The sequence below is a fragment of the Ictalurus punctatus genome, chromosome 18, assembly GCF_001660625.3.
Source record: "Ictalurus punctatus breed USDA103 chromosome 18, Coco_2.0, whole genome shotgun sequence".
NCBI lineage: Eukaryota > Metazoa > Chordata > Actinopteri > Siluriformes > Ictaluridae > Ictalurus > Ictalurus punctatus.
Genome location: NC_030433.2, coordinates 21,139,904 through 21,381,398, shown reverse-complemented (window position 1 = coordinate 21,381,398; position 241,495 = coordinate 21,139,904). Strand labels below are relative to the sequence as shown.

The window sequence follows — 241,495 nt, the reverse complement described above, 5'->3', positions numbered from 1 at the left end:
ATAAAGCGTGCAGAATTAATACACGTGAACGATTTTAACGTGGGATATCATTATGACAACGATGTGTAGAGTATTTCTGATTATTTACTTTCATAAGCCTCGGCTGCATTCACCAAGCTGTTCCAGTCAAGCTTGCAGGCTATATTCGTCAAATTCAGGGGTTTCTGATCAAACCTGGCGTCCTGGTCCCACCCCAGTGTGTCCGAGAGCTCACGTCGTAGCGCTATGGGAAAACAAAAACCCATTAATAAACGTTCTTTTCATAATTTCTGATTCCACTTTCGTTATTCAAGGTGACATTTAATAGAGGAGCTGGTTGAAGCAGAACTCCTACATGCATTTTCCACATGATGCATAATGTACTACATGATCAGCGCCAACAGGAACTAATGGTACTTGGGTGCAGGGCTAGCAGCACTGTTTAGTGATTGCTGATTGATGCCACAGACACACAACAACAAACAAAGCAGTCTGGGCTACTTCTTGTTTTCAGATGTGCCGTGCAAAACGTAGCTCTTACCTGTGGGGTCAGACTGCAGAGCGAGGTGGTTGGGTCTGGGAACAGGATGCCTGGCGAGGACAGGGCTGGAGAACATTAAGGGCGTTGGTGAAGATGAGCCTTGAGGACACTCAATAGCACTTCTGCTTGTTTGGGTCGTCTGAAAGGAATAAACATGGTGAATTGTCACGGTCTGGGGCATCATTGTTTGTAGTTTCCACAGAAACAATGCTTTGGGTCCTTGTCATTGTTTGTGAAATAGTACTAACCGAGTCAGTGACTTCATCCAACAGAATGAGCTTTTTTAGGTCCTCGACTATAGTGGTTTTGCGAACAGGTTGTGGGCTGCAGCCTGACCGGAGTGTAGCGATCACACAGGGCTGACCAAACACGTTCTTTGATTTCGTGTCCACCTGCCTGCACACATCATATCATACACTGATCAGCTATAACATGAAAACCACCGACAGCTGAAGGGAATAACATTGATTATCTCATTACAAAGGCACCCAGATCAAGGGGTGGGATATATTAGGCAGTCGATGTGTTGGACGATGGAAAAATGGGCAAGCGTAAAGATCTGAGCGACTTTGACAAGGGACCAATCGTGATGGTTAGACGACTTGGTCAGAGCATCTCCAAAACGGCAGGTCTTTTGGGGTGTTCCCGGTATGCAGTGGTTAGTACCAAAAGACGTCCAAGGAAGGACAACTGGTGAACTACTGTAGGACAAATTGCCAATTTGTCAGGCTCTGTTACTGGGTGCCGTTTTCTTTCTATATCTATACCTTACAATTTCAAAACCCCTTCAAAATTTGTTACACGTTTCCAAACGGCTGATGAGAAAAAGGAATAATGTTTATTAAGAATAATATTTTAACAAGAATGAACATCTTGAATATCCATCCATCCATCCATCCATCTTCTACTGCTTACTCCTTTTCAGGGTCACGGGGGAACCTGGAGCCTATCCCAGGGAGCATCGGGCACAAGGCGGGGTACACCCTGGACAGGGTGCCAGTCATCTTGAATATGATATTCTAAAATTATTATAAGATGATTTAACCAACATCCATACATTTTACATTTAATATAGACATCATTTCAATAAGCAGTAATCAAGTGAGATTGTCTTACCGCAATGATAGATCTTTTTTTTTCATTCATTTTGCTTTATTTAAATATGCAATTTCACACAAGAAATATTAGATTGATTTGCCTACATTCAAGACTTTTTAATTTACTAATTTATTACAAAATGTAACAAGTTCAATTAAACTTTATAGTAAAGAGGAAAAAAAAACAACTTCTAGTAAACTTTTTTTTTTTTTTTTTTATAAACAAAGAAGCAAATTTTTCACTTTTAAAATGGCCCAAAATTGAAATAATTAAACAAAACAAATATATTTGAATTTCTACAATTTGCTAGCAGTTTTATTTAGATGGTACATTCAACTTCCCATGTCTTGTGTACTGATTTGTTGTTCATCAGATGTTGCTATTTAGTCACTGCCAATTCAAACCCTGTATAAAATAACAACTTAATGCCTTTTTATAACAAGTATAATGCCATCTGGTACTATTTTATTTTACTTAAATATTTCAATATTTTCAATCCCACCATAAATTTGATGATAATAAATTATTCCTAAAAAGTGGGAATGGCCAAGAAAAAAAAGAGCCATAACACGTGTAAGGCAATATTGTCCTAATTTTAACACACACCTTTTATTACTGTTGCTTATGGAATAATTTCCAACTTCACTGGAGTCTTGTCTGTTCTTCTGTTTGCTGTTGTTTTCGGTGCTTCTACCATGTGATTGGCTGGATGAGGCACAGTTAGAACCATCTTGAGGAGTATAACAGGTGCCATTGAAAACACTGAGCTTACGGTAACCAGTAAGCTTACTATCTCTTCGTAAATTCAGATCGTCTGGTGAAGACGGACTTTGTGGCAGCGTAAAGCTGTTGTTGAACACATGTGGATCTTGAGCCCATTTCTTCACACTGAAGAAACTCTGTTTTTTTGTGGACTGCGCTTGGTCACAATGATTCCAGAGACGTTCCTGCTTCTTGGAGATCTCTGTTCTGGTTAAGTTCACTGAACACTGGTGCAGGCTGGAGAAACACTGTGTCTGGATATCCTGGTCCTTAACATGCTGGAGTTCTTGGTCGTATGTCTGCTGCTGGATTGGATCTATTGGGGTTGAATTTGGCAACGTTGGAGAAATCGCAGCTCTCATCAGTCGAGGCTTTTCCACCAATGAGGTCTTGATTCCTTGTGGCCTGCAGGACAGTGCACTAGAAGAGAATATACACAAAGTGTTGGAATGAGTCAGTACAGCAGTACAAACAGTCTTTAGAGATTTCTCAGAATGCAGTTCGGCGTACTTGCTGATGAGAGAGGTCAAACGAGAATGGCCAGACAGGCTCGTGCTGACAGAAAGACTACGGTAACTCGGATAACCACTCTGAACAATTGTGGTGAGCAGAAACGCATGTTAGAATGCATAACATTTCGCTTCTTGAAGTGGATCGGCTACAACAGAAGAAGGCCGAGACAGAAAGACAGAAAGCTGAGGCGGTAGTGGGCGCAGGCTCAGCCAAACCGGACAGTCGAAGACTGCAAAAACATAGCCTGGTCTGATCGATCTGAATTTCTAATGGTAGGGTCAGATTTGGCACCAACAGCATAAACCCATGGACCCAAGCTGCCTTGTGTCAACAGTACACCGTGCTCGTCCGAGGAGCCCATATATTTTGGATCATGAGCAGACCCTTTCTTTCTCCACACTTTAGCTTTTCCATCACTTTGGTAGAGGTTAATATTGGTGCCAGAACTTTTGTGGCTCATCTCTGTATTTCTTTGTGAATTCCAATCTAGCCGTATTATAAATTCTTTATTAGAATATTTTGAGATACTGGATTTTTGCTTTCCATCAGCTGTAGGCCATAATCATCGAGATTAAAACAAAAAAAAAAGGCTTGAAATATTTCACTTCATGTGTGATAAATCTAGAATATATGAACATTCCACTTTTTGAATTAAATTATGGGGACAAAAATGAGCTTTTCCACGATATTCACGATATATATATATATATATATATATATATATATATATATATATATATATATATATAAAATCATCCAAATTAAAACAAATATATACATCCAAATTAAAACAAAAACAAAACAGCAACACATATTGTAAATGTAGCATAAGCACTTGAGCAATAAATGAATATAGCTGTACACAGACTGATGAACGTCTTCATGCCTTACCTTTGCTTCAAAACAGCTAATTTGGTGTGAGGTAAAGGCAGAGTATGAGCACAGTACTCCTTTGTGTTTTTGGTCATGGAAAACTCTGTAGTAGGCTCACAATGTCTAGATCGAGGAATTTTGGGACTATAGAAGCCTGGCTGTGCAAGTGGGTGTGGACCACATGAGCGAGCCACACTTGCAGAACCCTTACTGTCCCAGGAGCACTGATCCTGCAGCCATTCACCCTTGAAGCAGAGGTCATGGCTATCAGGAGAGAATGCGCCTCGCTCTGCTGCAGCACGAAAACAGCCAGGACGCAGAAAGTGTGCCTGCAAGACAAGTAGGCGAGGCGACTCTGATTACTCACAGGCCAAGCCCTGAATGTCAGGAGTGATGCGGTAAAACCGAAAATGCAAAGTCACCCTTGGAAGGCTTCTGCAGAACTCCCCATCCAGCTGGCCCTGCTGATCCGAGCTTTTCTCAGCTGAACGAGGGGCGATCACCATGTGCCATCCTCCATCTGAAAATAAAAGCATGAGGATTGCTTCTCTCGGACACAGCTCTCTGAAACTTTGCAAGAAAACCCGGCGTGTATGTAGTGTACCTGCGCTGTCACTTTTAGTCGACGTGTTCAGCCTTGTAAATTCCATCTTCCTATTAACGCTCCATTTAAGCATGTGTGCGCATTGTGCACTAAAAGGAGGTGCTGTTCTTGACTATATAGACGAGAGAAAACAAAATCAGGGGAAGATTAAATCCAGGGATTAATCTGAGAAGAGATGAAAGTTGATGTCATCCCTCTAGTTAAAAAAAACAAAACAAAACAAAGATCACTCACCAGACTTTTTGGTGTTGACAGTGATATTAGCGTGAAAGTTGAAGCTTTGAAAGCTGGTGTGTTTGAGCAGATTGTACAGATGAGATTGCGAGCGAACTGCAGACTAAAGCATTTAGGAGGACTTAGCAAGGGCTAAATCCCACTGGACACCATTATAGACTACGCTTGAATTACAAAGAGAGGTTTATTTTTCTTCAATGGCTGGGTATTTCCAGCATAGCTACACTTTTGTACCCACCAGAGTTAGCCATCCGTTGTACCCACATTACAGATTATTATTATTATTTTTTTTTTAACAATTCAACCACACACACAACTGAACAAGAGGAACCGCGATGCGAAACGAACACCGCATCTTTATAGCTTTCACATCCATTTTAATAGGTCATCCGATTCCTCTCCGATTCTTCCTACACTCTTAACCCGATCGTATTACTTATACACGCTCCTGTTTTGAATCTAAAAATGTAAATAATGCAAAGAGATGCATGATAGGATTTCAAAAACCAAACTTACTCACAAGTGGTTTCTTCTCTCTGGTTCACGTCCACACTAACGCTACATCCCAGAGCTTCTGGGGCTTCTTTAGAGAACATTCAGGAGGGAAGTGATGGCACCGAGTGCTCCGATTCAATACGACCACGCGTACGAGATACACAAGAGATAGAGCTGTGTGGGATTTGTACCGACTGCCGCTGAAACAGAGGATGGGATTGTTGTTTTTTTTTCCTTTCTGTTTGCCTCTTTAGTGTCAATAGTAGAGTTGTGTGAACTGAATCACACTGTGCGATCGTGTGATAGTCTATTTATAATGTAACTGATGTACATTATTTACGTGACTCCAATGAATTGTAGGGGTATGTAACATTGCAGCATTATACAGAAAGAGAGAAAGTACACTTAGGACAGAAGTAAGACAAATCCTTGACAGTTCATAATGTCCACCTAGCACATAGTCTCCTCCCAAAGAGTTGGAACAGCAAGGCCAATTCTTTTGTTTTTGTTATACATTGAAGACATTTGGGTTTGAGTTGAGGTTTGAGATTAAAAGATACTTAGAACATGGCACCTTTTGTTTGAAACCACCCACTTTCGGGTAGGACTGTACTGTAGATGGATGAACTTTGTTGGTGTACAATTACTCACTGTAGCCCACTGGTTGCTGCAGTTTTGTCATCATTCCACACAAGAGACATCTTCTTTACTCACAGTACGAAATCAATGTTTTCCCGCCCTCTTTTGATTGACAGGATATAATCGGCCCTGATCATTGGATGTTTTTAAATTCATCATAGCAGGAAAAATAGGCTTTCAAAAATAGCCTCTACGAGCAGTGGTAGGTATTGGTCTACTGCTCAGAAGGTTGTGAATTCAAACCCCAGCACCGCCAAGCTGCCATTGTTGGGCCCTTGAGCAAGGCCCTTAACCCTCAATTCCTCAGATGTATGAATGAGGTAAATGTAAGTCGCGCTGGATAAGGGCGTCTGCCAAATACAAAAAAACAAAACAAAAAAAAAAACACCGTACACACTGTGAAGCATGGTGGTGGAAGCGTCATGCATTAAGGCTGCTTTTCTTCTGCCAGAACTGGGGCTTTTATCAAGATGGATGGATCATGAATAGCTAGGTCATATCCTTAAAGATGAGGACGTGTTTTATTAGGGACTATAGGGAATAATGCCTTCTGCCAAATGCCATAAATGTAAATATTAGTTCCAGAGCAAAACTGAAGCAGCAAATGTTTTCACTGAGTGATTCCATTTATTTGTGGAACACTGTGCAAGGGCAATGTGCGCACACAATTGTATATTGAAAGTGTCTGGAGCTGACAAGTCAATAACCTTGTGATTAAGAGCATTTACAAATTTAAACATTAAAACAAAAACACTTCATCGTACCATCACCAGTTAACATTTATTGTGTCGACAATAAAAATCAACACCATCGAATTACAGCAGAGGAATCTGTAGTGGTATCAAGATCCAGAACAGCCGACTAATCACAGAATTATGATCTAATCACAGAATCACGATCATCCAGTCCACAGTAGGAAAGAAGGCACAAACACATGGACTAATATATTATATATATATATATATATATATAAAAGCCTAAGGGACAAAACTAGTTCCATGTAGGGCCCAAAATTGCAAATCACTCAGACTGAACTATCCAGAGACTGCTGTGTATATATATATATATATATATATATATATATATATATATATATATATATATATATAGTTCTCTGGTTATGTTGATCTTTCTTACAAGTAAAAAAATCACCTAGGAATGTGTAGTACAGCTTCGGTCATGGTACGAGATGCAAGCTCAAAACTGTTACGAGACGGCATAAAACACAGAACACGATAAAAACAGCCACAAAAATGTAAAGAAATCCATCTTTTCACACATTGGTGCACCAGTTTAACAAGCACCTTTGATTTACTTTGGTTGCAAAATAATGCTAAACATGTCAACAGATTTATGGGCAGACTTAAAGATAAAACAATTTCTTTTAACATAACAACAACAACAACAACAACAACAACAACACTGGACAAACTGGAACCTGCAGTACAAATTCTTTTATCGAACACTAAAAAAGAACTTACAGGTTCCATCCTTTAGCGAAAGACCAACCCACGAAATATAAACTACGCCATATTAAAAATAAAATTAAATAAAAATCTATTTACACGCTTACATTTACAGACATTTGTTTTCCAAGAGATAAAACGCATTCATTCTCACTGCACAGAGAGCATGGCAGTCAAAATGTCAATAAAATTGTCCAGGCCCCAGAGGTAGCCATCCTCTCGGTTTCCCTCCACCCACGGGCTGCGGTGGTCCAGCGTGAGAGGAGGAGGCACCGACACGGTCTTCCCAAAGTCGATCATCCACACGCCAGCACGGCCGCTCTGGTCATGAACGAACAGCAGCGAGCTTCCAACCACCTTCAACCAAACACACAAAGCAAACTGGTGAACTGGAGAATCAACAATAACTAGCACGTACTACTGAATGTGAATTTTAAAATAATGAGTTTGATGCTGAAAGTCGCAACATGTGGTATAATATGACTAATATACAGGCTTAAAGAGTTTGGCATTCTGCAAAATAAAACGATCAAACACACTGACACAGATAGAACTAGTTTATTGTATCAAAACCTATAGCAATTTCGACCCAAGAAAATGGGGCTAGTTCCTAGAGCTGATGCCTCACGCTGCTTACGACTTCTTAATTACTCGTAATCGACATCCTGGATATTTTCCCCAACACAATTTGTACTGTTTGACGTTTCTCTCAAGTACAGACAAACCAGTCTGTTTAAAGGGGTCATTTTGCTGCTATGACAGGACAAGCAACTGTAAAAGATGGCGTCTTAGCAAGTGAAAATATCCCGAATATAATCACGTTTATCTAGTAACTCCTACACGTTTAATAAAATAGAGCCAAGATAAGATTATTAAACCTATTTCTTGGCATATTTTACTACTGACAAGCTTGAACTCATCATAAATGCATTGGCAGATCATTTTTACTTGAAGCGTTTATTTCCAGAATGATGCTCAATAATATTCTGACTACAGAATAAGAAAATTTAAAGTTTATCATTTGTAAACTAAAATCTACATCAGCAAATAATCCAACACTTTCAGAACAACATTCCCCAAAGACAAAATCGGTAGGATTTATTTATTTTGCATTTTTTTTCCATACCGTCCCAACTTTTTCGGAATCGGGGTTGTACTTCAATCAGAAATCAAATCAACGAGCCTTAGAAGTAATCAGAACCATTTTAATGGGCTAACGTGGCAGCATCAGCACGTTATACCGTCTCCGACGTTTTCATGCACGCACGCGATTTAAAAATCTAAAGCGTGAGCAAAATACAGATAACGTCCATAATATTTCCGAACGGGTGCCTTTATTTTTCTACTAGAATTTAATACTATACTTTTAGAAAATCATATCAGCATATTGTTTTGGGGTTTTTTTTTATTTTTTATTTTTTTTTACCTCGTGCGTTTTGAAGAAGTCCGATTTCTCGAGCATCACCCGCAGCTCCTTTAATCTCTGTTGGTAATGTCTCTGAAATTAGAGAGAAGCATCAGGTCATGAACACAGCAAAGCTCGAACCGTGTCCCCTCTCAACTCCGAGCCAATACAGAAAATTCCTCACATACCAGCAGCGAGACATTGCCGTCAACAAAGTCGTCCAGCGCCTGAATCACCTCCTCCTTATACTTTGTCCTTTTAAAATTGGTGTTACAGGTACTGTCCGATTTCTGCACACAGACGTGAGGAAACTGAAACCCAGCTCATAGCGCAGTTACGTACCAGCACCAATACAATAATCATGGACATCACCGACTGCACAAATCACCTTGATGCCCTCGATGCGGAAGCCCAGTGTGGCCGTGGAGCTCAGCGTCTCTCTCCACTGCATGTATCTGGTTTTAAGCACCGCTTGCTGGACGTTTTCCTCCGGAGTCGGAGCCTCGGGGTCCACCGCGACCATCTTCTCGTACATGTCTTTACGAGGCTGAGGATTCTTCCGCGCTTTCATCAGCTCCTCCTCCAAGTAGGTCCTGAAAATCAGACGCGAACCACTCAACGACAACTATTCACTTATTAAAAATAGGACCTAGTGTACATTCGATCTGTCTAATAATTATGTTTAATGTTACGGGACATCTACAACCTAGAGTCGCTCCATCGTTCGTCTACGCCGTGCGACCAAAAGTATGCGGACACCAGACCATCACACAAACTTGTGATCTCCCCCGAAACTGCTGCCAAAAAGTTGTAAAGAAGCACACAGTTGTAAAGTATGTCCTTGTATGCAGTAGCTTTAAGATTTCCCTCCACTGGAACGAAAGGGATTAGCCCAAACCAAGGTTCGTGAAGACATGGTTTGACACGGTTGGTGTGGAAGAAAGAACCAACCTGTGTGTGGCCTGCACAGAGTTCTGACCTCAACCTGAGTAAAGATGATAAACTGGAACACTGACTGACCCCAAGCCTTCACTAATGCTCTTGTAGCAGAATGAGCACAAATCCCCAAAGCCGCGCTCGTACATCTAATGAAAAGCCTTCCCAGAAGAGTGGACGTCATTAGAAAAGAAAAGAGGGTGGATAAATCTGGAACAAGATGTTCAACAAGCACATATGGGTGTGACGGACAGGTGTCCACATCCTTTTGCCTATACAGGTGTAGTAATATAGGTGCGCACACTCCTGAGACGAGCAGGAGGAGGAGGAGGAGGAGGTGGCATCTGGCAGCAGTGGATGCAAATGCCACAGCATGCTCCAGGCACGATTGCCTTGGCCTACTTGGGTCTTAAACCCGAATAACGAGCTACTCGAATACAGCTTTCTGATGATCTGAAGACTGAATTATGGAATCTGAATTTGTCAACAATACTAATACTGTACATTTCAGTGTCGTGAATTCAACAGTCTTTCATTTTCATCGCTACGAATTCAACGGCCTTGAATTCTTTTAATACCGTCATAGTAGCGATCGTAAACATTAATAACAACATTTATGTAGATTTCTAGCTGACGTTCTCGGTAGGCCAAAAGCAAGCAGGATATCTCACCGGCTTCCCATTTTGCAGTCCATAATGCAGGGCGAGTCAAAGTACGACAGCAAGTCGTCCATGAGGTTGTAGTCCTGCTCGTCTCGCCGGGTCACGCCGTGGTACGCAGGCACAAAGGGCCGCAGCACATCGTCCATAAGCCGCTGCAGACACTGCTGTTCGCTCGCGCAGTACTTCTTCAGCAGCTTCCCGTTACTGCCTGTCTGAAAATTACCTGCAAAACCCGGACAAAACCACGAAAAACAAGTGAGAAGAATAAATGTCAGCGTCATGCTTCGTGCTTGATTCTTAATAAGCAGCACAAACCAATGAACAGGAATAAGTGTAAAGCTCAATGGAAAAGTTTGTAGTTGAACACAAACCTGCATGTCCAACCACTTGGACCCAGGGAGAGCGCTTCTTTAAAGGCAACACAACAGGAGACCAGTTCACCATGTTTTTATTCCGCTCCTACAAAGCACAGTTTACAAAGACATCATCAGGTCAAAGAGGCAGATATAATAGCAATAATAATAATAATAATAATAATAATAATAATAATAATAATAATAATAACAATAAAAATTCTGCTACTTAACCAGTTTATCAACACTCATGGAACGGAAAATGTATTCAATGCAATAGCATTTAAGGCATCCAACATATCGGAGAATATTGTATATTGTAATACGTTATAGAACATGAAAATGTTGAAAATGGCAAAAATAATAATATATCTTCTACATAATAATAAAATTATAAATCACAAATAAAATAACAACGAACATGTCGACAGCTCATATAAATAGTAAACGGCCCAAATAAATAAAAAAATGAATGAATGAATAAGTTTTGTATGTGTAATAAATGTGTGGAGCACATAAATCCATCAGATTTTATTGCATATATAACAGGGGTATTCAATTAAATTGATAAAAAGTTCCAGGTAGATAACATTCCTAACCCTTCATGATTAGTTCTATCAGTAAAATTGTCTTTATTGTAAATTTAAAAAAATAAATAAAATAAATAAAAAATCACAAAAAGACTTTGCTCTCATGGATATCAAAGAATTGCAAACAAAACACAGGTTTATCAAAAAAAAAAAAAAAAAAAAAAAAAAAAAAAAAAAAAAAAAAAAAAAAGAGAGAGAGAGAGAGAGAAGAAAAATCTTTTAAATATAGGTGCAACAATTATTAGCACCCTTTTAGTCAATACTTTGTGCTACCTCCCTCTGCCAATATAACAGCTCCGAGTCTTCTCGTATAATGCCTGATGAGGTTGGAGAATACATGGCAAGGGATCTGAGACCCTTCCTCCATACAGAATCTCTCCAGATCCTTCAAAATCCTGCAAACTAGGCCAAAACTACTAACTAGGGCTACTGAACTATATGGTGCACTTTCTGTGCATGTTCTAAGTAGCATTTGTTTGTCATCTTGCAAATTACACACACACAAAAAAAAAACTCATTGCTAACGTAGTATCAGGCTACATCTTATGAGGTACGCTAGCATTACAAATTTAATATCAGCTAATAACGAACTGAAGAAATCCCATAGTATTGCTCGTTGTAGTCAGTTGGATAAAGGAGTGAGATCAGTGATATAGCCTTCATGAGTGCAACCAAGAAGACAAACCGAGAAGACATTTTAATGTATTTGGTATGACGTTACAGGTCAGGATATGAAGGAGAAGAAAACAGTACAAACTACGAAACGATAAATGACACCGGATTTATGAGCATTCTGCTCTACTTAAAAAAACAAAAAAACAAAACAACAAGTCTTTAACGTATCCGTTTCAAAATGTCTCCAAAGCCACAGCTCCATTTCTGTAACGTAATCCTTACCTCTGCCTTCAGCTCAGACAAATAACTCCTTCGGCACTAATGACCACCAAGCCAATCATTGACAACAAAGCTGAGCTTGCTAAACTTATCAAGCAACATACTGAGCTGAGTGATAGCTCCTTCATCTTACACAATAACTGATGAAACATTTACAGAAAGGACTTGTGTTGTACTACTCCTACAGGCCAGAAAGTCACCAAAAAGAAATAAAGGTGCCCTACTTCCCGAAGATAAAAAGAATTCATTTGACCAAAAATGAAATGCATAATGTTCCCGAAATGTATTCGATCTTCCTTTCTTTCTTTCCTTTTTGACACCATGCCAGCTTCTATGGCTAGATCCATGGCGAGAGCCAGTTTAGTTATTCTAGGTTTGGATTTACTTGATTAAAAACCTTTCGAAAAAGTGTCAACAGAATAATACGGGTTCCTCAAGTGTGTCGAAGCGCTACAGTCCAGTAAGACGTGTTTAATGGATAGCAGGTTCTGACCGGATGGGCACTTTGGTGAATTTTCTCCATTGGTGTTTGAGCCTTGCGTGTCATATCCGGCATCGAGTATGAGTGACTCAATCCCAGCGATTAATAAAAGGGAACGTGTGTCTTATCCCAACAACAGGATTTATTTCCCATAATCTGTTGTTTAAACACCGATCCCGTTCCGGCTGCCATTTGTTTGTAGCGTATACTTATAATATTGGTTTTAGGTCTACGAACGGAAATGTAATCGATCAGCCAATGGCTGTTTGAATGGAACATCGCTTATAGCTGCCAGTTTAACATTATATGTACACACGAATCCATATTAAATGTTAAACTGTGTTCCGATCCTAGTCTCTTTTAACATACGGCTCAACCTTCAGACTTTAGGCCACGCCTTCTGCCCGAGTCTGATGCTGGTACGAGGTTGTGTTGGTGTGAACTACAACTGTTTTAGTTCTGTAACATGGTCAGAAATCACATCAGCACATCTGTTTGAGACACTGGATATTGTGATGTTTACGCATGCAGGTTGCATTACGCTAAACTGGTAGCTTTCATTAACTTTCACTACTTTCTAGCTATATTAGCAGAACTTCAGACACCAAACCAAGTTGATTGACTACACTGGGGATAATTACGCATGACTTTCTTTTTTGGCCGAACTACTGCTTCAAGACGGACAAAAACATGAGTTAGAGGTGTGCGTCGGGACTGGGATCCCGAGGGACGACAACAACGACAACAACAACAAAATGTGGATGGTCTTTCCACATGTCCTAGTCACGCCTGATGATCAGATATAAGCTGGCATGATAAAGAAAGGCCAGGTTTATTAACGAGGGTGCATATAGGGTGCTCATTTACCGTAGTCATATATGCCACTCCTACTAACGAAGAAAATCCCAGCAGGTAGAAAGAAAGAGAAAAAAAAAGAAGTTATTTTACTGCAAAAACCCCTAGATGTTTGTGGATTGGACAGCTTTGTATTGATCTTAAACTGTAATCGGCTGAAATGTAACCCGCTGAGCGTATAAGCTTCCTTTATACAGTATGTTGATTCTGGAGGGTGTGATCTTGGAGAGAACGTAGGGGTAAACTTAGATAACTAATTGGGGTTTTTTTTTTCCTCCACGTGTGCACACGGCAACAGTAAGAAAAGGGCAAAGTTCGGATCGAGCTCTACTTATTGATAAGCAGAGCTTCCAATGTTTTAACTGATCAAAAACCAGGTTCACCTAGAAATAGTCAACACAAAAGGAACGTAACCAGAAGTGAGTCTTTCATGTCCTGTGTCTTTTCCCCTTCAGTGATTTCACTTTTACACTGGGGGAAGTTTTTTCTGCTTTTGGTCAAACTGCTGAATTAGCTGAAAAAGCAACAACGACCAAAAAGGTGTCTCTCATATTACCCTGGCAAGACGGCAAAAAAATTGAAAACGGTGCATATAAACCATCAATTTGGCTCCTCTGTGTCTTATCATGGTCACAATGGTTTAATATACTACACTGGTTGTATTTGAGTAGCATAACCAACTAAATCTGACCATATTGTAGATAGGTGTTATAAAACTGAGCAGTTGAGGTTTAAGAGCCTTGCCAAGACACCACTGTTGGGCCCTTGAGCAAGGCCCTTAACCCTCAACTGCTCAGATGCATAAATGAAATAAATGCAAGTCGCTCTGGATAAGAGCGTCTGCCAAATCAGATAATGTAAAAATGTAAACCGTGGGAGGGGAATAAACAGTCCCATGCACTTCTCCCACATCCCATAATTTATAGAGTCCCTTTCACACATCACTACCAGTTCCACTAGCATGACGTTCTCCAGAACACAAAAACAATGCAGAAGAACGAACCCATCGTCTCGAGTGAGCAGCGCGTCCAATGCGATGACCTTATAAGCGCACTCGCAGCCCTCGTTTCACTGCGTGTTTACACAGAACACCGTTCACACGCACGATTCCTGTCAGCGCCTGAAATGCCGACCGATGAGATGCGACTCAGAACTCTCCAAACCGAAAAGTTCAACAATCAAACAACCACAGCTGGTGTTTCTCTCAAAGGAGGTTCTTCTGGTTGTCTACAGTGTCATGAATATGATCTGCATTATTGGGATTTACATGTGCACCAGTGTAGCTTTAACACCCCGCCCCCCCAACACACACCGGAAAAAAAAGAGAGAGAGAGAGATTTAACCTAAAAATGTGCCAAATATTACCATAATCTATTCATTCGCATCGAGTCAAAACCAAATCCGAAGTTTAATCTTGCCTCTGACGTGAAAGTATTCATAATCAGAATAATATGATTTCATTTTGGGTGCACAGTCACCTCAGACCTCCAGGGTTGTGGGTTTGATTCTTCCCATAGCCCTGTGTATGTTTGCAGAGTATGCATGTTCTCCCCGTGCTGCGAGGGGGGGTTGAGTTTCCTCGGGGTACTCCGGTTTCCTCCCCCAGTCCAAAGCCATGCTGATTGGCCTGTCCAAATTACCCGTAGCGTATGAATCTGTATGTGAATGTGTACGCGATCGATTGGCACCCCATCCAGAGTGAACCCCACCTTGTTCCCCATGCTCCAGGTTCCCCGTAACCCAGTAGGATATGCGGTATAGAAGATGGATAGATGATGTATTTTCTTAAATTTACCTTTTTTGTTACACTAACAAAAATATTTGAAGAGCCTCCCATCAAAAAAAAAAAAAAAAAGGTTCTTTGGAGAAATAAGCAAACATTGAAATAAGCCAATTAAAATTCTTATTCAAACTGCATGCAAATGTAAACACATCTGTATGACAACACAATAATAACCAAGCAAAACAGCTGTACAGTGTCACCTTTTTTTATCCAGATACAGTGATCTGAAGAAGCATAACAATAACAAACAGAAATCAGTGCAGACTGTATACGTTAATAAACTCACCACGTGGTCTTTTCCTTCATTATTCCCATGAAATTCCTCCTCATACTCCTCGAAGCTGGAGGTGGGAGAGAGGCCCGCGGAGGAGCAGTCCGAGAGCTTTCTCAGCCCGAGAGAGGAGGCAGGGGAGCCGCCGAAGCCGCTATCCGAGCACAGGGACTCCTCATCCGGCTGAGATCCACAGGAAAGTCCGCTAGTGTTCCGGTGGTCGATCTTCTTCTCGGTTTGGGCCACACAGGGTTCGCAGGTCACGACGAGCTCAGGAGGAGCTGCACGCAGGGCGACAACACGGCTCTGCTCCTCGGTGTCCCGCGCTGCCTGAGTCGGCCAGTGTAAGCTCTGGATCATATCTCCAACATCCAGACATGGAGCAGCGCTGCCGGGCGTTTTAGTCATCCCGATCACTCCTGCACCATGGGGACCGCAGATCTCACTAGCTTTAACTGATCCCCCAGCACAGATCTCCGTGCTTGTCAGGTGGTGTGATTGCGTGCTCGGCTAATCGGATTTGACGTTACTCGGTCGTTAATGCGCTAATCCGTTCAGGGACTCATCAGCGTTTTGTCTTTCATCTCTTACACACGTAAGAAACAGCCAACTGCAATAAACACGCCTGTCGCGTGCTCATCAGCAGTGATGCATGTTAGTAGCAGGTTTCACTTCCTCGTCTTCTCTAATTGGTCGATTGCGTTAGCCCCGCCCACATCGACTCTGCTCTTAAAGCAATAGCACAGCCTAATGTGTGTGCGTCACATTTTTGACAAATAGCCGACTAATTACATTATATATATATATATATATATATATATATATATATATATATATATATATATATATATATATATATATATATATAGTATCGTAAATAATACACGACTAGTTTCTATCATCTTCAAATCATTGTTAACTTAAATTATGTTTTGTTTTTTTAAGTCTTAATGTAAATAAAGTTCAAAAGGTGTATGTAAATAGGTTAGTTCAGTGGTTTTCAAAGTGGGGGCCGCCAGGGGGCGGGCCTCAACAATTTGGTGTGAAAAGTAAATTCTCACTCTCAGACAAACAAACACACACAAAATCAATTCCTAATGTAATGTAATGTAAAGATGTAAGATGTAATTATTAATAATAAAAAAAAGAGGATATATATATTCAGAAGTCTATATTTTTAATGTGTTTTAAGGACATCTTGCAAAAGGGGGGCCTCAGTCAAATGTTAATGCCATTTGGGAGGTCTTGCCCTGGAAAAGTTTGGGAACCACTGGGTTAGTTCATTCATTCATTCATTCATTATTTCATTCCGAGAGCCGTATCTGTCTTTATGCTCTGCTCATATCATGTTCATGTAACCTGGAACGCATGTAGACATTTACACACCTTGTTTACCTGCTCAGATTGAGAGGATGTTAGTGTTTCAGTTTCAACCCATTTACTGGTGTAAAAATCAAATCAAATCAAATCAGGGTGGTTTGCACGTTAGCATGTTCGCCTCACACTTCCAGGGTTGAGGGTTCGATTCCCGTCGCTGCCCCGTGTGTGCGGAGTTTGCATGTTCTCCCCTGCTGCAGGGGTTTCCTCTGGGTGCTCCGGTTTTCTCCAACCAGTCCGAAGACATGTGTGGTAGGCTGATTGGTATGCCCAAAGTGTCCATGGTGTGTGATTGTGCCCTGCCATGGATGGGCACCCCATTCTGGGTGTACCCCACCTTGTGCCTGGTTCTCCCTTGGATGGGCTCCAGGTTCTCCGTGACCCTGTAGGATAAGTGGTATAGAAGATGGATGGACAGATGGGTGGAAAATCGGCATACATCCATTTTCCTCTCACACTGACAGCGTGAGCTAGCGCTTGGCAGAAATGAGAGCTGTCGAAATACGAGTATTTCCACATATTTTCCTGTAAACCCTATCTGACTGGTCTTGTATGCAAGCCTTAAGCGGCCATGCGTAACTTTTTTCCTTTTATCATGATATCAACATACCAAAAGTTGTTTTCTCGTGATTGCGACTGACTGTGTATTCGATATAATGTTGATCTTATTGTTCTGGAGGCAGAAAAAGCTTAACGCAATCCCGTAGCATCATGGATGAACAGATTCATTTTTACTTTGATCAGAGACTCACTCAAGCTAGAATAGCTCTGTATCTATCAGTGATTGACGACTTCCACATTAGTGCCAGACGCTTGAGAAGGGGGACACCCGTCCCTCTTAATGCGGTGGTAAAGTCCATCTCTACAGCAGGCAATTATTAAATAAACTCAGCAAAAAAAGAGAGAAATGTCCTCTCACAGGCAACTACTTTTATTTCCAGCAAATTTCTTAAAATGTGTAAATATTCGTATTAACATAAAAAGATTCACAGACATTTGAAGAACAGAGATGGAATAACGAGTGGCTGAGGTGGGGGGGGATTGGGGACTTAATTTGTTTTAATGAAACAGTCATTTGATCATAAATGCTTGTGGACGGTAGATAGATTAGACAAATAGATGATTTGATAGGTAACCATATAGAACGATAGATAAGCAGAGGATAATTATGTAATGACACTGCAGATATACCAAAACTGTTTCTTTTTCAATTAAAGATACAAAATGACAACACTGCCATCTTATTTTACTGACATTTAAATACATAATGACAAACATCACCAAATGGAAAATTATTTGGTGCTAAAGAAAAAATCTTCAGGATTACACCCCTGGTGATGAGACCGGAGAACCCAGTGGAAACTCACACAGACACAAGGAGAACACTTACAGAAACTCCACACAGACAGTCACCCAAGTTCAGGATCAAACCGAGCAACGAGTTGGCAACACCAACGATTGCCATAACGAAGTTAGTATTGATTTATAATCAGGTCTCTCTAAACATGAATAATTTATTTTATTATTAAATCATTTCTTAAATTCCTTCAGGGAAATTAAGTATTTTAAGAAACAGGTGGTGCTGAAAATCTCACTGGCAGAACTGACCGGCCAGTACTATTGAATCACTAAATATGAGAGCCAGTAATATTGTAATATGCAAATGTATTTTGGAGGAGGGAGGTAGAGTTGGAGCATGTCCCATCCATTCACTTATCCTACACAGGGTTGCAGGGAGCCTGGAGCTTATCCCAGGAAACACAAAGCGGACGGAACACTGGACTCCACCAATCGCAGGGCACGGGGCGGAGGCAGGAATCAAACCCCTAGCCACGGCGGTGCGAGGCAAACATGCTAACCACTAAGCCCGTGCTTCGGGGGGTTCCTCCCGGTACTCCGGGTTTCTCCCCCAGTCCAAAGACATGCGTTGTAGGCTGATTGGCATCTCTAAATTGTCTGTAGTGTGTGAATGTGTGTGCGAATGCCCTGCGATGGCTTGGCACCCCGTCCGAGGTTGTGCCTCCTTGTGCCCCAAATCCCCTGTGATAGACTTCCCGCAAACCTGTGTAGTATAAATGGTACAGAAAATGGATGGATATAAGCACACACAGTATGCGTATTCTTATTATACCTCAACCCTTTCAAATCCTATTGTATTTTAGATGGTAACGCAACAAACGACAAGGGCAATGTAACTGCATTCGCTAAACATCCCTGCTTCTAATATCAAAATCTTTTCACACTCCAGCCTGTCCTTTTTTTCGAGCATGTTATTTAAACCCGTAGATTTATCCAGAATGATGTCGCGTACGTTGGAGGGTGAAGGGCACGGCAGATGTTGCGCCAGATGGATGAGCCGCGTTCACACAGCACTTCTCATTAACAGATGTGGGCCAGCTGTGACTGGCTACAGCAAACCGCAACGCTTTCACCGAATCCTTCATGCAGTTTCAGCACTTTAAACTTACCAATCCTGCATCGTCACTCTTTACAGAGTGCTCCTCCATTCTGGCTTCTGATTGGTCAGGACGTGTTGATGAATTTTCTAGAACAGCAATTCTGACAGTTGTGCAGCTATAAATCACAGGTTGAAACTAATGTGCTCATTCTAGGAGTTTTATTCGTTACACCCGAGAGCCTCTAAATAACAGATTTGTGAAATATGAAATTCGAAACATTTTGAATTAATAAATAAACGATGGCTTATTACATAATTGTTAGTGAAATACAGATCGTATTAAGTGGAGCATACAGGTCACCATATAGTGTTTCATCATTATGGAAATCGAGTAATTAGCAGCCCAGAATAAAATAATAAGAACTACATACTATATTTCTCCTTTGAAGGAACAGTTCAGCCAAAAATGAAACCCATTTCGTGGTTTCATCAAACCGACAATCAATCAAGTTCACTCGTCTAAAACTTCTGCTACTATAGTTTTGGAATGGAGCTTCAAGGTTAATGTTGTTCACAAACAATGGAAGTGCATAGCTACCAGTTCAGCATCGTGTATTGAAACTACCGCTTGTCTAATCCATCATGCATTGTTGGAGTCGGTCAGTGGGGTTCAGTGCTTTCTGACACTGGATGACACACAGAGGTCTATAAACATGCACAAAAAAATGGCAGAGGTGAAAACAGTCAATCTTCTAACAATCACTTTCTCTCTCTCAGCACTCTACATAACAGCGTCAGACTCTGGTAGGAGACATGGCCCTAGTAAAGGTTAAACTGTATTCTAGAAGCGATTCGGGTGATAACGTAGTTCAAGGTGGATTGAATATATATCCATTGAGGTATTTTTGTGTGATTTCATGAAATTTTTTGTACAAATGGTATAACTGACCCTAGCAATGTCGTTAGAGGTGAGTGTGATTTGAACGCTAAACAGGAAGCTCTAAGACTCCATTACTTGTTAGCAATATTTGCCTTGTAGTACCAGTAGTCCTAAAGCAAACTCAATACATCAAGCATGCTTTGGCTAATCAGTCATATCTGGCATAAAGGGAGAACATCTTGTAAACTTTTCTGACACCTTTGCATACGTGTGCTAATGTTTAAAGGCAAACGTGGAAAGGTTTTATATGTAAATGAGCAGATCTCAATTAAATCAACCCAAAATCCCATCACGTGTCGCCACCACAAAGGGACATAAGTTGAGAAAATGGGTTAAAGGTATAGGCAAAGAAAGACAAAAGTAAAAAATTTTGTAGAAAAACGTCATAAAACATGTACAAATTGGTTAAAAGAGTACATACGAATATCCTAATTCTCTCACACACACACACACACACACACACACACACACACACACACCGTGTACAACCAGTCGCACAGACCCTACGAGTCCTTCAAGTCAAGCAACAGTCAATTTGGGGGAAAATAAAAATCTCATGTTTTCAGAGTTTAAAGATGTTTAACCACAATCGCATACATCATCTTGAGATAAAAGAAATACTTGTCCATCCTGATGAATGTCACCACCAGATAAATAAAATAAAACCAATGTGCAATAAAACCCTAACGGATCAAATCACTAGCGTCCCGTGTCCAGGTCTCTCATGTACTCCTGCAGGGCCTGGAGGCGAGCGTCGATCTCAGACAGGTCTGCTCCGGTATCCACAGAACTCTCTGACATGGAGACAAAAAATAAATAAAAAAAATTAAATAAAATGTAATTACTGACCACCACCATGCAGGTCAAATTATTAATACATTAGGTCATATTATAAAATTACAATGACGCTGTCAGATTTATGAATCCATCACGAACGTGAAAGAAGCAGGATTTGCAGCAAGGTTACCATGGCAACCTGTTTCTCATTGATTTCTTTTCTACTTTCTTCCACACTCAACCCCCGAGACACATTTCAAAAGCTGTAGCAGAGCACAAAACACGGTCAGACCACATCATTCCTTCACCCACATGGGATTTCATGATCGCTCGTGATTGGTGGAAAGTACACAGCTCAGGTGCCTTCGGTTCACTGTATGTTTGTCATGAAGAAGTTGAAATTAAAGCAGTTTTAGTTCAACCTTAGAACTAGTTTAGGAAGCTTGTCCAGGCATTATATGATACCAAATTTAAACTTCGCACTGAAATTGTGAAGAGCTCGACTCACTTGCATTTCACATCCAAAATAACACCAGAGAGTTCATTGTATATCCTTTGAGCCTGAAATTTAGTTTCGGATTTGAGATCACCTTTACAGCCTTGGTTAGAATCTCATCCCTTATTCACACCTGACAATATTTGAATTCATGATAACATTCGATTTCTGATTTTTTACATTTAGATACATTTCCATATCCGTATCTTCTTTCTCAAACAGATACGGTTGTTGTGCTTACCTCTCCCTCTTTTGGTTGGAGTGCTACACATTGGCTTTTTGCTCACGTGTCTTCCTCTTATCTATGGACAAGAAATATTTCATTTCAGGGGAAGCACAGATAGAACTGATGTTCACCTTAAAAACCAAATAAAAACAGAGTTACTCACCGTAGCTGGACCATTATACGCCGGTTTTCTTCCTCTGTTTAAAAGAAAGATTATTCAAAATCCCCAAAAATACAGATTTCATTCATCGGTGAAATTTGAATGTGTTGGTTTTACTGACTTGCTATTCAAAGGCTTAGCAAGATCCTCAAACTCAGCCAGTGAGCTTTCAGAAGAGTGACGACTCCTCCTGCTCTCCACAGATGTGCTCCTGCCCCGGCCGGCACTCCCCCGTCTGATCAGCTGAGGAGCGTGCTCTCTGGACCGTGAACGACCGCGTTCGTTCAGAGCCGGCGATGCCAACGTGTCCCTTCTGACTTTCCTTTGGCTAATGAAGACAAAAATCCAATTTAAAACAAAACAAACCAATAATACAAAAAAAAAGACTTAAAACCAAATGCATAAACACAGGGATGACCAACACAGAAGGAAAGCAGCCTCACTTCTTGAGTTCGGTCTCTTTTTGGCGTCGTTGTCGCTCTTGAACGTAAGCTGTTGGGTCAAATCGTGGCCCTCGAGATCCTGAAGTAAAAGATTAAAAAAAATTCATAGAATCAAATCCCCACAGTGACGAGTCTATCGGTTTCTTTTTGCTCGCTAATCTTAAATATTCATATAATATCTTTTCACAGGCACGGACAAATCAAATTGCAGATGAAGCAGGTTCAACAACCTATATACAGTTATGTGAAAAAATAAGTACACCCCATGGGCATTGTTGGCTTTTTTGACACACTTGGACAAGCAAACATTTGATCATCTTTGAAACAGTGCCTATCAATAAAGTTGCTAAACTTGAACAAAACCATGAAAAAGGAAAATTTGCTTTTTCAATCATTTATTCAACAGAAATATCAATAAATGTGATATTCTTCTGTGGAAAAAGTAAGTTCATGCTTGGCCTCAGAAGCTAGCTCTGAGTCTTCTCCTATAATGCCTGATGAGGTTGGAGAATACATGGTGAGGGACCCGAGACCCTTCCTCAATACAGAATCTCTCCAGATCCGTCACATTTCAGGGTCCACACTGGTGGACTCTCTTCTTCAGTTTACCTCACAGGTTTTCTATGGGGTTCGGGTCAGGGGACTGGGATGGCCATGGTAGGACCTTGATTTTGTGGTCAGTAAACCATTTTTGTGTTGATTTTGATGTTTATGTTTTGGATCATCGTCCTGCTGGAAGATCCAACTACGGCCCATTTGAAGCTTTCTGGAAGACGCAGTCAGGTTTTCATTTAAAATCTGTTGATATTTGATAGAGTCCATGATGCCGTGTATCCTAAAAAAATGTCCAGGTCCTCTGGCTGAAAAACAGCCCCAAAACATTAAAGATCCTCCACCATATTTAACCATGGACATGAGGTACTTTTCCATATGGCTACCTCTCTGTGTGCACCGAAAGCACCTCTGGTGTTTATTACCAAAAAGCTCTATTTTGGTTTCATCTGACCATAGACCCCGATCCCATTTGAAGTTCCAGTAGTGTCTGGAAAACTGAAGACGCTCGAGTTTGTTTTTGGATGAGAGTAGAGTTTTTTTTCCTGAAACCCTTCCAAACAACATGTGGTGATGTAGGTGACTTCGGATTGTAGTTTTGGAGACTTTCTGACCCCAAGACACAACTAACTTCCGCAATTCTCTAGTTGTGAACCTTGGAGATTTTTTGGCCACTCGAACAGTCCTCTTCACAGTGCGTTGAGACGATATAGACACACGTCCTCTTCCAGGTTGAGTCATAACAGTTCCAGTTGACTGGAACTTCTTAATTATTGCCCTGATGGTGGAAATGGGCATTTTCAATGCTTGTGCTATTTTCTTATAGACACTTCCTATTTTGTGAAGCTCAACAACCTTTTGCCGCACATCACATCTACATTCCTTGGTCTTACCCATTGTTATGAATGACTAAGGGAATTTGGCCTATGTATTATGTATGTGTATTAAATGCAATGTGCTAGAGAAGTACAGAGACAAATAGACAGAGCAAAATAGACATCATCAGTTCAGAATGCAAGAAAACATGCATACTGATATACTACAAGATGTATAAAACACATGCCTGTTGGAGAAGGTGAAGGCCTTGAGAAGTGGTTGCGTGCGCCTGAAGAACCCGACCTTCTCCCTCTCTCTTCTGACCTCCTGCTGCGATCCTCTGCTCTCTCTCTGGACCCTGAGCGAGCCCTCAACCCTGCTCTGGATAAACCGCGTTCCCTCGAGGCCGACCGTGGAAAATCCGCCTCACCCCTGGACCCACTCAGGCCGGACAGAACCGGTGTAATCCGCCTACAAGTGTAAGGTAGTAAAGGCTCGAACACTGGCACACAGGATCAGGTAGAGGTACGATTACAGAGATTAGACAGTTACACAGCACTTACCCCCGACGCAACACGGCTAACTCTGTGGTCAGACTCTTCACACGTATTCGTAGAGCTCGCTCCGAGGCCCTCAGTTCCTCCAACTAGGAAGGCGATGGAATTATTATTATTACTAAAGTCTCTACAATACGATCAGTTATTTTATAATTGTAAAAAAAAAAGTGGGATGGTGAGCTAGCTGTGCAGTAAAAACACATATGTACCAGTCAGTTATCCTGGCAGCCTAATAGTGTAACATTATCCACATTACACCTTATATTATAATTCCGGATCGTCGTCCTTACAAAATACGTTTATTAAAATGTCCTATTTTTATTTCGAGAATCAGGATACGTCTCATGTATTGAAGCTTTAGTGTATCGTTTCATGTCTATAATGAATCTATAATTAACACTGAACAAAACTGCACCTCCAAGCATTCGGACAGAATAACACTCGATGCTGTCACTTGCTAGCGCGAACATAAGGTTACAAAGACTCGCCTGCTCCATTAGATGGCGCTGTTCTTGACCCCGCTTGCTTGCGGAGCGTTGGCTTTTTGCTCTCTCTCTTAAAAGCTGCTCCTCTAGACGGTGCACCGCTTCCCTGAGCCCCCGAGTCCCTGAAGTGGAGCCAGTCCCAGCCGCCCGCAGTCGCTCCAGAGCTTCGGCCAGCGCGTCCTTCTCCTCTCTGACCACAACCAACCTGACGCAGTACAGTAAATTTCAGCACATGCAGTCAGAAAAATATAACCAGTCGTTAATGAAGCAGATGTGCTGGCGTCTTCTGATCTATTTCACTTTCTAGATGGTTGGAAGACAGAAAACAGAACTGACTCGGCACGCAGTCGGCGGGTCTCTTGGTCCGATACCGCACGGTCTCCTCTCATCCTCATGGCATTTAGTTCAGCCCTTAGAGCCCTGATCTCTCTCTGGAGGGTTGCAGGATCAGGCTTACCAACATACGGCAGTGGCAAAGGGTAGTGGATCCTAGTGAAAGCACAAGAATGGCATTTAAAATAATCGAGCTGGGTGTTCAATGTTTGTCGCTTTAGATTTGCACTAAAAAAAATCTCTCCCAGTAATTTTTTCGGTAATAACCCGCCTCGAACCGCATCCAGCCCATTCAGTGTCAGCCAGATGTTTTGTTGATGTGGTTTAGGATGCAGTGGGACTTTAACACGTTTAACACGTTACGCAAAGTTACAAAGGCAGCCGTATGGCACTTTCTCCCTTACAGCAATTCGCTATCATTCTGCATCTTAGGCCCTGCCTCTCGAAGTCTGAAGGTATAATTACAGCAGAATGATGGAAGAGATGTGGAGAATACTGTCTAATAGTAAGACTAAAGAGCTTCATTTACATTTACGCAGGTATGCACGGAAAGGATTCCGTTAGACATAACAGTCTCGCAGCTTCAGACACCAAACAGATGTTCAGTGGGAAACTGTGTGTTCACTGAACTGTTCATGTAAACTGTACTGACCTATCAAATTCCACAGTGTAGATGAGGATGAGGTAGCGTTTAGCGCTGAGAGCGGGGGACTGCTGCTGGGCACGAGGCCTCCCCACCACACCCGCCTTCCTGTTCCGCAAAAGCTCCAGGTCCGAGTAGGTCAGCAGATCAAGCGTTACCGACTCACTAGACTGGGTGTTTACAAGACAAACAGCAACATCGAATAAAGCTTACTAAACAAGGTGTTACAGTAACAGCATATGCTGTAATCAATAATGGGGTTTTATAATGAAGTGGTACTATTCCACGACTAAGTTAATTATTTTCCATGTCCCCAAGCGTTTTATTCTTCTTATACCACAGCAATTACAATGTTCATGTTAATTACTGAATGGATCATATCTTTTTTTTAAAATCCATTTATAGTTACATTTAATGTTGAAGGATGTAGGCAAAACAAATGAGTTTCTGATATCACTGACATTACAGGTTCCTGCACACACAACCCCCCCCCCCCCTTTTTTTAAGTGAATTAGAGAAAAAAAATTTAAATAAACACAGCTCGTCATGTTATAGAGAAACCACAAAGCGTAAACTCCTCTGTCCTGAAGACTTTCCTGTGTCTGAAGCCTGATTGACGCTACAAAACACTGCAGACTCCTTCCAAAACGTTAAATAAACTTCTCCTTACAGGAAACTTCACCATATCAACGAGGATGCATTTTTCTCCATGATATAACAGCGATATTTTTTTAATCTATTTGTTTATGGTGCACGCCATACAGGAAGCCCCTGGAAACTAGTTTTTACTATAGAAAGGATAATGCATAAGAACAAGCGCATTACTATAAACCCGTGACTTCCTTTAATGCCGTAAAATGTCCGAGCTGCCGTTAACGAAACTTCGTCACCACCTTCTGAGCAATCAGAATCCAGAATTCAACAGAGCAGATGTGTAATACTTATAAAACAAATGTATCTAATACATAAATAATAATAATAATACTCTGCAAGTTACCTTACTGACTGCAGACTCGAGCATGCTACAGAATATAGGGAACTGTTTAAAGTTTCCAGTTTTGCGCGTGAGGTCTTCGATGTCTGAAACAAAGCAACAAGCGAATCGGGAAAAAAAGTCAAGGCACGACATATTAAGTCCAAACGGTATTGACAGAAGTGCACACTTACAGGCTGGATCGAATTCCCCACTCCACTGGTCTGCCGTCATGACATCTGAAATCTCTACCGTTAGTAAGCGATCTCGCAGTTCCACTTTAATGGCAAATTCAACTCCACGGACGTTCAGTTCTTCTTGGACGACTGTGCCGACTTCCATGATGAATTTAGGGTACTTTCAGTAACCTGGAAAATATTTTAGGTTAAAATGAACAGCGTTTTTTTTTTTTTTTTTTTAAATACACACTTACCAGCTTCTCTATTCAGCCCACCCACCTACTTGGACGACCTTGTAGGTGTACAGTCCAATAGCTTTTCCCCACAAGAATTCTTAGTTGATCACAACAAATTAGAGATGCACAGCATTCAATTAAAAATAAGCTGGTGAACCTGTGATGTATTTCGATTTAGACTGACCTGTATTTATTTCACGTCTCACCGGTGTCATGATCGACAAGGACTAGGGTTGTTGCGGTTAGTCACGTTTCTATGTTTACCTCAAAATACTGATTCTATTCTTGCTCCAGTCGATCTCATCCCTTATGTGTATCCCTGGCGATGACGCCCCAAAAATGTCTGACTCTCTCCCCGAAGCAGTGTTGGAAAAGCAGGAAGGCATGCGAGTGTCATAGGAAGCCTGATGATGGCACATGAGGTGGTTTCGGTAGTACACAGGGGTCAGCATGGGCAGTCTGAACGTTCTGCGGCTACGAAGCCCGATACGCAGCAAACTGCGGCGCACTGTGTGTCCTGACTCCTTTCCATCAGAGCCAGCATGAACTATTTAAGCAATTGGTGCTGCAGTAGCTCTTCCGTGGGATCGGACCAGACGGGCGAGCCTTCTCTCCCCACACGCATCAACGAGCCTGTCGGTGGTCCATCCTTGGACCACTTTTAGTAGGTATTAACCACTGCGTATCGCCAACACCCCACAAGACCTGCCGTTTTGGACGACCCAGTCGTCTAGCCATCACAATTTGGTCCGTAGACCTTAAAGTCCCTCAGAGCCTTACACTTGCCCATTTTTTCTGCTTCCAACACATCAACTTCGAGACCTGACTGTTCACTTGCTGCCTAAAATCCCACCACCTGACCGGTAGGAAGCCCGATGATGGCACACTAGGAAATATTGAGACAAACCAGACCGATCACTTATCGGTCACTCTATGTTGGCTCTAATAAAGTTTTGCGCTTATGGAAAACCTAACCGATTTCCACAACTTCCTGAGCCATAATTTATGATCTTGAAGCTGATCAATCAGAGTTTATTAGTAAGTCCAGGTAGATTGACAAGATATATTAGTAAGTCTTAAGAGATTCATAAATACCTCATTTCTTGTGTAAACGCTCGTACGAACAAGTTATGAATAAACCAGATTGTATCCAGGTTATAACAGACAAGGCCCAATGTTATGAGGATAATATGAGATATTATGAAAAAGATGTTCTCATGGTGTAGACTGGTGCTGAAATAGGTAGCCACAGGTAGGCTTCAGTCAGTAAGTTTACACTTATACAGTGAATTATACTGCAGGTTAACCTGTTTTAAAAAAAAATGCTTTAACAAGTGTAAATACAAAGTAGGTAAGAAAAATAAACTGGCTACATAGTGCTAACTCACCTGGTTGGCTAGTCAAGTGTTTATTAGAGAACACCTTCATTTCCAGCCAAGCTCATGTCCAGGTTTCTCAACTTGCTGTGTACTTTTATTCAAGCTAGCCACTCAAAAATATCAGCAAGACCGCTGTGTTTTCAATCGTTAACATGAATAACGCATTGTTTCTTTATTATTATTATTATTATTATTATTATTCTGACTACAAACACGCATCTAATGTAACTTATGTTAGTAAAGTGCAGTGTATCTACCAAGCTAGCTATTATACCTTGTTAGCCAGCTAAGCTAACAGGCTACATACCCGTTGTGGATGGAGATGTTGTGTTTCCGAGAGTTGACCCGGGTGATTTAGATTTAAGAATCTACATTTAACCGTTTTAACTTACAATTCGGAAACGATTTTTTAAAAATAAGAAACGATTTTTTAAATAAAATAAACAAATCAACACTGTAGTTAAGCCATTTTAAAGCTAGCAAACCTCCATCTAGGGTGTCAGTTAAAACAATTGAAAACAGCGGCACAACAACCGGGAATTTAAAAATCCCGCCCCCGAAAGCACCCATTGGCAAGAGACTTGAAAACTAGGCCTATGATTGGGTTATATTTATGTCAATCAGAGGCGGCACAGCCTTCGTCAACATTCTCGCGAACGCCCTCTACTGCATACCACCGTACTAATTGTAGCACACTATTTAGTATGATAGTATGCGTTATTGCTTTTAGCTGTTAGTGGAGGAGCTACAAAAGGACAGTTAAAATAATCACCACGATTATTTTGAAATAAGTATTGAAATCACGTTAATTTAGCACAAGTGTCATTATATTTGCCTTTATAAATCAACATGAAACTGGTTTTCTTTTCACACTTTCTACCATAAGCTTATCTTCTCTCAAATCTTGACATCTGAATTAGAATGAGACTATTCCTTGTAACATTTACAGATCTTTTAAATGCTCATTATAAACACAATTACACACTCTCACTCACTTTTATTACCAGCTGGTCAGGGTTGTTGTGGATTCCGAGCATATATTGGGAATACTGGGTGAGGCAGGAATACTGTACACCCTGCACTGCAACACCATGCATACACACTGGCATGTTGGAGGAAACTGGAGAACCTGGAGGAAACGAGTGGAGAAAATTCACAGACAGCACACAGACACTAACTCAAATCTCAGGATCAGACCGAGGACTCTGGAGTTGCAGCATTACCCGCTGCATCACAGTGTCACCATTTGTCTTCAATTAGACTCAAATGAATAAATAAATAAATTACTCCTCCATCACAGTATGCAACCAGATAGCAAATCAAAGAGGAGCCTACTGTATAATCTAATGTGCCTTTAAAATCTGTTTGTATCTAATAATAGCCAAATAGCTAACTTTAGAGATCACCAACATCAGTTAATGAAGTAAGAAATAAAGCAATCGGGGGAAGCTTCATTGTGAATATAACAATATCACCTTGTCCTAAAGTATTTTATTCCTCTTATATACCAGAGCAATCTGCCAATGGTTTTTAATGTTTAATTTATTAAAAGAATGGCACAATGCACTTTCGTACATTTATCGATACGTTTAATATTATGCAGTGTCTGCAAAACAAGTTAGTTCCTGTTGTCAGTTGCGTTATAACAGCTATAAACGGTCGTTTCCTAACCTCTTTTTTTTCTCTTGAAGTTAAGATAAATATAAGGGTTTTTTTTTTAAAATAAAAAAAAAACCCTTCTAACAGCTTGACATCCAGCCATCTTCTACCACTTACTCCTTCTTCAGGGTCGCGGGGAACCTGGAGCCTATCCCAGGAAGCATCGGGCACAAGGTGGGGTACACCCTGGACAGGGTGCCAGTACATTGCAGGGCACAATCACATACAGATTCACACACCCGTTCATACACTACGGACACTTTAGACACGCCAATCAGCCTACCATACATGTCTTTGGACTGGGGGAGGAAACCGGGGTACCCGGAGGAAACCCCCGCAGCACGGGGAGAACATGCAAACTCCGCACATGCAGGGCCATGGCAGGAATCAAACCCCCAACTCTGGAAGCGTGAGGCGAACGTGCTAACCACTAAGCCACCGTGATTATACGTTCTTTGTTAAATAACACGTTTACTATTATATTAAACATGTGCTTTGCAGCTGCACTACTATCAGAGCTGCTCTTACAGGTTAATAAACACCTTCTGACCAATCATTGAATTCAACAACAATGTGGTATACATTTAATTAACTGAAAAGACAAATAAATAAATCATAGTACATAAAGAGCCCCAGGTCAGTAAACAGACAGTATTCAGATGTCATCAAACATTAAAGGTGTTTACTCTGAACACAATTCATATAAACATCTGTCAAGATAACTGCTGCGAGATATACAATCCGAATAAAAGAAGGTACATGAATACAGTGTTGACATTAAAAGTGCAGAGGATGGCTTTTTTAAATGCTAAAAAAACACACACACACACACATAGAAAATCATAAAGTAGTTTACTGGCATAAAAAACAACTTCCTTTGGATAAAATTCTTTGGAAAAGTCTGAAAATGTTGCTGAAGTGCACTAAACTACTTTTTAGTGAGGGAGCAGATATAAGTTTTAGAAGGTAGATCTGACATCAACTGGCTGAGATAGATTTAAATAACCAGTTTGTCTATATAATGCATTTCAGACATGTTGGATGGTGAGTGGGACCACCAGTGAGCATCAGAGGGTTGGTGCTGGCTACTGTCACTCTGTATCTGAGGCCTGTAACCTGATGCTACAACTTTATCAGATGCAGGCACCACAGGCAGGTTGTATGTTGGGTTTGGAATCCCAGGACATGGAAACTCCTTATAAGAAAGGTCAACAGTAATGAGCGGGAGAGATTGTGGATTGCTATTAGGTGTTTGATAATTTTCAGACGGGGGTGAGTCATTGGTGTGAGGACTGTTGCGAGCCTGGGGCTCGTGATGTTCTTTCTGTAGCTCTAGTACAATTAGTGGAGGATAACGGTCCGGATTCTTTCCTTTCAACACTTCATTTTCTTCACACAACAGCTGATCCATCACTTGCCACTGATAAACATTCTGCAAATAAAAGACCCAAATGGGTTACGAGTCAAATAAATGTTCATAATTCAGCACCAAAGAGTGAACAGTGGATGTTTTTGTTCTTGTGTTCTCATGTACTCGCTTAACATCATGTTCCAACCTGTCAAATTTAATTTGAGTGCAAGTACAGAAATCGGATGGAGTACCAGAAACTGTTCTTGATCCTTCTCGAATGTCGAAGATGCATTAGGTGGCATGCCAATGAAAACAAACAGAGACCCATAAGTCACTGTGACAAAATTATAATGGTGGAAGAGACAAATTACCATGGCTTTCAGTTTTTAGGGTTTTTTTTGTATTACCTAGGTAATTACCCCCTAATTACCTTAGACTTAGGTAATACTACCTAAGTCTAAGCAGCAGCTAATATAGAAGAATTGAATCGCAATAACGTCCTCTGATAACTTTAAAATGACGTTTCAGACAAAATATAATTTCACCCCCCCCCTCCCCCCCAAAAAAAGCTATGAGGCTAATAAGGCTACCAGTTTAGCACTGTGCACACTGCATGCCTACTGCATATGGTAAAATATGATATCTCAAAAAGTGAAAATATCTCATTTATATATATATATATATATATATATATATATATATATATATATATATATATATAAAAACTCAGCAGTGTTGTCTGCGTTAACATGAATGTTCACAGTGCAACACTGTCAGCTAAAAAACTTCCCACAGACCCCAAAAATGTCTTGGCTGGCACTATTTGGGATAAGAGGAATTGTGAGAATCAGCCCATCACATTCTTGGCATTGAGAAAGACACATTCTTTGTGCTGAGAGCACTAAGCACTAAGACTAGCACCAGTAGGACTCACATTTTTAAGAAATTCTTCTGAAAGCATCGGCTTGGGAACCTCAGGCCACAGCACTGTTTTCACCCTGAAGGATTCATTCAAGAGGGGGGGGGGGGGGTTGGGGGAGACGACAAACACTTTATGGCTCTGTACACTGTACTGTCTGTGAAGTTCTCTCATAAAACGTATTGTCAAGTGTAACCGTGTCATACCGTTTCCAATTTCTGTAGGTAAGGAATGCAATGACGCAAAAGACAAACATCATTATGGCCAGTGCAGCGACAACATTAATAATCACCAGGTCAACTGCAGACAGAAAAAGAAGGGTTTTTTTTCCCCTAAAACTGAAATATGTTTTGCATGTTACTCAATCAGCAGTAAAGTTCTAGCATTTATAATCTGCTTATACCCAAAAGTAAAAAATATTCCCTTCCAATTCTACTGCAACACACCAACACTGATGATCTAAAAGTAACTGCTATTGTTACTGTTATTGATTTCATTGATTTTGCATTTAATGTAATGTCTAATAAAATAAATAAACAAATGAATAAATAAAAATAAATATGACCATAAAGACCGACTATCTTTATACCACATTTGTTCCTTGTCTTGGCTTATCTGTCCAACCTACCGGGATGTTTTTAGCGAAAGCCTAGGCACGTTTAGATTTCCATCTCGTTTGGCGAAACGTGGCCAAAAGTATGGGAAATACTGTTCACGATATGTAAACATGGTTCTAAGTGTACTAAATCTCTAGTCTTCGCTAAACATGGGCATAATTCCTCTAAACAGTAAGTCAGCCTTCAGCTTAAAGTTGATGACTCTGGTCTCAGGCAGAGTGCGAATACAGTGATACATAAACCCCAACATGTTTTCTGATTTATATCTACTTGAATAAATCATTTCCTAATACAATAAATTTAGTAGATCCCTCTTGGTCTGGTAATTAATGGGATTGGAACTCATGAAACCATCAGGTCTAACACTGCTTGTAGTGTGCTGCAGGGCAGATATAATTAGCATTTTTATCACTGTAAAGGTAAAATATGAGCCTAAACTATTGTAAACACCTACACTGAGGATCCACTGACACAGTGATGGTAGATCCAGGGCCTTCTCCTGCAGATGTGAATGCCTTCACTGTGAATTTGTAGGTTTCCATCTGAAGACTGAACTTGTACCTTTGAATACTGGGGTCTCGAATTAACAGAAAAAAAAAATGTTTACATGTTACTTTTGCAAAAAAAATGTAAATGTTCAATGCAAATTTGAGAGCTAATGTGAGATGTGAGAGTTAATGTCACTTACCAGATATAACAACTTTCTGTGCATCTCCACCATCATAACCGTAGTACACATTATAACCTTCTATAAAGCCCCTGTGCTCCTCTTCATGCACATTTATCCAGGAGAGGTAAATATTTAAGCCCTCCTGCACAGCACTTAAATTCTGAACTGTTCCTGATGGGGCTGTGGGGAAAAAAAAGACAGATGACATGGAAAAGTAAATGAAAAAGAGTACAAATACAGACAGGATAGAAGCAACATGTTGCTAAAACAAGACATCACTGTACTGTATTTACTCATAATATACAGTATAATTTGCCATTAAGTGATAAACAAGAAAAAACAAGGGTCAATATCTCTCCATATGATGTGTAAGCCCTGTCCAAGGTGGATGAAGGACTTTAATAAAGAAAGAATTGAATTTGATGAGGTGAGGTTTTGAAGATAATTATAATTATAGCTTGGAGGAATGGGTTGCCCCGCCTCTTTCACTGGGGCTGAGAGACTTGATAGTCAGAGACCATAGCTCCTTCTCTGGAACAGACAGTTACAGAAGCAGTGTCTCCTTCAGCATGACTGACACAGAGGCCACTCCTCCTTCACTGCTTCTGACAGATGCAAAGGCCACACCTTCTTCTATGATGCTACCATAGAGGCCACACCTCCTTCTCTGACACTACTGACAGAGAGGCCACACCTCCTTCACTGAGTCTGCCAGATGCAAAGGCCACACCTCCTTCTATGATGATGACATAGAGGCCACACCTCCTTCTCTGACAATGACAGGGAGGCCACCCCTCCTTCACCGATTCTGACAGATGCAAAGGCCACACCTCCTTCTATGATGCTGACATAGAGGCCACACCTCCTTCTCTGACACTCACAGAGAGGCCACACCTCCTTCACTGATTCTGCCAGATGCAAAGGCCACACCTCCTATGATGCTGACATAGAGGCCACACCTCCTTCTCTGACAATGACAGGGAGGCCACACCTCCTTCACTGATTCTGACAGATGCAAAGGCCACACCTCCTTCTATGATGCTGACATAGAGGCCACACCTCCTTTTCTGACACTCACAGAGAGGCCACACCTCCTTCACTGATTCTGACAGATGCAGAGGCCACACCTCCTATGATGCTGACATAGAGGCCACACCTCCTTCTCTGCAGAATAGTGAAAAGAAGTACTGAGTACTTACGCTGCTCTACCATATAGCCTTCTCTCCTCTGCAGCAAGTGTGGTGCTCCTAAATTGCAGGCATAAACCGAGAGAGTGTATTTCACTCCCTCTTTAAAATCTGTGTCCATAACACGGTCTAAACAGGGAAAAATATATTAAAACATATTATTATGAAAAACATAATAAACGTACAGAAAATATAACTTCAGCATTGCCATGATTTTACTACGTTAATATTGTGTAGTGCTTACAATCATGCAGATTAACCAGGTAATGTGTCCAATTCATGTAAGCACAGATGCTGAATTCAATTAAAATCAGTACACGAGTTACATGCTGTACAAATCACAACAATGTACAGTAGTGCTTGAAACTTTGTGAACCCTTTAGAATTTTCTACATTTCTGCATAAATATGACCTGAAACATCACCCATCATCAGATTTTCACGCAAGTCCTAAACGTAGATAAAGATTAACCCAATTAAACAAATGAGACAAAAATATTATACTTGGTCACTTATTTATTGAGGAAAATGATCCGATATTACATATCTGTGAGTGGTAAAAATATGTGAACCTCTAGCTTGAGCAGTTCATTTTAAGGTGAAATTAAACTCAAGTGTTTTCAATCAATGGGATGACGATCAGGTGTGAGCGAGCGTCCCGTTTTATTTTAAAAGCACGGATCTATCAGAGTCTGATCTACACAACACATGCTTGTGGAAGTGTATCATGGCACGAACAAAGGCGATTTCTGAGGACCTCAGAAAAAGAGTTGTTGATGCTCATCAGGCTGGAAAAGGTTACAAAACCATCTCTAAATTTCTGTATTATAAATTCTTTAGCCTAATATTTTGAGTTACTGGATTCTTGATTTCCATGAGCCGTAAGCCGTAATCATCGAGATTAAAACAAAAAAAAAGGCTTGAAATATTTAACTTTATGTGTAATGAATCCAGGATGTATGAAAGTTCGACTTTTTGAATTAAATTACGGAAATAAATGAACTTTTCCACAATATTCAAATTTTTTTTACATGCACCTGTATATCCTCCTATTGGTCGCTTTTATATATATATATATACACTGTGAGATTTCAATAAAACATTTCTCACACGTTCGTCACCACTTTGTCATTGGCTCTATTTGTTTACAATGATACTAAATGAACCACCAGTGAGCGTATCACATTATTAACTCAAGCCACGGCCAAAGAATTCGATTATCTCAACCCGTGATCAAAGACTGTACGATTTTCTGCCTGTTTTTCCTGTAGCAGACAAAAAATAAATAAATAAATAAATAAATAACGCACATTGCAAACCTGGCTTAAATTACAGCACCAGCTAGAAGGTAGTAGTTTGGGTATACAAATACAGTACAGATTTTTTCCAGTTACTGACCTGAGTAAATGTTTTCTTTGGAGGAACTGGACGCGATTTTTCTCCATTTTAAAGAACACTGTTTTGCTTTGTAAGTTGGATACCAGTCCAGCACGTAGCCACAGCTGGAATTAGGGCTCGGTTCCCAGAACATATCAAAAGATCCATTATTTCCTTTTATACGACTGGTGTTAACACTACCACCTGTGAAATGAATGAGGGTAATAAAATCGCATCCTTGTTGTAATATTATTCAGCACATTCACAGCACAACGCCTCTGTTTACCTGGAGACAGGTTGGGGATGGTTATGCTGGAGGGATGAGAGACACCGGCAGAGTTCTCAGCAGATATGGAAATGACGTTGTGTGTTTTGGCGCTGCCTGCTAGCAGCTTGTGGCAGAACTCTGTTGGTGATTTGGTGACACGCTCTTCATTCCTGTCTGTAGAGTTTCCCATAAAGAGCACATAGCGTGTGATGGTCCCATGACTCTGAGCTGCACTTAGACTCTATGAAAAGATTAAACAAACAAAATTATACAATCCTAATCTTACAATCTTAATGTCAATGCATTTGGCTTTGTTATGAGGACAAATAATATCAAGTGCACTTACGTTCCAGACAACATAAGTCTGTTCACCAAAAACATGCATCCACACATCTACAGCTTCTGGAACTGAAAAAAACAACAACAATCTATTAATAGGATTATTAAGAGAAGAAGGTTTCCCCCCCCTATATTGAATAAAACATTTCTTGACATGGCAATTCATCAAAAATGAAAAGGTCCCATCTCTAATGCTGAAATTACCCAAAACTGTTTCTGAAATAGATCAGACGTGTGTGTGAAAGTCAGAAAGTATAATACAGTCTGATATATAGCCTATAGAGTCATTTCCTCTCATGATAATAAAACCATGAACTGTTTAGGGGGTGTTATTATTATAGGGAGGATTTTATTTTATTTATATATATATATATATATATATATATATATATATATATATATATATATATATATATATATATATATATATATAACAAAATGTGAATATTTTTAGTGCTTACTTTCTTCTTTGGTGATGAAGGTGATGAGGTTACTCCAGTCCCCCCATTTATAAAAATGCTCGCGAGAGGCACACTGAACACGAGCTTTGTACTCAGTAAAGGGCTTCAGATCTGCCAGGAACAATGAGGTCAGTCCTGTTCCTTCAAATGTTTCCTACAAAGAAAAGATATTTTTAATGATTACGTATATGAACAATATGTAAGCATAAGACACTTGGAGGCGTGTGGGAAAATGAACAATGACGGGATAGTGTGATGAAGTGCAGTTACTTCTACCACCCACCCACCCACCCACCCATCCATCCATCCATCCATCTTCTATACCACTTATCCTTCTCAGGGTCACGGTGAACCTGGAGACTATCCCAGGGAGCATCGGGCACAAGGCGGGGTACACCCTGGACAGGGTGCCAATCCATCGCAGGGCACAATCACACACACATTCACACACCCATTCATACACTACGGACACTTTAGACACGCCAATCAGCCTACCATGCATGTCTTTGGTCTGGGGGAGGAAACCGGAGTACCCGGAGGAAACCCCCGCAGCACGGGGAGAACATGCAAACTCCGCACACACAGGGCCACGGTGGGAATCGAACCCCCGACCCTGGAGGTGTGAGACGAACGTGCTAATCTGAAGTTGACTATCTTCCCATAACAGCTCGTTCGTCTTACGCAACGGTAATAAAACGGTAAACGGTATAAACAGTAACAACCTGTCGTACTTTTTATTCCTTTTTAGTTACGTTTAATATCATGGAACGTCTCCAAAATCCAAGGTGAAAAAATTCAATTCAGTCAAAAATCTAATTAACACAGTGTTCCTCCAATGTCTTCCAAGACATTTTTTTTATGTCGGAACTTTCTTTCAAAGCAAATTTTTTTTTTTTTTTTTTTGGTCTTTATAATAGATCATGTAACTTACGTTAATTATCCGTCCGCTGCGCTCCACTTGGCATATCATCGGAAAGGAATTATAATTTGACAGTCTGTCCCATTTCCAGTCAAGCCTTGCATTTCTTGCATTCAACAGAGTGGGGGAGGAAAGTGACGGTGCTTTCAGGTGCACTACAGAACAGTTGGAACATGTTAGTTACAAATACAGAATGAAGCTGTGAAATATCTCAGCTTTTAAACTAAGATTTCAAGAATCACAGAACTTCTGTGCTGTACTGTACTTTACCCCTGAGTTTTGGATCGGCTGCGTCAAAGATTATTTTTGTGCCAAGGTTATTTTTGGCAGTTAGGGTCCAGTTCATCACCCCTGTGTCTATGGTCTGGTTCAGAACACAAAGCTGAGGTGAACATTCCCTGAATGAGACACATAATAAAGCACTATGATGGAGAAAATAAAAGCAGACTAAGCACACATAGTACAAACAAAGTCAATATTACACACAAGGACAGAAGGCAGAACTGTATGATTATAGTGGTTCTTGGTGTGAATGAGTTTTAGCTACACTTCAGGTGCCCAATTCTTAGTTAGCAGCAGCTGAATAGAATATTCCTGGATCAATTTATTGGAAATCTTACATTTTAATTACTTCAAAGGAAACGTGTGATAATGAGCTGCAAGATACACAAATATAGCATAGTATACATGACTCATAATCGCACGATCCCGTATGATCCTGGTTCCTCTCAAGGTTTCCTCCTCATGTCATCGCAGGGAGTTCTTCCTTTTCCACTGCCACCTCTGGATTGCTCATTAGGGATCTAAATCTATATCCAGATTTCTATAAAGCTGCCTTGCGACAACGCGCACCGTCAAATGTGAGTAAATACCTTCTTTTTTTTTTTCTTTTTTAAATGTTATCAATTAAACTGAATTAAAAACTTTCACCCAAATATCTAGATGTCTAATAAACTTCAGCAAATTCTTAGAAATGTATTTGAGCTCACCAGCAAAATTATAAGAGGCAATAGCACAATTTTCTTCCTAAATCGGCTGAATAATAGTGACCGATAATCAGGGTGCAAAATCGTCCTACCTCCCGTTGATGGAGTACTTTGTGGGGCCGATCATTCCTGCATCATTTTGTTGCCCTTCAATCCAGCTACACTCCACAGAACTGAGATCCCGGGTCTCACATGTAAGGTTGTGGTCATCAGGAGCATCTGCAATAACCGCTCATGTAGGACTTTCAAGACTGATGCTTATTAAATAACCGATGTGTATATATATATATATATATATATATATATATATATATATATATATATATATATATAGTGTCTGGGAAAGTCTGGTTTATACTTACAGCCAATGAAGTAAGTGGAGCCTTCATTATCGCATGTTATATCAAAGCCGCGTGCTGAAGACGGTAGAGCATGTCGGATAGGGTTCGTGATGTAAGTCCGGTTGCTGATCCGAATTGTGAAATTAGAGGATGTGAACTGTCCATCGTGTTCCGGTTTTAGGATACAGCAGAACCTGATGCCCTCACTAACCAGTGCAATATGGTTCACAGGATACACCGATTCGTTCTTCATGTCAGGTATGTCTTTTCCTGTAGGGTACAGAAGAAAATACGGTATTCTTCAAGAAGCAGCATGCAGATGCTCCCTCCCATACTGCCTCAAACACAAAACATTTTACTAATGAACAGCTTAGACATAGAAAAGTGGTTTCCATGGAAGTATTTTGATTAAAAGAACATGCAAGGGTAATGGCATTGCTTCCATTTCTTAAAATGGCATATATAAGACATTCTCCTAAAAGAGTTGACGCAAAGAGCTGACTCATTCATGAGCAACACATCACATTCTACTCAGGCTTTCATACAGCTCTTTCTCAGCTCAAAGAATTCAAAATGAATACACACCAGGTAACGTCTTCAGAGGTGTCCAGGCACTGGTGTGGTCATGGTCTCTGTAGCGCAGCTGGACAGAATGTGACGTACACTGCAGAGGTAATGGAGAAGTCCAGGTCCACTTATAATGGCCCATTTGATTCGCGTTCAATTCTATAGTCTCCTAACAGAGGCAGAAGACAGAAAAAGCAAAGCTTTACATCAGATTTTAACGCGCTTAAACAGAGCCGACGAGTTCAAGGAATCAGCGAATCGTATTCCCGTATTATTGGATTCAGATCTAGCTTTCGTAACTCTCTCTTCTACTGGACGATGACAGCATGACATGGTTTGTGGGAAAATCATCTATTTGGCTCTTAACTGAAATGAGAATAAAATAGCTTTATTACATAAACATTCACTTACACTATGAACCAGTTTCATTTGCTCAGTATAGAAAATCCTAACGTCGTAGGTGACTTTGTCTCGTGTGATGCCGTTGCTGACGCCATTCTTCCACGTAATATTCATCTTCCAAACACCTGAAAAATTCCAGCCACCTTCTGGGTTAACTTCCAGCTCCTCGGGAGCAGTTAGTGGCTGCGCTGTTAACAGGAATTTTACAAAGAATAACATGTTGGCACATGAAACCTGCAGATATCATACTGGGTCAAAGAACACAAACAAGTCAGCATGAATTCAACACTACGTGTGCATCAACGTCCTGAACCCTACAAATGAGCCCTGTTTGGAGAGGATAGTTTTTTTGTTTCTGTGCAGAACTGGAATGTCGGATTTCCCTAAACTGTTGAGAAACTTCCTGCCCCATTATGCCTACAGAACTGTTTTTCAACGAACTCAAGGCCAGGCTACTGATTTTAGACACGGATTATACTGTCGAGTTTAAGCGGCTTATTTATTTCAACACATACCAGGTTAATGAACATTTTGTAAAACTCAGTCATTTCATATTAATGGCCTGAAAGAAAGCAATTCAAAACCAATCCGTACATTAAGACAAATAAGACTAGCCGTTCAATTCAGCAAAAGTAATGGCACCCGAGAAAAGGAAGAAGTGTTCGTGAAATGTCTAGAGAACCCAAAGTGCTGCAAAGGCTTCGGCGTAAAACTGGAGCATTTCGCAGACACAACACTTACGATGTGCTTTTTCGTTGCTTAGATGCGATTTGGTTGTTGTTGTTTTTTTTTGTTTTTTTTTGGGGGGGGGGGGGGGGGTTGTGGGTGTGGCTAAAAGTAAATCAGCTGTGCCATGAACGTGCTTCATAATTCACAGGTCACTGGTATTTACCAACATACGGTATGTTGAGGGAAGGAAAAAAAAATGACAAACTTTTGTAAATCTGGTCAGAATTTTGAGTTTGGTTTGGTCACGAAAACATTTAACTGTATTAAATGATTGATAAATGAGGCCCAGTGTCAGGGAAAATAACAAAAGCTATTGTTAGACGCACTATATCACTAAATCTGCTAAAAATCCTTGACTTACACAGGCTCTAGATTGCAGTGGCGTGTGCGTCTGGTTTCATTTGAAAGCAACTGAAGAGCTATCCATCATCACAGTTTCGAATTGTGATGCATCATTACACCCCTATTAAATAATAATAAAGTTCTGCTGAAAAGTATATTAAAACCTGGTACCCCTTCTTGCAGCATGTCAAAGAGCACATCGAGCTGCCTGGCCCACAGTAAGTAGCTAAGTACGTAAGTAAGTAAGTAAGTAAGTAAGTAAGTAAACTTACTGCCAGCTCCTGCTCTACTGGTTAGTCTGGTTTGTAGTACCGGTCTCTCTGAAGTAAACTGCTCCTTCACTTAGGGTTAGGGTTAAAACTATAGATATAAATTCCACAGGTAGGGTCCTATGCCTTTACTTTGTAACTGACCGTTACATAGAAGCTGACACTGGCGACTCCTTTCGTAAATATGAAATAAATGTCTCCCTAAAGAAAACTTCACCAGTATCAACAATTACACGCATTTTAACCTGTTTATGTGAACCGTTCACCAAACCAGTCCCTGTGAATGAGCTGTGAAATGATAAGGTATTAGAACGATCACATTAATATACATTAATAAGTGTTTAGCAGCTGCAGTACTGTCACCGTTTCCACTATCGAAAATTAATCAACACCTTCTGACCAATCAGAATCCTGAATTTAACTGCTGTGGAATAAATAATATTAACTAGGTTATTAAGCAGATCGCAATTAACAACTAAATTAGATCACTAACTGTATTGGATGTAAAAACAAACAAACAAACAAAAAAAAAACAACGTGTTATGTGATTACAGCAGTTTACTGAATTTTTTTTTTCTTTCTTTTACACAAAAGGGGCTCATTCTGTGGGGCCAGTACCATTTGAATGTAACAAATAGATCAGACAGAGAAGTAGGCCTAGAGAATGGTTATTGGGTGGTTTGCAGCTTAGAATCATGTTTGCTTTTGGATTTCTAGATGTGTTTCTTTTCTTCAGCTGTGGTGCAGACTCACCTTGCACGATCAGCACTGAGAGCACAGCACACAGGAACCACCTACATGCACGGGCCATGACAGATCCACACAAACAACGACTGCACAGGTCTGAATAGTTCATGAGTAATGGTGTGCTGGAGAAAAAAAACAAGCGGTTTTAGTGGGTTGGAATATATGGTCAAGTCCACAATGCCCTGTTGTCTGGAAAGTTTGAGCTTCCTGCTTACTTTGGATTTTGGCCAGCCTCAACTTTCCCTGTTACACACAAACAACTCATGCAAAACAGCTGTTTGTTTCAGAAACAATATCCATCTGAAGTGTTGGATAGTATATGTCAAATCTACTTACATATTATATGCAGTGAATGTGCGATATATTAAATGATTCGGTGTGGATCTTCCACATGACCCTAGGACACTTACAATCGCAATTAAAAATTATTCAACGAGGAATGGGTTAAGATTCCTCAGGAACGCTGCCAAAAGCTGGTGTCTGGTTATGCATCTCGTTTGCAGCAGGTCATAACAGCAAAACGGTGCTCTACTAAGTACTAAAGATGCTTTTGTTTGATGTGTTCATTGAAAACAGCTGAAAGTCTGTAAATTTTGACAATAAACCTGATTCGCAATGGGGGTTGAATAAGTTTGATCGCAACTGGAGATTAAACACAGCACCGTCACACAACATTTCAGATAACATAGTACAAAAATGATCAGTTGATAATCAATACTCTGCATCATGCGATACACAGAAATCTAAAGCGGCTGAAGTGGCAACTGTGCATCGCTTGATGGTTTACAGCTACACTGGGAAGTGAAAACTTTCATTAGCAGCACGTGAAACATACAATGACATTTGGTAGATTTAGCTAGGTTTTAGTAAATATATTGTTTAAGAAGGACTTTGGCTACAGAAGAAAGCATTTTTCATTATAGTCGAGGTAGCTGGTTATCAACCCTGTTGCTAGCGAAGATAACCAACTAAAGTTCGCAAATAGCAAGCATCATATACTAAACAAGAAGTCTATGTTACATTCAAACTACAAGACCACGCTAGCTAACTAATTCTCAATAACTGTCTTTGTCACTAGCATGGTACTCTCGAGGATAGATCTTTTCTAACTTTAATACGTATTTTTCACCTGCAAATGCGAACATGGTGTACGTTTTAAAACAATATAATGCAGCCAACAGTCCAGGGATAATAAACGTCTTAAACATGCTGCTTAGAATGCAAAATGGATTAATGACACTATGACCTAGAAAAAATTAAATCAATAAACCTGTGGCCACAGAAGGGCCTTACAATCAATCCACCACCACATCCCTGGATCATTCTAAGGAAACTCCCATATTATATTATTTACTCACAGGCTCAACCCTGAATGGCTGTCTATTACACATGTAAAGCACCTCATACACTACACTAAAAAAAGAAAAAAAAAAGAAAAGGGTACTAAACTGTACTTTGGCACGAGTGCCACACTCATACATCTTTTGTATCTTTAGTATCTCCATCCATACCGCTTATCCTTCCTTCAGGGTCACGGGGAAACCTGGAGCCTATCTCAGGGAGCATCAGGAACAAGGTACATCCTGGACAGGGTGCCAATCCATCGCATCACTCACTATGGACACTTTGGACATGCCAATCAGCCTACCATACCATGCAAACCAGAGTACCCGGACGAAACCCCAGCAGCACGGGGAGAACATGCAAACTCTGCACACACAAGGCCACGGTGGGAATCGAACCCCCGACCCTGGAGGTGTGAGGCCACCGTGCGCCCTCTTTAGTATCTACTACATGATAACGTGGATTATAGTTTACCTTTAAAAATGATTTTAAGGCACATAATTGGACATTAAGGACCACTCAAGCGTTATCCTCGTTAACATGGACCTTTCCAAGGAAACAAACAAACAAACAAACAAACAAACAAATAAATAAATATAAAAAAAATGCCTAATGTTTCTAGGAATAAAACAGACCCATATGATTGAGCCAGATATATAAACTTATTGTAGATTACTTTATGGAAAATAAATAAATAAATAATAATAATAAAAAGAGAGAGATATATTTTAAGTCTTTAACACTAATAAAATACACTAATCATGTTGCGCAATTAAACCTCCAAAGCCTCCAACTCCGACCTCAGTTTGAAACCAAGGTCGTTTCTTCTTTCTTTTCCTTCCCTTTTTAAAAAAAATAAAAATAAATAAATAAATAAATAAATAAATAAATAAATAAATAATTTATTTATTTATTTACAATCGACATACCGGGAAGTTGTTCCTCTACTTTAAGATGTCGCAAGCTGTATCTCTGGTTCTTCCTTAAATAAGAAAAAAACAAAAGTAAATCCAAAACTAAAAGCGGAAGAGCTGAGTGTGGACATGTAGTGAGTGTTTAAGAGGAGGACCATGTACCTCCATGGAGAAATGCAGAAATGGGAGTGTTTCACTGAGAGGAGGTTCATACTGGAAGAGGGCGACGCTGTTCATGGGAAAAGGAAACGGCGGTGTGTTGAGCAACTACTCTGTGTGAAACCACACACACACACACACACACACACACAAACAACTGAGGCGATTTAACCTCCATCCCCTCGGGTCCTATCCTAAATATTGATGTTGTTGTGACCCTTTTCTTCTGTGGAGGAATCGCAGTAGATATGATTAGAGAGATAGATGTAAACATTTCATAGATATAATTAGCTATAGCCTACAATGTACATTTAAAAGTAGTCAAAACACATCAAGTGTTTCAATTTGAGAGAACAAAATGTCCATCTTCTACTAATATTGAGGAAAAAACTCGACCCCTGAGATGCTATACTCTTAACGCTGAGGTACTATGGAGAGCCATAGGGCTCAAAACGCTTTTAAAGAGGTGAAAGGCATGTGAAATATGAAACGGTCTAGTTATATTTTGAGGAAAAGGGGTAACAGGACTTGGTTTTTTTTTTTTAATTAACACAAACACATAGTCATTTCTTTCAATAAATAAAAAATGGTCCCCTTTTCAACCTTCTACAAAGCACTTTATACTGTTTCTCATTCACCCATTCACTCACACACTAATGGTAACAGAGCCTTCGGGGTTCAGTCTTGCCCAAGGACACTTCAGTATGTGGAGTTACGTGGGCCGGGAATCAAACCGCCAACCCTACAATTAGTGGACCACCCACAATGAATGACTACTGTCTTTATGTTGGCAGGCAAAAAGTGTCTGTATTCAAAGCCAAGTTGCGACTATGGGGATGGCAAGTGCTAAGGGGCACATTTGACATGTCTGCAACATCATATTGCTACTTAGGAAAGAAAGAACCTGGGCCTTCTCTCTCCCAGCTGCTCTGCTTTGCTGTCAACCAAGTTGGAGTGTTATTTCCCAAACGTAAACGATTCAAGAATTGCAAAGGAATGGGTCCGTGACTCATTTGCACACTTGTCCCATGAATCGTCCATGCCAGTACATGAAGAGGATCAACTCATTGAGATCGCAAATGATGGCGAGCTGTTTCAGACAGCCTCCATAGTTTGGAGCTGTGCCTTGGGTGAATATCCTGTTGTGGTCTAATACAAAATGTGCTATATTTCCTGGTATTTATATGTTGTGTTAAACAACATAGAACAGAAGTTGAAATTGTATCGTGATGCTAGACAATTGTGTCATTCAGGAAATTCTCTGTCTCAGAGTCCACTCTAAGAAGCACCTCTTCACACTTGTAGAACTGTGTGTGTGTGTGTGTGTGTGTAAAGACTTGGGACCTTGGCAGAATTTCAGCAGTGCTAACTTGTATCGTAACAAAACAGAACAACAACAACAAAAAAACGATATGAACCCAAAAGCGGCCAGATCACCAGATAGGACATGCTCTCTGGCTCAGTCCCTGAAAGTAGTAGGAGTAGTAATAGTAGTAGTAAGCCCAATAAGATCCAGGTGGGAAATCACTTGTTACCTGCCAGTTCAACCCACCTCCTCTCCGTCCGCAGCTGATGCTCGACCAAGCCCCCTCTGCTACAATAATACTTGATTTAGGCCCTAATTATTTTACTTGGTTTATAGTTTACGTACACCAGTGGATTTATGGCATACCGGTATGAACAGAAACTGTGGGAGCGGGCTGAAGAGGTCACACTGAGAACAGTTGAATACACTACCCAGGGTCTCAAGATAGGTTAAAAAAATATTAAAAATTTGGAAAATGCTACACACACACACACACACACACATTGGCACAGAGCCTGGAAATGAGTAAAACTCCACAGTGGGAGAGCTTTAAAAACATGCTCTTATTTAAAACATATGCTGTATTGAAGGGGTGTCAAACTCATTTTACGTAACAGGCAACATTATAATTGTCAAAAAACAAACAAAAAATTTCAGTGACCAATGCAAGTATTCACTCATCCTTTTCCTCATTCTGTGGTGTTATGACTTAAAACGGAAATGGACTTCATAGGATATACCTATGTCAAAGTCTTAGCTTGCTAATTAAAAAGTACATTAGCACATTATATTTTGTCAGTCACTAATTTTATGGCGCTGAGATCGTTTGTGTTGCCCCCTAGAGGAAGAACAGAGAACAGCACTTCCTTTAATTTTAACATCCAAACTAGGAACACATTCTAAAAATTCATTTCGTGGGCCAGGTAAGGACCAGGTGATCAGAAGACTGATTAATCAAGCAATCAAATCACAGTTAACACAATTAATATACATTTTGTTTTGTTTTTTGTTTTTATTAACAACGCATCCCTTTCATAAGATTGTTTCTCAAGGCTCTTTTTCTAATGCCCAAAAACAAACACTGAACTATACAAGGGAGACCACAATTAGGGAAAATAAAAGAAAACATTACAAGTATATACAACTTTTCTGAGACACGTTTTTTTTTTCCCTCAAGGAAAAATATAAATAACACTTCTTTTGCATCCATTTCTGCAATCTCAATATTAAATGGTTCTTAATAAATTTAATACAGTGCTCTGAAAATTCATGAGTGCACTTCAGAAGAAAAAAAAAATATATATATATATAAATGAAAGAATGGAAGGTGCAACGTTTTTGTTTTTGCATGACACAGATGTACAGTTGAGACCGTTCCAACTACTCGGTGTGAATGGTGATGGAGAACACACCCCGTTGAAAAGAATACAGTCACAGAAATGAAAAATAGCAGAGTATTCGTTGTGTTTTCAGTGGCACTCGAACCACCAGTGCTGACCATGCTTCAAAAATGACTCATGCAGTAAAGTACCAGCATTATTTGGGGAAACTGGCGACATGGATCATGAGCACTGATCAAGAACAACAATCATTTTTTCTTGCGAATCAGTTGGCAGAGCTCCACATGTTCACATGCTCAGACGAGGAGTGGCAGCGTGTTAATAAATGTTAACAGATCACACACAATTCTGAGATTGACAAAGGAGAAAATCAGCACTGTGACAGGATCCCCAGCATTTTCATGCCTTTATCAAACAGCCTCGGTTCATCCCAGTTCGTCTCTAATTAGCCTATACACTTTGACAGGAGGTTGTCACATACACATATTTACAAGAAGAAAAAAAAAAAAACCGAAGGAAAGAAAAATAAAAAAAAAATAAAAATTCAGCTGCTTCTCAAAACCACACAAGAATGGGCTGTTATTGCCAGTCATTATAGAGCCATAACTTCTTTACAATGCATCTAAAAGAAACAAACAACAACAACAATAATAATAATAATAATGATAATAATAATAAAATATTGTGTTTGCGGGAAAAGCCAAGGCAGATAAAGATGCTGATTTATTAGGATCTATAATAAATTAAAAAAAAAAAAAAAAAGAAAAAGAAAAGCTGTGACAATTTAATTAAGTCTAAAGCTAATACAAAAAATACATATAAGGCGAAATAATTAAAGCTGCCTAAATAGCATGACTGGTCCAGCCAAGAAGAAGCGAACAAATCCATCACTGTTTCACTAAAACCAATTATGACACTAAAAAGATTTTTTTTTTTTTTCCGGAATCAACAGGCACATTGAATAAAAGTATATCTCTCAATACCTCGAATTTTTATAATTACAGATAAAGTCTTAAGCGAATAAACGATCAACCTTTATCTGATGAACAGCTTAAAGATCAGAATGAGAAAAGGCATTGCTGTGGCTTCATCATGAGTGGGTTTATTTATTGCGTCATGCGTATGTAACGGCCAGGACAAACGCTGTGGACCTGCTTTAAAGGAATAATAAGAATTAAAAAAAAAAAAAAGAAAAAAAAAAAGATCAATATCAGTTAAGACATTTTTGTTGTCTGACTTTTGCTGCTTTATTACACTTTGCACAAATATTTTGTGTAAATATCAGCCTCACACCACGGCCATTAAAAAAAAAAATAAGGAAAAAAAAACAAAAACAAAAAAGTGCTGCTGTGTTAGGACACGAATGGACTAAGGCTGCTTTCACACTAGCTGGAGTGCCTTTTGTGCTGATATGGAAAAAAAAGTGACTCTCACAACACATTGTAAACATGACAACACTTTTACCAGTTCTAGCTAGTAATGACTCACTAAATAGCCCAAGGCTGCTCTCGAGATCAGATTTATTATGATCAGTAATGCAGATGAAATAAAGACTGGTGTAACTCTGACGATGAGTAGGTTGTTTGCCTGTAGCTTTGGAGGCAGAAAATCAAGAGAATTTGAGCCGCTTGCGTAACCGCATGCAACACTGTTACATTGGACATCATATCATGTACCGGTGAATGTCCCAAACATACATATGCTGCTATTTTTAGTTACACTGGAAACAATTCACTCACTAACAAGACCTCCCCCCCAGCACTTTGTTCTCCATGTTTGTTTTTCTTGTTTACCCCCAAACTCCTGATCTGATTGGACGTCACATGGCATTGTCTGGAAGCTCCGCTGTGACCCAAAAAGAAAAAGAAAGAAAAAAAGAAAAAGGCAGCCACATTCTGATAGGATTACACGTAAAACGTACACTAGAAGTTGAGGAAGCAAATGCCAAGTGTGAAAGCAGTCTTACGGCGATCTACAAAACTTCACAGTGTAGCTGAACACAGAACTGTTCGGAGGCGGCCATCTTGGACAACTTTGCACATTTTGGTATCGATACTTTCCCTAAGCCCTCTGTCTCAAAGTTTGAAAAAAAAAAAGTGTACATAGTTCTGTTTTTGAATTTGTGTATTGCATATTCTGTCCATGTCCAGAATTAAAGTAAACTCTGGGGCTCAAACATGTCTCATTGCTCACCCACTATGTTTGCCAAACAGTCCCTTTAAAGCAAAAGCTCAGAGCATTGAAAGTAAGGATTAAAGGTGTTCAAATGGTTGAGGAGCATCGGAGTCACCCTAGCAAGAGCCGCATCATCGTCATCATCATCACACATTATAGCTTATTACTCCAAAAAAAACACTCGGATAAAACTTGAGGGGTTTTTTTGGTTCGTTAAGAGTTCTAGCTTCATTGGAACCGTTTCATATAGAAAAACTCCACGTTGATGGACACACAGACCCTTTAAAAGCTCGGGCAGTATGACAAACTGGTAGAACGACTTTACAGGTGCTATAACAGAAAGAGTGTAGGTGCTTGTCAGAAAAGTCTTAATTGATTTTCAACTAAACTTAATCAATAGAAATGTATCAGACCATTGTATACATTTGGCAGAGAGTACAGATGGAAGATGGTCTTGAATTGTGGGTTTTCTGTGGAGGGTTTAGTGGGAGAGCGAATGAAGAAGAAAAAAAAGGGATGAATACAACTCTCTGCAGCACATTATTCAATTAGAATATACAAATTCAATTGTGTTTCTTGTTGTTCATCTTTCCATCGCAATTGTGGACAAGGCGGACAAGTGAGTCTGCATGATGCGATCTGATGCATTTAGCTACATTAGCCTCAATAACGAAACAAAACGTGGACACCAAACCTGCACTTATTAATCAACTACATCTGATGATAGTGGACAGAAATTCCACTAACTCAACATGTTAGTGACCAGAAGATAGATTTGGGAGCTTTAAATCCAAAAAAAAAAAAAAAGAAAGAAAGAAAGAAAAAAAAAATAAAAAAAAAAAAAAGACCAGTGATGCTGTTGAACTCTAAGGAAAAACCCCTTAAACGTCTCCTCAGAGTTTGTCAAATATAAAATCTTAAAACAGCCCAGTGAAAGCTTCCTTCCAGAAGATGGTGCATCAGCTCTCAGACAGATATTGTGACTCTTTTAAACAGAAAATTTTAAGTCCCAATACCTGATCATTAGCTTTACAGGTTAAAATCGTTGATCGCGTACTGCTGTGCATCCTGAAAGTCTGACCTGCATGAAAGTTTACTGTGACTGAGTCTCCTCACGCAACTGAGATGGAACGTCCTAAATCAACCGGTAACAACAGTTAAGTCCTTAGAAAAACCTTCTGTCCATGACTGCTCAATTTAAAAAAAAAAAAAAGAAAGAAAAAAAAAAAGAAAAGAAAAAAAAAGATGTGTTCACATTTACAGCATTCAGTCAATTTGATCGGACCCCTGGTGTGTTCTTCCGTGAGCGCAGGTGAGAATCACACTCGGGGCTGAGAGCGTCTGAGCAAGGTGATCTCGGTCCGCTTCTCAAAGTCCCTAATCATTTACTTCGCACTGGCTTGTGATTTCTATTTGTTCTTGGTTAAGTTTCATTCATCTTTTTTGTTTGTTTGTTTACCTGTATTTATGGGGAAGTATTCGGCCAAACACTCCCCTCAGATAACCAGCAAACAAACCAGCAGTCTGGACTTCACTCTGATTCATACTCGTCACCCAAGTCACTTTGGATGAAAACACGTGGCATCGGTAAACTGCACTGAATTTGCTACGAATTTACCTTAACTTTGCACTCCTTTCTGATGTTATTACTGACACTTTTAAGAATGCAAACGAATTGTAAAGTTGCAGTAGAAACTGCAGGAAGCAGACGAAGTCTCAACTACCACAGCGTTTTTGTGAGGAGACTCAGTACAGCAGTAAACTCCTAAATCTCCTAATTACCTTTAAATACATTGCATTGTGCAACTTTATTACACACTCCTATATTGTTGGTCACCTTGTAGGTTTTCAGTGAGAGACTAAAGCTCGTAATTTTTTTTTTTGTTGTTTACTATACACACAACGTGTGTCAATGACCCTTTATACCACAGCCCTGTTACATTCTTGCATCTGATTGGTCAGAAGGTGTTGATAAATTTTCTATAACAGCAGCTGGAAAAAAAATAATAATAAAAATCACAGGTTTATATTAATGCACTTTCTATATAAAATACATGATCACAAATCCATAAAAATGCGTAGACTCATCGAAATGGTGACTTTTCTATAAGGAGATGTTTCTTTAACATTTATGGAAGGAGTCTCCAGTGTCAGCGCTTTGTAACAGACAGAGGTAAAGTTTTCCAGCATGAGAAAGTCTTCGGGACAGAGGTCAGAACAGGACAGTTTACACTACAACATGGCAAGGATAAAACACAGAATGTCATTCTTCAATTCATAAAAAAAAAAAAAAAAAAAATGCTGTGGTATAAGAGGGATCTGTTTTATTCTTGTTATAGGAAAATAAACAACTATAGGGTGGTATGCCTTTCAATCAGGGTCAGTTACTGACCACAGCACTGGAGATGAAGATTTTTGGTTGTTGGACTATTTCTCAATCCAGCAGTGACACTGAACCCTGTAAAAACCCTGTAAAATACAAATGTGGAGTGGACAGGCTTCAGTCAGTAACCGTACACCTACAGAGTGACCTGCGTGAGAGTTGCAGCTGTAAACTAGCCAAAGAAAGCACAACTGATGCCTAGCGAATGGATGAAATGGATGAAAATAAGCAGCATTACCTGGAAAATATATTTGGGAAATCGAGGCCACATTGGTTTCCCAATGTTTTCCAGTGAATTGAGAATTAATGTTATTAACTTTACATGTAATTTTCCCAGAACCATCCAGACTGTGGGTGACATGAGCATGTTTAAGCTTAAATACCAGTCAGAATTCAGTGCTGTATAATGGTACAACCATAATATGTAGCAGAAATGTGGGTTAAGGTAAGGTGGGTACTGCCATACAGATGGTTGGATCTTTAACTGATGATTGTCTCACGTGTGGCCGTGGATCAAAAACTGAGGGTCTGTTTCGATGAACAATTCAATTACAGGCTCGCTGCGTTTTTCTTTATATACATGGATTAAGTTAGTGATACAAACCACAATCTTGTAGTGTTAAAATCAAAACTTGAGGGATCCAGACGGAAGAAGAGCAAACATGCGTTTGTTATTTCAGTCCATATCCGAGCGCGTTCATGACCACCGTCAGGAGCTGAGACAGAAATAATAATAATAATAATAATAATAATAATAATAATAATTATTAAAAAAAAAAAAAAATCAGCATATTGTACAGCTTTCAGTGGATTTTTGTTTTCTTACTGTCACCACACTGTCAGTGCATTTACACGCATAACTGTCAGTCAAAAGCTATATTTTGGTTGTAACTCCAACTGCCAGAGTTTAAACAGATCTCTGTCTTGATTTCAGGCTTTTTTTTGTTTTCGTTTTGTTTTGTTTTGTTCAGGCAGTATGTTTCCGTTGATCTTTTCTTAAACGCGCCGTACCGATTCTTTTTTTTTTCCCCCCTCTCCACAGACAAATTCTTCAGATGCTCTTTCATCCTTCTAGCGTTTTTGTCTCTTCTCTCCACATTCCATCCAACGTTACCACTTATTGCCTCCGTCTTTCATAAAGTCTCGGCCAGTCCAGGCGAAAATGAATGAGGAGGTCTGGGTGGAGAAGGGTGGGGTTGGGGTAACAGCAAGCACAGGCTTTATGATATTATCAGGACTCCGGTGGAGAATTTACCGCGACCGATTTCGACGGCATCGACAAGATGCTCTCGGCTTCCTCGTAAAGCTGCGGGACATGAAAGAGACAACAATGAAAAAAAAGTTTCCGCGTAACTGAAAAATAAACATGCGGTTCAAGCGTATTTGCTATGTTACAAAGCACACTTCTGAGGAAGGTTACCGGAATAAACTGAACGTCTTGGAACAGTTCCTGGATGAAGCGTCGGGAGGTGAGTCTGAACATGCAGTGGGCCAGCAGGTGTGACACTTCCGAGTATAAGCAGATGTCATCAAACGCATATGGAAACTTCTCCTTGATCCTGTAGGTGTATTCCACGGAAAGAGAGATTAAACCTGAGCATTAGTCCCGCACAAAAGTTTCAGAATAATCAAAATCATCACACACACAAAATATATATAATACATATACACACATATATATTTACATACATATAAAAAATCTTCTATTAAAATGGGATAAGGAAATCCCACGGATAAGTCTTCATGAAACTACATGATGCAGAGTGGTGTGAGGTGAGTTTGTGATTTGTTGATTATATGGTTTCATTATTTATTAGGTAAACGACATAGCTGCAAAGCAAGTACAATAAGACGGAAGACCGTAAACAGAACAGGAGAGTGTTGTGCAAGTACAATTCGAGTTATCTGCTTACGTGAGCAATCCTGTCTCATGGCCTTTGGTTCCTACTGATGAGCTGAGGTTGATGACCAGCCGCAGCACCTCTTTCCTTAGCAGAACTCTGCAGGCCGGAGCGTCTTCTGGAATGGTTTTAACGCCTGAAAGTTAAGCCAAGGTCATATTAACGCAAGACGTTTAAACACAAACTCGTACAGAGACACAGCCTCGTACAGTACCAGCTATTTACACAAAGTCAAGACTTTTCGAGCAAAAAAAACAAACAAAAGAACAAACAAACAAAAACATTTATACATCCATTCCTAGGAGTCCAAGAGAGCAAAACTGACCATGCTCTCTGGGTGGGAGGAACGGTGTTACTCTCCCCCCTGTCAAAAGATGCAGTGGCTGCTTCTCATCCGTGACTGAAATCCATGTTGAAAATGTTAGAATTATAAAGACAAACATTACGTCACCATTTTGACTGAAAAGGTTTATTAAATTTACATCTCTTTCCTATATCCTAGCACTGTCATGTGAGCTAATTGGGCCTCATCTTTGTTTTACTCTGGGATCTTTTTAAGCATTTAACATCGAGACAGAATGGACAGGGCATTTTTATTTATTCTCGCTTATAATAAATGAGGGATTAAAACGTTCAGCGCCAGAGAGAATACGTTTTTATTTTTCATTTTTATTCCCAATGACACAACCAGGCTCCCAGGCACTGAGGGAGGCTTCAGTGAAACATGAAGCTAGTACATGCAATCAAACTGCTGCTCATGTAACATCATGACATGAGAGGAGTGGAGGTGAGATTTTGTTTATGTAAATAAACGGAAAGCCCGCTACGGGCTGGGTCACTAAGTAGCAAAAGAGGAACGAAACGAGGAGAGTCTTCCAAGCTCAGACGTTTGAGACACTCGGCTGGATCGACTTTAGACTGAACCATGCAAGTAAGTAAGATTCAAAATATGATTTAGAGCCAAGGAAATTCGATGTGTTACCTGATGAGGTTGCAGAGGATTTGTTTACCCCAGCCATTGCCAACAATATCGCGTGCATGTGATGAGTGTTTAAACTGTTTCTGAATCTGAATCTGTATTTGAGCTTTACATTACTAGAAATTTCTGCTATGAGACATGCACACTAAATTATGAAAGAACCTGGTCTAAATTAGTTTAAAGAAAAACAAAGCATGCCTGTAAAACCCTCAGTCTTACCTAGAACCAGCTCTGTGCTACGGGTGCTTCCGGCAGATCCTTGAGACACGGCGTCACTACACCCAGACACACCGGAGAACTTGGAGTGGGGCATGACCTCGAGGTGGTTGTGCACAGGCTGACTGCACCACTCTGAGTATGAAGCATCAGCAAAGTCTGGAAATGAGAGTCATACAGTGTTTAAATTACAACTGTAAATGGAAAAACCCCCAAAAAACTACAGCATCCTGAAGAATGTTTCATCAAAATATTTGATTCTCTTCAAGAAATGTACGCCCAATGTACCCCCCCCCCCCCCCAAAAAAAAAGACTCTAAGTTGATGCTGGGGCTCACCTGAGCGGCTCTGTGTGGGGGTGTGTGTGTTGCAGCCCAGCACTTTGCAGCCGACGCAGTAGAGGCAGTTCTCCTCTGTGTGTTCCTGCAGACCCGTCTCCTCTGAGCCCAGCAGCTGCTGCTGATCTGCTCGGCTCACCGCCATCAGCTCCGTAATGCTGAGCTGAGACTTCAGGACGCCGTGCCGTGAGCCATCGCAACCTGTCGGTAGAGAGGGGGGTCAAGAAAATGGTGCACGTGTCACATCAGTGTAGGTTTAACACGATCAGCAGCAGATACGCGTTTTCGTTTTCTGGTTTATTTTACCATCAGAATCTCCAGAGAAGAACTTAGCAGATCTGTCCTCTGAAGGTGGGCTGGTCCTCTTCTGGAAATATGGTGCGTCTTTTATCTATAAGCACAGAAACAAAGGATCAGCTTACCTTAATGACAAGTTAATGCACTGTATCATAACTAAGAATTAAATGAGATCCCACTTGGCCAGATATCTGCGTTCAACCGTCAAAGCTGCAAATCACAGGACTGAATTAAATGTGCTTGTTCTGAAATGTCATTATTTCTATAGTAGCAGCACATTCACGGGGACTTGTCTTCGTTTTGTCCAAACAAATTTGAACAATTATGATTAAAACACCATAATTTTATCCATCTCATTTTAGCCAGTATCGTGCAGTCCTAATTGGTAGCCACAAAGAATGCAAATAAGAAAATGTCTGAGTACTTGGAACATGTTGTTGATGTCCACGGGTAAAGCGAGGCCGATGTAGTCATCCGAACTGCCGTAGGTGGCGCTGGACACCATGGAGCGCACGGAGGAGGAGCGATGCAGCGTTGTCTGACTGATGGGGCTTAACAGGTCCTCTTTATCCAAAGACGCAAAGCTCAGGGCCTTCAGGAACCTGTGCACACAGAGGAACCGAGTCAATGCCGGGACAGAAAAGAAACATCAAGAATACAGAGAGAAAGAAGGTGGGAGAGAATTGATTGAAATAATCAATACCTGATTTACACAATCGCGTTTTTTGTAATCGCTTGTTTACATTAGGAATATCTACTACCAGGAGACTACCACAGCTACTAAACACTCACTGGGCTGGTAAAGTCGGCAGATGCTATGCGTTCAGGTGTGGAAAAGCTTACAGGGAAAACAGGGTTAACTTTGATCATCTGTACTACGTATTCTGTAGGAATGTCACAAGATAAAAGGTCTGCTCGGTTGCTCTTCTATACTAGCTCGGTAAGATTATAAGCAGGGATGGACTGTCTTGTCTGCAGGCTTGAGGAAGCATTAAGAGGGCAGAAACAGGGATGATGATAAAGGGGTCCAGGCACTTTTCATTAAGCAGGTTTTAGGGTTGCACAGAGGCAAGGGTGAATATCCCAAGCCCCACCCCCATTTAAAAAAAAAAGAAAAAGAAAAAAAAAAAAAAAAGACAGAACCGGTCTTTCCAAATGAACGAGAGCTGCCAGCTCCCGGGGTGATCCACTCGCCGTGGGAGGAGAGATCGGCGACGACGCCCGCCTGAGCCTTGGCCCAGACAGCTGAAGCGCTTTTTAGAATACCTGAGAGGGACCATCAGAAACAGTTCGTTATTTCCCAAAGTTGAGTCCCAAAGGGGTTTACATCAGGGACACAGAGCGTCTAAAAATCAATTCTTTCACCTATGAAGGAATATCCTAGCTTTTTAGTATACTATATATTTAATTAGACTGAGCAGGAATTTCGGCATGTTCCCCTACGCTAAAGACAGAACAAGTTCACTCATTCCAAGCTCCCTTACAACTGAAGTCTGAGGGCACCAACATGTGCTGAACTCCATCGATCATCAATAAACCTTTCTTAACCTTATTTTCATCAAACAAATTAAGCTCAAAATATTTTTAATCATAACGAATACTTTTAAAGATCAGTCCGCTTTTAAAGCGCACCTATAATGGTTTTGAAACTTGCCTAATTTTGTTTTAAAGCTCCCATACAATAGATTTACCTGCATCCGAAGTAAAAAAAAACAAAACAAAAAAAATACTTTAACGTGCGCATAATTTAAACCACAGCATTACCATTTTCCCCCCCAGTGTCACAAACGACTCGTTCAATGATCCGTACAAAAGGATTCGTTAAGAACTCCTCCTTTCAGAGATCATACTCTGCTCTGATTGGTCAGACGTCCCAGTCTGTTATGATTGGTCTACAGCTTTCAGCGTGTGTCGGGGAAAAAGGAAACACCCACTGACATAACGAGTTTCAGCTCCGTCGGTCAGAGAGCGGACAATGAAGACCAGAGGCGGGGCTTTTTGTTACAATCCCACGTAGGTGTGTACAGGAAGTAAGTCTGGAATCATTGACGACTCGTTTCGGCTGTTCAGAATCGGTTCCTTCTTTTAGGAGTCGATAACTCCTTTTGTCGTGCGCTTTGATTTTTGAAACTTTGCAGACTTTTTACATTCACAAACAGCTACATAACACACTACATGAAAGGGAATATTTGAAAAACTATAATAGGTGCACTTTAAAGGGAATGGTCTGTAGCGGCTCTAACGTAACACCACACTGAATAAGTTAGGAATAAAACAGAATGGGGAATGGCGTTATAGGAAAAATAACAATGGGTTTCGCGAGACGAGGCCTGATGCAAAGCAGAGTTACCGTCACCATCCAAAGCTGATTATTTTCCTATTACAACATTTCCTCAATCCGTTTTATTCCTCTTATATCACAGCAGTTTGATAACTATTTAAAAACTGCATTTATTAAAGAACGTCTCATTGTACACTTTTATCCATTTGTAGATACGTTTGATGTTGTGGAACAATCACAAAACAAGTTCCCGTCATCACTCGTGTTATAGAAGCTATATATGGACATTCCCTCATCACGCTCACTTCTCTGTCAACAGGAAGTTACCAGGAAATTGTAAATTCCTCAACGCTGAAGATTCGAGCTGAAAGTTACAGCCTGTCAAAGCAACGACTTAAGTGGAGATTCCTTCCAGAAACGTTTAATAAACATCTCTGCACAGAAAACTTCCTCCCCATACCACTGATTGCACACATGATTAAATCTGTTTATGTGGAGAATCTGCCACACAAGTCTCTGCGTTTCCAATCATATAAACCTGTGTGTTGCCTTGCAGCTGGATCTACTGGATTATGTTCTTCCTTTTCTTATGCTATATTGTCACTACAGAAATGTAGACTCTCGTTTTTAATAAGAGAAAGCTATTACAAAAGCCTCTTTGAGGAGTGTGTCTCGTTTACTGTGCCTCAGATGAAGTACAGGATACTGAATCGGAAATACGGCACAATAATAAGCCTTGGTGGTGGACTGACACTTTAAAAATCCGGGAAGTGTGTTTGAGGAATAGAATTAGAGTTGACTGTGTATAAATATAATGGCCGACTGACCGTTTAAATTTTTTTTTTTTAAATCCAGTTAAAAGTATTGATACAAAAATTCCAAATCTTAGGATAGGTGCTAAAGCGAGGAAAAACTTCTAGTATAAAAGGTTTATACAAGGGAAAAAAGAAAGAAAGAAAAAAAAATGTGCAAGGACATTCAGACCTTCTCGGTGTGAGTCTGGAGTCAAGGCTGCCAGCTTTCATGGTGATGGTGTCGGTGAAGAGCACATCCTTGGCGGGGGAAGCCAGCGCCTCACTGTGGGAGAGGGACGGGTGGATGCGCTGCTGCTGGAGCCGCTTGAGCGTGGCGTAGCCCAGCGCGTCCCTCGGGCTCGTGTACATGAAGCTGCAGTCCGTCAGGCTGGTGATGGTAGTGACAGAGGGCGATTTGAGAGACTGCGCCCGGCGTGGCAGGGTGTGAGATGAGCCGGGTGGAACCAGGAGCACCGAGTTGGATTTGGAAAGGGGGAGGTGATTGGACTGGGGGGTGAGCGAGTGTAGGGTTCGGATGGTCTGTGCGCTGACGACTGTGCTGAGGCTGACGCAGTCCGTGTCGATGGTGGACGAATCCGTGGCGCCCGCCGCCGTCTCTCTGGACGGGCTGGAGCTCATGGAGCTGATTCCGCTGGTCGTCGTGTCCGTGTTGAAGCTTTGGCTTCGGCTCTTGAACTGAGTCCCGCCTCCGGAGGTAGGACCATCGCCTGCCAGCCTCTCACGACTGGTCTGCTCGCGCTGCATGTCTCCGACCACCATATTGCGCTCTGTAACCCGTGGCAGACGGGACTCGGTCTCCCCGATGCCATCCTGCTGCTCCAGGGTGACCGACGGGCTCTTGGGCAGGTCAGAAAACTCCGGGCTGAACACATCCCCCTGACCCGGGGAGTACACAGAGGGTTCCGTGACCGTTCGGTTCCTCCTCAGGCCTCCCGTCTTGGGCTCGACGAACACTTTATGACTGTTGCTGCTGCCGCTGCTGCTACCTTTCGGGTCGCTAGTGCTGCGTGGCTTCTTTCCGGAGATAGAAATGAGGAACCGGTTGCGCACAAAGCGGCTGGATGCCAGGATTGTGAAGGGGCTGCGGTCCTTTAGCAGCTTGGACCTGATGTACAGTGGCTGCTCCTCAGACAGCTCAGAGCCATCTTTATCATCATCCATGATGTACATGCCTGTAATGTAGAAACATGCATCAAAAACACTACATCTAAAACAATAGGTACTTTTAGACCGGTTTAGGGTCAAGAATGACATTATTACAGCATTTACATATTTGAATGCAGATTAGTCACCTAACATACACTACCGGTCGAAAGTTTACACACACTCATTCTTTAATTTTATTTTCCACATTTTAGAATAATAATAAAGTCATCAAAACTCTGGAGTAACACAAATGGAACTATGGGAATTATGTTGTGAGAAAAAAAAAAAAAAAAGCTAAAATAAATCAAAATAATTTCATATTTTAGCATCTTCAAACAGACACCCTATTGAAATGGTTGTATCCTGAGTTTTTTTTAAATTTTATTTATTTTATATAAATATCAGTTGTGTATCTTGAAGCAATTAAATAGATCTTAAAAGTGATTACATTAGGGAGTTATTTTATTCTTACTCTTTTGGGGCTGAATCACAAATAAAATTTGATTAGGTATATAATGCCACAAATGCATTACCCTAACTTTCAGCAACAAGGAATAAATAAATAAATAAATAAATAAATCACTGTGCTTAATGTGCTTGAATGTGTGCCTAATGGCCAGGGAAGAGTTAGAGAAGCATTTACTGGGCTGGGTGGAGTCACTTTCGCTGTTGTGTCTAGAGCTGGTGGACTCAGAGTTGAGGCTGAGGGTGCTGGGAACCGACGAGAGCAGGGTGGGTGGAGGCGGGGGCTGCTGCTCCACCTCGTCAGGTACCACGGGCCACTGCTGTCTACGACTGTGTCGAACCGCGTCCCAGCCCTGCAGCTTCAGCAGCTCACAGCCCTGCTTTGTCTTGGAGATGAGACCCAGTACATACAGACATATCCTGAAAGAGACCAGGAACAAAAGATGGGCTTGAAGGATTGATACAACTTATATAATCGTACACAGCACTATCAGTGTAGTTTACTGTTTACATACCCGCGGATGGAGAGAACCTCACAGTGGTGAGCCAGAGCCACAATGTCGGCAATCACATTCTCCTCTTGTAGCAGGTTCAGACCCCAGTTGGAGGTGCCGATATTACCCTGGACGCAATTAGAACGATCAGCACCAACAGTTCGAACTTTCCAACTATGTTTGTTTTCTCCCCACCACCCTCCCCCGGCCACCCCATGTCAGAGAACTGTACTAACCAAGGCCCAGAGAGCAGCTTTAAGTTGTTTGATGCCTTCCCACGTGTCCAGCACCGGGGATCGCACAGTGTAGCTTAGGTCGGGTACGATATTCTGTCAGGGGGGGAATAAATAAAAAAAAATCTGAAGGTTGCACAAAAGAAAAGTTAATGAACACAGGTCAAATTTCATTAGCAAAAACCTGCTCTCACCTGAGCTTCTAAGAGATGGCAGCCTGTCTTATCATGCACAAGCTGACCATACAAATGCACAGGAAGATAGACGTTTGGCCTTTGCAACCTGAGAACCGAATTAAACCTCAATGTTTAAGAACAACAGTGTGGAGGAAATTCTGAGTAAAGGAAAAACTGGGGGGGGGGGGGGGGGGGGGGGGGTTGGTGGAAGGGGGGGTGTATAGACCTTTGGTTGCTCCGTCGTACGTAGTTGTCCCCGTCTACTGGTTTACGATATGTAGTGAGAGCCTCGTTTAACTGCTCCTCTATTAAATCCACATACTTGAGGTTATATTCCTGAGCAGAACAAAGATTCACGGTATACGGTTAGCGACTTTCAATGGTTTACTTTCACTCATCAAAGCAAAATTTAACAATTTCTTCAATCATTTTTTTGTTGTTTATTTAAGTGTTTACAATGCGAATTACAACTTTGAGATTATTCAAAGACTAGACTAGAACAACAACAAAAAAAGACGAAGCTAAAGCTTTAATTCACACGACTGACTGATCCTCCAATCGTTCCTTCTATGACAACGTTAAATATACCACAGCACTGTTGAATTCCCAAATCTGATTGGTCAATTGGTGTTGATTCATTTTCAATAACAGCAGCTGCAAATCACAGGTTTATATTAATGTGTTCTAAATACTATATACACGGTGGATGTCCCACAGAATTTAAGCTTTTAAATTTTTAAGAACTTAAATTGTATTCAGAAATTCTCAGTAAAGCCACCTTTGTAACTACAACTACTAAGGTCTGCTTTTTTTTTTTTTTTTTTTTAAACCATAAAAATGTTTTCCTACTGGTCAGATCTTAACAAAAAAGTTCAGTCTGAGGTTTAGTCCCTTAAATATCATAAGTGTAAACAACAGTAGAGGTAAAGCACCTTCTGCCATTTCTCCAGCTGCTTAGTGACGTAGCCTCTCTCGTTGAGGTAGGAAAAACCCTTTGGAATGGACAAGAACCTGGAGAGACAAGGACAGATCGAGTATGAGAAAGAAACGGCGCTCTCTTTTATTAAGTTCAGCAGCGCAACGCTGTTATTGAGAACGGTGTAATGCAGATCAAATTTCACTCGCAAAGTCCTCAGACTTTATCAAATAATAATAGTAATAAAGTTCCGGCAGCAAGAGGAGATTCTCTTCCCGTTTGAACTCCGTCACCAACACGTGCTGCTGAATAAATGAACAGATCTGCAGCTTACCTTAAAAGCAAGAGGACACCCTTGTCCCCGAGGTGAGTCAACGCAGGCTTCAACTGAATCAGTGCATGAAGATTCGCCTGAAGAACACAAAAAGTAGTTCACAAGATTGGTCAGAAGATGCGGATTCATCTTCGATAACGTCGGCGCCTGTGACAGTACTGGAGCTGTAAAGATTACAGGTTTACATTAACGCACTCTAATATTCCAACGTGTCACTATTTCTATAGTAGCAACCCATGAAAAGGGACATGAATGGCAGATACACTACAAAAATGATTTAAAAAAAAAAAAAAAAGTTGTGTTGAAATGATGGAGGTTTTTCTGTAAGGAGAATTTTATTTAATTATGGGAGGAGTCTCTAGTGTCAGCACTTTGCAACAGCCAGAGGCGAAGCTGGGACCTGAAATTTTCAGAAAATGTCTTTCACTGAAGGAACAATTGTTTATAGCTTCTAGAACGTTAGTGATAAAAGGAGCTTGTTTTGCTTACGTTACAAAATAAAATGTAGCTATAAATGGATAAAAATTCACACTGTAAAAAAATGTATACAAATGAATACTTATTTGTAATTATTGGCAAATTACTGTGGTATAAGACGAGTAAAACACTTTATACGCTGTTATAGGAAGACAATCGACTTCCTAACAGTACGGTAAGAGTGGTAACAGTACCTTTACTTCATCACACCACCTTGTCATTGATTATTGACCTATTACAGCATGCCCCCAAGTGTTTTAATCCTTGCTTTTTTACGGTTTGAAAAGAAAAAGGTCAACCTGAATCAGCAGCATGGATGAACTCGCCATGGATCTTAGGGCAAGATCAAAATGCAGGTATCAGTGTAAACCCCCCTGACCAAAAAAAATGTACAAGACTTAACCAATTAAGATGCAGCACCAGTAACTCCAACATGCTGGAGTCAGATCACTTGACTTCGATATACTTGATTCTTACTTCGATACACTTCATTACATTTCTTTACATTAAAAAAACAGAAACCTCTAGAATTTATTGGCAATTGAATCCGTATTGTAGCTGATCTCCCACCTTGTCCTCACAGGCCTCATCCAGTATGTCCAGGGCCTCTATGGAGATGTTCTTGTTGCGGTCGTGGAGCTGAGTGACCAGCAGCTCGATACCCCAGTTGCTGAAGAACTCCACGTTAGCGCGCAGTAATACACGCAGGTGCTTGGTGGCGTACAGCCTACAATTCTGTAGGCACGCAAGCACACACACACACACACACACACACACACACACACACACACACACACACACACACAGGTGAGAGATCGATACTTCAACATTGATCAGCTGATCCCATCATGCACTTCATTTTACTAATTTAAAGGCAAAAATTCTGAACTAGAGAAAACAAAATCTCAGGGAATAGATTACACAACTGAGGAAGTCATACATTAAAATATGTTTAAGCCTTTAAATCATTTCTATCCAGCTGACAATTTAGAACCAGAGACCCTAAAGGAACCCGAATTCCAAGGACCCTCTCAGTATATATTTATCTGATGAAGTATTCAAGTATTAGGCCCATTATTCACGTGTACTATAGTATTCTAGATATTTATTGGAGTTTTTTTTTATATTTCTGAATTTTCCATAGACCCAATGTTGACACTGCAAAGCCCGACTCGTTTTTCAGTTACTGAGGTTTATAGACCCCTGGCTATGCTTCATGGACCCCACTTTGAGAACTACTGCTTTAGAAGTTCCACACTTGTGAGATTAGCATCAGAAGATAAAAACCAGGACCACATGGAGTTTCTAGCTATTAAAGAGCTTACATCGGTTGCAGCAGTGAGGATTTTGGAGAGAATGACCCGCGCTAAGCCGTCTCGGCTATAGTCCAGTGTGGACACGGTCAGTTTCAGTAGATGGTCCTGATTCTTCAGGGAGCACACGTTCAGCAAGCTGCAGAGACAAAGTGGAGCTGGACATCACAGCGGAATTTAAGCTGCACAAACCACATAGAATACTGAAAGTACAGTTGGGTCAGTGACAATTTTGATAAATTTGCCTCTGTACACCACCACAACGGATTTGACGTGAAGCAAATTACGAAGTGTAGACTTTCGGCTTTATAAAAAAATTCTAGGGGTTTAAAAAAAAAAATTAAAAATAAAAATAGAACCGTTAAGGAATTACTGCAAGTACCTCCATTTTCACAGGCTCAAAAGTAATTGGACAAACTAACAATTATAAATAAAATGATTATTTTTTTATATTTGGCTTGAGGTCAGGTGACGGACTCTGCCGTTTCAAAGTTTGCATTAAGAAGCTCTTGGCTTGCTTCCTGCACTTTTGCAGTATTTGACAGCCTTTGAGCAGAAAGTATAGCTCTATATACTTCAGAATTCCTCCTGCAACTTCTATCAGCAGTCACATCATCAATAAAAAACAGTGACTCAGTTTCATTAGTAGTCATGCAATAAATGCCCATGCCATAACACTTAATCCACCATGTCTGACTGATGACATGGTATGCTTTGGATCATCAGCCCTTCCTTTCCTTCTCCATACTCTTCATTCTGGTACTCCGGTACTCTTAATCTTGGTTTAATCTGTCCAAAAAAAAAATCTTGTTCCAGAACTGGCCAGGAAATTTGAGATGTTTTCTCGCAAAGTCTAATCTGGCCATTATGATCTTGAGTGTTACCAGTGCTTTGCATCTTGAGGTAAACCCTCTGTATTTACACTCATGAAGAGCATGATCAGTTCCTGATCTTGGCTACATGTTGTGAAGGGATTTTTCTTCAACAAGGAAAGAATTCCGCATTCATGCACTTAAGTTATCTTCCGTGGTCTTCCAGGCCTTTTGGTGTTGCTGAGCTCGCCAGTGCGTTCCTTCTTTTTAAGAATGTACCAAATTGTTGATTTGGCCACTCCTAGAGTTTCTGCTACCTCTCCGATAGGTCTGTTTTGCTTTTTTTTTCAACCTAATGATGGCCTCATTCACTTGTGCCGACACCTCTTTGGACCGCATATTGAGAGTTCCCATGAAAAGCAACCAAATTCCAACCGACGCTTGGAATCAACTCTAGAGCTTTTATCCTTTTAATTCATCATGAAATAATGAGGAAACAACAGGCCACAGCAGGACATGAAAGCTGCTTATCGGTCAATTGTCCGATTACTTTTTAACCAGTAATTGTGGCACTGTCCAATTACTTATAAACCTGAATGTAGAACGAATAGTACGCATGCCCTGTACAATGGCGGCTGCTACGCTACAGATCTGCTGTGGATTTTGTACAGTGTGAAAAATGCTGAGCAGTAGTGAAGGCCTACTGCAGGCCATTTCACTAGTATTCTTTCCCACATACATTAACTGTATCTGTTATTGAACAAAGCTGAATCTGTATCTCACGAAAGTCCTTTATCGAACCTCAGCGATGGCTTTTAACTCACCACTGGAAGACACTGCATTTCTCCAGCAACTTAACGCCGCTCGGGTGGGCAGAGAGAGCACCCAGAAAGAGGAAGTAATGCTGGCTAAGTGTGTTGAGGAGACCATTGCTCTGTAGGCTACGGTCTGGTTTGAGCCCAGAGGATGACGACAGCCACTGCACAACGTCCTTCACCAGGTCCTCCAAGTACACATGGCCATCCTGATTAGAGAGTTGCAGACAAACCAAGACAAAACAATCACGAATGTATAAGAAGGCATCCAAATAATAAATAAAAAAATAAAACAACTGAACAAAAGAGTCGTGAGAGCACGAGCGCTTCCCCTCCTTCACCTCATCTGACTCCAGCAAGAACTCGATGAACTGGCAGCCAACAACAGTGAGCTGTTTGGCTTTGCTGTGGTCCAGCTCCAGGCCAGCGTACAGCTTACTGCTGGGTTTGTAGAAGAACAGGAGCCTCCGTACAAACCTAAAAGCGACCCCAGGTCATCAAGTGCACCATACAAAAATAAATAAATAAATGATATGAGGTAATAACACTGAATATGTTCTTACCTGTGCATTTGTTCATCTTTGTTGTTGCGCAGGTTGACATTTGGCCACTGCAACACAACATAGTGAATTACACATCATTTTCCGCATTGAAATCCCGCCACTTAATCCTCTTCTCTCTTACTGACCTTTAGTATTGTACCGATAAGAACCCAGTTCCAATCTAGGTTCTGCTTGTGATTGAGAACATGGCTGTCTCGGAGATTCATCATCAGAGCCTCTTCAGTGTCCTGGGAACAGAACAACACGCATACATACAGCAGCTGCATTTAAAAATTTTTTTTTACTGGAATGATTAGATACTGGTCTGAAATTGTGTTTGAATAATGCTGCTGAAGGAAATATTTAAATTAAACAAACGTATTTTCTTTCGCCTTGAATTCTTTTCCATTGCAGTGGTTTCTGCTTTGAGCAGGAGCGGTGGGAAAAAAAAAAAAGTCTATGATGAACTCACAACATGCAAGTGTTAGAAGTGTGTGATAGAATATTAGTGCTGACCATGTTCTGTAAATGCACTATGCAAATATCTTCTGTTATTACAAGGATTTTATAGGGGAAAAGGGGTGAGGCATGTGAAGGGTTGGAGGTGTTTCCAGTCTGCATATTTTTTGTAAAAAATTTAATTTCATAACAAGGGATAACGTGTAGGAACTTCTGGGGGTTAATCAATACAAAAACTCGGTTTGTCTCCACCATGCAACCTCCATGAGCAAAATTCTGTCCAATATATAGGAGGCTATGAGCTCATTATATTGTGGCAATGCACATACACTACTGGTCAAAGGTTTAGACACACTCATTCTTTTACTTTTCAATTTTTCTACATCTTAGAATTATTATAATAAAGTCATCAAAACTCTGGAGTAACACAAATGGAACCATGGGAATTATGTTGGGATACAAAATCCAAAATAAATCAAAATAATTTAGTATTTTAGCATCTTCAAAGGAGACACCCTTTTGGCCTAGAATTTCCAGAAATGTATTCTTGGCATTTTCCTCAACCGATTTCTTGAGGAATTTCCCTGAGATGCTTTTTAAACAGTATTAAAGGAGTTCACGCATACGCCGAATATTTCGCTCCGAGTCGTCCGTTTAAAAAAACATTTTTTTGTAAATAAAAATGTTAGTTTTCTAATGAAAGAAACGAATACGTCGGCACGAGTATATTTTTTATCTACAACACTGATTTCAAACATTTAATCATACACCTTCAGATCAAAAGGCTTTTTAAGATCATGAGAAACATTTCAGTCGCGTGTCCACAAACTTTTGACCGGTAGTGTGTGTTAATATTTCTATATTTATTTCATTAAAAACGTACAGTACGTTTTCATGGTACAGTCAGTACTGTTTATTTCTGTAATAAAGTTCAGCAGTATTTTACTTTGTTAAATACTGTAAAATAATATTTTTAAAATAATATATTTGTAAAATAATTTTTTTATACAATTATATTTTTTGTCTACAACACCGATTTCAAACTTTCTGAATAGGAATTAAAACAGCACATAACTGATGTACTTCCTGAGTGAGGATTTGCTCTCAGTACCTTAATGACGTAGATGTCCTTCTGGGGCCGCAGGTGCTGGTCTCGACAGTACTGGGATGCGGCTGACTTGCGGACGATATGATCCAGGTAAAGGCTGTTGGGTTTGGGGCCTCGCTTCTTCTTCTCGTGGAAGCACTTCAGGTAGTTCACTGCAGCACTTGCACGTCTAACACAGCATCATGGGAAAGAGAGAGAGACAAAGAGAACCCCAAAGTTACACCGGAACGTATTATTAGGGGACAGGCCTAGGATGGGCAATGGCCCCTATTATTTTCATTAGTTTTCCTATTATTATTATTATTATTATTATTATTATTATTATTCCTCTTCTATGGCAGCCAACTGAACCATATGGCTTGGAACTGCTGCTTTCAGCTATATTTATTATTATTATTATTATTATTATTATTATTATTATTATTATTATAATAATGCAATTAGCCTAGTTGGGTTGCCAAAACCTGGGGGAATTCCTATTCCCAGGATACCCCGTTGAAAACCACACCCCCTTACAGCCAAGCTGATTAAATTCTCCCCTTTAACAATGCTGTGCTTGACTCAACTTAGCAACTCGTAATTTCCAGCCTCCAATGAGTAGAAAAGCCAAAGAAAATGCTCCCTCAATTTAGTTAGTCTCAATAGGTTCCTCCCCAGGTTATGAAGCGACATTATCAACTGACGTGATATCAGTCAACACGTGTCGCGCAGCATCAGAAATGGATTAAAAGGGTTGTTAAAACAGATTTGAACGAGGTCTTGATGTGAGGCTTGTTGTGTGAATGTAGGGGAAGAGATTCATAAAACATATGAACTGTAGGCCTTGCATTGTTTGCAACTTATCAGATAACTTAATAGGTCATATATTTTGTAAAATGGTTTGGTCTGGGCGGTTCCTGTGGTAAGAGCTTTCCCCTTTTTTAAACATTTCGTCCCAGGCCTAAGCCGAACGCACAGCAGGCCTATTTAAGACTATGAGAAGACTTACAGCCGCTTCTCCTGAGGGATGTCGAAAGAGGCCGCCATGTTCATCAGAGTGGGCAGGCAGTGCAGGTGATGGCTGTGGGAGTGAGGGAGGATGGTATTGGCCTGAAGGAAACAAACACAACCCCGCTGACTCAGAAACAAATGGTGGAGAAAGTCAGCGTTAGCTGTTTAAAACGAAAACGGAACGATACCATGTGCAAGAGTTCTCCGAGGAGGATGGTAGCGCAGACTGAAACGTTATCACTGCTAGTGACGACTTCCACCAACCCCTGAGGACACAGACAGGTTTAAATAAGCACGCATGACATACGCAAGCATCTTCTGCGTAGTCAAAATATTCAGAGTGCTTCTACTTTAATATTCCATTTAAAAAAAAAACCCACAACTTTATCTACATCTCATTGAAGTGTCAAGAAAAATGTAGAAAAATTTTAATACCTCTAAAAGTCCACTATTGATGAAGGCAGACAGTACAAGTGCAAGGTAGTTATCCATCAGATCAGGCCTGTACAAACACAACAGATCATTTATTTAGCATTATTTATTTTGAGTGTGTAAATTTAGACATTACAACCAATCTTTACCGGTTGATTGCTGATATTCTTATGTGGTTTTGAATTTGTTTATATTTACATTTATTTATACAAACAAGGCTCGGTCTAATTAGAAGTGTGTACATTTTCACGAATCTGGTGTTTGCATGGTATTAGAACTAAAACTTCTCTCTCCAGAGCTCTTACCTCGACCGTGCCCGATGAGGGAGAATAATTTTGGCTTCTGAAGCCACGAAGCCGTCCGACAGCCTCCAACTGTCCTGAAATCGACTCGGATCTACAGAGGGAGTTAATGTATGTATAAGTTCTTGTAATCCATTAAGTCTTCTATTCCAGACAAATTTACTTTTAACAATCTAGTAAAAGTCAGTGGTTTTTGTAAACCACGTTGCATCATGTCACCACCCACCAACACTATGAAGCGCTTCAATGAAGTCGTGTGTGACTACAGGGACGGGGAGTCGGAAAATGTCGTACAGCACGTCAAGAAGGCCTTTCTGTTGAGAGATGATTTAAAAGCACAGTTTAAAGCAACAGGTTTAAATAAAACCCTTTTTTAAAATTATTATTATTATTACAGTCAGTATGGCATTAGTGTCCTCTGTGTATACAGTGCTGCGGAAAAGTATTTACCCCGTCCTGATTTCTTTTGTTTCTATGTATATCTCATACTAAACAGTTTCAGATCTTCAAACGAAATACAACATAAAACAAAGGCAACTTTAGTACGCACTAGGGTACTTATTTATTTTTATTGAAGCAAAAAAAAGAGAAGGGGATCCAACACCAATCACCCACGGGAAAAACTAATCTAGTTGTGCCACCTTTAGCAGCAATAACTGCAACCGAACTCTTCTGGATAACCGGAGATCAGTCTCTCACAGCATTGTGGTGGAATTTTGGCCCACTCTTCTTTGCAGAACTGCTTTAGTTCAGCCACACTGGAGGGTTTTTGTGAACATGAAGTGCCTGCCGGTGAAGTGCCACAGCATCTCATTTGACAACCCTAACCCTAAGTCAGGACTTTGCTTAGGCCACTGCAAAACTTAAATTTAGCTTGTTTTTTTTTTTTTTTTTTTAGCCATTCAGAGGTGGATTTACTCCTATGCTTTGGATCATTGTCTTGCTGCATAATCCAGCTGCGCTTGAACTTATGGACTGAAGACTGGACATTGTCCATTAGAATTTTCTGGTAGAGAGCAGAATTCATGTTTCTCTCAATTATTGCAAGTTACCCAGGCCCTGAAGCAGCACAGCATCCCCACACCATCACACTTCCACCACCATGCTTGACCGTAGCGATGAGGTTTTTTGTGTGGATTTCGGTGTTTGGTTTATGCCAGATGTAACGGGACCCCTGTCTTCCAAACAGTTCCACTTTCGACTCATCAATCCACAGAATATTCTCTTAAAAAGGTTTGAGGATCATCAAGGTGTGTTTTGGCAAAATTCAGACAAGCCTTAATGTTCTTCTGGGTTAGCAGTGGTTTTCACCTCACCACTCTTCCATGGATGCCATTTTTGCCCAGTCATGAACACAGTGACCTTTATTGATGCAAGAGACGCCTGTAGGTCCTTTGATGTTGTCCTTGGCTCTTTTGTGACTTCCTGGACGAATCGTCACTGTGCTCTTGGAGGAATTTTGGAAGCTCGGCCACTCCTGGGAAGGTTCACTACTGTGCAGAGTTTTTCCATTTGGAGATAATGGCTCTCACTGTGGTTCTTTGGAGTCCCAGAACCTATGAAAGAGCTTTGTAACCCTTCCCAGACTGATGTATTTCAATCACCTTCTTCCTCATCATTTCTGGAAACTCTTTCAATTTTGGCATAGTGTGTTACTGGGTAAGACCTTTTAACCGACTTGCCACACGAGTGTGATGGTCAGGTGTCCGCAAACTTTTGCCGATATAGTGTATTAAACCGATGTCAACTGTACACATGTCTAATATTAGCTAAATCAAAAACAAACACTGATAGATTTTGAATAAACTCAAAACATTCCTTATTTACTGAGACAGAAAGCAACACATCAGTAACCAGTACTACATACCCTCACTTCCATATTTGGTATACAGAGAAGGCCGATGAGGGACTGGATGCCGGAGCTGCCTGACTTGCAAAGGTTAATAATGCCTGGATGCCAAAATACAAAAAAAAAAATCACAGAGGTCAGTCACGAACAGGAGTTCACACTAGGTAAAAGCATGTCATGATATAACCCTATACGGCATCGCAAATAGTTTCAAATCGTATTCCTTTATGAACTTACCAGACCATGAGCGGAAGGAAGCAACGATGGACATCTTACTAGCCAAAAAACGAGCCTCTCGGTCCTCCCTAGTGTTGCAGAAAAGGTTAAACCAAGACACACTTCATTAAACAAACAAACAAACAAACAAACAAACAAACATGATAGGAAGGTTCAACCATCGATGGTGGAACTGTAATCAAACACTTACTTGAGCTGTGCCTCTGCCGTGTCTGGATTGTGTCTGTAGTGGAAGTCTGTATAAGGTGCCAGGATTTGCTAAGGGGGGGAAAAAAAAGCTCTGAATATAAAGTAAGGCTTTCAGAAGTGTCCATGAGCCATGTATTGCTTCAGTCAAATCAGTTTCAGACCCGGTCGAGACCCGATGTCGACACGTCCGTATTATCATCCGTATCTTGATAATAAGACAGTGTGATCTGACTGTTTCTTGTACATGATGCGTTTGGTAAATCCGATTTCAAATGAAGTTAAGCTAGTTAGTTAGATAGGCAGGGTGTAGGAAGTGAGTCAGCGGTCAGCAGGGCAGTTGAAGGATGCCCTTTTTCCTTTTAATCGAATAATTTGCTGTACATTTTTGTCAAAATTTGATTAACTTGCAAGCTGTGGGCAGTGGTCAGACTGCATTTTTCACCTTGTTACATCCTCTCCAGCCGGAAGCAAAAACCCACATGATGATGGGTGAAAATATTGGTCACATTAGCTAATTACTATTTTTCTTTATCTTTTTTTTTTTGCCAAATGTGAGTGACAAGAGCCATATCTTCCCGGTTTCCAACTGAAGCTAAGCAGGGTTGAGCTTGGCCAGTACCTGGATGGGAGACCTCCAGGGGAAAACTAGGGTTGCTGCTGGAAGTGGTATTAGGGAAGCCAGCAGTGGGCGCTCACTGTGTGGTCAGTGTGTACTAATGCCTCAGTATGGTGAAAGATTCACTATACTGTAAAAACAGCACCATCTTTCGGATGAGACGTTAAACTGAGGTCCTGACTCTCTGTGGTCATTAAAAATCCAAAAGACACTAATCCTAAAAGAGTAGGGGTATGACCCCTGAAGAAATTCCCCTATTATGGGGGAATTTTCTCTATCCTCTATCTTGGCCCCCTAATAACCTTCATCCCTAAATTGGCTACATCGCTCTCCTCTCCACTAAGAGCTGGTGTGTGGTGGGCGTTCTGGTGCACTATGGCTGCCATCACATCATCCAGGTGGATGCTACAAACCTGGTGGTATCGCTTTATCTTGTGTAGTGGACTACATTTGAGGTAAGTGGGTAACATTTCACAATGTTAAAGTCCACATGTTAAATGTCCAAGCTTAATTGATGTGTTGATGTAATTTCCACTGAAACAGGAAGTTAGGGTGGGACATGTACGGGACATGTACCCTACCTCTTTTTAGCTCACCTCACAGCCCAGGCTAAGCCGTACTTGACACTTGGTACCATGGATTTTTAGAATGTCGGGGGCGGGATGCTTCAGATTTTAAAGAGCATTTGATTGGACAGAAAATCTGATGAGAAACTAAAGTGCAGGATGATGTCATCAAAATCGCTGATCCGTATTGCTGATAGAGAGAGACTGTACATTTCGAATGCGTATAATTGTCTTTGTCTTGGAGCGACACTAGCTTAGAGATAACCTTAACGCTAAGGGATTGAAAGGCGCAAAACCTCCGTTTTTTTAATTTCATGGGGACTTTTACTGCAATGTACAAATGAATAGGAGAAAATAAGACCACACCTCCAGCTTTATTCAAAACTCGAAAGGGTTCTTTTTTTCCAGCGCTAGAGAAACGAAGGCGCGTACCTCCAGCTCCACGTCCGAGCGCACGTACTGCCGTGTGTGGGGGTGATTGAGTAGGTGCAGGATGGTGGTCATTAGAGCCTCGTTGATTCGGCTGAGTTGGCAATCGATCACGTTCTTCAGGATGGTTTTGAGTCCGCCGCGCCGAGCCACGATCTCCGGGTTCTTCAGTGCTGCGCGAACGACAAATCATCACACCGATTAGGTAGAAGAAGAGAAAAAAAAACCCCACCAGACGTGCACTCGCGTGTCCGCGTATTCGCTCACCGAGTTCACAAATGATGGCGATGCAGGCTCGCACCATGCGGTCTCGCTCCTGTATACCATCGTTGCCCACGGCAATGAGGGAGTTAGTGATGGAGCTTGGGAAGAGCTGAGCATTCACAGTGATCATCTGGAACGGTGAGGGAGAGTGAGCGAGGGGAATATTATTATACTTAATACTGCTCTTATGGTGTTCTATTGAATTACTTAAGAGAAGGAAAGGAAAAGAACAGGAAAGAGACAATAAAATCAACAAATAGAACAAGAGAGAGTTGTGACAATGTCCATTGTTAAAAGCGCTATATAAATATAATTGACTCGAATGCTTTTTCTCTGTTGATCTGCTGCTCAAACTGTTTGAATGTGTCCGAGTGCTGAGCAGCAAACAAACACCGTATTAAAATAAGACGTTGTAAACGTGACACACTGCACTATTACAACAGCATCAGGAGTAAAGGGTTGAGTTTACTTCTCACCTTTCTCACCAGTCGAAGTGCCTGAGTTCGCTCCACCTCATTACTCTGCTGAATGTCAATGCACCTACAAACACATGAGAGTACAGTCTGTTATATTGTCTGTACAGCACACAGTTTACACCTTCACATGCAACCAAATAATCCGATAGTAATCCGATTGACGGCTCAATAGGACTGAAAAGCCTTCATGTAAACACCTTTATCGATCCGAATGGAATTTCGATTGGATTAGAAGGGGTGGTTTATTCCTTTTCTAATCCGATCGAGAGGGGGGAAAAAAAACGACCGTGTAAGCGCTTGAATCCTATTAATTTCTCAGTCAGATTCAAAAGACACCTTGTGGACATGCGCAGTGCAACGGTGCGTACATTCAGGTCGGACGTCTTAAATATGGCGTCTGGTGAGAAGAACTGGTCGATGGAGGCGACAAAATGTTTGTTGAGCATAGTAAAAGACAAAAAGGTTGTCGAGAGACTGGACGGAAGAAAAGTTTGTAATAACGACCTCTTCAAAGAAGTGCTGGAGGAAAACGCAGTTTGGAGGATTCAATCGGTCAGTAGAATAAATTAAAGTGAGTAAGATTTACGGGAAAACAAAAAAACAAAAACATATCTAATTTTATAAAACGACATTAGCCATACATAAAAGTTAGAATCAGAAAACTGATGTATAAGTCACAGCACCTGCTGGAGGGCATGAAATGTGTGTGTAACGCTGTGGAAAAATCTGGAGGATTTGCCCTGGGCTTGTGGTAAGACCAAAGAGAGTCTTTTTATTCGAGTAGTGTGAGGCGTGTCTATGACGGGAACATCGAGTTCGGAGATGAGCTGCCGCTGCAGTGCGAGATATGTGCACAAAGGGAACACCGTGTTCCTGCTGCATCGCTGCACTGCAGAACCTCACAACCTTCACACTGATCCTAACTACAGCTGACTTCCCCTTCCCTTAGCCATGCCAACACACACACACAAAATCCTAAATTCTAACTGGAGCTGATCTACCCTTCACTAAGGGTTAATATTCCTATAGCAATATCCCCACAACATGCTCCTACTTCTACTCCTCACTCGATGGAGATTACGAGCATCTGCTTAGTCATCCTCGGCTGAACCTACAGGACAACGATGACTAGCATATTGCTAACTGCTTTGCTAATCATCAATTTTATTTCATATGGTGTATTTCATATCTGACACAAAACTATATGCTTCCACACTCGCCTAGGCCCGTCACGATAACTACATTTGATGGACGGTATACTGCTGCAGAAATAATCGCGATAACCGATATTATTGTCATTTGAGACCATTTTATGCCACCGATATATAACGATAATATAATAGAAGAGTTTTTGTCTTCAGTTAGTGAATGAATATTTATGGCACAAATTTCGTTACCAATAACGCAATGCTTCACTAAAACGCTACAGTGAAGGCAAACTGCCTCATCACCACCAGAGTTACATGAAATTTTATTTCATCTGCATTACTGATGATGATAATAAATAGAACCTAGAAGAGCAAGAATGAAATGCTAGATAAGACTAGCAAGAGTGCTGTGGTTACAATGTGTGTGTGTTGCATGAGTCAAAAATCTTTTTATCCATATCACTAAGTAACTCATGAGCTCTCCAGCTGAATCTCGGCTGCTCTCAAGACTTACATCTTCTTCTACTTTCTACCATCCTCTCTTTGTCACCGTCATCACAGACCCAACCCCGCCACCCTTCTTTCCTCAGAGGGCCATCATTTTTTCTCAAGCAGCACGCTAGTCTAGAAGCATTATGACGCAGTGTGTGTGTGCAAAGAATCCAAATGTGGAAAGTACAGATTAAAACATGTTTACGTCATGCTTTTATGGGAAAAAAGTCAACAGAAGGATAAGGATAAACGTTCATATGATTCGGATTTAGTGGAGAATTTTAGGATTAGGTCCCACTTAAACGTGGCTACTATAACACTAGCTTATTAAATGACATGATGATGATGATGATGGGAACCGTGTTAGAATGACGCGGACGCACCTGGAAATCAGGTAATCCACCCGGAAGCGGAGGACCTTCTGGAGGATGGTGCCGTCTCTGATCAGGTAGCGGAGAGCTCGTAGACCTGCAGCTCGCACCTCCTTCGCTTCGTTAAGTAGAGCCAGTCGGAGGCTGGCAAACAGACAAGAGATCCAGAGGTGTTAGAAAACTCGCCAGCTGTGCGTGAGGTCTGCGCTATAGAAAAAAAAATTAATAATCCATAAACGTAAGACCCACCAGATGATGATCTCGTCGTAGGTAAAGCCAAACTTCTCTTCTGAATGGCCGACATTGCAAAGGAGCTGAGTGAGAAATGAGATCCGTGTTAAAACAAGATTAAACAAGGATGGGCGTGTCCCAAATACTATGTCATGTCTAGTTAGTGTTCAAAAAACCTAAAACAACCATGACGTTAACGGTTTTATATATATATATATATATATATATATATATATATATATATTCATTCAACTATTATTAGTCACTATAAGTCAATTATTCCTTGCATATTTTTGGAAACTTGTAGCTTCCTATCATTTTGTTTGTTGTTAAACATACATGCTGTGGTGGACAGTAGGCTAACTTTTCCGTTAGTTCAGTTCGCGCGAGGTGAACTTATATTGAACTGTAATGCGGTAAAGACCTGACTGGAACTACTTTATTTTATATTTTACTACTTTAAAATTCAACAGCGCTGTGGTATAAATGGTGTTAAATGACAGATCCAACTTATTGGCATTGCATTCAGGTCTGATCATTTTTGACAGAGAAAATTGACTCCGTATGGCCTTAACTTATTCTGCAAATACAAGCCATCATCCGTGACTTTTTACTGCATATCCTTGTATTTCAGTGAAAACACACTCGTCGATTATGTGCACTCAAAGCATCATGTGCAGCAGTACGGAATTATTGGAAGTGTGCGATGTGACACGCAGCTTAAAGCAAAAAAAAAAAAAGCAAAAAAAAAAAAACCCCACACACACACAAAAAGCACTGAGTGAATGACCGTCAGCAGCCTAATCGCCTGGAGACAAACCTTAATGAAGTTGTTGAGGTGACCCAGTTTGCGCATGTTGGAGACACCCTGCTGCTTGGCCACATTTTGGAGAATCTCTCGCAGGTTGTCTTTAGGGTCTGAAACGGGAAGAAATCAGAATTACTGTTATCCCCAACAATCTTACATATCCTGCGACCACGATTTCAGGGTCGCATACCGCCTGAGGGAAAAAAAAAAGAAAAAAAAAAAGAAACGCATATACGGAATCAGACCTCACATTTGGTGAAAGAGGAAAGAGTTTCAAATACAAACAGCCGTTTCCTTCTAGCGAATCAGATAAGTACAGAGATCTGAGAAGTCAGGAAAAAAATACTTCTTTCGCCCTCACATATTTTCCTCGTACTCGCTTATTACTTCACTTTTAAAACTCTGGGACGCTCATCACAACACGAGAGACACTGTGAATTTAAACTACTATTAGATTATGGGTCAATCTGACCCATTTTCACATTTGAGATTATCTGAAATTCTGGTTAATCTCTCTTTTTCTCTCTGATCTTTTTTGAATTTCCTCATTTAGGGTCGTGAACTTCTATGCAAATATTTCTTCTTAAATCTGGTCCCGGACAAGCCGTAATAAAGGTTTACTCGTTGAAGCTGTTCTTTGCTGTTGTTGTGTGTATTTGTGTGTCTGCGATCGTTATGATCAACTGACGCGGATAAGCGATCTCAGTATAAATCAGAGACAGGTGTGAACTTGTGATGTACGCATGCTTGCTTGCTTGTTAAACAACAAAAAATTCCACGCATTACATACACCTCGTTTCAATACGAACAGATTGTTTTGTCCATTATTTGAAACACTTTTTGTAGGGGGCGTGGCCATGCAGGTTGATCAGTAGTAGGTCACATGACCATAACCTGCAAGTAGCCGGCACCTGTATCAAGAGCACAATGACAATCCTGAGCGTCTCAGGAAACAGCGTCCAGGTTTGTTCTGAGGTTTAACCTTCGGTTTCAGTTTGTAGATAGATAGATAGATAGATAGATAGATAGATAGATAGATAAATAGATAGAGAGAGAGAGAGATAGAAAGACAGACAGAAAGAGACAGACAGACAGAAAGAGACAGACAGACAGAATGAAAGAAAGAGAGAGACAGAATGAAAGAAAGAGAGACAGAAAGAGAGCAAGAGAGACAGACAGAACGAGAGACAGACAGAAAGACAGACGGACAGAAAGAGAGACAGGGAAAGACAGACAGAGACAGAAAGCGACAGACAGACAGGAAGAAAGAAAGAAAGAAAGAAAGAAAGAAAGAAAGAAAGACAGACGGAAAGACAGACAAAGAGACAGACAGACAGAAAGAGACAGAACAAGACAGACAGAAAGAGACAGAACAAGACAGACAGACAGAAAGAAACAGAGACAGATGGAAAGACACACAGACAGAAAGAGACAGAGACAGACAGACAGAATGAGACAGACAGACAGAAAGAAAGAATGGAGTGAAAACTCTTTACCTACAGGATACAATGCATTCTTTATAACAATCCGGATTATTAAAATACAGGGTAAATCTTTCCCGACATGTGCATGAGCAGTCTGTGAAAACTTACTGCCATGACAGACTAAATGCCCAGAGATACTTTGGTAATAATTACATGACCCACCTCCACATGTAAAACTGCTCCCATCTGAACTGCAGTGATTATCCCACTACAGAAATTCAACTGTTGCTCACAACCCAGTCATCTGAAACTGTTTCCCCTCCCACACACACACTGATTTATTACTCATGCCCACTAGCAACCAGCACAGACTCATCTATCAAATCGATGCCGTATGAGGTGGTGTCAAATCTGTGCCGGATACATCAACAGTTCTACTGACACGGACTCATACGTAAGGAATAAACATTTGGAGGGGGCATGATGTTACTGATACACAATCTTAACGGGGTAATGAAGTGGATCTGCTGTTACCACCCAGAGGTCGATGATTTGGCTATAATAGCACGTAGCTGTCGAGCGATTGTGGATTTTACAGATTCCGATAGCCAAGTCAGGCGGTACCTGCTGATAACCGATTACTCACCCGATAGTATTTAAACTGAATGAAAACACGACACAAAGTAAAATACTGCTGAACTTTATTACAAAAATAAACAGTACTGACTGTACCACGAAAATGTATTGTGCGCTTTTAAATGAAATAAATATAGAAATATCGACACACACTACCGGTCAAAAGTTTGTGGACACTCGACTGAAATGTTTCTCATGATCTTAAAAACCATTTGATCTGAAGGAGCGTGATTAAATGTTTGAAATCATAGACAAAAATATAATCGTGCCGACACATTCGTTTCTTTCATTAGAAAACTAACATTTTTACGACTCGAGAGCGAAATATTCCGATAAACGTCCAGTGTAGGCGGGAACTCCTTTAATACTGTTTAAAAAGCGTCTCGAGGAAGTTCCTCAAGAAATCGGGTGAGAAAACACCAAGAATACATTTCTGGAAATTCTCGGCAAAAAGCGCGTCGACTTTGAAGATATTAAATTATTTTGGAACATAATTCCCATAATTCCATTTGTGTTACTCCAGAGTTGTGATGACTTTATTATTATTCTAAAATGTGACAAATAAAAATAAAAATAAAGAATATGCGTGTCTTAACTTACGACTGGTAGTGTATATGAACTATTGATAAATATTAAAGTAAATAAAAGACATATCCAAACTGAACCAAAAAACACTCCAAATAACAAATACAAATTGAGACATTCAAAATGTATCATAAAACACTCCAAATAACAAAACAAATTTTGTCAGCAATGGGTTTTATTTCGCCTCTAGAAGCCACTCTCTAGAGTATTCTCAACACTCTAGAGTTCCACCTCTAACAGCATGTCCTGATATATTTTATTCCTCTCAACTACAACAATGTTGTTGATGTTTTTTTCCCCCCAGAACAACGTCATACGTTTTACCCTTTCATAGTTACGTGTAATGTTGTGGAACATCAAGCAAAACAAGTTAGTTCCTGTTACCGCTCACATTATAGCAGCCGTAAACAGACGTTACCAGCTCACCAGCTTCTCTTAATAAGCCAAAAGACGCAGTATGTCAGGTTACTGAGAAACCGGACCGTGAACAACGATAACACCTCTGTTTGTGTGGCGCGTTCGTCGGATCGATTCCCAGGAACGAGCTGATACTACACAAACAATAAGCGTATTAGAACTAGAATGTTAATATAAACATCATATGCAGCAACGATATTGACCAAGCTGCTGCTGTAGAAAATGAATCAACACCGTCTAACCAATCAGAATCCAGAATTCATCAGTGCCGTGTGTGTGTGTTATCTAACATCTTATGAACAGTTACGATATTAGCTGAGGTGAGATGTTTGAAATAAGCGACTTTATGACATACAAACTGCCTCTTACTCACACCGTGGCGCAGTACTAGAAAAAGTGAAAGTGAAATCTGGTGTCTGTGTAAAAGAGGACGCCATAACAGGAACTCGGACTGGTACGAAAGCATACACAAAACACGACAACCACGGGGAAAGGTCCAGATCCAAACCGCCGCTGAATGTGTCTCCTTGGATTTACATAATTTTCCACCGGCTTACAAAAAAAATTATAATAATAATAAAAATCCACGTTGAACGACACACTCGTCTTTATAATTAAAGTGCGCTTCAGATTTATTTTGTAATGAAACAAAGTTTACAGTTGTCTTTCATCAACATGTTGCTCTATGCTTACCCAAAACGCTGTCGATAACGCCGCGGTGGAATTTAGCCGTCGTTTCATCTCTAGCTAAAGAGAGCGATGCAGCGGCACTTTAGTCCTCTTTTTGAAGCTCTGATCAAACAGATGAGATAGCTTCCAAAGCTTCAGCGATCACGTTAATACCCCTGTAAACACTACCATGCTCGTCTGATTGACTGCTTGAGCCTCTGCTTTGCTGAGCTGCGTTGCGGTTCTCCGAGTCCACGATGTGTTGTTTTGATTAAAATGCATTTTCTTTAGAACAGAACATTTCTGTCTAAAGCCGGAAACGGCTTTACGTCTGACGCGTGACGTCAGATTTAACGAGCGGATAGTGTGGGATAGCGTTTAATGCTAACAACTCTGCTGTTGTGGCACAAGACATGGGGCTGTTGTGGCACAAGACATGGGGCTGTTGTGGCACAAGACATGGGGCTGTTGTGGCACAAGACATGGGGCTGTTGTGGCACAAGACATGGGGCTGTTGTGGCACAAGACATGGGGCTGTTGTGGCACAAGAGATGGGGCTGTTGTGGCACAAGACATGGGGTGCGTCTCAATCAGCTCCCTAGTTCAGCAGTCAGGGCTCGGATCAGGGAGTCGGCCATTTTAAGGGCAGTCTCGATTGCAAAATCCTTCCAGTGCACTGAAACCTTCACTCCCCAAAAAAATATTTTAAAAATCCCTGCAAAAACCAAATAGCAACAATGCTCACTACGTTCCCTTACTGGAAACAACGTCACATTGTTTTCTTAAGCCTCTCAGCTCGAAGAAAAGAGAAGAGAAAAAACGGCCAACGTCGTATACAAACGTAAGCATCGTCGTTGTGGATCTCAAACGATTACTTTTGTTATCGATTTTTTTAACTTCATTTGACGTTCTATATACGGTTCGTTGGAGTCTAACGATAATTTTTTAAAAAGTTATTTTTAAAAAATCCACCATTTCGAAGTACCGTGACAGAAACGCGTGTGATTAAGCGAGCAAATTTAAATGAAATATAAATGTCAGAAAGACGTCGTTCCTGCCTGTTGTCGGTAAACGCCAGTGGTGACGGTTTACAGTGTGAGTCACGAATGTCCCGATGTGTAACGAGCCAGGATCCTTACCAGTGTCTGAACTCGTGTACATGACATATCGATACAAGATCTAGGGAACAAGGGAGCTGATCGAGACGCGCCCACGGTCCCGGGACGTGGTGTGGTCTAGACAGCGTTTGATTGGACGAACACAGGACTAGTACAATATGAAAACAAAAACAACAAAATTACATCTTGTTTCCCAGAAGAGAAGAATTATAAAATGCAAACACCTATATATATATATATATTTTTTTTTTCTATAATACTGGTGTCTATAACCCTACCAAGCAGGTACCAAAAAACACAAACACCATTTTTGACTCCAGGGACACTATAAGGACAGTTTGTTTTTCCATTTTTGCATATTTCAGATCTCACAGCATTCATGTCAGAACAGATATGTGATGAAGGACCTGACACACTCCATGTCTTGTACTCCACACACACATATATACACACACCAAAACAAACCCCGTCGTCAGGTTGAGCAGAGCCGGCTAACCTGGCTGTAATAACCTGCTATAAACAAACAATGCCACGGATCGGCTTCAGCGTTATAAAGCCTGATAACACCCAAACTAGTTATTTATCATCTCCACGTCGTTAAAGCAGCTGGAGCACATTCAGAACTGATAGCTTTGCATTTTGTGGCCCGTAGCTAAGTTAGCTTAGCCTGTCCTGAAGCACAGGCTTACTTAACCCCTAAAATACCACCCAGTCTGCGTGATGCTTCAATGATCACCGCCGCCACCACCACAAAAAACAACCCCGTCAACAAACAACATAAAGCGTAACCATAAACCGCAACGGTTTCAAAACACACCGAAAATTGCGGATATGAGAGCGTATTAGCATGTTGCTAACGGGACTGAACCCACCTCTGCTGAGATCCAGTGGTACATTTTCCTCCCCGCTGTCATTCCGACCTGTCGGCATAAAAACCACAAAAGATCCGTCAGCATACACACAACGTTCCCAAAAAAAGCTGGAAGATTTGAAGGGGGGGAAAGCACACTTTCAGAACACGCTAAAAGCCAGAACCGTGTGAGTGAAAGCGGCCGAATCTCACCTCGCATCCGTATACTTCGGATAGGACGAGCTCGGATGCTAACCGCCATCTTTCCAGAGACAATTCACAACACCGGAAACACCGCGAACTATCGCGAGAACTGTGAAACGCGCGATAGGGCGATACAACCGATTCCCCGATACCACGGGTGATATCACAACGTTTAACCCCTTGTGTGTCCTTATGGACATTGTTTTGGGGTTTTTGTTTATCATTTTGAATCTAGTGGATAAAAAAAACATTTAAACGTTTTTAGACTCAAAGTGTATATAAAACGTAAAGTAATAAATCTGTAACGTGAGTAATCATTTGAGAGCTACAACAACAATAACACGCTACTTAAATTTGTAGACGTAAGTTTACATTTACATTTATATTTATTCACTTAGCAGACGCTTTTATCCAACGCGACTAACAAATGAGAAAAATACAAGCAAGTTGGCTGAGAGCTCATCCCTTGTTTTGTTTTTTAAAAAATTTATTCAAAGAAAACATGACGTGTTTTCCAGTAAGGGAACATAGTGAGCATCAGTGCTCTCTGGGTTTTGCGGTGCATTGTTGGATTTTTTTAAGGAGCAAACGTTCCCGTGCACTGGAAGGATTTTGCGATTGAGACAGCTCTTAAAATGGCCGACTCCCTGATCAGAGCCCTGACTTGTGAACTAGGGAGCTGATTGAGATCGGTCTTTGCCAGTTGATTGCTAATATTCTTGCATGTATGTGTAAGAAAAAAAATGAAGAGGATGTCAAAGATCTCCAAGAAGAATAACTTTATTACAGCGTGGCAGTGACAAAGTACATGAAGCACTTCGGGTTCGTCGGAGTCAAAGTGAACCCTGAAGAATATCAGCACAGACATTTTATACTCTGTTTCAAACCAGGTTTTGTGTATGTAATGTAAACGAAGTTTCATTCAAAATGTAAATTAAGGATAGCATTTGATGCGATCACTTTCCGTTCTCACAGTACTGATTGTTGTTACAGGTGTGACCCCCAAATGGTGTGGTGATAGGATTATCGAGACAAATGTCTTTCTGAATGCTAATTACAGTCACGTAGCCCTTTGTTCAGGGATGGTTCTTGATGTCCCACTGCCACTCCCATGCTATAACCGTGTGAATGTCACTTTAGGTGGTATTATACACATATTGCTGAGACTCAGATAAATTGTCCCGTTGATAGTTCTGCCTTTTTAGGGAACAAACTGATCCTAACACAGTTCAGGGTGGAATCTGCTGAGAGGCAGTCTGTAATTTCTTACATATGTTTTTGCATTGGAACACATATTTTCACTGCTTTTTTTTCTGCTTTTGGGCGCACGGTGTCTTAGTGGTTAGCGCGTTCACCTCACATCTCCAGAGTTGGGGGTTTGATTCCCGCCACGGCCCTGTGTGCTGCGGGGATTTCCTCCAGGTACTCCGGTTTCCTCCCCCAGTCCAAAGACATGCATGGTAGGCTGATTGGCATGTCCAAAGTGTCTGTAGTGTGTGATTGTGCCCTGTGATAGATTGGCACCCTGTCCAGGGTGTCCCCCGCTTTGTGCCCGATGCTCCCTGGGATAGGCTCCAGGTTCCCCGCGACCCCGTAGGATAAGCGGTATAGAAGATGGATGGATGGATGTTTACAATTTTTACTCTTTTATTTTAAAGTTATTTTATCTGTCTACATATTATTAATTTTATATGTCTTCTCACTGTAAATAGTTTTCGGTTATTTCTAGAGTAATTTCTTTAAAGCCTTAAGGAACTTTCTAGATGATGGCTCCCTAATGAGTATTATTTTGGTTCGTTTGATTCTTCGTGGAACGCTCAGGAAGCATGCAGGTGTCCTGTCTGATCAGTAGGTGGCAGTAATGCTCCATTCATTTGAATACTCCTTGAAACAGAAGAAGTGAACTATCCTTCCAAACAGCGGAACTCAAATGGGCTTGACCCCAAATGGCTGACTACTCTTTATATTAGTGAACTAGATAGGGTTCCCTAGAAGTAGCTGTAACACCCTAAGTAGTGTACTATATGTCTGATTTTGTCTCATTTGGGATAAGAGACGATTCACGCTGATGTTGAAGAGGTGGACAGGGAGATAAACGATATTAACAGAGAAGTATGAATGCATACTAACTTTAAATACATGTAACTAGAGGAAATTTGTTTTTAGCTTTAAACCTCGCTCTTACGTAGTACACATTTTATCAAAGTCCTGCCTCTTAAGTTAGCTTCGTCTAGGCTACTTAAAGAGCTTGCTTGCTAACTACATCGTTATATGTGGATCTGTCTACACTGTTTTCGACTAAAATGGTCGGTGGCTTCCCTAATACAGCTAATATAACTGATGTTATATCTTGTCTAATCTACGTGGAACATACACGGATATATTGTACTCCATATTAATGAACTCAAAACGTGGCAGATTATCATTCAAACGGATTAAAAAACCGCGTCCGAAATCGCGTACTACCCTACTACACAGTAGGTGAGAAATACCCGGATGACGCTTCCGGCGAGACTTTGCACTATCCAACCAACGGACACTACGCGAGTCAAAAATAAAGTATTAAACCTTGGTTAAACAGGACTTGTTTATCAATACCCGAATAAATTGTTAACTTGTTAAAAGTTTAAACAAGAAAACTGTTGTCACAGCATCGTCTGAAACCTTTTATTGTGATCTCCATGATGCCTTAGCCTAGTGGTTTTCAAAGTGGTGGCCGCCAGGGGGCGCTCGGGGGCCTCAACAATTTGGTGGGCCACTAGTATGTTTTCTCTTTCTCACTCTCAGACAACCACACACACAATCAATTCCTAATGTGATGTAAGATGTAATTATTTATAAAAAGGGGGATGTATTCAGAAGTCTGTATTTTTAATGTGTTTTAAAGATAGCTTGCAAAAGGGGGGCCTCGGTCAAATGTTAATGCCATTTGGGAGGCCTTGCCCTGGAAAAGTTTGGGAACCCCTGCTTTAGCCGGCCAAGCTAACTGCAACGTATTTTACCTCAGCCTGTTAACTCCACCCACATTACATCCCTAATTCAGTTCACTTTCCTGTTATGCATTTTGCCGTTAGGTTAGTGCGGTTGCTTCAATCTGGTGGTCCCTTTAAGTTTTTTGTGTTTATGATGACGTCGAAGGTCACATGACGATGCCAACATGGCGGATGTAATATGTCCGGGATTGTATTCGTACTACACACACATACTGATTATTACGTACTGTTTCCGCGGCCGTGCAATATGAACTGCATTGAATTCAGTACGTACTGTCACTGTGTGTGAATTTGGACACACCCTGTCACTAACGTTATTAAAGGGGAAGGGGGCGGGGCTTCCAGAGAGTTAGTAATTAATATAGGCGATTTCAAAACACCTAAACAACTTTAAGTTTTTTTTTTCTTTCAGATTCATATGTCGATTAGTTCACTTGTTTTTTTTTTAGTGAGGAAAAAGAAGAGCGATAACTCAAAATTTTCTGATTATAAAATGTGGCGCTCCTATGCGTCGGAGGATTTTAAAGTCAACAGGAAATGCCTTGAAACATGTAGCGTTATTCGACTTATTGACGTAATTTCCACTGAAACGAGAAGTCGGGGCGGGCCGTATCGAGTGGCTCCTCCTCCTTTTTAAATTGCCAGTAGTGTTTCGTTTAGCTCAGCTCACAGACAGGAAACTTGCAACTATTGGGGGTGGGGCACTTCAGATTCTACAGAGCGTTTGATTGGACCGAAAATCTGACGAGAAGCTGAAGTGCAGCATGATGTCATCAAAATTGTTGCTCCATATCGGTGGAAGAGAGAGACTGTAGATCTTCTAAATGCGAATTTTGTCATTGTTTTGTAGCAACACTAGCTTATAGGTCACCTTTAGGCTAACATATTCATAGTAAAAGCCACAAAATTTTTACTTTGATTTCATAGGGGCTTTAACTCCATAATTGTCTACATTTCAGCTAAAATTGCACACCGTTTTTATTTTTTGCTGAATGGTTTAAAACGTTTGTACTTTAGTGGCTTGTAAACACATTACTGTATGCTACTGTAAATTGTAGATACTTACCGTGTTCTGCATATTTCGCAACAACAACCTTTTTAACTCATCAAATCCTGTAACAGATGTTTTGCATCGTTTTCAGGACTCTTAAGGGAACATGGGTCGCTCCTCCAAAGACAAGCGTGATATTTACTACAGACTGGCTAAAGAGGAGGGCTGGAGAGCTAGGAGTGCCTTCAAGCTGCTGCAGCTGGATGAAGAGTTTAAGCTGTTTAAAGGCAAGACTCGTCTTTAATCGCTCACAGTTAGGTGTAAAAGTGGGTGACAGCCGATGTTTTATATTAGTGATCGTATAATGAAGCTTCGTGACGCTGCTGCTGCTGAACTGTTTGCAAAACAGCGGCGTCTGGTGGTCAAAATTATGAAGTGCAGGTAGTAATGTCCTGCATTTTAAAGTACACCTATTATGGTTTTTCAAATATTACCTTTCATGTAGTGTATTATAGAGCGGTTTGTGAATGTAAAAACGTCTGCAAAGTTCCAAAAATCAAAGCTCATGACAAACGGAGTTATTGACTCCCAAAAGAGGAACCTGTTCTGAACAGTTGAAATGAGTCGTCAGTACTTCCAGACTGTACTAACCTACGTAATTTGTTGACAAAAAAACCCTGACTCTGGTTTTCATTGTCTGCTCGTGAAGAGAAGGAGCTGAAACTGGATATGGTAGGGGGTGTTTCCTTTTAGACACGCTGACAGCGGTAGACCAATCACAACAGACTTGGACATCTGACCATTCAGAGCAGAGTATGCTCTCTGAGGGGAGGAGTTTAGAACGGATCATTGAACGAGTCGTTTGTGACACGGGTGGGGGGGGGGGGGGGGGTAATGCTGCAGTTTAAATGATGGCACATTGAAGTGTTTTTTGACTTCGGATGCATGTAAATCTATTGTATCTGAGCTTTAAAACAAAATTAGGGATGTTTCAAAATCATAATAGGTGCGCTTTAAGCCTCTGGTATACTTGGTTTATTTACGGCTATGCGCACAGTCGTACACAAAGCTTTTCAAAGTATACTCCTTTTGACATGTACGTATACACAGGCGCTCGACGCATGCGCATTACGACAACTTGCACTACCCCTCCTGGCCTACAAGAGTCACTACAGAGCAGTAAAGCATTTGCTAATCAGATGAGAGATCAAATAAATAAAATGAAAATCTGTGAAAGTTTATCATTATATACTCCTTCCTTAAGTATCTGAGTGTTTAAGACCACAGAGTAGCTACAGAATGATAGTTCTGATTGTTTTGTACAGGTGTGAGACGAGCGGTGGATTTGTGTGCGGCGCCCGGCAGCTGGAGTCAGGTTCTAAGCCGCAAACTCCGGTGAGTAACTTCAATCTTCTCATCCAAATTCACAGTTTGCCCCAAAATCCATCTTGTATTTACATTTTATACATTTTTTTTAAAATTAAATGACATTTTTAAAAGACTTTCATCGTTTATTAACAGTTATGGAATGTTTTGCTAAGAAAATCGAATGCACTCCAGTCCCTTTGTACGATGTTGTAGAGTGAAAGAGTCGAGCGAAGAGGTGAAGATCGTAGCGGTGGATCTGCAGGCGATGGCGCCTCTCCCCGGAGTCACACAGATTCAGGGCGATATTACTAAGGTACAACAGCACCAGTGTGTGTAATAAGGTTCTCAAGCAAGTCATTCTATGCAGTATAATACAGTTATTACTTTATTACGAGTCCCTGTGAAAGAGCTCTTACTATAGAAACGATAACGTATTAGAACGAGCGCGTTAATATAAACCTGCACCACTGCGAGAGTTGCTGTTGAAGGAAATTAATCAACACCTTCTGACCAATCGGAATCCAGAATTCGACAGCGCTGGGGACTGAACTATGAAAGTTTTTATTTATGAGAGATTTTTTTTTTTTTTTTAGAACTAAGTTGTACAGCTTACTGTGACAGCCTTGTTGTAAACATATTCACGGGCCTTTTCTAAGTCGTCCATTGAAAATGGAAAAAAAAAAATACCAAAGTGCATTAATGCCGCTTGTACCCCCCCCACCGCCGCAATCATAGTGATTGTACTGTTCTCGTGATGATGGTTAAACCAGGTTTATTGGTTTCATGCTGTAGATTTCCACAGCTCAGGAGATTATCAGACACTTTGAGGGACAGGCTGCAGACTTGGTGGTGTGTGACGGTGCCCCTGATGGTATTTATGTATTCATTTATTCTTTATTATTTGCTTCAGTAAACATTTCTTCTTAGCTTTGACTGCGTGGATTACATTTTTTTTTTTTAATCGCTGCTTTCACCGAGACAGCTCCATTATCTGCTGTGTGGTGTTTATGGTGGATATTTACATGCTGGAAATGAATAAATAAATAAATAAAGCTTTGTCAAAGATATCTTGAATAAAATTTAATCAGTTCCTTTTCCCGTGCTGTATCAGCCCTTCTTCTTCTACGTCTTGTTCTTATTTCCTAATAAGAAAGCGCAAATATTTTTGATGACTAGAATGTAAAAAGAATTGGCGTCGCATCTGCCGATTGAACGTCAGCGGTTTTGACTCTGGCTGTTTTTATTCGCAGTTACGGGACTGCACGATGTAGACGAGTACATTCAAGCGCAGCTCCTCCTCGCCGTACGTATCGATGATCCACCTCCACGTGACACGCGCGTGTTCGAATTTTCTGACGAAGGAACAATTTTTTTTTTCTTTTTAAATGATTGTCAGTTATTGTGTTGTTGACTTTTAATTGCTCCACTAATGTGATTTCATTTTTTAATTTATTTTTATTATTTTTTTTAATTTAAAGGCTCTGAATATCACAAGCCACGTTCTAAAACCTGGAGGAAACTTTGTGGCAAAGGTAAGCTTATATGAAAATCGAAACATTTCTAAATGATTAATGATCGAAGTCCGTCCCGGACGAACTGGAATTAGCGCACAGTCGAGCACACTCCAAACGGCGCAATATTCAGAGGAGCTTGCGACTTTTCAAAATCACCGCAGGCGTTTTGCAGATGTGGGCCACGATGCGTTAGGTGACGTCATCACGACGCGCGTTCAGTGAAAGCCCTCTTCGATTCACCTGCGTCGAACACGAGGACAGCTACAAGGCCTCATTTACCGACAAACGTCACTGCGAAACAATTTCCTGCGATTTCGCCAATTCCAATGGTTTTCCGCAAAAAAAATAAAATAAATAAATTTCATCACTGGCGTCTCTTGCATTGCAACATTAGTGACAGAAACTCTATGGTATATTTCACACAAGCTCACAAGCCTTCATTTAAACGCCTCATCGTATCGATTCATACGTCATTAATTGAAATCGAACACGTTAAATGTGTTTATATTGAAAGGGTTGTGATTTGTTTAGTGATAATTAGTTTTTTGGTGCTGCATTCTCATTATCGTCGCAGGTGGACAGTGTTCTTGCCATTACGATGGCGTTTAATAGGAGAACACATGAAAACGGTTTTCAGACAATAAGGGACGATCGGGTTTCCGAGATTGCTCCTAAACACAGAATAGCAAGAGCTTCTTTTCTCACTCCCTGAGAAGGGAGTAGGAGTAGCGGAGACCGTAAACGGTGGACTTGAAGTCGCAGAACGCAAAGCAGCTACACGACACAGTTAAGCTGCGTAATGCTAGAGATGAGGAGGAGAAAGAGCTGGACGGGACTAAAGAACTAAAGCATTGCTGAATCGGTCTGTTTAGCTGGAGAGGAAGCGAGGAGTAAATCCCAGTATGTCACGATCAGCAGGTAGTCAAACAGAATTGTGGGTAATGAAGGAAAACATTAAAGCTCAAATAAACAACGTCATTCAGGGTGCATTTGTGTGTGAGTGGTTGATTAAAATTTTTTTAAAAACATCCAATTTTCATCTTTATCTGTGTGCAGATCTTTAGAGGGAAGGATGTGACGCTGCTTTATTCTCAGCTCAAAATCTTTTTTAGTACGGTGACCTGTGCCAAACCTCGCAGCAGCCGCAACTCCAGCATTGGTGAGTGAGCTCAATCCAGCAGGTCCTGAGAGTAAGAACAGGATCTGATAGGAGACTCTGTGGCTGTAGTTTAGAGTTCTGTCATGTCTTTACAATTATTGAAGAATTATTGTCTTTTCTAATGTTTACAGTGTAGAGTATAAAAGCCCTAGCTTCACCCTCACTGATCTAGCAAAGTGCTAGTCAAAGCAAGGCTGGAAAATGAAACTCACCCTGAGAGTCAAAGGTTTTTCATGCTAGGTGTAGAGTGGTGAATGGAGCGGAGATGTAAAGTGGTCGGGGCCAACCTTGGATCAGTCTTACATAAGCTCCACCCTCACCGATCACAAGACTTGTGTGATTTGTCCGGACCACGTACCTTTTCTTCCCCCCCCTCCCAAAACTTTTGAGATCTTTTGAGTAACATAGTGAGCCAGCGCTAACCTAGTGCGCCTAGCTAGCTTTGCTAGATAGCAAAGCTAACTTAGGAAGCCAAATCTAATCTAGTGAGTGAAAGCTAACCTAGAAAACCAAACGTAAGGGTACATTCACAAATACAGTGATTTTACCGCTGTAACTGGCGAGTCCCTGTATTATGAAATCACCAGTGGGCGTTCCTACTATTGGTTGCCATGGTAACAGGTTAGTCAGTGGGAGGCGCAACTATATATATGTGCATCAAATCGTACAAGAAGAAGGAGAAGCAGTGTGCTGTTAAACTTTTCTCAACTTTGTCGAGTCACTGGACACGCCCACATCTAATCTAGTCTAGCAACTTTATGTCGCTGTATGTGCGAATGGTACCATAACCGAGAAAGCAAAAGCTGCTTTTCACGCCAGGTCGTAATGACCGTAATTACGAGATTCCGAGCGTTGAAACGCGTGCATGTTGATGTAAAATCCTTTCTGGATGATGAAAATGTGTCAGCTTCACCAGAAGTAAGATGTTTGGAGAATCAGGAGACCCAAGAGCCACATTGAACTGATCTTAAATGATTGAATCATAATCGTGGAAAATAAGGATGAAATATTCCGTAAACTGGGAATTTTCTGAGAGCTCCTCGGCAACGTCATGCGGAAACGCTCGGAACGGCAGCAGCTTCGGCAGTGAAATGTCGTTAAGACGTTATCTCGTAATATTTCTGTGTAATAATCCGTATAATTGACTATTATTATTGCTTTAATAATGCAGGATTAATCTGAAAATAAACAAAAGACATACAATACAGGTTAATATAGCTAGCACGCAGTTGGATAAGCATCTAATGTCGCAGAGTCCGAGGACGCGAACAGCTCCCGGTAGAACGTCCGGGTTGTCATCGTGCGGTAATTCCGACATGTTGCGAACGCGGCCTAAACCAGGAAGCAACCTATCTACTGAAACCTCATCGAGCATCCTGAACCTCATTGTCTATTAGGCCACACCCACTGTGAGTTTATCTGCTGTTAGAGAAGCATTATATCATTTTCTGTAGTTTTTATTTTCATTTAAATTTTGCTGGGTTTTTTTTAACAACACAGTTTGCTATCAGAATGGCATTTTTTTTTTCTTCTTTTAAATAAATATTCTACATTATTCCTCCTGTCACAGCACTGAGGCTCAGACTGTATAACTAAAAGGATTTTAATCTGAATCACGTAGTGAAATGCGTGAGAGTGACTCTGTCATGTGTTTTCTCCCTGAAGAGGCGTTTGTGGTGTGTCAGAATTATTCGCCCCCTGAAGGTTACGTCCCCAACATGTCTAACCCACTGCTGGATCACTCGTATGGTAACGCACTGCTTTATACAACCTGCTGTTTGTAAACCAACTCTTCACTCGACTGGTGATGAATCGTGTACTGTATTTTCTGGACTATAAAGCCCTATTCTAACGGAATTAATTTTACACGTGGAAATGCGTCATGTAATTATTACTGGAGAATCTCTGGGATTTTATTCCTCTACACATCAATCAGTCATTTTTTTTTTTTTTTTTTTTTTTTTTTTTTAAATACAGTCTTTACCAACATGTCAATCTGGATGAGCTAAACACTTAACGTTCACTTTATTAGGTACACCTGTACACCTGCACGTTTATGTAATTATCCAATCAGCCAGTTGTGGCGGCAGTACAATGCATAAACTCATGCAGATGCCGGTCAAGAGCTTCCGTTAACGTTCACATCAAACACCAGAATGAAGAAAAAGTATGATCTCTGGGACTTTAAGCGCGGCGGGGTTGTTGGTACCAGATGGGCTGGTCGAGACTTTCAGAAACTGCAGATCTCCAGGGATTTTCACACGTACACGAGAGTCTCTACTGTTTACACAGAAACAGGAATCTGAGGCTATCATGGGCACAGGCTCACCCAAACTGGTTTGATGGGAACACACTAACCGAAGCTCTTGACCTGTATCTGTATGATTTATTTATTTTTTCCACATTGTGATTGCTTGATTCGATAACTGCATGAATGTGCAGGTGTACATGTGTTCCTAATAAAGTGGACAGAGCGTGTATATTATACTAATAAGTGTAATAAGCCTGTTTTGTAGATCCGTTGTAGAAATCGAGGCACATTTTCCTCCTTTTATAACCCTTTAAAAACTATGCACTTCACTGTGTTATTGAGCTTTTTTTTTTTTTTTTTTTTTTTTAAAATTGTATTTAAGTGTATGTCTTATATTCCTGACTCACTCATGGTCCAGAAAATAAAGTGATGTGATGTACTACTGTCGGAGCCACACCTGTTCATATACTTGTTGATAAATTGACAGCGATGCTGAAAGTATCAGGTATGAAACGAAGAATTTCTCTGTGTTTGTTTGTCAGATGTGGATTTTAACCAGCTTGAGGGACCGAACAGGGTAATCGTTCCTTTCCTGGCGTGTGGAGACCTCAGCGCGTTCGACTCGGACAGGACCTACCCACTTCAGGTGTTGTTCGTTGTTAACTTTTCAAACGACTCAAAGTACAGCGTTCTGTGCAATCCGCATCCATAAAACCTCAGAGGAAATATTTACCAGTAAAGTGACTCCATGTTATTATTAATAATTTTAGAAAAAAATTCTGATTGGATCTCTGTTAGATTATTAACGTATTATTAGGCTGCATGTAAACGCGGCTAATGTGTCGGATAAATCAGATTATCTGAGTTATCGGATAATTCCGAATCTTCCTGTGTGTTTACGTGCAGCTGGACTCTGAGAAGGAGTATGAGTATTTGCCGCCCACACAGCCTCCGATTCGACCCCCATATCAGCAAGCCTGTCATTTACGCAAAAACAACCTGCTGGCCAAAGAGGACTCGCCTTCTGCCGTGTTAGATGGTGCTCTTTCCACCATGAACCTGGGAAGCGAACAGGAAACCGATCCTTCCACACCTTGAACTTGCTGAACACTGTTCATTATCTCAAAGACATTTTATTCAAATTGAATTTATGGTTTCTTGCAAGATATTTCATTCATTTGATTTTTTTTTTTTTCTTTTAGATGAATATTATTCAGTGCTCTAAATATTGATGTGGACATCGTGGATTTTAATGATATTAGTGCTTTTATGTATTTCAGAAATAAACACTTCATCTCTGAATGTTTCTGTGTATTTCTACACACATGGTCTGGATTGGTGTATACAGTGCTGTGGAAAAAGTGTTTCTGTTTGTGTATATCTCACACGAAACTGTTTCAGAAACTAAAACAAACTGAGTAAACACAATATACAGTTTTTAAATGATCAATCAAATCGACACTTAAAAAGAACTTTTGGTTAAAAGGTCTTACTCAGTAACATACTATACCAAGGTTGAAAGAAATTCCAGAAATCAAGAGGAAGAAGGTGATTGAAATATATCAGTCTGGGAAGGGTTATAAAGCGATTTCAAAGGTTCGGGGACTCCAAAGAACTACAGTGAGAGCCGTTATCTCCGAATGGAAAAACTCGGCACAGTAGTGAACCTTCCCAGAAGTAGCCGACCTTCCAAAATTCCTCCAAGAGCACAGCGACGATTCACAAAAGAGTCAAAGTCAGCAACAAAGGACCTACAGGCCTCTCTTGCATCAATAAAGGTCACTGTTCATAACGCCACTATTAGACAGACTCTGGGCAAAAATGTCATCCATGGAAGAGTGGCGATGCAAAAACCACTGCTAACCCAGAAGAACATTAATATATCATTACTACATATATATAAAATATATATATATATATAAAAAAAACCCCGCTGTTGATAATGTTAATATTGAGGATGCTTCCTTCTCTGATCACAAGCCCATTGTTTTTAAGGTCCCTGCTGCCAACTCTGCCGTTATGACTAGGCCTTCAGGATATTATCCTTGTTGTATTAATTCACTCACTGCCTCTCAGTTTAGTGAAAGTTTTCTAGCTCATGCTGTTGAAACATCTATCTTGAGTGCTGCAGAGGCTTCTTCTGGCCCTGATGATTTGATTGCCTTATTATACTCATTTTGCTCCAATATTTTAGACTCCATTGCCCCTTTTAAACTGAAACAACCGAATCGTAAATCTTATTACTGGCTGGACGGTAATACTCGTTCTCTCAGACAGGCTTGTCGTAGAGCTGAACGTTTTTATTCGGTCTAATTCTGTTTCTATGTTATTTTCTACACTCTGTGCAGCACTTTGGTCCGCTTTGCTGTGTGAAACGTGCTTATATAAATAAATTTGACTTACTTACTTACTAAAATGAGGAAGGGACTCTAATGAGTAATTTTCTTAAGAAGCATAGTCATGTCTGTTTCCTTTCATTTGCTGACATGCTTGGTGGACCATGACTTCCTGTGACGCTTCATCGTGTCTCAGTAATTACAGCTGTTCCCAAATATAATGTGCATTTCTTGAAATTGATGTATATTATAAACATAACACTCCTGACTCCACTTATACCAAGATTGTAGCAATTTTAAGTACCTTATAAGCTGTAATCATTGCTACTGAGGTGCTTAAGCAACAGATTGGCAAAAACCAATAACAATGGATGGTTTTGAAAAAAAAGTGTAAAGCGCTTTGTAGAGCCACGGAGGTTAAAAAAAAAAGTGCTTTACAAGTCCAAGTGATAGAATCATATATAATGTGATTCCCTAAAAATAGTCATAAGTCCCATATCAATCCCAACCCGCATACCAGGGAACTAAATCGTATATTAATAATTATACACTGCTATAGATTACCTGTTACTGTAAAGGGTGTATAATTTTACCACACTATTTAGCAAGCCAGTATGTGGTTCGGGACATAGCAGCTGTTGAATGATATGTTCACTTTTATTATACTCAAGCAGGTATTGTCCAAATGTTTATAATGCATTAAATAGGATTTTAGGTATATTATAGGACCAAGGGATTTTTAAAAAAATTATTAGAATCCTCAAACCTCAGCGCACTGGGTATGACAGGGAGGTCCATGACACCTAAAATGTGTGGGGTGTGCAACAGTGAAGCCGAATATAACATTTATTTTCATACTTCCTGTATCACTTCTCCTGTTCGCTGGTTTACATACAAGGTTCTTGTGGTGCTGCTGAACTACCTGAAACTCTCAGCCATGTGCAATCTGATGCTCATTTTATGTAAGTGTGAAATATCTTCCTTATTTTCCTTCATTGCATCGGTTTATCGAATACACTTAGATAGCAACAGATTCCAAATAATTTGGGTTGTTAATTTGATGGCACAAACAAAAATAAATCTTTTACAGCAACATTTACCGAGACATTTTGGTTTCACGTACGTTTACTCCTTATCACGAGTAAAATATTAACAGTGAATAAAAATCTAAATGATATCCGTTCAAAATTTCGCACCTGCCTTCTACTGTATATAGATAATGAATGTTGTATCGTATGTATATTAAATATATTATATTTCAGTGGAGCTGACTGTCGTACTACGTACTGAAGCTACTAAATTTTATCATCCAAATGTAATAGTCTTTCACAGTTATCGTTTCGTGTGTTACTCAACCCATGATGAAAGGCAAACGTATTTGTATTTTTCATACGGATTACCAAATGTACATGATTTCCGCCTTACTTCAAACATCATTCAAGTGCGTTTTGCACTGGGACTATGAAACTACTGTAGAAATCAGGTCATTGAAGTCCATCTAGCCAAATCATTTCCTGTAAATATTCCCCCAAAACTTCATATCATTTATTCGAAAGACACGATTAACATACGTAATCTCACTTCAGTGACGGTCAGTAGTCACATCCTGCTTTCTGGTTCAATTCAAGCTTTGAACTTTGGCTTAAGATGGAGCGTTATAACGAACTGTGCTAAATTATAACGTGCTTGTTTTCTCTAACTGGTTGCAAGTATGCAACGGTGACTTATTATATCCATATACGAGTGCATCGATCCAGTTTGAAACACTAGTGCCCACTCTTGCTGGTGATGTTTGTGAAAAACCTATTTTGTGCCAAGAAAAAAAATAAAACACGATCAATCTGTGCAGTTGCATATGCATCTTGCTTCAAAGATCTTAAACTGTTAAGAGTAGCACACATAATTTTAATCGTTATCTGTATCCATGTCTGTGTGGGTTGCTCCAGGTTCTCTGGTTTCCTCCCACTGTCCAAAAACATGCAGTTAGGTGAATTAAATGAGTTTGTGAATGCGTGTACACATGGTGCTATGCGATGGATTGGTGTCCCATCTGGGGTGAATTCTCCCAGTGTTGCAAGGACTGGCTCCAGGTCCACCTCAGCCCTGACTACGATAAAGCAGTTACTGAATACTGATTATGAAAACAGATTTCCTTGTGTTTCCAGTGCAAAACTAAACAAGCAAACACATGGTTGTTGATTGAGTATGCTTTTCTTAATGAGTGGTTTCATTTCACTTATGTGGAGGTGGCGATGATTGCTGCAACTGCACCAGTGCCTGCTCAACTGCAACAGTGGCGACAAAATGTAAGAATCGTATAGTCTTCTGTATATAAACTGTGTTTTATCAGTGTTATGTAAGTACACAAGCCTGGAAAACAAAAATAGATAACGATTGCCATTGGGATTCTTACAGGTTTTAGACTGGATTCATGCGCTGGATTTATCATTGGACTGTCTGTGATGGGCATCCTGATCGTCCTCGCTTTGGTTTGTCAATGCATAACGTGTGTTTTTGTTACGTGCAGAAAAGGTATGGAACTCACATCTCACTGTTGCTATATTGTGTTCTAAGATTAGAGAACAACGAGGAATTTATGAATCGCCTTTTAGGGATTAGTACACAATACGTACTCTGCCAAAAGTGTATGGACACCTCACCTTCACACCCATATGTGGGTCTTGCCCAAACGTTTGCCACAAAACTGTGACAGCACACCTTTATATAGAGTGTCTATGTGTGCTGTAGAATGACACTTTCCCCTCACTGAAACTAAAGGGCCCAGACCTGTTCCCAGCATGACAATGCACAAAGCGAGGACATGGTTGGTGTAGAAGAACTCAAGTGTCCTGCACAGAACCCTGAACTCAACCCCAGTGAACAGCTTTGGAATGAATTGGAACACCGACTGCACCCCAGGGCTTCTCACCTGACATCAATGCCTGACTTCAGTAATGCTTTTGTGGCTGAGCGGGCAAATCCCCACAGCCGCACTCTAACATCTAGTGGAAATCCTTCCCAGAATAAGTGCTATTATAATAAACTCCACTCAGAGGATATTATAAGAGCATATAAGGGAGTAAATCTGGAAGGGGGTGTTCAAAAGACACATATCGGTGTTAATGTAAGGTGTCCACATATTTTTAGCCATAGAGTGTTCCTTTTGAATTACTATAAGGGTAAGAAACCCAGCAATCCAGACTAGCACAACTTGAGTAGTTTAGTTTAGAGCAACAAGACATTACAGCCTAAAGTTTTGCATGTAAGGGTATTCATGTTGTATTTCTGATGCATCCCACAGCCTATAATCAGCATTCTATGAAAAGGTGTTAGTTTCAGTTTGACTTCTCAGAGTCTTTAAGAGAGCGGGATTTTCAAGAAGATAAAGCCGATTTGCATATTGTTTTCTGGCCTTAATTTCAACATGAAGTAACTCACACAATTACTCTTTTTGCATGTGCAACTTAATGCACGTTAATGGGAGGAAATAGGGCCCGGGGTGTGTTTGGTTTCACAGATATGTCTTAATATTACATTTACAAGTAACAAAAATGGTCAAAGAGCGTAACTTAAGACATTAATAGAAAAACAAAAATCAAAATGATATCAATGCACATGTGTGCATCTGTTTGTCTAAATGTGATATAAATATAATTATAACTTCTTCGCCAACCCTTTGCACTTCTCTTCTCAGTACGAACATTTTACTGACATTTTAAACCTTGACACATCCTTCCCGATACACTATATGGCCAAAAGTTTATGGACACTTGAACATCATACCCGTATGTGTATTTGAAAATTTTTTAGTTAGTTCTGGTCCACTAATTTGATTGGTCAAGTGGCGTTTCAAGAGTGCTTATATGTACTATATGTGTAAATACGTGTGGATCACTGTGTGGATCACTCCCCTTGTCTGTGTTCACCACATCAAATTCCACTTCCTTGTGTGAAACGGTTGTTTCGGTGGTGTTCGAGACATGACAAATACAACTTTTGGCTTAAGATATGAAAGATTGTCAGTTGAAGATAGGTTGGAAAGGTAGATGGGTCACTAGTTTTACCAGAAGCTCCTTTATCAGCAGTGTACAAATCAACGTGAGCTACGTAGCTAGCGAGCTAGAACGTGTGCTGTAAAGAGAATGTGGCTTCTTTGGGACCTATTTCCACTAGCGGAGCAAAAATAAGCAGAGCATTTGTCCATGTTTTGTCTCTCAATAGTAATTTCTTGTTTAAAAGCAATATTGTATTCGTAATCATGTAGTTAAACTGAATATTGCTGAATTGTGCCAACACTGTGATGGTCAAGTGTCCACATACTTTTGGCCATACAGTGTATTTCTGTTATACCATTATCGATGTATCGAGCGTTGCCTTCTACAGATCTGGAGGTGGAACCCCACCCCCCCACCCCCCCTTTAAGTTTTATCTACATGATGCAGGATATGCCCACATATCTTTTCTTTCATTTTTGTTTTTTAGCATTCTGGAATTCTATTCTGTAGATACAGTGTAAAACAGAGGAACATTTTTTCTTATTTTCATTCAAAAAATCACGGTGCATGCAAACGTTTGCACCAACATATATAAACATTGTTTCCTTTTATTGTTCATCGTCAAGAACGCACAGTTCCTGTTCATCAAAAGGAGGACAAAGAGCAGAAACGAGTGGTAGTACAGTCTCTTATTTCTACTACAGTCAATATGACGATAACACAAATTGTTCCTTAACACCTTATAAATTCGGTGCCCTTTCAGGCAGGTGAAGAGGAGTTATGGTACGCCACAGTGAAGTTTACCGGTGCAGCCAAAGACTCTGATCATGTGAAGAAGCTTGAAAGTGAATACGCCACAGTGGTCGTTAACACACCGGACCCCGACCCTACACTACTGGACCAAGATTTTGTAGTTGGGGAGTCCAGTGACATTTGTATTGAAGAATGAATCATATGCTTATCCAACCAGAAATCACTGTTTTGTAGCATGCTTTTTATATGTTGTCATCTTTTTAACTTTTTAGAGATTATGTATCTAACCTTACGTATAATCTTTTCTACTGCATGACAATAATGCAACAGTAACCATGACAATGATGTACCAGTATCTCTACATTTATTTCAAATGATATATACATATATTGCTTTTAGTATCAGAAAAGAAAAAATAAAATAAATGAACCAAAATGACACATTTTACACTGACCCTGTATTCAGACTAGCAATGGACTGGTTGTAGCAACCACCATTTTTATGAGTTGTGGGCATTCACTGTCTAGCGGTTTTATAGCTGTAATGAGAAGAAGGTAGTAGCTATATAGAGTCTAGCTTCAAAATCGAACTAGTAACTTAATATGTAAGTTTGGTGCGTGTCCTGTTTATTAACATGGGAGCGGTTGGGGTTAAAAAATGTACAGCAGCCAACCACTTGAGGGTCTGAGAAACATTTTAGCTTCAACTTTACACCAGTCACGACGTCCACCCACATATACACACCAATCAGGCATAATTCTATCACCGATCAGCCATAATCCTAATATTGTGTAGGTCACACCTGTGACACCAAAACAGCTCTGACCCGTCGAGGCATGGACCCCACAAGACCTCTGAAGGTTTGCTGTGGTATCTGGCGCCAAGGCGTTAGCACTCTTACTCGCGTGCTCGCAGCCCCATACGTAGCAAGCTGCAATGCAGTTTCTGTGGGATCGGACCAGACGGGCTTGCTTTCACTCCCCATGTGCGTCAGTGAGCCTTGGGAGCCCATGATCCTGTCACTGGTTCACCGGTTGTCCTTCCTTGGACCAGTTTTAGTAGGTACTAACCACTGCATACTGGGTACACCCCACAAAGACCTGCCATTGTGGACATGCTCTGATACAGTCGTCTAGCCACCACAATGTGGCCCTTGTCTAAGTCACTCAGATCCTTTCGCTTGCCCTTTCGTTTTCCTGCTTCCAACGCATCAACTTTGAGACCTGACTATTCACTTGCTGCTTAATAAATATATCCCACGCCTTGACAGATGCCGATGAAACAAGATGATCATTGTTATTCATGTCACCTGTCAGTGGGGAAGAAAGCGCCCTTAAACACACGGTCTGAAAGTGCCCACCAGGTGGAGTTATTCTCTCATCCTAACAACTCAGCTGTGTGTATACTGTATATGTATCTGTATAACTGTTTTTTAAAATATTTTTTGTGAATGAAAAATAAAAAATAGCTGGAATGGTTATGCACAAAGACGATGTAGGTTAAAGATGCAATATGTATCCAAAGTTGAGCACCTTCTGTTCACATGAGTTCCCACTGATGATGTCAGAATTGCAGGAACAGGAAGTAGTTTAAAAAAAACAAAAAAAAAACAGAAACATAATAGTTATATTTGTTAACTATTCATAATACCATTTTCATGTTCATGTTAAAAGATATACACTCACTCAAAAGTCTGACCTTTGTGACTTCACCGTGGCATGGTTGTTGGTGCCAGATGGGCTGGTTTTGCGTATATCCGAAACTGCTGATCTCCTGGGATTTTCACACAGTCTCTAAAGTTTCCACAGAATGGTTGAGTGAGCGACAGTTCTGTGGGTGGAAACGCCTTGTTGATAAAAGGGGTCAGAGCAAAATGGGTAGATTGGATCAATCTGCCAGGAAGGATATACAGTAGTAACTCAAATAATCACTCTTTACAACCGTGTTGAGCAGAAAAGCATCTCAGCATTAACAAAACATTGAACGTTGAGGTGGATGAGCTACAACAGCAGAAGACCACATTGGGTTCCACTCCTATCAGCTAAGAACAGGAATCTGAGGCTATAGTGGGCACCCGGTAGACTCACCCAAACTGAGCAGATGAAGATTAGGAAGAAAAAAAAATCACCTGGTCTTTTTCCCATCTTCAACTGTGTTTCAGCCTGCAGACCCTCTGCTAACAGGATTTTTTTTTTTCCCGCACTATTCTGTGTGAACTCTAGAGACTGTTGTGTGTGAAAATCCCTGGAGATCAGCAGTTTCTGAAATACTCAAACCAGCCCATCTGGTAGCATGCCATAGTTGAAGTCACAGAGGTCACATTTTTCCCCGTTCTGATCTTCGATGTGAACAATAACTGATGCTCTTGACCTGTCAATCATGTGTGCTGCTGCAACATGATTGGCTGGCTGGTTAACTGCATAAATGCACAAACAGGTGTACAGGATTTCCTATTAAAGTGGACGGTGAGTGTATATCAAATTAAATCACGAGTGAAGTCGGTTGTAACACCTGCGCCTTGAGCGTCATCTTTGTGCCACGACGTTTTCCAGGAAGGAAACGATTTGTCAAGTGAGTGGAATCTTTTATTATTTATTCATTCATTTACTTCTGTTACTTTTGTTACTCAGCTGACACCCCCTTGTAGCTCGTAACTTCAAACATCGGTATGAGCGCGGTTTCGTTAAGAAGAGAACGGTTTATTGTGAACATTACCGATCGACTCTGTGTCATCGAGGCTCAATGCCCTCACGACCACAAATAAAGATGATCTGTTGCAGGTCATGTGACCCCACAGATCTATCGCAGTGGGAAACACGTTTGCACTGCTGCGTCTCTTGAGCATGTTGCTGGAGATCCAGACTTAATAGCTTTAATTCCTCATCAGGTACATGTCCTTACAGTGCTATATTCAGCAGGCCTGTTATTAAGGCATTCGTTATGAGCTATAAACATTAGGGAGTAAGGGAAATGATAAAAACGGGGACGGTTATTGCTTCTGAGCCCTTTCTTTTGAAGCTGGCGTGTGTGGAATTGAGATGGGAAAATTGATCCTGTAGGCATTTCTTCGTGTTGCTTGGCCTCCATTTCACTGCGTGGTGTCAGTGGGCCATTTTTGAATTTCAGGCTGTGGGGTGTTAGGCTGAGGATTTGCTGGAAACGTGAATAAAGCTGGTGATATCAGCGTATCCCCCCTCCGCAAGATTATTATTTATCACACTGTACGAGATGATATGTCAGAATACAGTCCTGGCCGAATTCTAAAGCACTCTGTGTGATAACATGTTCTCCATGTCAGATTATATGATGAAGATCCCATAATGATAGATCTGTAATAAAGAAAATGACTACGTTTTGATTAGGTCATCAATCAGATTGATCCAGGCTTGTGCAGAAATCGGGCTCGCGTACACACAAACATTCCTCAAAGTGAGCTGAAGGGAATAAAGATATTTCTTCTGTCCATTAGCATGTTTCATTTTACGTTTCCTCATTTCACCACCACTACTGTACCTGTAGCTGTCCCATGAGTTTTGCATCATCCTAAGCCATCCTCATAGTGGTGGCTTTTACATGAGCATCGTAGCACTGCTCAAACTCTGAGATTTGAATTAAAAATGTCTTCCACTGCCAGAATTTTGTTGTCGCTGTTGGGGCACTAAATCGGCCACCGTTGAACATGTCGTGTTATGCATTACGCTAAGACCGCTAATCTCAACTCACGACCAAAGAAATCTTTTATTATGTTTTTTAAACATGTCTTTTTAATATTAAGTCGGTGTCAGACTGTACACCGTACAGTGTAAAGCCAATTTAAGGCTGGAATGTAAAGGGTTGCAGTATAAAAATGGACATTTAAAATGCATCTTGTTGCTAATCATAGGAAAGCTGTGAAATAAAAATAAGCTGAATAGATCTGGGTGCACATCAAGTGCATACAGTGTGTATGTATTCTGGAGCTGTGCATGAAGGAATGCTGACAAATGGAAGGAATGAGGGATAGAGCGAGAGCGAGAGAGACTGAGAGAGAGCGCTGCTGCAGTATTCATCCTCACAGTGTTGAGCCTGAGACTGCGTGACTGACTGGTGTGTGCTGATCAAGAGAAAGGGAGAGAGAGAGAGAGAGAGAGAGAGAGAGGAGGGGGAGGGGAAGGCTCCTGTGCGGATGAGAGGCAAGAATCGGCAGCAACGGCAGCATCAGCAGCAGCTCTTTTTTTTGCGGTGTGCTGCCTGGGACCAGCTACCTCGCACGGCGCTCCCTCCCAGGGGCTTAGCGCCGCCACCACCCCCGCACTGGCACCTGCAGGAACTGGTGCAGGCACTGGCCCAAGGACTGGCACGAGGACACTGAGGCATACGGGCACAGCGGCACCATGGCGCAAGCCGCCAAGCAACTCCGCAAAAACAAGGACCTAGCCGAGGCTGCGGCCCAGGAGCTGAGGGAGAAAGAGGAGGAGAAGATCAAGAAGAGGAACCGCTCGAAGGACCGCAGGCGCAAGGTAAAGAGCCTTCGGCTTTCTTCCATTATCTCTGCGAAATCTGAGGAGGCACCGCACAGACGCATTAACCAGACACACACAGACTGGTTTGCAGATCGTGCTGCAGCTGCATTAGTCCGAGATTCATTCAGCCAGGAGATGCAGGAGGAGATGCAGGAGGAGGAGGAGGAGGAGGAGGGGGGTCAGTGGGGACTTGGAGATCATTGGTTAAGTAAGCCCTCGGCTCTTCTGAGACTCGAGAGCATGCTTTATGCTTTTGAAGCTGATGTCATTTACATCCGAGGCTGCAGTGTGAGCAGCGCGACGTACACCTCTGTTCTGTTTGCATGCTTTATGTATTCAGCTGCTCTAAAGGCAACAGGGAACCTTTGACACGCTCTATTGTTTGGTTGATCCTCTTTTATCACGGTATATCTCAGCAATATCCACAAACTCTGCATATATATATATATATATATATATACATATATACATATATGTATGTGTGTGTATGTTTGTGCATGTGTGATTACTACCTAAACATCCACCTGCAGCTCTTTGTTTGCAGGTCCAATGTTAGAGTCTATGCACGATCCTTCAGAGACTTCTTTTGCTTCACCATCAATGCCTAAACAAAAGCAGAGCTGCTCAGTGTACATGCTTTTCAGATCTTCACTACCGAGATAAAGCCTGATGTTCTGGGTGCATGTGACTGACGGAAGTTGTCCACGGCGTCTGGTATGCTCCAACTGGATTGATCTGTCAGACTAGCATTTATCACGGCAGCACTCCACTATGCGAGCAGACAGAGCTCTGAGGGCGGGGTGTGTTAGGAATGTCACCGCTGTACTAATTAGCAGTCTCACACACATGCAGGCACTCAACACACAGGAAACGAAAGCAATTTAAAGCCATGGACTTTTTCATCGTTAGTCTGACACCAGTTATCAGAGTAGCCAGGCAAGACCTTGATTAATTGATTAGCCTATCTAACTATGCTAATGTTGTCATGGTGCGAGAACTTGCATGAGGTCCTTCGAATATTAACGCTCAACATTATGTGTTTCCATCCACTGTGATTATCCCACCACATACACAGTCACACACGCTGACACCATCTTAGAACAGCAATGGCTTGTGCTAAGCTTGTGAAAATCATAGAAATGCTTAGCAGAGCGTGAGGAGTGAGAGCGTAGGATCCAAGATGGCCGCTACTACAGTGTTGAGCTACGCAACAGTGTGTCATGCGGTGCTAGAATCCATATAAGCAAGTCTGTATGAGACACCGAACAACCGGGACACCGTTTGATGATTGAACAGTTTGCACGACGCGCAAAAGATTTCATCACAAGTGTAAAACTGAAGGAGCAAACTTCAGACACAAAACCTGTCTCAAGTCTACTCTACCTTTAACGTAAGCGGGAAAATCGTACGGTCTTTAAATGGAAGTTTGAGAAATGTATCTCTACCGTACAATTTACAAAACAATCGAATTTGAAAAACGAAACGTGGGGGTATTCTGCAATAGAGCAACAATCCAAAACATAAGGCAAAATCAACAATATAATGGTACAACTAAAGTACAAAACTGAATTCAAAAGCTGGTCAGAGTTACGTATATAAAAGATGCTGAAGCTGGTAAAAAAAAACGCAAAACCAGGATCAGCTTGTATAAATGAACTAGCAGGGCTAAGCCCCCTGTCTGTCAAATATAAAAAGACCGCAATATAACGTTTCATTGCTGGAATCCACCTAAGATCATTTGCAGTCAGAAATGTCCCAATGCAGATTATTGTGGACTTTTGTGGAAATGAGCTCAACAGCACCACCAGTGGTTGTAAGCAAAACACACTATACGATACTGTATGACGAAGCGAGGCTGGTGCTGATTTCTTTCTATCCCAAACTGTACATTCATGCAGCCTATCAATGATGGGTTGTGCCAGGTGATTACACAGAGTGACACACCCCCTAGATTTGATCTTTATTTGGGGTGATATATTTAATCTATAACAAGTTGTCAGCAGTGACTCAGATGGCGCATGTGAAATACAGTCAAGACTTTAATGAACATGAACGAGGTGGATTATTTACTCTGTTCTCTGTTCTTTTAGGTCAATTTTTTGAATGTCTGGATTTCAGTATAGTCAATAATACCGTATCAAGGCATCTTGCTGCACAGTATCATTTAGTCTGAAGTACTGTAAACATTTTCCCAGAATACCAGCTTGGCAACAATATCAAATTAGAAAACATCTTTAGTACTTAGTATTGTATTGTGCTGGTTCGAACACATTATTGTATTATAGAAACTACTGAAATTCTTTCAGTGTGGGTAAACATTTAAATATTTATATATTATATTTATATATTCATTCGTATCCAAACTTTTGACCAATTCTTAAAATAATAAAACAACTTCTGTGAAATCCAAACTAGAAATCCTAAATAAATATCTTGTTGACTTATTATATTTCTTTATCATCTTAATTTCATGCTAAGGGTGCGTTTAATTTTGTGCGCTAAGGATGAACTTTTGCACTCAACTATCTAACAGATTTCAGGCTGCCTTAATGAAATCATGGTGAACAGTTTGTTGAGTATGAACATGGACTCTGTTTGAGTTGAAGGTGATATGAAAATGCTTCTACAGGATTCTACAGAAATCCAGTAGGGGCATATATATTTTACTTTCCCTTTCTATTGCCTCAAACTCATGGCTTTTGCCTTTTGATCTTGAGATAATCATAAATAATAAATAGTGTCTCTTCCATAAATATCCATCCATCTTCTATACCGCTTACTCCTTCTTCAGGGTCACGGGGAAACCTGGAGCCTATCCCAGGGAGCATCGGGCACAAGGCAGGGTACACTCTGGATAGGGTGCCAATCCATCGCAGGGCACACAAACACAAACGAACCCCCATTACATTCAAAATGTCTGGGCTAGCTAAGATGTCAATTTTTGCCAGGGGAGGACTCTTTCCCATCATCTTCATGAAATCACTGTCTAGAATTTGATTTAGAAGGTGCATTTTCTTACACCTTTTAAAATGTGACAATATTTCATTTTTTTCCAAACAAAAGTCTGTGCTAAAATGATCTTTCAAGCACTAAACGTATCCCTGAAGGGCTTCGAAGCACTTTTTTAATCTTGAGTGAGATGCCTGGGGTAGCAGATGTCGGAGCAGCCAGGCGTGTCCTGTACAGGGGGAACAGAACCAGAGAAAAACGAATGCTCTGATAATTCTTTGATGTCTAGTTTTGTTTCTGGTTCTCAGGAAGTGCAGTGTGTATAATTAATAGACAGAATTTAAAAGTCGCAGATCTGAGACTTTATACTATACACCAGATTAAACAGAATTATATTAAATTAGTTTAAATTGTGTTATACCATAGCACCATTCTCCTATAACGTCACATCTTCGAGTGTTTTATTCCTAACTTTATTCAGAGCCTGATTTGATGTTTTATTGGTTGTATTATTATTATTATTATTATTATTATTATTATTATTATTATTTGTACAAAAATCAACCTTTTCTATCCTCTTTGGTTTCAATATTTTATCACCCAAGTGTTATTAACGCGCTATTAGATAGACTTGTAGTGTTTCTATCCTTGTAAAATAGGTTTAAGGGCATGTCAAAAGCAAATCTATGACATTTCGGTGAAAAACCTTGCTAGCTAAGCTAACTAAGCTTGATTTTACATCTCCAACACCTCTGAACCCAACCCAAGTCCCAAGCTGCCTAAGATGAGACCCTGAGTATGTGTCCTAGGTGAAGGATTCTGCTTTGAATTATGAACAAGGGTCAATATATATATTTTTATATACTTCTGACGTTCCTCATTCCAGCACGACAAATCCATACGACTCCCAAAAAATCCACCAACTTTAATTTTTTTTTTAAATAAAAATGAACTCTATCCAGGACTTGTGTTGTGTGTCTTTGATGGTTGTTTTATCCTTCGATAAATGTTAAATAAAGAAAACTTCACCACATCAATTATTATACTTTTTTCTTTAATAAATAACACTACTATTAGTGTTAGATTATGTGGCGTGACGTACATAACTCCTTGCGTAAGTTCTACTTATAGCTGTCCTATAAGTTACTTGTGCATAAGCTACAGTAGAAAGGATCATGTGTTAGAACCGGTGCATTAATATAAACCTGTGATTTGTAGCTCCACTGCTGTTATAGGAAATGAATCAACAACTTCTGGCTGATCAGAATCCAGAATTGAACACAGCCCACAGAATGCTGGAGTTTATTGAAGTTTGTTGCTAGCCAATTAGGTATGGTGAGGATTACAAAATGCGTACCTGTTAAGTCTGATGTTTTTCGGGTTGTTTTTTTTTAATACTAAAAAGTTTCACAAAATACTGGTGCATTGCAGATGGTTTTTACAGCAATACTGGGCTCAGTAACCTACACTATATAGCCAAAAGTATGTGCACACCTGACCATCACACCCATATGTGATGTTTGGCCTTCCTCAAATTGTTGCCACAAAGGTAGAAGCACACAATTCTATAGAATGTGTTTGTATGCCGGAGTATTAACATTTCCCTTCATTGAAACTACAGGGATTAGGCCAAACCTGTTCCTGTGTGACAATACCAGTGCCCATGAAGACATGGTTTAATAAGTTTGGTGCACAGTGGCCTGCACATAGGCCACATGACCTCAACCCCACTGAACACCATTGGTATGAACTGGAACACCTACTGTGTACCAGGCTTCCTCGCCTGACATCAGTGCTCGACCTCACTAATGCTTGTGTGGCTGAATGGGCACAAAGTTCCACAGCCATGCTCCAAAACCTAGTTGAAAGCCTTCCCAGAAGATTGGAGGTTATTATAACAGCAAGGATGGACTAAATCCAGAACGGGAGGTTTATAAAGCTCATGTTGGTGTGTTTGTCAGGTGTTGTTTGCACGGTCGGCTTCTGTGTCACCTGTTTCCTGCTTCACTCAGCTACTCTGTGAACTGAAAACCTTTGCATTCCTTTGTGATTGTGTTTTTACTAACAATGTGCACGTGTACATGCGTGTCCTTACAGCAGGTGTGCACTTAGCTTATCAATTGCCAGAAAAATGACTCATACAGGTCATACAGGTCTTTTTTATGCTTATTGTGCGTAGTATTTTGTTTCAATTGCAATGGATTAAGCAATGAACAGCAGGGCATCTGCAGGTATCAGCCCTTCAAATTGAATACTTTTTAATACCATATTCAAGACATTTCCAAAACATTTTAAGATCCGCACGTCACTTCAATCGTGCTACACGATACATCAGCTACAAAGGATTGTGTATATGCATACACATCCATTTCTGGGTTTAAGTATAGCAACTGTAGCAGGGTAAACTTCTATAGATGTAGATGAGAGACTGTAGTAAATATCCTTTTTGCGTTACCGTTTGCTCCAACAGTGAAAGAAATAATAATAATAATAATAATAATAAAAAAATCCAGTATTTCCTTTCCATGACTTTCCAAGAGCGGAAAATCAGGTGAAATGCTGTAAACCTCTGCCCACAGAAATGTTTCAGATTACGCTAACTTAAAACCCAGGCGAATTTGGTGCATGTTGCGTCTAAATTCATGTTCTAAGCGACTCAATCTCACAGCACAGACGGAGATGAATTGGTGTGGTAGCGCCATTTACTGTGAGCCGAGCCGCTCTAAAACACAGATGGGCCGCACACACACTCTGAGTGCAACCCAATGACACGGTTTTATCATTACAAAAAGCATGAACGAAAATAAAATCTTAATTTTTTTTAATGGTTTCTGCTTGGTTGCATTCTTAAGACCTTTGAAACATGGATTTACATTTATGGCATTTTTATACAACTGAGGGTTAAGGGCCCAACAGTGGTAGCTTGGCAGTGCTGGGGTTTGAACTCCTGCCCTTCTGATCAGTAACCCAGAGCCTTTAACCACTGAGCCACCACTGCCTCAATGTCTCTAATTCAAGACATTTGAAGACTTTTTAAGGACCCGCGGAAACCCTGGAACAAATGTCAAAAGCGTGAAACGACCCAATGAAGAAAGAGGGCAGTGAGAACAGCATTTTGTGTGTAGGTTGTATGAGCACTTGTTTTTAATGGCTGACCTTTTACAAGTAATTAAAAAATGTATCCTACTATTTTAGTAAGAATTTGACTATTTTCGATAGTTAAAAGCAAAACATAAAGACATCTCTATTTTTTGCTATTTCATTTCAAACCAAACCACACTTCAGTTAACAGCCATGTACAGTACAGGCTACATAATCAATTTCCAGCTTCAATGTAGCTGTTTAGGCTACACTGTTAACGATGAAAGTCGATCAAGTCAAGTCAAATCAAATCAAATCAACATGCATGCACAGTGTTTCTTATTCTTTTATAATACAAGAAGATGCCAAGGCTAATGATTTTTACATACACTGTAAAACCGGATAAGTTCATTTAACTAAAAAAAAAACCTAATTACCTCAAAATTTTTAAGTTGATAAATCAATTTCTTTAAGCCAAATTAATTTAAATATAACAAAAATTTTACTTAAACCTGTTCTATTTAAGTGTATTTGGCTTAAAGAAATTGATTTATCAACGTAAAAATTTTGAGGTAAATAGTTTCCTCAATTTTTTTTAGTTAAATCTATCCAGATTGGTGATAGTGTCATTTTACATGAACACTGTAAAATAAGTTCGTTTAACTCAAAAAAAATTTAGGAAACTAATTAACTCAGGTTTTTTTTTAAAGTTGATAAATCAATTTCTTTAAGCCAAATACACGTAAATAGAGTTAATTGAGTTAAATTTTTGTTATATTTAAGTGTATTCGGCTTAAAGAGATTGATTTATCAACTTAAAAATTTTGAGGTAATTAGTTTCCTCAGGTGTTTTGAGTTAAATGAACTTATCCGGTTTTACAGTGAAGTCACCTCACAGTAATTTCTGTTTTATGAAAACACAGAACAAAACAGCATTTGCATACAATTTACATATAAATGATGAATCAGTATTTGTATTTCAAAAGCAATTTTTTAAATCGATCTATTGAAAATAGTGTTCTGAATCACAGTGCGCAATATCAATGCAAAAACAACTGTGAAGGACAGATATTCAGTGGGTAATATACAATGTGTTGAGGTCAGAGACTGAGGTTAACCGAGTGCGCTAAAATGAATGTCGGCTGTGGTAACTTTATGGCATTACCACGCTGTTCATCGAGATCATTATTCTGTCAAGGTTTAAATGGAGGTGTGGATTTTCAGAAAGATAAAGAAATGCCGTGCAAGTTGCTTTTACATTTTTACTAACTACCGAAAATATTAACGATCAGCCAAGAGATATTTCTGACTCTGTATGACACACTGGTATCTATAAACAGGGACAAAAGGACATTGCAAAGCTAAAAGCAGCCATAGCTCTATCTTGAAACCAAACCAATTTATTTCTTTACACATAGCTTGGTAGCAACAGCATTAGACTCAGACAGGAAGAGTGGCCTAAAGTTTAAAGATGGAATTATAAATGATTCAGATTAGTAATGGGAAAGAGACTTTATTGGTCACATATACATTACAGTACAGCGAAATGCTTTTTTCTTCACATATCTCAGCATGTTAGAAGGGTGGAGTCAGCCATGATACAGTGCCCCTGGAGTAGAGAGGGGTAAGGGCCTTGCCCAAGGGCCCATCAGTGGTAGCTTAGCAGTGCTGGGGCTTGAACCCCTGACCTTCCAAGCAGTAACTCAGAGTCTTAACCACCAATCCACCACTGCCTTCTGGAAGTCCAGCTTTTTTCAGCGGGTCAGCTTGTTTGGCTCAGCTCACCCTCTATCGCCGACCCTTTTGGCTCCTGAACGACTTGTTGCCATTTTTTAAAACCATATATTTTTGCAACATTTTCTCATTTATCAAAAAGGGATAAATGGCTCATACATGTGAGTCGGCTCTCGAGGAGCCGACTCGTTTGCAAATGACACATCGCGAATTCAGATGAGAATATAATACGAATGTTATTTGTATTTCTAAAGGTATCATTCTGTTACTGAGTCAAACAATCATTGTGTCTGAAATCGCTCCCTCCCTCAATGTTTTCTATATAGTCTGTTCTACATCGAGCACTGTACAGGGAACACAAGTAACACTGGGCAGAATTCAGACAACACTTAATAGTGAGTGCTCCAGAAATGACATCATCAGTCACTAGATAAAAGTTAGAAATGACCTTGAACTTGGACAACACTACAAAGTGGCTGCACGCCAAATAGTGCACTATAGAGTGACTAGGGAATTAATTCAGACACAGCAAATGTCTTTTGAGGAGACTGTTTGGGGGTTTAGCAGTCTGTAGAATGGTAAACTGGTAGCTAAAAGCTTCCTTTCCACAAATATGACTACTAAACAAACCCCCACTAAGTTTAAGGGTAGTTTTAGATTTAGCATTAAAGATTAACACGGTTAACAGGGTTATAACTGTAGCGTAACAGGTAAACACGTTAATAAGTATAACCATATGGAATGACCTTTATAACACTCTTCCAGTCTCAGCATGTTCTCAGTGGTTTCAGAGATAGGATTTCCCTGATCTTCTTGTAAACCACACAGTTATTACACGGACACCCCTGCTTCACATTTATAAAGCATCTTCACAAGTATCGCAGCTTGCACTGTAGGCTGACTGGCATCACTAAATTGTTCATAGTGTGTGAATGTGTGTGCGATTGTGCCCTGCCATAGGCTGGCCTCCCAGGCACTTCGTGCCCAGAGTTCCCTAGGATAGACTCCAGGCTCCCCTATGACCCTGTATTGGATAAGCGGTACAGAAAATGGATGGAGGGATAGATGGATGGTGGCTCATTTGTTAAGGCTATGTATATTGATCAGAAGGTTGGGCGGTTCAAGCCTCAACACTGCCAAGCCGCTACTGCTAGGCCCCTGAGCAAGGCCCTTAACCATCTGTGCTCCAGTTCTGCTGTATCGTGGCTGACCCTGTACTCTAACAAGCTGGGATACGCCAAGAAAAGAATTTCACTGTACTATAATGTACATGTGACAAACAAGACTGTTATTCTTCTTGTGTCAAAGCAATGAAATAATTATTCATGGTTTGATCTTGCTTGTTAACAAAAAAACAATATAACAATACACAGTCAAAATGGAAATGTTGTACATGACTCTGAGTCTCGTGCTTCCCTTGAATTATTTTTGAGGGTATTGTAGAGCATCACTGTCTGCTGAAACCTCTCGGGTTCTGCCATCCTTGACTTGACGAAGCGGAGGCGAGCCAGCAGTAGGTGGGAAGACACAATAGACATCAACACTCCACTCAGAGACGCTTGCTCGCTTCCCAGCCACGTTGGCTCAATATCAAACACCTGTCAGCTCTCTGAAATAAATGTCAAGTGGACTGGCAGTGGGAGGTATAGTTAATTTACAGAATACTGCAATGAACCTCTTGGGACAAGAATAAAGTGCTTAAAGTGATTGGTCAGACTGCAAGGTCAGCAGCGATTTCTTTAAAAAATGGTTAACAAAAAACAACAAATGTATTCAGTTATTCGCTTACCCGAGTTGTAGTCAATGAGCCAAGATGTGTTTGATGTTGAAGGGCTGCTTCTTGAGTTGTGTACTGGAGTGTTATGGGGCGGCCATCTTGGACCAATTTTTCCTTAGTGATTTGATATTATTCCATCCCCCAGGCCCCGTCTCCTAAAGTCTGTAGCTGGAATTGGTCCTTTTTTCCCTTCCTGGTTCCCTGGAAGTACTTCTGGTACAGCAATAACACTGCTCAAGCTTATAATACCAGTACGAGTAGAGTTTAGGCAGCAAAAAGAAATGGTCTGTTATGTGAAAACAGCTAATCTGACAAACTCGCAGGCCAACCGGCAAAATTTCACCTCAAGTTAGTGTAGCTCTTTGTTCCTCCTAATCTGTCAGTAGCATCTAGCTCTGAAAGTGAGTACAGTGAGACAGCAACTTGTCCTTCATAATGCCATACCAAAATGAATATCTGCTGCAAAGTATTTAATACAAACAAAACAAATGAAATATCTCGAGCACTGCTATTTCCTAAAGCTTCCATAACATATCTCAGAGTGTTCTCAGGAAGCGCCAACATAAATCGTGACCATTTTTACTCTTTCACCTCAGATGAAGATCTGTAGCAGACAGTTCCCATCAGATTGGCTAGTTAAACGCAAAAGCACCTAAAGGTCTAAGAAGACCGGCAAAAAGCACAGTGTCATTGCTCGTTGAATGGAGCAGCTAGTATTCAAACACCACTGAAATTTTATGCACACGTAGATATAGACCATCGATCGTGTTATTCCGTGTGATTAGATGGAATAACGATGCACGTTTATACTGAAGGAATGTCACACTGCTGATTTCAGTTTTTACAGGTGTATATATAAACAAGAACTGATTTATTTATTTATTTATTTATTTATTTATATATTTATATACATGTTATGGGGGATAAGAAACACGACATGATTAATTACAGCACACTTTATCTTGCACCTATCGGGATTAATTGGAATGAGAAAGGCCCAAGGTTAGGCTTGTCTGTATTTTAAATGGTCTTCAGTTTTGATCATTTCTCACGGGTGGTAAGACAACTTTAAGCTTGAGGGGGTGAGAGGCTAAAATAAAAGCATTTTGAATCAAAGAATGAAAAGAGTCTAAGTGTGTTATACTGCCCTTGAGGTCTGTACATGCACTTGCCTTAGCTTTTTTTTCACTGTGTTTAACTTTGTGTTGAATATTTTCAGCATTATATCTGTTACAGATAAATAATAATAAAAAAAAATCAGAGTTACACTCAGTCCAGGCTTGGGATTTTTTTTAATGGTAATGTACCTTCCCACAAAATTCTCGAGGAGCATGTACATGGAAATACACAAAAATGAGCATATTACAATAATTCCCTGATAGGATTCTGACAGTCCATGTACAGGGAAATGTCTATAAACGTGTGTGTATGTACTCTTGTAGGCAAGGCAGTTGGTAGCAAGGTGTATGGAGCAGATCTACATTACTACTGAAGTCAACAAGATAAGCACAAAAATGTCCAAAAGAGGATATTATAGAATGTAGAGTAAAAAAAAAAAAAAAGGGACAGATTTTGATCTAGACATAGTACACCACCTCAAGTTTTAACTAGTTTAGCAAAATAAGAACCCATGATCTCATTATCAGTACTGAAGGCCACAGCAGAACAAGAACCCAGCAAATTCTATATCTACATACAGGAAGATCCCGCACTGGTGAAGAGTCTGGATATTTCTACATTTTGTGATATTGGGGCCAATCCATTAGAGGTATATAGTTAGAGAGATAGTTCAGCACTGTGTGTCCTCCTCTGAGCTGCTCTCGGTTTGAGAAGTCTGTATTACAAAGCAGACGGGGCCAGAACTATAATGATAATAATAATCTGGATATATAATACGTTCTTCCTTAAAGGTCACTTCCAGTGAATGATGTCAGCCTTGGGGGCAATATGATGATGTTGGACAGAATAACAAGAGCTAAGACACCACTGAAGAAGTAGAAATGACTATACACACATCCTAGAACTTCTGCAGATGTTAACCTTTAAATGAATTCAGTTCCAATTGTTTTTCAAACCGGTTGTAATCCCAATCCACGACTCGTGGCCTAATAAGCAAACCAAACGGAGACAGTGACGAGGAAAATTCACAAGGAACATCAGGTACAGACGCTGAGAGGAACTCTGAAAGAGGAAGTGTTATAACATATTAGAACAATTATTATGACCTGTGATTAATCTGAGGAAATTAATCAACACCTTCTGACCAATCAGAATCCAGAATTTAACAGCACTGTGGTATAAACTATAATAACACACTGCTATCAGGTTCACGATCATGTATTTCTCTCTGACATCAAGACGAGTTCCCACTAGGACGATTATGTACGTCAGGGCTGCGTGGTTTCTAGTTCTTGTTGGTCCTTATTGCTGTGTTGCTTATGTCCGTTTCCCTGCTGCATCTGAAGGAGCTTAGTCATGCCCTTGCTGGGTTGTAAAGGAGAACTTGAGGTGTGTTCATCCCACATCCTTAGCTCTACTGTGCTTATTCAGCAGTGCAGCAGTGATGCAGTGATATTGATGGATAAGGTCGAGTCTCGTCTTCCCTGGCCTGTGATGGAATTCTTAACCATCCTCGCTACACATTTCCCAGGACTCGTATTTATCATCTAGAATGTCCTGCAGAAGCAATAAAGATGTCCTAGAGCTTCATCCTGTCCTCCTAATCCTAGAATGTCATGTCTTGTTAAATAAATCCAGCTTTTTTTTATTGTATATAGGCTATTCAAATACTACAAATTTAGTGCAACAGACGCTATTAAAAACATTGTTATAGTTGTATTAGATTTCTTCAAATGAACCATTTAAGACTACAAGACCCTTTTTATTTATGTGTAGTAATGGAATGTAGAAGGTGCTGAGCCTTAGATAGCAAAGCGGCATACATGCTATCATTTTTTGCAGGAGCCTTGTAATTATAATATAATATATAACATTAATAATAATGTACTATAACTATGCGCCTAAGTTCTCCAGGCTCCCCTGTGACCCTGTGTAGGAAAATATAACTGGAAAAATAACAATGTGTTGAAAAGCATTCCTATTTATTATATTATCTAATATTTTAATTGATTAGTTTATTTTAATTTAACATTAATAAAAAAAGTATTATTATTATTATTTAACATTAAAAACTCTTTTCTCTAAAGTATGATGAAGCTATTAAAAATATTTCAGCCGTCTTTACTTCAATATTTTATAGAGAAGATGTTAGCATTTATTAAGTAAAGTTATGGATATTAGATTTTTTAGATGAACTATCTGCCATATTTTCTAGAATATCAGATGTTATGTTGTAATGTAGCAGGTGCTATATGCTGTCATATACTTCAGAGAAACCTCACTGTCCAAAAAGTATCAAATAATACGTAGTATTTTAGCTGCTTAATTTAGGAAGCACTCTGGATCAAGGCTCATGCTGAAGCCAGACAATCATGAAGCCTAAAGATGGCTGGCCTTTTATGTCACGAGGAGGCCTGCATCCAAGTTTCATTCTCATTTGCAGCATGTCTGGAAGGCTTAGTCTCATCCATGAGGCTTGGCTAGCGAGCTGAGTAGAAACACAACCTTCCTTCCTCAGATGAATCTGCTTCAGGAGAATTACAGGCTCAGGATTTCCACGAAAGCAAACATAGTTGGTGCAATATATCCCATTTCAGTCATCCACTGGGGAAACCTCTTCCCGGGAAACAACAGGCTTTCCAATATGGCTTTCTTTCATTATGAGAGAGGACTGCATGGGGGCTGCAAGTAATGGCTAATGGATGTAAAGTGAAGCTGCAGGAGAAAGCAACTTGTTTTTTCTTCCATCCCCAGTCTAAAACCGAGTTAGTGATGAAGTATTTATACGCGTGCAGTGTGGGTTTTCCAGTTCACTGCCTCAGTGCAGCACAGTGACATGTGCAGTGTTCGAGTCAAAGAGAAATACTCATTTGGTCTGTCTTTATGAACTGCAGGGACAGCACCTTTGTACTGAATGTGTTTGTATAGAAGGTTTCAATAGATAAAACATGTAGCATGTAATAAGCTTTATTTTTTACCTTTAAACCAGGGGTAGCACATTGGTACAGCGTGCTCCCTCATAGTTCCAGGGTTATACCACCTGAGTTCTGATTATTGTCTGTGTGAACTTTCACTTGTTCTTGTGTTCACACAGGTTTCCTTCATGTTCTCCGATTTTCTCAGACCTGCTAAAAACACCATTGTGCACTGGCTATTCTAAATTGCTCCTGGGTGTGAAGGTGTGTGCATAGTGCCCTGCAACGGACTGACGCCCTATCCCGGGTGTTTTCCCACCTCACACCAGATCAGGATAAAACATTTATTTATTTATTTATTTAAACAAACTGCCTCAGCAGCAACATGACAGTCCATATTTAATAACTGACACACCCTTGAATTTCTCCAACAAAATATTTAGAATATTTAGATATTATCAATAAGATCTATATCCAAAAAATTGTTAGCTAAAATGAACCAGCCATCTATCTAGCTAACAAGCTAACACTATGGTGTTTATGACTTCTGGAGCTAGCTTATTTCCTGGGCAATTTTTTTTTTTTTGATAACAAACTAGTTATCAAAAAAAATCTAGCTAACACTAAATATCTAACAAGGTAATGTTGTTAGTGACAAAATGCTAGGTAGCTCAGTAGCTTTTTGGTTTTACACTACTCCTAAAAACAAATAAACATGATAAATAGCAAGAAAGTGTCTAGCTAACACTAACTAGCTACCTAAAAAGCTAATGTTACTAATCAAAAGGATGTATGGTATAAGCTTAGGTAACTTTCTGAGCAGTTTTACAGTTTAACATCACTACTAAAATGAATAAACATGCTAATTACAAAGAATGTTTCTAGGAAACAATAATGATCCAACTATCTAACAAGCTAATGTCAACAATGAAATGTTCATGGTTAATATACCTTGAGGCTAGGCAGCGTTTTGAGCCGTTTTCTAGATTAACACCACTAACAATAAAGATAAGATTCTAGTCTTTTTACATGTCATCAAAATTAAAAATTTCCCATGCAGTCAAGATTAAAAACAACAATAACAACAACAATAACAACAAAAACAAAAATTGTTTGGGCAATATTTGGGCATAAAAATATTATAAATACACTATTAAATTGGTATTTTGCAATTAAGCTGCACAGATATGATGCATCTGCTAGAGGCATAGTTGCCAGGTCTGAGGAAACTCAAAAACAACACAAAAATATCTGAAACAAACCCAAAAGGTTTGGGAACTAGAACGCAGAGACAGAGTTTCTTCATCTTCTCAGCCTTTGCAATGGAAACAAGTTCATACTGCTGCGTGCGTTTCTGATTTGCTGTATCTGAAATACCCATTGGACTTCTGGAACCTTGTCCAAAACATCCCCAATTTGGCAACTGCATCCCAGGAGAGAGGGGAAATGTGAGTTATAGTTTGAAAAATACAGCAGTAAGAGTTCAAATAAGATTAACGTGATGTGAGTCATTCTATTGTGCTAGTTTTATCTCTGACGGGTATCATTGCACCGTTCTCAGTCTTTGACATGAGAGAGAAAGAGAAAGAAAGAGAGCGAGAGAGAGAGAGAGACAGAGAGAGAGAAGGGATTTGTCAAATGAAGGAATGTAATGGAAGCTTTTGTGACTCTACAAAGCCTTCTTTAATATTGAAACTGACAAAGATGGAATAGATAGAGGAGTGAAAAAATTACGCATTCATTTATGAGATGTGTGAGTGTGTGAGCTTATCCATTGGCTAACTACTGTGAGCTGTAAATGTGCTTGTAAATTTAATTATTCACTTAGTATTCCATGGGCGCACGGTGGCTTAGTGGTTAGCACGTTTGCTTCACACGTCTGAGGTTCGATTCCCGCCGGGGCCGTGCGTGCGGAGTTTGCATGTTCTCCCCGTGCTGCGGGGGTTTCCTCCGGTGCTCTGGTTTCCTCCCCCAGTCCAAAGACATGCATGGTAGGCTGATCGGCATGTCCAAAGTGTCCGTAGTGTATGAATGGGTGTGTGAGTGTGTATGTGATTGTGCTCTGCGATGGACTGGCACCCTGTCCAGGGTGTACCCCGCTCTGTGCCCGATGTTCCCTGGGATTGGCTCCAGGTTCCCCCGAAACCCTGAAGAAGGAGTAAGTGGTAGAAGATGGATGGATGGATTTAGTATTCCACAGTCTTTTCGATGGACATAGTATGTCAAGGTCAGGGATTGTGAATCACATAATCGGAGTCAGAATCAGAATATGTTATTTAGCCTGAAATATAGCAGCCAGGATTATCTGCTGGCTAATTTGAACTATGCAAAAGCAGGAAAGGGGAAAAGAGCACACTTTTTGTGCTCTTTATCTCACTGTTTCCGTCTGACTCAGCTGTTTTTGCCAGTGGCAGAAGGTCAGCCGATACAGCAGACTCTTGAGGAAACAATGAAGGTGAAAATGACACTTAACCATTGCTAAATTGATACAGACTTGCTCTCTCTCGCTCTCTCTCTCTCTCTCTTTCTCTCTCTCTCTCTCTCTCAATGGTGGTTCCAAAGATTTGCTCAATTTATCTTAATATCCAATTCGCGAGAGAGTTTATACTTTTACGGAACCTGCATGTTCCTGAACTCTTTAACAGCTCTGCTAGCTCCAGCAATGATCACCACAGCTAGCAAGCTAATTAGCAAACTTCAATTATCCATTCACAGCTAGTTATCAAACAAGGACTATTCAAAACGACCATCAAATATCATTCCAATTGGTGATATATTTCAATTATTTCATGCTATAATCACTTTATTTCACAATAGTGAAATGATGATTCATGAACTGTAAGTCTTTGGACAGCGACATAATTTTTCACAATTTTAGACAGTGGCACAATTTTCATGTTTTTTCGCCTCTGTACACCACCACAGTGGATTTGAAATAAAGCAATCAAGATGTGACTGAAGTGTAGACTTTCAGCTTTAATTCAAGGGGTTTAACAAAAATATTGCATTTAAAATGGAGTCCCTCCATTTTCACAGGCTCAAAAGTAATTGGACATACTAACAACTATAAATATAAGGATTCTTTTTAATACTTGGATGCAAATTTAATGACTGCGTTAAGTCTAGAACCCATGGGCATCGCCAAATGCTGAGTTTCCTCCCTTGAAATGCTTTTCCAGGACTTCACTGGTGTTTATAGCTGGCTGTTCACCATACAAGTATTAATATAACCTCTGATTTGCAGCTGTACTACTGTCAGTGTTGCTGTTATATAAAATTAATAAAAAGCTTTTAACAAAATCATGACCAAGTATTCAACAGTGCTGTGGTATAAATGGATATAAATAGCTAAAAGAGAACTACTATTGAATACGCATTCCATCTATCCATTTTCCATACTGCTTACCATACACAGGGTCGTGGAGGAGCTAGATCTTTTCCCAGGGAGCTCAGGACACAAAGCAGACACCCTGGACAGGATCACACATAAAGGACAATTTGGAAATGCCAATCAGCCAACCACGTATATCTTTGGACTAGGGGAGGAAACCCCTGGAACATGGGGAGAACATACAAACTTAGCGCTCACAGGGCGGGGGGCAGATTCAGACCCCCAACCTCAGAGGTGTGAAGCAAATGTACTAACCACTAAACCACCATGCCAATTCTTGACAATTTTAGGTATTTTTCAAAGTTATTTTAGGCTACACTTGTAACACACTGTGCTAAAGGATGTACACACGTTGGTTTGAGAACAGACCGGATTGGCTGTGAGTATTTCTCTCTGTGTGGTTTATGTGTAGGAAATGAACGTTCAGGATTCTCTGTCCATGTCTGAAGGATTAAGCTGTGGATGTACTGGCTGGTATGAGTGCTACTATGGTATAATGAACCTGACTCATCCTGGTCATCCTCATTTTTTCGCTCCTTCTCTGACTCACCCCACTTCTCCATATTCATCTTAAGTGCCAGAAGCTTTCCCAGAGCGTTTTTCAGCTCTGAATCAAGCCACTAATTGCTCTAATTCATCTTCAGCACTGGGTCCTTTACAATAACTTCTTTATTCACTGATGAGGGCAGATGTAGTGTAATTGGCCTGCCAAGAAAATGTAAATAAATAATTTATAGAAACAAGCATGTGGCATTTGATAGGTAATAATAATAATAATAATAATAATAATAATAATAATAATAATAATAATAATAATAATAATTCCTTAGATTTATAAGTTAAGTAACTCGACATCATGTTGACACCGAACATTGAGGCAAAGAGTGTAGTTTACAAGTCTTGCTGTTTGCTAATTCACAGTTAAAACAATGGCACTTTGGAAGGGAATGTAAAGAGAAAGTTGTGGGAAGTAAATAATAGCGTCTGTGTGTTTAATCTTTCCTAAGCGTGTGTGTTGCTTGGAGACCCCTGACTCGGGGACAGTGACCTGAATGTGGTGTATCTGGATCCTGCTGGGGCATTAGAGATGACCTGCTGATAGAGCTTCACACACACACTGTAGGAGATCCACCACGCTTCTAGTCATTCTCTCCTCCTACATTAGCCTTAACATAGCTCTGGGGTCTTAACACTCATGTGTTATTGATTCCTTTAGAGCACACTCATTTCCACAGATTTTTGGCCTTATGCTTTGGATAAGACTCAGTTTCATTGTTTTACACCAGTGTATAGGTTGTAACCTGGCCTGGGCAGATTTTTTTTCTTTAGCTCCGAATAATTCTCCGCTTGTCAGGTAAAGAAGATGGCAGCGTTGTAATTTTGTGTTGTATTTCATCTTCACCCAGCAAACACAGAACTTTCCCAGAACGTTGCAGGGAGGCTTGTTTTATTATTTTTTTTATAACAACCTAAAGAGAACCTATACAGAACATTCTCTAATAATTATTTTTAGGATTTTATTTTTGTAACCATATATTAACCTTTCCAGAACATTGCTGGGAAGTTTTTGTGGGACAACCTAAAAAGACTTATACAGAACATTCTCTAATGGTTATTTTTAGGTCAATTTAGAGAATTGACATTTCCTGCAAGCACTGGGTGGGGCCAGAGGGGCACTGTTAACCTGTTTTTTTTTGTTTTTTGTTTTTTGTAGTGGAGAAGTAGATCAGATGTTGAAAAATTGATCCGTTTTTGGCTACAATACTTTTTTTTAATGATAATGTTCTTGCAAATTTTTATCTATGAAAATGTTTTCATATTGTTGTTTTTTTTTGTTGTTGTTGATTACATGATAATTACTGTTTTGAATGTCCCGAGATTCATTTCTTATGTTATTTTATATAAACAAAGAATCAGCAAAAACATTGATTGGGGGCTGATTATGTATTTACATGTACATAGACTGATTTGTTTTATTAATGATTAATGATGCAAGGATGTGTGAATATTTAAAAGAAATTATGAAAATTGAGGTAAGGGGACGAATTTTGGTTCCCAGAATGTTTCCAGAATAAACATATTTAAGGTTTGTTTTTAGTTAGCCAAGAATTTTTTCTTAACAGAAATAGAACGTTATTTTTAGGTTTGCAGAACGTAAATGGTTTGAAACTAAAACAGTAACATCCTCTCATGTTGAGCAGGAAAACAAGGTGTGTAAATGTCTATATGAGTTCCAAGTTACGTGAAGGACAGATAATGTCCTCGGCATGGCAGTGTAGCAGCTAAACCCATACAGTGATAGCTTAGTTGTGCCTCCCTTTGACTAGCGACACCGAACTAACCTAGTTTCGTGTTAGATAGCCAAAAAGTTTGATATTTTATCGGTCTGTTACTCCTGCACACAATGATAACACCAGAGGCAGGTTTTCTGATAAACGCACTTTTTTTTCTCCAATTTTCACATTTTTAAAGCAATTAGTCCTCACATGTCAGAAAAAGAATGCATGGAAACAGTCTATTTAGAACTATATATTTAAAAATTTTTGATGGAGAAGAATCTGGGCTGAGCCCTGGATTATTAACAGTCCAGCTAACGCCCCTGTTGTACACTTCCGCATCTCTGTATCTGTAAACGTGTGAACATTGTGAGCCAGTGTTTGCACTGGTCTTTGGGAACACTGGGATCTGAGAGTGTTTTATCACTGTACTTGTAATGTTTTACACTGTTTATAGTTAACGATTAGTATTCCGCCATCTTAAACCCTATTCAGACTGGATTAGTTTTATTTATGTTCCCATGTCTAGATTATTCAGTCTTTCACTTAGTACAGAAGGACTTAACCCCTGTTTTGACTTCAGAGCCCTAGCTGAATGTACTGTACTTCAGGTACTGTACTCCGCCGGCAGAGACAGTAAACTTCTAGTTGTGCTCACTCCTCTCTCTCTCGCTTGGCACTCGTCCCCGTTAGTGCTCCATCCATCAAGCCAAGCTGCGCACTTTCCTCTCTCCCTGTGGTTCGTTTGAGGAGGCACTAATGAGGCTATCTTTCATCATGCAGGCCACCGGGTCATGCAGCGGGGACGTCGAGTATCGAGAGGTGGAGGGACGGAGAGTGAAGGCACACGACCGCCAGCCTGACACACACACACACACACACACACACACACACACACACACACACACACACACCTCAACACACGTTTACTCATACTTCCAGCTAACTGTGCAGAAAGAACTCTGTGTGTGTGTGTGTGTGTGTGAGAGAGAGAGAGAGAGAGAGAGAGAGAGAGAGAGAGAGAGAGAGAGAGTGTGTGAGAGAGCCAAAAGACCAAAAAGGTTTCTTTTTTGTTGCTGAGGTTAAGGTTAGGTTTTAGCATAGCATTAATTATCTGCATTAATGATAATGTCATTGGAAGGTAAGTAAGAAAAATGTGTGTGTGTGTGTGTGTGTGTGTGTGTGTGTGTGTGCATTTGCAAGTGTCAGCTTCAGAGAGCCTTGACAGTGCTGATTCATGACAGGGCGGATTTCAGTCTCAGTCAGTCAATGTCAGCACAGAGCAGGACGATGTTCACACATTCGTGTCCTCCAGCATGTCCTCTTCTACACCTCTTCTTACTCATGTTCATTTGGTCTCTAAATGCTGTGTTAGTAAATGTTGGATAGTCCGTGCTGAGCTGAGTGTGCACACTGCAGGTACAGCTACAGGCAAATCAATGGCCCTGACACATGGAGTCTGATTCTCATATTACAATAATGTGCTTTGCTACTTGCACTGTCTGTGGGATACAGATCTACAAATATGATATATTATATATTATATAATATAGTATATAATATCACATTTGAAATATATATGTTGGGTATTACAATCTGCAATGGAATGCTTGTCCTTGAATTGCTAAGGGAAAACGCAGCAAGAATTTTCTAATTGCCCAGCAGTAAAAAAAAAAAAAAAAAAAAACTTTTGAAGAAGTAATTCATTTTGACTGGCTTATTGGAATCAATAAAAAGATAAATGCATCAATCTTTTCCTTCCCCTAAATACTTGGGGTTAATCTCAGGAGGAGCAGTAGAAAGTCTTGGTGTGAAACTCAGTAGGAGCAGTAAAGGTCTTGGTGCAAACCTTGGGAGGAACAGTAGAAGTCTTGCTGCAGACTGCAGGAGGAGCATTAAATGTCTTGGTGCAGACCTCAGGTAGTGCAGAAGAACACGAGTAGTGGTGCCTTCTCCTGGGTTCCAGATCCTGATGTTCCTGATGAGCTTGAAGGATGTTTCACCTCGACCAAATATGTTGTTTAAATGTATGACAAATATAATATCCAAACTAATCAAGTGGAAACACTGAACAGGCGATTACAATCAGAGAAAAAAAACAGTGACAAGACAGGGGTGGAGACAACACCGAAACAGTAACCTATTTAATAACCTAAAATGAAACTAAAATAATAGATATGTAATAAAACTAAAATAAACATGACCGATATTTAGAATGGACGCATGTGGACTATAGAAACTCTACTGGGGTAGAGGATAGCTGTATACATGCAGGTATAGTAGGAACCCTTAACAGATTATCATTCAGACACCAATAAGGCTACTATAATGTTATCATTCATACTCAGGACTCTCTGAGCTTCTGTCTTTTCCCTCACTACTCCAACTCTATTTCTGAGCACAGATAATGTATCAATAGCCTCAAGACTTAGAGACCCGTATGTCCTATAATGGCTCACTTCCCTTCTGGACATGTCTGCCTTTTTTCATTTCTTAGGTTTTTTTTTTTTTGGCTTTATTTTATATTTATTTTTTAACAAAGCATCACTCTAGTGGAAAGACTCATAGAGGAAATTTCAGCATGGCTCACTGGCTGTGAATGAGTCCTTCACGAATGAAAAGGCACCTCAAAAGACGCGGTTCTAATGTTCAGCGTTTTTGAAACTGAGCTAAGGTTAACAGTTTGGTCTTGAATTAGATTATGTCTTCTAAAACCTTGCTTTGGAATTCTGGCTTTTAGTTAACATTGCACATCACCCGGAGAAGAAATAAAATTCAGATAAGTGTAAAAACAGAACAGATGAGATATTATAAACAGTTTAAGAATGATTTACAGACACATAATGGGCGCCTTTGGCAGTGGTTCAGTGGGTAGCGTTGACTTCTCACAGCTCCAGGGACCCTGGTTTGATCCTGAGCTTGGGTTTCTGTCTGTATTCTGGGTTTCCTCCAGGTCCTCTAGTTTCCTCCCACCTCCCAAAACATACAGGTAGGTGGATAGGCTGCAATGAATCGGTGGACTGTCATCTGTCCAGGGTGTATTCCCACTTTACGCACAATGTTCCCAGAATACATTCTGGATCCTGACCAGGGAAAAGCGGTTACTGAAATATATGAATGAATGAATGAATGAATGAATGAATGAATTAATGGCCTTAATCAGAAAAAAGCTACGAATTGCCTTAATCATTAAAAGCTATTAAAAGTTATTAAAAATACAAATCAAATCGGGACTATGTTACCATCTGAACCTCTTCCAACACACAATTTCACCTTTAAATTAGGTGACACCTCGTAATTATTGTATATATTATGTCATGAATAACATTAGCCAGGTTGTTTGTTTGAGATGCCGAACAATTCCACACGGTTTAAGATGAGTATGTGGTTTAGGCAAAACTGGAATCTGTACACTTCCCTTAGCTCTCTATCAACATGGACAAGGTGGAAAATTCATTTCATTTCATTAAATTTCATTTCATTAAATTTCTCGAGCCTATTTATTTTCCTCATTCCATCGTTATTTAATCACCACATTACCCATTACTGCCATTTAGTCGAGGCCTAAGGAGATTTACTGTTACCGGCAACACAGGACACCCCTTCAGGACCTTTGCATGTCCTACTTGAGGGCACAGTGACAGCAGGACATCACTGACTGCAATTAAATGTGCAGTCTTTTGGTAAATTGCCAAGTTTATAAAGTGACTTGACGCCACCAGTAATGTGAAGCTATAATAAGTAAGTGATTGTGATTGAATTGTAGACATTGGTGTAATTCTGTGGTATAAGAGCGATAAAACACTTTGGAATGTTCTGTTGTTGGAAAACAATCAACAGGACGTTGATTTGATGAAGCAACAACCCCAAAGTTGATTATTTTCACATAACAGCACGTCCCAAAGAGTTTTATTCCTCTTATACCACAGGAATTTGCCAATGATTACATTTTTTTATTATTATTATTATTAAAGAATGACGTATCATACTTTTTTAATCCATTTATAGTTACATATAATGTTCTGAAACATCTGCAAAACACATTCTTGTAGTTCTTGTTATCATTTATGTTATAGTTCCTGTTATTACAGTCCCTGTTATCTATTATGTTTATGTAAGTTAGAAACAGTCCTTCCTTCAGTCTGTCTAGAAGTTAAGAAGACAAATAACACACTATATCATTTTATTGATGCACCATGAACTACTTGGTCCAGAACACTTGGCATGGCAGAAAACTTAAAATGTGTAATTGAAAGAAAGATTTAGAGATGTGTAAAGAAAACATTGAGGAGAGGGGTGTGTACTGCATTTTAGGTGCACTTTAGATGCGAACTAATCTAAATGTCAAAATGAATGGTGCTAATATTGTGGAGTATAATAGAGGACGACGTCCCCACAGCATGATGGCGAAATTAAACCATTCGGGAGATCTTCAGCATGGTTGGCAGCCCAGGCCGTTTGAGTTCCTCATAAATATTGAAAAGCAAGCGAGCCAAGTACTGCAATGTGATTGAAAAGTGCTACTGCTCTTATAAAAGGAATGAGAGGAGAGATCGAGGTGTGGAACGACGTGTGAGATAAAGGTGGAATAACACAGGGAGAGCCTGAATGAAGGCAGTGTGATTTGAGTGAATTGCTGGGTTTCATTGTTAAGACTCAGGGAAGGCATTTAAATGCTATATGAATGAAGGATACTAATTAAAATAAAATTCTAAACATTATAACTACATAACTGACATGTTTCTGTACTGCAGGTAATGTGCATTATTTCAGATACCTTTCTTTTAGAGGCCATAGAGTGAAATGAACTCTATCTATTACATCATTTTCATCATTTCGGTATCTCCTGGTGTTTTTGGTCTTACCACCCATCATGCTTTTTTTTTTTTTTTTTTTTTTTTTTTGCTTGTTACCACCATAAATAACTTTTTTGAGTCTCACCTGGTCTCACCCACCATTATATTTGTTTCATTTGGCCTCAACACTCATTACAATTTTGTTATAGGTCTCACTGCCCATTATATTTTCGTTTGGTCTCAGTACCTCAGTAGTTTTGTCACTACCCATTCTTAAAAAATTGGATTTCACCACTCATTATATATTTTTGCATGGTCTCATCAGCATTTACTTTTATTGTTATCTCTTTGGTCTCAACAACTGTTAATCTTTTTTTGGTCTCGCCACACATCATTTTTTTTTTTGGTTGTTTGTTTATTTAGTCTCACCACCCATTTGTTTTTGTTTGGTTTCACGTCCAATTAATATTTCTTGTTTGGTTTTAGTTTGACATTATTGTAATGTTTGTATATTAAACCAAACATGAGGAAACAACACAAACACAAATATACTGTTTATTCACTGTCTCGCTGTCTCATGTAATGTGTGTATAGCTTTTACAATTACAGCTGGCAGAATGCTACAGACAAACTCCTCCCTCTGAAAATCTCCAGAACCACCCTCAAAAGTCTCCAATTTTCACAAAAAGTCGCCAAATATGAAAACAAAGTACATAGTCCTTAAAAGGGATTCTCACCTGCTGTACAAATTTACTTCAGTCCACAATTTCTCTGCATTGTCCACATTTTGCTAATGTACGTAGGGAAGGTTCTGTCATCGTCTCTCAATTTGACAGATTTCTTCTCGAGAGGTTACAAATGCTGCAACTAACTCAACAGTTGAAGGTTTTGAGGGAGTCAGAGCAGGCTCATGGCGCGATTGAGTGCAAATGTGAGACCACAGCAGTGTGTGGTCAATCAGTGTGAGTGTTTAATTGCCCCCATAAAAAAAAAAAAAAAAAAAAAAATCCAAAAACCGTTCATTTTATTTAAATATAGCCAAAGTAGCGCCTTTGTCGCAAAACACGAATAAAAGTCGCAGCAACAATGAGAAAGTTGCAAAAATCTCAATCACAAATTGGCAACACTGGATCTTGGGGCAAATGAGAGCAATGTGACCTCCTTCTTCTCTTGGGTGCTCACCAATCAGTCTGTTGTTTTAGCGCCCTCTTCAGGACAGTTTGGAAAAATGTTTCTGTAAAGGGCCGGTTATTTGAGGGGAGGGCATGGTTTTCAGTGGAGATTTGGCAGGTCTCAAACTACACTTATTCCATTAATTATTAAAAATTAAACAGTTAAAATGCATCGAAAGATGAATTACTGAATGTGGAGTTGCCAAACAGATTAAAGCCAAAGTGAGCTGTTGCTCTTTATCCTGCCAGCAGCTCATTCAGAGATGCAGCAGAGACACGTATGCTATAAAAATCAGTACAGGCAAGAACCATTGTAGAATCCTACAATGTAGTTTATCCAAAATACCCAGAATCCAATTACTGCTCATTCTCCTTTTAGCTACCCAACATACAATTTCCATGGGTCTTAAATATGTAATCCAGTGATTACTAGTTTTCTAATGAAGAGGTTCTTATTGACTGAATGTGCCATCTAATGAAAATCAGAGTGTGACTGTGTGGCTTCAGTTGTGTGTCTCTTATTGTCTTTGTAGTGTGTCATAAGAGACTTGAGGCAGAGCACTGGATCTTAAAGTAAGATAAAGTGCACCCTATATCTAATGGCTTGCAAATGCAGGGGCCTGATGCACACCATCAATATTTCAGAGTTTCTTGTAGAGCTTCTTATTTAAGCACGAGAAGGAAAATATTAAAGAAAACCAGAGAAAGCCTAGGTCTAAATGTTTTGTCATTAACATGAACTATGAGGGTTTAACAAATCAGTTTGGTGTTCACTTTGCATTTAAATTGAAACAACTTACTGCATCTGATACCAGGTTATCTGTGATATATTTCATCACTGGTGTAGATTTGGTTTGAACATCGAGGGGATTGACATGTGAATGGGTATGCTTCCTGATATCTTTAATTAAATTAAAAAAAATGAATCAATTAAAAAAAAAAAAAACTACCCATTCACACATTCATCTATAATCTATCTATCTACCGTCTACAAGCATTTATGTTCAAAGGACTGTTTTGTTAAAAAAACAGGGCATAATAACAGACCAAATGAATGCACACTGTACCTGGTTCCAACTTACCCATCATTTAGGGTGCTAACCTGTTATATTGATTTATGCCTAAATTGCAATGAATTAGCTAGCTAGCTACAATATTTGTGGAGTGTCGTTAGCTAGATTACACCATATTATCCTACCACCTCTGGAGTACATTTTTAATTTAATTATTTTATAACCGTCCCTCGCTGACGGTTCTCATAATAGTCTGTTGGGCAGCACTTCTCTTCAACTTCAAAGCTACCTGTGCTCTCCCAGTCAAACCGCAGAAATCAATCATTGCGTTGCGGGGCAATAGTTGGGTGATACCAACTGGCACAACGGAGGGGGGGCGTTTATTTAATATTTTTCTCGGATTTATCATGACAAACTCACAATCGATTTGGAACGCCAATAACATTACAAAATGAATGACTTCTACGTATGTTTCAGTTGATCATGGTATAAATAGTGAGGTGGTTGTAAATGTTAGTTCTGATTCCCACCCGAACTCCTGTATTTCATCATCTATGATGAAACATATGCAACCTGATGCTATGGCCTTCACACTGATCTGAACACTGTAGAAAATTTTGTCGTGTCATTTTAGATAGCGCTCTCCACACCATTATGGTGGCAATTTTCTCATTGTATCTCTAAGTATACGTTGCGGTTTTGCACTGTGGTGTGCATTTCTACGTCATCGTGCCGTGTATAACGTGGTATGACTTGCCGTTTCATTCTTGTGCTCTGAGAAAGACAGTTTCCCTGAACTCCCTGAGCCAGCCTGGAGAGAACCTCTACACAGAGAATATAAAATCAATAAGAGGTGCTCTTAAGTAGGGGGTGTTCAACTATTTATGGGCAACTTGAATATCTGTGCAGGAGTGTGTGTGAGAAACACTGCATGCATTCAGAAGTTATTGATGCATATTTCACATTTCACAACATATATACAGCATGTTCCTGGTAATGTCACCACTGTATGTTGATTGTAAGCGGATGATTGTGTGTGACATACAGCTTTATATATATAAATGTGTGTGTGTGTGTGTGTGTGTGTATAATCCAAGTGTTTTATTCCTCAAATGCCATAGCAATTCGCCAACATTTCTTTCTTTCTTTCTTTCTTTCTTTCTTTCTTTAATTAATTATTAATGACTGACACATTGTCAGGCAGCTGAGATGGTTGCATTTGAAAGTACAGGCTTTATTATTAAAGCAGGCACAAACAATATTAGGGTCAGGCAATTAGCAGACTTGACAAGACAAAACTAAAATCCAAAAACCAGACAACAATAGCCGAGATCATAAATCCATCTATCTAATCTATAAACCTGGTATATTAACATATATCAGGCTACGAGAAACACTGGACGATACTGTGTGTGATGTGTGATGGAGTCCAGGTGAAAGCAGTCAGTAATCAGGTAAGCTTGAATGTGACATTGAGCATGTGGGTTGGGAAGTGTAGTCCATGGCAACCATGCTTGTAAGCTTCAGTGCTTTCTGGTAAGTGGTATTTGATACCGACTGTGCTCCTGTTATCAGGTATGTTATAACAGGTATAAACAGTCGTTCTCTCACCAGCCTTTCTTTTTTTCTCTCTCTCTCTTGACGTGAATAACACAAAAAAAATATACGTGTCATTTATATGTAATAAAAATGTCATTGCTGGCGAATTGCTGTAGTATAGGATGAATAAAAGACTTTCTTTACTTAATCAGCAACAAGAATTCAGCCATTTTGTGGTTTAACTGTAAATAATGTATTAGTTTTGCAAGCTTTACATCAGCTAAACACACTGACTCCGTAACACACTTGAATAAGGAAACCCTGGGGGAAATCCAACATGGTGCAAATGTGTGCAAAAACTTAATGACATTTCAGTCATCATTCCAACGCTGTAATTGCCCCGTAGTTCGAGAAATAGCTTTTTCCAGCTTGCATTTTCATTTAAACGCTCATTACCAAGTGTCCGAGTCTCTGTGTAAATGAAATGTCAGTATTAGTATAGGCTACAGAATGACACATGCAAATGTCAGGGCTGAATTTAATTTCACGTCCTGAACATTGCACATTCAAGCAGGAACTGGATTTTACTTGGAATTTAAATCTAGAAAGATGGCATTGTTTGTACATTTGTTTTCGCATTTTTCAGAGTAACATGATTTCATAAAGGTGATGTTATACCCTAGTGTTCTTACGGAATGGGCACATCATGCTGTGCGTGATTGTGTCTGTGTGTTACGGAGGCGGTAGCTGATAGTGGGGATAATCATAGATTTTGTATTTATAGATCTGCTGAACGCTGTGACCTTCTCTGTGTCTCTGTGCTACCCTTGCAGGCCTGCGGTTGCTCACCATGAAAAATAAAATCACCTACCTAGACAGCCATGTTTTAAATAAAGATACAGATGTGTGTGTGTGTGTGTGTGTGTGTGAGAGAGAGAGAGAGAGAGAAAGAGAGGTTCCTTTTTCTGTAGAAGTGGGTCTCTTTGTTAAACCCAAGAGGGTTCATTACTGAGATTCATCACATTCACTCTGCTGGTGCTTAGCTGTGACGTCTGCACCACTATTTTTAGTGTGTGTGTGTGTGTGTGTTTGTGTGTGTGTGTTTAAGTGACTTCTTGTACTGATGTATCTTTATTCACAGCTGGGCTGCTCGTTGGTTAGATTAACAATATCTTAATTACACAGACAGAGTTATGACATGAGAGGTAATTCCTCTGTCATGGAAGTCAGTCTCCATACCATGAATACAATTTAATTAAGTACTCCTTGCTGTGCAGAAGTCACCTATCAGCAATGATAATTCCCCCGAATCGTTCCTCAGTCTAGCTGTGTGTATCTACCACATCTATAATGTATGTGCGATTACCACAGATAATAATCTTAACATGTTCCCCTGCTCTGAGAAAAGAACAGAAAACTTGCTCCAAACTCCCAGCTCATTCGTAATGAAGTCAAAGGGCATTTGTAATAATTGAAAATTGGAAACGTTATAATTGGAAATGATTGTGCCCTGCGATGGATTGGCACCCTGTCCAGGGTGTACCCCGCCTTGTGCCCGATGCTCCCTGGGATAGGCTCCAGGTTTCCCCGTGACCCTGAAAAGGATAAGCGGTGTAGAAGTTGGATGGGTGGATGGATAAATGGAAATAAATTTGGATATTTTATCCTTTTAGAAACAGTATTGCTTTTTCATAGAGGAGATTTAGTGTTTTTTTTTTTTTTTTTTTACCAGCATATGGAAAAAGGAATGAAACACCTAGTGGTGTGCTATTATAGGAAAATATTCAATGGCAAGGTGGAAGAAACGTATCAAACTCCATGCCTCTTATAATCACAAATACACATTTTTAAAAGCACAATTCTATTATCTGTATTTTCTTATCCTATTTTATACACTACAGCTCATACCGCTCTCTCTCTCTCTCTCTCTCTCTCTCTCTCTCTCTCTCTCTCTCTCTTTTAATGCGTCTCTCTTAATAGAGCTTACCAAGCTCATTCCTCATAACAGCACAGGTCAATTAGAATGTATTTATAGGCACAGGCATATACAGATATCTGCCTAGTCAGAGAAGCTGGTGTCGCATCACCCCACTCCAGAACCCTGATGATTTTCATTCTCACTTGAATCATCTCGAGAAATCTAAACTCGGCCACATCAGCATATTTACAGTTTCAGGAATCACCACATGACCAGGGTGTGAATCTGTGGTGCGAACCATGTGTGTCTGCTAATGCTTAGTGTTCATACACATACATAGAGGCAGTACATATGTGAGAGTTGAAAGGAAAAATTTGACCATGATTACATTACCTATTCTTACCTATTACCTAATATTACTATAGGTAATATTACCTATTAGTGATTACATTGTTTATTACCTATATTTAAGCCTTTATATTAATACCAAACACCAACGCTGTTTAATAGCAAAACAGTGTGTAAAAAAAAAACAGGGTCTTTAATGCATATACTAGGCTATCATCATTAGAGGATCAACCCTCGGGTGCTATATTTCCAGTTTCTTATCTTTGAAAAGTACTATAGGCTATATTCACAGAACATTTTCCTCACAGGGTTTTATGTCCCCAAGGCTTTATTGAACCAAGGCATTATGCTCTTCATTTAGCTAGGACATGTTAGACAAGTCGTGTAATAGTCTGCGAGGTCATAAAGGTCACAGAGGAACCCAGGTTAACTTCTACGCAACTAAAGGCCTCTCTCACATTGACTAATGTTAATGTTCATGAGTCCACCATCAGGAGAACACTGAACAACAATGGTGTGCATGGCAGGGTTACAAAGAGAAAGCCACAGCTCTGAAGAAAGAACCGCCTGTCTGCAGTTTGCTAAAGATCACATGGACAAGCCTGAATGATATTGGTAAAATGTTTTGTGGAGGGATGAGACCAAAATAGAACTTTTTGGTTTAAATGAGTAGGCGTTATGTTTGGAGAAATGAAAACACTGCATTCCAGTATAAGCACCTTATTCCATCTGTGAAATATGGTGGTGGTAGTGTCATGGTTTGGGCCTGTTTTGCTTCATCTGGGCCATCACTGAGCAAGCTGTCCATAGTGCTGTGCTACCACCTGAGCCATAGCCACCCTAATCAACTCTGACCTGACAGATTTGTCTGTTTTTCTGTCTCATGCTAGCTTTCTGTGGATGATTATAGGGAAAAACAATAATAATTGTCCTGAATTCTCTCTCTCAGCGTGTGGCAAATTTCCCAGCATGAATGTTGTTTTGTTTTGTGTTCAATCCATGTTTATACCATGACTTTTGTTTCGTTTTAGTCCTGTCTCCGCTCCTGTTCTGTGTCTCACCTCGATTAGTTGGTTATATCTGCCCAGTAGTCTCACTTCTGGATTGCAAAGTCTTATACTGATTTTTGCCTTATTAAGTTTAAGCCTTGTTTTTCGAGTTTTCTGGTTCTGCTTCTTGTTTACGTGTTGATTATTGATTATTCCCGGGTAAAGCCTGCTTCCTGTGTTTTGACCAGTACTATGGACAATGTCTACAATGTCTGGATTGCCCAAAAATAAAACACACAGTGAGTTTACTCACTTGTGTCTTGCCTCCCAGTCCAGCATGTTTCAACTATAGTGTTTTCTACACTTTTACAATAACAGTTGTGGTTAATGATGGGCAACTGTCTATCTGTTTCGCTGTATGTCTGCCTGTCTGTCTGAGAAGCTCTTTAGAAGTCCATAAGTTCTTAAACAAGCTTAATAAATAAATAAATAAATAAATAAATAAATAAATAAATAAATATCATACTCCATGATGTCATTAAGAGCAAGGTACAGGGCCTTACACAACTTGTAAGTTATTGCAAATTGAATGAATCTGTGTCCTGATATGAAATGATCTGTCATTGTGTAGTTGTTGTTTAGGTTGTAGTTGTTGTTTAGGTTGTGTTTCTCCTGAATACGTGATGTTGTGTGTTTTTCTCAGAGATTTCCCTCAGGCTGGCTGATTGATCATGCTGCTCTTGGCCTTCTTTCATCTCCTTATTCTTTCAGCCATCTGTGTGACTCATAGATGAAGCAGAAAGGTCTGGTGGATTTAAAATGAATGGACTGTGCTTTTAAGGACACACCAGCACAACATTATTTAGCCTAATGATGATGAGACAAATAGTACTGGGTTTATTTGGGTAGTGAGTATGGTGTCTGTCTGCATTGTCTGTTGGCTCAGTGGGTTTTTCTCATGCTCCACATGGCTAAGCTTGATTCCTTTGACAGCTTTGAGTCTCTGCAGCCTACATGTACTACATCAAAGATTTATTTATATCAATTTTTATTTGAAATTTAGGATTATTCGAATTTGGGATTAATTCTGGGTTTAACCCCACAATGGTGCGTTCGCCAGGCAAGTAAACTCGGTCATGATTCAATGTATTGCTCTTCAGTTTGAGTGAAAATTAACATAGAAATCTTTATGGGATTGAATCACATTTGGAGAGCTTAACAGAGAACGAGTGAAATATACAGAAATACAGCTGTCACACACTACGCTTTTCTACAATCTCACAATATTTGTCATGAAAAGTGGAGGTGTTGACTAACCTTACTTGCCAAATTAGCCACTATAAATTCTATTGACCATAACCTCCCTCAGGCTTGATATGGGCTAACTTTGCCCTCCCTCTGCTCATTAACGTCCGACCTTGTTTTGACTCCAATGATTCATCCTCATGAGAAGGTTAGATGTGGCTGTTCTTTAGAAGTACCTTCATAAGAGACGGACTGATATGAAAGTTCATCCCTGGTGGAAAAAATACCCTCCATATATCACTTTGACTGTTTGGGGCTTACAAATGTAAAGCTTTGTTCATTCGTTCAGAAGCTGATGAGTGAAGCAAAACTGTTGTATAAGAGGGAGCTGTGTAAGAGCCCAGCTACACATAACAATTATAAATGACTGCCTGAAGAGCGGCCATGAAATAGCCTTACATGTGAGAAAGAGAGAGAAAGAGAGAGAGAGAGAGAGAGAGAGAGAGAGAGAGAGGACAAGGGAAAGAAAATCACCATCACTGACATGGCTATACTGACATGGATATTCTATTGTGTTTCTGCTGTAGTTTTCAAGAAAGAAAAAGAACACACACACACACACATACACACACACACACACACACACACACACACACACACACACACACACACACTAGCAGTTTCACATACAAAAGACACCGTGATTTCATCGTGCTACTGTTCCAGTCAGAGCAACACAACAGCTTCAGGGCAGACAGTAAAGATATGAAACTGGAAAAGATCCGACAGAACACTCATTGCTGGGTATAATTTAGTGTGTATGCGTGACTGCAGCAAGCAGTGGTGCACTTGCAATCATAAAATCTCTCTGATGAAATCTCTAGACTGTTGAACAGATCCAGATTATTCCTTAAAAATTTGTGATGGCACTCATGCTAAGAAATATCGTGTCTTAGATACTGTATATTGCCTAATAATTTATGAATTATTTTGCATACTTTAAATGGTGTTTTTCTACAGAGATATATGGCATAATGGCGTGCTGGTGTGTGTGTGTATGTGTGTGTTTTTTTTTTTTAAATACACAGCAGGCCGACAGCCTTCAGGCCAAGATCTTTCCAACAACACTGTACATTTTATTTCTATTGAGCCTTTACACCAGTCTTAATTCGGGTCATTTAACAACAAGTTTTGTGGGTATCATCAACCTATCTTTGTTTAAACAATCATATAAAAACACCACACGACTATTTGAAATGGAGGCATTTTACCGAGTGTTAAAAACAGGCAAAAAATAAATAAATAAATAAATAAAAATCAGGCATAGATCTCTGAGGTTCAAAATATGTAGCTTTTCAAATTGATGACTGTCTCGCACACTGATTAAGAGAATCTAAACAGAAGGATGGCCACTGAACCTAAACCGGGACTTAAGATCAGATGGAAAGGAAATGCAGATGAATTAGACTGGAAGTAGATTATAGAAATGATACAAAATGCACATCGGAGCATTAAAATAGCCATGAAAATGCAAAATAAAGAGAAAGATTAGGAAAGGAAGCGACCGTTTAGTATCATAAACTAAATTTGAAATGCACAGATTAGATTTGATTTGAAAAATCAGAGTCTAATTTTGTTGTGAATCGATGCAATTTAATAATGTAATACTTTTGATCCAATCTTACTATTCAATTCCTCGACTCTGCTGGTATGTTTTTTTTGCTTTTGTGCTTTTATGCATTTTCTTCTTTAACCACTGCTGTGTTTCTCTCCCTCAGACGGATACATCGACCAGTTTTCTGCGTGCAGCGCGCTCAGGTAATCTGGACAAGGCTCTGGATCACATCAAAAATGGGATAAACATCAATGTAGCCAATCAGGTAGGAACAGGTGTCCCAGTGATTTTCCTTCATGGGATGAAATGATGATCTGCTCATGCGAATATTGAGAACTGAAGCTGTATTCGAGCATTTATGACATTAATAATGACTTTTTCAGGTGGCACAGCACAATTCGAGCAATAAGAATGATTAATTTATTAAATCATGCTTGTGTGTGTGCGTGTGAATGTTTGTCCCTACTTGTGTATTCATGTTTGTATGAATGCAGCTGTGTTTACCATGCCATTGCTGTGCCGTAATGAGGAAATGGCTGTACTTAATGACGGTATAAGCGTGTCTTGTTCCCCTGACTAATTGGCCATGCGTTGGCACCCACAAAGATATGGTTGACAGTCATGGCTTGGGGAATGGACGAGTGTGTCTGGCTATAGCCTGAACACCAGGGTTGGAAGGATTACTTAAAAAATGTATTCCGTTACAGTTACAAATTACTTCATAAAAATTTGTAATCAGTTACATAATCCAAGTATCAAAATATGAGAGTAATGTAATCAGATTATTTTTGGATTACGTCAAGGTCACATCCAGTTGCAATCAAAATAATTCAAGCCCCATTGCAATTCAGGTTTATTGTCAAAATGTACAGACTTTCAGCTGTTTGCGATGAACAAATCAAACAAAAGCAACTGAAATAGATCAATACAACGGATGCTTCAAGTGGTTTTCCCAAATACAACTGAAAATGCAATTTATAATGATTTCTCAAGTCTCAAAATTATTCATCCCCCTGAATAGAATCCCGCACAACAGCACAAATAGGCAAAACAGGTGTTGTCTCAAACACACCTATTTAGAGCTTATTTAGGGGTAGTGGTGGATTGGCAGTTAAGGCTCTGAGTTAGGATGGGAGGGTCAGGGGTTCTAGTACCAGCATTGCCAGGCTCTGGGTTACTGATCGGAAGGTCAGGGGTTCAAGCCCCAGCACTGCCAAGCTGCCACTGTTGGGCCCTTGAGAAAGGCCCATAACCCTCTCTGCTCCAGGGGGTGCTGTATCATGGCTGACCCTGCGCTCTGACCCCAGCTTCCTGACGGTCTGGGATACATGAAGAAAAAATTTCACTGTGCTATAATGTATACGTGACCAATAAAGACTCATTATCATTAAAAACTTGTTCAATGTTTGGATTTGTCTGAATAAAATAAATAAAAAATCTATTAAGGAGACACTGGTTCCTATAAGAAGAAAAAAACAGGCACCAAATAATTTTTTTTTTTTAAGTTCCACATATGAATGAACTTACGTTTAGAATTTTTTCAAACACTTCCTTTCAGTCATCTGGTCATGTGTGTACGTCTGGCCTCCTTTTACTGTGTCAGCGTTTTCATCCAAGTTCACTTAAAGTGGGAACTGAACGTCTTTTCCAACTTGGGAACTTTATACAGTCACAAAGAATTGATCTTTATACAGAATCTGAGCCAGTATCACTGATCATAATTATGTCAGCATCACTTGGCCATTGAGTGTAGTTTGGCTTCCTCCTCTTCCTCCTCCTCTTTTTTGCAGAAAGCCAGCGTTTGACACATGGTTCAGGATCAAACTGTTCAAGTGATGGGCCCTCTGTGCTGATCCTGATCCTGATTCGGTCTCGTCATGTCGTTCAACTGTATTTTTCATGGAGCGATTACACAGTCGCAAGCTTTTTTTACGCTTTTGACTATCGCCAGCTTTGGAACAGAAGTCACAAAACATTTTCTACGTGCGATGATCATACTTGAGCCATGCAAACTCTTGAATCCAAGAAGTCTTAAAATGTCTTTCTGCACTTTTACTCGGGTGTTTATTGATTGACACGGAAAGACGATCCTCTGTTCTCAATCTCTCTCATGCTGGCACAACTGGAGCCTGCTTTTTTATGATTATCATGTGTTCGCATCAGCACTGGTGCTCGACAGAGATGAGAATTGTTTGAAAAAGTCTGATATTGTTGCCATTGGCAATCTCAGCAAAAATATAATTCTCAAATGAATATTTTTGGTTGCAAATGCGCCCGTTTTAGGCGCAGTCTGGAGCCCTGCAAAAGTTACATTTCTTTGGTTTTAAATGAATTTTTTTTAAAAATCCCGATATTTCCTTTATTTATTTATTTATTTATTTATTCAAAATGTACCTGTAATCTGATCACTTTTTTTTTGACGTAACTATAACGGATTACCAGTTTTTTTGTATCCTGATTACGTAACGCCGTTACATGTATTCTGTTACTCCCCAAGCCTGCTGGTCACATATATATATACGCTCACGTTCACACACATCACAGCTGTTGTATGGCCCTTGTCTGTGCTGCGTGACACTGCAGTGTGAGGAGCTTCCAGTGCAGTCAGCATAGCAGAGCCCCCTTACGGCCAGCCAGCACCACGCACACAACCTGTTAGAGCCAAATGTCTTCATGTACTTTTCTACTCACTGTTTAATGAGAACAGCCAGATATTTTTTTGACTCTGACTCAAAAGACATCTGAATGGCACAGTGGTAGAGGTAAGGGTGCATCTTGTTGAACAGATCAGGTTTTAAACAGATATGCTTTTGTTTGTCGGCAGAATGGACTAAACGGGTTGCACTTGGCTTCAAAAGAAGGCCATGTTAAGATGGTGCTGGAGCTGTTGCACCATGGGATTGACCTAGAGGGCACCACAAAGGTATTCAAACACTGCTCAGTTAATAAATATTAAAAAGCATGCAATACGAGTAAAACAAACGGTATTAATCTATTTCCCTGACAGTCGGATACTTTACACTAAAACTCACATATATATATATATATATATATATATATATATATATATATATATATATATATATATATATTTGCCGTTATATAAAATCTTATTGGTTGTATATATGTATATATGTCCCATTGTTACAATAAGTCTTAAAGTAAGTATATCTGCCAAGAAACTGTTAGAGTAGTACGGCTACAGTAAAATCCCTAACTGCTGGGCAAACTGGTAGAATGGCATACCTGCAGTAAAAACCCTAATAAATGGGCAAATTAATGTAACTGGTAGAATTACATGCCTAATATAAACCACCATTAAATCGGCAATAACTGGTGGAATGGCACACATACCATAAAAAATAAACTACTGTAACTGCTAGAGTATCACACCTACCTTAAAACCATAACATATAGAGAAACTCTTGTCTGCTAGGGTAGCATTCCTACTGTAGAACCCTAACAAATGGGCAAACTACTGCAACTAGAGTAGCACTTCTACAAAAACACACTAAAAATTGGGAAAATTGCTGGAGTATCAGAGTATAGAGTATAGATTAAAAAAAACAAACAAAAAACAATAACCAATGAGTAACCTATTGTACATTTACATTTATTCATTTAGCAGTCGCTTTTATTCAAAGTGACTTACAAATGGGTGGTGTGGGGGGGATTTTTTATAAGGAAGGGGGGGGGGGCTGTCTGGGGGGCTTACTGGGAGACAATTTAGGGGTTAGTCAAGTGTTTTCACGGAAGAGGTGAATTCTGCTGTCCAGCTTGAGGCTGGAAGTTCATTCCACCAATGAGGGACAGCCATTTTGAAGGTTCTGGAAAACTTGAAATTGTAACTACTGGTGTAGTTACATTCATTTCGTCTGATGATGTATATATTTATAACTACTTGATACTTTTGTCTTACTCCTAGAAAGGGAATACTGCACTACATATTGCTGCACTGGCTGGTCAAGAGAAAGTAGTTGCCGAGCTAGTCCACTATGGTGCCAATGTCAATGCCCAGTCTCAGGTCAGTCTCTGAAAGTCCCAGACTAATTTAGTTGTGCCTCTGGGCTGGTCTCAATATGTGAAGTGCTGATGTTTGTTTTATTTTTAATGTCGATATTTCAGAAAGGTTTCAGTCCCTTATACATGGCAGCACAGGAGAACCACTTGGAGGTAGTGAAGTTCCTTTTGGAGAACGGAGCCAATCAGAGCCTCCCTACTGAGGTGAGAGACACCACAATATGCTAATAAGCACAAACCGCTTACTATTTTCTTAAAAGTAATCTTAAGACCAGTGTTGCCAACTGACAAATCGAGTGATTATTGAGCAGAAATTAACGAATAGATGGGGCTCTCCAGCTCACATCACAGCTGCTGGTTATACGGATTGAAAGAGTAGATTCACTCGTGTCATCAGCAGGGTGTAAAAACTGACTGAGTTGTGCTCGCGTGAGCAATCAGTGATCACTACTGTTTCCAAAAACCAATCACTGATCACCATTGTGCCTAATGATCAATCACTGATCACCATTGTTCCCAGTGACTAATCACTGATTACCATTATTTTGCAATGACAAATCAATGATCACCATTGTAACCAACAATCACTGATCGCCACTGTTCCCAACGATCGATCACTGATCACCACTATTCCCAACAATCAATCACTGATCACTATCGTTCCCAGCAACCAATCAATGATCACCATTGTTCCCAATGACTAATCACTGATGACCATTATTTAGCAATGACAAATCACTGATTACCACTATTCCCAACAATCAATCACGAATCACTATTGCTCCCAGCAACCAATCAATAATCATCATTGTTCCCAATGACAAATCACTGATCACCATTGTAACCAACAATCACCGATCACCATTGTTCCCAACAATCAATCACTGGTCACCATTGTAACCAATAATCACTGATCACCATTGTTCCTATCGTTCGATCACTGATCACCATTGTTCCCAACAATCACTGATCACCATTGTACCTATCGATCGATCACTGATCACCACTGTTCCCAATGATTGATCACTGATCACCATTGTTTCCAACAATCACTGATCACCATTGTTCTCAACGATCAATCACTGATCACCATTGTTCACAACAATCACTGATCACTATTGTTCCTATCGATCGATCACTGATCACCATTGTTTCAACAATCACTGTTCACCATTGTTCCTATCAATCGATCACTGATCACCATTGTGTCCAACAATCGATCACTGATCACCATTGTTCCTATCGATCGATCACTGATCACCATTGTTCCCAACGAATGATCACTGATCATCATTGTTTCCAACAATCACTGATCACCACTGTTCCCAAGGATCGATCACTGATCAGCATTGTTTCTATTGATTGATCACTAATCACCATTGTTCCCATCGATTGATCACTGCTCACCATTGTTCCACACGATTGATCACTGATCACCATTGTTTCCAACAATCATTGATTACTATTGTTCCCAACAACCAATCACTGACCACCATTGTTCCCATTGACTAATCACTGACCACCATTGTTCCCATTGACTAATCACTGATCACCGTTGTTCCCAGTGAGCAATTACTGATCACCATTGTTTGTCCACCTGTGCACTTCTTTGTTCTATTCTTGACTATATTTACAAATAATAAATTAAAGGTATTCCATCCATAACCCTTTCCTTTGTGTCTGCTTCCTGACTCCTCACTACCAGTGCTTCAAGTGTCTTCAGAAAATATTTCTTTGATATGCAAATGATCATTGTGACGAACTGAATATGCAAATTAGCATAGGGTGACTTCCAGCTACTTTTTAAAGAATACATTAACTACTTTCCCCTGAAATCAGTTTGCAGCACAGTAGGTTCTCTTAAGACTGTCCATGCATACCTGTTGGAATTTTTGCTCCCCTCTGTGGCATGTCAGGATGGCTTCACACCACTGGCCGTGGCTCTGCAGCAAGGTCATGAGAACGTGGTGGCTCTTCTCATTAACTATGGCACAAAGGGCAAAGTGCGCCTGCCCGCTCTCCACATCGCCGCCCGCAATGACGACACGCGCACTGCAGCTGTGCTGCTACAGAATGACCCCAACCCTGATGTTCTTAGCAAGGTAGCGTTAGTCTGTGTGTGGATCCATTTGCACTCGTTTGACAGCTTGAGAGCTTGGCAATAAAAAACTATGACCTTGATCATGATACTTCGATCACAGCTGCTGATGCATGAATTTATGAAACAGTATCATTTGATATTTGTCCTTAGCCTGATCTCATAAGGTCCTAGATTTAATGTATTTATTCCCTCTTTTTCTTTCTATGTCTGCCTTTTTCCTGTCTCTCTCCCTCTTCCCTGTAGACTGGCTTTACTCCACTCCACATCGCAGCACATTATGAGAATCTGAGTGTTGCACAGCTGTTGATAAACAGGGGAGCCAATGTGAACTTCACGCCAAAGGTTGGTGCTCTTCTCCATCTCATGTTACCATTCATCTACTCTGATTTAAAAAAATCAAGAGGCCCACCACTGCCCTATCTCCCATTACAGAAACTCTTCCCATGATAGCACATTAGTTAGCTAACATTAGCAATGAATATAACTATTTTTAAATGATCTTAGATTAGCTTATGGTAGTTAGGTGACGAGTGAAGAAAATTCATTATTTAAAAATGATTTATGTCAAAATCCTGTCAGAATTGATGACGTTAGGTAATATTAGCCTTTCATCTGCAATGAAGACTATAAACGTTTATGAATGACTTCTCTCACATATCCTGTTAACTCATTTAGCATTAGTGTTGTTTATGATAAACGCTGTCGCCTTGGTTCATGTAAGCTGGCTGATTAGTGTTATCCGGAAATATAATGAACATTAATATGTTTTTGGTCTTCTCATAAGTCGTGTCACATTATCTCGTGTTAGCCTTGTGTCTAGCATTAATAACGACAATTATAGTTATATCTTAATGTGACTTCAAAATCCTCTCAGAAATCCTGTGAAGATTATAAGGTTATATTAGTTAGCATTAGCAGTGAAAATTTTGGACATTTATGAATATGACTTTAAAATCCTCTTACACGTTCTCTCAGTTTTAGTGCATGATAGCCAGCTAACATTAGCAGTGAATTAAAAAAAGTGAGGTCATGGTAGCTACTGTAGGTGACTAGCATTAGCAGTGAAGAAAATTAATATCTGTCTAAGAAATCTATCTAAGAAAATCCTCTAAGAAATCCCGCCCCTCTAAATCCATCAAAGCTGACCAGCCTGACAAACTGATGCTGGTGATTAGCTAAGAACAGCTAACTTTCCCAGCCTGTTTTTTTTTTTCCTAGTATTTTTTTTCCAGTATAGCATGAACAGTGAATATTATAAACATTTATGAATATGCCTATAAGTTCTCTCAAATATCCTGTCAGTTTAGCTCAGCATTAAGTTTATGAACAATGATGATAAATCCTGTCGTGTTAGCTCAGATTAATTAGCTTTCTAGTCTGGCTGTCAATTTATTGTTACTCATCTATCATTAATGTAACTTCAAAATCATTTCAGAAATCCTCTCAAGGTAGCTTAGTTAGCTTAGGAGTTAGCATTAGCAGTGAATATTATGTGATTTAGAATCCTCTTAGGCATTCTGTCAGATCAATTTTTTTTTTAGCTAGCTGGCTAACAAAATCTGTGACTGAATTCAAATCATATAGGATTTAGGAATGCATTTCACATGTAGCTTGAAATAAAGGCTTTTACTCCTTTTACTGTGCAGTACACAATTTATAATCATATTCATAAAGTTTATAACAAGTTTATAACAAACTAACCTGACAGGATTATTCTAACCAGCTAGATAGCATGAGCTAGCATGAGAGGATTTCTGAATGATAAACGGATAAATGAATTCCAATGACTCCTTTTCGTTTTATATTAGTGGATAAATGACAAGCTCACATTCCTACCCGAGAAGCTCTCTTAATTTTTATTTTCGTATATGAAAGACCCTGCTGAGAGACCTTGTTGTTGGATTAAACTTCATTTAAGTGATGACTAAATGAATCTTCTGTTCTCAGAATGGCATCACTCCGTTGCATATAGCTGCCCGAAGGGGAAACGTGATTATGGTTCGACTTCTCTTGGACAGAGGAGCACAGATAGATGCCAGGACAAAGGTACAGTATCTATTTGCCCCTTTTTGCTTATACCTTCAACAAGGTAGCCTTGCAGAGGGTTCATATATCAGATACAGTATGAAATTTCTGCAAAGTAGACTGCTGGGTTATTTATGTCTTGCTTACAGAGGATGGCCTATTTATTTCCTCCTGGGAGTAAATCAGGTATTTCGTATGTACGGTTCAAGCTAGGATTCAAATGCCAAGTGTTGCGTTTGGATGATTAATGAAGTGCACGTGTTCCTTTACCATGAAGACTTTACTGTCAAAGGGTTTACACACAAACTATTTTAAGGAAACTGGTGCAATGGAACTGTAAAGGAGAACCGCAGCATAGAACTATGTACTGTATAGCTTCATCAGTCTTTTTCTCTGTTCCTGTCAGGATGAGCTGACCCCACTGCACTGTGCTGCCAGGAACGGCCATGTGCGGGTCATCGAGATCCTCCTGGACCAGGGAGCACCCATCCAGGCTAAGACTAAGGTGATTCGGCAGTGAGAGCATATGGTGATTCAGTCTCAGGAGCTCCTTACTGAAAGTTGCATCCAATGCAGGACAAAGGCTGCTTTTACAGGGACAATCTGGCATCTGTTGCTAACATTTATTGGTTTATTGTAGGAGGGTTGTTGTGGATATGACCAGTTCCTTCTGTGTAGACGTTTTAGGGACAGTGAAAATGGAACAAGAGAAAACAGTACATGACCAACATTATATTATGTTCTGAAATATAAACAAATACTACTAATAATGCAGATTTGTCATTCGTATGGCCCTGGGACTGCAATTACCACATGCAGTTTTCCACTCAGGTCCTCTTTTTGGTGAACAGTGGAGTAGTTCAACAAACAGACTTCATGTTAAAACCATAATGAACTTTCTTTTACTTTCACACTATCCGTTCTCACCCAGATGAGGATGGGTTCCCTTCTGAATCTGGTTCCTCCCAAGGTTTCTTCCTCATATCATCTTAGGGAGTTTTTCCTTGCCTCTGTCACCACCCGCTCGCTCAATAGAGATAAATTCACACCCTTAAAATCTCTATCCTGTGTTTATATGTTTCTGTAAAGCTGCTTTGAGACAATTTCCATTGTTAAAAGCGCTATACAAATCAAATAGGATTGAATTGAATTGAGAAATTAACCACTTATTCCTGTTCTATAAGTGGAGGTTATCTAATCAAGCCATTTTTAGCATTTCATTATAGGCATTAAGGGCAGAATGGTGGAACAGCAAGTGGAGTTGCAGCCTCACAACTCCAGGGTTGCTCTGGTTTCTGTGTGGAGTTTTGCATCCCCCCCCCCATGATCCACATGTGGGTTTCCTTTGGTCTCTCTGGGTTTCTCCCATCTTCTGAATTTATGCTAGTAGTTGGATTGGCTATGCTATATTTCCCTAGGTGTAAATGTGTGTGAATCGTGCCCTGTGATGGACTGATTCCCCTTCCAGGGCATATAAACCTGCCTTGCACCCAGTGTTCACGGGATACATTCTGCATCTGAATGAGTTATAGCCATGATCAAAGTTATAAAAATATCAAAGTTTTTCAGTCTTGTCTCTAATGAACACATCTTAGCCTATGTGCAATTACAACAGACAAGAATTTAGACAGCTCATGTTCAAGAAGTGTTCACCCTGTCTTTAGGACAACGGTGGAGCTGTTTTCTGTGAGCATCTGTTAACTCACGTATGCATAAGAGGACAGAGAGAGAGATTTCCTCTGAGTGTGTTACACTGCCCTGTGACACAGCAAGGGCAGCAGTTTGAAAAGTTATAGAAAAGATGGCTTCACATGTTTGCCCCGCCCTCCCCTGGTTGGTAGCGGTATTGTAATAGGAAGAGTTAGCTAGTTGGAGTGAATTTGCTAGAACAAATTGGGGGAAAAAGGGAAATTTTGACACTCTATACTGAGATAAGTTTACACAAAATGCATAATGGAAATCTAATGGCATTTGTTCATGAAAAATGTTTTCATAATTCTTGCAAATAAAACTGTACAGTTCAACATTCAACTGCAAAAAATTCTACATTTTTATGAAACAGCCACGAATGGACAAACCTGACCAATAGTTTTTGCTAGTATTTCTACTCACCTCACTCCTTTGAGAAGCTGATAGTATGATAGTATGTGTGCTCCACTGATCTGCTCTGTCATCATGCAGAACGGCTTGTCTCCCATCCACATGGCGGCGCAAGGTGATCACATGGACTGTGTCCGCCAGCTTCTGCAGTACAATGCTGAGATTGACGACATCACTCTGGACCACCTGACGCCGCTGCATGTCGCAGCACACTGTGGTCACCACCGCATGGCCAAGGTGCTGCTGGACAAGGGGGCCAAGGCCAACGCTCGTGCCCTGGTAAATCGTGCTATATATTTCCTGTTTCTTTTGGCCAAATCATTTAACCCCAATTCAATCATATATACCTGTGTATAGACTTTACAATGAGTGCTTGACAACTCCATCTAAGTTGCATCTCTTGCTGTTTCAGAATGGCTTCACACCCCTGCACATTGCCTGCAAGAAGAACCACATGCGCTCCATGGACCTACTGCTCAAGCATTCAGCGTCTCTGGAGGCAGTGACTGAGGTCAGATATCACCAATATGATATAATATCACATCATCCAGACCATTATTATGTAATTCTGAAGATATGAAATTTTACTGATGCGCTAGAGATAATTTTGCAGTCATGCTACCTTCCAGTGTAATGTAGTTCTGTGCTGTTGACATAGAACTAAAAGCCTTTTGTAGGATTCAAAGCATCAGTTAGGATTTTTTTTTTGTTTTGTTTGTGTTCTCTTTCAGTCTGGTCTAACTCCCCTCCATGTGGCTGCATTTATGGGACACCTCAACATAGTGAAGTGTCTCCTGCAGAGAGGAGCCTCTCCAAATGCGTCTAACGTGGTGAGCTGGTTCTTCAGGTCTCAGTTTATTAGTAACTTCATATACACATATACGCATGATGTTTCAAGATCTTTGCTGCTGCAGCTGCTTCGCTAGGCACATTCTTTGAAGGTCCCTCTCTGATTGGGCAGCATTTTAACCAAAAAGGACCCTTCCTTATCAGGCACTGAATTCAGGACACCCTTTGGTGAGTGTCTATTAAAAAACACTCCAAACAAAAACAAAAAGCCATTTTACAAATGTTTTCTCAGCCACGTAATACGCTTGTGCTCCGGCCATGGCTTAAATCGTTAGCAGGTTGTCCATATTTTCCCATATTATTTGTACCAGTACGTAAAAAACAAAAAAGGTGCACGTACGTGTGGTGCAATACTAGCCTAACTAGTTGGGGCAGTATAGCACCTGACTAAACAACTAACAACTGACTAGCGTCGCGACTTAAACTACAGATTTAGGTACTATTGATTGCACCACAATATTTATGTCCCTGTAGAAGGTGGAGACTCCGTTGCACATGGCTGCACGGGCAGGGCACTGTGAGGTGGCTCAGTTCCTGCTGCAAAACTCAGCCCAGGTGGACGCCAAAGCTAAGGTAGGCAAGGGTTAGGACACAGAAGGACCCTGTTAATTCATTCTCTTAGAACAGCTACAGATTTTTTAAATCTACATCGCCGTCTTTCTTTCTGTGCAGGATGATCAGACGCCACTGCACTGTGCAGCTCGGATGGGACATAAAGAACTGGTCAAGCTGCTGTTAGAACATAAGGCCAATCCGGACTCGGCTACTACAGCTGGCCACACCCCTCTACACATTGCTGCCCGCGAGGGACACGCCCACACAACACGCATTCTCTTAGATGGCAACGCCCAGCAAATCAAAATGACTAAGGTTAGCCTTGTTCTGTCTCTGCTCCCCCCACTCCCGCCTCATCTCTCCTTATGGATTCATAGAATACACATCTCCCCTTCCTTTCAGTTTCTGTGATTTACATTTGATTATATTATACATGTATTGTTTTCCTTTAACTCACATTGTGACTGTATAGTTAATTGTGATCAATTCAACATACTTTACTGCTATATTAGGGCATTAAAGTTAGCCAATTGGCTAATGTCAGATAAAGAGTTTGGTTTAACCCTTTGCTTGGGTGGTGGAATATCTGTCTGTCTGTCTGTCTGTCTATATCTAGTTTAAATCCATCCATCCATCCATCTTCTATACTGCTTATCCTTCCTTCAGGGTCACAGGGAAACCCTGGAGCCTATTCCAGGGAGCATCGGGCACAAGGCGGGGTACACCCCTTGGACAGGGTGCCAATCTAGTTTAAATCTAATTAAGTTTATATTGGCCATTTAAAAGATCCACTAACATGGCAAAATTACAAAGTTTTGTTTTTGAATTAGCTAACCAATTGTAAAAGATAATAGCAATTTCCATATTTTAGCTGTTATTGTGCAGCCCTATATTGCTTTACTGCATTTTGTTAACATCAATAAACCATTAACATGTGTGTTAATAGGCCATAAGTGATATTAACAAAGTAAAGTCAGACCTCATGATTCAGCTACGCTAAAACCACCAACGGCATGTTGCTCTATCCAGAATATAAACAGTTTAAGCTACACATCTTTTGCAAAAAAGCTTATTTAACAGTTTTAAGTTTTAAGAAATGTAACAGTTGTTGTTGGACTATTACAAGTATAAATAGTGTCGTAAACAGGTTTTATATATATATATATATATATATATATATATATATATATATATATATATATATATATATATATATATTTTACATAGCAAGTACATATATGCTACAAATGTCGTTGGTAGGGATAAATTGCGCAGTTCTGGAGTATTCCTTTAAGAATACTTCTATTGTATTATTGGTATTCATGGTTTGTTATTGTTACTGTTAAATGTCAGGTGAATATGCTAAACATTCAGTAATGTCACCTTCACTGTCATTTCTTTAGCCTTATTCCCTAGTCTATTTATATTAAAACGTTTTCAATTATGAGTGGGTTCTCTCTTTTTTGGGGGGGGGGATTTTAAAATTTTTATTACGATTTTCTCATCTTTTTGATCCAACAGAAAGGCTTCACTGCTCTCCATGTGGCGTGTAAATACGGGAAAGTGGATGTGGCAGAGCTGCTTCTGGACAGAGGAGCAAACCCAAATGCAGCAGGAAAGGTAAAGCAGTCAACTTATACTGTGTGTGTATATAAAACCAATATACCAACAGCAGTAGGTGTTTGAGAACATGCATCTGTCCTCCATTATAGCAGAATGGACTAACCCCTCTACATGTAGCTGTCCATCACAACAACCTGGATGTGGTCAAGCTGCTGGTCAGCAAGGGCGGATCTCCACATAGCACAGCTAGAGTAATACACACACACACATGCACGACTACATGCTGTACATAACACCGACCTCACATGAAGTAGAAGGATGCTTATGTGAAAAGCACAAGCCTGTAATCTAAAATAAACACAGAGTGAACATTAGTAATAGTACTACACTGTGTTCGTATCAGAAAGTAAATTTTTTGGCGCTGATATCTGGCTCAATTTTATGTTTCGTAGGTGACCTAGGAGCCACATAAATACCCATCGTCTTTAAATTGTCTCCATGCGGGAATATTTTTTTATTTAAGCCTCTAACACACAGGCCAAATGCCAATGGGTCCCCATCCACTACACATTCTCGCTAAAGAGAGTGGCACTGAAGAAACATTGTAGTCCACAATATGCCTGATAGAGATTAATCACAGAATGATTCACTCATATAAGTGGATATTATAACCTACAGTACTTACATCTAACATCACTTTTAGGACAGATGCTTTATTATTATTATTTTTATTTTTATTATTACTATTTTTTCATGTTTAATAAGAAATTGAATACATCCGCGAATACTATAAATGGCATGTTCCTGCAATAAGTCTCATTTAGCCAAAAGGTTGAGCAAATGTGCTTTGATAGACTTGTGTTAGGTGGCTAAAAGTAAAACAGGAGATCATGAAAACATGTACATTTTGTAAAAAAGAAAATACATGCCTTGAATACATACGTAATATTAAAATCCCAAAGTATTTGACCAGTGAACTGTATTTTGAAATCCAGAAATCCACAGATGTTACATCATAATACATTTCTCTCTCTTTCAGAATGGTTACACACCGCTGCACATTGCTGCTAAGCAGAACCAGCTGGAGGTGGCCAGCAGTCTGCTACAGTCCGGAGCCAACACTAATGCAGAGTCCTTGCAAGGCATCACGCCACTCCACCTGGCTGCTCAAGAGGGCCGACCTGACATGGTGGCCTTGCTCATCTCAAAACAGGCCAACGTCAACCTCGGCAACAAGGTCTAAGCACATACCAGGCCGGTTTACCAGCAAACTAAATTGTAGAGTGCAAATGTTTAATCCACTTACCAATAAAACCCCATCTTGGCCTGACTGATGGTTAATATTCAGTACAGTGTTAGAATATTTGGTGAATTTCAGATGTCAGAATTTCTCCTTTCAGTGTGTAAAGCATGTGGGACTAATCTAGATTAAATCTCTCTTCACTAGTCATGAGATAGATGTTGTATCCCACCCAGATTGGTTTAGTAAAACTATGAATGTCAATCATGCATACTCACTAGAGTATTGGGCCACACTCATTAGGACTGTCCTTAGATTGGTCTGATCAGCAAGTTCAGCTGGTATTTGAGCAAGGTTTTATCACATTCAGAATGGGGGGAAAATCTCAGTGATCTCAGTGATTTTGACTGTAGCATGATTGTTGGTTCCAGACGGGTTGGTTTGAGTATTTCTATAACTGCTGATCTCCTGGGATTTTCATGCACAACAGTCTCTAGAATTTACTCAGACTGGTGCAATAAAGGAAAAACATCCAGTGAGCGTCAGTTTTGTGAACGGAAACGCCTTGTGGCATTGTAGTGATGTGATGTGAGGTCAACAGAGAATGGCTAGACTGGTTAGAGCTGGCAGAAAGGCTAAAGTAACTCAGATAACCACTCTGTACAACTGTGATAAGCAGAAAAGCATCTCAGCATGCACAACACATCAAATCTTGAGGTGGATAGGCTACAACAGCAGAAGTCCATGTCAGGTTCCACTTCTTGTCAGCCAGAAACAGAAAGCTGAGGCTGTCGTGGGCACACGCTCACCAAAACTGAAAAGTTGAAGACAGGAAAAAACGTAGCCTGGTCTGATGAATCCCGACTTCTTCTGAAGCACACAGTCGGTAGGATCAGAATTTGGCACCAACAGCCGAAGTCCATGGACCCAACGTGCCTTGTGTCAACAGTCCAGGCTGGTGGAGGTGGTGTAATGGTGTAGGAATGTTTTCTTGGCATATTTTGGGCCTGTTAATACCAATCAATCATCTCTTGAATGCCACAGCCTATTTGAGTATTGTAGTAACAAGACAGATGAGACTTATTGGTGGTAGAGGCAATACCTTTGGTGATGAATTCTACTTGTTGAAGTACATGTTTTTCTAAGTTCCATATCTTAAATTGTCATCAATATAGTTTTTGGTCCATTTTAAGTTGCTCCTGTGCACAATAGGATTAGTGGAAAAGTATGTTGGGGGAAAAAAAAAGTCAAACGTGTGAAGTTTGAAGGGTCTCTCTCACATACGGTGTGCGAAAGTCTAAAACTAAGAAGTGTTTTATTTAACTGATTATAAAAATGTGTGAGTTTTTATTTGAGAAATTCTTGCCTAAAATCTAAATCTGCATGAATGTCCTGTTTGTTTGCAAGTTCAATTCAATGCACGTCAGTGCTCTGGTGCTGTGGCAGTAATGCAATATATGTGTGTATTTGTGTGTTTGTGTGTGTGTGTGTATAGAGCGGTCTGACGCCACTGCACCTGGTGGCTCAGGAGGGGCATGTGGGCATTGCAGACATGCTGGTGAAGCAGGGCGCCTCAGTCTATGCAGCTTCAAGGGTAAACACACACACACACACACGCACACACATACACGCACAAATCTACAATGCATTTCAACATTCGACATTAGCGAGAAAGAGTCCCTGAGACAATGCGGTGTTTAATGAAGCTTAGTGAGACTTGGAGTTGATGAGCAAGTAGTTCAGTAATTCAGCTTTAACCTCTGACCCTTTATCAGACACATTTCTTTCCCCTAGAGGATTCCCTCACCTCTCGATCAATGCTCTCAAAATAGAAGCCCCACAGGAGGCACTGTCATACCGGCCGACATTGACTTCCCATCATCACTGAAGAGACTGAGATGTGGAGTCTGATATTCCTGCTTTTTTTCTCTTTACTTTTATATTTACAAACCTTGCTCTTACTCTATCTGTCGCAGATGGGATACACACCCTTACATGTAGCATGTCACTATGGCAACATAAAGATGGTGAAGTTCCTTCTACAGCAGCAGGCACACGTTAACAGCAAAACCAGAGTAAGTCTGAACCTCCAATCATATGGCGTCACTGCAGCACCTTTATTTAATCCATAACGCTTAAACTACTAGCTCCCCTCCTCACTCCTTCCCCAAACATATTAATTTAGGTCTGATTCCACCTGACTACAAGAACTGGTTTATTCCATCACTTATTAGAAAGTAATGCAATAATAATAATATAATCATCATCATCATCTGTCACCCATCTGTATTAAATTAAAGTAATCATCTGGTGGAACACTACATTAGTCAAGGATTTATTCATTCATTTATTCATCTTCAGTAAATGCTTATGTTCAGGGTGGCGGTAGGTCTTGAAGCCAATCCAGGGAACACTTTGCATGGATGGGATACCATTCCATCACATGGCACCATGCACACACACACATTCACACACTTATTCAAACCTAGGGGCAATTTAGAGTCACCATTCCACCTATTGGCATGTTTTTGGGAGGAGATAAAGTCAGGAACCCAGAGGAAACCCTGTTCCATTGTTTAAATATGAAAGTAAGTAAATATGAAAGCCATTTAAGTGTTTTCTTTCTCTCTGTGTTTCTCTGTCTCTTAGGTGGGCTATACGCCACTCCATCAGGCAGCCCAGCAAGGTCATACAGATATTGTCACTCTCCTCCTGAAACACGGAGCCCTGCCCAATGAAATCACAACTGTAGGGACTTGTTTCATTTCGTTCATCATTACCTTTAGCTCTTTTAAATTTGTGCTTAATCCCCCCCCCCCCCCCCCCATCTTATTGCAGTCATCTTGCTATATGCTGTAATTGAAACACTGTCAGATTTTTGGACATTCTTCTTACTTCTGACTTTTTTTCATGTTCAGAAGTAGGTTTCCATGATTTTACATCAGTTTGTGGGGCTTTGATCATTTTGAGCAATTGGAAATGGTCTGAATATTTAGAGATGTGGTGTGGTGTGATGCTGCTGTATGGGTTTTTATCAGAGATGGCCACATGGTGTCTAACCAGTCTGTGCGTGTTGTTTGTGGCAGAACGGAACGTCGCCCTTGGGTATCGCTAAGCGGCTCGGCTACATCTCTGTCATTGATGTACTCAAGCTGGTGACTGAGGAATCTGTGTCTGTAGTGAGTGCTTATTTGAAGTTATTTATTTCATCAGTGGCATGCTGTGATGTTAAAAACTCCCACATATCTCTGTTCATATTGTCCTCGTTTGTCAATGTTACTGCATAATTTTTTTTTAGAACTACCTCTCTCTCTTTACTCTCAGATCACCACTGATAAGCATCGCATGAGTTTCCCAGAGACGGTGGATGAGATCTTGGATGTCTCAGAGGATGAGGGTGAGTAAAGCTGCTTTATATGGATTTGGGCTAGCATGGTGGTAAAGCACAGTGTTAAGAAACCTACTATGCAATTGTAACAATTGTCTACAAGCTACTTTCAGAAAAAAAATCAAACACACACACTTTTGATAAAGTAGCTAGCTACACTACAAGCTACTAAGAAAAAGTAGCTAACTACACCAAAGCTAATTTGTAAAAGTGAAGATTATTTTCATTTTATTGTGCAGCTAATTTATTGTGCAAAATAAAATGTACAGTGTATTCCATAACAAAAGAGATTTTGGTAACTATTGGTAGCTATTTGTAAACCACTCTTCAGGAGAGGAAAAAGTACTGAAAAATGTTAGTTAAGAATACAAGCTAATTTTGTTTTTTCAAATGTCATACTCTATCCCTTGTCAACCAGAGCGACACTAACCAGTCATGACCATCTGTGAGCTCATGTATGTGGAAGACAGTAGTTAGCTGCTCATGCTGCGCTATGATGCTGCTCAGTTAGAAAAGATGTGGTGGCTTTATGTGTCTAGGAGGGAGTATGTGCTAGCTTTCCACCCTCCCTGGATATTAGCTGTTGTGTAATAGAGAAGATCTAGCTAGTGGGTAGGAACTGGCAAGTTACCAAGTTGTGAGGAAACAGTGTAATATAATGTTTAATAGGTTGTGTGAAAAGGAAAAAGCTGTATCGCTTGTGGATATAGTAATTCCTAGTTACTGGATTATTTTTGAAAATAGCTTCAGCTACTGCTACACAACTAAACATGGAGTTAAACTAGTAGTGTCACAACTTGTAGCTAGCTATTCCACACTTCTGGTAAACCAATGCTTTCCTACAGAGCCTCAGCTAAACCGATGACTCAAAGCAGGGGTCTTCTGTCTTCTGTCAGCCAAATTGGAGGAGTAATTGTTAGCTGATTGGAGACCAAGATGAAGTGATTAAACAAGTGAAAGATTGAAGACCCCTGCCTCAAAGGGACCCAGGCTTTAGACCAGGGGTCTTCAGTCTTATTCAGAAAGGGCTGATTTCACTTGTTTCATCAGTTCATCTTGGTTTCCAATCCACTTTCAAGTATGCCTCTAGTTTGGCTGGAATGAAAGCCTGCAGCCATGCTGACCCTTTGCGGATATGACTGAAGACCCCTGCTTTAGTCAGTTGTGGCAATAGGTCATAATGTAACTGCAGGCCAAAAATGGTCCAACTGTAATCAGCAGCATTTAAAAGAGGATTCTGAAATTGTAAGTGCCCTCTGTTGCCTTCAAAATGAATTTGCTGGAGGTGGAGCTAATTTATGGGCCAAAAATATACAATGTAAACAGAAACTTTATTATGAATCAGATTTTTGAGGGTGTCTTTGAGATTATTAGAATATTACATGTCTAGAAACACTTTTTACAAACTGCATCTGGAATCTGGGCCAAATATAATCCATGAAACATATTTCAGGTCTGGAAAACCTGTCAATTTCAAAACTTTATATAGTAGAAAATGTCACCATGTGAAGAGTTTTCCAAAGCTGCTCCACATTTCTGTTTAGCTACTCCAATGGCAACCCCTTGGTGGAATGCTAACTATTTATGCATGTGCTAATGCTAATACTCAAAAGATGGATAATTACTGGAGGCATTTGTAAATAGTTAATCAATTTTTTAAAAAAATTATTCAACATCTGACCTCTATGTGAGCAAATTAAGGTAAGTTTGAATAAAAAGGTCATTTTTCAACATGCATACCATCTCGGCAGATGGGACCTGTATGATCACCACATGAGCACTGGACCGCCTCTCCTTTGCTGTCTGAGAAGTCTATTGTTAAAAATGAAGGGACCAAATGCAGTGGATGCTTATACTTAACGTACAGTATGAGGATATCTATGCTAATGATCTACTCTGAACCATGCTGTTTCCATCTCTTCTCCAGGAGCTGCACAGCTAACATTAGGTAGGATAGTCTAACCGTCTCTGCCTTGATTGTCCAGTTGTCGGTGGTTCGTGACGTCATGTGACTGCATCTTGAGCACTCTCATTCTGTCTGATGCTGGGTTTTAGCTGCTCTATTTTGGGATCTATTGTTTGGTGTTACAACAGTGTGGGCTCCTCATTACCCTGTGGCCATCATCATGTGGTCATGACTTGCTTTTTTCTTTGTCAGCACTAACGCCTGTTTGTGGGACCATCATTCAAAATTCGCCTCTTATCCCACCATTACAGGACTGACAGCAAATCGATTAATGAACATGACTAATGGTCTTCATTTGACTCAACAGAAAGGTCCTAGGAACTGAACAGACAAACTGGCTGTATTTCCATCCTCATGGAATTCTTGGATATCTCTTGAATGCACTGTCTTGATTTTCTCCATGTTTTCCTTTGGTTCTTTGTATGTATGACTCCATTGCTTGAATGTGTGCTTGTGTCTGAAAGATGGTGAGTGGTGAACGCTGGAATAACAACTGAGCTCTCCTTAAATCATGGCTCTCACTTCTCTCCACCTTTCTGACTAGTCTTCTCTTTTTTTTTTTGTTTTCTTCCTGCCCTCTTCTCCTCCATTCCTCTGGAAAACTGATGTCTGTTTACTGTTCTGCTAATTTGTAGGTGATGAGCTGTTGGGAATGGATGGCGCTCGCTACTTGAAGCTGGATGACTTGAAGGATCAAGATGAAGACTTTCTTTCACCAAAGAAATCCCTACGGGAGTTTGAGAGTGGGATGGGCACAACGTAAGCTTTGGGTCAAAATCTTAAAAGAAGATAAAAGAGCTTAAGATCACTCTATAACATTGTAATATTGGTTAATCAAATTACTATCTAAGATGATCCATATCGATACTAGAAATAACAAAAATAACATCTTTACTTCTCTGTAGACCCTACTCGCCAGCTATTCCCAGAATTCCATGTGTATCTCCAGAAACTGTCATGCTCGATCAGGTACTGGTTTGTAAATCTTTCTGGAATTTACCCTTAAAGTCAGCTCCAAAATTATGAGAACCTATTCATAAAACCTCAAATGTGAAGCTTTACCACCAATTTAAAAATTCAAAACAGGCAATGAAAACTTTTTGTTTCTAATCTGTATCTGCACTGTATTTGCATTCTTGCTTGTTCGGGTGGTGTGTAATGGCTCCCTTTCGTCTCCCGATGTAGTGTGTACATTGAATACACTACATCTATGTAGAATTTTCCATTGTAATTTTCCATTGAAATACACACTACGAAAAATATGGAATGAAGGCATTAAGGTTGACGCAAATTTGAAAATCACCCATATTTTACTATGGGCTAATATAACCTTGAGCACAATGTAGCTGAACTAGCTACTTATAATGATCGAACGGATCAATCATTATAATGTCTGCTCTATAAATAAAGGTTCCGGGTGCATTTAATAACTTTTAGGATGAGCTACTATTTGACTATAACTAACTGACTGACTTTCAGTTTTTGAAATATGCATTTGCAAGGATAAAAACAAAACAAAAACAAATGGTACTGTAGGAATGGCCACTTTGGAGAAAGTCCATGTCAGCATTACCAGTTGCTTGCGTTTTTTCACTCCTTCACAGAGTGGACACTGGCAGAAAATGTTCATGTACACACTGGATGGTCTGACTGATCCAGGTCTACTTGTACAATTGTACTTGGTTTCTTTATTGCTGTGTATGTGATGCATGTCGTTCGGTATTTCTGCAGCACACTCCTATCCCTTTGCCTAAGGAGTATGATGAGGACTCTCTTATCCCCAGCAGTCCTGCCACAGAAACCTCAGACAACGTTAGCCCAGTAGCCAGCCCCATCCACACTGGGTCAGTGGATACACGCTACCTTACTGGATCATACACTTAACAATGTCAATGGCTTTATGTTGTTCAGTAGTTTTAAAAGTAGACCGATTTGTTCATTGGCTAATTGATTGATTTGATGGTTGACAGGTTTCTGGTGAGTTTTATGGTGGACGCAAGAGGCGGGTCTATGCGTGGCAGCAGACACAATGGCCTCCGAGTGATCATACCCCCTCGCACCTGTGCTGCCCCGACACGCATCACCTGCCGTCTGGTCAAACCACAAAAACTCACGACCCCTCCTCCCCTGGTGGAGGGAGAAGGCCTTGCCTCCCGGATCATCTCCCTGGGGCCATCCAGCATGCAGTTCCTGGGGTGAGCCTTAATTTCATAATGAATAGAGCCATTTTTAAGCAAATATAAAAGGTGGAAGTAATAAAAATGAATACATATATGCAGATGTTTGTCACAATATGGACAGGTGCATTGCTTAGGATTCTGCATTTCAGGCCAGTAATCGTGGAGATCCCTCACTTTGCTTCACTGGGAAGGGGTGATCGAGAGCTGGTGGTGCTGCGCAGTGAGAATGGTTCAGTCTGGAAAGAGCACCGTACTCGCTACGGTGATGATGTCCTGGAGACTATACTGAATGGCATGGATGAAGGTAAGACTCGCGCATTATTTACAGTATAGATCTTCCCTGCAGCCTTGTTCATCTAACGCCCTAAGTAATATTTGAGTGAGTTTTGCCAGGATGATTCATGAAGGTTGTGTGGAGAACCCTGAATAACAATGGGCTTCTCTAAAAAAAAAAAAAAAAATCTAAGTAGAAAGATTGCCAGAGAAGCACTTAGTGTAATGCATCACTTGTATCAGTGCAGACCTTATCTCCGGGATTTCTCATTCAGATCTGGAGAGTCAGGAGGAGCTGGAGAAGAAAAGAATCCGCCGAATCATCTCCACCGACTTCCCCCTTTACTTTGCGGTGGTGTCCCGTGTCCAGCAAGAGAGTGATTTGATTGGTCCAGAGGGTGGTCAGCTGATCAGTAAGCTGGTGCCCCAGGTTCAGGCCATCTTCCCTGAGACGGCAGTCACCAAACGAGTGCGACTGGGCCTGCAGGTGAGATGAAAAGCTTTTTAGAATTGGTCACTGTTTAATCAAATCTTTCCTCAGTGTGAATCCCTTTATTTTCACTTTGCAAGTTCGTATTTTTAATTCAGCCTTGACGTCAGTGAAAGATTCCTCTTTGAATTCTTTATATGGTTTCTTCTTCATGCTGACTGATTGAATTATCCTTGGTCCATCAGACTCATTAGAGTCTTAAAGCTGCTTTATGTATGACCACTAATCCAGACACACAAGGGGTCGTGACCTTTGCCAACCTGCTGTACCGTGAGCTGACAGCCGTGCCGTACATGGCCAAGTTTGTGATGTTTGCTCAAATACAAGGTTTCTCAAGAGTTCTTATATTTAAGGGTTCATAATTTCCTAAAGGTTTTTTTTTTAAAGGAAGGAACCATTTAGGAGTCGAGATTTACCATTTTTGTTTAAGAGTATATAGGTGAACTACAGTCAGTCTAGCACCCTGAGAAGGTTCTAGAGTTCTTTGGTTTGTTCCTCTGGGCAAGCCCTTACAAATTCTATGTAGAAACCTAAAATGGTTTAACCTCAAATCTCAAGCGGAAGCTAAGAAACAATTAAAGAACCATTCAAGAAACCATCGAGGAACCCTCAAGACAATGCACTCGACTTGACAATGTGCAGCACTTACTTTTACTATGCTGGTCATTCTGGGTGGATTTTTCATTTAAGTGCGTTGACCTTTTAGTTTGTGGCCTTTCAGCGGGGGAGAGTTCTTAGCATCAATCACAATGTGTGTCTTTGTGTATTCATTCATCCCTGTTTTCTCCATTCTACATTCTGTGCTGAAAAGTTTAATAAGCCTAGGTGGTCTTTTAATTTGCTTTGTTCTGTTCCATTGATGTAATAATTGGTTTGCTTGCATAATCGTTTCCCCTTCGCTTCCCCAATTAAGCAGTTTGGCTGTTTGCTGTTGTCAAAACATGAGGCAAATAAATGACAGTGAGGAAGGAATACACCTCGAGTATTTACTATCTTTCATGGGGAACATTATACAGGAAGTCTTTCTGTCTTTCACTTATTATACATGGTGGAAAGTTTCTTGACGATCATGTTTAACACACTGAACACAGAAGGTTTGTTTTTATATATCCAGCAGAATCCAATATAAAAATAAATTCCTGAACCCAAATATATTGTACAATTAAACGTGCTATACTGAACTTGACATTTTATCTTGATTCTCATTTTACTCACAGGACACAAAATCCCATTCTCTCTGTTTTCCTTCGCACCAAGGTGCCTTTCATATGATTTGATATGCCGTTTCTCCTCTCATCTTCGAATTTCTCTTCTCCGTTCTCCTCTCCAGGCTCAGCCCATCCCAGACGAGATGCTGACTCGGCACTTAGGGAATCAGGCCACGTTCAGCCCCGTGGTGACGGTGGAGCCGCGCAGACGTAAGTTCCATCGGCCCATTGGCCTGCGCATCCCCCTGCCCCCCTCGTGGAGGGAGAGTCCACGCGATGCTGGTGAAGGGGACACCACCAGCCTGCGCCTCCTCTGCAGCGTCATTGGTACAGACTAGTTTTTGACATATGTTCCCATGTTATGCTCTCTGTCAAAAGGATTTGCGCATGTATGAAAGGAAGATTAGCTTGTATTCCAGTGTGTATCAGACGTAGCCAGCTTTGATATGCTCACCCTGCCAAGGCTTTGGATGAGGCTGAAACAGACTGCCATCCAGCCTGGAAAAGGGTGCAGGGATAAAGATAGCCTAAGCACGGTGATTCCAGATGGTACTGGTTGTGAAACGAAGGACACAAAATGCACAGACTTTCTGAAAAAGCTGTGAATCCCTCCTGCAGGTGGTACGGCCCCAGCTCAGTGGGAGGACATCACCGGCACCACCAAACTTATGTACTCCAACAACTGTGCCAACTTCACCACCAATGTGTCAGCAAGGTGAGATTTATTTAGAAACACTAGATCATCTATGCATTTTACAGCAAAAACAACCAGTCTATAGGTATAAATAATGGAGACCACAATAGCTGCCTGAAGGCATAGAACTAAAGCCAGACCTGCAAACCATGAAGAGGAATGATGTGTAGTCCTGCTGAGGGTGGATTAAAAACACTACATTTTTAAATATGTTTTGTTTATTTGTTTGTTTGTTTGTTTGTTTCTACAACTCGCGTGTCTAATGTGTCGAAACGTTCATGAATTCTCCATTTAACATGCCAGAGAGCAAGGGTGCCAATACTTTCAAGCAGAAAAATCGTGTGAAGGCAAGAGCCCCAGCTGAAAGATTACTAATGTGCGATGGGGGAATGGGGCAGGGCTTCCAGGGCGTCAGTTAAAAAGTTCAAAAAGACCTATGGAGCTGTCAATCATTCCAGATTCATATATCATTGAGCTCATCTGCTATTTTTATTTTAGAAGAAGAATCTTTTACTTTCAAAATTTTTTATTTGTATACAAATAGACAAACCGGAGCTGAGAGTTCTGGAAGCTCAGAGCTTCTTATGTTCTTGTCTCCGCTCTGCTGCAGGTTCTGGCTGGCCGACTGTCCTCGGACAGCAGAGGCCGTGACCTTTGCCAACCTGCTATACCGTGAGCTGACGGCCGTGCCCTACATGGCCAAGTTTGTGGTGTTTGCTAAAATGAACGAGGCGCGTGAGGGCCGCCTGCGCTGCTACTGTATGACCGATGACAAAATGGACAAAACCCTGGAGCTGCACGAGAACTTCACCGAGGTGGCACGTAGCCGAGACATAGAGGTTAGCTCAATGTGGGATTGGACAAGTGCTCGGGGCTTTTGTCATATTTATAATACACGTGGCCTATTTACTGACTAATACTTACCTTCTGCCATGTTTTTTATTCGCCATGTTAAAATACAGTCATTGTACTGTATAGAACAATGTTGCATGCAGTTTTCACTAATGACCTACATTACACACTATGTGAATATTGTTGATTATCTTTCTATAATAGCACACTTCTAACTGTTTAATTCCTTACATACAAAATAGAATAGTAAAACTATCAAATCATACTCCATACTCTTTAATAAAGTGCCCTAAGCATGTACAATGAAAATAAAAAGGAAAACGGTCATAGATCTGTGGTACACCATAATGAACACTGTGTTTTCATCGACTAACGGCACATTTTCTTCCTTTAAGGTATGTTCCAAGCCACTTTAGGAGAATGAATGTATTTTAATGTGGCACAGATATCACTTTGTATGTTGCTATATAAACAAATCTTTTTTTGTATAATGGGTGTCAAATGCTAATATATTAAATGCCTATGTAAATCAAGGATGAATTATATGAATCATATCTGTCTGTTGGCAGTGTTTGTGTGTGTTTATATATATATATATATATATATATATATATATATTATATGGGTGACTCACATTGAGTCTCTGACTCACACTGACTCACGGTACATTCTTGTCGCTTTTTTATTCTGTTTCTCTTCCCACAGGTAATGGAGGGGATGCCGTTGCACTTGGAATGCTCCGGAAACCTTGTGCCAGTGAGAAAGGCCACGCAGCAGCCTCGCACGTTCAGCTTTCAGGCCTTCAGAGACAACAGACTGCCCGTCTCGGTGAAGGTCAGTTTATCTGTTTATCTCTATGTCAGAAAGGTCTTTAATATATCCCAACGGTATAGCTTGTGTTCATTATAAACGAATTATTGTTTTCATTCATTTCGTGTGCACACTTTTATTTCTTATCTCTCGCAATCATCTATTATCGTGACCCTCTTTGTCCATCAGCTTTGTCCTTGTTTCCAGCTTCATTCTCTGTGACATTCCCTGTCTGTTATTGTGGCTTCTTGTGGTACTTTCAGTGTGTAGCTGTAAACGTTGTCTTGCCTTGCCTGCTTGCCTACCTTTCTGCCTGCTTGTCGGTATGTCTGTCTTACTGTCTCTCTCTTTCTCTCTCACGGTTACTTACTTACTGTCTGATCACACAGACGACAAGGTAAATGTGAAGGTAAATCTCTCTCTCTCGCCTGCCTACGGACTGCTTCCATCCCTTCCCCGTCCCCTGTCCCCCGTCTGCCTGTATGAGTCTTCCCTATGTGGCTGACCTGTCTAATGCCCTTCTCTCTCTCTCTCTCTCTCTCTCTCTCTCTCTCCTTTTCTGTCACATTCTTTTACTCTTTTGTCATCTCTGACATCTCTTCACTCCCTCTTTGGGTCTCTGGCTCTCTCTCCATCTGTTCCTCCCCTGTCCTACTGTCTTGGCTTCTCAGGTGAGAGACATCAACAAGGACTCCTCAGGGTTCCTGTCTTTTCTCCGCAAGTCCACCAAATATGAGGATGCACAGCATGTGCTGTGTAACCTCAACATCACCATGCCTCCTTGTGTTAAGGTACTGTTTCTTCAATTGTGGTTCTATGTTGCTTTGGTGCATATCTGAAAAAAAAAACAAAAAAACAAAAAACGCTATTGAGGAAATGTTACCTCTATATTCTATCCAAAATAACCAACCATCAGGACTTGCCCGATTTTGAGTTGCCAATGTAATAGTCGTATAGGGTTAGGGTTAGTGTTAGAGGGCGAGACAGATGCAAGTGCAGTATGGTGTTTATTAGAAGAGCTGGCATACAATTCCAACATCAGGGGGATCAGCAAACAGCAACATCAGGGAAATCCAATGCACAGAAGTAGATTAGGTACCGGAAAACAACAACAGCTTGGTAAAGACAGACGGGTAAACTCTAAACGAATAATACCACAGAACAAAGAAACACAAGGGTTTAAATGCACAAACTAATTAAAGAGCAGACTGAAATCTGGCAACGTAAACAAAGATATGACAACGCAGCGGAGCAGGCCGTGGTGTTTTGGGCCGCTATACATGCTGAGGATATCATGGCCAAAATCTGCTGTTGGTTAATCAGCAAGTCTAAGCTCTACCAAAAAAGATAGAACTATATGCAGAACGGTATCAACGTGCTTCATTTATAAAGAGCAAAAGTATTTTGCATTTCACTGTCGACAGACAAAAGTACAGGGTGGACAGTGTCACCATTTAATAACGTCCATTATCGTATACTTAATATATTTTATTTCATGTCCGTAATAAAACCGTTTTTTGGTTAAAGTCTGCATACTTATCCTGAACTGTACAAACAAATTAGTTGATCAGCAGTAAATATCACTCGTATCACGCACTCATATCGCGTAAGTAAGCTTATACACTCACCTTTGAACTAACTGAACACTCCAGCGATACCTAATATAAAATCTAATCTTCATTTAATTTAATTCAGCTGAGCGATTTAAAATATTAACCCAGGAGTCCTGGAATCCCTGTTGCTTTAAATCATTGCTGCATCTCAGTTCTTCAAGTGAGAAAGAGTAGATGTAGCTTATTCTTTGAGAAACTAAAATGATAGGGCTAACTCGAAAGCCCTATATATAAAATCGATTTCGTCTTGCTGTCTGATGTATCGCTTGCTGCATTGCAAGAGTGATCTTTAGGTCTTTTTTTTTTTTTTTTTTTTTTTAAATCTTTCGGCTTTGACTGGTCACATATTAGTGCAGTGGGTAGTGTTGTCTCCTCACAGCTCCAGGGACCTGATTCTGTCTGTGTGACCTTATGCATGTTTTCCCCGTGTTCATCTAAGTGTTTCCTGCGGGTTATCCGGTTTCCTCCCACCTCCCCAAAACATGTCAGTAAGTAGACTGGTTAAGATAAATGGCCCCTTGATGTGAATGAGTGGGTGAATGTGTCTGTGCATGGTGTTCAGTGATGGACTGACATCCCATTCACGCTGTATATTCCTGCATCACGCCCAGTTTTCCAGGGATTAGCTGTGAATCCACCGTGACCCTGACCGGCATAAAGAACCAACTGAAGATGAATGAATGAACTGGCATGTGTTTTTTGCTTCGACAAAGGTGTATTTCTTTGACTCTAGTTGTGGCGTCGCATTGAATCGATGTGTTCTGTGACTGACATGAGGAACTTATGTCTTTTCTTGTGTACTTTAGTGATGGTCTTAACACCGGTAAAATTTGCCAACTGGTATTTTCTAATGCTGTTTCTACCACAGTTGAGCAAAACTACTGAGTATATCCCCATATATTCCCTGTAGATTTTCCCTAAAATATTACTTTGCTGCAAAACAGCTGAGTAACACTTTCTGCTGAACAAAGGTGGGCAGACAAACAATTGAAAGACATTTTTTAAAAAACCCCCCAGTTGTCTTCTCATTATTTTTCTCCATGACACATCCTGGAGCTATTTCTAGCAAAAACAAGCTCAAAAGTGTCAGGCGAATAGGATTCATGTCTCACTAGGACACATAAAAGCACGTAACCTGTATTTTGTGCTCTGTATATTTCAGATGGCAGGTGGTGAAGAGCGCAGACGGACTCTGACGCCACTGGCCCTGAGGGAGAGGTACAGCGCCCTGAGCGAGTCAGGCCTGGGTAAGACACAGCGCCTCCATGCTGCGGGAGGACACAGGGGCGCTCTCTCTGAATGCCATATCCCCTGCTTTCTCTGGCTCCTACTGAACTCGTGCATGGCTCTGATTGAGCTCTGGATGCCAAGCCCTGTCCTCGACGCATCGCTCTGCCACGCAGGGCCAATCGTAATCAATCGCAGGCAGCTCCGTGGGGTCAGGGCTTCCCTGCGTCCCCCCAGAGAATGAGCAGTAATGTAGTGCATGCTGCTGAATCTGATATGGTCCGAGTGCAGAATTCCTAATTAGCATGGCAAGAGAATGAGCGAGGGGAGAGGGCTGCTACGATGCCCGCTGTAAAGAAGCTGAAGCTGTGTAACAGCTGTATGACAGACTTGAGGGGTGTAGATGGATGGATTGGGGTGGGGGTGAGGACCCTTTACAGGCCAGGCTATATAATAGCAGGTTAAAGCAGATGAAGACAATACAAGTCTTTACAAGTCATGTTTGGGTAAGTACAGATTATCTAGCACTCTCTGAACCATTGAAAAATATTTACCTTTGTTTACTGATAACTTATTGGAAGTTGATCCTCAGCGCTTTTACCTGAGGAAAGCCGGCTTTACGCTGTACAATTTTTGGGCCGATTTTGCTGTTGCCGACAAAAAAAATCACACATCGTAAAACAATCCTTTGATTCTGAGATGTTAGATTGTATAATGTGAAGCACCCACAGAGGATTTATTTATTTTTTTGGTTAAAATCTCAGAGTGTGAGCTTACCTAAATACAGGTAATAACAGGGACCGCTAAGCCGAAGAACATAAACAATGTATCAGCAATTTATTTCTAGTGAAGGTTTATCGAAAATTGTTTAGTCAATTGATCCCCCTCCCACACACTCCTCATTTGCATATTCATATGGTCTTCATAACACCCCAAAATTAAATGTTGTGAGCCATGCCTTTTACTTTCTTTACACTATGACGCATGTTAAATGTTCAGTGTTTCCTTTTAGTTCCAGTGAAGGGAAATCTTAATGCTACAGCATACAAATACATTGTAAACAATTGTGTGCTTCAATCTTTGCGGAAACATTCTGGAGAAGACCTACATATGGAATGTGATGGTCAGGTGTCCACGGTGTATAATCTGACATGACGAAACACAGTATCACACAGACTGTTATAGAATTCAGCCAAGAATTTATTAGGATCTCATCCATTGTGACAAGTAGTAATCTCAAAAGACAGCTACAATCACACAGTGTAAAACCGGCTTAACGAGTGTCTCATAGTCCCTTAGTTAGTAAGGGTGGAGCTTAAGTTGAATTTGATCAGCCAACCAACACCTCTCTCTACTTCAGCTCAGCATACTGGTTAGCATAGGTGTATTTACATAAGCCATCTCGCTAAACTGTTCTATAGTGTGGACAAATTTGCCAGCTGTCTCACATAAGGTAATCTACCAGGCTATGTTGTGTAAGTGAAGCGAATATTTTATGCTAAGCAACACATTTTGCTTAAAAATGAAGAAAAAAGAAAAAAAAAATTCTAGTGGTAACAGTATAAATTTAAATTAATGAATTCATTTAAGCTCCGCCCTTGTTACTCAGGAATGCCTGTTATCCGGGAAAACAGGAACATGCATTGTTTAACTCAAGCTCACAGCTTCTAGGCTAAAATTTTTTTTTTTTTTTTTTTTTTTTTTTTTTTTAATGAATGTGTACATTAAATTAACTTCATAAATGTGTATGCATTATATGTGATATATAATATGTATACCCAGGATAAAGCAGTTCATGAAGATGAATGAATGAATCAGCATTTTAATATATAAATAACAGTTGTATACGTGAATGATAATTATATTACTTTAATGATTGTATAGTATTATCATATGTATTTCTTTAAATAAATGTAATAAATTAACATTTGAATGTTTTTGTTCTCAGCTGCTGTGAATGCCTTTCAAAGGACAGAGCTGAAGATCACACTGATCGCTGAGCAGCTGGGTTTAAGCTGGACTGGTACGAGTGTTTGTGTGTGTGTGTGTGTGTGTGTGTGTGTGTCTCTCTCTCTCTCTCTCTCTCTCTCTCTCTCTTTCTCTATTACTGTTTTGCTTATCTCCTCTCTTTGTGTTGTGCCTCTGCAGAACTGGCCAGAGAGCTGCAGTTCAGTGTTGATGATATTAACAGGATACGAGTAGAAAATCCCAACTCTCTCCTGGACCAGAGTACAGCTCTGCTCAACTTGTGGGCCTGCCGAGAAGGCAAGAGAGCCCAGAGTAAGCGTCTCTCAAACTGCTAAACCACTAATCTCCCTGTATATTTACCCTGCAACCCCTGAGCCTCAGCCTAAAATTGGCCATATGGGATATATCTTTATATTTCCAACTGCAGGTTGGTGATATATGATGCTTTTATGAAGTGATGTATGCCAAATCTCAAAATTATTTACCATCCCAAATTTTTATCTTCAATCATTTGAGATAAAAACACTACTGAATGCTAACACCCTGAATGCTAACACATACTACAGGATTCTGTATGTGTAACCCGGTTGACTTGTGTTTCCAGCAGTTGAAAACCTGTATGGGGCGCTGAAGAACATCGACCGGTTGGACATTGTGAAGTCCCTGGAGGATCCAGTGCCACAGGCAATACCCGAGGCAGGAGAGGAGGCAGCCTGCAGGCTGGCTGAGCGCGACTCCACCCTGCTCTCTCCCAGTGTCATTAATGGTAAGAACATGCTGCGCAGTGAGCTGATTCCTCACCACAGTGCTTTATACTCAGTACAGTGGTTCATGGCTCTACTCCTTAACCAAAAGTGCATGTGTTGGGTCAGAATCTGCATGGGCACTCTGGTCCCCAAGCACTAGGGGGCACTCTCACACCTATTAGTCCGTTTGCAGAGTCTGAATCAGAAAAATCAATACATTTGGTTCGTCTGCAAATTGGGTTGGCTGGTTGCACACTCCATATAAGTAAAGAAACTAAAACTAAATAAACAAATAAATATGATTTGTATGTAGAACTGAAAACGTCCTCGAAGAACTGAAATATGGCAACGGAAAAAAGTTAAGCAAAAACCTTTGCTAAATGCGTGTAGAGATCCCAAAAATCACCCTAGCATTGAGGACACGGAAATGGAGCCAAATAAATGATTAGATAATTGTATAAATAACTCATTTAAAGCAGATTACGTATCACACCACGTGTTTATTTTCTCTTCTTCTTTGGCTCTGTCCTTTGTCACAGTTTGCGCCTCATGGATCACTTGAGTAGCTAAAAAAAGGCTGAAAATGCAAAAAACTCAAAGCGCACAGCATGTTTGGTTCAGTTCCTGCAGTGGGGTCAATTCACAATCGAATCGTTTTCTCACTGGAGTTCACTTACAAGTGACCCAGACCCCCTCAATCAGACGATCTTGGACCTGAGTGTGGCTGCTGTGTTCTCACCTAGCTAAAGACTCACAATGAGCGAGAGAACCCACCAGGGTTGGATTCAAATGGAATGAACACTGCACATGTGAAAGCATCCAGAGATGTTTTGTTGGCAGACCCCATCTCCTTCATATCACTAATATGAAGGAGATGGTGTCTGCCATGTACCTTCTTGCACAGACTTCAAGACTGACTGATTCTAGCAGGAGCACGTAGTGTTATAGGGGGTCGTTTACATTTGCAGCATTTGGCAGATACCTTTATCTAGAGCACTTACATTTATCTCATTTTATACAGCTGAGCAATTGAGGGTTAAGGGCTTTGCCCAAGGGCCCAGCAGTGGCAGCTTGGCAGTACTGGGATTTCAGCTCACGACCTTCTGATCAGTAGTCCAACATTTTGACCAGTGAGCTACCGTTGCCCAGTGGTTTACTGAAACTGAGTTACTGCTGCCTAGTGGTTTAACAAAAGGAGGTTGTCACTGGACTGAATATCTATACGGCACCCCATCTCTGACTCCAAAAGTAGTACCAAAAGTAATTTCCAGCTGCAGCCTCATGGGCTGAGCAGGAGAATCACAGGCTTGCTCTGGCTTACTCAGAATAAACTATGACTATAAATCATGTTATGTCAGCAAATTTCCTCCAAATGTTCTAAAACCTCAGCTAATATAATATACATATATAGTATAATAAAAGACAGGCTACAGTCTGTAACTGTACACCTACAAAGTGACCTATATGGTATCGGGACCTGATAAACGGGCACTTCGGGGTATATTATACCCACATAAAATCTACTTCAACTGCACATGTAATGATGAGGCAGGCCGCTCTCTTTCTCTCACTCTTTCTCGTTCTCTGTTTCTACTACTGACATGTCATCTGCAGCCCTGCCGCCCTACTTTTCCTCCTCACAGCTCTCCTCTACGACCTCTGACCTCATAACAACCTCATGCTGACCTCCTCTGGGCCTCCTCCTTCCTCTCATCTCAGTTTTGCTTTCCTCTCTTGGTCCTGTGTTGTGGAAGAGAGGGCATTTTTTCCTCCTCTGTGCGCATGTGCATGCTGCTTGAACCAACGTGTGTTATGTCTCAGGGAAACACCACTACAAATAAAAATGTTTTGTTCTTGTTGGTTTTTTATTTATTTATTTATTTATTTATATATTTATTTATTTATTTGTAACCAACCTGTGTAGGCTCTGCATGGCATGCTTTCTATGTACGGGGTTCTCTTCATGTATAGTGACTTTGTCAAATTGTCTAATTATGAACAGTTTTAACGATCACTGAACGTTCTGACGTGATTCATATGAGCGGTGCGCATAACACTCTCCAAAAAAAAAAAAAAAAAACCTCTCTGTGTGATCAGGTTATGCCGCAGAAGCGTTTTGAGAACGTTATGTGCAAGATGATGTGTTTTGACATTGTGTGTGGCCATTTTTTTTTTTTTTTTTTAGAAAGCAGGGTGTCAAAGCTGATATCGAAGGCTGTACTTACATGGTCACTGAATGGAAAAAAAAAACCCCACGTCAAACCTGTTTAGTAATAAATCTAGATTGCAAACTGAAGCTGCTATCACGAAGATGTTTTGGTGTCTGTTAGAAGATGTTATAATTTGTGTTGCTAGTTTTATTAAAATTGATTCATACTTTTTTAATGCTTTTTGAAAAATAACTTTTTTTCATTCTTTTTTTTTTGTATATATAAAGCAGCTAAAAAAATTCACTTACTGCAGTAATAAACCATAAACAAACAAAACTAAACAACAAAAATGATTAAAACCAACATGTAGGCCAGAACCCTCGTCCCAGACCGTTTTCTGTTGCCTAGTTACGACGTCGGTGAATCTTTGAAATGAACAATAAGTATGATTTTAACATACTACCAGGTTTGAGCCTCCTTTTCGCTGCTCCTGACAACTAATAGACCAGAAATCTAGCACACCTGAATCAATGCGTTTGGTTGTAGGAATCTAATCTAATCTTGCCTGATGTTAGATAGCTAACTAGTTACCAGCATACGTGATGTCAAACAAATTTATTTAAACAGTTATATGCACCAAAGGGCAACGTTTTTTAAAGTATATCCCTTTATGCAGCACCAGGATCCACTCTTTTCTGACCAGGGACAGCCAACAATATTGGATGTACCACTAGGGGGCAACCTCTGAGAGTCATATCCTGGGGTTGTAAGTGGTTAAAATGTGGTTCTTGGTCTGCGTTGTTCTTTATCGTGTAGTTTATATGAAAATAAATAGGAAAATTATTTAAAATATTGTATTCATTCAGATACCAAGATGTTTTTGTGAAAGCAGCCTGGTACAGATACAAATACAGTGACATGTTAATACAGCCCTGTTTGTGGGTGGGTGGGTGGTTGGGTGGGTGTCTTTTTAACCCCATAATGTTGTTGTGTTTGTGCCTATGTTTCTGTATTTAAAGACTAGTAATGTGACTGAGTGATTTCTGTAACGAGTCTCACAACTACACTAACGCTTTAAACCTCATACTGTGGTGTGCGATGGTATGTTTTAGTGTGTAATGGTGTGTGTGTTAGTGTGTGATGGTGTGTGTTAATGTGTAGTGGTGCAAGTTAGTGGAGTATTTGATGTAGGTTCTTGTGCCTCACACTTTGCAATGCTTCTTGCTCACCTGTGTGTTGTCATAACCAGAAGGACATTGGGGGTCCCTGTAAAGTATCTCACACTCTTCAATCTCATCCTCATACAGTTCATCCGTTTCTGTTTCTCCTCATTTATTTCTTTAGTACTAATATTCAGGGTTTGAATACAGAGAAGTATTCATTCCATTGACCATTTCCACATTTTGTAGTGTTACAACCGGTAACTAAAATGGACTCAACTGGGATTTTTGCCATTTGATTTACACAACATGTTCCATTCTTGGTTGCACCCCTACTGCCCCTGGGTCAAGACTTGATAGAACCAACATAAGGTGCAATTAGAGCACCACGCCTTCTGGGATAAGTCTTAAACAGCTTTGCACAGCTGAATCCTGCTGTTTTTACCGATCTTTCTTGAGCAAAATTTCTCAAGATACGTCATGTTGGATGGAGACTGTTGGTGAACAGTAATTTTCACGTCATGCCATGATTCTCAGTTGGATTGAGAATTGGGTTTTGACTGGGCCGAGCTAACACGTTCTTGGTTTTGAACAACTTATGTGTTGGGGTGTTGTCCTGTTTAAAAGTAAAGAGAATCCTTGCAGTCTCTTGCAGACTAGAACAAGTTTTCATCTATAATTGCCCTTCTATAATTTGGCTCCTTCCATTTTGTTCTCCACCCTAACCAGTTTCCCAGTTCCTGCTGATGAAATGCATCCCCACAACATGAAGCTCCCAACATCATGCTTCAGTGTGGATGGTATTCTCACAGTGATGAGCAGTTTTGGGTTTCCACCAAATGTAACGCATTGTGCCAGGGCCAAAGAATTAAATTTTGGACTCATGACATCAGTAAATGTTTTCCAGATGTTTGCTGGGTTTCTAAATGATTTCATTTGTTATTTTTTTTAATGTGGCGTTCTTCTTGGCACTCGTCTATAAAGCCCAGTTTTGTGGAATGTCTGGCCTATGGTTGTCCTATGAACAACTGCTCCCATCTGAGCTGCTTCAGACTGCTCAGAACAACTGCTCTCCATCTCCTTCAGAGGTACCTTTCACCTCTTAGTTGTAGGCAGCCCCCTCTAGATAGAGCCATAGATGTAATGGTTCAAAGTTTGGGATATTTTTTTTTTTACTTATTTATTTTTTTAGCAACCAAACCCTGATTTATACTTTTCCAGAATGTTAGAACTTGCTTTGATAGCTCCTTGGTCTTCATGATGCTGTTTGTATAGGTCAGTTCTCCAATAAATGTATACACCTTCTGTGTATAGGTGAATTTACTGCAATCACATGATACTTTAATTGCACATAGTTCACTTCAATCAACTAATCATAGAACTTCTGATGGCAGCAGATGGCACCAGAACTGAGTTAGGGGTTTCACCAGAACATAGGTGAAACTTATGCAATTACAGCTATGCTTTTTATTTGTAATTTTCACCAAAAAAAGAAAGAATGATGTATCCTGGAAAAATCAGGGACATGTAATTTCACATTAAATTAAGCAGGCTTTAAGCAGAACCCTAATTCTACTTAAAGACAGTCACAGTCACAGAGGAATGGGAAGGGATTTCATAAAATGTCAGAAGCTGTAGCTCTGCTGAGTCATAGTTAATTTGGTCAGCTAATATAATCTGCCAAGACCAAGTATGCTAAGACAAGGTGCAATGAACCTACTGACTCTGTACTTAAATAAACGTTTAACAAATAAATGGAAGGAGCTGGGCGGGCCAGTTCTGGCTGGGGATGGAGCAGATTTCCGGGCTAGAAAAATGTAAACCAAAGTCTAAAATAAAATAAACAAACAAACAAACAAACAAACAAACAAACAAACAAATAAATAAATAAACATAAAAAAAAGTGTGCATGATAATTTGCATGGTGATATTGTAAATGAGTTTTTCTAAAGGACCTGTGAGCTAAAGTCTCTTCGAAGGTATAATTGAAAGTTTTCAAAGTATTTTTGAAATATGTACAGTCATGTGAAAAATAAGTACACCCCATGGAGAGGTTTTTTTTTTTTTTTTTTTTTTTTTTTTTTTGGGCAAGCAAACCTCATTGGCAAACTGTAGTCTTTCACTCAGACATTGCCCTCTGTGGGACTCTTTAATTTAACACTGCTAATATCCTTATGTTACTTCCATTTCCCAAACCCTTTACTGGAATTAAACTAGTGGTATAAACAAGTGACTTTTTAAAAATGTTTTTGAACTTTATTTTGTATTGAATGGGTTTTAAACTAACATAATTATTCTTTATTTGTGGTGATATTTAATTATACAAACCCATCTGGGTTTCATTATCTCACCTTCACATTACTACTTTTGTTCATCATTGTATTATTACAGTGCTTTCACAACTATTATTATTATTATTATTATTATCATTATTATTATTATGATTATCATTATTATCATTATTGTTATGACTTATTCCTAATGATAATAGTGTCTGTTAGTGTCTTTTCTATTAGGAATTTTGTCAGGAGTCTCCAGTGATACTGCTTGTTAACGTACAGAGAGAAAGCTGTAACTTTAAGTCTTCTGAAATGGGAAAGTCTTCACGATAGAGGAGTTTATACTGTACTTTGTGATTATGCTTGTTTCTTAGAATGTTCCACAACATTAAACAGATAAAATGTACGATGTGGCATTCTTTAAAAAAAATACAGAACTGTAATAGAAAATTGCTGTGGTATAATAGGAATAAAACAGTCGGGCACGTGCGGTTACAGTAAAATAATCTAGGAGTCAATATAGTGTGGATAAAATAGGTAATATATTCCAAATTTCTGATTTTAGTTAGATTTCTGGCTGCTGCATTCTGGACTAACTGGTATGTTAATGATATAAGGTTGTGAGTTAGGCATGTCTGTATTGTGAGTTGGGTTGTATTCTTTTTTTGTGTTTAGGGTTAAAAACATTGACGTAAGCGGCAAATTCAGTTGAAACACTTTTAAAAGTCGATCAGCCAAGTCATGTCTGTTGGATGAAGTTTCCTTTCTTTTGTTTTGCCCTGTTGCTATGACTCAAATTTTGCCAACAACTGATTTTACTTTAAACGAATCTACCAGTTTAGCAGGTTTAAATCATCACACACGCAGCTCAAAAATCAGCTCAACTCGCTTACACCTTTTGTACATAAACAGATTCCTTAAATAAGAATACAGTCATATTGTAGAAATCAAATGAAAACAATATCATGGTCCGAAGCACACCTCCGTCTTCAAACTTTAGGCCACACCCCCTACCTGAGTTTGATACTGGAGTAGGCTTGTGCGAAAAAACAGTTTTATCATCCGTACAGGATTTTGCCACGATATAAAGTCACGTTTATGCTTATTATATTAGATTACCAGACATGCCAATCTTTTGCACATTTTGCAGAGGAGCACCTCAATTTGTCACTGAAGTAAGCTAGTATGATATATTATTACCCCACCCTTACGCTCCTTAAACCTACAATGCTAGGTTTCCTGTCTGTTTTAAGGCTGGTGGTTTGCGCTTCTGGTCGATTAGAAATGGAAAATTGCAAGCAAGAATGCACAAGCTTAGTGTGGAGTCATGCCAAACTATGTGCTAAGGAAGAAAGTGACTTGACATCAACATTTTATCCATGTTTATGTATACCAGTGTGTCAGAAGACCACACCAGGAAGTCCTCGAAATCTGTTTGAAACCACATGCATGTGTGATGAATTAGACACCGCTGATATTCTGAGTGTTTGTAGTTTATTTTCAAAGCATGTGCATATAATATAGTATATTAGCAGGCTGCAAGCACATCGATCACACCACTGAGAGGTCCAGATCACCTCCTTTTGTTTGTGTGGTGTTAGTGTTGCCTCTTTTGTGTGGCCGTTCCTCAGGTTATGGGCTGGCGCAGGAGGAGCTGCTGTCTCCGGCCTCAGCGCAGTACAGCCTGCCCTCTCCGCTCGGCCCCGAGCCCTACTGGCAGGAGGTGTCGAGTCTGGAGTGCGCGCCAATTGCCACCACCGAGGAGGACACCATGATGGAGATGTCAGACGTGCAGGTGTGGCCAGCAGGCATCAGCCCGTCCCTGGTGACGGTGGAAGACTCGTCTGTAGAGGGCAGCAGCCGAGCAGACGACTCAGAGCCTAACACTCTCAGCCTGCCCTGTAGCAGCAGCCTGGGGCGGCCCAGCAGTGGTGCTAGTGGGGCCAGTGGCTCCATCATGGAGCTAGAGGAAGAGGAGGAGGGGGAGGAGGTGGATGAAGAGGACATGCCACATGAACTGGACAAGGAGATTGTCCATGCCAGTGGTGCCATCCCTAAAGTCAACCACAATGGGCAAGTTGGAGGTCAGAGGTCGGAAAGCAAGAGAGCGGAGGTGGCGGCAGGCAGCAGCATGGCAGGAGGAGCTAGAGGAGGAGGAGGAATAGGAGGTGGAGGGATTGGATTAGGCGCAAGCTCAGGGGAAAAGTTTTCTGTTCTTACAGGGCAACAGATCTACGCCCAGCTGCGTGAGAAAACCGGCCTGACCCGAGCGCTCGAGCACAACGGAGACAGGTATCTGACAGACCACTTCACTGTTTCCCAAAACTTGACCATGTTGAATATAGTCTTAGAACTGATTTTTTTAAAAAACCATTCACTGTCATGAGATGTCTTTAATGTGCACCTCCTAGTCCAAGTAATAGTATTGTCGCTCTGCTTTTCCACTCACAAAATTACACAAAATTGCACAAAATTAAACAATATTGTTTACACTGATCATATTTTAACTGCAATTGAATATTTAACCTGAGCATTGTTGGATAGGAGCCACACTGAACAACACTGCCTCGCTATTGTCTTCTTGTTTCATGTTACTGCTTTAATTCCCATTCAAGCATTTAGCTTTTTCTTCAAGAAAATTTGATTTGCACTCAGTCTGACCACAGATTTAGTAGCTTGTATTTACAGCTAGCTATAATTAGCACTACCTAGCTCAGCAGGCTAAGTGCTGCAAAATACTACGCTTTTTTTCAGGCTTAATATAACTAGCTAGCTAATGTTAGAAGTGAAGATTATGAACATGTATACTGACTCTAGAGACTAAATCATACTTGTCTTACTGGTTATATTCCATGCATATTCAAAATCTCACCCATGTGTGAACGTGTGCGTGCGCGTGTGTATGGGTGTGTTGTGTTTCAGGTTAAGTAGCAGTGCATTTCAGCCCTTCCTCCAGGAGAAGGCCATGGAGTGTGTGATGGAACAGACCCAGGCCCGTGTGTCCCAAGAAGCCTTGCTCACTCCGGTCTGTGACACGGGCCAGTCAGAGCTCCTGCGTGGGATATTTATGGGCACTCAGCCCTTTGAGAAGGGTCTTGGCTTCTCCCATCAGGACGTACACAAGGCACAGGTACGTTCCATCGTGTCCTCTGGCCTGTCCATGTTTACATAAAACTTTATATTTCTGCTCACTGATGAGAAATGTGACACGTCATTGTTCTTCTTCGCAGAGAGACGAGCCAGTCGAATTCACCAGTGAGCGTCTGAGTGAGGAGCAGTTCACTGATGAACGCGGAAATGTGGTCACCAAGGTGGGCGCCTCGCTCGGTTACAGGTTCAGTGGACACGCTGGTGTTATGATTCCATTCATTTAGAGCACAGGTGTCAAACTCACGGTCCTGGCAACCTTGCAATATATAATGTTGAAACAGCTCATAGTACCCGCTAATAGAATTTACACCATAACTACAGCATACTAACCTCAATCATAATCTTTAAATATTTAGGTTTTGGAACACAGGTTTTAATTGTTTATTATATATATATATATATATATATATATATATATATATATATATATATATATATATATATATATATATATATATATATATATGTGTATATTTAAAACTTTAATTACTATAATACATGTAGTCACCTAGACCTACCAGTGCACACATTTGATATTAGATAGGATGTTTTCTTTCCTAGAAACATCCTATCTACTTTCAGACGCAGTTATTGGTTTTAATCGAGAATATATACAGTGTCTTGCAAAAGTATTCAACCCCCTTATAGGGGGTTGAATCCTTTAAAAAAAAATTAAATATATATATATATATAAAATGAATAGTCTTACATCATGGCCCTTCAAGGGCTGACAAAAATACTGATGTGGCCCGGGCAGAATATGAGTTTGACACCCCTGCTTTAGAGGGATTGAATCAGTGTTTCTGAGCTCTTCTTTCCTCTCCTCCTCCTCCTCCTCCTTCCCTCCTTCCCTGCTCTAGCTGGGTGTGGATGTGATAAGAGGAGTGCAGGCAGTGAAGCACGCCAGTCTGAGGAGTGTAAAGCACTGAAACTAACACACACTGTCCTAAAGGTATGGGATAGACAGAGCAGGACCTGAGTCTTAATCCTGAGTTTTGGCTTCATCAAAACTGCTTCTGACGAATGCCTGAAGTTATTTTTATACGTCCCGGTGCGTTTACTGTCTTTCTGAACAGTAGATTGGATTAGGCCGGAGTTTTACCTGCTTTTAATTGCTGCTCATTCACTCAGGGTGTCGATTGTAGTGAAGAGTCAAAATAACACGCAGCTTGTCAAGTCCTGAAGACTTTCCTGGATCAGACCACTTATATTTACAGCTTTATCTGACTGTTACAAAGCACTGACACCGGAGACTCATTTAATAAATGTTACCAGTCTCCTTAGTGAGAACTTCACCATGTCAACAATTATAGGTTTTTCCCTTGGTAACAGTATAAATCTGGGATTTGTAGCTGCACTGCTGTCATAAATACTAATAGATCATTTTTTAAAATAGCGCAAACAATGTACATAAACGTACAAATGAAGGACAATATAAAGGCACTATGTACAGAATAATTGAAAAGGAAAGTCTCTCTCTCACTGCAGTAATTGCATATCAGTGGCGCAAGCCTCGACAAAGATGTTTTGGAATTAGCAATGGAGGGATAGGATGTGTAATAAATTGAATTATTAGAAAAGTATTCACCCCCCCGAGGTGTAACTCGTATTAACACCTCGGGGTGTGCGTTATTGTTCTAATAATTCAACGGCCCCGTTGGCAATTATTCCTTCCCTAATCGACACCTTCTGACCAGAAGCATATTCCAGAATTCAACAGCACAGGATAAAAAAAATGCACATAATATATAAGTACAAAGGTGACAACATGTGAGAATTATTCACCTGTAACTTGGACATCAATCAGGGTTTGATTTTCAGGTCAGCATGATGACATGCTTCTTTTTATAATGTGTATTTATTTTGGATATTTTTTTTATTCTCTCCTGCTGTCCTCCAGGGCCGGACGTTCACTGCCAAACCATCCTTCACCCAAATACATTTGGGAGACAGAACGAGACGAGAGGGGCATGAGAGGAGAGATGATGGGAAGAAAATGGGAGGCGGCGAATGAAAATGAACCATGACACCACCAACACATGAAAAAACAAAAAACAAACAAAAAAAAACAACAACAAAACAACAACAACAGAAATGACCACTTGAGAAAATGGAGGAGAAAACCAAGGAGATCTACCTGTACTTTTGTAACATTTTTAACAACAGTGATTAAAACAGGACAACTAGCTTAGGGCATGATCTTTTTTTGTATAAAAGTTCATGGAAAAAAAAAAACTAAGAAAAAAAAAAAAACAACAAAAAGTGCTTCCTGTCAACTGTAAACGCATGATCCACTGCTGGTGCATGACCTATGACCTTTGAGCTGTCATTATCTATCAACTAAAAACTGGACGAGGAAAAGGGCCGTCGCAGGATCGGGGGAGAATCGAAGGATTTAGAACAACACAGCCAAATTTAAAAAAAAAAAAAAACAACAACAGTCTGACAACACAACACAGCACAAAGTTTACACTGAACCCATCAGTGCTTCATCTCCACAGGCCCTTTATCCTGTTCTTATATGTGATATATGCACTCTATGCTATGCGAACGTTGTCGTGTGTGTGTGTGTGTGTGTGTGTGTGTGTGTGTGTGTGTGTGAGTGTGTGTCCGTATATAATGCATGTGTACTTGCTTCCGGCTGCTGAATGTTGTTTTTTCTGCTGTGACACTTTTTTCTTGAGTGTGGTGTGTGAAGGAGATTGAGAACAAGCCTACTGTGTGTGCGTGCGTGCGCGTGTGTGTGTGTGTGTGTGATTATGGACTTTTGTTCTTCGTTGTGAAATGTGTTTGTGTTACCTTAAACAGTCCTCCACGATTCTGTCACTTCCAGGAGAAATCAGAGGATCCCCCCGTGTAGTGGGAATATTTCGAGAAATCGGGTTCTCCAGCTGGAGGTTGTGGGGTTTTTTGTTGTTGTTGTTGGTCTCTGTGTGCCAGCGCAACAGTGCCCAATGGTCGCTACTATTAGAGACATGCTGTATGTATGTGTGCTCAGTAATATGTAGAGGATAGGAGAAAAATTGCATATTCAGATAAAAACAGAACATTTTCAGCCAAAAATCCTTTATAATCTGTGTAAGCAAAGTGCTCCTAAAGCTGAGGTGAAAGTAATCGCTGCTCAAAATTAGGCAAAGTGAGAGGAGGTGTACTGTGTGTGTGTGTGTGTGTGTGTGTGTGTGTGTGTGTGTGTGTGTGTATTGACATAATTAATATTATATAGTCTTATACTGCAGTGCTGTTACATTCTCCATTCTGATTGGTCAGAAGGTGTTGATTAATTGTTTATAACAGCAGCTCTGACAATAGTGCAGCTGGTTTATATTAATGCGCTCGTTCTAATATGGTATTGTTTCCATGGTAACAGCTCATTCACAGCGATGTGCAGTTGGACACACCATATAAATCAGTTAAAAATCATAAGCGATACAGTGTTATTTTAGCGATAAACATGTAACTTTAAATTTTCCCCCACTCGAGGAAATCTTCATGGCAGAGGAGTTGTTTCTTTGCGGTTTGTCTGTAATATGGCAAGCTGTCTTTTTTTTTTCCGCCTTATTAACTTCAAAAAAGAGCAGAAATTGTGACTGGCGAGAGAACAACAGTTAGGTGCTATAACCTAAGCGAGAACAGGAACGTGAATGTTTCGTGGATGTTCCACAACATATAAAAAGAGTATGATGTGCCGTTCTGTAGTTTAAGACGTTTTAATTGTCAGCAAATGGTTGTCTTATGAGAGGAATAAAAGACGTCGGGGTGTGCTGTTATAGAAAAATGCATGACATCACCCGTTGCATGTCGGCCATCCCTATTAAAACCCCATGGAGTGAATGTTCTACATGTAGACATCTCAAATCAAACATCAACAGGTTTCACCTCTTATAGTTGCAGAAGCACTTTGATTGCAAACATAATGTAGGACCTTTGACTGAGAAATGTCTCTGAAAATTACTCTCTCTCTCTCTATCTCTCTCTCACCCTCTCTCACTCTCTCTCTCCCTCTCTCTCTCTCTCACCCTCTCTCTCTCTCTCTCTCGCTCTCTTTCTCTCTCTCACCCTCTCTCTTTTTGTCCCTCTCTCTGTCTTTCTCTCCCCTCTCTCTCTCTCTCTCTCTCTCTCTCTCTCTCTCTCTCTTGTGCTTCCCGTTTATTAAATTCTGTGCTTCCTCATTTCCTTTCCTTGCTTCCATTCCTAATGTTTTGACTTCTCCCTGTACGGACCCAAGGGAAGGCTGCACGAAAAGGAAACCCGGACAGGGGAATTGCTCATTGAAGCCTCAGTAACGTAATTATTTTGTCCCTTTGTCACATATTAGCCTATAGAAGTATACATATGATACTTTATAACTTCTTTTACTTCTTGTTTCTGTATCATTTATTGGACATAATTGTTTTTTATATACTTGATCTGGAAGCCTCTTTCCTTACCTGAGATGTTTAAACAATTGATACATCCTTAAGAAACTGACTAATCAAGGAGGCATCAGTTAGAGCACTGGGAAGCACCCACTCAATATCTCCTCTACCTTCTACTCTATGTGCATCTGTAGCTCCGCCTCTTTTAAAGCCCCGCCCACTATGGACTCCTGGTGAATGATGTAGCACATTATGATGCTTTCATCTTGCTGTCCTGTTCATGTGCATTCTACGTTTCCAGGGTGTTTGATCCGATTTGCACCCTTACTGATTACACTCTGAGTTACTGCTGGTGCGATGCATCTGACACAGGATGGCATTTAAATATATTTTTAAAGAAATTGAACACTTAAACTTATCCTTTTAGGTGTACAGTAAAGCACAGACAGATTCAAATCTATACAGACAGCACTGTGATCGTCCACCTTGATATTAATTGACCCCTGAACTGTGACAAACTGTCTGTCCTCTTTTGGTTTTATATATCACACACACACACACACACACACACACACATACACAAATACATTTTAATTTACAGTAAATAGCTAACACATCTGTGCGTATCCTTAATTGTCTTTATTTTTATGTTCATGCACAAATTCCCAATCAGACTGAAACTATTTATGCTTCGACTACCAAAGCAATAATATCAAATAATATTAATATCATGGTGGCAGTTTGGCATTTGTGTGTGTGTGTGTGTGTGTGTGTGTGTGTGTGTGTGTGTTTTCAGTGTTTACCCTAGTAGCATTTCTATGCGACTCAATTGATATAATATGAGTATATACATTACATATGAGTATAAATAGACATTATGAGTATTAAAGTTGCACCGTGTGCAAGAGTGTGACGTTTGTCGAAACTCCAGGGCCGCTGTCTGAAAGCTGCAAGCTTTGACGCTTGATTGACGTCTGACAGACTCACTTCAAATGTAGCACACATATCTTATATGTTATTTATGTTCTGAAAAGAAAAAAAAAGAGGTTTTAAAGTATATATTTATGACTCTTTGGCATGAATGACTACAAGAATGAATGAATGAATGAATGAATGACTGTATTGATGCAAAGTAAATAATCCGTGAATATGTCAGTAATGAAAAAGCAGTGATTGTATATTTATTGGTAAAGATTTTTTTCCTGTGGGCGAGTGAAACCCGTATTCTCTATACCCCATACCTCTGCTCACTCTAATCCTACTGACTCTTTAAAATTCACTCAGGTTTTATGTTTTAACCAATGATTTTTTTTTTCTTCCACTTTTTTCCACAGTCAGTTGTCTAAATACTCTCTAGAACTCATGTAACGTACATAACTGAATTATAACGTAGCGGTTCGTCGAGAAATCGACTTCACACAATTTCCCCCTCGCACCAAATGTAGTCAGGATATTTATAGTGTCCAACAAGCTTTGATGGTAATGATGCTCACAAGTAATGAACGTCTTTTTGTTTAAATATTTCCCACTTCCAGTTCTTCAGTGATGTCACTCAGGTGTGGTTTAGGACACAGTGGGGCTTCCTGTCATCCAGCTGAACATTGGGGACTTTATGCACTCTTAAGGGTTCTTCAATTTGTCCTTTTTCAGAAACCCTTAGAATACTTTCACATATGTAGCATTTAGTCGGTTTGAACACATATGAGAACACAGTGGTCACGTTCAGGTCTGAGAGCATCTGAGATAGATGGTCATGGTTATCTTCCAAATGGGCAGTGGTAGGTCAGTGGTTAAGGCATTGGGATGCTGGTCAGAAGGTCATGAGATCAAATCCCAGCAGCATCAGTATGCCAGTGTTGGATCTATAGCCTTCAACAGCTCTGTTGTAGTCTGTCTCAAGTACAACCTGCTTTAGATAAAACCATCAGCCAAATGAGGTCAATGTATGTGAACTATAGTAGGCTTGATTTCAGTGTGAAAGGGATGAAGTGACCCAGATATGCTGTATAAAACATTTTATACTAGATAGGTATGTAATTATCTCGTCATCGGGTGATTTTTCTGACCATGCGCACACGGTAAAGGCTTGTTTATATTTTTCCATCACAGTATTTTTGACCCGTTTTACGAGGACGTGTTCAGCCATTGGTTTTGATTATGTGCAGTGGGGAACTAAACCAAAATAGCAGAATGATCAAAGTATCAATTTCACTTTGAATGGGATTTGGAAAAGTAGACTAATAGCTGTGAACGTGTCCACGAAGGGTTTTTATGTAGGAATTGTTCCCTGTTGGAAAGGGGTGCAAAGTAGAACGTATTTAGGAGGTTATGCTGCATTCGACTTACCCCAGAAACAGTAAGTGGGAACTGAGTCTATGCTACAGAGTGGGAGAAAACCCACAGATATGTCCATGTTTATCTTTGGTTAGCAACATGCGAGCCAGCTAACTGTGATGAGCATGTGATGTATATTTACCTCTTCAACACAGTGAACTGTATAGTCAGTGTTATAGTTTTAAGAAGAGAATATGTTTGTCTGTTGATTTATCTACAGCAAAAACTTGTATAGACAGCGTAACTTGTTTAAAGGTAAGAAGTACTACTTTGTTTACTGTTGATGCTGTTGTGTGAACCCATGTTGTTCTGACATCACTGGCTGGTCTTGGGGTTGAGGAGACCATCCCAAGTATACAAATAGGAATACTTGTTGAATTGAAAGGGGCATTTTCTTTGTTTTTTTTTCCTAGTCAAGAGATCTTGGACAACTAGAATAACTTTTTCCTTAGCCCACTTTATCTTTGTGCCTTCAAGACCTTGCCAAATTAGCAAAATTGTAATGATTGAGTTGAAATAACATTCCCGTTTAAATGTGTTATTGAAGACTTACTTTCCCTGCTGTTTTTGCAAAATCAATTTAGTATATTTAGACGATAAATCTTAAAAATCTGTTTGAAGCAATTATATAAAGATTAAGGTGAACATTTACGACAACGAACAAACGATTTTGGGTTGTAATAGACTTCCATTACTTGTTAGCTACATTAGACATGAACATGTTGGACACCGAACATGTCTTATCTGATAGACTGCGTTTGGATCAAAGGGGAAACAATGTGTAAATTTGCTGTTTTGTCAAACTGTTCCAGTGAGTAAATATTTACGTTGTTTATTTTCAGGGAATTAAAATTGTACCTGAGCATCAGTTACTGACGGGGTTCAGTGGTGATCATTCTGATAGTACGACTGTCTACAGATGTTTGGGGACGTTGGGGTGTGAGGTGATGTGCAGCAATTATGTTATGATAAAATGAGATCCATAACATCCAGATTTGTTATTAGCGGACAGGCCACTGAAGTGTGAAGAATGTGGGGGGGGGGGGGGGATGGGGGGATGGGGCGGTGTCACTGAGGACATTGTGTCCTTTTTAAAAAAGGGCACCCACTAAATAAATACGCAAGGACGTTACCATTACAGTGTATTATGACCAGTTTATGTAAAATGTTACTGTTCAAACCCTAGAGTTTACCTGTACTCCTTTAGAGTGGATAAATGACAATATTAACGCAATATCATATTACTCTGTACTAAGGAATGCAACTGCGCACATGCACAGAAAATATGTTTTTAAATAAAGAATATATGTACAAATATATGACAAGAAATCTAATTATCTACATTGATTAGAATGCTATGCACCCTTATTAGAATTGTTATGGATGTATTTTAAGCGTATTAGCGAAAACAAGAACATGCCCATACATGAACATGGGGAATGTAGAGGCTTTGTAGCTTTGAACTTGTTTTCTTTTCTTTTTTTTATTGTTATGGAGAGGAAAAAACAAAATAAAATCTGAATATGTATACAAGCCTTTTAATCAGATTCATTCTGACATAAGGATATGTATAGTTCATTTATCCTGCACACCAGCTCAGACCATTTACAGAAATTAATAAAGAAACATGTGGCATACTGGATGTGGTCTGGTGTCGTGTAAGTGTCTTGTCAGTGTTATTACACTTTGGATTTTTAAAATGATTATTATTATTATTTTAAAAAAAAAATAATTTTCAACTTTCATTCGAGTTTCTGTTTAATTATACTTTTTGGATGACTTCTCTTAGATTATATCGATCGCTCATTCGCTGTCAGGAACTGTTTTATCCTGGTCAGGGTCAATTCTTGTTTCAAAATGATATTTATTTATTTAAATCATTATTTTTTATTTTATTATATATATTTTTTTTTACAGTGCTGTGAAAACGTATTCTGATTTCTTCTGTTTTTTTGTGTGTATGTCTCATACTAAACAGTTTTAGTAACCTGAGTAAACACACAATACAGTTTTTATTATTGTTATTTTTTTATTGAAAGTTATCCAAAACTTATCACCCGTGTGAAAAACTAATTGCTCCCTTAAACTTGTTGTGCCACCTTTATCAGCAATAACTGCAACCAAACGCTTCCGATAACTAGAGATCGGTCTTTCACTTACTTCTAGGACTAGACAGATTACTCAGATCTGACTGACTTTAAAAACAATTTAGACCAGAGGTATTCACACTGTGGGGTAGTTGGATGAGGGTGAAGGATGAGATATACCAAAAAAGAAATATTTAAATGATTGTGTCAGACTGGGTAGACCGGTGAACCTTTACCCATTTTGTGTAGGAGCTCCATATTTGAACATCAGAGTACGCTGGGTACACACGATAATTTCCCCAAAACAGGAGTCTATTTTTTTTAATAGTAAAAAACTCAGATGAGTGAATCTTGAATGACTGACAGTCCCGCCCACTTCCCCATCCCTCTTCAGTAATGTTTCAGTCAGTGCTCTTATCTTCACTAATTTCCCCACTTAAAAGAAAAGCTGATTTCCTCCTTGCTTTCTCCATCCATCCATCCATCCATCTTCTATACCGCTTATCCTTCCTTCAGGGTCACAGGGAAACCTGGAGCCTATCCCAGGGAGCATGGGGCACAAGGCAAGCACCCATTCATACACTACGGACACTTTGGACATGCCAATCAGCCTACCATGCACATATTTGGACTGGGGGAGGAAACTGTAGTACCTGGAGGAAACCCCTGCAGCACGGGGAAAACATGCAAACTCCACAAACACAGGGCCACGGTGGGAATCGAACCACCGACCCTAGAGGTGTGAGGCAAACGTGCTAAGGACTAAGCCACCGTGCGCCCTCCTTGCTTTTTGTCAAGGTAAATGTAGAATGTTTTGAGTTTGTTAATGTGAAATAAAATATATCGGTGTATGTTTGACAGTGTATGAGTAAGTCATGGCAGAGCCCTCCCAGAGCACTCCCAAGAGCACTCCCAAGTTCCCAATTCCCACAACATCGATTTGATCCATGCAAGAGGGTGAATGAGAGGCGAAACAGCTGTTGTTTCTCTTGCCTATTGGTTTGTGTTACTGGTTCACCTCTCAAATTATGTATTATTATACTTTCAAATACAATTGTGACAGCCCAAGCAAAACATTATTATAAACAAATGTTTATTAATGCTTTTAGGTTCCTACATTTATCGCTGGTGGAGGAGCTGAGGTAAAAGTAACAAGACTAATCTTTTGCCAAAGATATGGCCTACTGTTTATGCCTGAAAAGTAGACAGAACATGGTGCTTATTTACTTTCACTTACATCTAGGATTTATTCCTATGCTTTGGACCATTGCCTTGCTGCATAATCCAGTTGCGCTGAAGTTTCAATTTACAGACTGAAGACCAGACATTCTCCTTTAGGATATTCTGGATGAAAGTAGAATTTATTCATCCATGCATCCATCCATTTTCTGTACCGCTTATCCTTACTGGGTCGTGGAGAACCTGGAGCCTATCCCAGGAGGCATGTGGCACAAGGCGGGGGACACCCTGGATGGGGTGCAAATCTGAGAAGAATTCATGTTTCCCTCAATTATTGCAAGTTGCCCAGGCCCTGAAGCAGCAAAGCATCCCCACACAGTCACACTTCCACCACCATGCTTGACCGTAGGTATGATGTTCTTTTTGTGGAATTCTGTGTTTGGTTTATGCCAGATGTAACGGGACCCCTGTCTTCCAAACAGTTCCACTTTCAACTCATCAGTCCAGAGGACATTCTCCCAAAAGGTTTGAAGATCATCAAGGTGTGTTTTGGTAAAATTCAGACGAGCCTTAATGTTCTTCTGGGTTAGCAGTGGTTTTTATTTCGCCACTCTTTTGTGACTTCCAGGATAAACCATTGCTGTGCTCTTGGAGGAATTTTGGAAGGTCGGCCACTTCTGGCACGGTTCACTACTGTGCCGAGTTTCTCCATTTGGAGATAATGGAAATGTAGTAGTCCTTTGGAGTCCCAGAGCCTTTGAAATAGCTTTGCAACCCTTCCCAGACTGATGTATTTCAATCACCTTCTTCCTCATCATTTCTGGAATTTCTTACAACTTTGTCATAGTGGGTAAGAACTGCATAAGAACAGCTGTCGAAAAAGTTCTATTGAAGTGTTGATGTGATTGAACAGGGTTTGCAGTAATCAGGCCTGGTTGCATCTAGTCCAGCTGAACCTCATTATGAATGCAGTTTCATAGATTTGAGGAATTAGTAACTATGGGGGCAAATACATTTTCACACAAGCCCAGTTGGTATTGGATTTGTTTTATCTTAAATTTTGTTTTCATTTCTGAAACAATTTAGTATGAGATATACACAAAAACACTTTTTTTTTTTTTTTAAACTAGGAGATACCTTGATTGTTTGTTTTTTCGTCAGCGGTTTTCTCCTGTACCCCGACCTAAACATTACCTCACTGAGCTCCAAAATTTATCATTCTTCCATATAATATATAATTCTTCCATATTTCTGTTCAAACTGAAAAAAAAAATGCTATCAGAGAGTATTTACAAAAATAGCCAGCAGACTGTCCACAGAGGAGCAAAAATAATAATTTAATAAAAAAAAAAACATATATATAAATTTAAAAAAAAAAATCTTCTATGTTTATTGCACATGTCACGATTGTTCTTTCACTATTATTGATAGAAACTCTGGGAAAAAATAATACAGTCATAATGAAATGATTTGGGAAAAATCACTGCTTTGAAATATACAGTAGCTAGCTTGCTTACTCTGTTATGTTAGATACAAGATAGAAAGCTTGACAGAAAGGTCCACAAGGTGTTTGGTTCAGGAGTCGAGTAAACGTCTACAACGTTCCGTAGTGTACGTAAATTAAAGTAAATGAAAATAAATAAATAACAATAATAAATAATGAATAACTAAATAATTTACTAGTACAAACAAAGTCATCGCTTTACAGAAGGGGCAAAAAGAGAAGGACTGCAGAACACTCAAGTTACTTCGTGTATTCGCTAATGTAATGACTTTTGAAGAAAAGGCGGAGGGACAAAGAAGGTATTTCAGATTCATACACAACATGAGCACAGGTTGGAGGGGTTTTCAAGAATCTACACTTGTGGATTTAAAAAAACGTAGCGATTTATAAGGATGCTGTTAAATAACCTACATTTCCCGTCATGCTCTGGCATTCCCGTGACGCATAATTCGGGCGCCACGATGACGTCACGGTCGCTGTTTTAAATAGCCCTCTCCTGTGTTGTTATGTGGTATGTGAGTGAGTGAGTGAGTGAGTGAGTGAGTGAATGAATGAATGAATGAATGAATGAATGAATGAATGAGTGAGTGAGTGAGTGAGTGAGTGAGTGAGTGAGAGAGAGAGAGAGAGAGAGAGAGAACGAACGAACGAACGAACGAACGAGAACGTGGTTGTTAGCATAGTTAGTTAGCTTGTAAGTGTGGGCGCGTGGATAGCTTGTAAGTGTGGGCGCGTGGATAGCTTGTAAGTGTGAGCGCGTGGATAGTTAGCTAGCTTGTAAGTGTGGGCGCGTGGATAGTTAGCTATCTTGTAAGTGTGAGCGCGTGCATGAGATGATATAAATCTCTGTATTTTATATGTAATCGTATTTGGTTGAAACAAACAAAAAAGACGGAGAAGGTAAACAGATTTGAAAGTGGGTTGTTAATAAGCTCACAGGTTCCAGGCGAGTTAGTAAAACGTTTGACAGGCAGTTTTGTGAATTGTGGTGCTGGTGCTGTGCTTGTGGTTTAGGGTTAAAGGCACAGCGGTGAAAGTGTTGCATTTAAACAGGCTTCAGGATGTCCTTAAACAGCCAGACGACCAGCAGCCGCGCCATCCCGGCCACCAGACGGGTGATTCTCAGCGACGCAGCCCAGCTACCCCATGATTATTCCAGCACACCTGGAGGAACTCTGTTTAGCACCACTCCCGGAGGTACAGCTTCAATATTCTCGCCTCTGATTAGTCTGAAAGTGTTTATTTTTCTGTAGCAGCAGCAGCAGCACCTCACCTCAGGTGTATATTAATGCACTCGTTCTCGTTTGTATAGTAACATCTCAATTACCATCGACACTTCACTATTTAAAAAAAAAAACAAAAAAACGTGTTTCATTGTTGATTTGGTGAAGTGTCCTGTAAGGAGACGTTTATTCAACGTTTATGGATGGAGTCCCCAGTATCAGTGCTTTGTATCAGTCAGAAGTAAAGTTGTTGTTGTTTGAAACCTGAGTCTTCACTACAGACAGGTTTACATGGTGTGGTTTCTCGGTGTCACAACAGGCTGCATTTGTACAATTAACTTTTGAGAGAGAAAGAGAAAGAAGTTACTGAGGGACTGTTATAACAACATACACTGTAACAGGAAGTTTCACAGAAGTTCCCAAACGTTAAATAAAACTATAGACGGATAAAAGGTATGACTTGGCGTAAAACACGTTCTAGGAAAACAAACAACTTCATGTGGTAATTTGGTGGTTGATTATTTTCCTAGAACAGCACAAGATGGAGTGTTGTATTCTGTATTAATCTAATGCACTGCAACAGTGAGTGACTGTCACATGTTCAGCCCCATACACTGTTTTTGTTTATGGTGCGTTAGGTTCCCCCCCCCCCCCCCCCCCCCCCGCATCATTCCTGCTTTTTCTTTCTTATTATTTTTTTTATTCAATTTTGTACATCATTGTCCTTTACAGCTGCTGCATGTTTTGCATGTTCTCCTCCTGTCTGTCCTTTTACGTTTGTTCCTGTGTCCAATTTCTCACACACACTCAGTGATTATAGCACACTGGAATGCAACTGCTGTCATCAAAGCCTGGTGGTAGGAGCAGCTTTTCTCACCCTGCGTGCAATCTTCAGAGCCGAGAATAGCCCAACCGTTCACGTGCAGGCTTTTCAACAGAGCGAATAGCTTCGAGAGCAACACCAGTGAAAGGTCTAAAACGTTATGATCTTTGTGTTCTTTAACGAATAAGTTACAGTTCAGTGGATAAGGTTTAAATGTTTGCGATCCCGGCACTGTCGAGCTAACGGCGAAAGCAGGCCATTATCCGTCAGGTTTGAAGTTTTGTAACTGCACTAGCTATAACGGTGTATAGCTAGCTGTCCAATATTACGCTGAAGGATTGTCGCAGGACATAGTCAACAAGTATTGAGCTATAATGTGGAAATGAAATAATTTGGTAATTACTAATTATTATTATTATTATTATACAGTTAATACTTCATGGAGGTACTTAAAAGTTATCGACATATCTAGCCTGTTCAATACTGTAGCTTGGATGAGGTCTTTGAGGGTCAAGTGTAAGGATGACGTCATAGGGTACCTGATTTGCATGAAGGACTACCTCAGTTACCATGGTTACTGCATTGCCCCACCTCCAAGATTGAAGGCTGGAATGTAGCTGCAAACTGAAGGTAACGCCGATGACCAGAAGCTACAATAAATCTTGCTTGAGACAGACTTTCATTATTTGTTAGAAACATTAACCTCATCGCTCCAGGGCAAAACTAAAGAAACAAATGCTGGACACCGAACTTGGCTGATTAATTACTTTTGTAGTAAAGTAAGAAGATGGGACTGTTTTTATTTATTTGTGAATTACTTTTAATACTAAGAGACATGTATGTTAATGCATTATGGTTTTCCTCGCTGCTGCTTCTTTTTTTTTTCTTCTTCTTCTCTTTTATCAACACGCACACATGCCATGAATTCTCTTACTGCTTATATTTTATTGTTATTATTATTCTTATATACAGTCAGGTCCATAAATATTTTGACGTTGACAGTTAGTATTTTAACTCTTTACCAGAGTATGTTGGAGTTTAAACGAAATAATGAATATGACCTGTAAACATTCAGCTTTAATTTGAGGAAATTTGCATCCAACGCTGTAGGAATTACAGCACTTTTTAAAAAATAATAATTTTTTGTATGTGCCCCTCACCATTTTAAGAGAACAAAAGTAATTTAAGAGAACAACTGTGGTGGACGACAGAAGAATTATTTTTCCTGGTGAAGAAAAACTTCGCAACAGTTGGCCAGATCAAGAACACACTCCAGGAAGCAGGCCCGAACGTCATTAGAGTAAATATAGAGGGTTTTAACACAAGATATGAACAATTGGCAAGCCTCAAGAACAGAAAGACCAGATTAGATCTTTGCCAAATAACGTGTAACAACCTGTACTGTTCTGGAACAACACCCTTTGAGACAGACCAAGGACAACTTCTGGGGAATGGCATGAGGAAAAATTTGGAGAAAGGAACCCTAATTTTAACTTCTCATGATCCGAGGACCTTATCCTAGGACATGGGCATATATGACTGCTAATGGAATTGCTTCCCTTATATTTATTGATGTTCGACTCCTGACAAAATTCTGTAGTGTACAGGGTTATTATGTGCTAAGTTGCAGCCGAATGCTTCAAAACTAGTCGGATGGCGCTTCACAATGCAGATGGACAATGACCCGAAGCAATCTTGAAAGCAACCCAAGACTTTTTTTTTTTTTTTTAAGGCAAAGAAGTTAAAAGTTCTGCAGTGGCCAAGTTAATCACCTGACCAAAGAACCAGCAGGAACCGAAGACTGTGCTACTGTAAAGACGTAGCAGAGCATCACCACAGAAGAAACCCGGAGACTGGTTGGTGTCTGTGGTCACTGACTACAAAGGATTTGCAACCAAGTATTAAAAATAACTATTTAATTCATGCTTGTTGGTTTGTCCAGTTACCATTAAAAGGGTGGAGCCCACAGAATAGTGGTGTAATTCCTCCACAGTTCACCTGATTCGGATGAAAATACCCTCAAATTAAACCTGAACGTCTGCAGTTTAAGCTCATCTTCGTCATTTGCATTCATATTTATTGTTTATGATCAACTCCGATATGCTTTCGTAGACGGCTAAAATAATAACCTTTTGCAGTGTACAAATATTAATGGACCTGACTGTGCAAACATACGCCAGGCATTTTTACTAGTAATTCGAATAAAGTAATAGGCTAGTCATATTTTCCATAGTTAAAGCAAAACCTGTTTCTGGTCATTACGTTTTATTTGTGCTGCAAAGAAGGTGTGGTGTAATACATTTCAGCCGACACCCACACAAGTAAACAAAATGTGCAAAATAATACATCTGTGCATCATTATTTTATCGTTTAACGGCGTACCAATTGTTACGCACTTTTCAATCGCCGATTCTGAAACCGACACGCTCCGTATAGCTTGATGTTGGATTGAAAATCTAGGAAAATCCCACCATGTTGAACTCCCAGCCTCAGCAGTGTCCGAAAACAAGTCTGGATCGACCTGTTTGAGCTTGCGTGCACCGCTGATCTGACTCTTAAGCTGAGTGGGATTTCATACAGTGCCGGTCACGACAGAATTCACTGTACAGTGCAGGGGATTTATTTCAAAATTTTATGCGTCATATATTAAGGATCATGAAAATAATTGGAAGAGCGTATTTCAGTTTTTTCCTCCCACCCACCATGTTCTTGTGCGGTTGTCTCCAGATTTGGCGTCATCTCGTCTCGAAGGAAATATGGGATGAAACGAGTACACAAAATAAATGCACCTACTTTTGTAAAGCAGTGTCATACGTGCATGAGCTGCTCATCTGTTTATAGGCTTCACATTCTCCTGTGGTGTGCTGTGTCACTATAAACGGTGATAAATTTGGACAGTGCTTTGGTGGACTTCACTGTGGTGATGCAACGGTGGAATAACAACCTGCGTGGTGTAAACAAGCTGTTTTGTGTTGCTTTACACTCATGCCTTCATTTCCCACTCCCTCGACTTGCTTTCCGCACAGATGTCAACGCAAGTATTCGATTCTTGCACATCTGTTCTGGGTATTTTATTTGAGCAGCTGTAAATGTGGGAGGTTTGGCCTTGTAAGTCAGATTGTTTTTGATTTACTGGTACATTAGGACCTGAGGACGTGTGTGAGAGATGGAGGTGGGAAGCCTGACACTGAACTCAGCTGCCTGATAGCCACACGACTGATACCATGTTCTTACAGGCCATTCTATGCCTGATGACCTCGCTCGGGTCTGTCAAAATTATCTACGTTTTCTGTTTATTCATGTAGCGGCTGCTTTTATCCAGAGCCTTTAAAAGAGCCAACAGTGATCACTAAGTTCTGTGGGATCTACGGGATTTTTCACCATCTTAGCCGAGTCATTTCACCCTCTTCCCAACCACTTTTGTATTTGGAAGATTTGAGCAGTCAATTTAGATTTGTCGTCATATTAGTTTATATAGTAAATATGGCTAGTATTCAGGTGCTGGCGGAGAGACTGTATGAGAAAATGTGAAAGCCAGAACGTGCTGTACCTAGCCGACTCTCTTCAGGAGAAGGCACGCTCAAGAAGTCACTAGTATTAACCAGACAATGCCATAAACTAATTTACATTGTCACCATTTGCATTAAAAAAAAGAAGAGTTTTTATCAGAATAGAAAATAATAGGTTGTAACTTTTTTGGTCACCTCACCACAAACTATTTCCTTAAGTAGTATGGTATTCAGCGGTTAGGAAGTTTAGGAGTAACTTACTTTTATTGCTGTAAATATTGCCAAGAGGAACAAAGAATTGCACACATGGACAGACAATGTGTCGCAATACTCTTCACTACAAAGTTCAAAATACCAGCGACGAAGTCTCCATGTTGGCAACACCGTATCTGACAAGACGCTGTAAGAATCTGTAAAAGCTGAACATGGTGTGTGTGTGTGTGTGTACCGTTTTTTAACACACCTTCTGGACATGTTGGGACATGCAGAGCTGTTGTCTGAGTGTCATGTGACAGTTTCTCACCTTAAGGCGGTGTCACAGTCAGGACCTGCAGGACAGCAGCCTTAACACAGTTTTGGTCTTGATCTAAAAAAAAAAAAAAGCTGTTCTAATGAGGCGATTGTTTGAATCAAGTGTGTTAGATGAGGTAATGTGTGCTTTCGCACCTATATCTGCATCAGGAACATTACCGGGGGCAAAAAATGTACATGTCATACTTGTAAACAAACCATTACAATTCCATTGCATGGAATTGACCAAATCACAGAGGCTATGCTAAATAAAGGATTAGCTAGTTATATAAATATCTGGTTTAAAACGTTATTTTCTCTTAATTCAGCAGTCCAATCTTCAGAACACAGGCATTTCAGTAGCACTCCAGCTCTGTTCTTTGGCTTAGTTTGGACTTCATGGTTCAGTTCTACACAAAGTTGCTGCAACCCAAACACATGTTTGGTCACTTCCTGGAGCAGGTTCAGAATTGAATGGCTTTCTCGCTAGAGCGGCCCGAGACCACCTCACTCGGACACACTCGGACCCGAGCATGATTGCTGTGTTCTCACCTGCCTAACGGTCTGCTCTGAGGTGAGAACACACCAGGGCTCCGTTCAAACCGACTAAACACTGCAAATGCTGTGCCCTTTTGTTGTGTTTACCTTTCTCCATCTCCATGTTTCTGACCGGTGAATGAGAAGTGTTTTCTGAGCATGTTTTCAGGCCTGCGTGCCCTTCACACAACATTTTGCTTTTATTTTCGTTTATTTCCATACAGTGGTAAACCTTGCCAAACCAAAAAGCACCAAATAGGTATAAGTGAACTGAGAAATGTTTGACTATTTATTTTATTGGGGGGAAAATTTAGCTCTATTTACTCACTCATAGCACACATATATTTGATACAGTTGGTACCTAATATCTGCTGTAAGACAGATCTCAGCTTGCAGTAACTTACAGGCTCTCAGTAACGACTTCACTAAACAGCTGTACTCATTTTTATTGTATAGAGTCCCATTCCAATATGAGAGTGGAAAATGAAGTACTTAAATACAAGGATTTAGTGGTTTGTATGGAATACTTTTTAAAAAATTTTTGTCTTTATTTAATTGACCGTAGTGGGGAAAACTGTAATAAAAGGTATTCACTACCCACAGGACTGATTTTAGCTCTTTTTTTTTTGGCCCTGCAGGAACCAGAATCATCTATGACCGTAAGTTCCTGCTGGACTGTCGCAGCTCCCCGTTGGCCCACACGCCCCCCAGCTGCCTGCCTGACATCCCCGGAGTGACCAGCCCTCCCAAAAACAACAAAACCCACCCTCGAGAGCGCGTCAGCTGCAGCAGCAGCATCCCTCCTGTGGACAAGGCCACGGGTACGTCTTGTCCTCTCAGCTTGCACTTTATATAGGACTCAGTATTACGTTAGTTACAGTATAGTTTTAGGGTACTTTTTGATTGAAAATTAAAGTTTGTCAGTCAGAGATTTAGGTATTCATCAAATGTTCTGAGTTTCTGGTAAACTCCGACTTTCAGGGGTCCTGTAAACTACCACATACAGTATATAACACATATTGGTGTGAATTCTTCTCTCAGAACTTCCGTCCTGCAAAATATTTATCATACAAATATATTTTTTTTTTAAATGAGGACTGCTCTTGAGCTCTGTAGTACTCTGTTTTGAAATACAAATGAAAAATGTACTTACTTAATTCGGACTTATTGTTTGCCCAAGGTCCTCTTTCTTATCACCACTTTGTAATTTGTAGTACTTCTCTTTGAGTTTTGTAGTTGTTGCTAAAGTGCTTTTACCAAAAATTCTTTCATTTAAAGGAAAGAAAAAAAAAAAAAGAAATCCTTTATATATAGTGATAAGTTGGACTCAAAATATGACAACGAAAATATGATGAAGTGGAGTTATTGTTTTCCGATAACAGCAATGCCCTGAAGTGTTTTATTCCTCATATACTACAGCAATCTGACAACATATCACGTTGTGTAATATCCACAGGAGTGGGGGGAAAAATACCACTTCCTGTTATCACTTATGTCATGCGTTCCCTCACCAGCTTCTCGTTTCCCTCTCTTGTTAATAAGATCATACACGTATGTTATATAAGACAAAATAAAAATAAACAGCCTCTCATGTTGTAAAGAAGAACGCGTAAACACCTCTGTCCTGAAGACTTCCCTGTGTTTTAAAACTTCAATACAGCTAAATGCTAAATAAATGTCTCCTTGCAGAAAACTTCACCATATCAACCATTATGCAACTGTGGGTAACCGAGAGTGAGCTATATACCGTAGAAGTGAAAATGTATTAGAAAGCATGAATCGATATAAATCTGAGATTTGCAGCTGTGCTACTGAGGACTCAACAGAAATAAATATTACATTTATGCTGATGCCTGTATCCCATCTGCTGTAATTGTTCTGCGAGTGGAAATTGCTCATAAAAATTGTCAATACAGTGGTGTTGACAGGAGAACCGAACGCGCATCAGCTCTTTTGTTGATGGAAAATGATACAGGATTACAGTTACTGTTAATATCAGCTCTGTTGACGCTAACGTAATGAATAATATAATGTCGATTTATTGTGTCTGTTCTGTCCAGGTGAAGACGCCCAGTTTGAAATGGACATCTAGTGACGTCAAACATCAACATGACGGTGATGGCGGTCCTATAAGGATGAAGGAAACCGATTTCTCCCATCATCTACCTTCTTTCATTATCTGCTGTTGTTTTCCCTCCCCATTATTTCTGTATCAATGCTGTCATTCCAGACACGCACAAGACATCTACCATCGAGTCTCAACACCGGCACACACCGCTGTGCTTAAATGCGCTCAGGTTACTCCTTGAGCATGCCAGTGCTCCTGCGGAAGCCTCTGCTCAACATGTGTGAAATCCAAACACTTTTTGTTGCCGCGTGTGTAGTTTGCTAACATGGCCACTGGGAGGAGTAGTGGTTCTTTCTGTAATTTTTTTTTTTTTTTGTTTTTTTTTTTTTTTTAAAAACCTCATGCTGGAGTGTTAAAGTATAGAGTCAAATAACATTTCCCCACACTTCATTTCCCATATGACGGTGTTATCTTTTTATAAGGAAAATTTATAAAGAATTTGTTTCTTTTTCACTTAACGTGTCATTCAACAGAATGTAACACCCCCCCCCCCCCCCCCCCCCCCTTATGGTTTTGGTTATACTGTGTAAATCTTGTCAATTTTTACAATATCTAAGGAATAAATCCTTCCCTAAGATTCATCCAAACATGGAAAAAATGCAGTGAGAATCTGCTGTTCATCTTTTGACTTTAGTGTTTTCTGATGATGTGATAATGACTCAATAGAAGCAACATTTGAATAAGAATCAAGATTTACTAAATATTCATAACAATATATTTCGTTACACTTGCCAGATCCCATAGGCTAAACCATTATACAGTTTATAAACAGGAAAAGCAAGGCACCTGAGGAAATAGCTATAGCTGCTGAGTCCCTAACTCATAGGAGCGGTTATTTATTCTAAGAAGTATAACACGGTGTAGTGATTCACTTAACTGACTCGATTCTTTTGAACCAGCTGTTCGAGTGAATCTATAAATTTGTTAGCCAGTCCGAATGGCTAATTATAAACCCTGAGCATGATACGTTATCAAATGGCTGTCTTTCGGGGGCGGGGGGATGGTTCATGTGTGATAATTGATTTACTTAAATGAGTCGTTTAAAAGGAACGAATCGTCTGTTGCTGGTATATGAAAGGGCTATGGTTCCTGAATGATGAAATGAAGAAATGTCTTTCTGCGCTGTCCACATTTCTACATCGTCTCTCTGCTTAGTGCTAAAGTTCTCTGGCAGTCTCTCGTTGTTGGGAACGGGCAGGTAAACATGCCGTAAGTGCTGAAGTCGATTTGGCTGAGTGTTTGGAGAGTCAGATCAGTGGCAGCCGCATGCCCCTGCCACCATGCCTTCGTGATGCCTCATCACCATCTTCCCGTTCTCATAGTAGAGCATGGAGAGAGGAGCCAGGCGTGTAGGTACACAGGATGGACACGGGACGCGGTCCGGTTGGTGTAGCTTCAACAGGCTCTGTAATAAAGAGATGGAAGTTAACATCAACAACGAGAAGAGATAAGGTTGACATAGCAGCCAGTTATAAAACATCATATTAATGACAATTCGTACGTCATATATAAGCCCAGGGCACATTTTAATGTTCACCCTGCTTTAACCCACACTTCAGCTCAGGAAGGGCTGTTAATAAGGTGAATGGGTGGGTCAGATGGGAACATTGGGGGCAGGGAAAACAAAATTTGCAGGACAAAGGATTCTCTATTTAGGGCACCATTTTGGACACAAGGCATACATTTTTGTTTGCCTCTCCTTACCTGCATGTATGCGTGATTCGTTGGCGCAAACGACTCGTCCACCGGTGTAGGGCAGTCACCTTCACAGCGGTATGCGTTGTATCTCTTTGGATAAATAATCCACTCGCTCCAACCAATCTGGTCAAAGTCTACCCACATGTCCACCTTCTTGCACAGGGTCTTCTGTTCACCCTCAACTTGTGTGAGAGCTGGGATCGCACTGTCCCCTGCCGCCTCGCTCACTCTCTTATGCGCCCGGTGGTTGCGTTTGTGTCTCCGGGCCACAGGCTCAGACAGCGCCCGATCCTGAGCCACATACTTGGAGTGCTCAGCTGTCCGGATCAGCGTAGACGATTCTGTCCTCATCTGCTTGGAGTAAACCACCATCATGACGCTGTTGGTTGTCGGATGCTGGATGCCATGCTCAAGGTCCTGGGGTGCTCCGTCATCCAGGCGTACCTGGGTGGGAGGCAGACCCCCCTGGTGTAGCCAGTACTTCAGCAGCTGGGTGATATTCAGGACTCTCCAAGAGGAGTGTGAGGATGTAGACGTGCTCGACGTGTTGTCAATGCGACCCAGATGAAGACGCTCCTCGGCGCCTTTGGGAGCGTGATAGATGTCCACCATGGGATGCTCAGAGGCGGAGAACTCCGGGAGGCGCAGGCGCAGCTCTGAGTGCCGCACATCGTCGCTCGCCGAGATGGAGGACATGTCAAACGTGACCGCCCACTTGTCACCCACCTGGTAGCAACCTAAAAAACAAACAAACAAAAAACCCAGACATTAGGACATGCCACAAACATCATAAACAATGCAAACCCAGACGCGTAAAGATCTTTAATTAATGTTTGGGGGTTAACAATTCCGAAGACAGCCTTCACACATCTGCAGTCAGGCGCAGTTAATAAAGTCGAAGACTCATATTGTTTGTGTATTCCCACTTTTAAGCAGACGTCGTGAAGTTTGTATCTAATACACACTTTGAGCATAAGAAACGACTTGGGAAATAACAAGTCCAGTGCTGGCAAGCGATGGATGTGCGTCGTTCTCTGCCTTAACAGAAGCAGAACCATATCGTGCGTAAAAACTTTTCCCTCCGACGCTGCGTCATGTGGTCGGAAAATATTTGATCTATCCTAATAACGTTTAACCAGATTAAAATACCTTCAAGACCAAATTAAGTTTGTCAGTGACACTGTCTAGTTCCAAACCCTCAAATATAGGCTAGTTAGTATAAAAATACATAAATACTTACTTTTGGCGACGAGGCTGAGCACTGAATCGGAGTGGTGCAGAGATGGAAGCTCGTATCCGACTCCCGCGCTCGAAGTCCCCGCTGATTTCTTCCCGTCACCGGCTAGTAAAGTCCGGTAAAGGTGCATCATGTAGAGCGGGTAAGGTCCTTTAGCGGATCCGCGCTTCCTGCCGACGCGCGCACTGGCGGACACCGAGCGCACCCACAGCGCCACGCATAAAATCCCGCACACCAGCTGTTTCATAGTAATAACAACAAGAATAAATCCAACACTTCCAGTGGAATAAAACAGAGACAGAGAGAGAGAGAGACCGAGGACAGACAGCTCCGAGGTCTGGTCTTGCTCTCTGGTCTTGCTCTCCTTGGAGGGAATGACTTCGGTTCGCTGATGTCGAGCCTATTAATTAAGCTCCTTTCCAAACTTACAGAAACTGCAGCGCCGTTTGATGATCCTCTGCGCGCGCGCTGCCTTTGAAGTGCTGCGTGTGATCCATGTCAAGGTCATCGGGCACCGAAACCAAGCCGCCTTTAGTGTGTGCCGAGGTGTGAACGCGCCGAAGCTCTTCTGCGGCTAAAACAATACCATGAGCCGCGCAGATGGATTCAAAGCGCGTTACTCTGATTAATGGGAGGAAAGTCAATCCGAATGCAATTGCATTTTGAATGATAATAAAGGAAGTCAGGTTTTTTTTTTAAATCTCTTTGTGCAATAATCACTTTCACCTTATTAGATGATGAGGAGGGAAAATGGTTTAGAGGAGCCTAATTACCCCCCCCCCCCCCCCTCTTAGAACCCTGCTCTGTTTAATAAAAAAAAAAATCTACACCGCGCTCATCCATGTTTTCGGACCCTTTCCGACTCCAGGTTTCCCATCTCCCACGGCTTCCCAAGATCACACGCACAATCCATTTAAGGTGCTTAGAAGCCTTTTCTAATCTTGGTTAAAATAAATAAATAAAAAAAAAAATAAAAAAAAATGTCAACACTTATTAATAACGCTAATATATTGCTCACATGGGCTTTCAGGCAAATGTCCCATAATTACGCGTGTGTAAATTGTGCAGTTAGGTAAACCACTTATAATCCCTTTATGATCTTTCATCTAATCGATAGGCCTATTAAACCGCCCAGATAGAAACATAACCTCTGTATAGCCTAACATTTTCAGATAATGGGTTATGCTACATGCAGGCTATCTAAATCAGCCTAAACAAACAAACAAACAAACAAACAAAAAAATCTAAAATTAAAGTTACATTTTAATATAAGCTAGTATAGGTAAATACAAAATAGAACAAATCTCTTTCTCTCTCCTCACACACACACACACACACACACACACACACACACACACACACACACACACACACACACACACACACAAATATCTAGGCTATATAAATAAAGTATAAATGAATATACGTAAATATACCAGAGAAAAAAAAACTTTTATTGTGAGTTTTCTATTGACATTTTTTTGTTATAGTTGTAAAATTCAGAACATGAATGACTATCTTCAGCCCCAGAGCCACCACCCAACTCCACCCAGCCCACCCCCCACCCACCCCCACATAAACACCCCTTTCTCAAAAGAGAATTGATTAAAGTGTATAACGATAACACTCTGTAGCCTATACGAATGCATACATTTCTATTATTCATATAGCCAGGGTATTTATTTATGCATATAAGCGGACACATAAAGATGTAAAGTGCAAGATGGTCTATTATAATGATTATAATTTTAATAGAATGGGGGGGGGGGGGGGTGTTGAGAGACGTAATCATAATAAATAATAAAAGTACAAAGTACAAACAAGTCTTTGTATTGTATTCCTAATATATATATATATATATATATATATATATATATATATATATATATATTTATATATATATATATATATATATATATATATATATATAGTTTATTTATTTATCTGTTCGAAATATATGAATATTTAAACATGTATTTTTTTTTTCACCTGTAAATTGTCATATGGCAGAGAAGTGATTATGTTTATGCAAAAGGATCATCTGGTCCTTTTCTCATAGGGATATTTACTGAGGTTTATTGGGTTTTGAGCGGATTAAATGTCTTTACAGTGGCAGAAGTTTAATCACTCTGAGGAGATTTAAATGGAATAAAAACAATGGAATTAAAACTATACACCTGAGTATCGAGAATATGTGAAGCTGGAAGCTGTCCTTGTCCATCTTGATTCGTTCCTGTTATAATCTTTAAGCAGCAGGAGTTTGGAAAATATTATTATTATTATTTTAGCTTCAGCCTTATAATAGAGTCTCACTATTCTGTTTATACCGAGACTGATGTCATTGTGTGTCCAGAGCAAACACAGACACAGACACAGACGACTTTGAAAGCTCTATGACATGGACATTTATATCATGTTTCCGACAGAGGGCGCTGGTTTACAACGTGTGTGGGATGCAGAGGCGTGAAGCCCTAGATGTGTATAAATTGCTGTAAAATGGAGATATGCCTGTTTCCTTTTCATAACAAGTTGCTGGTTACAAGCATCACATTAATTTTTTTTTTTAAATATCAGTGATCACTAACCGTGTTCTTGGACATCTGCCTTTTCATATCTCAGGGGTTCTCAATGTTTTTTTTTTTTTGTTTTTTTTTTTTTTTTAGCTTTGTTATTTTGTTGTTTTTTTTTGCAGTCAGGGCCCCTTTTAACTGTTCCCTTTTAACACAATAATAGGACTTATTATTTAAATGTCTTAAATAATATTTTGACAATTTATTTGAATCGTATAACTTTGTATTCCTCATATTAATCCTCAATCACATATACACACCACATTTTATAAGCTCTGTCATTCGATTTCAGAAGATGAAAAAGCCTTTATTTGTAACATATAAATTACAGCACAGTGAAATTCCATGATACGGCGCCCCTGGAGCAGGGAGGGTTAAGGCCCTTGCTCAACCCCTGACCTTCTGATCAGTAACCCAGAGCCTTAACTGTTGAGCCACAATTGTCCTTCAGTTGCAGTGAACTCAATAATAATAAATACAATACAACTGATATAATTGTGGGCTCTGAGTTCCACCACTGTAACTACATTTAAACACATTTAATCACAGACCCCTGAATATGTTTCACAGACCCTGGAGGTTGTCGGTCTCCGCTTTGAGAATCATGTTACTACTGTACATAGCTTATTTACGGTTTAAATCCCATTTTATTTATAGAGCTGTAGAAACATGGTTGGTGATCACAGAATATTTTCATAGCTGTTTATTACTGATACATATAATTTCATCCAGAGCTTCCCATGAAAAATCCACTGTACACATCCAATCCTCTCATTATCATGAAGATGGGAAAATGCTTTCAGATATACTCTCGCTTTGGAATGTTAGAGGTCCAATGCTATGTATGAGGTGTCTTGATCTTGTCTGCGTTTACATAATAGAGGTCTGGTCGAGTCAATCAACTAAACATGGGACGTCTTACATGACGTCATACGTAAATGCCAAGTGTAGGTCATATTTGATGTTTATGACATAATCAGACATGCAAACACTAGACTACATAACATGTAAAAATATATATATATATATTTATAATGGCTTAAACAATTGCACATTTTAGAGTAATGCTAAATGTGGACTAACAAAGCAAGCAAGATAATCTTACAAAGCTATGTGCGCGTTAACATTAGATACAGTCTTCAAAATTACTTTCCTATTTAGGCAAAAATAAATAAAAAATCCAAATAGTGACAAAACTTTTTTCTCTTTGCCATTTGTCGATATCTGAAATGTGAAAAAACTAGTGAAAATGTACACATTTTGTGTCATGTGACAGGATTTTCATCACAAAAATGAATCAACCATTTTTACTGCAAAAAAGGTCAAATGTGCATATGAAAACATGTTAAAAGCACATAATCTGTACAAAGTTATTGGACAGTTAGCCAGGGTCTTTATTGGCTAGCCAAGCTACCTAACTCGATGCAGTTTCATTTACTACAACACGCGAGGTCTTTACTAGATGATGAAATTGCCTTCTTTTCTATTTGATTTCTTGGTGGCTTGGGATCTTCATATATAAGATGCAGACTATTTTTTTTTTTTTTTGTATTTCTTGCTGATGTTACAAAGTGATGCTGCTAGTTAGACATTAGCTATTTGCTGCATTGAAACAGAGTGAATTTTGTGCTTTCAACATTTTCATTGTGCTTGGTCAAAGTTGTAAGAGCACTATTACTTGGTAACTGGGAAATTATGGACATCATGGCCAAAATAACGACTGATGATAATATTGTAGCTGTTAAGCCTTTAAATACAGACAGTGTGAAGGTATACTGGCAATGAAAACAAAAGAAAAACATAAAGAATGTCAACAATTTCTTCATAAATTACTAAAAAAAAAAAGAGACTAAATTTACAATGTAATTACACTTAGCAGCAAAGAATGATCAGAAATACAAGTGAGTCATTTATATGGATTTTCCTTCTAAATTTGGCAAACATATAATTCCATGATAATGTAACCTTGGTTTTAGTTACATGTGGCATTTAGGCTAATGTAGCCTTATCCATTTAGCTTGCTTACAAATTATTTATCATGCATGCATAGCGGTTACTTTGGTGCTAGGATGTTGTTCTCTGGAACAAATCTTTCTTCAAGATCCTTGAGCTGACTTTGATTGCGAGACATATCTCTATCGATGAAAGCAATGAACGCTCTGAGATTGTAATGAAGTATAAGTGTTTTTAATGCAGTGTGAAGTCACCGTATGGTGCAGGCACTTTGACACTGACTCGCTGGGACAATTCCAGCCCTATTTAATCAGCAGGGACACCAATTGTTGTCAATCTGTTTGCAAAACAGAGCGCGGCCTTAGGGCGACTCTATAATATAAAAAAAGAAATAAAAAAAAGAGCAGCAGGAGAAGGAGAGCAGAATCGGGCCTTTGTGAGCGCTGGGAGAGCCATGCACTCGGGCGACAGGCGGCTGAAAAACAAAAAGCCTGTGAAATATGAAAGGGCTGCTCGACCTCCTCTGCGTCATTTGAATAATGGGGATAATTACTCCCGCTGCAGAGATGCACCTGCATTCGAAATAAGCCTTTGATACCAACTTTAATTCAGTGTGATCAGTGCCGTGTCATTAAGATACACCGCACGGATCCTTGCTTTTCTACGGCCAGAGAGATTCACTCAGCAAACGCAGCTAAATTGCAGCATGTTCTCATAACGTGGATTTTGTTGTGCAGATGAGTGCGAAACAATGGGTTGAAGTTCAGTAGGTGTACAGTGATCTGTGTGAAATTTAATGGAGGATAGTTCAGACAAAAACAAAACAAGACAATTTTCCACTTATCTGAAATGTAGTCGATTAGTCAGCTCTGTTTGGAGTCTGTCATTTGCTTATTTAGAGCAAAGAGGCTAATGATGCTATCATGCTAGGTTTGATGGATTATATCTCAGCTGGAAATTTTGTAAAAGACACAAGCACCTCAGGTCTTTTTTACTTTATCAAACCTTAAGTGTTTAGGTTTTTGGTTTGGTTCTCATTTGAGTGTTATAATATTAGTGTGTGTGTGTTATCCTTTTGAAACTGCTTAACCTACATCAATGTATAATGATGATAATTTAATACCATTTTATATATGGGGCGGCTGTGGATCAGGTGGTAGAGCGGGTTGTCCACTAATTGTAGGGTTCGATCCCTGGCCCACGTGACTACACATGCCGAAGTGTCCTTGGGCAAGACACTGAACCCCAAGTTGCTAGCACCCTGCATGGCAGCTCTAGTACCATTGGTGTGTGAGTGTGTGTGTGTGTGAATGGGTGAATGAGACACAATGGAAAGCGCTTTGGATAAAAGCGCTATATAAGTGCAGACCATTTAATAAATAGTGGTTTGTGAACCCTTTAGGATCTTCTATATATCTGCATAAACATGACCTAAAACAAATTCCTACTATTGTTAGCTTTGTAGAGTTTATAGATTGGGTTTATGTCTATACAAATTGGTATACATTTGATTGAATATTTCAAAGTCTACAGTAATTCTTGAATCTATACACCCAACCTGCACTGCGTCAACAGTTCCGGCCAGTGATGGTGGCCTAACAGTTTAGGGAATGTTTTCATGGCACACACTGGGCCTCTTAATATCATCTGAGCGTCATTTAAATACCACAGCCACATCTGAATATTGTTGCTGACCACAGAAACAATTTACCTATCTATTAATAGCTACTTCTAGCATGATAACTGGGCATGCCACAAAAATTCATCTCAAACTGGCTCCATGAACATGACAATGAGCTCAGTGTACATTAACGGTCTCCTCAGTCTCCAGATCTAAATTGATTCCTTAATTATGCATCTGCCATACAAGTACTGTGAATGAGTTTTTACTTTAAATGATATATGCAACATATTAGAATTAGCGCATTAATATAAACCTGTGGTTTGCGCTTGCACTACTGTCAGAGCTGCTCTTATGGAAAGTTAGTCGACGTCTTCCGACCAATCGGAATCCAGAAATCAGCAGTGCTGTGATATAAGTATACATGGATTTTCTTAGTTAAATGCCGTGATTTAACGCAATACATTTACTTGGTATCACAGTTTACTTTCTTGCAGGATGTTGCGTCCGAGTAAGTGATGTGCGGCGCCATTTCTCGCTCTAGTGGTTTTTATGTTATGGTGCCTGCTGCCATCTGTGCTCTTGCCTACATAATCTCTCTGTGCTCAGTGACATTACTCTTAGTCCTGTACTTTATCTGCTGAAGGACAGCTACCGGAGTCCAGTTACATTTATTTCACCACAGCCTACTGTAAACATGTCGCCCTGCTTGGCTGAGTTTGTTCTGGTGGCACTGTGAGAAATGGATTTTGCCGAGAGATTATTTCACGAATGAGCAGTTTATATTCAGGGTCATTTGAAGCCACTGTGACAGGGTAACACACACACACACACCCACACACACCCACACACACAGAGCTTGTTAGAGTCTAGTTTATTGTGAGGAAAGTCAGGGTTTCACAGATGGCACAAGAACATCCTACTAATTCGGATTTATATATATATATATATATGTGTGTGTGTGTGTGTGTGTGTGTGTGTGTGTGTGTGTGTGTGTGTGTTCACTGAGCTGGAGAGCAGAGTCATCCAAAAACAGAAAAAGCAAAAGGTCTTTAGGTATATCCAAATGTAGAATATCCAAAAGAGCAGTACTTACAAAAGTCCAAAAAGGAACCACCATTGGGCATTCCCAAAACATGTGCACAAATAAGAACCTACTGTAGATTTATTACAAAGTTGACAGTACAGATCAGATCTAACCTTCATTTTATACAGTACACTAGGAGTAATATAAGCCCTGTTAATACATTTATAATGGATCATCTGGTGCGCCAGGTACGTAGATGCAGTGAAACACCCGGCCCATACCACACCCCAGTCTGGTTTAGCTAAACCTTCCCTTTAGATAACTAGTACACAACTGGAGTATAAGAGTACTGCAATAAAAGAATTGAGGTATAGACCTTAGAAACTGAGCCACTAGAGGGGGTATTAGGGTCCAGCCACTCCCACAGAGGATGTGATAGTATGTTAGTGGCCCAAGGAAAGCCATAGGCTTTCAATTATTATGCCATAATGGTCTTGTCTTGGTGTATAAGAAGGGGCCTCCCGTAATTTTCTCGACCTTTTTCCATACGTCAAGGGAGTATTCAACGATTGGTCCGTAATATTTCTTAGAGCATTTACTGTAGAAACACCTGAAAAGGGGAGATCCTGTAGGCGAACAAGATATGTAATATTCACTTCTAAATCTCACCATGGAAGCAGAGAATCAGAATTAACCCAGGTTTTGATTGCTCTTATTTGAAAAGCTAAATTATTTAATTATATAATTTAAAATCAGGAAATGAAGGACCTCATCAGGTTTCTTATGCTGCATTGTCTTAAGTTGGATTCTGGGTATTTTTCTTATTCCAGATAAATCTAGAAATAGCCATGAAAAAACATTCAGGCGGTGCTAGTGGTAACATAGAGAACAGAAAATTGACCCTTGGAAGCACATTCATTTTAAGAGTAGATATTCTTCCGTGAAGAGCTAAACATAAGTGGGACCACCTATCTAAATCTTCCTTGATCTTATTCCAGAGGGTTTGATAATTACATTTAGAGATCAGATGAATCGGAGGAGATATAGTGATGCCCAAATATGGGAACTGGTTAACTATGGGGATTAAGAGAGGTAAGGTAGTGGATTCCTGTCTCGCTGCATCATTAAGAGGCATTAAAACAGATTTATTCCAATGAATTGTGTAGCCCGAGAGAGTACCAACTATATTGAAAAGATTTAAACATTCAGAAAGAGACAGGGAAATATTGGAAACATAGAGCCAAATATCATCAGCATAAAGAGAGATTTTATGTGAGGTATTTACACAGATAATGGGTTGTATAGTTGACGACTGATGTACTGCTTGAGCCAACGGCTCCACTGATAAGGTAAAGAGCAAAGGCGGTAGTGGACAGCCTTGGCGTGTACCAGCAAAAGATAGAGACACTAAAGAGCCAGTAAGAACACAAGCTGAGCAGCTATTATAGCGTCTTTTAACCCTTCTAATAAATCCTTGTCCGACCCCTACATGCTCAAGAACCGCCCAGAGAAAGCTCCATTCAATTCTATCAAAGGCCTTCTCCACATCCAGCGCAATGACTTTCACGTGACGACAGATTTTGACAAAACAGTTTATAAAAGCCTTTATTTTTTAAGGACCCAGAAAGGACAATTGTGGAATTATATACAAGATGTCAAAAGGTCAAGACTGTCTTAAAATTGACCAATAACAATGTCCTTTAATGGACTAGTGTAATTCAGGCCAAGCTTGAGCAAAAATGGCCATCCATGAATGTCACTGGAGAGTCAGTGAGCACTGAGACTTGCTTGACAGGGGGGTAATAATTCAAACATACAGCAATTCATCTGTTCACCGTTATAACATGTCCATTTATGAACCTTGTTTGACCCAGTCTCCTCCCTTTTTTGGCCCATCCTGTCATTTTTCTTTCTTTCCATCTTTCTTTCTTTCTTTCTTTAACACTTATGGAAGGAGGCTGCATTTTTTTTTTTTGCTTTATTAACTTCAAGAGAGAGAGAAAAAATGGCCATAATGTGAGTGATGACAGGAACTAACTTGTAGTGCAGAACTGTACCATTAAATACGATTATAAGTGGATCAAAATGTATACGATTCTTTATTGAATAAAAATGCTCATTATTGGTAAAGCTTTGCAGTATAAGAGGAGTAAAACAATTCGGGTGTGTCTCAATCAGCCCCCTAGTTCAGTAGCCAAGGCACTGATCAGGAAGTCTGATGGACTGGAACGTTTGCTCCAAAAAAAAATCCCAGAATGCACCACAAAACTCAGGGAGCGTCGATGCTCACTATGTTCCCTTATTGGAAATGATGTCATGTTTTCTGAAGCCTCTCAGCTTGAAAACATAAACTGGGGACGAAGTCGCAGCCAATTTCCGGCTACAAATTTAAGTAGCTTGTTATAGTTGTTGTAGCTCTCAAATGATTACTCACATTAGCGATTTGTCACTTTATTTGACGTTCTATATCTACGACGTTTGAGTCTAATGACTTTTAAGTGTTCAATGATTGAAAAATATAAATCCACTAGCTTGCCTATCATCCTGCTTGACATATTATGATAGAAATACACGCGATTAAGCTAACAAATTTATATGACATATAAATCTTGAATATTTTTTGAAGTTATTGATTTTTGCTGACGTTTTACAATGCAAGTACGTAGTCATGTCACCAGAAATTCAGTTATCAGTGTCCAAATGTGTCTTTACCAGTGCCGGTACTGAAATAGGGCACTGTTTGAGACAATCTGCATGCTGTTATAGGAAATTAATCAACCTCAGGGTGGTAACTTCACTTTATCCTACGACAGAACTCCCTCAAGTGTTTTATTTCTTACTTCCTTATGTTGTTTTGTTCATTGGCTTTACGTTGTCAAGACACATTTTAAGTATCTAGCACATGTAGTCTACTTAATCAGCGTCGGAATTACACACAAACACTTTAATATTCAATGTGCATGTTCGGGGGATTGTGGCAATTGTGAGGAGGCAAATATAAAGGAGTGGCACAATTGTGTTTTACTGAAAGAATGGCACAGAGGGAACCAATATATAAAATCAAAAGTTTTCTATCAGTCCCTCGAGATGAAAGGGTTTGTATTATTTTCCAGATCAAAGGCACGTCCTTTCATTTAAAAAGCATACTTTTTTTGCCCCATAAATGGGAACACTTGCGTCTCAGACACTGCTTCTCAGTTGTGATGCTGCAAAGAAAATGTTACACGTGTTTTTCTTGGCTAACAATTCAGTTACAGCCACATCACTATTGTTCTGCTTTACGGTGAAGCTGGAGATTTACTGCTGATATGGAGTGAGGAAAGAGAGCGAGATGTCAATATAGAGTGATGAAATCCATCTCTTGAACACGCCAAGATAAACATCAGCATGCCGTCTAATCTCGGATTCGGCATCCAGGCACGAAATAGCTCCACTGCTCAATATTCTTTTCAGAAAATTGAGTGTAGAAGAGAAAAGTGGCGTGTCTCAGGGGCACATTGTCAGTCTCTGAGTGTATCGCTCCTGTGAGACACATCTATTTCCGTTCCTCCCCAAATCTCACGCTGATCAATGATGACAGTTGAAAAATCTGACGGGTAAATCAGCAAAACCTCGTCAGCTTGCCTCTCGATCTCACCGAGGCAAGACCAGCAATATTAGCTCAGAGAGGAAAGAAAATGCATATCAATTTCTTTTGCATCATGAAATTCTTTGTCTTTATTTAAGGTGGCTTTTTCAGACTGGGCTCATAATTATGCAGCTGGGACGGCGAGCTTGTTTCAGAGAGTATTTTAGTACCAAGAAATAGAGAATAACATGTCAATTTCCAGCATTGTTGATTTCTAAAAACAAACAAACAAACAAACAAACAAACAAACAAACAAACAAACAAACATCTACATGCTGCAGATTCATACAAAAATAATGTCAGGTATAAATTCAATGATTTGGTATTGCTTAATGTAAGTTTGAGTTTAAGAGTTGCTCAAATGTGGCTAAGCACAAGCTGAGGTTTGAATGCTCTTCATTCCCTTACAGGAAAATCATGTAATTAATAATTATTCATGTGTGGAAATTAAACACTTCACTTAGACAAACATAGCTAAAACATAGACATTTCACTCAGACAAGCGGAGATATTTTAGACACTTCACATCATATGTTTCGTGCATTTTTTCCATGTGGTTGTTCCAGTGTGTCAGTGTAAATGAGGGCTCCGAAGAAGGATCCATGGATCCAGGATCCAAGATTTAGTTACAAAGGTGATAAATAAAGGGGTGATAAACAGGTCAATGTCAGAAAATATCAAAATGACAGAGCTCAACAACTAGACAAGACAATTTTTTTTAAAAAACCAACATAAATAAAACTCATAACTCATATGGATGATGGACAAACTGTAAGACTTCGCATTGTCTTTAAGCTCCTAAGGTCCATGAGAGTTGTAGAAGAAAAAAAAAGAGTCAAAACTCATGGTGGGGTGCCTTCTACAATTGGAGTAATGTGATCAGAATTCATTATCCTGGCAAGGATGCAAGCTGCAACATTCAAAATGATCTAAATATTATTTAAAGAGCCAGAGCAGCCAGCTGGCAGCACATTATGGTAATCCAATCTAGAGGTTATAAAAGTATGTCACTCACATAGTTACACATGAAATACATAAGATCATGTGTGATTTTTGTTCCATTAAGGATTTGAACCCTCAAACCTTTGTTTACTAACCCGGAATTTTCTAGAGAAAGTATAACCAAAAATTAAATCACATCAAATGCAGTCATAAGCCAAGATACGTTTGACGTTTTCTTCTTCCATGTTGTACTGAAGCTGAGGCCTGAATTTTAGCATGAAGCAAACCGAATGTCTTCTGTAAATGATCAAACATTTGCGTCATCTCGGTCGACTTCATGGAGTAGTTCAGTGTCTTAAACAGACTCGCTGATGTGGCTTCTGATGTTGTATGACAAACCGTTGTCTGTAAACAGATAAAAAGACATTGCAGAGCTAAAACAGCTGTAACTTAGCTGCAATTTTATTTTCTTGCTCATGAGCAACAGCACATAGTTTGGTGTCACTCTGATTCATTTTTGGTTGCTTTAATCACTAAGCTACCATGTACAAATGGGTGACAAATGAAAGGAAAAGCCAACATAAAGTGTTCTAGGAAGGCCTTGGGCGTAATTTTTCCCTCAGCTGGTGTTGTTATGGTGGTGTGGAGAGCTCTGTCTAACACGTCTCTACAAAATCTCCCACAGATGTTCAGATCTGAGTGTGAAAGCGTTTGGTTTACATCATTCTCATTGCCATCAGAGCATTCAGTGAGCACTCGTGATTGATTTGCTGTGAAGCTTGACTCTGGGTATGGTTTACTTTCATTCATGCAAGTTTGCTAACATATCTCATAAGTCTGCTGCACAAAAAAGAAAAAAGGAAGACGAACTGGCTACTTTTGCATGTGTGTATACGTGTTTCCTTGGGAGCCCTTGGCCTGAATAATATACACATCAGGTTTGTCCATCTGTACTGAATATAATAATATGTGTAGGTGTGTGTACAGGTGTGAACTGCAGATGTCAATCCATCATAATAAAGGGTTGATTTTAGGGTCATTTAATGTATTTTTTTATGGTGTTATTTATTTTTTCAATGTGTCCGGGTGTGCATTTTAGATCTTCATTGACAGTCATCCTCTTTTCTCTTTTCAGCCTCGAGTTGCGGTGAGAGTATCTTCAGCTGCCTGAGATGACACGTTTCCTCTCGCTTTGATTGCTGTCAAATCAAACAGACGCAGTAAAAGCTGTGCATCTTCTAGTGCTGTCATCATATCTGATCTTTTGATTTCTGCATTGACTGCATGATGCCAGCCTGTCCTTGCCATGCTATATACCATATATGATACTTATAAACTCAATGATTAGAGTGAGCGAAATATATTTGGTTCATTTTCCACTTAAGTCTGAGTGGCGGATGTATAGCGCAAAGTTGGGTTTAAAACGTGGAGCGCTTAAAACGTGGAGCACTCCAAATGTGACGTGAAATATGGATAATGTATAATGAGTGTTCTCCGAGTCAGACGGTTTTAGAGCATGCTTGGTTTTCTTATGAATAAGATCGCGTTGAATTTGATGTGGTCACGTCTATCAAGGCTATGAAGTTTGAGGTCAGTGCTCCCTGAATGGTTCTTTCAGAAACCAAAAAAAGGGAGCAATGGAGGACGTGATAGAGATTCATTTTATTTTTATTGTTTAGAAGATTAAGCAATTGCATGGCTTATTCATCACAGGAAGACACGAGAAATAATAGGTGATATTAGGGTCAGAGAGAATTACTGGGGGACCCAGGAATATAAACATGACTTAGAAATTGTTAAGAACATGCTGTTTCCTGGCTGTAAAACTCCTTCGGTGGTACCGATGGACACAAAGGCCATGCCTTCTACAAAAGCAATGCCTCCTTCACCGTGACTGACATGCAGATGCCACGCCTCCTTCACTGGCATTTACCTCTGACATTTACAAGACACCGGAGACTCTGTCCAAAAGTATTAAATAGATCCATAAAAGTTCATATCAACAATGATACATAATTCTTTGTTAAATAACAGCACATTTTAAAAATCTGCTTATTATTAGTCTTCGATTATATGGAGCACCCGCTATACAAAGTCCCTGTGAATGAGCTGTTAATGTATTAAATTGATAACGTATTAAAACAAGCACATTAATAAAAACACATATAAATATAATATAAACACATATAAAAGCACATATAAATACAGTATATTATAAACAAGCACATTTGCTGGAGCTGATGTAATAGAAAAACTATATCACGTTGTTGTTTAATTCTCAAATCTGATTGGTCAGAAGACTTTGTCCTTTCTGATTTTTTGGTAACATGACATTTAAAAAAAAAAATTTTTTGGCTCACTAACTTCAAATGAGAGAGCAAAAAGAGAGGCTGGTGAGGAAACAACAGGTCACAGCTGCTATAACGTAAGTGATAACAGGAACTAACTTGTTTTGCAGACATTCCAGAACAATAAATGTAACAATAAATGGTTGAAATGCAAACGTATGGAACACCAGACACTTAATTTGAAAGGGGTATAAATAAGATAGGTTCCACCTACAAAATGTGTCATTTGATAGAGTGTATCAACGTTATTTATCGGCACGGTTTCAAAGAGGACCATTGTTCATTGTTTGCTTGTCCAAAAATGTCAAAAACCCCAACAATGTCCATGTACTTATTTTTTCACACGACTGTAGTTCAATCCTTATATTGCATTCATAATTATTTGCCCAATTTGGTATTTATAAGTTTCACATTCAAATTCTGACATTATGTAAACACGTGAAGACTCTTGTCCTTTTGATAGCTATGTTGTTCAGACTTACTCACTCTGACTGAGAAGTGAGCTGGAACATGCAGTTTACTGGAGTGTGTATGTCAAATTTCGAGTGTTTCAGTCTCCGAGAAAGCCAGTGACCACATCAGTAAGTAGAGCTGAGGAGTCAACATGACAGGCCCCAGAGGGGAGAAACAGTCTGTTCAAATCAGTCTGCATTCATGTGAATGCAGCGGTGGTGCCTGGTTTCCAGACTGTAAAACACATACAATAAACACTGCACTTATTCGCACTCCTCACGAAAAAAGACAGATAAATAAATAAATATATGCAATGAATAAGACATGCGGTAAGTGATTTTTAGCTTTTAAATATGGAGATGCTGTCTAGTCTTGTTTTAATAGCATTTATAGGCCCGTGCTCACTAATTAATGCTCTTGTGGCTGAACAAGCAAAGCCCCTCAGCCACACTCCAAAATCTAGTGGAAAGCCTTCCCAGAAGAGTGGAGGTTATTATAACAGCAAAATGGAACTAAATCTGAAATGGGGTGTTCAAAAATGTCTGATTATGCAACCCCAATTCTGAAAAAAGATAGAGTTGGGACAGTATGGAAAATGCAAAAAAAAAAACAACAACAACCAAAAAGAGTCATTTGGAAATTCAGTTCACCCTGTACTATATTGAAAACACATTATTAACACATTATTTGATGTTTTACCTTGTGAATTTAATTTATTTTTGAAATTACACACTCATTTCAAATGTCATGACTGCAACACACCAAAAAAGTTGGGACAGTCGATTGTTTACTGCTCTGTAACATCACCTTTTCTTTTAATAACACTTATTAAGCGTTTGGGTGCTGAGTGAAGACACCAGTTGGTTTAGTTTAGCAAGTGAAATTTTCCCCCATTCATCCATTACGCATTTCTTCAGATGCGCAACTGTACAAGGCCTTCGTTGTCTCATTTTGCGCATCATAATGCGCTACAGATTCTCAATAGGAGACAGGTCAGGACTGCAGGCAGGCTATGCTAGCACCCTCTGCTTACGCAACCATGCGCTTGTAATCCGGGCAGAATGTAGTTTGGCGTTGATGGAAAATACAGGGACATCCCTGGAAAAGACGACGTCTGGATGGCAGCGTATGTTGCTCAAAATGTGTACATATCTTTCTGCATTAATGCTGCCCTCACAGATGTGTAAGTTACCCATGCCATGGGCACTGACACACCCCCATATCATGACAGATGCTAGCTTTTGGACCTGACGCTGATAACAGCTTGGATGGTCGTTTTCCTCTTTAGCCCGGAGAACACTACGGCTGTTTCTGGACAGTGTTGATGTATGGCTTCTGCTTTGCATAGTAAAGCCTTAACTGCAACTGTGGATGCAGCGGCGAATGGTGTCGACTAACAAAAGTTTACTAAAGTATTCCCGAGAACATGTCAGGATATCCATTACAGACTCATGAAGGTTTTTAAGACAGTGACGTCTGAGGGATCGGAGATCACGCGCGTTCAGAAGTGGTTTTCGGCCTTGCCCTTTACACACCAAGATTTGACCGGGTTCCTTGAATCTTATAATTATATTCTGCACTGTAGAAGGTGAAAAGCCAGCTTAACATAGCTGGAAAACACAATATGCTTATGTACCACTTCCTTTTAAATTTTCAACTCGTCCTAACATCGGAATGTTTTACCTTATATATCAGAATGTGCTTATTACTATAATTTTTTTTTAAAAGAAGAATTTTTGTACTTATATCCATTAGCTGACTTGCGTGTAGGTCAACATCCATCTGTCTCTTGTGCTGAACGCCCTTTGGTTTTTCCACATCGTGATGGATTTCAAAGGGAATTTACACGTGTGCAGTGTTTGAATGGAAAATTTAAATCATTGTGTATATTGCTCAGGTTGTAAAATCATGTTTGACCATGTAGGCAATAATTCTGCAGCTGACTATAAATGTGAGGATGCCTATACAAAAGGCATGAAGAAGTAGTAAGGTATGCTTTTTTACGACACTTGGCAATACTGACAAAATCATTTTCTGCCTGACTGACATTACAGTTATAGCGGAAGAGAATTAATCTGCAATGGCACATAAGTACAGAACTCATGCTCAAAACAAGCATGGATACAGCAATCAATCCTCAATAGACAGCAGGGGTAAACACAAAACGCACAGGGTCGGAGGGTGCAGGAGTTATGGCAGCTTTTCAAGATAATGAGTAAGCTCAGTCAAGCTTTAAGGGAGGAAATGATGGTAGGGAGAGGGTGAAATCAAACCTCCAATTTGACCTTCATACAACTATCACTACACACTTGTCAACAATATGACTTTTTTTTTTTCCCTATCAGCCAGAATTCAGAGGTTCAGAGACATCATACATATTTTTCCCCCGTCTATAGTTACTTCAAGATCACAGGACAGAAAAATAGGTCATGTTCACTGTTTCACCATGTTTATGAGAAGATCCATCACAAATGGTTCACTCTTGGGGTATTCACAAGTTCAAAAGCCTTGCCTGTAGCCACATTCCAAAATCTAGTGGAAAGTCTTCCCACAAGAATGGAGGCTGTTATAGCAGCAAAGGTGGGACCAACTGTAGAATGGGATGTTCAACAAGCACTTTTGGGTATGATGGTCAGGTGTCTAAATGCTTTCGTCCATATAGTGTATATACATTATATTGGCTTGATTTAATTTTTGTAGGAAACTGTTATTGCTTATTTTGCTAGAACTGTACACGTACAGCAAAGCATTTTATTCCTTACTTATTTCCACCGCATATAACTGTGCATTTCCATATACTCTATGTACTAGTACCAACGGTGACGGCATACATGTGAGGATGATATAAATAGATCAATTCTAAAAATCTTACTAAAATGTAATAGACCTCTGTAAGATTATATGTACCAAATATGGCAGATGGATCTTTATTATGCCATGTCGTATTTACTTTCTTTTATGCAAGTATTTTCATTCTCTGGTGCCTGCAAAAATGGCCCTGGCATGTGAACAGTTACATCATCCACATCAAAATGTTTCTATGAAATTTGGACAGTTTATATTTTAATTGATAATTTCCACTTTAGTCACCAACTCTTTTAGAGCGCAGCCACGATGGCAATGGGATGAAATAGATTCATTAAGCAATAAATAAATAAATGGATGAATGGAAAAATATCAAAGATACAGTACAGATACAGGTCTCATATCTAGCATGTACATTACTGCCCTGTGTGCTTTGTGTCTCTTTAAGTCTGTAAGAATCAATCAGTTCATGGAAAGAGGCCAGCCTGTCACATCGTTACACCAGGGAGCTTGCGGGATGTGAATGTGCGTTTGGACTGGATAGACTCAAGTCTCATAGTCGAAATGAAAAGATGTTCACATTATTTGAGAATGATTGCTTTAAAGCACTGTGGGCCTTCTCATTGTAATATCATTATAAAGTTCCTGCCTTATGAGGGAGTTGGCCTCATACGAAAAGAGGTTTTTCTGCTCTAAATGGAAAATGGTTTCATTAAAATTCAAAGCTATTTTTGCCCTTAAGACATAACTATAATGATTAGTAAATGATTAGTAGGTAGTGATTGGTGCTTGAAACACTGACACTTTTTGCAGTGTGGTAACTAAAGTTGGGGCTTTGCAGTTAAGAAACCACTGATTGATTGGTCAACATAAGGTCCTAGATTTAGCATTTCCATTGTCATTAGCAAAAATTTCCATGAACCCTTTACTACAGTAACAGAAATGTATATTTTCTTCCTCCTTCCTGCTCAAGTGTGAGGCTGGGAATTAGCAAACAGTACATTGGTACAGCAGAAAGCTAGTTTATTAGCTTGCTAGCTATCTACTAGGAAAGTTTTGTGACAAGATATATATATATTTTTACGTATGAACTAGCTATGAACATGCAATCACATTATTTGGCGATTGTATTAATTGCACTATTGTCTTTTTAGCTATCTAGCCAGCTATTATAGCTTACTAACAAAACAATATATTAACTAGCAGCAACTAGCGAAGCTGAGCGTCTTTGTGTTCCTGGAACACACAACAAAATGTCATTTAACGCTAAATCTGCATGAATGATTATGTTCACGTGTGATTTTTGACCACGGTTCACTTATTTTCAGATCTGGTTTTCTCACATGAATCACTTATTTCACGTATGATTTCTTTCACACGATACACTTATTTTTCCATGTGATTTTCTAACATAATTCACTTATTTTCAAATGAAATTACTTATATTATTCGCGTAATGTGTTTACTTGACTTGTGTTTACTTTACCTGTGGTTACATAACACGCTGGAATGCACCCAAACCACAACATGTTTTTTTTAAATATGATTATCCTCTGTATAATACACGTAAGCACATGTGTATGTGATTTTTCAGTAAGGTCAATTGCACAGGCAAATTAGTCTCCTTATTCATGTGCATAGTAAATCAGGACCTAAATGACCTTGTTTACTTTTTTCATTGCTTTTTTTTGTAAGAACTTCTTCAGAGTAGGAGCCTTCTATCAGTCTCCAGGTCCCTTCTCTAATAAATTCTTTAGCTCACCCATGGCTGCGGTGGTGCAGCTGAGTATGGTCGAGTCACCCTGCAGTTACTGTCCTCATGCCACTTCAGGTTTGTTTACAGACAGGAACTAATCAAGAGGATACGGGGTGAAGCAAAACATCAACACCACTGAAACCCTACTTAAGTAATATTTTCACATTTTGGTCACATACTGTTGATGTGCTGTGTGACTATGGATTGAAGGAGGTTTAAGCTTAGCTTCTCATCATGTAAGTCTTACATTTGCATTTATATTTAAAGACTTTTGCAGGCACCCTTATCCAGAGCAACTTACAGAATTGCTTTCTAGCCTCCATCAAAAACATCCTTGTGGTGGTATAAATAAGTCATGGTCTAAAGCCCTATATGGACTGGTGGATAGGTTATGTAATTATTACTGGAGTATCTCTGGGATTTTAGTCCTGTTTTATTTTTATTTATTTATTTATTTATTTTACAGACTGTGTTTGGAAATATTACACTATATTTTACCTATATAGTATGTAAAAAAATGACCAGTAGAAATAACAGTAAGTGATACGGTATATAGTGTATCCTGTTTGAACTGACATGTTGCTAAGGATTTCATTATGTCCTGTGGGGAAAAAAAAGGTTTTGTGCTTTTTCTTCATTATAAATTCACACTAGGAAGCACTTGCTCTTTTCTGTCGTCTCCTACCTAAACGAAAAGGACACCAAGTCCATGTTTAAAATACAAAACAATAAAATATGGACAATGTTTACAAGGACATTGTCAGAGAAGTGACACTTCCAAGGATTTTGGGTTAGTTCCTTTTAAATTCCTAGTACAGCCTGCCTACATGTTATGGTCATGTGACCTACTTTTAATCAAGCATAACTTGCAAGGCCACACCCTCTACAACATGCACTTATAATAAAGGTCAAAACAATCAGCGTGTATGAAAAAAATGTGGTGGCGGTAGTATGCATGGAATTTTTAGCAGGAGAACCATCATGAAGACCGGGCTATCACTGTCATTTATAACAAGAGTGCTTATCACAAATGAATCAATCATAATTACTACAGTCCAACCGCAACATTGCTTAACAGACATATGTCCAGAAAGCTAATTCTGTCCAAACAGGATTTAAGAAAACGATCAAGCTGAAACCCTGTTTGCTTGTTAGAGAGGAGTGTAGCAAGAAAAACGTCCAAGTCAAGGGATTTTTTTTTGCTAATTATTAAATGTGTACTAATTCAAGTGCTTGGTTAAGAGGTAGGTCTTTAGTCTTCATTTGAAGAACGTCAGTGTCTCAGCTGTTCAGACAGCCAGGGGAAGTTCATTACACCACCTAGGTTCAGGACAGAGTCCTGATGCATGTCTTCCTTGTTATCTCTTGAGGGATAGTGGATCGAGGCTTGAAGGAAGCATAGAGCAGCGCAGGTTTTAATTAGTGTCTTCAGGTACAGTAGGTAAATCTACAGGAAGTCAGCGGAGGAAAGATTTTGGAGAACATGAGGAGGTTGAAAACAAGTCTTGCAGGTGCATTCTGGATCAATTGCAGGGGTCAGATCATGAGATGAGCAGGTCATGAGAATGTAAGGGTCTGAACAAGCATCTGAGTGGCTGTCGTAGATAAAAATGGCCTGATACTTCTGATGTTGTAAAGGAGAAACCTGCATGACTGGATCAGGCAAGAAGTATAGTTGGTTGTCCAGCACTACCCCTAGGTGCATTGCCAGATGGTGTGATCTGAGAATGTTTGTTTGAATTGTTGGAATATTACTTGCTTTGCAAGTTTAAGTTTATGAATTTTTTTTTACACATATGACCTTGAAAGAGCCAAAAGTTTGTAACACACAGGTAAGGTTTATAGGTGAGATTTGTGATATGTCCTTTCATCCTTTGCCCCGTCCCTCGATGTCAGTTTGTAGTTACTGACTGACAGTTGATTCATTTGAAACTCACCTCTCCTCTATCGTTAGCCAATCTATGCTGTTAATTGCCTAGCATCTCTAGGCAGCAGGAATGATTTACTGAACCTGTGCATATGATATTGATTGCAGTGACACTCAACTCACTGATTATACCTGCATCCCAAAGCTGCAGCCTAGCTATGAGGCTCTACAATGGCCTCAGAATTCAATTATGCAAAATAAGACATTTCAACAGGGCAATTAGCATGGATCCTTCCCTGTACAAGCATCTTAATGTTGTAATTGGATATTTCCATAAAATATATTTTACACTAGATAAACCAGCTATTCATTATGTAATGTCATGTATAATTCTTACAATGTTAATCAAATAGTTTCTGGATGATTTTTTTCACTTGTTCCTTTCATAATAACATTGCAATTTATTTGGACTTATTCTAAATTTGGTTATTTCAAGAAAAAAAAAAAAAAAACGTCCCCCATCCCCCACGGTTATTCCTTTTATAATAACACTGTAATACAGATAAGATTAATTTTAATTAGCCTCATCCTATTGAAAGATAATTGTGCTCCTTTTTCAGAAATAAATGCTTGAAATATCCAAATTTAGAACAAGATAATTTCAAGTTTTATATAAGGAAAATGTCTGTAAACAGGCTTTACAGTCTTATTGTAATTTCACAGTGAGAAATATTAGATCAATTTGCCTATATTTTAATGGCTAAGTTTTTTTTTTTTGCAGTGTTTCTTGAGTTTCTTCATACACTGCAGCATCGCAATGACTCAGTGTTTAAATGAAATCTTTGATCTAATTGAATTTCGTGGTAGTGTGGACAGAAAAACGGCATCCCGCTGTGAGACATATGGGCCACCCATGTGTGAGATGCTGAACTTTTTTGGACGCAACACCTCAACTGTGCTTTCACCGGCGTTGTGTTCTTCATGGGCCCCTCTTAGCAATAAGGTTCTCTGAAGAGGGAATGAAAGAAAATATCACACATTTACCTATTTTGAATATCGTCTATAACGTAAAAGAGAATTAAAGTGAAAGTCATGCCAGGTAATGAAGTGGCATTTGTAGTGCTGTGGAAAGTTGAACTACTTTTCTTTTCAGTCCAAAAACTTATTACAACTCTATCTTCCCTCAGGTCACCTTGTAAGAATGTCTGCTAGTGTGTTATTATAAAATCCCAGATGCTCATCACCTCCAAGAATATATTTTGATGAGAAATTTAAAACTGTGAGCCAAAATAAATTCTGTTTAACCTGACAGATGGTGGGCTTTAGATGCAGAATCAGTTGTAAAGCCCAAAAGACGTTATTGCTGTATGAAAAGGCTGATTATGGTACAGTCTCAAAGGAGAAGCTAGCTCTCCTTACTGCCAATAAAACCCTCAGTTAAAAACATCAATCAGTAAAGTTACTTAAACACTGAGACAATAGTTTAGTTTAATCACATAAGTTATATCGTACAAAGACGATTAGGACGGTTGCAAATTAGGCGTATAATAAGCAGCCAATCAAATTTTGGGTGAATTGTTAATAAGGATAATTTTTTTCCAGACTTCCTATCCATCTAAAATAGAGCCCAAGTTAAATCTTGCTTACTGTGAATGTTGTCAAATGTGCTGTGCATTACAATATCAAATGAAAAACATTAAGAAACATAGTCACTGTGTAAAGAATCTGGCCCTATTTTAAATTTAGTGAGACACAGATATTAAACGAAGTAGACCACAGAAACCTAATCAAGGAGATGATTGCTAATATTACACTTAACTTCAATCTTGAAATGAATAAAGACTAAACTGAAGTCAATAACTTTACTACTGTACACGGATATATGGATATGTACGGTGGTGCTAGAATATATACAGCAGAATTTTTTAGATTTCTGCATAAATATGACCTAAAACATCCTCAATCCTAAAAGTAGACAAAGATAACTCAATTAAACAAATGAGACAAAGATATTATACTTGTCCGTTTATTAATTGAGGAAAATTTTCCAATATACATATCTATGAATGGCGAAAGTATTTGAACCTCTAGGATTAGCAGTTAATTTGAAGGTGCAATTACAGTCAGTGGGATGACAATCAGGTGTGAGTGAGCGCCCTGTTTTATTAACTGTGCCTCGTCTTTTTTTCTCTCCTGAAGATAATAAGACAACCCCCCCCCCAAAAAAAACAAAAAACTCCCCAAATCTTATAATGTTACCAAGAAACTACAAAGCGTAAACCCCTCTATCCTGAAGATTATCCTTAAGTTACAGCTTTACCTCCGAATGGCGAATGCACTGGAGACTCCTTCCATAAATGTGTATTCAATTTCTCTGCACATAAACCGTTATCATATCAGCAATTACGCATGTTTTTTATTCAGTTTATGCGGTGCATATGTCCCTGAATGAGATGTTCCTATATATATATATATATATATATATATATATATATATATATATATATATATATATATATATATATATATATATATATATATATATATATATATATATAATCAGCATTCTGACCAATCAGAATGCAGAAATTAACAGTGCTGTAGCAAAAGGGATTATTAAGCCAACTTAAATTTGAAATTTGACCCAAAATAATACAACTTAGATGCCACTATAAGAATCTTTTTAGGCCCATTTAGAATGTAGGACACCTAACGTCTCGGCTGATCAACTGCATTTGGGAGAAATTGTGTAGAGGTTTTTTTTTTTGCTGAGTTGTTCCATTAAAAGCTAAAACAAACTGAGTGACTTGTTTAGGAGGGTTCACTAGAGGAGGTGGCTTCCACTTACTTCCCACATAAACTCCAGCACTTTATTGGCTGAGTCCTTGTGCAGTAAAGACTTCAGAGTGCACACTACATCTATTCAAGGGCAAGTGCAGATCGTTTTTCTTTGGTTGACCCTGAGACATAAGTTTTGAATATGGAAATTGGCTGCTTTTAAAGCAGGTGATTAAATGACCCTGCACACTGCATTATATGCCTATTAAGTGTTTAATGTTTGACTAATGAATGTCGCTTATTAAATGCCTTCTTATTAAATGGCTTCTCCAGGCGTGGAATAAATGTAATACGGCAGCCGTGAATTTATTTTCCCTTTTCAAATAATGTTTTACCATTGCAGGCATCCATCCATACTGATATCTGACTGTATGTCCATCTAGTGTATGTATGTACATACATATACAGTCCCCTTTGACAGCATTGGAATGACAAGGTCTACAAAAATTCTTTTGTTTTTGCTATACATTGAAGAAATTTGGGTTTGAGATCAAAAGATGAATATAAGAAATGGATCAGAATTTCAGCGTTCCTTTCCTTATATTTACATCTAGATGTACTTAGAACATGGCACCATTGGTGGCAGACCACACAATTTTTTGGTGAGCAAACGTACTGGAACAGATAGTCTTCAAGTATATGTAAGTAAATAACACTTAATGTTTGGACAAATATCCCTTGCTTGCAATGACTGCATCAAGTCAGCGACCCACTGACATCACCAAATTGCTGCATTCTTCTCTTGCGATGGTTTCCCAGGCTTGTACCACAGCTTCTTTCAGTTGTTGCTTGTTTCGGGGGGTTTCTACCTGCAGTCTCTTCTTCAAGAGGTGAAATGCATGCTCAATTGGGTTAAGGTCTGGTGATTGACTTGGCCAGTATAAAAACTTCCACTTTTCCCCTGATAAAGTCCTTTGTTGTGTTGGCAGTGCTTTTTGAGTCATCATCTTGCTCCAAATTAGATTTCATGCATTTCTCTGTAAATTGGCAGACAAAATGTTTCTCTAGACTTCTGAATTCATTCTGCTTCTTCCATCACTGAATTTTCCACGTTACATAATTGCACTATTTGACCATGTAGTATTAGTACATTTATAGAAGGGATTCACTTATTTATAATTGAACTATCCGTTGTCACCCAGATGAGGATGGGTTCTCTTTTGAGTCTGATTCCTCTCAAGGTTTCTTTCTCATATCGTCTCATATCGTGTTTTTCCGTGCCACAGTCACCTCAGGCTTGCTCATTAGGGATAAACTCATACATTTAAATCCTACAGCTATGTCCTGAATTTATATAAATATTTCTGTAAAGCTGCTTTGGAACAATGCCCATTGTTAAAAAGCTCTACACAAAGTAAACTGAATCAATAAAGATTAATGAGCCAGTTCCAGAAGCAGCCATGCAAGCCCAAGCCATGACACTACCTCTACCATGTTTCATGTATGTATGTATGTATGTATGTATGTATGTATGTATGTATGTATGTATGTATCTATCTATCTATCTATCTATCTATCCATCCACGCATCTATCCATCTATCTATCTATCTATCTATCTATCTATCTATCTATCTATCTATGAATTTATTTCCGTATTAAAATAAGTAGTTTACATTTAATTTACATTTTACAGCTTTGGAGTAGCAGTGAGAGCTTGGTTGCTTTATGAGGCAGAAGCACGAGAGTCTGCAAAACTTCATAAAGAACACTGCTACAAATTTAAAACATAAAATATTAAACATCTATCCCACAACGCACACACACACACACACACACACACACACACACACACACACACACACACACACACACACCAAACGCTGTTGATCACACATTCATCCACTTTTTTTCTTTTTGACTTACAAAGAGTATAACAGTGGCCTTTTGTGTCTGATGAGATAAATATTTATAAGCCCTGGGCATGATTGAGCTGTCTCTCTGTGGACAGAGAGGCTTCATTAAGCATCCAGATAAATCACTAAGGTCCGGCAGGGGAGCGGGAGCTTCTCCCATCGTGTGGGCTCTTTCAAGAGGCCATCAGTGGGCAGCTGTGCAAAAATCCACCCCCTCCCCTTTTTTTCTCTCCTTCATATGAAAGACAAACTGATTGCAAGCAAATGTTTAATATTTTCAGACTGCAGTCTCCTTTGCTCCTCTTCAGCATCAAGAGTCCTTCCCCTCATCACTCGCTCTTCTCTGCCTCCCTACTGAGTGCACAAGCCAAGTAGATGATAGTGTAGTGGCTCCCAAATGGTTGGCCATGTGTCGCATTGGAAGTGGTTTTTATAGATATCTTTGGAAACCAAGGTTGAGTTGCTAAATCCTGATGCTTAGTTAGGCTCTAGATTATCAGAGGACCAGGGCGGGATTTTACCAGGGTGTGAACGCCCCCCTACTTCTTCAATCAGACCTGTCCTAAAACAACATTACTGGCGATGCATCAATACCATTTATTTCAGACAGAGTATGAGTATAAGATTGTTTTGTACTCATTGATAATAATAATAATAATAATAATAATAATAATAATAGTGGCAAACCTTTTTGAATTATTGCTCATGCTATACCACAGGGTAGCGTATAGTGTATATAATGTACAGTGGGGGAAATAAGTATTGAATGGGTCAACATTTTTTTTAGTAAGTATATTTCCAATGAGGCTATTCACATGAAATTTTCACCAGACATCAGTATGAACTCAAGAAATCCGTAAATATAAAGAATTCACAACATTAAAGTCCATAAATAAAGTTATGTGTGATAAAGTGGAATGACACGGGAAAAAAGTATTCAACACGCTAAGTGAAATTTCTTTAATACTAAGTGCAGAAGCCTTTGTTTGTAATGCCAGCTTCAAGACGCTCCCTGTATGCAGAAATGAATCGGCCGCAGTATTCAGGTGTGATTTTGGGCCAGTGCATGCAAGCATTTGTGATTTAAACTAAAGAAATAAACAGTTTTGCTAAAGACACACACTGAGTGAGAAGTGAATAAAAGAATTTCGGAACGTGTGTTCACTGAATGCGTCTTGTATTCGACCAAGGAAAAACTTGTACATGGTTTGACTCAAATAGAGTGTTGATGTGCTAATATAAAGAGTTTTGAAAAACAGAAAAACAACTAATGCTTTTTTTTTTTAGCAACGATTAAAAAAACCCCCCAAAACTATGATTGTTTACATATTCATAGATTTAAAATGGTAAAAGGCACACTTATATAGCGCTTTTATCCAAAGCGCTTTACACTGTGTCTCATTCACCCATTCACACACACACACACGGTAGCAGGAGCTGCCATGCAATCGCTAGCTTACCATCGGGAGCAACTTGGGGTACAGTGTCTTGCCCAAGGACACTTCGATATGTGGAGTCACCAGGGCCGGAAATCGAACCGCCAACCCTACGATTAGTGGACAACCCGCTCTACCACCTGAGCCACAGCCGCCCCGCTGAGATTTATGTAAAATAGTGGATCTGCATAAATGCCAACATCAGTGTTTCTTTCTTCTTGATTGTGCTATGATTGACAATCTATTCTTGTTAGAAGAACCCTACTGTTTTTAGTGGCATATTTGCTCCTAAAACCAAAAAGAGTAAGAACTTCTTTTCTCACTCACCATTTCTCAGTAATGTCATATTAATGAAAAATACATACAGCATAGAAGTAGCGGAGACAAAAAAACGCTGGGCTCAAATTCCCAGAATGTAGAGACTTGGCATAGGCTAGTTAGCGTTGTACAAGATGATCTTCAATCTTCAGACGTATCCACAAAGGGCCGGTGTGACTGCAGGCTTTCATTGCAACCAAACAGGACCCACATCTGATTCCACTTGTTTAATTAGTTCAACTTGTTCTCCAATCAGCTATCAAGTGCTTCCTAGTTGGCTGGCATGAAAGCCTGCAGCCACATGGATCCTTTTTGGATAAGACGGAAGACCCTTGCTTCAGAGGGTAGTTATTACAGTATTACAGTATTGTGGATGAACCATTTAAACAAAATGAATATAGATCACCAAGTCAATGAAAAAGATTTTAACAACAACAACACCAACAATAAAAACTGCTTCAGAATTTAATCAAAATTCATTTGCACCATAAATATTGATCTTGATTATAAATAGTGACATGTGAAGGGAGTATTAATACAGCAAGTGTGCTGAATGTTTTCTGCCCCAGTGTTCTGAAATTAAAAATCATTATTTAGAACTGAACGTCAAATATCATTTGAATCATTGACATGGATTTGATTTTTGACCAGTGGTAATCAGATCAACAATCAGTGCATCTCAAAGGAATATTGATTCTCATGAACTCTTTCTCTCAATGATACAAAGGCATTGCGTAGTCTGTTAGTCTGTTTTGGTTTAGCTGATATTTATATTGCTCATTATCCTCATGTATGAAACTGGCTGGTTTTAGCGAAAGGATTCAGGCCTGCCATGGTTAGGAAAGGATTCTTCATGACAAGGCCTGAGGGTTATCCAGTGTGTAGAGGTGATAGCTAGATGACCTTGTCGTGTCCAGTGTTCAGTGAAAAGCCGATCTGACAGAGGACACCCCTGAGCTTTTGTAGTATGTGCTGTTTTGGAGAACTGCAAGAAAGATAACAGGCTCCCATGATAAGAAGCATGACTCGCACACCAGGAAGAGAGAAAAGAAACATTTTATTAACTGAAGAATTAAAATTCATCAAGACAGTTAATGATTCGTTTACTTTTGTTCTCGCTTCTCGCTTTCACAATTATTCCAGGACTTGGAAAGACCTGTTGACCCGGCTGTAATTGCTTTTTTAAAAGATAATCTCTCAGAAATCAGCAGATGGGAAATAGTTCGTCGTGCAATTGCTTTAGTTAAAATGATTTCAATTCTTTGAAGTTAGTCCATCCATGCAGAATGAATTTTTCTAGCTTTACAAGCTGTTTTTTATGGGGAAAAGTCTAAATAAAAATAATAATAAAATAAATAATAGGTAAATGGGTAAGTAAGTATGTAGGTTACCAAACAAACAAATATAACCTTAAAATTGTGACAGTAAATATGTAGAAAGGAACACTTATAATGCAGCTGGTCATAAGACGGATGTCATTCACAGTATATTTTACATTGTCTGTTAAATGTCATGACTCAGGGCACTATTACCACCCCACTCCCACATCTCACACCCTGCACGCTAACTGTGAACTTCTAACAAACTGGGGCTTGGAGAATGGATTTGACCAAACACACACACACACACACACACACACACACACACACACACACACACACACACACACACACACACACACACACACACACACACACACACACACACACACACACACACACACACACACACACACTGATGCCTGAGCCAGTTGAAGGAGACTGAAGGAGCTTCTCCACACTCGGGAGGCGGTGGTGATGAGAGGGGTGATGCACGTCAATCAGGGACAAGAAATGGAAATAGCTCAAGCACCAATCACACAAAGCCATTCAGAACAACTGCAACAGACCTAGATTTATCCGAATATATTTAAGAGAAAGTCTCATGAATATTTGATGTTCAAGCATCATTCACTAAAAATGAGTTTTTAGTTTAGTATTCTGCAGCTTTAGCCCTTTTGTGTCATTATACATTATATATGTATATATAAACTCTGCAAAAAAAGAACTGTCCCTTTTTCAGGAGACTGAACTTAATATACTTACTAATGTCATGTATACTTACTTAATGTACTTACTGTAATTAAAGATAATTTTGTACATTTTTTAAGTAAATAAGCTTTACAGATCTTTATTGGAAAGGGTTTAAACTATGTTTTTCATGCTTGTTCAATGAACCATAAACAATTACTGTACCTGTGGTACAGTAACAGTTTAAAGGCGCTAGGCGATTAAGGTCACAGTTACATTAACATAGGACACTAAAGAGACCTTTCTACTGCAGGGAGGCATGAGGACTGCAGACGTGTCCAGAGCAATAAACTGCAATGTCTGTAATGTAAGACACCTAAGACGGCGCTACAGGGAGACAGGAAGGACAGCTGATTCCTTCCAGTGGAAAATTACCTGTGACAAATCTGGTGCAGTCCATGATGATGAGATGCACTATAGTAATTAAAGCAGCTGGTGTCTGCACCAGATTCTGACTGTTACATTTACATTGATGGCATTTGGCAGACGCCCTTATCCAGAGCAACTTACATTTATCTCATTTATAGAACTCAGCAGTTGAGGGTTTGAACTCCTGGCACTACCAGGCTGCCACTGTTGGGCCCTTGAGCAAGGCCCTTAACCCTGTTACTTTTGATATTGACCTTTGTTCAGGAACTAATGATTCCATTTCTGTTCGTGAAATGTCGGTGAAACTTGTTCAGTTTCATGTCTCAGTTGTTTTATCTTTTTATGTTATTGCAAATATTTACACATGTTAAATTTGTTGGAAATAAAAGCAGCTGAATGTGAGAGGACATTTCTTTTTTTTGCTGGGTATATTCATACACCAAAAGACAGTTCAGCCAACAGTCAAATATCCTCAAGTGTTTTACCACATGCAGTCCATAATACTGCTGTATTTAAGATGGACTGATGGATGAATGACTGGATAGATAGATAGATAGAATACTACACAGTCTGGTATTTTTCATCAATAAACATGGAAAAAAAGACACCTATTTTCACAGGAAGTGACGGTTTGAGTGACATGGCCAATGACCAATCACAAACAATTTGTATGTAGGCTGTCAGCAGATTGGCTGAGTGCTTCAAACAAAACTCTTTAATATCTTTTAAAGATCACTATACTGTGGAACTAGTTTTTGCTGCCAGCATTGCTTACAGTCTGTGTATTTAATGTCCTGTGTATTTATTGTTTTGTTCTGTGTATTTATTGTTTTGCACTCGTCTCACACTGTTGTGTATTGTTCCGTGTTGCGCCAAGGTCCCGAAGATACATCATTTTGTTTCAATGTATACAAACTATATAGAGTAATGCCAAAACCCACTTGACTTGACTTTGATTATATAAGTCCGTTGATTATATATTCATATTGCTCACTGTTTTATGCTTTTCAAAAGTTTGTTTACCTGATAACAACTGGACAGGAAGTACAGGAAAGTGTGGCGTGCCAATCAGATCACAACCATGAACATTCTAAAGCGTGTGGCCCAAAAAAATGTATAAAAGGACAGTGTTGTTAACTTAATAACTTTTTTTTTTTTTTTTTTTTTTTTTTGCTGTGTTTGGCATCTTTTGAAACCCTTTATGGTTCATTTATTTCAAAAAAGAGTCTAGCAACAAATATAGCGATTTTTGATTAGATGTTAGGGTCCTGCAGTCTATATGGCTCTCCAGCTCACATTAAAGCTGCTAGCTTACATACACTGAGAGAGCAGGTTTACCCGACTCACTACCAGTGTGTAAAGCCTGACTGCGTTGTGCTTGTGTCCCCAATAGCCAATCACGTTTCAGCATTGTTTGTCCATCAGCGCATGTCTTTTTTTTCACAATTTTAAACTCTCTTCTTGCCAATATGTGCAGTAATAAAAGTGAGTAATTGTAAAAGTGTAACCATTTTCTTTGTGTCTATTTCCTGAGTCCTCAGTACAACATTTTGTCTGTGTTCTTGATAGAAATGACAGAATTTTGTAAATATGTAAATAGTTAGTCTGTAGTAACCAAAGATAATCTCTTTCTATATGATATAACTCATATACGTTCTATAAGTCTCTTCAGAAAATCTTTCTTCTTCATATAGCGTGTTTTCATATGCAAATGGATGTGATGATTCAGTGAATATGTAAATCAGTCTGTGATGCCATCTGGTGACTTCTAGTGACTTTTTGAGCATGCATTAGTTACTTTCCACTGAAATGAGTAATGCAATACTGCAGAATTTATCAGGTGCTGTGGGCAGAAACGCTGTGTGCATGGCAGGAGAATCCACACCACTGGGACGCATGCCCATTGCAGATACACATTCACATCTGGGGCAATTTAGCATAGCCAGTCCACCTACCGGCATGGTTTTTGGATTGTTGGAGGAAACCAGAGAACCTGTAGGAAGCCCATGCGAAAACAGTGGAACATGCAAAACTCCGTTATGGTTAATAATTACTAGAAGAAAAAAGAAACATTTATTAATCGCAATTTAGCTATTTAAGCACTGATTTTTTGTAAAAACAAAACAAAAAAACAACAACAACAAACTAATAAATATATAAATACATGAATCCTAGTTTATGCTAACATTTCAATGTCATGTAATTCAATTAGACTAAGCTTTATAAGTAAGTAAGCATTTGCATATGGAACTGTTTCTGAATTAATAATATAGAGTTTTGGGGACAGCTGAGTCATAAGGCAGTTCTTGAACTGTGCTATTTTCAGAAGCAAAAAAAAAAAAAAAAAAAGCGCACCAGTGAGCCTGATAAAGTCATACAAAGTCATACAAAAGTCAGTTAAACAGGCAGCTCAAAGAAGACCACAGTAGAAAAAGAGCAGAAAATGAAGAAACATAAAAAACAACTAAACAGATCAGGAATTCTCCTCAGGGTATATCAATAACTACCATGAAACCACCAGCTTCATCTAATGACTAGCAGAGCATCAGCAATAAAATACCCAGGATCTGTTACTGTACATGGGTAGCTGTGGCTCAGGTGGTAGAGCAGGTTGTCCACTAATCGTAGGGTTGGTGGTTTGATTCCCGGCCCATGTGACTCCACATACTGAAGTGTTCTTGGGAAAGACACTGAACCCCAAGTTGCTCCCGATGGCAAGTTAGCACCTTGCATGGCAGCTCTGCTACCATTGGTCCGTGTGTGAATGAGACAGTGTAAAGCGCTTTGGATAAAAGTGCTATATAAGTGCAGACCATTAAACTGTAATCACTTACAAGTGGAGAGCAGGTTTGGTGTCCAGACAGAACTATAAGGTGAATGTAGCTATAATTCAAGAACTGTGCAGACTTGAAAACTATTTCTGTAAACAAAAATATGTCCCAGAGCTAAAAAAAAAAAAAAGTCATAGCTCCATCATGAATTGCTTTCTTTCTCAGTACATGTTCATGGACATTTTCAGATATGAGGTCGGTTCTTGTAGGGCACTCTTTTCAATTTCTGTGGGTTTTTTTTTTTTTTTTAAATTCTCTTACATTTGACATGATGCTGAAAATAATTACCTCTCATTTTACTTTCGATATTGAATGACTTTGAAGGCAATGAAGGTCCTTAATGTACCTTTATAATAACAGGCTCAGCTTCACTAGTAATGGCTCGTTTTGAGTAAGAGCTTCTTGAGTAAGAGCCATTAGCCGTGCAGTTTGCACTTCAATGCATTGTGCACATTAATGCGTACATATTTAAAAGCCGGTGTGATCTTTATCTCATAATTGGCAGAAACATATGTTTATGTTAGATGACCATCTCAAGTAAACAAAGCAGAGAAACAAGGCTCAGCATCTCCTTTGCTCGTCCCTTTTAAATAAAAATGAGAAAGAACCAATTTGAAATAAAATAAATAAATAAATAGAAATTCCATGGCTTGCACACAGTGATTCTTTGCCCATTTTCTGTATACGCCAGTGTGACCAATCACCAGGCAGGAATGTGCTTAAGGAAATGTTCTGTTTCCTGAAAGCTGAGTTTCCTCCCATCCACTGAGCTCCAGACCTGGCTGTTACTGACTTTTCAGATGGTCTCTACATCCAGGAGGTGGTTATAGCATGAACACTCAAGTAAGTCGAACTGTTCTACTGTGCAAAGTTTTTGAAGACATAGATTAGTGTTTCATTACAGTTTTAACCAATATAATACAACAGAACTGTTGAATTCTGGATTCTGATTGGCTGTCCGGTGTTGATTAATTTTCTCCTACAGCAGCTCGGACAATTGCAGGTTTATATTAATGCGCTCATTCTAATATGATATTGTTTCTATAGTAACAACTTATAGGTAGAGAAAGATTTTATTTAACAGTGTAAGTGATAAATTAACAATGTTTAGATTTCAAGCACAATGAGAGATGGCGTGGGAAAAAAAAACAAAAAAAACAACTAAGACGATGACTCACAGATCTGTAATGCCTGGAATCCAAGAAGAATAGAAATAGAATAGTGAAGAAAAAAAAGCTAAACAGGTAGACCTAAATCATATGTGTGTAGACTCATTAACCAGAAGCTCTCAGCTCCTGATGAGACGCTAAAATAGTGCTTTATAAAAGACAGGTGCACTTGCAGTGTAAATAAGCTGCAGATAAAAGACTCATGCTGTGTGCCAAGTATCTAATTACAGTGATTAAGAGTGAGGATTTTTCCAATTAGGTCTAATTTGTTTGTAAATACATAAAAAAAAAGAAGAAGCCAGAAACATATCTCAGTTCAATTATAACCATTTCTTACTTAGATGTTCTAAATTGGTAGAATTTTAAATGAGGTCATGTTTAAAGATGCAGAAAGGCTTTTGAGTAGCAGTGGATGAACGTCTGTCTTAACACCGATAATGCTGTGTTTGTCAATATACATTATACTGTATGAATGTTCCAATATGTATCTTATCTGGCTCATTTGTGAACTTCTATGAACTTCAACTAGCCTACCAACTGCTAGTAGTACTGTGCAGTACTGTGTTTATGACATCAGAGTTAATCTACTATGTGGTTTTCCCTGCAATATATTTGCTTTCTGGATTATTCTGTTCTGATTCTTTTTTTTTTTCTTTTTTTTTTGAGGAGCTGGGCTTTGTTTTGAATCCTGGAGTCCACAACTGAAGCAGATGCTCTGCTACGTTTGACTGCTCCAGCCTCTACAGAGACACCAGTCTGCACCGATGTGTCCTCTGTAGTCTATCTGTAGTGGAAACAGCCATGCCGACTGAATCAGTCACTGAAGCGACTGCTATACAGTTTCCCACACAGTCCGTGGAGAGTTCTGATGGCCTGATATCTCAGCACATAGAACAAGTGCCATCCGCCGAGGGTCCACCATCTGACAGCTGTAAGACGGCTGTTTCCCAGGCTTGCTGGGAAGTAAACGTGGCCTTTATGCTTGTGGTTCTCGCCGGGTTCCTCATCTTGGCTCTGTTTTACTGCGTCCTTCACCTGTGGCACAAACTGCGTTTGGCTCAGGCAGGAAATGCTTTAGAGTACTTTGGATTCTACCACATGGCAAACTACAGCTTGAAACACCAACATGAACCAACAAGTTTACCTTCAGTGAATACTGATCCCCCTGTTCAGGTGCCTCCTTGTTATCCACCTCAAACTGTGGTTCCTGAAAATAGTCATCCGGTCATCCCTCCACTCCTCCCTCCACCACCTCTACTTTCATCTCGACCACCCTCCGCCGTGCCTCTGCCGCACCCCATCATCTACACTACCCCACCCAGTCCGCAGTCTGACGCAGAGGTATATTCCCGCATAGGCACTCTGCGGCCCGCCAGGCACTCGAGCGTGAGTCAGACACAGGTGGTTCTCTTTGAACACTCGTCCCTGTGACCCCCTCGGAAAAGAACTCTGTCCTCTGAACACTCGTCCCTGTGACCCCCTCGGAAAAGAACTCTGTCCTCTGTCTCTTCCATCACAGCATTTGCTAAGAGACTGCCTTTCACAGTCTAGTGATTCTGTCAACTTTCATGTCATGTTTTTTTTTTTTCTTGCATCCTCGGATGTAGCCTGTGGTACTACTCCATCTCATCCATCTTCACATGGGCAGAACAATATGTTGAGGCTGTTTTGACCGTTTATAGTATCATTTTCAATCTACATGTATTTGCTTCTTTAGATTTGCACTAAAGCTATGAAGGTTCTAACAGATAACTTTCCAGTTTAGCACTGCCATATTATATTCCTTAATATCATCACACTCACCTCAAACAGTTCTGAGACCACATTTGTACTTTAGAGGAGATAATACAGATAATATGTAGGGAATATGAGATGTGCTTTTATAGGAAAATAATGAAGGACAATATAGTATAGGATGATATGGACCGGGCGCACGGTGGCTTCCCACCGTGGCCCTGTGTGTGTGGAGTTTGCATGTTCTCCCCATGCTGCGGGGGTTTCCTCCGGGTACACCGGTTTCCTCCCCGAGTCCAAAGACATGCCTGGTAGGATAATCTAAAGTGTCCGTAGTGTATGAATGGGTGTGTGAATGTGAATGTTTACGTGAGTGTGCCCTACGATGGATTGGCACCCCATCCAGGGTGTACCGTGCCTTGTACCCCATGATCCCTGGGATAGGCTCCAGGCTCCCCACGACCCAGTAGAATAAGCGGTATAGAAAATGGATGGATGATATGGACCGATGCAAAGTAAATTATTTTCCTGTAACAGCACATCCCAGAGTGTTTTCTCCTCTTATACCACAGCAATTTGCAAACAACTGTATTTTTGTATTAATTAACTTATGTTACAGCAGCTATATGCAAGTGTTCTTTCACCAACCTCTCCCCCCCACCCCCCTCTCTTGTAGTTAATAAGACAAAACAAAACCCACAGCTTTTACAGATAAACTGCAAAGTGTAAACTCCTGTCCTGAAGATTTTGACATGGTGCACCTTCCATAAATAAAAATCTCCTAAGAGAAATCTCAATGATTATACATTTTTTTCATCCGTTTATTTTTAGTCTTAGATTACGTAGAGCGTATCTGCTATACAATCCCCTGTGCATGAGCTGTTACCATAGAGATGTATAGCATTGGAATGAGTGTATTGATATAAACCTGTGATGTAGAGCTGCACTACTGTCAGAACTACTATCATCAGGGCAAATAGTGCATGTTTTTGTAACTAGTACTCCTTTTTTAAAGTATTATAAGTTGTAGTCAGAGATGTCATATTCATACAGTGATTCGTTCTGTATGATATTAGATTGTTTCGACATGATTGCTAGGCTCAGTGGCTATATTCCTTTTGAAGGCATTAATCCTGATTTTGTTTTTGCTCCAGCATGTTCCTCTTATTTCCTTTGTTGCTCTGGCTTTCCTTCATAGGGTGGGATTTCCTGGACAGTTTTTCCACTGCATTTGTTTTTTTTTTCTCCAACTTCCTCTCTTCTGTCTTAAAGGAGAAGTTCAGCCAAAATCCCAGACCATATTAAAAATGCTCTCTCTATATACATTTCACTATTGTTACTAAATACTGTGCCCTCCACTAATATTGGCACCCTTGGTAAATATGAGCAAAGAAGGCTGTGAAAAATTATCTTTATTGTTTAACATTTTGATCTTTTGTAAAAAATAAAATAAAAAATAAATTAAAAAAACACATAAATACTCTGCTCTCATGGAAATTAAACAGTTGCAAACAAAAATATATTTGAAGTATATTCCCACTGATATTTTAAATTTGTGGTTTAGTCATTAGCACGATTGCCCTGTACTGCTGGGGTTGGGGGCTTGATTCCTGTCTCTGCCCTGTGTGCGTGGAGCTTGCATGTTCTCCCCATGCTTTGGGGGTTTCCTCCTGGTACTGGTTTCCTCCTCCCTCAGTCCAAAAACATGCATTGTAGGCTGACTGGCATCTCTAAATTGACCATAGTGTGTGAATGGGTGTGTGAGTGTGTGTGATTGTGCCCTGCAAATGGTTGGCAGATCATCAAGGGTGTCCCCTGCCTTGCAACAACTTTTCGTGTGTGTGTGTGTGTGTGTGTGTGTGTGTGTGTGTGTGTGTGTGTGTGTGTGCGTGTGATATAGTAGTTATGTTTATGTGACATTTTGTGTTTGTGTTTGTGATATTTTTGTTTACCTCTGTGATATTACGTTTGTGTTGTTTCATAAGAAATGTTTTTGAAATGTTTTCTTTCATGGCCAGTGAACAGAGGCCGTTTAATCCTCAAGGCTTTTTATACCTTTTTGACAATAATAACAGATCTAACGTTCTTCTTTCTTTTTCTGTTTTTTAAAAAAATCCTCAGGAGCAGGCCTTAATCCAGCAAAACCTTTCAGTAAATCATCCAATACTACCGTGGGTTCAGTCGTATTTTTGATGTACAGCCGGGGGAAATGTACACAGCTGTTTGATTAGATCAGATCCTCCCAGATCTGAGAGCTCATCACGTACTCCCGAAGCACAATGCTTTATAACGGAGCAATATGTCTGCCTCAAATAAACCACGTATCAACCAGATGAGAAATATTCCAACTGGCAAGTTTTCTCCAAACTAATATCGCCTGGAAAGACTGTGGCTCTTTCCCAGTACCAACAATGTAAACTTTGGACTTGTGTTCCTTTTTGCCAAGCACGAACAATCCTAAAGGATGTAATAATAAGAGCGTACGAAACACGATATATATTTAAATTTGGACATTTTTGAGAAATAAAGACGTGATGATTTCAGTTTATATGCCACAACATATGCAAATTCCCTAAAAGAACTCCTAACCAATGCATATTTGTTCCGAGACGTTCCCCTGTCTATGGTCTAAAGCATCACGTTTGCTGGAGTCACCGCACGAAGCAGCAGTTTGTTTTCTGGTTTAGGTGTTTGCTCATTTGATTTGAACACTTTTGAGGAAAAACTCAATATGCCACTTTTTTTTCCTGTGACTTCTTGTTTGTTTGCTTTGCGAAATAATTCAATACCACACCTGATTTCTAACCCCAAACCTACCATTCTTATAAATAGGTTAAACCATAA

General features: G+C 39.9%; 10 protein-coding genes across 22 annotated transcripts in view; 4 read left to right on the top strand and 6 right to left on the bottom strand.

Annotated features, from left to right (window-relative positions):
- Positions 1-5,247, bottom strand: part of LOC108278520 (uncharacterized) — a 6,820-nt gene extending 1,573 nt beyond the window's left edge. The window contains exons 1-8 of one of the 3 annotated variants that reach the window (XM_047161826.2): positions 5,121-5,245; positions 4,371-4,482; positions 4,189-4,286; positions 3,785-4,095; positions 2,225-2,800; positions 769-916; positions 521-659; positions 89-223 (exon numbers count right to left, since the gene is read on the bottom strand). In XM_047161826.2, coding sequence (XP_047017782.1) covers positions 89-223; positions 521-659; positions 769-916; positions 2,225-2,800; positions 3,785-4,095; positions 4,189-4,286; positions 4,371-4,443 — 1,480 coding nt within the window. In that variant the 5' untranslated portion in view covers positions 4,444-4,482; positions 5,121-5,245. Of the gene's footprint in view, positions 1-88; positions 224-520; positions 660-768; positions 917-2,224; positions 2,801-3,784; positions 4,096-4,188; positions 4,287-4,370 lie in introns of all 3 variants that reach the window. The other 2 variants (XM_047161827.2, XM_053687972.1) reach the window with 2 other exon arrangements.
- Positions 5,248-7,127: 1,880 nt separating this feature from the next.
- On the bottom strand, positions 7,128-16,108 carry itpkca (inositol-trisphosphate 3-kinase Ca). Its single transcript, XM_017493519.3, has 7 exons — positions 15,450-16,108; positions 10,579-10,666; positions 10,217-10,430; positions 8,998-9,202; positions 8,798-8,899; positions 8,631-8,702; positions 7,128-7,561 (listed from the first exon to the last, which is right to left on the bottom strand). The coding sequence occupies exons 1-7, from the start codon at positions 15,840-15,842 to the stop codon at positions 7,355-7,357; spliced, it is 1,281 nt and encodes a 426-aa protein (XP_017349008.1). The 5' UTR covers positions 15,843-16,108; the 3' UTR covers positions 7,128-7,354.
- A 1,618-nt stretch (positions 16,109-17,726) lies between these two features.
- On the bottom strand, positions 17,727-28,940 carry ccdc61 (coiled-coil domain containing 61). Of its 4 annotated transcripts, none has more exons than XM_017493474.3 (14): positions 28,712-28,940; positions 28,414-28,536; positions 26,805-26,978; positions 26,635-26,717; positions 25,647-25,807; positions 24,998-25,150; positions 24,665-24,866; positions 24,183-24,265; positions 23,867-24,090; positions 22,252-22,330; positions 21,930-22,136; positions 21,812-21,845; positions 21,664-21,724; positions 17,727-20,943 (listed from the first exon to the last, which is right to left on the bottom strand). In XM_017493474.3, exons 3-14 carry the CDS (start codon positions 26,950-26,952, stop codon positions 20,849-20,851), a joined length of 1,530 nt encoding a protein of 509 aa, XP_017348963.1. In that variant the 5' UTR covers positions 26,953-26,978; positions 28,414-28,536; positions 28,712-28,940; the 3' UTR covers positions 17,727-20,848. The 4 variants fall into 4 exon arrangements, with proteins under 4 accessions (XP_017348963.1, XP_017348964.1, XP_017348962.1 ...); XM_017493475.3 differs by having other exon boundaries at positions 28,414-28,507; XM_017493473.3 differs by lacking the exon at positions 28,414-28,536.
- Positions 28,941-30,725: 1,785 nt separating this feature from the next.
- On the bottom strand, positions 30,726-45,001 carry lifrb (LIF receptor subunit alpha b). Of its 2 annotated transcripts, XM_017492789.2 has the most exons (18): positions 44,827-45,000; positions 42,560-42,675; positions 40,476-40,654; positions 40,083-40,233; positions 39,519-39,767; positions 39,249-39,375; positions 38,441-38,568; positions 38,183-38,325; positions 37,252-37,405; positions 36,798-36,859; positions 36,470-36,692; positions 36,205-36,387; positions 34,820-34,936; positions 33,639-33,800; positions 33,405-33,527; positions 32,540-32,633; positions 32,349-32,412; positions 30,726-31,495 (listed from the first exon to the last, which is right to left on the bottom strand). In XM_017492789.2, the coding sequence occupies exons 2-18, from the start codon at positions 42,660-42,662 to the stop codon at positions 31,061-31,063; spliced, it is 2,697 nt and encodes an 898-aa protein (XP_017348278.1). In that variant the 5' UTR covers positions 42,663-42,675; positions 44,827-45,000; the 3' UTR covers positions 30,726-31,060. The 2 variants fall into 2 exon arrangements, with proteins under 2 accessions (XP_017348278.1, XP_053543757.1); XM_053687782.1 differs by lacking the exons at positions 32,349-32,412; positions 32,540-32,633 and having other exon boundaries at positions 31,356-31,495; positions 44,827-45,001.
- Positions 45,002-49,119: 4,118 nt separating this feature from the next.
- Positions 49,120-83,706, bottom strand: rictorb (RPTOR independent companion of MTOR, complex 2b). 2 transcript variants are annotated; one of them, XM_017492787.3, is made up of 39 exons: positions 83,603-83,706; positions 83,412-83,459; positions 77,703-77,800; positions 76,901-76,965; positions 76,664-76,795; positions 74,641-74,704; positions 74,168-74,294; positions 73,904-74,073; positions 72,291-72,358; positions 72,101-72,168; positions 71,882-71,964; positions 70,241-70,328; positions 70,018-70,108; positions 69,716-69,782; positions 69,469-69,546; positions 69,279-69,379; positions 68,294-68,459; positions 66,870-66,971; positions 66,745-66,791; positions 66,523-66,658; positions 66,191-66,390; positions 64,567-64,693; positions 63,812-63,976; positions 62,765-62,841; positions 62,447-62,525; positions 61,741-61,850; positions 61,533-61,620; positions 61,342-61,434; positions 61,127-61,233; positions 60,790-61,031; positions 59,170-60,172; positions 56,329-56,506; positions 55,914-55,998; positions 55,608-55,808; positions 55,274-55,429; positions 54,401-54,475; positions 54,088-54,211; positions 53,595-53,733; positions 49,120-53,480 (listed from the first exon to the last, which is right to left on the bottom strand). In XM_017492787.3, the coding sequence occupies exons 1-39, from the start codon at positions 83,649-83,651 to the stop codon at positions 53,406-53,408; spliced, it is 5,172 nt and encodes a 1,723-aa protein (XP_017348276.1). In that variant the 5' UTR covers positions 83,652-83,706; the 3' UTR covers positions 49,120-53,405. The 2 variants fall into 2 exon arrangements, with proteins under 2 accessions (XP_017348276.1, XP_017348277.1); XM_017492788.3 differs by lacking the exon at positions 54,401-54,475.
- A 1,843-nt stretch (positions 83,707-85,549) lies between these two features.
- Positions 85,550-95,171, top strand: ftsj1 (FtsJ RNA 2'-O-methyltransferase 1). Of its 3 annotated transcripts, none has more exons than XM_017493483.3 (11): positions 85,550-85,705; positions 87,729-87,864; positions 88,903-88,972; positions 89,159-89,258; positions 89,738-89,816; positions 90,196-90,248; positions 90,424-90,477; positions 91,516-91,618; positions 93,284-93,367; positions 94,412-94,515; positions 94,776-95,171. In XM_017493483.3, the coding sequence occupies exons 2-11, from the start codon at positions 87,744-87,746 to the stop codon at positions 94,965-94,967; spliced, it is 960 nt and encodes a 319-aa protein (XP_017348972.1). In that variant the 5' UTR covers positions 85,550-85,705; positions 87,729-87,743; the 3' UTR covers positions 94,968-95,171. The 3 variants fall into 3 exon arrangements, with proteins under 3 accessions (XP_017348972.1, XP_017348971.1, XP_047017841.1); XM_017493482.3 differs by having other exon boundaries at positions 89,138-89,258; XM_047161885.2 differs by lacking the exon at positions 93,284-93,367 and having other exon boundaries at positions 89,138-89,258.
- Positions 95,172-105,111: 9,940 nt separating this feature from the next.
- On the top strand, positions 105,112-187,651 carry ank1b (ankyrin 1, erythrocytic b). The gene is made up of 42 exons (XM_047161730.2): positions 105,112-105,452; positions 139,496-139,597; positions 142,157-142,255; positions 143,258-143,356; positions 143,458-143,556; positions 145,269-145,454; positions 145,697-145,795; positions 147,401-147,499; positions 147,885-147,983; positions 149,660-149,857; positions 149,991-150,089; positions 150,310-150,408; positions 150,902-151,000; positions 151,100-151,297; positions 152,504-152,602; positions 152,698-152,796; positions 153,585-153,782; positions 155,281-155,379; positions 155,762-155,860; positions 156,435-156,533; positions 156,872-156,964; positions 157,110-157,182; positions 159,101-159,121; positions 159,775-159,898; positions 160,045-160,108; positions 160,871-160,983; positions 161,110-161,334; positions 161,469-161,623; positions 161,868-162,079; positions 163,413-163,617; positions 163,909-164,005; positions 164,595-164,823; positions 165,542-165,670; positions 166,318-166,437; positions 168,422-168,506; positions 170,435-170,509; positions 170,635-170,766; positions 171,059-171,220; positions 178,421-179,081; positions 179,712-179,919; positions 180,020-180,100; positions 181,840-187,651. The coding sequence occupies exons 1-42, from the start codon at positions 105,327-105,329 to the stop codon at positions 181,951-181,953; spliced, it is 5,772 nt and encodes a 1,923-aa protein (XP_047017686.1). The 5' UTR covers positions 105,112-105,326; the 3' UTR covers positions 181,954-187,651.
- A 4,188-nt stretch (positions 187,652-191,839) lies between these two features.
- eif4ebp1 (eukaryotic translation initiation factor 4E binding protein 1) lies at positions 191,840-200,456 on the top strand. Of its 4 annotated transcripts, none has more exons than XM_017493423.3 (4): positions 191,840-191,909; positions 192,452-192,595; positions 198,639-198,821; positions 200,061-200,456. In XM_017493423.3, exons 2-4 carry the CDS (start codon positions 192,460-192,462, stop codon positions 200,090-200,092), a joined length of 351 nt encoding a protein of 116 aa, XP_017348912.1. In that variant the 5' UTR covers positions 191,840-191,909; positions 192,452-192,459; the 3' UTR covers positions 200,093-200,456. The 4 variants fall into 4 exon arrangements, with proteins under 4 accessions (XP_017348912.1, XP_053543756.1, XP_017348913.1 ...); XM_053687781.1 differs by lacking the exon at positions 191,840-191,909 and adding an exon at positions 191,916-192,142; XM_017493424.3 differs by lacking the exon at positions 191,840-191,909 and adding an exon at positions 191,916-192,298.
- A 590-nt stretch (positions 200,457-201,046) lies between these two features.
- Positions 201,047-203,753, bottom strand: ndr1 (nodal-related 1). The gene is made up of 3 exons (XM_017493420.3): positions 203,067-203,753; positions 201,833-202,563; positions 201,047-201,533 (listed from the first exon to the last, which is right to left on the bottom strand). The coding sequence occupies exons 1-3, from the start codon at positions 203,308-203,310 to the stop codon at positions 201,381-201,383; spliced, it is 1,128 nt and encodes a 375-aa protein (XP_017348909.1). The 5' UTR covers positions 203,311-203,753; the 3' UTR covers positions 201,047-201,380.
- Positions 203,754-236,494: 32,741 nt separating this feature from the next.
- LOC108278465 (uncharacterized) lies at positions 236,495-239,448 on the top strand. Its single transcript, XM_017491862.3, has 2 exons — positions 236,495-236,591; positions 237,584-239,448. Exon 2 carries the CDS (start codon positions 237,719-237,721, stop codon positions 238,346-238,348), a length of 630 nt encoding a protein of 209 aa, XP_017347351.1. The 5' UTR covers positions 236,495-236,591; positions 237,584-237,718; the 3' UTR covers positions 238,349-239,448.
- Positions 239,449-241,495: the final 2,047 nt, after the last annotated feature.

Excerpts from the sequence above, each read along its gene's own strand:
- itpkca (XM_017493519.3), bottom strand. The coding sequence starts at position 15,842 with ATGACTAAAACGCCCGGCAGCGCTGCTCCATGTCTGGATGTTGGAGAT. Across the intron at positions 10,431-10,578 it reads CCAAGTGGTTGGACATGCAG|GTAATTTTCAGACAGGCAGT; the intron begins GTTTGTGTTCAA and ends CGGGTTTTGCAG. Across the intron at positions 8,900-8,997 it reads TCCGCATCGAGGGCATCAAG|AAATCGGACAGTACCTGTAA; the intron begins GTGATTTGTGCA and ends GTCTGTGTGCAG.
- ccdc61 (XM_017493474.3), bottom strand. The coding sequence starts at position 26,952 with ATGGAAGTCGGCACAGTCGTCCAAGAAGAACTGAACGTCCGTGGAGTT. Across the intron at positions 26,718-26,804 it reads TGGGGAATTCGATCCAGCCT|ACATCGAAGACCTCACGCGC; the intron begins GTAAGTGTGCAC and ends GCTTTGTTTCAG. Across the intron at positions 25,151-25,646 it reads TACACTGTGGAATTTGATAG|GATCCACTACCCTTTGCCAC; the intron begins GTCAGTACAGTT and ends TGCTTTCACTAG.
- lifrb (XM_017492789.2), bottom strand. The coding sequence starts at position 42,662 with ATGAACTATTCAGACCTGTGCAGTCGTTGTTTGTGTGGATCTGTCATG. Across the intron at positions 39,768-40,082 it reads ACCTCTGAAGACGTTACCTG|GAAAAGACATACCTGACATG; the intron begins GTGTGTATTCAT and ends TGTACCCTACAG. Across the intron at positions 34,937-36,204 it reads CAAAGAAAACATTTACTCAG|ACCGTGTTATGGACACAGAT; the intron begins GTCAGTAACTGG and ends TTCCCTGTTTAG.
- rictorb (XM_017492787.3), bottom strand. The coding sequence starts at position 83,651 with ATGGCGGTTAGCATCCGAGCTCGTCCTATCCGAAGTATACGGATGCGA. Across the intron at positions 69,380-69,468 it reads TCGGAGAACTCTTGCACATG|GCCAATACCATCCTCCCTCA; the intron begins GTATCGTTCCGT and ends TGTTTCCTTCAG. Across the intron at positions 62,526-62,764 it reads GGTGTCCTCTTGCTTTTAAG|GTTCTTGTCCATTCCAAAGG; the intron begins GTAAGCTGCAGA and ends TTGTCTCTCCAG.
- ftsj1 (XM_017493482.3), top strand. The coding sequence starts at position 87,744 with ATGGGTCGCTCCTCCAAAGACAAGCGTGATATTTACTACAGACTGGCT. Across the intron at positions 90,249-90,423 it reads AAGCGCAGCTCCTCCTCGCC|GCTCTGAATATCACAAGCCA; the intron begins GTACGTATCGAT and ends TTTAATTTAAAG. Across the intron at positions 91,619-93,283 it reads CAGCCGCAACTCCAGCATTG|AGGCGTTTGTGGTGTGTCAG; the intron begins GTGAGTGAGCTC and ends TTCTCCCTGAAG.
- ank1b (XM_047161730.2), top strand. The coding sequence starts at position 105,327 with ATGGCGCAAGCCGCCAAGCAACTCCGCAAAAACAAGGACCTAGCCGAG. Across the intron at positions 143,357-143,457 it reads ATGTCAATGCCCAGTCTCAG|AAAGGTTTCAGTCCCTTATA; the intron begins GTCAGTCTCTGA and ends TCGATATTTCAG. Across the intron at positions 170,510-170,634 it reads GCTGGGTTTAAGCTGGACTG|AACTGGCCAGAGAGCTGCAG; the intron begins GTACGAGTGTTT and ends GTGCCTCTGCAG.
- eif4ebp1 (XM_017493423.3), top strand. The coding sequence starts at position 192,460 with ATGTCCTTAAACAGCCAGACGACCAGCAGCCGCGCCATCCCGGCCACC. Across the intron at positions 192,596-198,638 it reads GTTTAGCACCACTCCCGGAG|GAACCAGAATCATCTATGAC; the intron begins GTACAGCTTCAA and ends TTGGCCCTGCAG. Across the intron at positions 198,822-200,060 it reads TCCTGTGGACAAGGCCACGG|GTGAAGACGCCCAGTTTGAA; the intron begins GTACGTCTTGTC and ends TGTTCTGTCCAG.
- ndr1 (XM_017493420.3), bottom strand. The coding sequence starts at position 203,310 with ATGAAACAGCTGGTGTGCGGGATTTTATGCGTGGCGCTGTGGGTGCGC. Across the intron at positions 202,564-203,066 it reads GCTCAGCCTCGTCGCCAAAA|GTTGCTACCAGGTGGGTGAC; the intron begins GTAAGTATTTAT and ends TTTGTTTTTTAG. Across the intron at positions 201,534-201,832 it reads CGAATCACGCATACATGCAG|AGCCTGTTGAAGCTACACCA; the intron begins GTAAGGAGAGGC and ends TCTTTATTACAG.
- LOC108278465 (XM_017491862.3), top strand. The coding sequence starts at position 237,719 with ATGCCGACTGAATCAGTCACTGAAGCGACTGCTATACAGTTTCCCACA.